Below are 259897 nucleotides of genomic sequence, written 5' to 3'. Positions count from 1 at the left end.
CGAAAACTACGGTCGCATATTATTAAGTGCCATCTTTCAAAAGGAGAGAAATTAGCTCCTACATTAAGAACTACTCCTAAATTTACATGTGATGATTGTGAGGAAGTTTTTGCAAAACAAAACCTGCTTCGTGCACATACGCACAGACCATGGTAAAGATGACACACCTGAAAAAATTAGTTTTATATTAGAAAATAACGGAACTATTAATATCATTACAACTCTTCAAGAATTTACAACCTTTTTGATTGATGTCTTTCGTATACTAATCTATTAGAAAACAGTTTTGGTGAGGTGGAATCTTTTATTTGAATAGACAACAGTAAATTAAAATGGTTTGAAATTGAAGCTCCAAATGAAAAAATAATTAAACTGTCACAAATTATACAATAAATATGAATCAAGTTTTTGATGAATTTATGATTTCAAAAGATTTGCTCAGCTAATTATGAAATTTAGAAAAATAAAAATTGTGAAAAAATTGATAAAAAATTTCAGTCATTTAAAAGAAAAACACATGAAAGTTCACACTAGTGATAAATACTAAGGAATAATATACTGAGTTATTAAAAATGTATTTTAACTCAATGTTGCTTTTTGTTAATAACTTCTTTATTTAGCCTTTTCAATTCTTCTTTATTTTCCTTTTTTCTTATAGTTGCTTTTTCAGGTTTTATTCTGTGCGAGTATTTTCTCAAAATTCGGTTTCAGCAAAAAAAAGATGGTAAGCCAAAAAAAGATGGTAGTCATTAGAGGATCGATTACGAATAACCTATATGTCTTTTGGATTACTAATAGGTAAGATAATGTAATCAACAACTAGAAAATATAGACAAATAATATAGAACCTGTACATATTATGTATTTATAAGATATAAGAAAATATAGATAGATATAAAAACTGCATTAGAAAAAAATTGTAAAATGTGTTTAAATTAATTGATTATGTCAAAGCAATCAACAATCATTTGAATGAGAGATGCCTTTGTGGAGAATATGAATTCAAAGAAATTTTAAAAGAAATTTTATAACAATAAATATAGGATGGAACATTAAACAAAATACATTAGGAAATAAATATGAAATAAGGTAAAGTAAATTGATTATTAAGAGTTACAGAAACCTATAGTATTAATTCATCAGTATTAACACCTACACGTCAAGAAAGAACAACGTCTATTTCCGTATAAGCTTTTAAGTCCCGAGTAAATAAATTCTGCATTTGAGTTTATCTAAATAACAAAGCAGTAATTCTTAATCCAAATAGTACTGAAGATTTATCTTTTGGACCTTGAATACTAGTAAACATTTATTTTTTGTATATGGAAAAAAGAACTCACATACAATTGACAATGCGTGCCTGAAGTGAATGGTGACATTTGTCGCCAATCGACGAAGATCGCAGTGCTGAAAATCTGTGTACTGCTAACATCTTCGTAAAGGTGTTAGAAAGATTTAAGAAAGTGTTGGTACTGCACGTACATGAAGCGTAAGCCCTGCGGAACAGAGACGCCACTGTGAAGTAGAGTGAATATGTACGCGGCCCCCAGGTCAAAGAATATATATTTTTAAGAAGGAAAACTTCGCACCAGCAGGAAAGGCTCCCTTCGAAAGAAAAGGGAAACAGCTGCGCATGCGTGAAATACCTGTCGCCAAAAAGCATCAAAGCTCGAAGCATGAACCTTATAAGAGATAGACTAACCCATGGCGGGGAGCGCGTCACCGACATGTCCGCAAGAAAGAGTAGGGACGATCTGGTTTACTTTAACACTGAAACCTATGGCGTTTGTACCACATAACTGTTTTTAATTATTAAATGTGACACGTTGTATAATTTTGAGATTATGAAAGTCACATTTTTTTTCAAATAGGATTTAATATATCTCATTAAAGCCCTTTTTACTGCATTTCGCGCATTTTTCTCACGCGTAATTCTTGTACGAACATCTATACTTTGGTAAAACAGTAACAACTCTAAGGACAAAATTTATTAACTTAATTTTGCATACAAATAAAGTAAAATTAAATAAGATTGATAGTACGGGATGCTTTGAAATAAATAAGGTAAAAGTAAACAAAATCTGATAATTTTTTTTAATTTAATGAACATTTTCAGGCAGTCATTTTCCAAACTATAATAACATTACAAACCGATCATTTATTTGATTATATGATCATTAAATTATTAACATTAAAGTGGATTGTTTATTTTAATAATTCATAAAATTCGGAGCATAAAATTTTCTGAGTGTAATGAAGGGAAAAAAAAAGATAAAATAAAATCTAGAAGCACTCAGATTTTATATTACGCCCAAAAGGGACCCTTTTAACGTTTTGTGTGTTACCTATATTTATTAAATATCATGTTCTTAGCCTGTAAACCACATAAAATTCAATTCAACAGCAATATCACAAAATATTTGAAAACAGCATATCTTTAGAATTTCCGCGCTGGAGATAAAAATGTTATTTTCCGTACAGCGTTACCATTGTTCGCTCTGAACTCGTTGAGTTCGTTAATTAAAAATTCGTTAAAGTTTTACAAAATATGAAATAGATTTTAAAAAATTCGAAATTCGGCCGTCCAGATGCCCATGTTCGGGTGGAGGATTACGTTATTCAAAATTTGAAAGCTCTAGATACCGTCATTTTTGTCACAGTGCGAGAAACATGCATGTATTCATGCAGATTCTTCATTATTTAATTTCTTTAAATATAATACAGGGCGATAATGTTTGGTAACAACAATTTGCAAGGAGAAACATTTAAAGTGAAACAGCGCAAAATACCGCTGCGCAACAAACAGCCTTTCCAGGCTACCGCCCCTTTCGGCTAATAAATTAAATTAACAGTAAATAAAAAACAATCTTACTCAGAACTAAAAATAAATTTAAAAAATAATCACTATAAAATATAACCAAATTAATTATTACGGTTAAATACAATTTTAATATTAGAATTAAATGTATAAAAATTATTAAGGAGTCAAAAGTGTTTATCACTATGATGTATTATGAAATATAATTGAAATAAAATTCCTTTATAGAAATTGTGCTACAACACTCATCTATAATTTTAAAAAAGCAGCACAATTTAGAATTTTAAACAAAACTTTTAAAAATTCGTTTTAAAATATTCTAGTATTTTTTACTTATTTATACCAATAAAAAGCATAAAAAATGCTTATTTGAAATTTTCTATTAGTTCAGATTTAAAATATTATTTTCTAAAAGAAGTAGTTACAAATTTCCTTATAGCATAGAAAAAGCTAAAAAAATATCCAGCCCTGAAAGTATGCAACAGCTTTATAATTATTTGGAACGTTAATTATGCTTGATAAATACGCTAAATTTTTTTTAAATCGATCTGAGTTTCAAAAATAAAAATATGTAGAAATTCTAATTTGTAAAATGAGGCGCTACAACCAACTTTTTCTTGACAATTATACATGCTGCAATAACCAACCATTGTAAGTTTCTGCAAGTCGTCCCTACTCCTCCAGATGCGATCAAGATGACAACCGGGAATGCGTCAGATGAGGCAGAAAAGCCATTTTTGTTGGTCTATTTCTTATAAGGTCCACAGCAGATTTTATGCTAAAATAGTCTTGCCATTGTTCAAGAAATTTAACATGGATTTTACATTTCCATTTCATCCGGTGCACTATTCTGATATATGATGGATATACAGTTTAGAGTAAAGAATAATACGGATACATTATCTTTCATTAAAACTTAATTGAAGTGTGAGCCGAACAGTTATTACACATTCAGGGCAATTTTTGCTTCATTAGGTAAACCAACCGAACTCAAATATTGCCGACCTCGGGTACGAGATGATTTTCAAACCAATCATTCATTAACGCTTGTGTCACCCATGTTGTTTTATTTGCACGATATATAACGAGGAAAATCTTTACTCCTTTAAATGCTCGAGGTCGTGTATTTTTTCCGATTATTAAAATTTTACGCTTGTGCGTTCTTGCAGCATTTGCGTAAGCTAAAATTGTTGGTCCCGCTTTGGAATCTTTGACACCAGTTAGAGCCTTTTCTGTAGAGGTTGCCAAGGTGTTTCGCGGTACCAGTTCGGGACCGGAAAAGATCAGTTTCATCAGGTTTTAAATATTAATGAGTTAAATGAATTCATCTGCAAATAGTTCAACAGCTTCAGTATCAGCTGGAGCTTTTTCATCTGAAATTTTTAATTGCCTTTTACCATGGTGATTTTACAATTTAGTTAACCAAGCTGTAAAATATGTGCATTCATTTTTTAAGTTCATTTCTTCATGAAATATTTTGACTTCAGCCATTGGCACTGGATCCGTCAATGGCACGCCCTCGCTTTAAAGCTCTCTGACCATCACTTTTGGCATAACGAATAAATTTTCAAATTAATTTATTAAATTTTTCCTGTTTTCATTGCGAGTGGGGTGTCGGAATCCCCCCTAAATTGAAAAAGTTCTGTTTTCTGCTTTCTTATGTCATATACAGTTGATTTTCCTATGCCATACCCCTCGAGATTTTGAAACGAGTATATCTTTATCCATTTTTTGTAGCAATTCCACTTTTTGTTTAATGAACGTCGAAACATGCTTGTAGTATCTGGCGACTGTTTGGCGATCAACAGAGCGTGCTTGGCGCGTGTAGCCTCTTCTCCAAGAAGGGTTAATGTATTTTAGGTGAGTTGCATGTTAGCCTCAGAAGAGGAACGTGGTAGATTTCGCTATGTAGGAGAGACGTACTGCTCTGAGTTTACTAGTATTACGCTTTGAACCATATTTTTAATAAATGTTTGTTTCGTCTTGTTAAATGGTGCCTTATCAAACCATGAAGCCATTACAATGCTGTCGCTTTGTAGATCTTGTTGCAGCTCCAGCATTATTTCCGCATAATCGAAATTTCAAACTTTAATTTTAATAAAAATGCTGTAATAATAACAACCTGCGAAGAATAGTGAGCTGGATGAATTCAGAAAGTTAAGGAACAGCGCAATCTGCTATTGTAACGAAAATATTATCAAAAATACCAAAAAAATCAGAACTACCCGTCAACGGGCCGAGACTACCCGTCAACGGTTCTTCTGCACAGGTTCTTAATATACGTATATAAACCTTAATAATAATTAGACACAGTGAGTCTACTATTAGAATATCTGTTTACAATTTCAATATTTATAGAAAAAGAAATAAATCTTATCTACTTGGATTCTGCACATGCTTCTTGTCGAATAAGCACTTTTATTAATACTCGACATCAGCATTTTCACAGTTTCTTTGAAGTAAAGCAGGAACTAGGATATTATTCAATAAACAAAACACAAAATACAATATAATAATTCAATTTAATTCATAGCAACATTAAATTCATAGAACACTTCTATCACTAAGCAAACACGGATCAGAACGTGCATAGCAACGCCGAAAACTGATGCCATCCACAAAAAAAAAAAAAAAAAAAAGGATACATAAAACTCGCTTCATTAAAACATTAATACATTAAAAGTCTCGTGTTCATTCAATAAAGTTATTCATAAAACAGTCTCGTGGATATCTTCCGAAGTTTATTGACGGCATTACGTAACAGCTATATTAACTGAAATTCCTTGGAATCAGTAAAGTATAAATTTAACCTAGCTTAATAGCGCCCGCTATACATTATTTGGCTATGTATCATGAGAGTAGCTACGCCAGACAAGTTGTTCCAATAAATTTTGTCTTGCTTCTATCACGCGCTGAGACGAATTAACCTTCAATTGTATTAGTTTACATATTTATTATACTTACGTCTATTTCTTGCACATGCTTAAGGCTTATCTGAGTCCTGAATAACTAAATTTCCACATATACTTAAGGCTTATCGAGGGCCGGCGATAGATATTTTACCGCCTCATGCGGGTATCTCTGTGAGTCCTAAATTCTAATACCAAGCGCCACCCGAAGTTCTAAATTTTTGCCGCCTCTAAATTTAGGGTTCCAGTGCTTTCCCTAAATTCTAAAAATTTTGTTATCCCTTAATTTTGTTGCTCGGTGCTTCTCCAAATTCCAAATTTTGACTTTAATAAATTCGGCAGACCGAGCTCTGTCGCCGGTTCTAATTTTATGTGAAAACAAATCAGTTTTTTTAATTCAAATAGCAATAAAAGTAATCTTTTGGTTTATGAGTATCATTAACAAAATCTATTTTTAGCATATGGAAAGAAATTTTTGTTAAATTTTTCCTCGTTATCATTTCTTTGAGCATTTAACTTTAAGCATCGTCAAGAGTAATGTCAACATAAAACGATCGCTTAACACTGGTAGTTCGGTCCGAGGTTCGAATCCCGCGAACGGGCTGGCTGCATGGGCGTTTTCGTGGTTTTCCCCATGTGTAACGTGTATACGAGCCAGTTTCCCTTAGAAAGCCCTCCACGAAGGCATCCCTCCTCTTAGGCAGATAGCCCTCGAGGCTTTGCCATAATCACACACACAACATAAAAGGTTACCATACTCTTTGTTATTCAATTACCAATATAAAAAATTGTTTAGGCATCGCTGCATGCGTCATTATTCAAGTTGTCATTCGGTGATGGAAGATGGAAGCAAAATATGATAAAAAAATGACCCTCCAGGTTGGCGTCAGGGATATAAAATATTAGTAGGTGTAAAATCAATGATATTTTTATGTAGAATGTTTCGGTTTGAGATGTATGCCAAGCAAGCCAAATTATTGATCACACAAATTTATGCTAAAATGATTATTTCTTCAATAACGAGGTATTTTATTTAGTGCCTAAGTGAAATTAAGAATCAGGACTCTCCACACATATTATTATGGAGGCAGAAAAATAAAATGCCCATGTATAAAGAGTTCAAAACCCTTAAAAAAAGCTCTTTGTGGCTTTGAGGTCCGGATTTTAGATCATTCCGGATACTGGATGTCCGGATCTTGGACTTTGTACTGCATAGCATTTGATTTCGTAGGTTCAAGAGGAATGCGATTAGCTTTTTATTCCTTTGTTAAGTACTTTGTTGTAGTTCGTGAATATAAAAACATATTCAAGTTTTAGTTTTTGATGTAAACTATTCATATTCTAAAAACTATTCAAGTTTAGTATTTTATTTTATTCAAGTTGTGGTATTAATCAACATTTTCTACACTTTCTGTTCTTTAATTTATAAAACATATTGAAAAATCGTCTAAATCTAGATGTATGCATGCATATATATATTTCGAAAGGAGGGGGAATGATCTTCTAGCAACGGTGAAAGGGATGCATAGGGTAAAAAAGTTGGAAATTTCTGAGATATGCTAATAACCTTGTCTCTAAAAAACTGTAGCATTCTTATTCACTATCTTGTTCACAGGGTTCATACGGTCCTTAAAAATCCTTAGGTTTTTTGGAATCGAATTTTGGTCTATAAAAGTCCTTAATTTTGACCCAAATTGACAGAAAGTCCTTAATTTTAATTATCTGAAATTTCTATCTGTTTTTATTACTGTCATTTGGAGTGTGAATTAGCATGCTGGAGGAATATTTTTGGCAATTGACTGACAGATATGTGGTTATCTTTTGAATGGTTCATCGGTTAAAATTTCTTCCTATTTCTAATATAAACCTTACGATACTGGAGTTTCTGAGAAACAAGTGAAACGTAAGAATTTTGAAATTATTTAATTTTTCCTAATGGAGAACTCTAAAAACACTTTTCTCTTTGGTGGATATGAATTCTTTTATTAAACGGTTTTAAATTTGACAATTTTAAGATAAATTTCTATAGAAAATTTTTACTTCGAAGACCTGGGAATTTTTCGACAACTTTTTTAAACATTATAACATTGATATATTTTATAAAAATAATGGTAATATATTGACATTATATTTAAGAAATAACATTAAAATAAAACATTTTTATTTTTCCCTGTCATATTATAAAGTGACATTACTTTCCATTTTGGCAACTTATTATAGAATATTTTGAATCCAAAAAGTAAACAATGTAATAAATGCTAAAAGCACAATTTACGAAGCAATTCTTAGCAAAATCAAAATAGTTATGTAATTAATTAAAAATTTCTTCGTTTGGTTTTTCATAGTAAGAGGTTTTTCCCATGTCATTGTCTTAAAATATGCATCAGTTTTCTCTTTAAAATTAATTTTATACTAACTCCCCCCGCGGGATTTAGTTTTTTCCAAAATATTTTGTTGTTGTTACATAATTAGTAGGGGTAATTTTTCTTTCAAATTTTGCAACATGGAAAGTTTAGAAGGATTTGAAGGCAAGATTTATAGACCTAAGATTCTAGAAGATTCCAGAAAAGTGTGACAAAATGAAAAAGTCTTCATGGCATTAACACGTAATGGATGTATGTAACAGAAAGTTTGTGATGATGCTTTGTAGTGTGTAATATATATATATCTGTGTGTGTGTGTGTGTATGTGTGTGTGTAAAATATAAAAAATACGATGGCTTTGCTCTACGCGAACAGGCAACCTCTATATAACTTTCTCCTAGACCAGTACTTTACTTTCGAGAACATTCTGGCATGTTACGTATTCGCTGCTATAAATGAAGAATTCGCGCCATTTTTCGTCAGATTGCTTTTCTCCGCCTTACGATATTCCATCCCTTTGCTACCGCTCTTCTCGTCTGTCTTTCTTTATTAGAATAGTTATGGAGTCGAAAAATTAAATTTAACCTTATCTTAATTTAAATCATTATTGGATATGTAGCTTTTGGAGAATTTGAAAGAATAATGACCTGCCATTTTAAGTGAATAAAGATATGGAGTTTTAAAAGTTAAACTCTTCTATGTCTTCAGTTGGCTACCTTCCCACCCCGCAACGACCACACCCGGGCTCAGAGATTCCACCTCCAGGGGGTAAATTTATGCCTTAAATGTGATACTGCTGGTGACTGCATTCATTTTATTGAAAGTTGTACACTCACCGGGGGGGGGGATAAGAGCCTTACATGGAATCAGAAGTGTAAGAGAAATTATTCAAAATTATAAAAAAGGAGTAAAATTTGCACAAGACATTATGAAAATCATGAATTCTCATACACATGTCATCGGTATCTCTAATTGATCGAGCTAACATACTGAAAGCGTTCAATTTATGGAAACTACCCTTAAAGGGAGAGAAAGACTTTATATGCAAAGGTGCAGGGACAGCTTAAATGTTTTTGTTTTTTTATGTGCCGTGTTATTCTTTTTAGTATACTAACCTAATTTTCTTTTCTTTCTGTTAAGCTGCTAAATTGATTTTGTTTTTATTTGGACACGGCCGGCTCGTGTCGTTTGTTGTTGGAAGGGTTGCGCCCGCTTTTCTTCATAAGGTTCAACAAACCAGGCGGGAAGGGCTGCGCCCGTATAAAACAAAACAAAACAAAACACCCGGGCTCAGATGTGACCAGATTGCTAAGCTTCATCGTTTCCAATGCCGATCTACTGTCAATTTAAGATCATACAACATATATATATATATATATATATATATATAGATTAAAAGAAAAATTCTAGTTCGCACGCTAAATATATATATATATATATATATATCAGAAATAAAAAAGATAAAAAAAGAAATAAAAAAGAACTGTTATTAACAAAATTTCTGCTTTTTACAAAAAACGGAGAATTTCTCTCTTCGTTACAAATAACAGAATTGCCAATCTTTATACGAGTATTACCAAAATTTCGTAAAAATCCTGACAAATTTAGATTTATAGCCAATGTACCAGAAACTTAAAGAAGAATTTTGATAATATTTTTACCAATCTATGTAAAACTATTTGTAATTTAGTTTCTGAACTAGTTAAAACCGACAAAAACTACTGCTGGATTATTTACGACAACTTAAAAATCATTGAAGAAGTTAGAAATATTAAAATTTAGCAATATTAACTGCTATGACCTCTACACGTCTCTGCCACTCAAAGAAATCTACGAAAGTCTTTTAGAAATGACTGATTTTTTTCCTGAAATATTTAATACTCCGAATTTACAAAAATGGAAAGAATTTCTACATTTTTTGCTATACAACAACTATATTAAACATTCAAACTTTCCTCCCCTGCAAGCACAAGGAATTCCAATGGAATAATCCTTGAGCACTCACTACAGCAGTACACGACACTAGGACGAGAAACGAGCACGGTGTAATCCACATCGACAAACCGCAAAATGGTGCAAAAAATCAAACAGGCGGAGCGCGCAGCTTAGTAGTTAGCATTGAACTTGATTGTGTTTTGATTTGATTTACATGCCTAAATATGAGTATGTTGCATGCATTTAAAGGTTAAATGGCATGCTTATAAAAGGTGCACAATTTCTTAAATTTATGTATTTAATTACATTATTAAATATTTCACATAATAGATTATAAGATATTTCTCCCGCCTTTTTAGCATGCCTTTGTGGTGCAATAGTCAGCATACTCGGCGCGTATTCGAGAGGTCAGACTTTTGAGTCCCGGCGAGGGCATTGCATATTTTTCATGTCTCCTGTTTCGAAATAGCCTAATGTCTCTAAGTGGCGCCTGAACTAGAAAAGGTAGTGGATGAGAATTCTCCGCCACCAGGATTTGTCGATTGGGTCCTTTAATCCCCAGTCGCCTTTTAAAAGGGGGTATATAAGATATTTCTCCCGCCTTTTTAGCATGCCTTCATGGTATGATGGTCAGCATACTCGCCGCGTATTCGAGAGATCTGAGATTCGAGTCCCGGCCTAGAGCATTGCGAATTTTTCATGTCTCCTGCTTCAAAATAGCCTAATGTCTCTACAAGATAAATTGAAAAATGTCGGAAAATTAACTGAGTGTTGATAATGTTGAAAATATGAAATATTCTGTTTGTGTTTAAAGTGCATATGTTTCTTTATTGCTAATGCTCGCTAAAGCTCATATATTTCCTTTCATTAATGTTAGTTAAAAGGCAATTAATAGTCATAATTTTTATAGGTATATATTATTTTCTGAACACGTATTTTCTGAATGATATTAATTAAAAAATAGAAGTCTTCTCTGCACTTACATCCATCAACAAGAGACAGGGAAGCTAAAATTAGAAAAGGCAGGGGGGCCCAAGAGCGATGCGCAGTGCAGGGAGAAAGTTATGCCACATACGCATGACGTCATGTGCGTGACAGCGTTAGTTTGTTTACTTTCGTTGCATCAACAGTTTGATTTGATTTGTGTTGTTAATTTGCTATTATACCTAGGCGGAAGTGGCAAATTGTGCTGTAGCGTTGTGTCAGAATTATACACGTTAATACGTTTTTTGGCGGAAAACTCTCTTTACAACCAGATAAAATAACTATTTTTTTAATGAATTTATGTAGTTTTCATACATAACTGTGATGTAATTTTACATTTATTTTTCATTTTACTGCTATTTTACATTTAAATTGAAAAATTTCTCATTTTAAATCATCTTTTATCATAATCTTCATTTTGTGTATGAGACTTACATCGTAGTGAGATATTTAAACTCAGTGTCATGTTTACCAATACTGAGTACCTGAATGATTAGTTAATAAATTCGCGTATCCAACTTCATTCACATGTTTTAGTTACTTTCTTTACATCCCAAACGTAATTCTATGTATTGAAGCAGCGTCTGGGTTAAGCTTTGCGAACTAAGTAAACTGATACATGCCTCACCGGGAGGAAAGAACAATTTCTCGACCACACTATGATGCAAACATCGAATGAGTGAGTGACATATTTCCTTCAGTGTTGTTTAACTGATGCATACAGGAACGTGTGATGCAATTTAATTGATATAACTTACACATGCTTGAACCTGAAGGAAAACAAATCTGTGTATAATGCTAGAATACAAATAGCGAAAGAGTAAGTAAGATATTCTGTTCAGTGTTATTTAACTGCTGCATATGTTTTAATTTTGATTCCATATAACTTGTTTTTAATTATAAGAGAAAGAAAAATAATTCAATATTGAACACATATTTCGAGTATAACAAAAGTATTTTAAGAAACAACCTGATAAAAATACATTAGCAATTAAAAATATTTAATTTGTGTACAGGCTGAATTGAAATTAAGATGTGGTGGTGTATTTAATTATGGCAAAGCACACTAGGGCTATCTGCGTAATAGGTGTGATGCCTTTGTGGAGGACTTTCTCAGGGAAACTGGCTCGTATACACATTACACATGAGGAAAACCACGAAAACGCTCATGCAGCCAGCCCGTTCGCGGGATTCGAACCGAACTATCAGTGTTCAGCGACTTTACCGCTCGGCCGCTGGTGGGCCAAAACTAAGATGTAGGGCAAGTTTATTATTATTATTATTATTGTGCATATATGTGTAAGAAAATGTATTTTAATTGTTCCATTTTTAATGTATGGAAGAAAGAATAGGATGCCAATATCGAAGATTATTTACTATAGCAAATAATCACGTCAGGATAAATGTTATATAGAAATTTTGGGAGTGTAAGGGATTATTAGAGTACTTTTAGATTATACTGAAAATATATGCACTTCTGCTAAAATCTGAAGTGAATCAGTATGAAGTGACTTTTCACTTTAAAAAGAATGTGATAAGTATACTATTTAAAAGTATAATGACGGATATTAAGAAATTTGTAGAATTTTATGGTATTTAAATATGAATTTGTTAAGTCAAATCTTTTTATATATATTTTTGCTTGAGATATGTAATTTAAGCTGAAAATCACGATCATATATTTCTCATGGAATGTCAAAGTTCATTTGTATTAAAAAAAGTGCATGAGCAATGAAAATAAATAGAATAATACTTTTAATTATGTTTTTACCATGGACTTAGCAGTTATGCCACCATGTGTTCTGTTCAACAAGATTTATTTAGTGCAAAAAATACTACGAAAAAATATTGAAAAATACCTTGTTTTACAATATTTATTTCCCTTAATTAACTTAAATATCGTTTTTCATTTTCTAATGCTTTCCTTTACGAAACGAATTTAATGTTTACAATTATTTTCAGTATTCGCACGAATTCTGTGCATAAAATAAACATATTCTTTAACAAAATACTTAATCGGAAAGTATATACCCGGTATTTCCGGTGTATCTACCACATATAAAATGATCATTTTGCTTTAGTTTACATTTTTTCCATTACCAAAATCATGTAGCAGACGCGTCGGCCGATGCGTCTTGTCTCCCGGGTGACGTCACTACCAGCAACCAATAGCACACTTTTTCCGTTCTTGGCCTAACCTTAGTATATTAAAGAACCTTGTAGAAAAGGAACCGCTTTTTTCACAAATTCGTAAAGTGTTCCTCTAAATGCAGGTGCTACGAGCACATCAAGTGCTGGTCATCCTAAAGTAATAGCCATGGTATTTCCACGCTCAGCATCATCAAGATATTTTTCTGCTAGCATGCCCATTTCTGCAATGATATACGTATACATAATTAACAAATATTCTCTTTCATATAAAGCTAATTTAAATTTAAGTATTAAATTATGAAAACTCAATTGTATGAAAATAAAAGATTAATTATTACTGCGAACTAATTTGCAATATCATTCAAATTCAGAAAGCATATGTAAATTAAGTATCTAAAAACATGAAAAAAATACTTAATAAACCAAAAAATTAATCCTGAAAATTTTAAAGAATTTTTTAAAACTAAATTGATTTGCATAAAGTGAATAATCGTTGAGCAGGTAGGAGACATATCTTTTCAAGGGGAAGTTGCCTACAAACTTAACTCTCATCAATTACTCACATCAATTACTCAGTTTCATCATCCATATAGGCATGGGTAAAGAATTATTCAAAACCAAAAGTAAAACGGAAAGTAGTGAATTGCTTAGATAAGAAAATTAACTATAAAAGAATTTCGAGACATTTAGTAAGCAAGTCGACTAGGAAACAAAATTATTAATTAAAAGTACATTGCTAATGTAATTCAGAGTATAAATCCAAAGAAATTTAGAAATCCTTGCCTATACTGGAACTTCAACGGCACGAATTATGCATGTAAACCAAAATAAACTAAATAAATACGATCTATAATAATAATACAAAAAAGGCAAGTAAATAGCAAGTTTTAATTTAACTTACCTTGTAACTACATATTTTTGTACGCGGGTAAGTTAATTTTAATTAAAACTTACTATTTACTTGCTTTTTTTTTTGTATTATTTATTTATTATTTTTACATTTAATTTTTGTATTATTTTTACATTTTATTTTTGTATTATTTTGTATTATGCGTCTTTTGCATATATTTAATATACATATTGTTTACCAGAGCTTTTATTTCTCAGTGGATTGTTATTGGACTTCTGGAAACAACTACTTAATGGAAACCCGAAGTATATGAAGACGAATCCTACGGGATCTTAATGAAAAAATTTTATAGCAATAGTTGGTGATTTCTGTGACCTTGAAAATATTTTGGAATTTTTTAGAAAATATATTTCGAGATCGTTGCAGATTTTTTCTTAAAGGTTCTGATAACGTAGCTTTCAAGACCTGATTAAGAGGCTAAATTTAGAGCCCTGAGTAGTTATTGCTTCTGGCTACTATACCATTCGTAAGTCTCAGGTTCGAATCCTGGAAAAAGCATGGATGTTTTCAAATATATACTATTCGACATTAGACTGCTGAAAATACACGGAGAGCCGAAGGTCCTGTCCAGTGATTTGGTGGCACAAGAACAGGGATGTGAGGCCCTCAAGTCCATCTCCCGGGGATTCTCCTTCAAACTGGAACGAAACAGGGGCAAAGTCATATTGCGTCCTATATGCTGCTAAAGGCTAAGGTTAACGACAGACGCAGTCTTGCTCTCCTTGCCACGATAAAATTCGTAGACTTGTTATGATTACGTCAGACAAGTAAGATAAGCCCCAACACCAGCAGACCTGATTAAGAGAGTCTCGAGCCCTTTTTGCGCTTTTAAAAACCATCGAAACTAGTCCTGTGAAAATTTTAAAATATAACGCTGATTTTTGTTGTTTATATATCCTGAGGATGTTGCTAGCGGGACGTTCTGGATATTCCCAGGACACATCCTCGGGACATTCTGGAATATGCCCCGAACCTCCTGCTTAGGAGGTTCGGGGCATAATCTAGAGTGCTTAATATAAGTGCACTCTAGTGACATAATCTAGAGTGCTTAATGTCACATCCCAGTATATCCTTAGGACATCCCATAAAGGTCCCATCGACAACATATGGGATGTCATCGGGATTTGAAATACTAGTTACTATATCCTGAAATATTTCTTTAACCTCCTAAATACATATTCCCTACTGTTTAATAACACACTCCAGTAAACTAACTTACATTCCAGTGAAAGTGTGAAGATGGGATGACCTAAAAATCTACATATTTTCCGCACATAGTCTCAGGTCCTCCTCCTATGGTTACGATGAAAAAAATAAAAAATGTTGAGAAGATTAATATTATGAGGAATTTCTGCCCGCCTTCTTGGCATGCCTTCGTGGTGTGGTGGTCTGCACGCTGGGCGCTTATTCCAGAGGTCCGCGGTTCGATTCCCGGCGAAGGCATTGCAAATTTTTCATCTTTCCTGCTTCCAGTTAACCTAATGTCTCTACAATATAACTTATTTTTTTAACCTGAATTTCATTTTATTTAATAATTTGGAAATATATCCAAAAGTGAGCAAGGTAGTTAGAATGAGTTATCAGAACAAAATATTACCAGAGGAAACTTTGCTTTTATTTTTAAAGTAATAAAAAATCTTTCAATTACTTTTTAACATTCAATAGCTCAAAATTGAATTCTTCAATATATTCATAATCAAATTCTTCTGCAAAATCGATTTCTAATTTTAGTTAATTTTTATTCAAAATTAAAAAATAAAATTAACCATTTAATAAATCTTTACAGATATAATGAATCATCTTTCTTAAAACATGTAAAGAATTTAGTCTTTTGGTGAGATTGTTGGGAAATAATTGAAAGGAAATTTTATTTTGAAAACTAAATCAAATCCTAGCACAGAATAGATAAATATGAATAAATACTTTTGTTACATGAAAATGCTGCAGGCTTATTTATATGTTTAATATTTAGTTGTATAAAGCATGTTGTTGACATTGTTAATAATTCTCTGCATCATTAGAAAGTCGAGAAGCTGTTTGAAAATTCCATCTTCCTGCTGACACATTAAAAAAAAATATGAAAGGGCTTTGATTTTGTCATCCAAAAGGGATCAAAATTTAATATGGTTATCGGTGGAGGCTATGAATACAGATGGCCCGGGGATATAGACAAACATTTTATAGGATACTAACATTTGAAAGTTGTACTATGTCTTCTGTATATTTGAAAAGTGAAGAAATATATCATATAAAAATAAATGTTTTCAATTATATATATGATGAATTAAATGCATTTTAAATCAATCAGATTAAAAAGTAAAAAGAAAATAATATTCATAAGAACTGCGTGCATTACTTTTAAATAGCTTTTAGCTTGATAATCAATACGGAATTAGATTTGAAAGATGAATATCTTACATTTTGTAAAATGGTGAGAGACTTGAATGAAAAGTGAAACAATTTTACAGTGCATGATATGAAGTCACATTTCAAGACTAATAGCCCTTTTGGATTAAAAAAAAATTTGAAAATAATTTGCACTGTTTCACTGGCATTAGTTTATACAAAATTCAATAAATTGAAATTTTCCAATTGAAATCAGCACCAAATTAAACTTTGTAAATTTGTAAAGACTTGCACCTGTTAAAGGTTATCTCATTCAGTATACTATATGGTGCTCAAGGCTGTTAGTAACGGCAGGTATAACCTTGCACTCCTTGCCATCAGGAATTTCGTGGGCTTGGGCTGACTATAGGTCAGACAAGTGAGCATTAGTCAGAGTATTTTATTACTAACCATTCATTTCAAAACAAAATGAAACAATAATTGCTGTTGATAATCTTCAATATCAATGTTATAAAATTTAAATAAGCATTTTATGTAATATAGAAAGATTGTAAATGAAGTTCTACTGTATGTTTACCATGATGTCATTAAGGGATTTTATTCAAAAATCATCTTTACCAATTATTAATAGTCCTAAGTATTAATTTAGAAGTCAAGACAACAAAAATCAGCTTTATGTTGGCAAATATAATGCTGATTTTTGTTGCTTGACTTTTAAATTAATATTTGTTCGGCGTGTTATTTTACCTTATTCAATTTATTCTTTCTGCTTAATATATGTTGTGTAAAATTTCCCATAAATTTATTAATTCATTTTGTTTTGAGCTGAGCTGTATTCAACTCTCAATGCCTATGACAGTGTTTAGTTAATTTTTTTATTTGGTCTTAAAGGAGAAAGCAAAGTAACGCGTATTTTTATCATAGTGAGAGAAGCAGTGCTACTTTAATCTGTGACTATACATAAAAAATCGCAGTGGCTAATCGCACCGACGGTGCGAATACCTAAGATGCTATTCACACCACCTACGTTCGCGCATGCGCGCAATCAGCCCAGGTACCAGCATTTTACCCCGATTTCCGTAAGGCAGGCGGTAGCGAGAGCGAAGGTTGTTAACCCTAACTCAGCAATAGAAAAGGTTGCTAATAGTTCAGCAAGAGAATAATTTGCAAGTAATAATTATCAGTTACAAAGACGAGGTCAATCTGTATACATGATGATGTTCAGGAAATGATTAGATAAAATAGGGATTTAATGATGGTTCTAATTGCAGGCGAGGACGTGTAATTAGTTTAAAAATCTTTAATGTATTGACAAAAAGGTTACAGAAATTACTTCAGTTCTTTTATTTAACAGGAAGTTTTATGCAAACTTAGACCCTAGACTTATAGCATAGGACTGTCAGAATTTATTATTCAATAAGAAAACTTACTGAAAATTATAATATTCTTATATATTCATCGCTTTTTTCAGTATCCACTCATGTTTACAGGTTCAAATGCCATATTTCAAGATCAAAGTTATTTATGAAATAAAACTTTATAAAATCTGATAAATCATTTGTGTGTGCAAATTTTTAAATCTAAATCTCTTACATTAAATTATTTCTGTCTTCTAAATTACATTACATTATTTATTTCAATTTAATTTATTAATGCGTTTGTACTAATATTTCAAAGTTCATTGAAGTACTTTTTTTGTCCGGAAAATGCCAAGTATTTCCATAAAAATAATAAACAGGCATACAGAATTAATAATAACCAGTATTATATGATTAATTATTAATTTAATAGTTGATTTAATCTCTTTTAACTTATTTCATGTCTAAATTTTCTACACAGAAATCCTCTGTCTAATTTTTATTATCTTTTCTCGGACGAAAATTTTCACAGAGGAATGAATTAAAGTCTTGATTGCGCAAAACACATCTTTGAAGCTAAATGTATTCTAAGAAGAACAAAAAATGTAAACAAGTTTTGTCCCCCCCAAATCAGTCATTTAAAGTATTCCAAACGTTCAGGGAAACGATAAACATTTCGAACAAAAAAATCTGCGCTTTTTTATATATACTTTAATAAAAGGAAATGTGTTAATTCTTTTTATAAGAAAAGGGACCCATTTCCCTCTCTAAACTTTTGAAAGTCACTACAACACTTAGGCAGTTCGCTTATGTAGAATCCGTTCTTTTCGATTCGGTTCAAATGACGGATCTGACAACTCAGTGCGCATGCATGGTTAATGTTGGTGCGAATAGCTTAAGTGGCTAATCGCACCGCTGGTGCGAATAGCATCGGCCGTAAAAATGCAGTGAATTATAATCAACGGATCGTGAAAATATTTACACATCTTTTATGAAATGTTTCATATATAACATTTTTCAGTTTTGCATATTGTTCAATTTGAGAATTTTCTAATTATATCAATTTTTTTAAATGTGAAAGTTTAAGTATTCTTTTACCTTCATGAATACTGTTAATTTACTAGATAAAATTACTTAGTGGAATACAGAAAATACTATTTAATCACTTACCTTTGTGATTTCAACTACAGAGAGACCTTATAAAAATCAGTTGAGCTAAATTTGTTATAACAAATTTTTGTAAACCTATTTATTTGCATGCAAAACACATTGACAAATTTGACACTTACAAGATTCTTACGATTCAAAGCAGAGTAAACACAATTTTCAAAATTCAAAATAGTTTTTATTAATTCAATTTATCACACTTTTTATTAATTCCTCCAAAATAATTCATTTTTAAGAATGCAAAATATGACACATGTAAGAGCTCTTCTATGATAAGCTGCATCTTTGTCATTGCCTTTCACAGCACCTAAAATAAAAAACACTTAATTCATAATTAAGCAAATGCTTATAAACACATGAAATTAAATACCAGAAGAATGCAAATTAAAGGAAGCATTCAAGAGTATTTTAACATTTATTATCTATAAACAGAATAGCAATTATTTGATTATTCAATTAAAGTAAAAGAAACAACGTGTTTGTTTATGTCGGTAACTCAACTCAAATCCCAAGCTGAAAATGTCAGTAATTTTCTCAATCAGCCACTAGTAGGCAACCTGGATAGCAAATCAACATATAATGTGGCTAGAATAAAAAGAGGCACAAAATTATAAATAAACACATCTTACCTAATCACAAAACTATTTTAATTTTAATGTGCAGGCAAGTCTAAAAAGAATGATAAGTTTATTTTGCAACACCAAGTTGTTTTGCAAGAACAAAAAAAAAAAAAAAAAAATCTATCTCGTAAGATTGTCAAATTAAAAATAATGTCTGGCAACATTAGTGGCAACACATACGTAATTTGTAGTCAAAAAATAAAATCAGCTCATGATAAGCAACATACAATTTTAAACTTTTGAGTTCATCTGCAGAAATCTGCCACAGAAGATTCTTATATAGGGTGGCCCAGAAGTCACTTTACATTTTGAAAATTAAATAACTTTTTTTCTATTAATATATTTCTTTTTCTCTTATCAGAATTAAAAAATGTAATCCCTGGAAATTTTTGGCATGGATAAGTTTACAACAGAACAACGAGTGAAGATAATTGAATTTTACTTTTAATAATTGAATTTTACTGCTGAGAAATATCGAGACATGCTAGCGAATTTTGTTCAACCTCAGTTAGTAAACATGGCAGGGTATTGGTGGCAACAAGATGGAGCAACTGCACATACTGCTAGAGCCACAATGCAGTTGTTAACTGCAATGTTTCAGGATTGGATAATCTCTCTTAAATCCGATTTTGAATGGCCTCCACGTTCTCCTGATTTGACAGCTCCGGACTTTTGGCTTTGGGGATATCTTAAAGACAAAGTGTATGCAAATAAGCCCCGAACTATTCAAGAACTTAAGGCAAACATTTTCCCTACAACCTCAGATGTTAAGAAGTGTCATGGAGAATAGCTTAGAAAGAGCTCGACTTTGTGAAGACGAGAATGGAGGCTATTTAAGAGACATTATCTTTCGTCACTAAGTCAGAACTAACTTACACACTCTAAGCTTTGTAATAAAAAAGAATTAATTAAATACAGTCATTTAAGAAAAAGTTATTTAATTTTCAAAATGTAAAGTGACTTCTGGGCCACCCGATATATTGTTGTACCAGGAGTAGATGAAGATGTTCTACTATAAGCAACATTTCAGCCCTTTAAACACTGGTGGAGTAGTGTGCAAAGATGAAGATTTGAGTTTTGTTTACAAAGCAGGATGGTTTCGCCACTTAACCATTACTGTGAACAAGATTATAATAAACATAGCGACAGAGTCATAGCTACGGTTCTCAGCCCCCCCCCCGGAAGCAGAAGGTTTTGTTAGAATGGACAATATTTGATTTGTTCCGAATGGAAAATATTTAATTTGCTTAGAATGAGAAATATTTAATTCTAAAATATTGCAACATCAGTTTGGCGATGCATAACACTGCATAAACTAGTGGAGATTACTTATAGTAGTATATACAGGATTCGTACACATTTCTGCACACGGAAATTAAGTACTTTTAAGGACCATTAATGAAAAATTTAAGGACCTATGAGCAAATGGAAACTGAATAAATTCAATTAAAAATATTATCCATGCCTGAATTTCACTTTTGTAATACCATCCTAAAAATAAAATAGATCCGTAAGGAGGATGTATCATGATTAAACATGAACTCATTAACAAAATTATTAATAAGTTTGAGAATAAAATTATCTTAATAAAATGTATGAAGTAATATTTTACACTTATAATAGTTGGACATATTTGAAAGAAAATAAGTGACATTTTATTTATGTTTTACTAACAGTTAGCTTTTATGTTGATTTTTTTTATTTTTTTTTATGTTTCATTTTGTCACATACTTGCTCAGTCTATAGGTTTAGTAAATAGCAGGTAGATGTTATGTCAAGCAGCATAGATTAAAATAATGAGAAGTAAGATCATAATCAGCATGATTCATAATAAAAGACTGGATGTTGTCACTTCTGCTGCTTGCCTAACGAGAAACCTGCTGATTAGAATAAACCTGAAACGCCTGATATAGGCACGGTTGGGGCAAGTTTTTAAAGTTAGTTGGGCTCTGTCTGATGCAGTTTGTGTCGTAGCTTTGTGTAGAGTTCCAGGAATTGTAACCCAGTTAATATACTTTAAGCTTCCAATAAGCCACTAAAGCACCACAGGTGATAAGTTGTATCGTATTATTTTAAGTCTCACTAGATGCAAAGAACAGGTTTTACATGAATTTTTATGTTTTTTCTTCTGACCACGGTAAGGATTAATGAAAGGCAATAACTCGTTTTAATATGCAGAGATAATTTTTAAGGGTAAGCTGTTAGTTGTAAATAATTAAATTAGGTAATTAAATAACCTTAGTTATTATGGATTTACATGGCCACTATTAAATTTTATTTATTTTTTAAGAATATTTATTAAAAAAGGCCTATTAAAATCACAATCTAATAAAATTTCACAGTTTAAAATACATGTAATTTATGACATTAATTCTTAAACAATATTAGGATAATTCTACATTAAAAGCTAGAAAACATTTATGTTATTTAGCAACAACACTCAATAAAATATTTATGCGTCTTTTTACTTTGAAGTCTGCCCAGACATTTTGGATAATTTGAGTTCCTTCTCTTTAAGCATCTTCTCTAACAAGCAGAAATTTGTCTCAATACGCAAACCAGTGTTCTCACTGGTTTCTACATGCTTTATCTCCTAACTTGTCAATATCTCGACAATGTAGCTATGAGGATTTACTTTATCTTTTAAAAGTTAAATAGTCCAAAATCTCCCGACAGACGTGAAGAAAATTATCGTTAAGTCTGAAAGTAACTACCATATCAGACAAAGGTTTAAATAAGCCTTTTATTTAAAAAGAGCTTAGAACATAAAGGCATGTTCTGATGCTAGCAAAATACACTACAACTTGTGGTGATCTGATTAAACAGGAACAGTCAATTTCAAACTAAAAATGTAGACTAGTGGTCAAAGACTATACAATTTAATTTTAATTTAAGCTGGCTCAGTAACTCTATCATATGAAGAAACAGAAATGGGAAATTATAATAAAGGCTGAAATCATAAACAATTGGATAATTTACATAATAATAATGCGAACGACAAAGTATCTAGCTGAGAGATAGGACGAAAGTGTTGTAATTATGTATTCTGGGAAGCCCAATTTGATTAATTTGTATATAAGGCCATCGAGCCAAACGCGGTTAAATGCCTTAGCTATATCAAGGAATATTACTGTTGTGCTGGCTTTTTGCTGCAGTCCAGATGATTACAACTCCGTGAATCTATATAGTTGATGAACAGTAGAATGATATTTTTTAAAGCCATATTGCTCATGAATTAAGATTCATCTTTCTTCAGCATAGTTCAGAGTAATTTTTAGGATGATGGATTCGGCGATTTTGCTGCAGGTTGGAAGTAGACTTATAGGTCTGTACGATTCTGGTTTACTTAAGGTTTTTCGAGGTTTTGGAATCAGTACAATAATGGCAGTTTTCCATTTGATTGGAAAGTAACGAAAATCGATGATGTACTGAATGATTCTTACCAGTCTACATGTCATCAGTAGTTCCATATTTTTTATCATTTTGTTTGTAACTTGGTCGATGCCAGGACTTTTTTTCTCTTTCATATTTTCGGTATAGCCAATTAACATCTGCCAGATTAACTACGATGCTGTTGTTAGTGCGTGGTGTTGTGAGAAAAATTGTGTAATACTATCCATAACTGTTTGTTCTGTGTGTGGGTCAGGAATGTTGTTAATGATAAACTGATCATAGTGATCTGATAAAAACTGAGCTTTCTCAGTTTCCTTATAGGTGATAGAAGTGGGGTCTTTAAGGGGCGGAATATTTGTGTAGCATCTTTTGTACCCTGAGGCGGCTTTCCAGAGGGAATTATCATCAGTATTAAGATCTTCAAGGTAATTAGCCCAGCGTTTGCGTGAGTGTTCTTTTGTAATAATCCTGACTTGATGATGTTAGGCGTTGAGCCGAAATTTATGTTTAGGACGGCGAGTGGGTTGCCAGACTTTTCTGGCGTGATTTCTCCTTTTTTATCAGATCCTTGTTTATTTTGCTTGAGTTTATCTTCTGGGATGAACTGAGTATTGACATGGTAAGCTGAGCAGAGGTCGTTAGTGAAATTTTCTATTAAATAATCTTACTCATCATTCGTGTGTATTGTGGTGTTCGTGAAGTGAGTGTGGTTTAGAGCTTTGGTAAAATTAGACCAATTTGTGACAACGACTCTCTTGTTTGGTATGCTATGACGACTGATCACCAATTCGATGAATACCGGATTATGATCCGAAGATAATTCATCTAGGGAGGTTATACCGGATGGATGTTGAATATTTTTAAAATGAAAAAATCCAGCGTAGAGGTGGCGTTAGTGCCATAGCGTGTTGGGGTGAGTGGAGCTGCAATGAAGAGATTGGCTGAGGTTGCAAAGTTAAATAAGTGTCTTCCTTTAGTATTGGTCGGTGCGTTCGTTTAACGCAGTTCCACGCGTTAAAGTCTCCACCTAGAATGACTCAATTGTTGAATTGAAATATCATTTTTAAGTCAGAGACGACATTATTTGCAAGTGCTGTGTTATGAACATAGATTGAGACTAAAGTGATGGGGGGTACAGTGGGTGGAATGATGTTTATAGCTACTGCCTCTGTGGCTAAAAGCTGTGGTAGTGTGAGAGAGTAGTGAGTGATGAAGCGTTTAATTAGAATAATTACACCTCGGCGGGTCTGCCAATTGTTGTAGTCCTATCATACCTACACAGATCGTAGTTAGCAATATAAAAATTTGAAGTTAGGACAAAGGATATGTTCTTGGAGGAATAAAACATCAGGACTATACTCATTTATAAACTTCCTGAGTTCGTTTAGTTTTGGGGAGAGGCCACCTACATTCCAGATTATGATATTCATCGTGTGGGTGTAATTAATCATGTTGGGTGTTGTTAAGTTCTTCAAATATAAGGAATATAATATACATCTTTTCCATTAATGTTTCTGCATTTTTTAATTGTGTTAAATTTTTGTTAATAAGTGAGGTTAATTTTGACAGATTTTTTAGGCCGAATATATTTTCAAGTTCTTTAATGGTTTTAAGGAGCTTTAAATCCAGTGGAATTATTGTTATTTAAGTTTTTAGTGCTATTAAATAATGGAGTAGCTTGTGTGGTCTGAGTTTGAGTATGTGAGATTTGGTTAGTTGGGCGAGATTGTGTGTTTTGTTCTGATTGGCCACCCTGTAAGAGGGTACCCCGCCTTTCTTGATCTGGCTGCTTTTTATAATGTTTATTTTCGGCATGAAATTAAAGGGATTCAAGAGTTAGATTCTGATCACTACCCTGTTTTGATTACCCTAGATATTCAAAATCGATACTCAAAATTAGAGGAGCAAGTCTCAACAAACTGGGACGATTTTCGGTTTATTTTGGAACGTACAGCTATCCCCTATCAAAATTTCCAGCAATGCGGTGTATCAAAAACATGGAGTCTTTACTGAAGAATCGAGAGCCGCAGCTTCGAAACCTATCACACATCCGGGCGCCAGGCTCCCGCCGGATACTAAATCCAAAATTAAGTTGCGCAACTACCTGCGAAAACTTTGGCAGAGAACACGTGATCCGTGCTCAGTTTCGCAGACTACAGAACGAGATTAGGTCTAAAACCAGCTTGCAAAAACAAGCGGAGTGGAAACACTACATTAAGTCCCTAACGACTGACGACGGGTCGCTTTGGCGCGCTGCCGCCCGACTACGCAAACAATATAAACACATCCCGCCCCTTGAAACGGCCAATGCTAACCAGATGACTTTTACAGACACTGAGAAGGCTGAAGTTATTGCTGACAGCCTTGCTACCAATCCAGTCCAAATAACGACGCCTACTGTAACCGTCCTGTTAGTTTTGGTACATTTATCTTTACCCTGTTGGCAACACTAAGTTTCTTCTCTGCGTGCGAGCTATGGATGTCGTTGTAATGTTGTGCACGTGTTGTTAAGTTTCAATAAAAAAATGTGAAAAGATACGTTTCTTATTTTTCGACTTGCTATATCTGCTACCATGTTAAATAAACCGAAATATGATATCGGTTTATTTAACATGGTAGCAGAGCGTGGTTTGTGAATATGAATGAAGAATTTAGTAGTTATAATTTGTTTTAAAAGTTACAGGTACTAGCATAAAAATGGCATGTACTAGAAGCAGTGATATCGGTATACCGCTATTTGATGGCTCGGACTATTTTAATTGGAAAGTGCGTATAATGATATTTCTTCAATTTAAAAAATGTAAAGATGTGGTTCAGCGAAAAGTCAGTGAAAATGATGACGTGAAAACATTGGGAAGAAAAGGATATCCAAGCTACAAATTACATTTTCGGCGCCATAACAAACAAGCAATTGGAATATATTCACGAGTGTGAGACTGCATTTGATATAATTACGAAATTTGATGCGATGTATTTAAAAACTTCAACATCTCTACAAATTGTTTGTCGAAATAACTTAGAATGTGTGAAACTGAAAAATTATCCTGATGTAAATATATTTCGATGATTTTGAGAAGTATGTGAACGAGATGAAACATGCCGGCGCCATCGTGATGGAACAAGAAAAATTGAACTATATGCTAAGAGCATTACCTTCAAATTACAGTCACATTGGTGACTTAATAGATGTATTACCAGAGAAGAATAGAACAGTCGATTACCTAAAGAGAAAATCAAATCAAAACTACTTGAAGAGAAAAATGATTATGAAGATTGTGCACCAGCAGAAAAATCAAATGCGTTCAAAATTGAAACAAGCAAGTCGGGTCCACAAGGGAATGTCTGATTGTGGAAAACCTGGTCACATTAAAAAGAATTCTTGGAATGTCCATCAAAGGAACTATCGTGGTAATGGCTGCACTAATTATCGTGGTCGAATTGCTTCAAACAATCGAGAACGTAGTCGTGCTTTTAGTGGACATCGTAGACGCGAAGCATACTCTAACCACAAAATAAACAGTTATCACGGAAATAGTTTTCACACCACTGTTACCGAAAGTAACATGTCAAGCTCCAGTGCAAATACTGTGATGAATAAAAATGAAATCAATTGGTTACTGGATAGCGGATGCACAGACCACATTATAAACAGTGATGAATATTTCAAAAAGCAAGTCACTTTGAAGGATCCTATTTAAGTGAAAGTCGGTGACGGAGGATTTTGAAAGCTACAAAGGTTGGCAATATAATAGTTTCTTTTCCTATATATAACTCTGAATCTATCGTAACATTGAAGAATGCATTTTATGAAAAAGAAATGAAAGCAAATTTATTAACTTATTCGAAGATTACTGATAATCATAAAATAATTTCAAAAGAAAAGTTCTCTAAAATATATTATGTCAATGGTTCATTAGTAGCAATAGCAAAGAAAGATTATATAAAGTAAAGAGTTATGTTAAAAATAGTAAAATATTTGCAAATTTGACCAACAGTAAGTTAACGTTAAAAGAAAAATTGCACCGTTCATTTGGACATGTAAATTTTAAATATCTGGATATTATATGCAAACATCAGCTATTAGAAGGAATCCCTAAAGAAATAGAAACCGAGTATATGAAGTGTGCCATATGTATTGAAAATAAAATGCACAATTCACCATTCAAGAATAATAGAAGAAAAGCAGAAGATATTCTGGAGATTATACATACAGACGTAAATGGACCTCACAAGTGGATGTAATGGTGAGAAATACTTTGTAAGTTTTATTGATGATTATAGCAAGTTGGCAAAAATTTATTGTGTCAAATCTAAGGATCAAGTCTCTGATTGCTTAATTGAATATGTAAATGAAATTCAAAATTTAACAGGGAAGACGATCAAAGATCTAAGATGTGATAATGGTAGTGAATATATGAATAGCAAGATATACAAGTTTGCAAGAGAAAAAGGTATCGAGATAAAGTCATGCCCACAATATGTACATGAATTAAATGGTACTGCTGAGCTTTACAACAGAACTATAATGGATATGGCAAGATGTCTTTTAGCTGAAGCAAAAGTTGACAGACGTTACTGGCCTGAAGTGATTAAAGCTGCTGCTTATTTGAAAAACAGGACATTAACAAATACTGTTCTAAAGAAGACACCATATGAAATATTTTTCAATAGGAAACCATCTGCTAATGAATTGAAATTATACGGAAGTAGAGTGTATGTAAGAATACCAGAAGAAAAGAGAAAGTCTAATTGGGATAAAAAGGCTGAATTTGGAATTTTACTTGGATATACAGAAGTTGGATATAGAGTTTTGATGTATAACAGAATAATAGTTGCCAGGTATGTTGACATCATTGAAGAAGACATAATGTGTGTAGGTTGTGATGATGAAGATGAGAATGATGATACAAATAAGAAGAATGAACCTCAAGTAGTGTCATATGAATCGAGTAATGATAACTTCAAGGACAGTGTGATAAATGAAGATGAAACCAAAACTGGAATGAAACCAAGTAGGCAAATCAAACCAACAGTTAGATTTCATGAAGAATTCGGGTAGTACTGTGTTAGTGCAAATTTTTGTGATGCTACAGTTCCAGGTAACTTTGAGAAGGCAACAGCATGCAGTGAGGCTGGACGTTGGAAAGAGGCAATGGACAGTGAAATGAACAGTCTTGTTAAAAACGACACTTGAACACTAGTGACTAAACCACAGGATAAAGCAATTCTAGATGTGAAGTGGGTATTCAAAAGAAAACCAGATAATGTTTTTAAAGCTAGATTAATGAATCGAGGTTTCCAGTAAAAAGATAGTATTGAGGATACTTACTCCCCCGTCATTAAGATGCAAACGTTAAAATTGTTACTTTCATATTCTTATCAATATAATTTAAATATTCATCAAATGGATGTTGAGACTTCTTTTTTAAATGGTTATGTTGTGTCTGAGGTTTATGTTAAACAACCACAAGGCTATAATGATAATTAGAATAGAGTGTATAAATTAAAGAAAGCACTATATGGGGTGAAAGAAAACCCTCGTGTTTGGTGTGAATGTTTTAACGAGTATAATGATAGTCTAGGATTTCGTAGAAGTAAATATGATTATTGACTTTATGTAAAATCTGAAAATGATGTATTTGTATATATTCTTTTATTTGTTGATGATTTGTTCATATGTTGCAAAGATACTCGGGTAATTAATGATATTAAGGAACAACTACATAATAAATTTAAAATGAAGGATTTAAATAAAGTAAAAAGCTACATTGGAATTGATATTGAATATGATAAAAGTGATATCTTAACATTGAGTCAGGAAAATTACATTGAATTAGCTAAACTGTATGGTATTGAAAATTCAAAGCTTTATGATACACCAATGGAGATTAATCTTAAACTAAGCCAAACAAATTTAAATCAAAATGTCAAATATAGAAATCTAATAGGAGCACTCTTGTATATTAGTCATGGTACTAGACCAGACATATCTTTCAGCGTAAATTATCTAAGTAGATTTCAAAATTGTTATGATGAGACACATTTCAAATATGCTTTGAGAGTTTTAAAGTATTTGTACTGAACAAAACATCTAAAATTAACCTATAGTAAAAATCTTAAAACTGATATTATGAATTGTTATGTTGATGCTGATTGGGCAGGTGATATTGCTGACAGAAAGTCAACTACTGGGTTTGTTATTGAATTATTTGATAATCCAATTTACTGGAAATCCAAAAAGCAAAATTGTGTGACAAAATCTTCCACTTTTGCTGAATATATTGCTCTATCTGAGGCTGTGACAGAAATTAATTTCTTAAAAAATGTTGTGAATGATGTTTTTGCTGATATAACTCACCCCATTAAAACTTATGAAAATAATTCAGGAGCTTTGGCCATTGCTAATTATAGGAACTTCACTAAAAATTCAAAACACATAAAAGTTCAATATCATTATGTTCACGAAAATGTTCAAAATGGAGTAATTAAAATTGTAAAGATTGATTCAGAATCAAATATTGCAGATATCTTTACTAAGTCTTTAGGAAAGATTAAATTTATGAAATTCAGAGAAGGTTTGAAAGTGAAATAAATTTTGTATACTGTTTATTTAAGTGATGTTTATTTAAATATTTTTGCTTGAGATGAAATAGATTTTGGTAATGTAAACTAAATTGTATTTAACTTTGATTTGAACATTTAAGTTAATAAAAGAAACCTTTTCTAAAATAATTTGTGTTAGGTGTTGAATTTTATTGTTTATATCTATGCTTAATTGTAAATGGTAAAGATGAAAAGGTTGCTTATATCTTATATTATATATGATGTTATATATTATGTATGTTTATTTGTAATTAGTAAATATAAATGCAAGGAGGCGTGTTAGTTTTGGTACATTTATCTTTACCATGTTGGTAACACTAAGTTTCTTCTCTGCGTGCGAGCTATGGATGTCGTTGTAATATTGTGCACGTGTTGTTAAGTTTCAATAAAAAAATGTGAAAAAATACGTTTCTTATTTTTCGACTTGCTTCTTGATATGATATCGGTTTATTTAAGACGTCCGGTTATACAGGGACGCATACACTCACGTGTTGAACATTTCTTAACACAACCCATCACGACTGATCCAACTGAGGTGCTGGAGTTCATCTATAAAATGAAACTGAAGAAGGCCCCTGGCATAGATCAAATTTCGAATCGCATGATCAAAAACTTTCCCGTTATGTATATTGTATGGATTACGGTCTTGATTAACCTTTTGCTTAAAAGGTGTTACTTCCCTGACTGTTGGAAAATTGCCGCAGTCATTCCTATTCCAAAACCGGGTCAAAATTTAAATCTCCCCGTCAACTACAAGCTTATTAGCCTCTTATCATTTCTCTCAAAAATATATGAATTTGTTTTACTTAAACGCCTGAATGAATTCTGCCGTGATCGAAATTTAATAATCCCGGAACAATTTGGCTTCCGGCCTGAACACTCCACGGTACATCAGTTACTCCATGTAGTGGAATTCATTAACGAGGGCTTTTGTAAACGAGAGGAAACTGGAATTGTCTATCTTGACATTGCCAAGGCCTTTGACAGGACTTGGCATGACGGGCTTATTTACAAGTTTATGCGGCTTGGTTTTTCAGCACAATGATAAGGCCAATTCTGACATATGCTATCCCGGTATGGGGGGCCAGCAGCAATTACTGACAGGAAACATATCCAGATTTTTCAGAACATTATACTACGGAAAATTTATAAAGCTCTTTGGTTTGTTACGAACGAGGGCATTCATAATGCAGCCAAAATTCTCCCCATAAATCGCTTTATACAGCGACTTTCCGCTAGATTCCTTCGAACGGAAACCCCGTACACCACAGCCTCCCTGTTTATCATCCGGAAATAACTATAAATTATATAAAACTATCAACTCGTACCTGACGAGTAGATCCTTTCGGGTGCGAGTTCGCCATGAATATTCAAATCTTCGCCAGATCTGTGCTGGGGTCCCACAGGGAAGTTTGCTCGGACCTCAATTGTTCAACATCTACGTGAATGACATACATAAGTCACCTAATGTCAATCTAGCTTTATAATACGGACGACACAGCCATCACGAACCAACATTCCAACACCTCCACGGTAATTTCTGCACTGCAGAATTATCTTTCAAGCCTAGAGCTCTGTCTCGGACTGTGGAAAATCAAAATTAACGTCGCTAAATGTGCTGCCACTTTATTTATCCGAAGTACTTTCCCAAATTTACTTAACTTGCAGTCCTTCGGAGAACCAATTCCCTGGGTTCCTACCTATAAGTATCTAGGAGTGATACTTGATTCAAAATTAACTTGGCAACCTCACATTCGAAAAGCAATTTCCAATGCGAAGATTGTCAAAACCCAATTACTGCCTTTTGTCGCTAGAAATAGCGACTTGTCCACGAAAAACAGGATTTTGCTCTATAAATCAATGATAAGGCCAATTCTGATATATGCTAGCCCGGTATGGGGCGCAACAGCAATTACTAACAGGAAACATATCCAGATATTTCAGAACATTATGCTACGGAAAATTTATAAAGCTCTTTGGTTTGTTACGAACGAGGGCATTCATAATGCAGCCAAAATTCTCCCCATAAATCGCTTTATACAGCGACTTTCGGCTAACTTTTTCCAAAAGATTCCTTCGATCAGAAACCCCGTACTCCACAGCCTCCCTGTTTATCATCTGGGGATTGCATCGTCAAAAAAGAGACCCAGAGCTATTCTGGAGAACGCATTTAATTCGCTTCCTTTTCCCAAGAGGCGTTGCTATGGAGACGAGGCGCCTCGAAGGTTTCAATACACTCGTTCGCTTCCCCTCCCCGGCCTGAGTGAATTCGCTGATCTTTCAGCTTCCCTAAGGGTTACTCTCTCTTTGGCCCGTAATCGGGCAGTCTTACTTCTTTCAATCATAAGCGGTTGTTATCAGGCTCTAAGCACATCTTTGTTCCCTTCTTAAAAGGGTTCTAGTGCAAGGATTACTTAATTTAAATTTAATCTCTTTAGGAGACTTTAACGCTATTTTATTAATTATCATAACACTTAAAGTTAATACAATCTTACAATATTTATAAAAGTTTCTCCTCAGAAGCATTGCTGGCCGTGTCTCTTTAATTCAAACTCGCCTGACGAGTTCCCACTTTTCCCCTCCCCCAGACCCGAAGCACTTGCGACATGAAGTTTTTCGCGAGTGTTTCCGCTCTTGTATTGTTAACACCACATGACCATTGATCAAGGAAACATAGGTGCTTTTCAAAATTCATGATGTAACCCCCTCCAAATTGATTCTGGCCCTTACTCGACACCAAAATTACTAAATTAAGTCCTTCAGTGTTTTTACCTTTTTTTCACTGTGGAAGGCAACTACTGTTTTTGTTAAGTTAACATTTTGGCACTAAATTTACCTCTTTGCGAAACCCTCTTTTTAGCGATAAAGATAATTCTTTGAAGATGTGGGAATAAAGGCTACATGTCTAAGAGCCCCGTTATAGAACCCTTCCTTGGTCCTTGGGTGTTTCGATTGGTTGAGGGTGAGGGAAGTAAAGTTCTCTGTTGAATTTGATCCCTATTAGCGAGAATATCTGAGTATGATTTTCTAGGGCCTTGAAAAGTGGTATTTTTTGGTTTAGGGAATTTTCGCTTCCAGATGTCCATTTCGGGTGGAGGATTACTTTATTCAAAATTTGATGGCTCTAGGTACCGTTGTTTTATCACAGTGTGAGAAAGATAAATACGTTTATACATATTCTTCATTAACATTTAATTTCTTTAAATATAATCCAGGGCTCTAACATTGCTTGGCAACAATCTGAAAAAAGAGATTCGACGCAAAATGCCAAAACGAAATTAATAGCCCTTCTGCGCTAACGCCCTTTGGGTTAACAAACCAAATCAAAACATTCAGTCTAATCGAAACAAATCAAAACATTCAAGCAAAAAACATAATTTTTTGTTCCAATATGTGCTATTTCTATATTAATGCTTTTCGCATACCACGCCTATAAAAAATAGCAAGGTCGATAAAGCAAAAGTCGCCAAGTGCAGGTTTCTGTAACCCTACGTTTCCTGTTTAATCAATCGGTGGTGTGGTGCATTTAATTATGGCAAAGCACACTAGGGCTATCTGCCTAAGGGAAGGGATGCCTTCGTGGAGTACTTTTTAAGGAAAACTGGCTCGTATATACGTTACACATGGGGAAAACCACGAAAACAACCATGCAGCTAGCCCGTTCCCGGGATTCGAACCTCGGACCGAACTACCAGTGTTCAGCGACTTTACCGTTCGGCCGCTGGTGGGCCCGTTTAATCAATTGGGGTAAACCGTAGAAAGAAAGGCGCTGGGTTTTGTCAAGGTCCGTTCTCCTACTCCCTTACAAATTCTTTGCTCCTACAGACATTGGGGCTTAGTGAATATGCACGCGGCACCCACCTGGGCAAAAAACGCCTATCTAAAGAAGGAAAGGCTCCATAGTCGTAACGTGACTTTGAAAAAGACAATTTTCCGGTCAAGAGTTTTAGCTTGTGATTTTCGCTTCTTCGTGCATCTTTTACCACGTACTACGACGGATTACGGAATTATCTTATTATGTGAAATGAATGTGATTCTGTGATTTTCAAGTGTGAGATCTTTATTTTTTGGTATTTTCAAGCATGGCAGGGAAGGATACTTCCCCATGTGTTTCTACTCCTCTGGCTACGGCGATCCAGAATATGGCTTATGAATTAGATGATGAAATTATTGCATATGGAAATACAACTCTAGGTGACGACTGGACAGATTTAATTATTAAATGTGATTTCGGACTTAATGATTATGTTCGTGCTAAGCATCTGTGTGAAAGTATCATCTATGATATTAACTCGCGAGGACAGGAATGTGTTACAACTCTGACATTGGTTGACCACGAGGATACTAGGATTAAAATTGAAACTAAGTTTCAAACTACCAGGAAGATTGCCGAAGGACTGTTGGATATTTTGAAAGGTAAGTGCGAATATTACGGCAAATTGAATCCAAATGCCACTAATATTTCACTGAATGATGTTGTGTTAAATAGTATTGAAAATGAGTATGCTAGTGGTAATTCTAAAAATAATTCTCAAAAGGATATTGATTCTGATGTATATGTTAAATCTCAACCTAGGACAAAACGAAATTCTAAAAAAGTTTGCAAACGTTATATAAATGATTCAAGGGATGAGGATGGATTTATCCTACCCAAAAAAACCTCACGCCCAGCAAAAATTGTAAAATGTAATGTTGATGTACCACTTGCTAACAAATTTCAAAACTTGTCATGTAATAATGCTGAGAATGATGGTGTTCAAATTATTGATATGAACTTGGATAATGATAATATGGATACCCAAACTGGTCCTACAAATGGTAATAATGTTACTGTTCAACCCCCTAAAGTGAGGCCTATCATGGTCAAACCTGATGAAAAATATAGTGACTTCCTAAAAATTCTTAAAGCGAGATTTCGCTGGTAAGGTTAACGGCGAATTTTTAAAAATTTTTCCTAGTACTGAAGATGATCACAGGGAAATTACTAGATACCTAGATATAAAGAAAATTTATCACTATGTTATCCTTACCAAGCACGATAGGCCTATTAAAGTCGTAATAAAAGGTTTGCCAATTGACTATCTCACCGATGAAATTAAAGATGAATTATCTAATCTTGGTTATACAGTAAGACGTGTAACCCAAATGCACCGTGTTAAAACAAAAGCACCCGTGCCATTATTTCAGGTACAGCTTGCTAATAATCCTGGGGTTGAAAAAGTTTATGATGTAGTTAAGTTCATGGGTTTCTTTATGAAAATTGTGACATATAAATCTAATGCAAGTGTTGTGCAGTGTCACAACTTCCATCATTCGTCAGAAATCTGTAAATTTAAACCGAGGTGTGTAAAGTGCGCTGGTCCGCACAGAACAAATGAGTGTTCAGCCAAGAGGCTAGATACAGTTAGGTGCTGCAACTGCATGCAAGTCGGTCACACTGCCAATTATAGGAGGTGTCCGAAATTTCCGGCAAACAACGCAGTTAAAAAAACCTATGTCTTGTAAAAACGAACTGTCTTCTGTTACTAAGGCTGCAAGCCAAAATGTAAACATGCAAAGCAAATCTAATGTTGTTAATGGTATTTCTTATGCTAATGTTACTGAAAATGGGGAATATGAAATGCTTGATGTAAATACTAATGTATGTGATAATGTTAATAAGCAAATGCTAATAGTAAACAAACTCAAAATGATTTTAGTCTAGGTAGTTTTGTTGATATAATGAGATTTTTCAAAGAAATCAGGAATATGTTTAAAGGGCAATCCCTTGGAAGTATTTTTCATAAAGTCACTGACAAATTGCCTGAATTACAGGCAGCTACTAATGCCATAGATACACTGTTTGTAATATTTAATGTATGTGAAGAAATGTTTGGTTCATTGAATAATGCAAATGAGTAATTCTGTATATAGTTGCTTTCAAAGTTATACGTGGAATGCTAATGGACTGTCCCGAAAAATTAATGAGCTCCGGGACTTTGTAAATGAGTACGATCCCGACATTTTCTTCCTACAGGAACACCGACTTGGCCCTGCCACATCAATATATGTATTACGAAGCAATTAACGATACGAATGCGAAGTTCGAAAGGCAAGTAATAACACTTGACGATTCCTGTTCCAACGCTATTTTTGTTCCGACGAGTTTGCATTAGTCTAATTTTGATCTTGATTTGGTATACAAAAATACATGACGATATCTTTCATTTATATTTAATGAAAACACCAAAAACTATCACAGTAATATAGACACATCGCAACAGCGAACCACAGTTACATAATGTAAAAACACAGAAAAATTCTTTCAGCGCAACAGCGTCTTCTATACTATGAAAAGTTCGAACACACCCCACCTGTGCTCTGTTAAGAGCACACTAAATTTACACATGAATAATATATGTAGATATAATCACAAATCAATATGCACGAATCAATACTGAAAACTACATTGCAAATTAATACAATACATGACACAAACATATATTATATAACTTTAAACTTCAAAAGGATAGATCAATTGGACGGGTCTTCGATAAAGTCCTTGAGAAGTACGAATCAAACATGAACGCACATACCCATCCCTACCTTTATAAACTTCTTCTATAATTACAATAGGCCATAAAAATTTTGATTTCGTCAACCCCTCCAGCAATACAACCTCACCCTTTTTAAGATTCCTTTCAAGAGATGGATTTAGAAAAGTATGCGCAGACCTTAATTCGAGGAGATAATTCTCCTTCGACTTTTTCCAAATTTGTTTCAAAAGATTAGTTTGATACATTTTTCTTTTAGTCAAAGTCTGTCCGTTCAATGGTTCATTCCTGAAAAGGTGGGCGAAATGTACAGGATAAGGACTATTTTCTTGCTCTGGAAACAAGAAATGGGAAGGTGTAAGAGCTTCTGGCTCTTTTATTTCATTGTGGACATAAGTAAGAGGTCTATGATTTAGCACTAACTCAATTTCTGATAGAATAGACATCATTTCCTCAAAGTTAAGAAAAGCCCTTCCGAGAATCTTTCCCAAAGGATCTTTGATACTTTTCATAAGCCTTTCATAAAAACCACCTCACCAAAGCGCGTGAGGCGCAATATATTGCCAAGTTATGCCGTTTATTGATATGAAATCTTTCAATTTTGAATCTATTATAATTTTTGAAAATTCGTTAAGAATTTCATTAGTGGCTCTAAAGCTCTTAGCATTGTCGGAAATGATAACTTTACAATTTCCTCTCCTAGCTAAAAATCTCCTTAATGACAAAATAAAATTTTTTGTTGACATATTTGTGATTAATTCTATGTGCATAGCTCTAGTCACACTGCATGTAAATAATGTTATATAAGCCTTTTGAGGCGTATTCTTTCCTGATTTTATTAAAACTGGGCTAGTGAAATCTATGCCAGTTACAGTAAAAGGAGGGTTTTCAGTAATTCTACTTTTAGGTAGTTGACTAGCTTTTTGTTTAGCTGGTTCCAACTTATACTTTCGACAAATTAGGCAGTTACCTAATACTCTTTTTATAATTTGTCTACCTCGAGGAATCCAAGTCTTCTTCACCTCCAATCAAATCGTCGACATAAAACCATTCTGATAGTAATTTGCAAGTATCAGGAAATTCTTGTTTACATTTATCAAAATGATATTTCAGAGTTGCAGCTAATAAATATGGACTTGGTTTTAGTCCAAATAAAACTCTACTAAAGCTCATTTGTTGTTGTCTTGTCCATATTACATGGAATGATGTTTGCCAGAGCCTACTCCGAAGAGAGGTTGGACTTCTTCTTAAAGGAGGGATGCCTTCGTGGAGGATTTTCTAAGGGAAACTGGCTCGTATACACGTTACACATGGGGAAAACCACGAAAACGCCCATGCAGCCAGCCCGTTCGCGGGATTTGGACCTCGGACCGAACTACCAGTGTTCAGCGACGTTACCGCTCGGCCGCTGGTGGGCACACTAAAGTTCATTTCTTGATATGAATTAGAACCGATATCATGAGTCCAGAAGAATCTAGTAAATTTTCTATCACTAGGATCGATGAAAATTTGTAGATACGCTTGCTTTATATCCGCTGTGAAGGCGATTGTATTTTGTCGAAACTTTAAAATCATTTCAAATAGATTTGGATACAAATTTAGTCCTTTAAATAAACAGTCATTAATCGAAAGTTGTCCTCCTTCATGAGAAGAACCATCAAACACGATTCGAAGTCGACTAGTAGATTTGTCCTCGCGAATGACCGCATGGTGGAGTAAGTAGAATGACTGCTCAGAATATGACACTTCAATATCTGACGACGAATTCTCAATGATACCTTCCTTACGATAATCATCTATTACCCTTTTATAATCCTCATAAAAAGCTGTATCATTTCTAAATCTCCTAATCAGACCATCGAAACGTTTCCGAACCACTTCTCTATTATTTGCTAATTTCTCCTGCATACCTGGTTTCCACAGCAACTTCACACAATACCTTCCATCTACGAACCCAACAGAATTAATAAATTCATCAAGTATCTCCTGTTCCACTAAAGTCAAACACTCCGCTTCCTTGTTTTCAATACCTATACTTTCCAGTTCCCAGAAACGCCCGAGTTCAGCTGACACAGTGCTTTGATCACCCAAAACTAAGTTTACAACAGCAGTTTTATTCAAATCACCACAATTTCCCTGCAAGGACCATCCAAGTTCCGTATTTACAGCTACCAAAGACGTATTTAATCTTTCAAAACCTTTTGTCAAATTCCAATAAAAATCTATACCTATTAACAAGGAAATTTCATTATCATCATTATATCCCCAAGTTAAAGTTAATCCCTTGGCTTCCATTTCAGCTCTTGTACTCTCATTCGGCAAATTAATCGCAGCCCTCGAAATTTCACCTGTTTCCAACGCCTGTATTACGACTTCTTTTCCATCTAAAATATTTCGCAATCTCACTTCAACTCTGCGACATGTTTGCAACCAAGGGTCCTTTGCTCCAAATGAATAAATCTTTAATGTTTCTGACCCTAGACATTTTAATCCCAACTTCATAGATACATTTCTTTTAATAAAACTTTTCTCACTGCCGTTATCAAACATTGCAATAACTATACCTGAAGATTTACGACCAACAATTTCTGTCCTAACACACTGCCATAAAATCACATTCCTATCATTTACAACTGAATTCGAAATAGTAGGCTGAAATTCCATTTCCTTTGGTTTTTCTTCTTCCGGTTTTGAAATTTAAAACAAATAGCTTTGGCATGTCTACCAAAGCAGAATGAACACTGTTTAGCATTACATTTTTTTACAAAACAGTTTATGTTACAACACAACAGACATCTCCTTTCCTTAATTTATTTATCCCTTTTTGGTTGCACAGTCATGTTTTCACATTCAGTCTTCCAGTGACCTTGACCGCAGAATAAACAAACTTGGGAAGTTTTCGCCATAAATTCTGTTACTGACGCGTGTTGATTATTACGACTCGGAGGGTATGATGATACATGATTAGAATTAATACGGAATGCTTTTTCTCTTGCACTAATAGCATTATGTAAAAACTTCAACAATTCCTGTAAATCATGACAATTATTTATATTTTGCTTAGTAAATTCAAGAGTCAATTTGCCTGGCAGATTTTTTAGTATTATGTTAGTCAGTATTGTTGTGTATGTTTCTGATTTGACATTTGGGCCCACCAGCGGCTGAACACTAGTAGTTCGGTTCGAGGTTCGAATCCCGCGAACGGGCTGGATGCATGGGTGTTTTCGTGGTTTTCCCCATGTGTAACGTGTATACGAGCCAGTTTCCCTTAGAAAGTCCTCCACGAAGGCATTCCCCCCTTAGGCAGATAGACCTAGTGTGCTTTGCCATAATTAAATACACCATACACCACACCACCGATTTGACATTTAAAAAGTCCTCTAAACATCTGAGTTTGGGCTTCAAAATAAAGGTTCCGAAGAGCCTGAATGTTAGAAGCATTTTTTACAGGTGTCAGATTTAATAAATTTGACAAGTGAGCATTTATTAAAATGTCTCTGGCCAAATGTTTCAGAAATTAATTTAACAGCCTGTTTATAAATCTCTGGAGTAATTGAGAATCCTTTAACGCTAGCTAGGGCTTTCCCACCTAATAACGACTTTAAATAGCAAAATTTGTCAACCTCAGTTAAATTAGAATTATTATGCACATAATTCTCAAACTGATTCCAAAAATCTAAATATTCTGAAGGCTCACCATAGAATCGAGGAAGCGAAAGTTTAGAAAGTTTAGTTCTGTTTTCTAAATGCAAATTTTTATTTTCTACGTGAACATTTTCTGGATTTACTGTTTGTTCACCTGACTGATATGGAACTTTTCCAATTGATTTAATTTTGTTTTGCAACTTTACTTGAACTGGTATTATTTTTTCGTTATATTCATCTACTGTGTTAATTTCATCCTTAATTTCTTGTTCTTCTTTCAACAATTCATCAATGTCACTATTTAGTATGTTAATAATTTCAATTTTACTATTCAACTATTCTAAATATGAATCACATACATCTATGTCGATATGCGATTCATTCAAATATTTGTTTATTTCTTCTACTAACTTTAAAGTTTGTTCACGATGTGTGTCACGCTTAGTTCGAAGCTTTAACAATTTAGCCATTTCCACAATTTCTAGCAACAAATTTTACCACTCAAATACTTTAACAATAAATTCTAATTCTAGAATTGTAAGAAAACAAACTGTAATTTTCAACAACAAATCACACTTCAAGCATTAACAATAAATTCTAATTCTAAGAAAACACAAGATTTTCTTACTTGCAAATACATTCGAACTTCCAAATATCAATGCAATTATTCAGTAAATGCGAAACCGAAAGTTGTAAATTTTTACCAAACAAGATCAACGACATCAAACAACTTTACTACTTCAACAATTACAAAATATTCTATTCAAACAAATTTTCAACAAAACTATTTACTCATCCCACCCTTACGATATTTCCCGGCCGATGCACCACATATTACGAAACAATTAACGATGCGAATGCGAAGTTCGAAAGGCAAGTAATAACACTTGACGATTTTTGTTCCAACGCTATTTTTGTTCCGACGAGTTTGCATCAGTCTAATTTTGATCTTGATTTGGTATACAAAAATACATGACGATATCTTTCATTTATATTTAATGAAAACACCAAAAAATATCACAGTAATATAGACACATCGCAACAGCGAACCACAGTTATATAATGTAAAAACACAGAAAAATTCTTTCAGCGCAACAGCGCCCTCTATACTATGAAAAGTTCGAACAATATGTGCAAAATTATGCTGCTCACAACAAACCTGCTACTGTTATTAATCCTGGAGGAGGAGGTACCGCCCTTCTGATTAAGGGCTCCATCCCTCACTATCCTGTTCCAATTCCACGGCTTTCAGCCATTGAAGCTTCAGCTATCTCACTCACAACAAACACTGCCACTACTTACATTTTCGTCTCCACATACATTCCACCTGCTCGAAGGCCTCACTTAGTCCTCACGGACTTACAGGTTCTACTCTTACTTGAGACTCACGTTATTATTAATGGAGACTTAAACGCTAGACACCGTGCTTGGAACTGCTAAAATTCAAATGACATAGGACGCGTAATTTTCAACTTAGCCAACTCGGCGAATTTACGAATAGCAGCTCCAAAAACCCCAACACGGTATACTTGCCCGTTCATCAGGAATCATTGACTTCTTCTGCTCAGAAACACCAGCGTTCCGCTGGATGCTTTTGTGCTGGATGAACTCTCATCTGACCATAACCCGGTCAGAATGATTCTGGACATTCGCAGCTATACCTCACCAGACAACAGAGCCTTTACTGGCGAAAGTATGCCAAAGCTCTAAACAACATTCAGTACACCATACCTACAATACGTACGAGGGATGATATTGATAGCTTTATTCAGACATTCACAACATCTATTATTAGAGCCCATGCCAATGCTCAGAAAGAGGTTCCCGAAAGACATATCTTCCGAAGCAAGGAGCTAAAGCAACTGATCACCCAGCGGAACGCAGCAAGGAGACAATTTCAACGTACCCGGAACCGAAAAGATAAACAATCATTCAATCGTCTCTCAAATGCTGTCAAGTCTCTATTAGACACCCAAGCACAACAAAGCTGGACCAGATACCTCAATGCACTCTCCACAGATGATAACTCACTATGGAAAACCATTAAAAAGTACACGAAATGCTGCAATAAAATTCAGACCCTTAAAGACCCTCAAAGGACCCATTACACAGAAATTGAGAAAGCAGAACTCTTAGCTCAGCATCTGCAAACTCAATTTCGCACAAACAACATTCATGACACTACAACAGAAAACTTTGTTGACCAGTTTCACTCCACCCTCTCAACAAAACCATGCACAGACAACATCATTCCAGCCTTACCGTCAGAGGTCTATACCACCGTCGAAAGAATCAAGAAAAGGAAAAGCCTCGGAATTGATACCATCACAAATAGCATGATCAAGAAATTCCCTGTCAAGACCATCTTCATGCTAACTAAAATCTGCAATATTATCCTCACCTGGCAATACTTTCCTCGGCAGTGGAAAATAGCTGAGATTATACCTATCCTCAAGTAATCCTGGTAAACCTGCGTCAGAATCTGTATCTTATAGACCAATAAGCCTATTATCTTCAGTAAGCAAAATATGTGAAGCTATTATCTCAAAAGAATCAAGGAATTTCCAGACTCCAACAATGTTATTATTCCGCATCAATTCGGGTTCAGACGACATCTCTCCACGACCAACCAACTCTACCGAGTGGTAGAAACTGTTGCAGAGGGAATGGCTAACCAGAAAGTGACTGGTGGTTTATTCCTCGACATTGCCAAGGCTTTGTCGAGGAATTTTGATCGAGTTTGGCTGGATGGCCTCACTTACAAATTAAACATCCTGGGCTTCCTTCCCGGGCTACATCATAAACATTATTAATTCCTACTTAACAGGTAGACACTTTGTTGTTCACGTTTCTGGCACAAATTCCACAAGCCATGTCATCATGGCTGGCATACCGCAAGGATCTTTGCTCGGACCTACATTTTTTAATATTTACCGTGAACTACATACCTTCCACACACGACACAGCATTAGCTATGTATGCAGACGACACAGCGGTCCTCGCATAAAGTGCATTTCCAGGTCCATTATTACAACGACTACAAATTTACATACACACGCTAGAGACTTGGCTCTCCAGGTGGAAGACCCTCGTGAACGTGGGAAAAGTAACAGCTATTATGTTTGCGAAGAAGACTAACTTCAAGATAAACCTGAAGTTCTATGGCACTGATATTCCCTGGGCAAAACAAGTCCCTTATCTTGGGGTGATCCTCAATAAGTCACTTACATGGTCCCCGCACATTACATCTATTATCCAGAAGTTTCGAGTTCGTAAAGCCAAACTATACCCCTTAATTGCTCGAAACAGTATATTATCTATTGACAACAAGTTACTCATTTACAAGTCCATTCTACGTCCACTTTTGTGTTATGCAATTCCAGTTTAGGCATATACCAAGAAAACTCATAGGAAAAACGTGCAAGTCTGCTAGAATACTGTTCTACGACAAATTGTAAATGCTGAATGGTATGTAAGGAATAATAGAATACATGAAGAGGTAGGCATTGAGTTACTGCGCACTCATTGTTATAACGTAGCCAAAAAAATTTCATGAAAGGCAGCAAAATATTGATAATCCCAGTATTAAAATCTGTGATTACGACTATAACAGTTTGGAAAATATGGATGGGCCTATGGCCCAACTAAATGTATGGATCATGTAATATGGAACTCTAATAATAATTTGACATATGTGTTTATTTATGTATTTATTTTCATTCCTCTTATCTGCTACACTTCAAATTTTCTGTCTGCATTCTCACTTTTGTGTATGTTATAGATATATGAATATAATTATTTCAAGTTCATGTCTTAATATTTGATGTTGTGTACTTGATAATTCTTAATGGATTCAATTTGCCTATGTTTGCACTTCCTCATTCTTGTCACAGTACCAGTTTCTTGACTTTTCTGCTCTCACTAATTTAGACAACTCCATCGATATTATTACGTTAACAATATTCTTATCTGACCTTAACAAAATTATAAAAAAAAACCTATTCAATTTATTTTTCGGTTATTGTATACTACCTTTCGAAATGATCAAACTGTTCTACAAGGGGTATAGCCTTGGCTCAGGCACCCTGGTGTCTCAAACAACATTCTACAGAGAGAGAGTCGGATGTTCCTAAAACGTACTCGCTGTACCCCTGCTGTGAAAATGCTGAATCGCTATTGGCTGATCGACTTGCTACGTAAACACGTCACTTGTTTGGTCACGTGACAAGCCGATTGCATGTATTCTGAGGAAGTGTTGTGGAACCGCCATAAAATGCAATTTTTAGTTTGCTGGATAAAACGTAATAAATTTTGTATGCATATACAATTCTGAATTAATAATAAACCACTAAAAGGTACTGCTGGTAAAGAATATAGAACTCAAAGCTCTTCAGGCATAACTGAACATTTTGAAGTATTTTATTTGGACGGCATAAGATATGTTTACTAGAAAGACAAATTTCGGCAAACAAAATATATAATTATGCAAAAGAATTTTCGTTACCGAAGCATAAAAGTATCTATTATTGTACTCTAGATTTTCAGATATCAGAAGTTGTGAAATAACGTAAGAGATTTTTGATTTAACATAAGAGATTCAATTTTGAGGAAGTTGGAACTTGACATGAAGAGATTTTTTTATTTATTTTACGATAAAACAAGACTGGTTTTGTATTTTTGAAAATTTTTGGCAGAAAAACGGTTTAATCTTTTAATATTTCATTGATATGTTAATATTTTCTGGAACCAAAATTATAAAATGGAGGACTGTTAATATTTACAGTAATAACCGGTATTCTAAAAACGAATATTGTTTTCGATTATTTAAAAATATAGAGCAACTTCTGATGATTCTCGTCTTTTAAAAACGTATGAAAAGACAAGCTAGAACATTACTTTGTCATTGTCACCAATAATGTATCAAAAAACATTGTTTAGTTTTGGATGTGGATTATCAGTTGCATACTAAGTTATGTGAATAACAGGAAAAAAATAAGCATTCAAAAACTTGGAAACAGTCATTATGATATTTCTGGGCAGAGTTTGGCGTTATGAATTGATAATTTCAAAAAGTTGTGTAGTGGATTTATCATTCGGAAAGCGCTTTGTAAGGTTGGAATTTGTTCAGAGTTTCATATATAATAAGAAATAATAATTAGAAATGCTTGAATAATAATATGAAATGCTTACCAGCAAGCGTCGGAATTTGATAGAGCCAGTATTGTTTGCCTATAGAGAGTATGTACCGGGTGGCCATAATTAAACTGACAGTGCTCACAGTGTTCTGTAGCGCGATATATCTGCGAGAATGACGCCACATTTTGTAGCAAGATTAAACAAGACGGGGGACGAAGGATTCCGCGAAAAAACAAATTAGTTCCAAAAGTCACCGCTAGGGGAATATTTGGCGCTGTGTAATAGAAAATAGAGTGTTAACAAATGCAAATCAGTACGGAAATTACCTTTTATTTTGCATTTAAATGAAGTTCAATGTGGCTGCCGTTGTTGTGGACCACATATTGCATTCTGTGCACAGTATGCACAACAGCAGAAAGTAACATGTCTGCAGGAATCTCCCGTACAGTCCGTGATATGTTATCCTTCAACGTAGCCAGGTCCTGGACCACTCTTTCATAGACCTTGGACTTAAGGTAACCCCATAGCCAAAAGTCGCATGGGGTAAGATCAGGCTACCGAGGTGGTCATGCAGTTGGAAAGTAGCGGCTAATGACTCTTTCTGTTGTGAATTTCTGTCGTAGCATCTGTTGCAACCGCACAGCAACGTGTGGAGGAGCTCCATCTTGCATGAAAATGATTTCCCCCAAGCATTGTCTTTGCTGAAGTGCCGGAATGACAAAGCTGTTCAATATGTGGCGATATTTCTCTCCGGTAACAGAACAGGTTTCCGGTCCTGTCGGGGTAATGTTCTCATAGAAGAATGGACCTGCGATAAATTCCGCTGTGAACTCACACCAAACAGTTACCTTTGGTGAATGTAAGGGAATTGCTGTGATTGCATGTGGTGATTTGTCATCCCAAATTCGGCAGTTCTAGGTATTCACAGTTCCATTCAGGTAAAAGTGGGCCTCGTCTCCCCATAAGATTTTCCAAGGCCAAGAATCATCCACCTCCATTCTGGCAAGAAAGATGAGAGGAAAAGTCAATCGCTTATCATGGTCGGGGTACAGTAACTCCTGTACGCGACTGATCTTGTACGGATAAAAGTTGATAATCTTTCGTAAGATTTTCCATACCGTACTGTAAGGCATATCCATATTCCGAGCTACTCCACGAGCGCTAGAGGTGGCAGCAATATTGTCTGGTCCTCTGTCGACAATTGCTGTGGCAACTGCTTCGATTGTATCCTGTGGTACAGGTTTTCGTCCTCTGCCTGACTGAACCCTCAGAGAACCTGTTTTCTCAAACGTCGCAACCATTGCTTTTAGCCCCTTAACTGACACAGGACCGTTACCTTTACGCATTTTTTTGTGGGTTCTAAAAGCACGAAGAGCGGCTGACGCGTTGCACTGCTTGAGGTAAAAGAATTTGACCATTAACGCACGCTCGACTAAAAAAGGAGACATTGCACATAAACTTTCAATCCGATTGATTCGAAACGTAACACATTGCCTTTTAAAACCCAAGCAGCTGGCACTGTGCAAATGGATGTAATGTGAAATTTGAATAAAGAACTTCTTCTGCTCAGCGTACGTGATATTGCAGATCACGAGACTTTATCGGTGTTTATGTAGATTTTACGCTTTTTTAAAAGTGTTGCCATATTGCACTTGAACTAAATCAGAAAATATGCATAATGAAAGGTAATTTTATTCCGTATTAATTTGCATTTGTTAACCCGGCGAAATCTGTAGTATGGTTCTAGATCATGAAAATACCGCTACGGATAGTGAAGAAAGTGACAGAGAGGTTATTTAAAACGAAAACATTTTGACTGACAACTTAGTCGGAATGCTTGATACAGAAATTACAGGACTTGAACAATGGAACTTTGTAACTGAACAAGAAATTATGTCTGTCTATAGAATTAAAAAGAAAATATTAGTACAAAAAACGAAGCAACTTAAACAACTTGCCTTGAAATAAATGTTAAAAAAAACATTTCTCGCGGCCCACAACAAATATTTTTGCGGCCCGGTCAATATATCGGCAAATAATAATATATAATAATAAAATAACATATCGACGACGAAAAAAATGAAATGTTTACTGCTAAGTAATTAACGATAATTTATTCAGTCTTGTTAGATTACTCACGGCGAGCTGACACACACACTACTTAAATTACAAATGCGTGTGAGTAGCTTGCAAGCTACCTTCGGCTTTTGCGGGACACGTGCACTCAGAACTTGTACGCATCCCCCGATAGCCGAATGTGGCCGAACTCATGGTCTCAGTTTTCCAATCATAGTTTTGTACGATATATTGGTGCATGCATGTGCATGCACTTTGCTTTATTATTAATTATTACTTAATTCATATTTGAGGAATTTTTGAGGAATTACTGGAACTAATACCGATGCCTGGCACAGAAGATATATTTACTTGTGTTTTTGGACTTCTGCAGAAATACAATCTACCTTTGGCAAAATTAAATTCTGTAGCTACAGATGGCGCTCCATCAATGACCGGGAAAAACAAGGGCTTCGTAGCATTACTAAGAAAAACATTTAGTGAAATTCACGGTTCAAACATTCATATGCATTGTATTATACATCAAGAAGTTCTATGCACGAAAGTAATAAATATGGAGAATGTTTTGTCATATATAAAAAAAGTTATAAATTTTATAAGATTTCGAGGTTTAAATCAGCGTCAATTCACTTGTTTCTTAAGTGAGTTAGATAGTGAATATTCGGGGTTGTCCTACTATACCGAGGTACGCTGGTTATCTTGCTCCAAGATTCTCAAACAATTCTGGGATTTGAAAGAAGAAATATATCAGTTTTTAAAAACGAAAAATCAAGACGTAAGTTTGTTTTACGATCCAATATGGATACAAGATATATCTTTCTTGGTTGATATAACCAAACACTTAACCGATTTAAATTTATCGTTACAAGGAAAAGATCATATCATTACGAACATGTTTGACATAATTAAAGCATTCAAATGTCAACTAGTTCTTTGGGAAAAACAACTTAAAAATGAAAATTTGACGCAGTTCCCGACGTGCAGCATGAATAAATCAAGTTTAGATGATACTTGTTCGTATCAAAAATACGCAGAAAAAATTGCAAATTTAACAACTGAATTTGAAACGAGGTTTAATGATTTTAGTTCCCTCGAAGACAATTTTTTTTTCTTCGATTTTCTCAATAAGTATTGACTCAGTACCCAGCCATATGCAAATGGAGGTGATCGAGATTCCATGCAACTCAAATTTGAAAGCAAAACTCGTTGAAGTGGGCGTGCCTGAATTTTACAAATATTTACCAGCCAGGTTTGAAAATACTCGAAAATTCGCATATGAAATTATTTCCATGTTTGGTAGCACTTATCGGTGCGAGCAGTTATTTTCAGTCACGAAAGGTAATAAATCTCCTATTAGAAACCGTATTAATGATGCTCACCTTGGGTCAGCGTTGAAAGTTATCATTGCAAACAAAATTTCTCCCGAAATAGGAAAGAAAATAGCAGAGAAGAGATGTCAAGTATCTGGACGTAAACATTAAATTTTTCTTGTTCTTTTCGATATAAATATATATATATGTTTATTATTGTATTATTCGAAATAAATCTACGTTGCTATGAATATTGATTTTTTTTTTTTTTTTTTTCGGCCCGCCTAAGGTTAAACCTTGTTTGTTTGGCCCAAGTGTACCTATGAGTTTGACATCCCTGTTCTACGTACTCAAACCATAACATTCAGTTCAATAGCAATATCTTGATATAATTTTCAAATGAGCATATCTTTAGAATTTCCGATACAGTCTCGCGCGTTGGACATAATTTTTTTCGTACAGTGTTGCCACTGCTCGCTTTGAAATCGTGTAGTTTTTTATCAAAAATTCGTTGAAGTGTTACAAAATATGAAATCGGTAATAAAACAAATTTCAAATTCGAATTAGGGCTTATACATGCCCATATTCTATGGAAGATTACGTTATTCACATTTGGATGGCTATAGGTACCGTTGTTTTATCACAGTGAGAAAAACATACATATATGTCCATGCAGATTCTTCATTACTTAATTTTTTGAAATATAATACAGAGCGATAATATTTGGTGGCAACAATTTGAAATGTTATTCTCCGTTTATAGTTTTCAATGCAAAATGCCAAAACGAAATCAATAGTCCTTCAGGGCAAATTGCCTGTCTGGACTAATAAAGTAAACAAATAAAGATTAAGTTTTTTTTTTTTTTTTCTAAATTTTGATACCCTTTACCCTTTAGATCATTAGGCTTCATTATTTCATAAATCACGATTTCATATTTTTAAGTTTATAATTTCTACATCACAAGATTTAAACTGATAATCTATTATCCGGAAATCCCGAAGTCCCGACGAGTCCGGATCTCGGACATTGTACTGTATAAAATGAAGGAAATATTACATATCAACTGCAAATTAAGCCAAAGGAAGGATTTTCTGTTTATATAAATGAACTTTGGCATGCTTCTATGTCATTAGGTGCAATTATAAATACGTGGGTATCATCTACAGCGCCGATGACACCATAAAACTTTCGGATTGAATCCTAATTTATTTTTGTTTCCTTGAAAATTATTTTTGTTTCCTTGTACATTTTATCCATTTGGTGAAAATACCAGAACAAATAGCAGCTGTAACTTCTCAAACGCATCGACTGACATATTTCTGGCTCAGCCCAATATATCTATCATTACCAACATAAGTATAAAAGTTTAAGGCACACAAAACCTTTTTTAAATAAATAACTATATATAAATATATATTGTATTATAAATATATTAACATATGCAGTGAAAGAAATTGCAGGACATATTCCTATTTATACCTTTTTTAAATCGATCCCACCAACGCCAAGCGGTAAAATCACTGAATACTGGTAGTTTGGTTTAAGTTTAGAATCCCGCGAACGGGCTGGCTGCATGGGCGTTTTAGTGGTTTTCTCCATGTGTAGCATGTATACGAGCTAGTTTCCCTTAGAAAGTCCTCCACGAAGGCAACCCTCTCCTTAGGCGAATAGCCCTCGAGCCTTTGCCGTAATCATATAAAACCAAACCCTTTTTAAATCTGAATAAAACATACACAAAACTGATGTAATATCTAAAAGCAGACCACATAAAAAAATGATAACTAATTATAAATCATACATGACAGTAAGCCATACCTACAACGACATCACATTGTGACATTGATGTGAAGTCACACTGGGACACTGATGCGAAGTCACATTATAACATTGCTGTGATGTCACACTATGACGTTGTTGCGTAGACATGCTGAGACGTTGTTGTGAAGCTACACTGTGATATTGTTGTGAAGTTACACTGCGACATTCATGTAACGACACATTACAGCTTTAATATAACGCCATAGAGTGACATGTATGTAACCTAATGAGAGTGCCATGATTGCAATGTCACTAAAGATGCAAAAGCATGTCATGCAATACAGGATTACATTCTAAATGATTAGCATGATGTACTCCTATTTTAGTGAACAAGTTGTAGATTAATTAGGCTATTTCGAAGCAGGAGACATGAAAATTTAGCAATGCCGTCACTGGGACTTGAACCTCGGACCTCTTGAATACGCGAGTGTGCTAACCACTACACCACGAAGGCATGCTAAGAAGAAATACCTTATATGCTCTCCCTTTTAAAGGGCGACTGGGTATTAGGGGATCCAATCGTCAAATCCTGGTGGTGGAGAATCATCATCCACCACCTTTTTAGTTCGGGTGCCACTGTAGAGTTATGTAAAATTTCTTTTAATCTGGAAATTGAAGAAATATGCAATGCACCTTCCATGAATTTTCTCCCAGAAGAACAATTCGGTTTTCGCAATCATCATAGCATTTGCCACCAACTTCTTAGAATTATCAACATTATCATTGAAGGCTACAACTGCAAGCTTCCGACTGGTGCCATATTCCTCGATATCACGAAAGCTTTTGACAGGGTATGGCATCGCGGCCTTATTTACAAATTAATCACTCTCAATTTTCCAGATCATTTTATTCGCTTAATAGCCTCTTTTCTCAGCAACAGAACATTCAGAATCAAAATCGGTATTGCTTACTCAACCACCACAGTAATCAAAGCTAGTGTCCCACAGAGGTCGGTACTTTCGCCGTATCTTTTTAATATTTATACACAAAGACATCCATAAAGACTCTTCTGTTCATCTTGCACTCTTTGCCGATGACACCGCCATACTTACTAAAGCCTGCACAGCAATCGCCGTAAGAAATCAACTCCAAAACTATCTCATAAAACTGGAAAAATGGCTCACCCTTTAGAGGATTAAAATTAACACTGATGAAAACAAGGCAATAATTTTCCGTAAGGGAAACATGAAATACTATCCTCCACCCCCTGAAATATTTGACGAAGAAATAGACTGGATTAATGAAACCAAATACCTTGGAGTCATCCTTGATCAAAAACTTACCTTCAGAATCCACTTCCGCTCCGTAGCACAAAAATTTAAAATCATCACAGTTACTATGCGACCTCTTCTTGGTAGAAAAAGCAACATATCTACTACAAACTAATTAATTTTATACCGCTCCATACTTCGTCCAGCCTTTCTTTATGCAGCTCCGATCTGGGGACATGCAGCTAAAACCAATATTAAACAATTACAAATTCTGCAAAATAAAATTTTACTAGAAATTGTCAACGCTCCTTGGTATATTCCAAATACCTACATTCACAGAGACCTTCAAATCGAACTTATTCAAGAGTATATTAAACGATTAGCGGTCAACTTCTTTCATTCAGTACAAACCCACAGTAATAGCCTTATTAGCACTCTCAGACACTCCCCGCATTCCGGTGAAAAGCATCGGTACCTAAGTAACATCCTACCCACATAAGAATTACAACCTTAATTGACTCTAAACTAATGCTAAACTGACTCTGCGGTCTGCCACCCGTTGTGAGGCTCCTATATACCAGGCTGAATCATCAGGCATTCGCTCTCCCAAGTGGGAGATTTAATGGCGGCTGTGTAGTTACGGTGCAACAATTTTTTGTGTTTTTTTGTGTAAAATGGGCGGATGTGCAGCTATTAATTGTTCAAATCATTCACGGAAAGGTCATACATTGGTAAAATTTCCTAAAAATGAAGAAAGAAGAAAAATATGGGTAAATAATTGCCGAAGAGACAATTGGAAACCTGGTCCAGGCGCTGAACTTTGCTTAGTAAGTATAATGTTAATTACGCCTTCATTTAGAGTTTATATCTTCTCTGATGTTTATAATGTGCAAGTAAAGTGAAATTCTTGTGTACAATAACCTGAGTATCTGCTAATTTCTGTAATAATAGCTATAATTAAATTAGTCTAGGCTTAATGTACCCGTCGCCAAACATCGCCAATGTGGATGTTTTGAATGTGGAAAAGAAATTTCTCTTCTAATATAAAGCGCAGATTTTGTTTTCCTGTGCTAATTGTGGAATTTATACTAATGTAACATGAAAATCATTAGCATATTGAAATTTATTAAAAAATAAATAATAATTTGGAAAGTCAAGATAAAATCTGAATGTTTGCTAAAGATATATGTAACATTATACTATAGTTGCAATATCGTTGGAATGATATATAATTTTTTTCTTTATTTTATAATCACTGTTGTTAAAAAGTTAGATGAGTTGCTTATGCACGGTGCCCACTACTGTTTCTTGGTTAAAATAACTTCCAGAATTTTGACATTGACATCTGAAGTCAATAGAATAAATTGAATAGTATGAGACAAAATATATATAATCTGACTTCAATAATTGCAAGTACCATATATTTATAATCACAGTATTATACAATTTGGCAATTTTAAAAAGATAATAAGAGTAAAGATTTAGAAATGAATGCAGAACATTCAAATAAGCACAGAAAACTTGTGAAACTGCATGTGTACTTTTCAAAAATAATTGTAGTGTTTTTAATGCATGTGTAGTGTTTTTAATGCATGTGTAGTGTTTAATGCATGCATAACAATCAAATAAATCTGCCTGTAATGATGAATTTCAAAGGCCAAGCCAAAATTCTTTCATGAATTTGATACTTCTAAAGAATGTGATCTCCTCAAATTAAATCCTCATGACATTGATAAACAGTTATTACTGATCTGTGTTACAAAACAGATTTTTATACATGATAAATAATATTTTCTGAAGCGTTATTTTGTGTTGTCATCTCTAAATAAAAAATTGCCTACAAATTCAGAAAGCTACTGAACTACGTTCTAGAGTTTTTAATAACTTTAATTGGATATGTCTGTGCCAATGTAATTTAAAAAATAGTCGTTTAAACTGGCCTTGATGCTTTTTAAAATGCATGTTGGCACTGTGCTCCGAAATTAGGGCTATGTTTTGAATGATTAGAGAATTAAAAATTAAATATTTCAGTTAGAGCAATAAACATTACTACAATTATAACAAGAATCATAGTCTGCTCTAATTATAAATGTATTTATCGGCCTAGTATCTTAAAAGTTGGGTGTAGTGAACTCTTATTTTCTTATCTATTGTAAGAGCACTATAGCAAGAAATATAAAGTTTTATTTTAGTTGTTTTTAATGTTATAGCAAAACACTACTTCATTTAATTTTTGGATAATGTTCTAAAGAACACCTTAAATTATAGGCAAAAAATAAATATTGGATAATTAAATTCTGTCCAAGCTTACAAGATGCTGCTGCTGATATGTTAGACATGGTTTGTTTATTGTTTCACTTTTTTATAATACTGGGCCTAATTTAATTACCTGCATATTTATTTATTGCCTATACTTACTTACAGTTCATGCTTGCTGCCTTTGGCACAACCTCACTGTGTGGTTTGTTTTTTTGTACTTTTATTTATTTTGTGTACTTTTTTTTTTATTACTTTATGTATTTACAGGATCATTTTGAGGAATCTCAATTTGAGTCACTATGCAAAGATAGAAAAAAACTAAGAAAAACTGCAGTACCAACACTCTTTAGCATTCCAAATCCACCACCATCTGTAACTGACAAGAGGATAAGAGAAGTACGATGTCCTAAGCCAAATACTGAAGTGGTAAATTATTAATTATTTAATATTCTCCAAAAAAATTGTTGAAAAAATCATTGTTATTACAAATATATTAATTCATCCAACCATTGTTTAAAAAAATAATCACAGCATAACATGTTTACTATTTCTTTTTGAATTTAGGAAACTCTACCTGCTTCAAATGAAGAGTTGTTAAAAAAAATAGAATTCCTTGAGCAACAGCTTCAAGAAAAAGATGCAAAATTGACATCATTTTTGTCCGATGAGCAAGTAGGAGCCCTTGCTGTGCAGTCAAAAAGGAACTGGTCAGAAAAGTCCATTATAAAAGGACTGAAGATGCGATTTGCTTTGGGCAAACATGGATATAATTACCTCAGAAGTACTGGATATCCAGCACCATCGTACAGTACCTTGAACAGGAGGATTAGGGAAATAAAAATAAATTTCGGCATTTTAGAAAATTTGTTTTTTTTCCTCAAGACAAAAGTTCATTCATTGGATGCTCTTGATAGGAACTGCTGCCTTTTAGTTGACGAAATGGAAATAGCTTCATATCAAGATTTTGATACATCGTCTAAGTCATTCATTGGAAATGTTGCGTTAGGAAAACCTGCAGTTGCTAAGCATTACACTATTGTAATGCTTAGAGGCCTTAAAACATCATGGAAACAGATTGTTGCCAATGAATTAACAGGGCCTTCAACATCAGGTTCTGACATGAAAGATCTAATTCATAGAACTGTAGTAGCAGCTACAGAAATAGGTTTAACTGTAAGAGCCTCTGTTTCAGATATGGGAAGCAATAACAGAGCAATGTGGTCGTCATTGGATGTATCTGTCTCTAGGATAGATAGGAAGACAAATTACAATATTGGAGGACCTGATGTTTTCATTCACAGTATTGCAGATGTACCACATCTCATTAAAAACATGAGAAATGCATTTCTTTCAAGTATTATGATATTACCAGAGGAATTTCGCCAGCAGCATGCCTTGCCATCGAGGATAGTATCTTCAGTGTATGTGAAACGACTCTGGTCAAGTGAGATAGAATCAGATGCTGCCCTGAGATCTCTACATCACTTGAACAGAGTTCATCTCTTCCCAACACACTTTTCCTCGATGAATGGGGCATCTGCTGTGCAATTGTTTTCTGTAAAAACAGCTGCTGCTATTGAAAAAGCAGTTATTTTACACCAAAATAACTGCAAAAGAAGCATTAACTTCTGCATGGTGGCTGAGACTTGTAGCAGAATGGTTTACAATTATGACTGCAAGGCATCCAAAAAAAGGCATCACTATCAAAAATCAAGATGAGAAATTTAATATTTTATTGAAATTCATTCATGTGACTGAAACTGTTCAGTTTGGAAAAGCATGGAAGCCATTTCAAACTGGCATTATTATGAGCACATTGAGTGTTGTGAAACTCTCAAAAGAATTATTTTCCGAGGGGTTTACATTTTTCTTACCAGGCAGGTTGACACAAGATGCGCTGGAAAATGCCTTTTCACAGATTAGACGAAAGTCGGGTGCAAAGCCTACTGCTTTGCAAGCCAAGAGAGCACTGAAATTAGTGTGCCTATCACAGTTCATTTCGGATATCAATAATCCAAATTATTGTTCTGAAAGTGACCACAGCCTCTTTGATGCTTCTGAATTAGAGGTTGCTATCAGAAAGGAGGTCTTGCATCCTATCTCCAATTCTGTAGTGCCATCTACCTCTTCTGCAGTGGCAGTGAAACGTCGCTTGCCCCCAGCTGTGGAAGAAAATGATATACATTACATCGCAGGAGCCATATATAATAAGTTGTTGAAAAAAAAAAGCATATGTGAAAATTGTAAAACAGCTATGACCATTTCAGAGGACATGCTGGAACCTGACATACCCGAGCATCGCACAATTCTTACAAAACACAGCAATAAAGGTGGACTGAAGGTCATCTCTTCAGGAATGTATCGAATATGTAGGGAAGCTGAACGAGAATTTCAAAAATGTAAAGATGTACTCCTTCGTTTACAATCAGCCATCACAAAAGAATTAGTTGAAAGAATAATTGATAAATGTACGCATGTGGCCATGCCAGAATGCTGTAATCTTAAGAAAGTAATTATTGATAATTTTTTTATTACTAGATGCAAAGGCCTTACACAGCATCTTATCAACAAAAGAGCCCATAACGTTTTATATTCATCAGCATCGGCCAATAAGAAACAAAAAGTAAAATAATTTTAGAAGGTATGTATGTTTTATATTAAATAATTTATGTGTTTTATGTAATATGTATTACTTTTTCCTAGGCTACGAGTATATAAATTTCTGTGTTTGATGTTATATATGTTACTTTCTGCTAGGCTATGAGTATATTATTATGGTATTATTTTCTTGTTTCTAATATATAGAAATATAGCATATTTTCCAGTATAAAATTTCAGTTAAGTTTTACAAGTATGGGAAAGCAGATTTGTTTCATGCATGATCTTTATAATACTGGTATGAAATAAATGAATTTTAATCTGTAAACAATTTTTTGTTAATATTGAAATGTGTTTCTTTGGATACATTTTTAGGCACTTGTGGATCATGTCAGACAACATGCAATAGAGAAAAGTTGTCCATGTGCATAAATTTTCCCATTGTGTTACTTCATTTTATCTAAATTTCAAGGATAATTCTTTTCATTTTTATATGGCATGTTATCAGTATAAAGGCTAGTGAAAATAAATTGGTATGTGTATCTGTTTTTGAAGTGTAATGCTTAAATAAAAAGATGGTGTGTGTTTCTTCATTTAAACAAAATTTCAAGGATAGTATTTTTCAGCATTGTACTGTTTGTTATTTCTCAATGTAAAGGGTAACAAGGGGAAAAAAACTGGTATGGTACATCTGTTTTTTAAGCATGATAATTTTATTTATTTCTTTAGTGATGCATATATAGAGAGAGAAGGTATTTGGTCCAACTGAAGTTATAATAAATCTAATTTTACTAGATCTCTTTCTCCCGTCAGGTGTAGAAAATTTTCAAATGCAGAAAGTTTGTTTGCAGAATTAATTCATTTCTGATAAACTTATTATCATTAATTTTTTATATAACATGTTATTAAGTTACACATTTGACTACTGTGTAATAAACTTGTATTTAGGGCAAAAAATTAACTATTTTGCAGCTGGTGACTAATATCATATGCTTCTAAGAATATTACTTTTAACTTTTTTCATAATTTTTGTATTTCAGGAACATGAAACTGTTATTTTGATATACTTAAATAATAAAAGTGTGTATCTGAATCAATTAATGGATACAAATATTTTACAGTTATTTTTAGAAGATATTTGCCATATCGCTTCTAATAATTCATAAAGTATGTTAAAATATAGGTAAATAATTTGGTGCAGAATTCAAATTTAGGGTTTGAAATATAGTGAATCATGAGACTAAATGATTTTTATTGTCATGATTTGCCTGGGCTTAAGAATGTACTTTTCGCCCGGTGGAAATTGTCATCAAACTGTCCTGAACAGGCTTTTTGTTGATAATAACTTCCAGGCTTATCAGTACCTCCATTTGAGTGGAGGGTATACAAATATAGTACCCAATTTAAATTACATTGTGATTATAATAATATTGTGGTATTAAATAAGTGATTATAATTACAATTTAGATAATTGCATTGTAATTATATTACATTGTATCTGTGAACTCTTAATTTCATTACTTTATGCAATTATGTTGTAAGTGCATAATCTAATTGCAATAATATAATCTATTCACAATTACAAAATAATTATAAATGCAGTTACATCTTAAATAGAGGCCATTTTAATACTTTTAAATTTTTGCAAGATAACTTCCCATTAAGGTTCATTTGGAGGAAACTATGCAAATACTAAAAAAGAAATTATGCTAAATTTACATATTTTGTACAGTAGTTTCTTGTTATAATGCTGTTCAATATATCTTCAATACTTTTGTAAATTTAACGACATTCATTGCAATCACTGTGGTGCTTTAAAAAGAAGTTTCTTAGTTATGCTTTCTAATAAGAATGTGTTAAAAATTAAGTATTATGTATAATAACTAGCAATTAAAAAACCTTGACTGCATGAAAATGCTGTTGCTGTGTAAAATAGAAAATAAGCTTATGAAAGATAGAAATAAGCTATTTTATGACTATTAGAAATTTTGAATATTAGAAAATAAGCTATTTTATGCTTTGAAATGAATTACGTGGGGTTAAGTCGTCCTTTTACAATTTAAGAATGTGGTTAACACACATTCTTAAATTGGACAGGTTTTATCTAAATTATTAGTATAAAATATATAAACTAGGAATTATTTTGTAACATAACTCAAATTACAAAATTCATTCTATATACGTTCAAATTTATTATCTTTTATGGAATAACTGTTTTTTAATTTAGGTAAAAATTGGATTTTTAGAAGTATTACAAATACAATGCAACACAAAGGTGATCTGATTGGAGAGGAAGGACTTTTTATTACGGTTTCTAGTTCGTATTTATATTACATTTGGTGAAAATCATCCAAAACACAGAATGCTGTACTTTCTTCTTCCATATATGTTATGAAATATTTCACACATTTAAAAGAAAGTGTTTCTTCAGAGTCTTGCACAATTATTTCCATATACCTCAGACTAAAATGACAACATATTCTTAAGTTATTTTTTTAGTATGAATTTAGTGTTTTTATGGAAATTTTTGTTAAAATGCCATTAAGATAAATTTATTTGCACACTCTACGCTTTAACTATTTCCCCATTTGACACTATTGAAAGTTTTTATTCATATCTTATTTATTTTAGTCTGCTAACAAAACTGAAACATCTAAAGAATAAGTTATTTTGAGTATGTTTACAAAATATACGCGAAATTTTTATTTAAGTGAAAACGTCTATATACTATTCGAGAATTAATAAATTATCCGAAAAGTTTATGTGCGCTGAATGCCGCGCGTCTATAAAATAAATCTTTAAAAAAACAGCAGACATTCAGCCAGCGTGTGCGATAAACGCGCCAAAATTGGTAGCGCGGTCCCTCCCTCGCCAAGAGAGAAAAGTTAGTGATTCAGCCTGGTTTAGAGGAGCCTTAGATTGGCTGAGTGAATTCCTGTACTAACGAGAAAATCTTTCCGTGTGGACAGGCGAGCTATCTCAGATATTGTCGGCCTGATAAGTCGGCCGAGAAAATCGCTACGTGTAGACGGGCCTTTTAATTGCCTTATACCATGGCGATTTTAATATTGGTTAACCAACCTATGAAATATGTGCACTCAGTTTTTAAATCAATTTCTTCATGAAATATTTTTACTCGAGCCATTAGCACTGTAGCCAACAATGGCATGCCCTCTCTGCGACGCTGCTTGGCACATTCAATCATCACTTTGTCATAATCGTCTCTTCTAGCATAACGATTAATTTTTCTGTTGTTCATTGCGAGTGGGGTGTTGATATCACAAAAAATTCCTTTTCTGTTTTCACAATTGTCACATACAATTGACTTTCGTATGCCATATTCCTCGCATAATTTTGAGACGCAAGTACCTTTTCCCATTTTTTGTAGCAATCAAGCTTTTGTTTAATGGACATCGAAACTTGCTTTGTAAATCATTTTGCAGATCCACCCTGGGATAAAAAGAGTCTCTTGGATAATTGAAGTCATATTTAATTAAATTCCTCTTCTTTTACACTGATTTTTTTTATTAAGTTACTATAACAATTAAGAAGTAAGGTACATTAAGGATGTTGTGAAATGAACTGAAGTAATAACCGGCGCGAGGCGCTGCTGCTTGTGACGTCAGCCTGCGTGCTGAGTTTTTTCGAATGTTTTACGTGTGGACGAACGAAAGCTGAGCTCGGAAGAGTGATACTGTTTTGATGGAAATAAAGAATGATTTATTAAGAATTTTTTTGTCTTTATTCATAATGCACCCAGCCTCGGGTAGAGGCAGGCCCGCAACTGAACGAACTGTTTTAAATATATTTGATTTATATATTTTCTGTGTTCTTCGTAACATAGTGGTACCCTCGGTGGGACCGGGTGCTTTGAATTAGAATTTTCCGATTGAACTTTTGATATTGAATTTCGATTTTGAATATACTTTGAAGATGGATTTGATCGCTTTAAAGGCCCAAAGAAAAGGACTTAGAATTGCGTTTACGCAAACCTCAAGAAAAACCGAAAGTGAATTAACTAAAGAAGTAAGAGATTTAAAAATACTTTCGATTTTGAAGTGTCAACTTTGTGATAAATTCCAGAGACTTGACGTATGCCAGAGTGCTTTATCGCAGCAAATTCTACTGACTGAAGATGGAGAAAAATTATTTAGTGATGATTTTCAAGAAGCGGAGAATTATCGAGATAAGTTTCTAGAACAGTGTGCTCAAATAGATGCGGAAATACAAGCCTCTTCTCCTTCAAATAATTCCGAATCTAGGAAATTTAAATTGCCTAAAATTGAGCTTAAAAAATTCAGTGGTGAAGCTAAAGATTACCTGACTTTTTGGAGTCAGTTCCAGAAAATCCACGATGACAAAAGTATCGCCGATGAAGATAAAATGCAGTATTTATTGCAGGCCATGGAACCCAAATCGAAAGCAGAACGCCTAGTCCTTAGCTTCCCGGCAACGGCAGCTAATTATCCTAAAGCCATCGAACAACTAAAAGAGCGCTTTGGACGCGAAGATTTACTTGTGCAAATCTATGTGAGAGACTTGTTAAGCCTAGTGATGAAGAACGCTGTAACCGGAAGAGCAAAAACGGATCTACCCTCCCTGTATGATGAACTAGAAGGAAAATTGCGAGCGTTGGAAAGTTTGGGAAGAACCCAAGAAAAATATGGGGATTTTTTGACCCCCTTAGTGGAAAGTTGCTTACCAGAAGAAGTACTGATGGCATGGGAAAGAAGCAGAAATCACGACTCCATTGAAACTAAAGGGAATCGATCTTTGAAATATTTAATGAATTTCTTAAAACAGGAAGTTAAGGGGGAAGAGATGGTTCTCCTCGCAAGAACTGGTTTCGCTTCCCAACAGAACCATCGAAAGAAAGATTATAACCACGAACAGGTAAAGCAAAATGATCCCGTAACAGCATCAGCTCTAGTAAGTCTTGAGAATTCAGGTAAGAGTGTTCCGAACTGTAATTTTTGTGAAAAGAAACATTTTAGTGAAAAATGTTACTCTGCAAAAAAAATGACTTTAGCTGAAAAACAACAATTGTTGTTGAAAAAAGGTGCTTGTTTTTCTTGTCTGAAAAGAGCGAGTCATATTAGTAAATTTTGTCCTTTCAAAGGTAAGTTAAGTTGTTCTATTTGCAAAAGTTGTAATCATTTTGATGTAATGTGTAATCAAAAGCTAAAAAATAATGATCAGATAAATGTTTCAAAAGAGAGTTCTCTTTCTAACTGTAGCAGAAGCGAAACTGTATTTTTGCAAACGCTTTGCGTTCGAATTCGGTGTCAAGGTCGCGAGAAAATTATTCGCTGCATAATTGATAGTGGAAGCCAAAGTAGCTACGTTAGTGAAAATATGATGAGTCAGCTTAAAGCATCTCCACTTCGGGAGGAGACAGTTATACATGCACTGTTTGGGGGGGACGAAACGAAACCTAAACAACATGAAGTGTTTTCGGTCGAGGTCAGCAATTTAAAAGGAACATTCGCATGTAGTTTTGAGGCATTATCGGAAAAAAAGATTTGCGGTTTTATTCCTAAGGTTAAGGATAAAGAGATTTTGAATGAATTAAAAGAAAAAGAAATCGAATTTTCGGATCCATTGCGAAAGGAAATTGAAATTAACCTTTTAATCGGAGCAGATGTTATAGGAAAGTTATTGACGGGAAATTCTATTGAATTACAGTCCGGGGTAACGGCTGTCGAAACGAAACTTGGATGGACGGTATTTGGCAAACGAAATTCGGGTGAAAAGGATAATATTTTGAAAACATTTTCAATGCATGTCAGGAGAATTCCTCTGAATGAGTTATGGGAACTTGAAAAAATAGGAATATGCGCTCCAAACGAAACTGTTAAAATGAATGAAAGTTTTAATTTATCTGAATTTGAGAACAAAATGAAAATTCTTCCAAATGGAAGATATGAAGTAGAACTTCCGTGGAAATGTGATACGACACATTTAACCGATAATAAAGAATTATCCTGGAAAAGGTATCAAAAGATGATCTATAAACTCAGATGTAGTAAATTTTTCGATGATTATCAAAATGTGTTCAAAGAATGGGAAAGGTTGAATATTATTGAACGCGTACCAGAAAACGAATTGAATAATGAATGTCATTATTTGCCGCATAGGCCTGTAATCAAATTAGGAAGTGAAACCACGAAAATTCGTCCTGTTTTTGACGCTTCTGCATCTGAGAAAGGGAGACTGTCTTTGAACGAATGTTTGTGTAAAGGAATAAATCTTATTGAATTAATACCTGATATTATAGATCGTTTTAGAATGTATCCGATTGGTATTAGTGCCGATATTGAAAAGGCTTTTTTAATGTTATCCGTCGCATCTAAAGATAGAGATTTTCTCAGATTTTTTTTCCCATGCAATGAAGAGAAATTAATTTATAGGCATTGCAGAGTTGTGTTTGGAGTTTCTTCGAGCCCCTACTTGTTGAACGCATCTATAATGCATCTATTAGAAAACTGTCCACGTCAATATAGTGAAGTTGCTCAAAAATTGAAATCGTCATTTTATGTGGATAATTGTTTATCTAGTGTTTTTAGTATTGATGAACAGTTTATGTTTATTGAACATTCCAAATTAATCATGTCAAATGGATGTTTTAACTTGCGCGGTTTTGAAAGCAATGTGGCTGGTACAAATGTTGACAAACATTCAGGGGATACTTCCGTTTTGGGGGTAATTTGGAATTTGGATAATGATACGCTGAGGTGCTGCACAGACACAGATACATTGACCTGTGATACAAAAATCACAAAGAGGACAATTTTGGCAATTGTGCAGACAATTTTTGATCCTATTGGTTTAATAACGCCAACTACATTGCTTCCAAAACTGTTGTTGCAAAAATTGTGGAAAGTGAAAATTGCATGGGATGATGAATTGTCTCCGAATGATGTAAATATATTTTTGAACTGGTTTAAAGAACTTAATGTTTTGAAAGATGTTACTTTGCCTCGATACTTGTTTATCAATGACACGTCTGAACTACATGTATTTGTGGATGCTTGCAAGGGGGCGTATGCAGCGTGCGTCTTTGTTCGATCAATATTTAATTCTGAAGTAAAAATAAATCTCGTACGGGCGAAGTCTAGAGTATCGCCTTTGAAATCTTTAAGCATTCCTCGCTTAGAATTAATGGCCTGTTGTATAGGTTCTAGACTTGCAAATTCTATTATCAAAGCTCTCAGTTTGCCCGATTTAAAAGTTACCTTCTGGTCTGATTCAACCACTGCCCTTTGGTGGATAACAGAGCAAGGAAATTGGTCCGTTTTCGTCGAAAATAGGGTTAAAGAGATTCGAGAGTTGACGCGAGGTCATTCATGGAGACATATCCCAGGGAAACTAAATATTGCCGACTTGTTGTCGCGCGGATGTTTTGCGAAGCAAATGCTTCGGTCTAGATGGTGGGAAGGCCCCTTGTGGTTACGAGAAAGCCCTGAAAACTGGCCCACTGGTGAGATTATTTATTTGCATGAAGAAGTAGAATTGGAGAGGAAAAAGATAAAAAGAGTGAATATTGATCTATCAAAAGACGCACCCCCTTGGCATCGAATCAGTGTATCCAATTATGATAAAATGATTAGAGTATTTGCATGGATATTTAGATTTGTAAATAATTGTAAAGGTGGTTCTGAAAAGAATGGAAAGATTGAACTTTCACAGTATGAAATTGAAAATTCTGAGAAAAATTTAATTCGTTTGGTTCAAAATTATTATCTGACTGATAAGAAATCTTATAATTTTATTGAAACGCTCATTGATGATGATGGTATTCTAAGAGTTAAAACGAGAATACTAAATAGAGATGACTATGAATCTTTTCTGTATCCAATACTGTTACCAGAAAAATGTGATTTTACTAAGTTATTAATCAGAAATGTGCATAATAAGAACTGTCATGCTGGTCTTCAGATGATGCAATGCATATTACGAGAAAGATTTTGGATAGTCAGAGCTAGAAAGGCCATTAAAAATGTCCTCTTTAACTGTATCGTTTGTAAAAGATTTAAAACTAAGGCCATGTCAAGCGAACCGACACCTCTGCCGCCAGACCGAGTTACGGATTGTGCGCCATTTGAAATCATAGGGATTGATTTGGCCGGACCGCTGTTTTTAAAAAATGGAGGAAAGGTGTGGATCGCGCTGTTCACCTGCGCTGTGTACCGTGCCATTCACCTTGAACTCGTAAATTCTCTTTCTACTGATGCGTTTCTCCTGGCGCTTCGACGATTTGTTGCTAGGCGCGGACGCCCTAGAATAATCTATAGTGATAACGGGACAAATTTTCGGGGTGCGTCTAATGATTTATCAAAACTAAATTGGACTAAAGTAGTAAAGGAAACGGGAACTGAAAGTATAATCTGGAAATTTATTCCACCTACTGCAGCTTGGTGGGGTGGCTGGTGGGAGAGGTTGGTTCGTACAGTAAAAGAATTGTTAAAACGTACTTTAGGTAAAACAGTGTTATCATCTGAAGAACTTTGTACTATTATTTGTGATTGTGAAACTATAATTAATTCTAGACCCTTAACTTATGTTTCTGAAGATCCGCAAGAATTAGTACCTCTGACACCCGCCATGTTTCTTATCGAGAACAGAAATTCCAATGTTGAAGATCTTGATGAATTAAATTCGTCAAGTCTTAATAAGAGATTAAAGTATAGAACTAAATTGTTAAATGATCTGAGACAACGATTTAGAAAAGAATACCTTAGTCAACTGGTTCAAAAGCATAATGAAAAGCGATCTCGGGAACCTGTTGTAGGAGAAATAGTACTGATGGGGGATGATAACAGAAAACGTTTATTTTGGCCTTTAGCCCGAATTACAGAATTGATCCCTGGACGTGATGGAAAGATTCGTACGGTTAAACTTAAGACCCGGCATGGAATAGTTATACGACCAATACAACGCATCTTTCCTCTGGAGATACAGTCCAATGATAGAAACATAATTCCTGATAAGAAACTGGGTGCAGAGGAATCTAATTCTAGTGCTGGGTGTACGTTAAAAAAGAGTATTGCACCTGATAAAATGGTGATGCAACAATATTCCTCCTCTGGACGACTTGTAAAAGTTCCAAAAAGACTTGATCTTTTAAATAATGTTTGTTATGAGTTTGAGACTCAACCTGAGTCTCAAGGGGGGGGAGGATGTTGTGAAATGAACTGAAGTAATAACCGGCGCGAGGCGCTGCTGCTTGTGACGTCAGCCTGCGTGCTGAGTTTTTTCGAATGTTTTACGTGTGGACGAACGAAAGCTGAGCTCGGAAGAGTGATACTGTTTTGATGGAAATAAAGAATGATTTATTAAGAATTTTTTTGTCTTTATTCATAATGCACCCAGCCTCGGGTAGAGGCAGGCCCGCAACTGAACGAACTGTTTTAAATATATTTGATTTATATATTTTCTGTGTTCTTCGTAACAAAGGATATTCAGGCTTTTTTTAGGGCAAAAAATTGAAAAATCGATAATTTGATCCATTAAGGATTATGTACTTAGCACATGAAAGGGTGCAATCGCTCGGCAGTTTTATGAATAACAAAAGACGGAGTGAATGGAGCCATAGCTACGTGAAATTAAGAAGGCACTGGAATTTTGAGTGGCCGGTGAGAAGAGCTTGACTCTTTCATGAAGTGAAAAAAATATCGGTATTATTTTGTCACACATGTTTCTCTTGTCAGAAGTAAGGTAGATTACCCTAGCACGTTTGGCCATAATCAAGTAAAGGAACATTGCCAAAAGAAAATTTTCTAGAATAACTCAAGCAAATAGAATCAGATAATATTTATTCTCTCTGAAACCGGAAACTGTGCTTTCAGAGATGGTGGTGTATTTAATTATGGCAAAGCACACTAGGGCTATCTGCCTAAGGGGAGGGATGCCTTTCGTGGAGGACTTTCTAAGGGAAACTGGCTCGTATACACGTTACACATGGGGAAAACCACGAAAACGCCCATGCAGCCAGCCCGTTCGCGGGATTCGAACCTCGGACCGAACTACCAGTGTTCAGCGACTTTACCGCTCGGCCGCTGGTGGGCCGTGCTTTCAGAGAAGCGAGTGCCTTCTGTGTGCTGGAATTATTTTGCTCACATGGAAAGAACTAAAATTACTATCTTCAGTATGGCAATCAGTTTTATTATGTTTCCCGTCGTTCATCCCTGACAAGCAGGTCGGAAAGTTAATGGCGAACATGCAATGATGGAAGACGTTTCAGCAACGCAAAATCATACTGTTCAGCTTGGTCCTCCTTCCGGAGGAATTAGCATTAATAGCAAACAAAATCAAGAAGATCATAATCAGAGACCACACTATTCTATACCTGGAATTCTTCATTTTATTCAGCATGAGTGGGCGAGGTTTGAAATGGAAAGGGCTCAGTGGGAAGTTGAAAGGGCTGAACTACAAGTAAGTGAACTTTCAAAACAATTAATCACTTGGTACATATAACCATTCGATAATATTTAAGAACGGACCTGTTTAGTGAAGCTGTGTTTCTGAAAAGACTGAAGATTTATACTGGAATTTTAAGATACATCGCTTAATTTTCATCTTCGTGTTCCGTGCAAGATGGCGTTACGAAACCAGAACCTGTGTTTAGGGAATTAAGTAATGTTGAAATATTTATTACAAACTTGTGTATGTTTAACTATATTGAGTAGATAGTGCAAGTTCTCCTCTTCTAGTCAATACAATTATTCAAATAAATAAGTAGTATACTAGCGTTTCTTGATTTGTTTCCGTTTACTGTTACGTCATGTGAATGTTTACTTGTGTTGTAAAATCAGAGTATTGTTCTTAAAAGCCAAGTGTATAATTAGTTTAAATTTTATTTCGATTAATTTGTATTATATGAATGGAATAAGAAGTGTTTGAACTTCCGTTTTCATTAAATATGATCATTATTTTGAACTTGAAGAATTGAGGTTCTCAAAATTTGGATGTCATCAAAATAAGCCTCATGCCACTTTTTTTATTCATCGTCTCTATTGGTATTTTTAAACGTTCGTTTTTTTCTCCCCCCCCCTCCGTTTTTAAAAAGAAGCCAGAGTCGATGATACTCAATGCTTCTCTGATTAAAAGTTTATTCTGGAAATCAGAAGAAAAGAAATTGTAGATGCTTGCACATAAACGATGTAAAAATGAAGTGACTAGTGTACAAAGTAGATAAACCACAGAAAACACATTTAAGGAAATTATTAGAAGAAAAGGGAGTGTAGATGTTTGCCCATAAACAATGTCAAAATGAAGTACACCAGTGTACAAAGTAGATGAACCAGAGAAAACACTTCTAAGGAAATTATTTAATATTTCTCCTTTCCCCTTTGAACATTTTTCCATTGGATTATTGTTTCTTGAAACCTGATATGAATTTGTTGTTTTCTGTTTGATAAATGCTTTATTGCAGTTTTATGTGAAATGTGTGAAAAATGCATTGAAAGATACGAGTGATATTTAAGATCTGCATATTAAACAGACAGATCTGTTGTATCTACTGTATATTTGAAGATCCCTCCCCTCCCAAATTTGTAGAGCTGGAAATTTTCCCCCGCCTTAATGTGAACTTTTAAATTTCTCCTATAAAGGAAGGAATTAAAATTTCATGTTAAAAAAAAAAAAAAAATTTGTACTATGGTAAAAGGGAAGAATTTTTTTTTTCTTTTAACAGTCCAGTATAATATTTAAAAAGAAAAATTAAAGAAAATTTATTTATATCTGTAGTTCTGATAGTAACAGTATAGAGTTATGGTCATTTCATGAGTTTTCATCAAATTAAATGTTTTTATTGTTGGGAAGTAAAACTTCAGTACCTCTGAGATAGGTGATGAAGTCTCAGTATTTGCCATTGTCTGTAAAATTATTTATAAAATTCAGTTTGTGTAGTGATTTAACTCTGCATGGATTTAATTTTTTTTCTGTGTACTGTGTGTAATATGTTTTTCTGTGGAAATATTTTGTAAGGCACCCATGTTATGAAAGGAAAAAGTTAAAAAAAAGGTGTCACATTTTTATCACTTCTCTTAGTGTATTTATTTTGCATGTTTTCTATACAGGGTGATTCAGAATTCATCATAAATATTTGGTGGGGAGGTAATTGGAAAAGAAGGAGATTTCACATGGGAATGCATGGGCGCATATGCCATGTAGTAGGGCAAAAGGACACCAGTTCAATGATGGAAAGAATACATAAAAAGGAAGTAGTAAGGAAAGAAACATTTATTATCATACATGTAGCATTTCTTTGCATCGGTTTTACACACTTACAAGAGGTGCTCAAACTGCTGATCATGTGCTAGAATGCATGACTCGCAACAGCATTGCATGGACAACCGGACCTTCTGCAATATACCTGACATTTACATGCATATCTGAAAGTTCTTTCCATGTATACTGGTTCATGTTACTTCTGCAAAATCACCTAGTCAAATGACGACTGGCTGCACACATCAAACAGCTGTGCTTATGTATGGAAGTTGTGGACACACAGCGTCCTCTACACCACCATGCGTTCGTCTTCGCTCTTACTTTCCTATGTGAAATCTCCTTCTTTTCCTATTCCCTACCTCCCCACCAAATATTGATGAATTCTGAATCCCCCTGTATATATGTATGCATTGTGCCAACAACTTCTTAAACAGGCAACTTCTTACTAATTCAGAAACCAACTTCTTGTTTAAGAGGGTTTTGACTGTGCACACATACACCAAATGTTTTAATGTAGGGCATAATTTTAATTTACTGATGTACGCACTGTGCACACATACAGCAAATGTTTTAATCTAGGGCATAATTGAAATTTACTTTACCAAAAGTATTTTACTGAATTCTTGTAAATATTAATCTACATTAGTATAAAAAATGTTAGAACAATATCAAATTTGGAGCTCTAAATTGCTGATTTAAAAAAAGAAACTAAATTGCAGAATATTTCAAAGTATCAAGAATATATGGAACACAAGTCTACAGATATTTAAAATAAAATTATTTTTGACATTTTCTTCTGTGTATATTAACTTCTGGAGATCCTCAATAATCAAATGATAATTAGAAAAAAAAAATCAGGTAAAGAAATTAATAATCCTATTACTAAAATTAATAATAATTCAGAAGTCAAACAACAAAAATCAGCGTTATATTTACCAAATTTTCACAGGACTAGTTTTGATGGTTTTACCGAACCACCATCTTCAGCTGCAAAACCGCAAATGATTCAAGCTTCAGCTGCAAAAACCATTTGCGGTTTTGCAGCTGAAGATGGTGGTTCGGTAAAACCATCAAAACTAGTCCTGTGAAAATTTGGTAAATATAACGCTGATTTTTGTTGTTTGACTTCTGAATTAGTATTTATTCGGCGTGTTATTGTGTCTTAAAATTAATAATGCTTTAAATATTCATTTTTATGGCATATTTTATGCATAATTTAACTTCTTGAAATTTTTATTTATGTAATTATGTGTATAGGAGTATATTTTTTTAAAGAGCAAAATGATTTTAGCAGCTGTTCTGCTTTGGAAATCTAATAAATTAGATTTGTTTGACCTTGTCTAATCCAGACTCGGAAGTTACATTAATCACATTGGATTGTGTAATGATATAATGCATTGAATTGCCCAACATATTATTTTTAAAAATGGGTATTTCACAATTTAATTTTCTGCTTTGAACATAATCATTTATAATCAACATCATTTACTATTTAATAAAGGCCGTTAGTTGATTTGTATTTTTAAAGCTTTTCACAATATATAAAAGCTTAAAAAATTATAAATGAATCTTCTTTTTTTTTTTTTTTATATTTCCATGTGTAATTTGACTGTGATTTATTCTTTGATATATGATGTTGCATCAATAAGTTAATTTGAATTGTCATAAAAGAAAAATAAATAATGCTTTTGTTTCAAAGCAGAAAATCACCTTTTTCCATAACAGCTGGTTTAAATAATACAGTCGAAAGTCGTTAATCGGGACTCGTCGGGACTTCGGAGATTCCTGATTATCGATTTTTCCGGATTATAGATCATCAGTTTAAATCTGGTAAGATGGCATGCAGAAATTATAAAATTAAAAATATGAAACTGTAATTTATGAAATAAAGAGCAATTATGATTTAAAGGGTATCAAAATTTACAGAAAAAAAAAGCTTAATATTTATTTGTTTACTTTATTAAACATTTCTTTAAACGTGCGCATGCGTAAAGCATACATTACACATAGTCGAAATTAGAAAATTGCAACCAGAAAACTATTTGATATATATTCGTGATATTTATAATGACGAGGAATTTGATTTAAATCATATCAAAGACAGAGTACATCGAGATGAAATACTACATTTAGTAAGGAATTATAAGCCAAATAAAATAAAAACATCTGCCCTGAAGATGAGGATAGTGCTGACGGTTGATCTTTACATTATGGTAACTTGGCGTTTTTTTGGCGAAAATTTGGCGACCAACTCGCCTACAGCAGCCCTCTATTTTTTTTTCCCGCCGCCATTTTGTCTTCACGAAGTAAAGACATGTTTCTTTTCTTTTTATCTACTGAACACTTCTTCCAACAATCTACTAGCCGAATTACACTTATCCTAGAAATTTTATCTAACAAAACTGCTTAATCATGACAAATATTCACTGCAAAATTGGGAAAAAGTGCACAATACCATACTCCTTACACGTTTTTCAAAATAACACATACACATAAACCACATACATGCCGACTTATTTTTACTTAAAAAAACATCCCAGAATTGCACAAAAATGGCATTGCGCACACTCTTCACTATATCCATGTACACTTCTTTTTTCTCATAAATTAGAAAAATTTCACGAAAATACATGACAATTTTCTCAATCTTTAAACCCGGTAAAAAGAACACATATGAAATTACCTGATCGCGAAAAAGTATTTACCCTTTCCAAATATGAACATTTCCACATATAAAATAAATAAAATATCCAAAAACTTTTACCTCTAAATCATCTATTACATTATACACGTTACCAACGAATTCATACCGCAAGCATTACAAATACTTAGTATCAAATATTTAAATTATTTCCATGCACGTTTACTTCAACTTAAACGTATACCAAATTCCTACAAACATAAAATTCACGAAATAACTATCATTTAATTAAAATATCACTAAACCATGTACACGCCGACTTATTTTTACTTAAAAAAACATCCCAGAATTGCACAAAAATGGCATTGCACACACTCTTCACTATATCCATGTACACTGCTTTTTTCTCATAAATTAGAAAAATTTCATGAAAATACATGACAATTTTCTCAATCTTTAAACCCGGTAAAAAGAACATATATGAAATTACCTGATCGCGAAAAAGTATTTACCCTTTCCAAATATGAACATTTCCACATATAAAATAAATAAAATATCCAAAAACTTTTACCTCTAAATCATCTATTACATTATACACGTCACCAACGAATTCATAGCGCAAGCATTACAAATACTTAGTGTCAGATATTTAAATTATTTCCATGCACGTTTACTTCAACTAAAACGTATACCAAATTCCTACAACCATAAAATTCACAAAATAACTATCATTTAATTAAAATATAATTAAATTCAAAAACACTACTTAAAATATAAATGAGCACATACATTAAATTAATACATACATAAATACCCATTTCGAATTCACTTTAGTTACGGCCATGGGATCCAAAAATTCACGAACACTGTTTCACACAACACAGAATAAAGCCAAATACGAAATTTCCAGATTTTTTCCTGATTTCCCCCCTTTTCCGATTAAAGAACCGTAATTCGTCCATTAATATCACATGACATATCCCATGATCTCTCATTTCCCTCACACAAAATAATGCGTAATCGGAATTGAGTACTGCTCACATTATTACCAAAGTCCCAGGTAGTAACCTTTATCGCCTCCAAAATGTCGCCAAATTACCAGTTACCATATTGTAAAGATCAACCGTGCTGACAAATAAACTTCCAGTTCATTGCACACCGTGACATCCCCCATCCCCACAGAGCAGCGTGAAATTGAAAAACAGATTTCGGAATGATTAGAGAAACAAAGGATATGCCTTTTTTCATTTTTTGCAGCAATTCAACTTTTTGTTTCATGGACATTGAAACATACTTTCGCTTTGTGTAGATCCTTTGGGAGCTCCAGCATCAGAAATTCTATTTGACATAATCGAAAGTTCAAGCTTACTTTTATAAAATTGCTCTAACAGTCTGCAAAAAATAATAAGCCAGATCCAATTCGAAGATTAAGGAACAACGCAATCTGCAACATTAACTGAAATAGATAATTAGATAATTTTAGGGTACTTTTCTGTTTCGCCGGTGCAAATTTCGCCAAGCAGACTTTGTTGGCGACAACATACAGTATACACATAAAAAATGTTAATTCTAAGAATTTTTTTTTTTTTTTTTTTTTATTTTGAAGGCATTAACATTTTAATATGGTTTAAAATTTTGTAAAAAGCCAATAAATAAAGATAATAAATTTTTAAAAAGACATTAATTTAAGAATTTACTATGATTTCATGGTTGAAAATCCTGATTCGCCGGTTCGTATCACGTGACCCCAAGTGATCTCATAATTGCGTTCTAATTGACTTAATTACCGTGAATTGTCTTAGGGGATAAAATTTAAATATCGTGTAAAAATTCTATATTATTGTATGCCAGTATTGAAAGAAACAATCTGATAAGAAATGGCTTCAACTTGTTTTGAAACTGAGGCGTAAAAGGTTACCAGCGAAGATATTCCGTCTGGCATCAGTTAAACCATTATTGGCGACTTTATCGTTTGCGCCGGCAAAACGGAAAAGTACCAATTTTAGTTTATATCGTCTGTTATACATTAAACACACATGCATAAACGTATTATGCGCATGCGCACACGCATATGCACAGCTGTAAAGGTCTTACGCGCATGCGCAGAAAGTTTGTAGCTTTGAGGTCCGGATTATGGGTGTCCGAATTAACGACTTTTGACTGTTTGACTTTGATTTCATTCTGTTAATGTATTGCAGAATAAGCACTCTCTGACTGTTTAGTATAGGTTCAGTTTGAGGTAGTATCTAATCAGTTAATAAATTTTTTATGCTTTAATTACAAATATTCTTTAACTAGTCCTTTTTTGAAGTCATTTGAATGTTTATATTACAAGATTGTTTTGCCACAATATTTTAAATATATTAAAAGTCCTGGGGTAGAGTAGACTTGAAGGGATACCCCTTGTATTATGGCGAAATTGTTGTTTATCGCCAAGTTGTTGTTTCATTTATGGTAGCCTGAGTAGTTGAATGTTATGGAAACCCTATTGTGGCGTAATCGGGTGCATGATTCTGGGAAATTTTGAATCGTGGGATGTTTTGTAAGCGTTTTGGTGGTGTGTGTTGGTTTGATTCTTTAGACGGTAGAATGGCCGAATGTAATAAGATTAATTTGAAGTTTCTGTACGATTTGGAGCGAAAAGGGAAAAGAGCTTTAATTGACTGGTGTGTAAATGAAGATTTACTTAGTAGCCATTATAAGTGTCCTGTATGTAGGAAGGATATGCGTCTAGTCGAACGTAAAAACCGTTTAGATGGATTTAAATGGGTTTGTAGGAAGAAAGGTTCAGATGGTCACTATGTGATGTGTTCGATGAGAAAGAGTACCTGGTTTGAAAAAAGTCATTTGAGTATGATTGATATTTTGATTTTTACGTGGCTCTGGGTGTACGAAGCGAACTCGAAAATCATGGTAAATGAAGATTTGCTTTTGGTAGTGCTTAAATGTATTACATGTTTTTCCTTTTTTATGTTATTTTATTGTTTGGTTTAAAATGGATCTCCTTTGACTTTTTAAGTGAAAATATATCAATGTGTACATTGTTTGTCTCGCTTCGCAAGCCAAAATAACGAGTCAAAGAATTGCACAAAATCGGTATCCATGTACCGCCAAGTTTCGCTTAGGGGTACCCTAAACTATACTTTTACCAAAGTCCTGTTTTGAAGGCTATGTGTGACCATAAGTAGATTTACCTCTGTTTGTGTGCACTAAAAGTAAATTAAAATTTACATGGAAACTATTAAAACAAAATTCTGTATTCACATAAAATTGAGTTCCCATTCATTGATGTACCGTCATAAAATCACTTTTTCTTCTTGATCATTTTAAATTTAAAACTGCTTGATAATCTTTCCTTCCTTTCTGTAAAAACTAAATATTTTTAAATTCTAATGATCTTTTATAAATTTTCAAATAGTTATATAAATTAACCATTTATTTAAATTTCTGTTTTTTTTTCTTGTATTTATTTTCAAAAGTATTTAAAATGTTTCTGAGAAGAAAAAACAGTATATTGTTTTCAAATGAGTTAATTTCCCTCCCTCCTTCATATTGCTTCCTTCAAATGTAGTAGAACTTGTCTATATTTTATCTATTGAAATAACATTTAGAGTTTTTGTGAAAGTTGCATCCTGACTAACTGTTAGGTCAGTCTGTCAGTTTTTCTTCACGATTCCAAGGTTTGTTATTTCTTAATTTTATTTTTCTTTCTGTCCATTTACTTGCATGTATTCAATTTCTTCAATCTGGTTTTTTAGACTTGTTTGCTTCTGGAGTTTGTCTTGATATGATTTTCTTGTCTAAGAGTTTTGCTTTTCTTATCTGTTTTTCTTGTAGTTCTTAACTGGCATTCCTCACGTATTTGTATAATTTCTTGCTGTAAATACTTGAGTTTGTTATGTTCTTTCTAATTTGCTTTTTGGCCTTTTTTAAAAAATTTATTTAAAATTTTTATTATTATTTCTCTTTTTAGAGTAAGTTTCATTTTCCAGTATTTCTTCTTTATCTTTCTGTTTTGTGAGTTTTTAAAAAATAAATAATAATAAAAAAACTTCATTTTGCATGCGGTATTTGTTTACATTTCTTAGGATGTTGCAATATAGTCGAATAAGTTCCTCAGCATTAGAATTCCTTTCCCATTGATTACACACTACTTGATCTGTTTACATTTGCTCCTTTTTTGTATCAGTCACCTACTGTTATGTATTTTAGAAAAACTCTTCTTAAAAAAACACTTTGTAATGCTCATTTCTGAACATAACTATCATTGAATCTTGGGTTACCTCTGAACACATTCACATTTTCCCAATGAGAAACGTTTCAGGTGATGAATTGTGCGTCAAGCAATGAACATACAAACCAGTAACAATTGATACCCCAGAAAAGAGGGAGATCATATCATGAGTGAACTATGTGTAACATGATGTCATCATGAAGTGTTCTCTAAACTGTGTACATCTATGTAAAAAATGTATGGTTACAAGGCAGTAGCTACTGTTTAATGAACCAGTGCCAATTGTCAATAAAGCGAAATATCTTGGCATAACTGTCAATAATCGGCTTACCTGGACTGCACATATTGTGAATGTTCGTAACCATGCACTATGAGTCATGAAATGTCTCATAAAATTATATGAAAATTTTCAAAATTGGATCTGTATAAGAAAAGACTAATTTATCTTAGTACTATCAGACCAATTATGACATATACAGCGCCAGCCTGGGCTACCGCCACTGAAAAAGATATAGAGAAACTCCAGAATGTGCAGAACAAGTCCCTTAGAATTAGCACAAATGCCCACTATTATGTCAGAAACGAAGTATTGCATAGAGACATGAAAATTGAACCACTAAATCAATTTTTTTGCAAGATTAATGCAAATTTCTTCAATGGTGCGGTAAATTGTGACCATCTTATGAACTTTAACTTGTTTCACTACGAGATACTTGTTGAAGATATGTTTCTCAGTCCTTATGCTGCTTACCTGATTAAAGGAAATCAAAACTTTCCCACTTAATTAGTGTCTTTTAAATAATGATCACGATAGTATCTACTTTCAGTGACACCAAACTCAAGCAGCAAGCGTCTGAGCCTCAGCTTGGGTGGGTGCCTTGTGTTTATCTCCTGATGAACTTGGACTAATATGCATATGTAAATAATTTTGAAGACTGATTTATGTAATTAATTTTACTATTTCTACTTTCATATATGTTTTGTACTGTATTTAATTGCAATTTTAGCGAGGTATTCCTCAGAAGATTCGCAACCAATGATAAGTCAGCTTGCAGCCCACGTGACAACTGGTCACGCACCTTCGCCATTAGCTCCTGCCTTTCTGGACTCACACTTTGAACTTATTCTCTTTTCAGCGCCCAAAGAGCAAACATCTGAAGACAGCCAGAACACATCAAGCAGAATGCTTGATAATCTCGGCATAAGTGTAACTTGGAACTTGGAAGGCAGTAGCTGCTATGTAGCTTTCACTTAATGTACACTGCTAAAAAAAAAAAAATGGGACAGACCTATATCTCCCGATCTACTGGGCCGATTGACAAAATTCAAATTGCGTTCTTTATGTCTCGAAAGCGCGACTTAGGATATATATTAGATTTATATATAGCAAATTTGTAACATAGGTATTTTGACACAAAATCGGACTTTTTCTGAAATAACATACCAATTTTTTTACATATTTCGATTCTACGACTGAAATTACACCTTAAATATGAAATTTTGTAAAATTTGGAGCGAAATTTACGGAGAAATTCACAAATTTATGTTGGCACTTTTTTGTCAGTTTGCGCCAAGAATACTTCACTTGGCGAATTTCTTAATATATGGCAACCTAGTTTCCTTTCCCATGAGAGGGAATAAAGTCACCATCGTTCCTTTTTTCCAAATAATATTCTTTATATTATATTTTTAATTATAACTTATTATTTTAAGTAATTTTTTCTTTTTCGAATTTCATTTTAATTGTTTAAGTTGCACGTTTTTTTTTTTTTTTCCAAATAACTGTTTTAAAAATTTCTATTTACTTATTCGAACTGCGTAAATAAAGGTGCAGCGTTTATTTTTTTTCAAATAGTTTTCTTTATATATATTTTTCGTCATAGTTATTATTTTAGGTAATTTTTAAATTTTTATACTTTTATTTTAATTGTTTGTGTTGCATTGTGTCTTCAGATAATTGTTTTAAAAGTTTCTATTTATTCCTTCGAACTGAGCATTTTAAATATATTTATTAATATCAATTTTACAGAATTTGATTTTATTTATTTGAACTGCGTTTCTTTCGGAAGAATACTTTGTAACCCAGACTACGATGTGTTTGGAAACTACATACTATATTAAAAGAGAAAATACAGTAAAGCACAGTTTTACACGCCTTTCAATGTTCCGTTCAGAAAAGATATATATAAATAAGAGAGATGTATAACCGACATTTTAACTTAGGATGACTTGCATACACTGCTTTAAACAGTTTTATCATTGTGCCCATTGCTTTACACAATTTTATCCTACATTTGGTTTCTTAAAATGTTATTCATATTTTAGTCAAATATTTTATTTTTGAAATCGCAAGAATCAAATATAATAAGATTGAAAAGTTTTAAATTAAAAAAAAATACAAATACTAAATTTTACGAAAAAATTTATTTTTCTTCTCTTTTTCTTTAAGCATTCTGAAAGTATACTAAAAAGTATCCAACTTTTCGAAAAAATTTTGGTATTTCTGACAATCATTTTAAATAAAGTTATCGCCTTCCGTTACATAAAGGCCCACAAACGGCCGAGCGGTAAAGATGCTGATCACTGGTAGTTCGGTCCGAGGTTCTAATCCCGCGAACGGCCTGGTTGCATGGGTGTTTTCGTGGTTTTCCCAATGTGTAACGTGTATACGAGCCAGTTTCCCTTAGAAAGTCTTCCACGAAGGCATCCCTCCCTTTAGGCAGATAGCCCTCGTGTGCTTTGCCATAATTAAATAATCCAATCCAATCCTTAATTAAATATAATTGATTTGTAACTTCTACTAGAACTGACGTTAAGAATTGAAGTGCAAATAAATAATATCGTGTGCAATCTTGATTAATGTAAAATTAAAAATATTTGCATTCAGACAGAAAGTTTTTTGAAATATTTGCAATTACTTTATAAGGATTTATTAATAAGCGTAATAATTACTTAATATATTACTGATGATTAGGATTCAGTTCTTGACAATTACATTCTAAATTAGAATTTTAAGAATTATTAGAATTTTAAATTAGAATAATGAAAATACGCTACGCACAAAAATACATTTTAGGATTAAAAATGAGTTGATTTTTTATGTTTTAAAACTTCTTGAATTCATTTAATAAACATCGTATCCATCGTTGTTATTTGAATTCAGAATGTTGGGTGTCGTTTATATAATTATTCTTACTTGTCCACAGAATCTGCTGACTTATCCAGCGATTAAGTAGCTGCAGATCATTTCTACATAACCATTGAACTTCCATTAATTCAGTCTCTAGAGGGTTGTAGGTTTATATCATAATTTGACTTTTATAAAAATGATTATTCTAAATCTTATGTTTCTATAAAAATATACTGTGCTTTAAAAATATGGATGATAGTACCAGCCTCTCTTTCAGCCACTTCAAAAGCATCAGTTTATTTAGAAATAAATAGTCAAGTTACTGTCATAAAATTCAAATAAACATCAAACGAAAATTCTCAGTTTTAGACAATTCGATTTAAACGAAGTAAAATAGCAGACGATAAAACGCCGAAGGTAAAAATTTACTCTTACAAAAACTTACTCTTAATTTTTTTAAAAAGAGAAAAGATACGAGAGAAATTAAAAAAAAAAAAAAAAATAGTAAAAAATGTGAATAATATCATCTATAATTTAAAAAATAGCCTTTCATATAGTATTAATAAATATTTATTACGCATTATTGTGGGAAAAAATGTCATATAATTAATTCTCCGTAAAATTTTACTTGAAATTTAAGGTTAAAAATAGCTGTGGCAATACAGTGTAACAAAAATCCATAGACCACATTTGGCGTTATTTATCGCTCAAAAAAAAGATGCCAAATTTCAAACCGCGAAAATATGTAAATTTGTGTATATCTTAGAAAATTTTGAGTAAAAAAGTCTAATTTTTTGCAGATATGCTTAAAAACATACCTACTTTAAGATGATGGTAAAAATTTTATAGGTTATAATTCAAAATTTTTTCGAAAAATTTATAAAAATTATTTAAAAATAGAAATTTAAAAAATAAAACACAAAAAATGGGTAAATTTTATTTGGAATGAACCTAAATTTCGAAATGTGAGAGAAAAAATCAAAAACATTTAATAAAAAAAGAGATATAAATAAATATTTGCCAAATTCAATTAACATTGAGGAGCTAAAATTTTGAGAGCTAATATTTTAAAAACTATTCGTACGATTTTTACAAAACTTGGTATTCTGGCATAATTTGAGTCGTAGAATCGAAATATGTAAAAAAATTGGTATGTTATTTCAGAAAAAGTCCGATTTTGTGTCAAAATACCTATGTTAGAATAGTGCTATATATAAATCTAATATATATCCTAAGTCGCACTTTCGAGACATGAAGAACGCAATTTGAATTTCGTGAATCGCCCCAGTAGAACGGGAGATATAGCACTGTCCCATTTTTCTTTTTTTGAGCAGTGTACGTCTTTGCTCAGATTTGTCCTGCTGTTTTATGTATTTTACTACATCTGTTCTAAAAAATAAAGAGTTCGTCAAAGGACCTCATGTTAAAAGAGAAGTGACAGTTCTTACTAAACAAAGATCACAGGTGACTAAAGTGAGGAAATTTCTGCTGATTTGGTTATAAAGGAAAAATTTGTTAAATGGCAACAGTGTTTCTAAGGTTATCATTTATTAAAAAGTAAGGCATTGTCATGGCAATCTGGTTAAATAAAGTATTCTGCTAGAAGCGTTTATACAAGTGGGTTTGGTGTATTTTCAGAGTTAGTAGGGGTTGTTTGAGGAATAAGGAAATAAGTAGCATATGTAGTGTAGTTAAATAAGGGGAAGGTGCGAATTTGAAACCCCCCAAAAAAAACACTGTTGGGAAATTTCAGTAAAAGTTTATTGATTATGTAAAGGCTGACAGATTTCTTTCCAGTGTGTTTTAACAGTGATGAAACTAATATAATTTACTACAAACAGTCAAGAATGATTCTAAGAAGAGGAAGCATTTCTAAGATATAAGCCAATGAAGAATAGGTTGTTTCTACTACTGTATGGGAATGTTTGTGGGAAGTTTAGGATCAAGCTATTACTTATGTATCGCATGGTGAATCCCAAAGTGTTTCAGGAAGCAACATGACAAAAAGCAAATTCATTATATTGAATGTTAATTGTAAAGTTTTGGTGACTAGGTGATCATGGTAATTTTCAGTTAACAGGGCACCACTTCACACCTGAAAAACCGGACTAGAGGTAGGAATGGAAACAGCTTAATATGTGCAACTTCAAGAAAAATTGCTATTTTATTAAATCCAGAGCTAGCAGGAGAAATGTAAGTACAGAAATTCACGAATAAGAATGAATCTAATTATCCCAGCTCACAGTTATACACTGATTCATTTCTAGTTCCAATTGACAGAACTCTACCAACATGAGCTTTCGATAGTGTTGTAAACAGACCGAATAACAATGAAAAGGAATGTGTGAATTATTGAACCAACATCTGCTATGTTCACCTTTTTGTACATGACGTAATGTTTCCCTGCAGGATTGTTTTGTTCCTTTGGTAGTAGGAAAATAAAATTTCATTTTGCTGTTTTCTGAGCAATGTTTTTCAGTATGAATTATGTCTTCAGTGTGGGTGATGTCAGTGTAAAAGAATTTGTGACTCATCGTCATTTAGGAGTTTTGAAATTGTGTAATTTGTATTAATTCTTTCTTATATAAGAAAAGGGGGGGTTGGAGTTAACAGAAAAGCAACTGAAGATATTAAAATGGGGTTGCCATGCTAACTGGAAAACCAGGAAAAGTCAGGGAATTCAAAAATTGACCAAAAAGTCCGGGAAAAGTCAAGAAGTTTAAATATTTTCATCAGAATCTGGAGAAATCACAAAATTTCATATTGCGATTCCCCAAACAAGTGATTTTTGTGCCAATGTTGGAAGTGATTACTTTCTGGGCGAGTAATGTATCGCGTGAGCACCATTCGGGTAGCTGGAGTATAGCTAATTTTTGCAGCTCTAGTCAGATTATCTTTTGGAAAGCCAAAGCAAGTTTCTAGCAACTTTGGATTCCAATAACCTCGAGAATAGAGAGACTCGCATGTGCAAATCATGCTGAACAAAAGAAAATGCTTTCCCATTCTTGTGTATAAAACAAAATCGCTTTAACCTTAGTATACAGTACACACAGGATTTGGCGACATTATGATGAGCCGTAAACCGGTCATTTTGGTATTGGCAACAATTTTCAAAATTATGCCAAGGCAGTACAATATACAAGGATTTTACCACAAAATCTTTTAAACATTTTTTTCTTTTTAATAAATGCCTTGTTTGTCATTTTGCAGTTAAAAAAAACAGTAATCGGTCATCTAGGCTAACCATTTAATATAACTATATTTGCGAAAGTATCGTCGATTATTGCAATTCAATTTTTAATATTTAAGTTATTAACTTTATTTTAATGTTACTCATATCATTTAATGTGGCTTCTTCCTTCTAAATTTATTTATTATTAGTTAATACTTTTAGATTTCAGGGAATTTTCTCTGGCATACTCCTGAAATTAATTCTAATAATGCTTTGGGGTTTACACATATATAAAAACTACATCTAAATTTATTATTAAACTAGAATAAAAGCAAGGCAGTTCCTTTATAATGTAATAATTACAGCTGTGTGTAAGAAGAATTGGAGTTTCAATGAAAGGAGATTAATTTTTATTTGTATAATTTTGTAAATTTTCCCTTTCGCATTATTTTTTGAGTTTGTTCTACTATGAATTCCTTCTTTAATTCAGTTTGTTTTGATACTGTGTTAACCTTCTTATACACAGTTGCAATTATTTTATTATAGAGGAATTGCCTTGTTTTTATTCCAATTTAATAATAAATTTAGATGCTTTAAGTTTATTCTACTTCAATCTTGCAGCTATAGTGCTGGATGGGTTTAAAATTTTTTTAATTCTAATTTTTGGCCTATTTTTATATTTCTTTATATTTATGTATATGTAAGTGGCAAACTTTTGGGTTTTCGAGTGGTACTATGATTAATTTACATCTCAGCACAGCCAACGCGCACTACATGGATAGACTGGAATTTTCTTAAAACACATCTGAAAAACCGGGAAATGTCAGGGAATTTCATTCTCCTGTTTATAGGAAAATTACTGGATCAGTGTTCATTTTTTTTCTGTTTATTTGTAGTGATATCATTGAATAGCTTGTAAGCTAAATTAAATTGGTTACATTTGATGCATAATTATGACTGGTATTATGTTAACTATAAAGCTAGGTTCACACAGTGGATTTCAAGTCATAAGAAGTCTAAGTAGAGCTTCATTGTTAAGCAACCAGACCTTGCTGTGTCACAAAAATTGATTTAAAGATTTTGCCTAAAAGTTTTAACTTTATACCAGGTTTTTATAAGAATCACCAGTTACAGTGAAGCAATCATTTGTCAGCTGTTTTGCCGAGTTAGCAAAACATGAATGCATGTGCTACTTTCTCTTCTCTGATTGGCTATGGGTTAAACCCTGTTAAACTAGCATGAATGGACATAATGACATTTATGCCTTAAACTACAAAGCTTTATGATGACAAACTGTCGTCTGAGTGAAGCTTCTCCATAAAGACTTATGCCCAAATGTGAAGGAATAAATACTTGCAAGAAAACAATTTTCCTGTACCTTCGTTTGATGGATAATGTATCTACTCACTTTTCAGGCTGGGCAAATGTGATGGTGGAAGAATTAGATTTAAATACTGTGAAATTCTTGCTTCTTAGGTTAGAAATAATCTGTGATATAGAATTGATGCTTGGAAACTTCTGGAAGCATCATTTTAATATTCTGCATTGTTTAAATCTTGTAGGCAATGCTTGGTTACAAGTGGCTAAGCATCATGAATTTTAGTCTGGAAAAAATTTCAACTAGATTCTGTTCCAATTTAGAGGGCTTTTTGATGATATTGCATCTCTAGGCAAAAACATGAGCTTGGGAATTAAGAGTGAAGGTGTATAAGAGTTTCAAGGGAAATCACAAAAGTGAGCTGTACGTGGAAGACAACTTCACTTGAAAACTTCAGAAACAGCAGCAAAAGGCAGTTGTGGAGGAAATGTCTTTAGAGGGAGAATAAGAATTAGAGGATGTTTGTATTTCGTTTAAGTGCAAAATTTGTGCAAAATAGGGTGAGGTTAAATGTTTCATGGAGTGATATGCTATATATAAAGCAGAACTGAGCCACAGTGTAAAGAGCCTTATCTCATTTTATGAACATTTTAAAAATATAGAAGAAAGCAAATGTCATCATAAAAATTTCAGTAGAACATAAGCACAGTTAGTTTTAAGCAGAGTCAAGTGGTTTTAAGAGACAGGGAAGAGAAAGGAGAAGGGGAAACACGAGAATAAAGTCACATGAAGTTTTTATTGGAGGAATATTCCCTTCTAAATATTATATTTTATCTTTCCCTTTTTAAAACCGCCTAATTAATCATGCTACAAATTCCAAGATTATTTCAGATATAACATAACATAACATTAGTGGCGCTTCCTTCTTATGAAAAGAAGGAAAAGAGTTTAGGCAATATTGCCCATTACTCTGATCCCAAACTGACACCAAATCTATAGTTTCAGCAAAAGATCCCATCTCTAAATTCAGGGTGTCGGTTGAATTGTGAAAACTTCCCTATTGGAAGAAGAGCCGATTCAATCCCTCCCAAACCACCAAACGCAAATTCTTGACCAAACAAGAGTGCGATGGCGAGTTAAAAAAAAAAAAAAATAAGGAGGCCAGAAGTGCTTTCTCAAGCCAAATGGCCAGGTAGTGTATAAAGATTTGATATCTATTTCCAAATTATATTCCAAAACACAGCTATGAGAGGGAAATCCCTGCATAGTTTCTTTTCCAAAAAAAAAAAAAAAAAAAAAAAAAAAAGGAACTTGCAGGGCGTCTCAATGCTTGTTTCTTGTGGTTTCAAATTCACCTTGCCTTATTTCAGATATAAGATAAACCTTGAACTTTCTTACATACAACAAAATGATACATAAAACGATAAATACAACAAAACTATCGTTTTTCAATGGATCCCTTCACGTGTAGGTATCAACGGTAATAAAAAAAGTAGATTCACTAGCCAAGATAGGAACACTTGAGCCACAAGACAGCAAACCGCTTCCTCCTCCAGACTCACTTAAAAAGCATATTTTTGAGAAATTAATGGTTGTTCTTAAATCTAACTTGGCAGCAGAATCAACTGGCAAATCCTGGGCTAACATTCAAGACACTTGGAAAAAGTTTTGTTGAAAACCCCATAAAGAGGCTGTGGCAAACTTCAGACTGCAAACAGGCCATGATTGCATGGCACATCTTAACAAAATAGGCAAGGAAGGAAGTATATGCCAAATTTGTAATTTGGGCATCATGAATGCAGAGCATCTTCTTATATGCCCAGAACTAGAAAAGGAGTCTCAGAAGTGAGATAAGCAAACTATGCTGGAATGCCAGAACTTTCATGAACTCCCTGTAAAGACTACACCTGTTATGTTCCTTTCCTTGTTTTTTTAAAAAAATTTTTACTCTTTAATTTTATTCCCATGTTCGTTTGTTCCGACTCTTACTTTAAATGTTTTCTTTTTATTTTGTATCATCGTTCTTTTGTGATACTTGAGCTGTTTTATATGCATGGATTGATTATTCCAATAAAGCCATTATGTAGCAACAACATCTTTCCCCCCCTTTTTTTATGAGCCTCATGCTGCCAACTCTTCTCCATGTGGATAGTATAAAATTTAATTTTGTAGTTTATGAATAGTCATCCCCCCCTCCCTTCCAAAAGGTTGCAAAATCATTGCTGTCTAATTTTTTTGCTAAGCCAATGTTCGAAAAGCTACAGGTATTTTCAAAATAGTACTACACTGAAAATTCCATAAAAAATTTAGTTAAATCAATGCAGATTTAAAGGCAAATTCATAATAAAGTGCACCTTTTTCAAGAAATTCTTTTTGTACTGCTGTTTTTACTTTATATAAAGAGCAAATCGTCTTTGTATAAAAAAAAAAAAAAAAAAAAAAACCCACATTGTACGCAGCCAAAACAGCCATCCTACTTGTATACCTTGGTTGTCACATAAATACTTTTTGGTGACCTGTGTTGCCATATAATTGTTTTAGCAACACAGCTGTGCTGTGCCTCATGAATATTCTTATGTGACCTTGGTGGGAGTGCACATAAAGTTTTTTGAATTTTTATCTTTTTTGATGTGTAGTATTGAGTTTCTATTGTGTGTATTTCTTAAATTTAACGATTTGCATTAGTTTTGTGTTGTGAGCTTGTCTGCAAAGTACAGTTATTTTTAGTAATTATTTTAAGGTTTTGAAATGAACTAATATATTTAGTACTTACAGTTTTACCACAGCCAGGGATTAATTGTCAGGTTTGGCAGTGTTTATCGCCTGATGATATAACAAACTAAAAACCATAACCAAAGCCAAATAAAAAAGTTTTGAAATATCCTTTTTTTTTTGGGAGAATGGTTTATAAGCATTTTTTTTTTATTCTAACTGATAATGCTTTTTAATTTACCAAGCCAAAATTATGCTATTGTATTTTTCTAAGAACTATTGATTTGATCTGCAAAAATGGGCATGGGATGAAGTTACATATACCGCCTTGGAAGCCATATGGAGATGCAGTATGGAAAATTGCCAGAAAAGAAAGGCCTTTGCATCAGCAACTGGTTTGCTGCTTCAAAAATCGCATTTCTATCAGCAGCAAGATTTATATACTGTTGGTTGGAAAACTTTTAGTATGGTGCCTAAAAATGGCAATTTTTTTTTCTTCTTAGGTCACCTGTAAAACTGCCAAGTGCTATATTGTTTTGCATCAATTCCTACAAGGAAATTAGTTTTGATGTGAATGTTTTGGGTGACAAACTGTTTTCAGAAATGAATTACGTTTTTGAAACAAGGTTTAACTGTACATCTGTGCAGTAAAATACCTTTGCTTTAGATGAAAAAAAGTTAAATGTAATATCAAAATTTTTAAAGTAAATATAATTTTGCTATGCTCTAATTTTATGCACTCCCCCCCCCTGATAGCAAAGTCTGAAATTTATTGCCGATTTTGGAGAGCATTCTCTCAAACTTATTGGTAACTAATTTTTTGCCAAGCTAATTTGTAAAAGGCAGCAGTCATTTTCAAAATGGCACTGTCCATCAGTCAGTAAAATTGAAAAAGTGAAAATATCAGTAAAACACCTAGCTCTTTCAAGTCTTCATATTTTGCACTGAAAAAACAGAAAATAGCCTAATATCAGCTCAGTACAATTTCCATCTTGTCCATGGTTAAAATAGATGTGCTATATGCATTCTAGAGTTGCCACATAAATACTTTTTAGCGGTATTGTATATTGCCACATACTCCTTCGACTCATGAATAACATGAATTTTCAATGGAGGTGCGGTTAATCAAAAAGTACCATAAAACCTTTTATTTTAAAAAGCAGTTGTGTAGGTTAAAAATGCTATTGAAAATATCATTAGTGATCTGCTTAGCTATCTAAAAAATCATAATATTTTTTGTTTAATTTTGACATTAAAAATAAAATGAAGATTTCTGCATGTAAGGTCAGAAGTTTTCCCCCCAACTCACTCCATTTTTAAGTGCCTTTGGGTCATTAGGTGCTGGGACCATTGGATAAAGAGAGCAGTAGTGTGAATATTTCATTTGTATGTGATTATGAGCTGTCATCAGGTTTGTCAGTGCCCTTTGATGACTAAAAATTTTCTGCAAAAATAAATTTTCTTTATATTTAATTTTTGCTGTGAAATTACTTAAACTTTTAAGTATATGAAGTAACAGTTCATACGTCTGAGACAAAATCTCTGTCACTGGCTTCTATCACAGTTATACTGATTTATATTTATTTGCTTTACTCAGATTCATTTTCTGTCATTCATTAAATGTTCTAGTCCATTAGAAGCAGTGACCGAAAAAATAATCATTTTCGGCATTGCACAGCATCTCTTTCATCATATTATGTGATTGCAGCTTAATTATATTACACTATGTTCACTTGGTTTGTGTACTAAGAGTTAATTACTAGATACAGATTATAATTTCACCAATCATTTTAGCAATGTAACTTAATAAAGATGTTCATAATTATCTAGTAATAGAGCTCAGAAACTAAACACAGATGTACATAAGGTTGACAGAAAATTTTTCATTCTCCAGGGACATGAAAATTTTGCTGTCGGCAATTCTCTGTCGAACTAAATGCTCTAGGATAACTGTTTTCTATTCTTCAGATTTGCAAGGGAGATGATTGATTATTTTACTGCTTTTCTTAGAGGGAGTATGGCTGGGTTACTGCCGATTAACAGTTTCATTAAATACTCCAAAAATGGAATCTCTTCCTTTTGGTCTTCAAATGATTGATATGAGTCATTTTCAGATGCAGATTTAGGGATGAAATACTCCTTTCCCGAACTTCCTTTTCTGGTCTGTCTCAACTGTATTCATGTTTCATTGGTTAATTTCTAAATTACAACTGCTAGAAAGGATAGTCCTCTATTCTTTGCCCGATGTACATGCTTTCTAACATATCTGAGTAACAGAATACAGTCAAAAGTCGTTAATCCGGACTCCTCGGGACTTCGGTGTTTCCGGATTATCGATTTTTTTCGGATTATATATCATCAGTTTAAATCTGGTAAGATGGCATGCAGAAATTATAAAATTAAAAATATGAAACCGTAATTTATGAAATAAAGAAAAATTATGATCTAAAGGGTTCGTAGCTTGGATTGATCTCTGGGTACTTCAGTAATATCATAACCATGTTAGTAGAAATTGCCAAACTTTCAGAATGTGTCAAACTCTGGTATCTTTAAGCATAACCATTCTTCAGGCAGTCATGCTGATAACAATACTTCTGTCAAACAATGTTGCAATTTTCATAAATTATATTACTTTTGTTATATACATAATTCCAGTGGTTTTTATAAACAAATCGGGTTATTTTTAGCCTTAAGTTTAATTTTAAGATATGTGCTTATAGAATTTGCCAGTAGTGGAAGGAAATATAGTAAAATGGCTGCAGGAATACAGACTATTGCCACAAAATCTCTTAAGGGGATCAGGCCCACTAGTGGCCGAGCGGTAAAGTTGCTGAACACTGGTAGTTTGGACCGAGGTTCGAATCCCATGAACGAGTTGGCTGCAAGGGCATTTTTATGGTTTTCCCAGTTGCAACATGTATACGAGCCAGTTCCCTTCAAAAGTCCTCCACGAAGGCCTCTCTTCCCTTAGATAGCCCTCAAGGCTTTGCCATAATTAAAAGATCTGATGTGTACACCACATGATTTCCTTGTGCGGAATATTAAATTATACACAATTTTCCTGCATTTCATTTAAACATATTGAATTAACAGGTAACAAAATTTTGAATTAAATCTATTTCCTGCATAACGCATAAACCACTATAGAATAAATGCACTCCTTAAAGTTCACTATATTTATTTACAATAGTGACACTTCGGCGACAGGTTTACTTAACATTGTTACATCTCATTCATTTTTTAATTCAGAGTGCACAAAAATCATATCATGTGAAGAATTACCACATGTTCTATTCAAATACTGTAATAAATCTAAAACGATGTATTCAACAAATAAGAAAGAAACAGTTTTTCACAGATGATTCAGTGCCGCTTACCTGATGTGCATGCGCTACTAATTAATTCAATTCTCACTTGGTGGCAAGACAAAAATACATAAAAATTCAAAATATTTTCATTAAAAATTGAAAGCTATAGAAAAACATAAAACACCAAGTACAGTTAAAATAATTTAAAAAAATAATTTTTCAGTTTCTATGCAAAAACAAGCTAATAACTTAAATGATAATTCCATTATGAATGAAGCATAATTTAATTCGCAATAATAAAAGAAGATGTTATTTTGTTGTTGCAAAGCTTAGTTTCTCTAGATTGGCAACAAATACACTATTCTGCTAAGTTTCGAATGTAAACAAACATGGCTGCCACGGTAATCAAAATTAGGCTTAGCCACACTTAAAAAACTGTTCTGTGGTTGATGATTCCACATTATTGCATGCAGGTGAACTAAAGGCATAAAAATCTTAACCAGAACAACATAATTCAATCATTTTTAAAGTAAAAAATGCACAATTTACAAACATATAATAATAAAGAAACTGAGATCACTGAGCCGAGTAACAGAATACAGTCAAAAGTCGTTAATCCGGACTCCTCGGGACTTCGGTGTTTCCGGATTATCGATTTTTTTCGGATTATATATCATCAGTTTAAATCTGGTAAGATGGCATGCAGAAATTATAAAATTAAAAATATGAAACCGTAATTTATGAAATAAAGAAAAATTATGATCTAAAGGGTATCAAAATTTACAAAAAAAAAAAAAAAAAAAAAACTTTATATTTATTTGTTTACTTTATTAAACATTTCTTTCAATGTAAGTTGTTTAAGTTGCTTCGTTTTTTATGTCATAATACATTCTCTTTAATTCTATAAACAGACATAATTTCTTGTTCAGTTACAAAGTTCCGCTGTTCAAGTCCTATAACTGCTGTGTCGAGAATACCGACTAATTTGTCAATCGAAATTTTTTTTCGTTTTCAATAACCTCTGTTACTTTCTTCGCTATCGGAAGCGAATTATAATGACGAGGAATTCGGCTTAAATCATATCAAAGACGGAGTATATCGAGATGAAATACTACATTTAGTAAAGAATTATAAGCCAAATAAAATAAAAACATCTGCCCTGAAGATAAGGATAGTGCTGACAGATCAACTTCCAATTCACTGCGTGCCGCGGCGTTAAAGATAAACAAAGTTTAGGTAAACAAACGTTAAAGTTTAGATAAACAAAGGATATGCCTTTATCCATTTTTTGCAGAATTGCCACTTTTTGTTTAATGGACTTCGAAACATACTTTCGCTTTGTAGATCCTTTAACATATTAGTAAATATATATCAGAAATTCTATTTGACATAATCGGAAGTTCAAGCTTACTTTTATAAAATTGCTCTAACAGTCTGCAAAAAATAATAAGCCGAATCCAGTTCGAAGATTAAGGAACAATGCTATCTGCAACATTAACTGAATTAAATAATTTTAGCTTAGATTATACCGTCCATTATACATTAAATGCACATTCGTAAACATATTTTGCACACGCGCACGCGCATATTCGCAGCCGTAAAGGTCTTACGCGCATGCGTCAACGCAACGCATGCACAGAATGTTTGTAGTTTGAGTTCTGGCTTATAGATCATTCCGGATTATGGGTGTCCGAATTAACGACTTTTGACTGTATATCTTTATATATTTTGGTGCAGCTGATTGCTACTAAAATGGGAGGTGCACATCTAAATGTTATAACAGTCCTATAGAAAATTTCAACGTTCTTAGGCTACTACTTTTTGAGTTATGCGAGATAAGTACGTATGTACTGATGCCATGAAAAAATCTCTTTAGAATTCGTTTAAAATAAATTTTCTATTTTTTTGGGGAAAAAAGAGTGTTTTATTCTGTCCTTATGTACAGATGTCATAAAAAAACATTGTTAAATTGCAGCGTTAAATAGCAGTCAAAATGGATATCTTCGTTGAAATCTGATAACCGAAATTTTTCACGATTACAATACTTCCTTCATACAAGGAAGTAATAAAACCAGATCTAAATGAAGCAACAAGGAGATGCATTTTGTAGACTGCTGGCGTTACTGATGTTCGTGCAGTGCCAGTTCAGCAATTGTGTGATTTTTTTAATGCAAAAACTGATAGATCACTGTGTACTTAAGGATAAGAATAGTGCAGAAGAGTTGCAGAAAGATTTGGCAAAGCATGTGTTTTTCTTTTGGAATATATCATGTAATTTTATATTTTAAATTACTAAAGTATTGTTACGAATTTTGTATATATAGGTACTTTTCTGTTATCAGGATTGTATTTAGAAATGTAATTATGTATGTACACATGAATGAATGTGTTCACGTGTGCATGCAATATATGCATGCAAACACGTACGTATGTACACCCGAACATACATGCACATACATACACACATGCATACATGCATACATTTCTGAATCCGGTCCTGATAGCAGAAGAGTACCTATATACGAGGGCTATCCAGAAAGTAGATTACGTTTTGGAATAAAAAAATAAACAAAGTATAGGAAACAAATTTTATTATATACAGATGAAAGCCACACTCAAATACTACTTTTCTACATAGTCACCATACAAATTAAGGCATTTATCGTAGCGATGTACGAGCTTGGAAATTCCTTCGTCGAAAAATTCGGCCGCCTGCGCCTTCAACCACTTCGTTACCTCTTCTTGCCTTCCATCTTGCACAAAACTTGTGGTAACCAAGCTTTTCGCTGATGATTTCGTGCAACAAACTTCGCGAAATTTGTGGAAAACTCAAAGAAAGTTCTGTTATTGTGAAATTTCGATTTTCACGGACTTTAGCATCGACTTTTTCGAGAAGTTCGGCGGTCACTATGCTGGGTCTCCCACTTCGATCTTCGTCGTGAACATTGGTTCGGCCATTTTGAAATCTTATGACCCACTGACGCACTCCACCTTCAGTGATAATGTTGTCCCCATACACTTCACGAAGCTGCCGATAGATTTCTATCGGTTTACAGTTTTTTGCAGTCAGAAACCTTATTACTGAGCGCACCTCGCAGCTCGCGGGATTTTCAATTAACGCAGACATTTCAAACCGTCACAGTATCTGAACGGAGCACAGCACGAACCTCTCACTAGCACGGCTAGATGCAGACTGAGCTGCGCAACGCTCTGACCCCAAGATGGCCACGATAGCCCCGCCCCTAGCGGACACAGACGGAAACGTAATCTACTTCCTGGATGGCCCTCGTATGTAAGTAATTTCAGTGACTTTATATGTAAATCTTATCAGTTGTATAATGTAACACGAAATGCTCGAAAATATGAAGTTTTTTCAGAAGAATAAGTTTGCAGGTGCAAGTCCATTTAATGTTAGGGTAAATGGTTATGCTAAGCTGACAGTGGTTTTGGCGACTAATTTTTGTCCCCAGATTTGGTGTGAAATTGCCAAATGTCATCGAAGTAGGTGTCCATTTGGCACATTTTGGTCTGATTCATATGTAATTGTTATTGATCTGATCCCTGCATTTCACTGTATGCCTTCCAGCAATTTTGAGAAATCGAAGATGCTGGAAATTTCTTGATGGACATGAAAAAACTAAATAAGACTGGAGAAAGCATCAGTTTTTAGTTGAACGTTGAGTTCAGGGTATTGAGAGTTCTCCATGTGAGCTTCACTCTTTAGATGCTCGTGTTTTAACATTCTTAGTAATTTGAAAGGGTAACTACTGATTGTGCTCTGTTATACTGAGAAGATCTGTGTGAGTACTTCTGTAAAAAGTTCCAGAACTGTAAAGTGTTTCTTTTGGATAAATACATTTTATCAAGATCTCATCAGTTCTGTGTGCATTCAATCCATTATTAACCTGTATACATGCAACAATTTTTGGTGTCAGAAGTGGGATTGAATGCCAGTGATGAAAGAACAGCTGAGACAACTGGTGCAGTCTGCCTGATGCAGTCTCTGAGGATCCTAAATTCCTCATGTCTCCTTAAATTCTAAATTTAAATTAAATTTAGGATCCTAAATTCCAAGTGCCTCCTTAAGTTCTAAATTTTAGGTCCCAGTGCTTTCTTTTAAATTCCAAAAATATTTTCATCCCTTAATTTTGTTGCTCAGTGCTTCTCTAAATTCTAAAAATCTTGTCTTCCCTATATTCTTACGCCTGGTGTGGCCATACGAGCTCTGAAGCCAGTTTTGGGTTTATGCAATAAACAAATAGCACTAAATGTAATCTTTTGGATTATGAGTATCGTTCACAAAATCTATTTTTAGCGTATGGAAAGAAATTTTTGTTAAATTTTTCCTCGTCAATATTTCTAAGCTCATTTAACTTAAATCTGTAATCATTGCCAAATGTAATGGCAACATAAAAGGTTACCATACTCTTTGCTTATTAAATAACTAATATAAAAATATTGTTTGGGCATCGCTGCATGAGTAATTACTCAAATTGTCATGTGTTTGATAAACATGCGGTGATAAAAGCAAAATATAATAGATAATTATTCGCCAGGTTGGCTTCAGGGATATAAAATATTAGTATGTGTAAAATTTAAGATATATCTATGTCGAATGTTTTGGTTTGTGATGTATGCCAAGCAGATACACAGCTATGGAGCCAAATTATTGTAAATTATTGTTTCTTTAATAACAAGGTATTTGTTTAGAGAGAAGAGAAATTAAGAATCGGGACTCTCCACACATTTTATTTATTGGGTATCAAATGCGCATGCTTAAAGCATTAAAAAAAAAACTTGTTGGCGGTTTTGAGGTCCGGATTTTAGATCATTCCGGATATTGGAGGTCCGAATCTCTGACTTTGTACTGTATTCAGTGAGCCAAATAATTCACTTCTCTCAATGGCATCTCAGGGCACTCTAAAAAAACTCAAAAGAAATGGCTGCGAGGTGGTGCCATAAAACAAGCAACGGTGTCATCTCTTCGCGCATTTAGAACACAAAATGTTACTCATTTTTTACACATAGTGCCTGTGTCATCAACATACCACCAGGCCTTGAATGTTGCAAACATTCAATAATACACAAGCTATATTAAATACAATGCTATAGTACTAAATTATATCATTTACAAACATAACACTTAAAGATACTAATAATGATTATACAATAATATGGCAAGACTCAAAACTTTATAAATAACTACGAATAAAACAATTAAGTAGATGGAAGTTTTTCATTAACAAAAGGCAAAAGTACAACCTTCGTCATTGGCCATTTATAGGTTTCCGCTTCTATATCAAAGTATTGTATATTATTAGCTTGATCTGGATGGATTTTAATAATCCCTGCTAAATGCCGCTTTAATGGGGAATATTTGAATTTACCAAATATTCTCTATTCGTGTAAAGCTAATATAAAACATAATTTTAATTAAGAAATTTTAATTGCAAAAAAATAATTATTATTCCTGCCAACTAATTTATAAAATAATTTAAATTCAAAGACAATGTAAATTAAGTGCATGTATCTAAAAACATGAAAAAATTATTAAATTTATTATTCCAAAAAAAAATAATTGCATAAGTGAATAATTATTGAGCAGGCAGGAGACAGACTTATCAAGGGGAAGTTGCCTCCAAACCTAACTCTTCAATTACTCAATTCATGTTTCATCATTCATATAGGCAAGGGTAAATGTAAAATTTAAAACCAAACATTGTGAATTATTAAAAAAGAAATTTAAAGTAGAATTTTGGGGAAAAAGCAAGTAAAAGACTAGAATTAAAATTAATTAAATGTCAATTGAGTGTGGAAAATCAAATATTTAGGAAAACCAAAGTAATTTAGAAACTATTATCTATTTGAAACTTTCCCAACACGAATTATACATGTAAACCTAAAATAAACTATATACAACTATCAAAATATAATAATAATACAGTACAAAGTCCGGAATCCAGACTAGTCGGGACTTCGGCGACTCTGGATTTGGGATTTTTCTGGATAATAGATCATGAGTTTAAATCTAGTAAGATGGCATGTAGAAATTATAAAATTAAAAATATAAAATCGCAATTTTTGAAATAATAAAATATTTATGATCTAAAAAGTATCAAAATTTACAGGGGAAAAAAAAAAAAAAAAAAAAAAAAAGCTTAATATTTATTTGTTTACCTTATTAAACATTTCTTTCAATGTAAGTTGTTTTAAGTTACTTAGTTTTTTGGGCTAATACTTTCTCTTTAATTCTGTACACAGACATAATCTCTTGTTTAGTTACATTGTTGAAGTCCAGTAACTGCTGTTTTGAGAATTCCGACTAACTTGTTGATCGAAATTTTCACGTTTTCAGTAACTTCTCTTACTTTCTTTACTATCGGTACTGGTATTTTCTGGATTTAGAACCATAATACAGATTTCGCCATTCATTTATTGATTGATGATTTAGAAGCCTTGTCATGACAATGAAAAAGTTCTTTTATATAATCTTTATTTATTACCGCTTCTCACCATTTCTTTCCAAAATCCGTTAATTCGAAAATTTTACCTTTGTTTTGTGATATCCGAAAACCTTTAAAATTAGTGGCTATTATCAAATTCAGCTATCCTTCACTATACATATTTGGCTATGCATCATGAGCTTGGCAACTAACGACAAGTTGTTCCGTTAAATTTTATCTTGCTTCTATCGCACACTAAGACATTTAAGCCTGAATTGTATTAGTTTAGTTATTTATTACTGTATGTATGTCTATTTCTTGCAAATGCTTAAGGCTTATCAGAGTTCAGAATAAAAAATTCCCACATATACTTAAGCCTTATTGAGGGCCAGCTAGATATCTTACTGCTTGATGCAGTCTCTGTGTGTCCTAACTTCTGCGACCCAGTGCGGCCATACGAGCTCTGGCGCTGATTCTGAGTTTATGTGAATAACAGATCATATATTCTTAAATCAAATAGCCCTAAATGTAATCTTTGGGTCTATGAGTATCATCAACAAAATCTATTTTTAGCATATGGAGAGAAATGTTTCGTAAATTTTTTCTTGTCAACATTTTTAATGCATTTAACTTAAATCTTTAATCATCGCCAAGCATAATGTTAACATAAAATGTTACCATACTCCTTTATTATTCAATTACTAGCATAAAAAAAATTGTTTCTGCATTGCTACATGAGTCATTACTCAAGTTGTCATGTTTCGATAAACATGCGGCGATGAAGGAAAGTATAATAAATAATGATTCACCAGGTTGGTGTCAGATCAACGATGTATCTAGGAGGAATTTTAGTTTTTATTTGAGATTTGTGCCAAGCAGATAAGCAGCAACGGAGCCAAATTACTGATCATACAAATTTATGCTAAAATGATTGTTTCTACAGTAACATAGTATTTTACTAATTCAGAAGTCAAACAACAAAAATCAGCGTTATATTTACAAAATTTTCACAGGACTAGTTTCGATGGTTTTACCGAACCACCATCCTCAGCTGCAAAACCGCAAATGAACAAGATAGGAAATAATGATTAGATAAGATAAGAAAGCCTGGACAAGAATAAGCAAGTGGCGCCATCTGTTGGTGAAACCAGAACTAAAACATAATTTCTTTAAAGGCCGAAGGCAAATTTGGATTGGGATTAGGATTGTTAACTAGAACAGAAAAATTTTTATGAATGGCAGCAGAAAAATTGAAAGTGTGATTTTCGGACCAACAATGTTGAGCAACAGAAGACTTCTGTGTTGAAAAAAGGAAACGTGCTCTTGCAGTCTTCCATACAGCAGATCTGTTTTTAGCATATGGAAAGAAATCTTTATTAAATGTTTCCTCGTCAACATTTCTGAGTGCATTTAACTTATATCTGTAATTGCCAGGCGTAATGTCAACATAAAAGGTTACCATACTCTTTGTTATTCAATTACTAATATAAAAAAATTTAGGCATCACTGCATGAGACATTAGTCAAGTTCTCATGTGTTGATAAACATGAAGTTTTGGTTTAAGATGTATGCCAAGAGGATATGCAGCTATGGAGCCAAATTATTGGTCACACAAATACAGTTGAATCCGGTTAATTGGACCACCGTATAATCGGACCAGCCACTTTTTTGGACCAAATCCTAAAGAACCGAAACAAATTATATGTACATAAGTCTAATATTATTCACTTCTGGACTAAAATTCTGTTTAATCGGACCAAAAAAACGCGAGAGCAAATAAGAAACAGAAGCCACAAGTCGGCCGTGTACAGCAGATGTACAGTTGGTCTGCGACACATGGGAGGATCTGTAGTTGCGGCTCCCCATGAAAATGCTTTATCAAAGGTCAGGAATTCCTTAAAGTGCATGACAAAAGCAAAACTGGTAGAAGGTGAACACTTGCACCATTTCTTTGACCTGCGCCTCCGAGTTTCGAGGAAATGATTCGAGTGTTCGGCTCCACCTAAAAGGAATTCCCACCTGTCAATCATGATTATAGTTTACACGAGAAAGCTATCATTTCATCATCTTTTTTAGATGATTTTAGTGCTAAAGCTTTGAATGGCAAGCATTTTATCTCCCTCTTCACCTCAACATCTTGAATTCGAAACACCAAGGTTTCTTCAGACTACTTTAGTCAGTGAACTGTGCACGTGTCTTGTCTGCCCTGCCAAAATGCCACGACGGGACTTGACGTTAACTGAAAAAATTGGTTTCCTGTATAAGATCAAGCAACAACCACAAAACACTAGTCAACGTCGGTTGGTGGAAATAACCGGATTTCCAAAGACTACAATTTCGTGCTTGATGAAACGAGAGAATGAGCTACGAGAAGAATGGGACTGCGATCGCTTCCCGATGTGGTCCGATTGACTGGAATCGACTGTATATGCTAAAATGATTGTTTCTTTAAAATATAGAGGGATTTTATTTAGTGCTGAAGTGAAATTAAGAATTAAGACTCTGCACATATTTTATTATGGGGGGAATTCAGTGTACATGGGTAAAGCATAGAAAAAAATCCCCAAAAGAAAAAGGTTGGTGATGGCTTTGGCGTCCAGATTTTAGATCATTCTGGATCTTGAACTTTGTACTATACTCTTTCAGAAAAGTTTTATACAGTCCTCAAAATTTAGGCTGTTCATCGCTGCCCAACTGGTATATTAGTTAGCGTGGCTGACTGACATGGGCCTAGGTTCGAATCTCGGATAATGCATAGATGTTTGTAAATGTTATAGTGTTTGGAGGGGGATACTCTAAATATGCCATGAGCCAAAAGTCCTCTCGAGGGGTGGTTGTAAGGGAAGAGGGGTGGGAGATCTTTGAACCCGTCCGGGGGGGGCAGCTGAATAGCTGTGTCACCAGTAAGGTGCTTAAGGCTGTTGCCAAAAACAGGCATAGCTTGCCCTTCTTGTCTCCTATAACAAAAGAATATATTAAGTACTAAATTACAATTTAAATTACATTGCAGAGATCAACGCAGAGCTCGGAACACAGTTCATGCTACCGTTGCGTACAGTTGTCTGACGAGAAGTCTGAGTGAGTAATGACGTCGCTTTGCTGCTCCGATTAAGAACTGGATTTTACACGTGGCGCCATCTCATGAATAGAAGTTGAAGTATCTGTCGGAACGCCACAGTACTCCCCCCCCAAGTACCATCGGTACGTTATAAGTGCTTTGGGTTAAATTTAACCTTTCTTCCAGATCTGGTAGTTTTAGGTTGCTCTTTAACGGGATGTAAGCTTTCTTCCGGGAGTGATGTTGATGAGGAAGTTGTTGGATCTTGCATTAGAAATGCTGGTTTGAGACGATCGATTCCAATCACTGATTGTTTGCCATTGCAGATGATGGTGAAATGTTTCGGTGTTCGTTTGACAACTTTGAATGGACCATCATATGAAGGTTTTAAAGTTGGCTTAATTGCATCGTTGTGCACGAATACGTGCGAAGATGTCTCAAGTGCAGGATGTACAAAATAGCTTGGCTGGTTTTGCAAAGATGCTGCGGTTGGCGAGATATTGCTCATGGTCTCACGTAAACGTTGAAGGAATGTTGGAGGGTCGATAACTGGAGTAGATTCTGGGTGAAAGAATTCACCTGGCAGATGGAGGGTTGCACCATATAACATTTCAGCACAAGTGCTACCAATGTCTTCTTTGAATGCTGTGCGAAGATCAAGCAAGACTAGGGGTAAGGCTTCTGTCCAGTGTGTGCTACTGTGGCACTTGAGACCTTGTTTGAGAGATCGGTGAAAGCGTTCCACCATCCCATTTCCAGATGGATGGTATGGTGTTGTGCGAATATGGCGAATGCCAAGAAGAGAGGTGAGGGATGCGAACAAGTGACATTGAAATTATCGGCCTTGGTCAGTAGTGATGGTGGTAGGCATGCCAAATCTCGAAAGCCACTGGGAGATGAATGCTTGAGCTACAGTTTCAGCGGATATATTTTCAATAGGAATGGCTTCAGGCAATCTTGTGTACTGATCAATACAAGTGAGGAGGTAAGTGTAACCATTTGAAGGAGGCAATGGGCCAACCAAGTCTTAAGTGCACATGATCAAAGCGTCTTGCTGGAAGGTTAAATTGTTGAATTGGGCTGTGAGTGTGACGGGATACTTTACACCGTTGACATCTAATACATGAACGAGTTCATTCTGTGATGTCTTGATTCGTTGCTGGCCAGACAAATCTGTCTGCGATCAGCTTTTTGGTGGCACGGATTCCAGGATGTGCCAAATTGTGCAAGGCATTAAACACTTCACGTCTAAAATTGACAGGAATATAGGGACGTATTCTATTGTTCTCTGTGTCACAGTAAATTTTAAGCGTTGGATCAATGTGCAGCGGTTGTAACTGAAGAAAGGTTTGTGGATTTGAGATTAGGTTCTTGAGTTCCTCATCATGCAATTGAGCTTTTGCAATTTCAGAGAAATCTGGGGTAGTGAGGTTGATATTGTTTACCCGAGACAAGGCATCAGCGACACAATTATCAGTACCAGAGACATATCTGATATCTGTACTAAACTGGGCGATGAAATCCAGATGTCGAAGCTGACGACGAGAACATGAGTCAGAGTTTTTTCTAAAAGCGAAGGTTAATGGTCGATGATCGGTGAAAATGATGAAGTCGTGTCCTTCCGAGTTGTGCCGGAAGTATTTAACAGCACAGTACACAGCAAGTAGCTCCCTGTCATATGTGCTGTATTTCCTTTCTGCAGTAGTAAGTTTTCTGGAGAAGAATGCCATTGGGGAAAGTCCTTTAGTGGTATGGGCTTGAAGCACTGCTCCTATGGCCGCGTCAGATGCATCTACCATTATAGAGAGCTGATCACTAGGTGAGTGATAAGAAAGTGTGGCTGCATTTGCCAGATCGTGTTGCACGAATGCTGCAGATGCAGATTCAGTCCAAGGGACAGCTCGTTGATCATTTTTTTTTTTTTGATATTCTTCAGAAACTCATGTAGGCAGGCTTGTGTTTTTGCGGCATTTGGCAGAAAGCGTCGGTAGAAATTTAACATTGCTAGAAAACGCTTCAGTTCAGAGATGGTTTTGGGCTGAGGTAGGTCATTAATTGCTTTGACTCTTTCCGGTAAAGGTTTGACTCCATTCTGGGTGATAAGACATCCAAGAAAGGAAACTGAGGGTTGACCAAGTACACATTTGGATGGATTTAGTTTTAATCCATGATCTTTAAGGCGAGTGAAAATCTGACGCAGATGTTGAAAATGTTCTTCCGCATCTGTAGATGCAACCAGGATATCATCAAAATATGGGATGCAGAAATCGAGGCCAGACAGTACTTGGTGTATGAAACGCTGAAATGTTTGGCCAGCATTGCGAAGGCCAAATGGCATATATAAGTACTCAAAGAGACCAAATGGTGTAGTCACTGCGGTCTTGGGCACATCTTCAGCATGCACTGGGATCTGATGATATGCTCTGGCAAGATCGAGGATAGAAAATATGTTTGTTCCATGAAAAAGATGGGTACAGTCTTGGATATGTGGGACTGGATATCTGTCAGGGACTGTGACGGCATTAAGTCGATGATAATCTCCACAAGGCCGCCAGTCACCATTAGACTTTTTAACCATGGGAAGTGGACTGGCCCATGGACTTTTAGATGGGCGAATGGTTCCCTGTGCTAGCATGAATTCAAATTCTTTGCGAGCAGCTTTTAGCATCTCTGGAGAAAGACGACGAGGCTTGGAAAATACAGGTGGGCCATGTGTTTCAATGTGATGATACACTTCTGGCTGATGAGTATGCTGCCCTGATTTGGATGGGTTTAAAATGTCAGGGAATTCTGCTAATAACCGATGAAACCGTGTGCTGCCCGATACAACACTTATGTTGGTAGGTACGTTCGATATGTGAGAAGCTTGGCCCTGTGATGTCAGCTGAGTTGTAGCATCAATTAAGCAATTATTCTTGACATCCACTAGAAGGTGGAAATGTGTCAAGAAGTCGACACCAATAATTGCTTGAGTTACATCCGCAATAATAAAAGGCCAGTTGAAAGTCCGGCGCAAGTTTAAATCAAGTGTCAACAGTTTGGTGCCGTAGGTTCCAACTTGGGTACCATTGGCTGCATACAGTACAAGATTATTAAGTTGGTGAGCATTTGTTTTAGTTCTCGGGAGCACTGATATGTCAGCTCCAGTATCTACTAGAAAACATAACTGAGTTGAACGATCAGCCAGTACTATTCTGTCGATGTGGCGGACATTCTGTTGGCCAGCAGAAGACCACCCATTTAGTTTCCCGCTTGTTCAAAAGTGCATGGAGGGGCACACTTGCGAGGTTGAGCGCCAAAATTCATATGATAAAAACATATGCCACTTGTGGGTTCTTTGTACTGCGTTCGAGTATTGTGACGAGATCGACTCCTGCTTCGGGCACGAAATTTATTACGTGGGCCCTGATTTCATCAATTGTATCTCCGTGAAGCATGAAGACTTGTAGAGAGTTCAGATACTTTTTTGGTCAATTCAGCCACTTGTTGTTTGAGGGATGAACTGGAAGGTGCAGCATTAGCAGCACTGACATAAGCTGGAGTAACAAGTTCATTAATTTTGTCAGCCATTGCTGCTAAACGGGTTAGATCTTCATTGGAAGCAGCAAGAATTATATGTATGTTATTAGGGAGACGCGAAAGCCATAGAGACTTCAACAAGTCGTCACTAAAATGGCTTCCTGCTAGATCACGCATTCGTGACAGCAAGTATGAAGGTCGCTGATCTCCAAGTTCAAGTCCTTGTAGTAAAGTATGTATTTTTGAAGATTCACTTTCTGAATAGATTTCAATGAGCCGCTGTTTCAGTTTGGAGTATTTTTCACAATCAGGTGGTTTGAGAATTAAGTCATGCACTGAATTCAGAATATCAGACTCAATTGCTGCAACTACATGGTTGAATTTTGTAGAATCCTCACTAATGCGAGCGATAGAAAATTGTGCTTCGATCTGAGCGAACCACAATGAAGGATTATTTTTCCAGAAAGGCAGTGGCTTTGATGCTAAAGCAAGGTTTAAAGTTTAAAGAAATTAAACATTTAGCAGTAGTAGCAATAAAAGCTCCCTGAGATATGTTGTGCAGACATTGAAGACAATAAAAGATTTTGAACTTAACCAATTTATTAACAATATAATAAAGAATAAAAACACACAAAATAAATGTCAACAATATTAGAGTCTTAGAAAAAATATAATATAACCATCATTCATCAAATATTTTTACCTGGTCTCCAAAACACTGGCATTCTATACAAACAAAAATGTCCTAAACAGTAATTATGCGGCCTAAAGCTGGCTACCCATTCAATAAGTCCATAATCAATGGTCAAGAAAAACACCTGAAAATTTAAATGAAGTTCTTGAAAGCACTTAAAACAGGCCTAACCCCGTTTGCACAAGGAGTCGCCGTTCACGTATTTTTAATTGCCGCCTTTATTGAAGAACATGGATGCCGCCCACGGCAGTCACTCACGTGGTAGCCTCTGGAACCGAAGAACTTTAATCTGGAACCATCATCTCGCAAACCGGAATCAAGGCATTTTATTCACCGGACTGCATGCATCCTTTTGAAGGGGCTGGAAACCGCTCACTCACGTGCCGGGAAAGCAGGAACTAGAAGGGTTGAGCCAGAGCGACGCGAGATACTTATAGCAGAAGTAGGAATGACGTCATCTCACGGCAACCAATCAGCTATCGGCACGAATCGGCTTTTCAGATGACGTAACATCATGTTTCGTTTTTGCATCTCAATTAGGTTGAAACAGTCCGTTCTCAATGCAAACAGTGGCAGCAAGAAAAAGAAGTAGAAGTAACTACTATATTACATTAAAATAAGGACTAAACTAAATAAACATTTCAAGGAGGAGAGATGATGCAGTAAAAGGTTTAAAAATAAGCTATATTTTCCAACAGGCTTCACCGCAACGCGTGTGATTTGTGGCTCTGGTGGAATATCATCGGGCATACTGATAGATAATTTTCACTTTAATTAATAAACACTTAACAGCACAAATATTGTAGCATGAGGATACACTATTGATATTTTACCATGATAACAATAAATATTTTAACCATGCAGAAAAAATTTACGCAACGATACACACACAAATAAGACAGGGTCAGCAATTACACACACAAATAATATTTTACCGAAATGCATTTGAAAAGAAACCCCTATTTGAGAAAAAAAATGATGCGTTCATTTTGTATTGCGCACACACAAAATCACCACTTCACACTGCTAAGGCACTTTCGAAGGAAAAAAGGAAATCACTCCTGTAGCACATGGGAAAAAAATTCACTGCTTTCGAACACTGAGGGAAGAATTTTGCCGTAGCACGTTGCAGAAAAATTACTGATGTAGCACATTTAGCGAAAATCACTATTGTATCACATTTGTCACAAAAGTTGAATGATCAAAGAATTATTGCACGACTGGCGAAGTCAGCGGAACGGAACAGATCACATTGACGATTTGCTGAAGCTCCTTGCGATGATATGCACGACTTTGAAAAAAACACAAGCAATATATATCAATACTTCTAGAAATAATTGAAGGGGTACGTTGTAGCATACGTTTAATGTCCATATTCGTTGTTATTTTTAGTCAGTTCTTCAGAATGCCTTGGATGCACGTGGCTTAGGGTCGTTGAAAATCCATTGTCAGTAGCGTGCTCAGTCAAAAGGTAACCACTTTTGGTGGTCGCGTGTTTAATGCATGATATAATTAAAGAAAATAAGAGTAGACAATCTCCTATAACAAAAGAATATATTAAGTACTAAGTTACAATTTAAATTACATTGCAGAGATCAACACAGAGCTCGGAACACGGTTCATGCTACCGTCGCGTACAGTTGTCTGACGAGAAGTCTGAGTGAGTAATGACGTCGCTTTGCTGCTCCAATTAAGAACTGGATTTTACACGTGGCACCATCTCACGAATAGAAGTTGAAGTATCTGTCGGAACGCCACAGATAATACCATGGTAGTTCCACCAGATACAATGCATGATCCTTTTGTTACTCAAATTGCACTTGGCAACGCTGCTCATGGGCTCACTGTGCACAGACCAACCCTCTTTTCGGCCTGTGTTGTTGAAGTAAATCCACTTTTCATCGCAAGTGTTGATCTAGTCCAGAATTAAAGGGCTTGCAGCAAGAAAGGCCCAGAAATTTTTGGAAAATTAAGTAAAAATTTCAAGAATTAATTTTTTTTTATGCATGTTCTAAACGTTAAGCAGGCTCCACCTTTTGAGATTTTTGGAAACTACTCAAAACTGAGTCCTAATACAAAGAATGATTTTTTTTTTAACAAAAAAGACCCATGAACCCAAAATCTACCAAAAGTACAGTTTTGCCCTTCTTGCTGCAAGCACTTCAATTTTGCCCTTGCACATTGATGTTCGAGCAGATAAATGCAGGTCTGAACACATCTATCCGTATCTCCTTGAGTCAGCTGATACGGCATCCAGCAATTGAACTTGTACGTCGAGTTTATATGATGCATAGTGTGACTAATGAACATTGCTGTAACATCTAACTCCTTAGCTGCCTCTTGAGTGGTTGCATACCGATCTTCTTCCACACGTTCTTGCAGGTGGGCCTTAGCAATATCCGTAGGCTGGCCAGAGCACTCTGCTTCTTGAATGTCATAATCCTTGTTTTTGAACTTATGGTACTAAAAGGTACCAAAACTTCACAGTGTCATATGAAACATCATTAGTACCTAAAGCTGTATACACGATTTGGTGACATTCTGTAGCTGACCTTTTGCAACAGAAGTGGAAGTAAATGATGGTTCTAATCTGGTAGTGTGATAGTTATATTTCAGACATCTTGTGCTTAATGTCAATAATATTTTTACATATTTCAAAACACAGTGTTCTAAAGCAAGTCTGTTTGTTTCAAATGCCAAAAATCGTTTGAGAAAATATGATTAAACATGCCAACACGAATTGTTTGTGCGAACGATGTATGCAGTGGCAGCAAACTTTTCATTAAAGCCCAATAATGAGATTTGTGGCTTTTACTCCTAACAAATTTAGAAGAATTTTCAATTTAAACTACCGGAACACCCTTTCTAAAGATGAAAAGAAATAACCCCCAACCTTCAGGTCTATTTGGAATTTTAGTTTTTAACGTCGCTATACTTTTAATAAGAGAGTCTAGCAATTCTACGCCTTCCTTTTTTCTCATATTGCATGAGACTTTGACTCTTTGAGTCTGCTTGCAACTTTGTGAGCTATAGTTCCAGTTTTGCTTGTTCCATTTTCTCAAGTTTGAGCAATAGGGTCGCGTCACTTTTTCTTTTGTTGATAATATTATGTGCTATATCTCCAAATAATGCAGATTCATTTTTATATCTTTCACTGTTTTTAATTTTATCAATTAAATCTGATATAGTTTTTGCTTCAGAAATATCTAAATCCAATTCTACAGCAAGATGCTGATAATCATCATTTTTTGCACTTATGGACTGTATCACTAATTTATTGTTTATTGAGAGCCGAATAATTTGCATCTCTCGGCGTTGTCTCAGAACACATTAAAAATCTTAAAAGAAGTGGCCACGAGGTGGTACTATAAAACAAGCATCGGGGGGCAGCAACTTATATGTGGCTACTACACAAGCTTCCTGAAAATTTATTTATTTAAATTATCTTAACAGAGGCTACAATCTCTGACTAAGACTGCAACAGAGAATTGAATTTCTAACTTACCAAACTAAATCTACCTTTGTGCTATTCTATTAATTTTAAGACCAGTGTTGAAGTGGCCTTGAGAGAAATTTTACACAGCAAGGCAATGTTGGCGGGATTCCCAAAACTCGTACATAGTTATGTGCAACTAACTCTTCTAACGTCATAGTAAAACTTTTGGCACTCGGATCTGTATAAAATCTGAAATGAGCGAACCTCATGGTGAAATGATGTAAATAGGAAATATGTAAATTAAAAACCATTTAATTCGTGAAACTTTCCAAAAAAAAAAAAAAAAAAAAAAAGGCCACATACTTACTTAAATTTTTATTTATTTAGAGTAGCTTTTAAATCCAGCAACATACAACAAACAGTGTATTTATTTGATATTAAGTTGTTTAACAAAATTAAAGAACTTAAACAGAAAGAGGAAGTATATATAAAAATTTAATAAGTCTTGGCATCACATATTATTATTACTTTCTTGTATGAACTAAAAAGGAAGTATTGTAATCACAAAAAATTTCAGGCATCATATTTCAATGAAAATATCCATTTTGTCCGCTATCGAATGCAATTTAGCAATGTTTTTGCGTGACATCCATACATCCACCAAAAAAATTATAAAACTGATTTAAAATGGATTCTGAAAAGAATATTTCATGGCGTCTGTGTACGTACGTATCTCGCATAACTCAAAAATGACTAGCCTCAGAATGTTGAAATTTTTTATATAAAACTGCTATAACATGTAGATGTGCACCTCATATTTTGGTTGCAATCAGCAACACCAAAAGTATATAAACATATCTGTATAAATTTAAATTTTAACAAATATGTATAAAAGTAAAAAAGCAAATTAAAAGCCAAAATTAAAAAAAGCAAATTTGTAAACATATAAAAAATTTAAAAGATTTAATTCTCGAACTAATCTACAATATCATTTAAATTCAGAAGCATAAGCAAATCAAGTGCAAAAACAGTCCATGAAAATAAATTCTTTAGCATATTTTCATGGATTGTTTTTGCACTTGATTTGCTTATGCTTCTGAATTTAAATGATATTGTAGATTAGTTCGAGAATTAAATCTTTTATATGTTTACAAATTTGCTTTTTTTAATTTTGGCTTTTAATTTGCGTTTTTACTTTTATACGTGTTTGTTAAAATTAAAATTTAATTTGTTTAAATTTAAATTTCATTCCTTGCAGCAATGGTGCAAAGAATTATTTAATTATATTTGTATTTAAATTTAATTAATTTATTTAAATTAAATTTATTTAATTAAATTCAATTTTTTCTTATTAAACATATTTATATATACAGTGTCTCAAAAAAGTGATGGGACACTTGTGCTTTACAAAAGGAAACTACAATAAAATAAATTTAAAAAACATGTAAAATTTTTTGTGGGTGTGTTTCATACTTAAATTTAGTAACAATTATTACATAACATACATTTTCTCAAAATATTAAAATATTAATTTAATAAAAATACAATTGTTTAGAATGGAGCAGAAAATGGCTCACTTAAGTGATGGGACACTACGTATTATGCAACAAAAATCGTCTGAAGTAAGCAATAAAAATATCTTTTGGGGTATTTATTTTTACTCAAAAGCAATTGCCAATAATTTATAAAATCATCTGCAGTATTTCTCTCCAGTGGTTTTTGGAATTTTTGTGTTTTTTAGCTCTGTGCAGCCATGAATGCTAAACGAAAAGAAACTTTGCCTGGAATTCGAAAATTAGTTATTAATTTGCATATTGAACGTGGAAAATCTATTAGAGAAACTACTGAAACAGTTAACTTCAATCATTCAACAGTTTTCAATATCATTAAATATGATATTGAAAATATATAAATATATTTTATCCTGAATCATATGATATAAAAAGAATCATATGATTCAGGATAAAAGAAGACCTGGCCGACCATCAAAGCTATCCAATGGAATAAAGCGAATTATCGTTCGAAATATTTAAAAAAAAATCCAAGAATGAGTGCTCCTAAAGTTGCTGCTGATTTACAAGCATTATATGGAGTAATTGTTAATTCTGAAACTATTAGAAGAGTAATTCGATCTACTGGATATCACGGTAGAGCAGCCAGGAAAAAATTCTTCGTAAGTGAAAAGAATAGAAAACTCAGACTGGCTTTCGCAAAATCCAACATAAATAAGAATTCTGATTACTGCAATGAAGTTATATTTGCTGATGAGAGTAAATTTAATATATTTGGTTCTGACGGTAGAATCTTGGTGTGGAGAAAACCCAGGGAAGAATTTCGCAAACAGAACTTGGTGCCAACAGTAAAACATGGTGGAGGAGGAGTTATGGTATGGGGGTGTATGTCGTCCGCTGGAGTTGGTAATCTTGCTTTTATTGACAGTATAATGGATCAGTACAAGTATACTGACATTTTAAATCAAAATTTGAAATCTTCAGCACGAAAATTGAACCTTCATAACGATTTTAAATTCTACCAGGACATTGATCCCAAGCACAGTGCTTTGAACGTTAGACTCTGGCTGCTGTATAACTGTCCTGAAATAATAAAAACACCCCCACAATCTCCACAATTAAATCCCATAGAGAATATTTGGCAAGAATTGGAATCAAGAATTCACAAACACACCATTTCTTCAAAACAACAAATAAAATCGGTGCTTCAAGAAGGATGGGGTAAAATCACTCCAGAAATCACAAAAAAATTAGTCAAATCCATCCCAAGAAGATTAAATCATGTTTTAAAAGTAAAAGGAAATCCAACAAAATATTAAAACCTTTTAAAAAGTAAAATTTTTGGATAAATATTTGATGGAAAAGTAAGTGTCCCATCACTTAAGTGAGCCATTTTCTGCTCCGTTCTAAACAATTGTATTTTTATTAAATTAATATTTTAAGAAAATGTATGTTATGTAATAATTGTTACTAAATTTAAGTATGAAACACACCCACAAAAAATTTTACATGTTTTTAAAATTTATTTTATTGCAGTTTCCTTTTGTAAAGCACAAGTGTCCCATCACTTTTGTGAGACACTGTATATATCGACTTTGTTACTCAGCTCAGTGATTTCAGTTTCTTTATTCTTATATGTTTGTAAAATCTGCACTTTTTGGTTTAAAAATGATTGAATTATGTTGTTCTGGTTAAGATTTTTATGCCTTTAGTTAACTTGTATGCAATAATTGTGGAATTATAAACAATTTAAAAGTTTTTTAAGTCCAGCCATGTTTGTTTACATTTGAAACTTAGCAGAATATTTGATTTGTTGCCAATCTAGAGAAACTAAGCTTCGCAACAACAAAGTAACACCTTCTTTTATTATTGCGGATTAAATTATGCTTAATTCATCCTGGAATTATCATTTAAGTTATTAGCTTGTTTTTGCTTTGAAACTACAATTTTAATTGTAAAAAATATGTTTTTAATTCTTTAAAATGTACTTGGTGTTTTATGTTTTTCTATATCTTTCAAATTTTAATGAAAATATTTTGAATTTTTATGTATTTTTGCTATGCCGCTAAGTGGGAACTGAATTAATTAGTTGCACATTAGGTAAGTGGCGCTGAATCGTCTGCAAAAAACTGTTTCTTTTTTTATTTGTTTAATTTCTTTTATGTATATGGTTTTAGATTTATTATAGTATTTGAATAGAACTTGTGGTAATTCTTCAGGTGATATAATTTTTGTGCACTCTGAGTTATAAAATGAATCAGATGTAATGCTGTTAAGTGAACCTAGTGCCGAAGTGTCACTATGGTAAGTAAATATAGTGAACTTTAAGGAGTGCATTTATTCTGTTGTTTATGCACTATCCATGAAGTACATTTAATTCAAAATTCGTTAACTGCTAATTCAATTTTTTAAATGAAGTGCAGGAAAATTGCATATAATTTAATGTTTAGTACAAGGAAGTCATGTGGTGTGCATATCAGATTTTTTATAAACTTGGACTTGCATAAAATTATAAACTTTATAAGTTAAAACTGTTATACTTAGATGATTTTCTATGAAGGCATCATGTTAAGGCATCACGGCGACTTCTAATATTTGGAGCATGTGCAGCTATGTTACTAGTACCAGAACTTTGAAAGTACTTTATTGGTTATTATTCTGTAAAAGATGTGTGCTAAATTTAAGAAAAGCAGAGAAATGGCAGTTAACGTGAAGTTGTGAAAATGAACTGACTTAATACGGACTGGGTTGTCCATAAAACCAAAAGGAAGATCTTACAAGTGTGTTGTGATGTTATGCTCATTCAATATAGGCATTACATTACCATGATTGACAGCAGTTTTTGTTTGTTAAATTTGGTGATTAAAAAAATACACAAGAACTGAATTATTCAATTCATAGTTTTTGAGCATAGCATTTTTAATTAAGTTTTGTCTGTGCAAGTTTCCAACTCATCACTTCACTTGCTAACTTTTGGCAAGCCCATCAAAATCCTTCGAAGCATATGAGGCTAATTCATGATCCCAGGATTTAATTCTGATATCTGCATGAATCTATACCATTTTCAACATGAGTATGTTATTCTTTTCCTAATTCTTTAATCATATTCACAGTATCTTTATTAATCTTCAGTCAAGGTCTGTACAGTGAAAAGGTTAGCGCATAAGAGGGAAAACGCGTTGAATGGTCAACAACATCATGAAGTCAACTTCCTCCAACTTATATGACAATGACTTGCAGATAAGCTGCCCAGGTGCAGACATGCGGTGTATCAAGAGACAACTACAGATTGCCATTAACAGCATAGTTATGTGGTCAAATAAAAATGGATTCAAGTTCTCTAATCAAAAGACAGTTTGTGCCCACTTCTGCCATAGAAGAAATCTTCATCGGGATTTAGAAATTTTCTTAGAAGGCTCACCATTTCCAGTAATGGCAGAAGTTAAATTCCTAGGAGTAATATTTGATAAGAAACTCGTCTTTCTTTCCCATGTCTTGTACCTAAAGAAAAAAGTATTCAAAAGTATTAAACATTTTGAAAGTATTATCAAATACCTCCTGGGGGCAGATAAAACTACCATGCTCTGAATTTACAGCACTCTTGTTCGCTCCAAACTTCATTTCAGATCAGTGGCCTATGCATTGGCACAGCCTAGAAGCTTGATCCTGTTCACCACCAAGCCCTGAGGATGTGTTCTGGAGCTTTCACATCTCCTGTGGAGAGTTTGTCTGTAGAATGTTTCAAGACACCTCAAGTATATAAAATGCTTCAAGCCACCAGCTGAGATGCGCAATTCTCTTCAGTATTACTTGAAAACTTTTGCATCCTGATCATCCAGTTCCACTTAGTGCTTGATAGCCAGTTTTATTTGCTCTACCAAGTGCATCTATTTTTGTATTCTGGCTTTTGGATTACGTGTTTGACAGTGGATGCAAGAACATGACTTGGAAGAGGTGAAAGTTTAAGTAGTAAAGTAATTGGAAATACCTTATTGGAAAGATGCTCACATTGAGCTTCTCAACATATTTTCCATCTTAGTAAAGATAACACCAATGATGTCATGTACCAGCAGATTTTCTATGAATCTAGGCAGCTTTCAATGACTATGTTGCAGTATATACAGATGGATCTAAGTCCTGGCATCATGTTGACTGCGCCTTCGTGTGTGAGAATACTATTGAGGGAAGAAAACATCTTGTACCATCTTTACTGCAGAGATCGTTGCTTTGCTATTAGCATCTATCTTTGATAGGCAAACAACATAGGAAAAATTTCATTATCTACACAGACTCACTTAGTGTGTTAAAAGCTCTCGAATCGTATGTGAATAACGCAAATCCATTAATCGTAGTGCTGAAGCTCAGTATTAGCTTCAAGGCCAAAGGTTACTGGGTCCTTTATTTCTGGGTACCAAGTCATGTTAGTATAAAAGGAAACGAACTGGCGGATATTTCTGCAAAAAACGTCTGTGGGACATCTGGCTGACCCCATCCCTATTCAGATATTAACACAGATTAGGAGAAAAATTCTGATGAAATGGCAGAAGGTTTAGGATGCGCAGTTAACCAATAAATTATGAAATATAAAACCTGAAATAGAACATTGGAAATGTGCCCTAAACCGAAAGGAGCAGGTCTTTAAGACCCAACTAAGAATCGGTCACACAAGGCTATTGATAGGCGAAACTGAACCGTACTATTTTAACCATTAAGCACATTTTAATTGAATGTCCAAATTTTAATCCCTTTTGAAATTTTTATTTTAATTCTTGTGAGATTTCAGCAAAGACTAACACTTTTAACATTTTAAAAGCTACAAAGTTTTGCCACGTTATTTGAATACTCTGAATCCAATTTGAGTTTCAGAAGATCTAACTGGGATCAAGTTATAGTCATATCATCAAAATTTATTTTTTGACTGTACAGTTTTCTATCTATATTTTATGGGTTTTATCTTCATATCCTACTTCTTCATAAAAGAATTTTATGTGTTTGGTTTTATCACAGGTTTTATTATACACTTGTTATTTTATACCTATATGTAACACTGTCTTAAATATTTTTTTGTGAGTATGCACTGAATGGTGCATGTGTTCTTGTCTTTATTTTTAAGTTTTGGAAATACATAAACTTTTGTTTGGTGCAACGTAACCCCCCCCCCATGAATTTTGTGCTAAAAAACCTCAACCAACCAACCTACACAGCAAAAAAGCATTCTGTTGCATTAATATCCTTCTCTTTCAAAGCAATTTTATTTTAGAATGGAGGGGGGATATGTAAAATAAAATTTTAATTAATGTACTTTTTTGGAAGCATTTAGTAGTAAAATGTGTTATTTAATTTTTTGTTTGAAATTAGTATCAGTAAAGACATTAAGAAATGTATCATGATGTATAAATAATTTAGTACATTGCCTTGCAACATTCTTTTTAATTTAATAAATAGGTATAGATATTCAATTAAAATACAAGCAGTTATGAATATAGTGTTTAAGATTTTAATTTATCCATTAAATTTGCATTTGAATACATTAAAAGTAGTACAACACAAAGCAATAAATTCAGTGTCTAATACATATATAAAAGTGAAGTTTAAGAGAATTTTCTTTAAAATAATTTCTTAATATTATGCTGTTAAAAAATGGCTATTATGAAGTCTCATATTATGAACCCCATCCATTACACAAAGGCAGCAATCACATAAAATTTGGGAATGTGGTATTCTTGATGTTGATTAAAGGAACCATCTACTCAACCATCATAACATGATTGGAGTGTGTAGGATTAAAGCTTTTTTTTTCTCCCAGTTTTAGTCAGATTTATTATGTTATATTATAAATACTTAATTACTATGGTAATGAGTTTGTCTACTGCCATCAACTAAAGATCCCCAAATATAAAAGATGTTTTGACATGTAAATAGTAATATATCCTCCTGTGTTATAAGTACTCAGATCTTAAGCTGTTTAATAGATATAAAATTCACTTGATAAGATTGATTCACTTGAAATTTACTTGATAAGATTGATTCACTTGAAATTTACTTGATAAGATCAGTTCACTTGAAATTTACTTGATAAGATTGATTCACTTGAAATTTACTTGATAAGATCAGTTCACTTGAAATTTACTTGATAAGATTGATTCACTTGAAATTCACTTGATTGATTCACTTTCTGCTCTAGCTGTAAAACTTTTTGAGGAAATTTCCTTATGTTTCCTCTCCAAGAAAAAGTAAAATTTTTGTTTTTTTGAGGCAAAAATAAGTTTAGGGATTTTAGGCATTTTCCTCTCAACTACATAGTTTTCACATATTGTGTTTTGGCATCACACTTCCAAAGTTATACTTTCAGTATTCATTTTCTAAGGCTTTAACAAATTTACAAAGTTTTACTTTTAACAAAATTACAGAGTTTTTGCCTTTAACAAAATTTTGTATAATCTTATCTTTTGATTTCATGCGAGACTTCCATGTACCAACATCACCGCTTGCATATTTTGTATTTGTTAAAAAAAAGTCATAGGAAAAGTCTTTTGTCTTAAATATATATATAATGTTATATGAAATAAATGTGAGCAAAATGTATGTAATACTGGAAAAGATGGCATTAAAGAATGAATGAATAACTAAATATGTTTTCTGGCTAGATTAATAGGTTAGTATGATGTGCTGTGTGTACTAATGCTAATCCTTAGCATTATTAATTTCTTTCCTATGACATGAAATGGATATTAGTTGTGTTTAGCTGAGAGTGTTTTTATGAGTACTGTTTACTTTTATGTGTGATGTATTTCCTTGTTAGGTGGATACATTTGTAAAGGAAATTTGGTTTAATTTACTGAAAATTTATTCTTTATATAGCATTGATTTCAGATTAAATGGTTTCTTGCATTTGCTTTTGAAGACAGTTTAACATGGATATCTCTTCACTGGCATTAAATGTTTATGATTTGGAGAATACTTGGCTTTAGTGAACAGATTTTTGCCATTTTTGTCCAAAAGAGCATGGAGCCTTTTCCACATGAAATAAAGCCCACAAGTGGCTATAGCCATGAAATGGTGTTCCTGATTATTTTGTGACTGGCTGCATTGTGAAAAGGGAGTTCTAGGTTTTCCTATATATTATGCAAATACTTGTCAATTACTCTTATAAAGGCCTTCATAAAAGAATTCATTTTTGTAAATTAACCTTTGAATTCTTAACCATGATGAAACATAATTTCAGATTTGTTCCATGAGACTGGATTTGCCGAATATTCAAGTTCTCTTATGCCTGGTATTAATAATGGAATGTCTGGTATAAACAATTAGAATCAGTTTTTAAATCCATTTGTTTCATATTTTATACCCTGCCACAAATAATTATTGCTTTGGAGTTTTTTACCAAGTAAAAACATTCTTTCGTGAAATTTAATTCTGTATGATATATATGCATCTTATTACGTATGTGTAACACATTCTGTAATCTTTGTAGCACTTTAGAGTCATTAGGTTATTTTTAAAGCAGGAGAGATGAAAAATAATTATTTTTTTCGCGTTCCCTTCAACAGTAAGGGAATTACTCAGCGAGCGTGGATTGTTGCATTCTGTTTTTTTTTTTTTTTTTTTTTTTTTTTGCACGTGCTACGAATTTTCTTAATACGTCATTGTTACGAAATGAGTTTAAAAAAACCGTATTGTCAATATTTTCGGCCTGCCTACAAAGCCGAATTTCCAACAATTAAAGAATCCTTCAAAGGAAATAACTATGCACTTTGCAACGTGTGCGTGTATGACTTCATAATAAGTCACGGTGGAAGAAGCGATGTTAAGTGTAAAATGCATAAGTTAATGCTTCGGCTTCGACAACGTTAAAGAAAGTGGATGATTTTTTTCAAATTCGGCTACGAATTCGGATGCCGATGTCATTTTGGCAGAGTGTTTGTTTACTGCATTCCTCATTGAACATAACATGCCGCTAAGCGCTGCCGATCACGCCAGTCAACTTTTCAGATGGATGTTTCCCCACTCCAAGATTCCTCAGAAATATGCTTGTGCTCGCACGAAAACATCTTCTATTGTGAACGAAATTGCTTGCAATGCACAAAGTAAAACGATAGCTGCACTCCAGAATTCAGCATTTTCGGTGTCAATCGATGGCAGCAACGACAGCGATTGGAAGCTTTACCCCATCGTTGTCACATATTTCTGTGATGTATGAAAACTCATCTTTTGCATCTTCCATTGTTAAATGGAGACGCTACAGGGGAAAATATTGCCTCCTTGGTAATTAATGAGCTGAAACAACTTAACATTCCAATATCAAACTGCATTTCATTTGGTGCAAATAATGCTCATGTCATGGTGGGTGACAAAAAGGGTGTAGCCTCTTTCCTCAAAAAAGAACAAAATGAATTAATTGTTATTAGATGCCCATGCCACTTAATTAATTTGGCAGCAGAAAAAGCTGCAGCTGCTTTACCATTAAATATTGACCAGCTTCTGATTGATGTGTTTTTCTATCTGGAAAAAAGTGTAAAAAGGAAAGAAAACCTAAAGAATCTCCAAGAACTGTGCTCTGGTCAACTTTGTTAAAGAAGTTGAAGGGAAGAAGAAACAGTCTTCTAATAGCTGGGAGGAAAGGATTTTCTGTCTTCTTTCTTCGGATTTGAACAAAGCATATTGTAGTTTTGTGTTAAGTACCATTAAGATGTTTGAAAGTGTAAATAACCTTCTACAATCAGCTTCGCCAAAATCTCCCCTGCTTATCCAAATTCTTAATGATCTTTTAAAAGAACTTTATACTAAGTTTGTAAAACCATCCGTTGTGAAAAAGTGTGTTGATTCGTATTGCCTATAATAGTTTGGCAAATCAAAAGGATGACAATGATCTTATAATTGGAAATCAAATCAGGGAACTTGTAAATTCTTTGAAAGATCATGAGAAAAAAGAATTTTTTCAATGTGTTAGAAAGTACTTTTCCTCAGCCCGTGATTACGTTGTAAGGAAGTTTCCTTTGCAAAATGAAGTTCTTTTAAATGCTGAAGTGGCAAATTTGAAACAAATTGAAAATTCAGCTTTTGAAAAGATTATTGATAAATTTCTTATTGATAAATTCAATAAGTTTCTTATTGATAAATTTCCATTTTTGTTAACAATTAAAGAATTATTCTTATTGATTTTTTTATTGATAATTTTCTTATTGATAAATTTCCATTTTTGTTAACAATTAAAGAAAATGAATGCCATAATGATGCTTTAGATGAACTACAGAACCAATTTTCTGCTGCACAGTTTGAAGACTTTGCCAGTTCTGGAGAAGATAGACTTGATGTCCTCATTGGTACTTTAAAAAGAATAAAAAGAGCTGATGGAACACCAAAATATGATAGACTAGCAAGAGTTTTATGTGCTATTCTCGTAATTCCACACAGTAATGCTGAGTGCGAGAGAGTCTTCAGTGTTGTGAAGAAAAACAAAACTATGTTTCGTTCTTCAATTTCACCAAAAACTCTAGAAAACATTTTAATTGCTAAATGCTATGAGGAAACTAATTGTTATGACAGGAAATTTTCCAAAGAATTTTTGGCTAAAGCCAAAAAATGCACTCTAAATTCATTGCAATAATTTTTTTGTGTAACATTAAGTTCTTGTTTTATGTTTCCTAATAAAGTTTTTAGTCACTACTTAATTGAGATTTACTAATGTAAGTACAATTTTCTTTTTTCTATTTGTATAAATTGTTATTTTTTTAATATCAAAGCATGATATTAATTCTTCGTGTTCTTCTGAATTTGGAGAAATCTTCTGAATTTGGTGGGAGAAATCTTCTGAATTTTTTATCTTTAGAGGTTGGCAGGTATGCCACTACAATATGAAGGCATGCTAAGAAGGCGGAGAAATACCTTATAGCACTTTTTAAAATTATATTAATAAAACATAAATTTTATAGATGTTTAATATATTTTTAATTTCTTTTATTGGATACTTGAGTGTTTTTATACTTATTTTAGGCAAGGATTGCATTTTTACAAGGGGAGAGGAAAGGTCAGGAAAATTTAAAGAATGATTTAATAAGGAGGATAAAAATGTTGGAATATGCACTAAAACAAGAAAGGTAAGTGTACATATTGCATGTATTCATTTAAATTTTTCAAGAGCTGAATTGCAGCTTACAAAAAAATTAATAAGGCTCTTGCATTTTAAATATATTGCTTTCATTTAAAAACTGTCTTTTTGTTTGGTTAATGTGTTTTTGATCATCTGTTATGTGCTTTATATTTTGCTGTATGCCAATTAAAACAAATGAATTCACTTGTCTTTTATATGTATAATCAATTGTAACAGCTGTATGTGCTTTTAATTAATTTTATGTTTGCTTTTTCTCATATTACTTTGGTATTACGTACATTCTGTTAGTTTGATTCCATTATTCTCTTGCAAAATATCAGTAATGTGTGTAACAGCAAACGTTAATGATTTTAGTAGTATATCTAAGATGAACATAGGTATTAATTTAGAAGTCAAACAACAAAAATCAGCATTATATTTTCAAATTTGACTTCTAAATTAATACTTGTTTGCCGTGTTATTGCATCTTAATGAGCATATGTAATTAGCATAAATTAGAAAAGCAAAATGCTCTTCTTTGCTTGAGGCAAGCATCAGAAATAGCTTTTATACTTATAACCCTTGCCTTGAGTGCTTTCGTAAAAGAATTGGGAAAAAAAAAAAAAAAAAAAAAAAAAAGCTCACTGGAAAAGGAAAGGAAACAGTAAAATCAGGTGAAAAGCCCACCCCCCCATAAAAAAAAGCTCACTCTAAAAGGAAAGGAAACAGTAAAATCAGGTGAAATTTGTTAGTATGATTTAGCTGCCAACTCCCTCAGTTTTGAACACATTCCTGGTCTCTGGCATATCATCGTATCTCCTGGTTTATAATTTTTAGTCTTTATTCCCAACTATAAAGGAAAATATTTTGAGTAAATGAAATTTAAAGTGTGCAAATTTCACTCCCCTCTTTTAGTGATTTTCATCATAAGTTTTTTCTAATTAAAATATATCTAATGAGAAAAATTGAATTTCCCTAATCTGTGGCACACATTTATGGATTTATGGAGCCTTTTATGAAGATTCAAGCAATGTTTAATTATTACTTGTGTATAGTACATTACAAAATTTATCCACCCTGATTGTGATATGTACAGTAGTTGTTAATTTTATTAATATGTCAAAGTACTTTGATAAATAAAAGCTTTTTGGCCCTACTCAGGATTTTTTTCAGTGAAAAGTGTAGGAATATGAAATGAAAATAGTCTAGAAGCATAAAATTTAGAATATCTAATTAAATATTTTACATTAGAATCATATTAAGTAGTTCAATAATTTGAACCATGCACTATGCAATGAATTTAAGGGTAGTATGCAAATTTGGACTAGGTCAGTAACTTGAATTATGCACTGTAAAGCAAATTTATTTGGCCTTTTTTGAAGTTATATCTCGTTCAGCATGAAAACCTTCTAGGTTCTGCCTTTTGCCCCCAAATCTCCTGTTTTTTCCTAATTTTAAACCCTTTTGACCCGACTTTTGCATGATCAAAATTTAACTATGAAAAGTAGTTTAATGTTGACATACTAAAAGAAGTGTAATATGAGTTTAAAGTATTTAACATTTTTCGTTTCCTGGAAATCTCTTGGGACGGGGACTATTTGTCCCATTCACCTAGGATATTGTGATAATAACGTTACACTGCATGTGAATAAGTAATAAAGTTAAATGTACTGAATATTTTATTCTTGCAGTAGAAGTTAAGTATGATATGGCGTAAAGAAGTGATATGGCAAAAGCTGACAAATTTGGCAAATAGGTCAGGTTTCTTTAGTCATGTATTTGATTTGTAATTCCTTAAAAACACTGCAAACATAAAAAACCATTTAAAAATGGGTTTTATTTACCCAGTAGGGAATGAAATCTAATCTCTGGGATGTATGTGCCCATTAGGACCCAAAAGGTTAAGTTTGGCAGTTACGATGTGATCAAAATTTAAAAATTTATTTTATTATTTTATGTATATGCTATGCAGATGCACATATATGCACATGCACACACTGTCGAGAAAATATAAAAACCTTGAAAAAGTACTCGGCCATGATAAAACTCAACATGAGTAATGAGGAAACAAAGGTATTTTGAATTAGTCTGTTAATTGAGCAAACATAGATCAAGAACTGTTACATATAATTATGTGTTTGTTTCAACAATGGACTTGCACGGGGGCAAATGCAATCCTGAAAATTTTGTTGTTGGATAGTGTGACTGCTCTGCAAGTTCGCACATGTTACAAGGTGGCTATAACTAACATCTGAATATTTCTTGTTAGGGAAAGGCTTAGAGAGCTGACAGGCCAAGAGATAGTTCATACAGTATGCAAACATTTCCTGGAGATATTTACTGTGTGTGTAGTTGTGTTTTGTTGAAATAGCCTGTAATAGATACAATATATCATTTAGCAGTGCAAGATTGTAGATTATGTTAGCAGTTAATGCTTTCAGTCCCACTCTGTAAAATGACATATAGTAGGTAGAAATAAATAATTAGTATTATGTTTCTTAAGAAAGTTTAAGTCCAGGAGAAACTATTTCTTTTTTCATAGTATTTTCTTACTAGCTGTAGATGCAGAATGTCTCTTCTGTAATTACTTGCATAAATGTTATGTTTTTCATTTTATGAGCTTTTTCATATATACATATATAAAGAAAAAATTTTAAATTAATGAATTTTAAAGTTTATTTATAAAGACTTAAAAAGTAAAATCCTGTACTGTTGCTGCAAAGATAAAATTTAATTTGAGAGAGAATATATGAATGAAAATTATCTACTATGAAATGTGAAGTGAAATTTTGAAAGAGTACAAGTGTAAAAATTCCAGTAATTAATTTACACACTAATATAAATTTTCTTTTAAAATTTCTTGTAATGAATACTTCTAATTCTTAGTTCTACACAAAATCTGAAGTGAAATTTTGAAAGTAAATTTGTAAAAATTCCAGTTATTAAATATATACACAAGTATAAATTTTCTTTTAAAATTTCACTTCTTACAAATTTACTTTCAAAATTTCATTTCACAAGAGATAATATTCATTTGTATATTATGTTTCATACAGGTTGTCTCAATACCACATTTCAGAACTTCTAGCTGGGGTAGGATGCACCCCAGTGACTCAGAATCATACAACAATGCAGGGTCTGAAACATTTTTCTGATGCGATGGTGTTCGTCATTTTATGCAAGGATGCAGAGCTAGTAGGATAAATAATTATATGAAAGTGGAGTAAAACGATATGCATTTTGCATGTGGGGCTATAAATTGTAGTAAGCCAGCCACACAGTGCTTATACATGGATCGATATCCTATGAGACATAACCCAGCCACAATTTCTTTGCAATGCTGCACCAGAGGTTAGCCAAAACAGGTTCCTTTCAGAGAGCTGCCATGAATTGGGCATGGTCAGCATGGACTCCGGACATGGAAGGGAATGTGTTACATAAGGTACAGAAGACTCCAAGTTTGACTATGCGAAATGTCCCCGTTTTATCACCTGAAGTATTCTCAGAGAAAACAAAATGCATCCATATCATGTGCAGCATATCTAGACACTTCACCCGGGCGATTATACACATCGTATGGTATCTTGAAAAGTGTATTACAAAAAAAATTACTGCAGTACTACTTGAAAAGTGTACGGTTTTCCTGTTAATGTGCTCTTCACCAATGTGGCATTGTTCGCAAGATAAGGAATATTCACAATGCGAATTTCTCTGCAGCAGATAATCCTCATGCAATATGACGATGTCGTATAACACAGAGTCGTTTTTAGGTTAATTATAGGGCCAACATTGTGGAGGTATTATCTCATCAGATCTTACCTGTTGCCTTTTTGTCTAACCGGTTGTAACTACTTGATCTTTTCGCAGCAAGTTTTGCGACAACTTTTAGATGACAGACAGATTTCTGCATCGATACAACACACATTGGAATTCCAACACATGGGGCCCCTTCCCATTTCAGCCATAATGTCTGTACCCACCTAGACGACAGATTTGGCCAACAGTGAGATCGGATGTGGTGGTCCTGTGCGTTGGACTGCTTGACGAATCATTTCTTGATTTCTTTTTATGGGGCATATGAAGATACTGGTTTATAACACATGCGCTGTAAATGGTCGGCATGCATTGAAGTCGGTAGATGAATTTTCGAATACTCTCTTTGGCTCATGTTACTTTTGTCCTTGTAAATGTGTATTGACTTATCTGGATGTCTTTTAATTTCTGATGCTTCTATCATCAGAGCGTCAGGAAAGCATTTCCGACCCTGCATTACTATATGATTCTGAATTATCGGAGTGCACCCTACCCATGCTAGAAGTCTTGAAACGTGGTACTAAGATACACTATATATATAGAAAGTATCTCAGTATATATATCTATGTATGTTTTTTCTTCCTTTATGATGAATATTTATTGTATATGATGGTAGTTAACCTAGATTTTGTCGAATAAATATTTTGAGTTTCCCCCCCCCTTTTTTTTAAAGAGTGAAGTTGCATAAGCTGAAATATGGAACTGATCCTAATTTCTCTGATTTAAAAGCTCCTATTTTTGATGATATTGGTAAGTATCTTTTTAAAAATTTAATACTTACATGTGTGTATGTATGCAGTTATTATTTTTGAATTGAGGTTTTTCTCACTGTATTGATTTGTATTGATCAAGAACTGAAATTCTTCTAATAGGATAATAAAGTTGTATGATTTTACAGTTATGTCAAATATTCAGGACATATTGAATTGTACTCACGCAATAGGAAAATAAATTAATGGTACATGTTTTCTTTTTTTTTTTAATTTTTAATAATTTAATTTTTAATAAACACTTTTCTGAGTGCTTCAAAAAAAGTATCTTTGTGTTTGTTATGAAGGTGCAGTACACACTTATAAGTCAAAATCGGGGCAACAGAAAATAAATTTTCCACATTTTGTGGTTTCTGTTTTGAATGGTCTCAAGTTATTTGGCTGAAGATTAATTTTGTACAAATATTTAGCAAAATTACCATACCTAGGAATAAAGCGTAATTTTAAAAATCAGACTTGCTGTTGAAAGGATAAAAATTGGCGTGACTAGTTTTGCCGGATGATGATTTTTCGTTTAATTTATAGTCACTTTTTTATTACAATATGCCATACAGAAGCTCTTGGATAAGATCTTCATAAGATTTATATGCACTGCCATATTCAGATCATCTTTTGCTAAAATGTTGAACTTGACAAAGTTGAGTTAGCTAGAAAGCTGAGGTTTACTCCAGTGAATTCACTAATGTCTAGATGAATCAAAAGCAACTTATTGACAAACTTCTATACTTGAAGTTTTCTTCAGTAATGTTTGGCTAGGTTTATTTGATTATGGTAAAGCATGTGAGGGTTATCTGCCTGAGAAGAGGGATGTCATTGTTGACTTTTTTCTAAGGAAAACACTCATATGCACAAGTAAGTTATTTAGTGAAAAATAATCATGGATGACATTTTCAGCCAGAATTTCCATATGCTTGCTTAAATAAGAGCTAAACAGAAAGAAGTTATTCTCGAAAAATAGTGCACTCATCTATAGACATGCTGTTTTTTTATACACTCATGTCCATAAATTAAGGATAATGCAAAATCAGGCAAAGGAAGAGTTAGAAGCAAAACAAATTTGACTTATTTGTAAAGCTTATTTATTAAACAAAAGGTAAAGAGCAAAAAAAGATGCTATATGTGTGATATTTAAGAATTAGCGATTTTTTTCTCCCTGGAGCAAATTACAAAAAAAAAAAAAAAAAAAAAAAAAAAAAAAAAGAAAAGAAAAAAAACCTATTTACAAAAAACCAATATTACATGGTTGGTATGATTGTTAATACATTGTATATCTCCCAGACGATGCAATACAGTCCCTACAACGCCTAGGCATGCTGAGTATCAAATTATCGATCTGATCTTGGGGGGGGGATATTATACCACTCAGAAAGCAATGCTCTCTGAAGTTCCGGTAGACATGTAGGAGGAGGTTGATGGGCTGCAATTCGTCGGCAAAGCATGCCCCACACGTGCTCTACTGGATTCAAGTCCGATGAGAATGCTGGCCAGTCCATACGGGTGATATCCTCCGATTGAAGGCATTCGCTTACGATGTTTGCACGGTTGAGGACGGGCGTTGTCATCCATAAACAAAAATTGTGCGCCCATGGCATCAGAATCAGATTGCAAGCTAAACCTGGACTCGTCGGAAAACATCACACAAGCCCACTGTTGCGGTGTCCACAACGCATGCTCTCTACTCCAGGCCAACCAACCGCAGGCGACAGTGAGTTGCAGTAAGTGGAACACATCTGACAGGTCTACGAGCATATAGACCAATCTGTCCTAAGCGTCTGTACATAGTCTGCCTTGAAATTGTCGTACCTGTGGCTGAAGAGAGCTGACGAGACAGGTCTGAGGCTGTGCTCCGCCTGTTTCTTTTGGCAGTAACTGCCAAATACCGGTCCTCATTCGGCGTTGTAACTCTGAAGCGACCTGCGCTGTAACGTCTACTCACATTACCATCATCTTGGAATCGTTGCCAAAGCCTGGAGATGACACTCTGGGCAATTTCAAGTTCGTCTGATACTTCCAGTTGGGTACGCCCACATTCCAGACAGCCGATAATTCTACTACGTAAAAAATCATCCAAATGCGTCCTTTGTGTCATAACTATTCGGTTATTGCACTGAAATGCTTATAAAGCACCTGCAAACAATTTTACTTCTTTGCCTGTATTTCTTACATATCACTCACTCTCTTACACTCTCGTCATTGTGACGTACCATCGGTGTCATCTGCTTACTTTCTGAAATTTGCATATGAGTCTTGAAGATGTGTGTAGTGATTTTACAGGTGATATATTTATTTTAGAGTTCGATTTCCGCGTGACTCCGAATTATCCTTAATTTATGGACTTGAGTGTAAAAGCACTCTGAGTTATCTTAATTGCTGAAGGACAACAGTGCGAGTCATTTCACTATCTTCATAAAACAAATGTTTTGGAAGTATAATTTGATGTTATCTTCTTAATTACTGTATTGCCGGAGAATAGGACACTTTTTTCTTTGAAAATAGGTCAGAAAAATGGGGTGCGTCTTATATGTCGTTTCTTATTGTGTCGGTACGTCATTTGTGAATGGGTCAAAGTTTCATGACATGCTGTGAAAATAGAGTCAGTGGTTAAATTATTTAAGAAGTGTGGCCATTAGCAATGCACTGGATGGTACAGAGGACAATTTGTTGCATGTTGGCTCATGCTGAGGTTTCAAGTGACTCTTCATTTAGCTCTGTTGATCAGTGTCTGGGTTTTGATGAAGGAGATTAAAAGGTGCTCTTTCCCAGATAGACGGGCATTTCCAGAAAGTATTACTTTCAATTTAAAATACTGTAAATTCATTATAATGATCAGTAATAAAGTTTTATCCTTCAAAAATGTGTAGAAAATAGGGGGTGCGTCTTATATGCCAGGAAATATGATAATTATTTGTATTGGTTCCAAAGCAGCTGTATGTGGAAATTACACAGAGGTACTTTTCCATCAATACATTATCAGAGTCATTAAATATGAAGCATGCATTTCATACATCTGCTACAATTAAGTTACCAACTGTTACTATTTTACTTCATAATGTGTGGAGAATTCTTTATTGAATCTCCGCACTCTATGCTGATTAACTTTAATTTTCAAAGCGTGTCCTTAGTATTATATTTGTAACTGTATTTATTATTATTAATCATAACTGTGATATGGAATATTGCAGTAGCAATTTAGAAAGAACAATGTTTTTGTAGATCTTATAATCATCATTTAGCTCTTATCCAACATATAAAAATGATTTATGGGGCAGCTGGTCGAAAGTTAAAAAAAGAAAATCTTTTTTTAAAGAACCATGCAGCGTCACTTGTGAATAAATAGCCTTAAAGGTATTCTAAACTTTGATGGGAAGTTGTTTACAGTGAAATCGAAACTTTCATCCCTGGTAAGTGCATTGTTTATTTTTATTTGAAGTGGCTAAATATATATATATATATATATATATAAACTAATTAAAGTCTAATTAAATATGGGTGGATTGAAGCCACCAAATATCCTAAATGTCGAAGGTAATTTAGTGAAAGTTGGAAGAAGTGGAAACAAAAATTACAGATTTACATGTTAGCGTCTGGTGGCATTACCAAATCTCCTGAAATTAAAGTAGCTATTTTATTGCATATTATTGGTGAAATACTTGAAAAGTTTAATAATTTTAATTAAAATGAAGAAGATAAGAAGGATATTGACAAAGTAATTGAAGCTTTTGGAAATTATTGCATACTGAAAGCAAACGAAATGTTGATAGATATAATTTTTTTATCGAACACAACATGTAGATTAATTGTTTGATGATTTTTCAACAGAGTTAAAGAAATTAAGTAGTAACTGTGGATTTGTTGGATTTAAAGGTAGTTTAATTAGAGATAGAATAGTAAGTGGGATTTTAAATGAAAATCTTAAAAAAAGATAGATTATTAAGGGAAGATCAGTTAACATTGGAGAAATATATTATAATGTGTAAAGCTCCTGAATTAGCGGAACTCCGGCTGAAAACTTTAACTGAAGAAAATAAAATAAATTGATCAAGCAGTATAAAATTCCACCTTTAGAGGAAAAGAATCAGCATTGTAAGAAAAAATTCTATGTAAAACAAAAGCAACAAAGTATTAAATCATCTTCAAAATATCTGGGAAATAAGTATAATAATACAAAACCATGTGGAACTTTTCATAAGTTATACACTTGTCCTGCTTATAATAAGATTCACTTATACTGTAAAAACAAAAATCATTTTTCTAAAATGTGCATATAAAAATGTTAATGTTTTGCAGAATAATTTAGGAGATGAGCTGCATTATAATGTCAATGAATGTATTTTAGGATAAGTAGAAGATAAAAATCCCTTTTCTAAGAATAAAACAGAATGGTTTGAAAGACTAAAAGTAAACATATCTAAATATTTATTTGCTATGTTCTATAGTGTAGCCATTGCCTAAATTTAAACAGTTAAATTTAAGAGATAAATGTTTTAATCAAATGTCACTTTAAATAATTACAATGGTTCTAAAATTGATGTAATTGGAAAATGTAAGTTCTAATGTGAGACATCTAAAGGTGATAAGGATGAAGTAGAATTATAAGTAGTAGCATGTGATAAAATTGTTCCAGCTATTTTAGGTTTATCTACAATGCAAAAATTAAACCTAGTACAAAGGATTTGTACAGTGAATCTTGAATCTAGTAAAAAGTTACCAGAATCTTTAAATGGATATTAAGATTTATTTAAAGGAACTTGGAATTTAACTGGATATACCTATCACATTAAATTAAAACCAGAAGCCATTGCGTAAAAAAGTGACCTGTAAGAAAATTCCACTTAGTTTATTAAATCCATTTAAAAAGGAACTGGCAAGAATGGGAAAAGATAGTATTATAAAGAAAGTTAACAGAATTTATGAATCCATTTCTTGTAGTTAGAAAAAAGGATGCTAATTTAAGAATGTGCATAGATTCTCAGCACCTTAACCAAAATATACTGAGAGAATATTATCACATACCAACCTTTGAAGAAATTTCATCTCGAAGGACAAATGTGAATGTGTTTAGTATTTTAGATGCAAACAAGGCAGTTTGGTAAATTAACTGTCAGATTTAAGTAATAAATTTGCTACATTTAAAACTCTGTTTGGTAGATATATTGTTTATTAAGGTTGCAATTTGGACTGAGTTCATCACCAAAAGTTTTTCACAGAAGTTTTTCTGAAATTACTAGTGATTAAAAGAAGTTTAGATATATATATATAGATGACTTATTATTTTGGGGAAAGGATAAAAAAGAACATGATTTAAGATTAAAAAAAAGTGCTGGATAGAGCCAGAGAAAAGAATTTTAATAAATTTAAATTTGGGCTGAATGAAGGCAAATATATAGGACATATATTATCTAAAGATGGTTTAAAACCAGATGAAGACAAAATTAAGGCTATTCTAGATATAAAACCACCAAAAAGTGTCAAAGAATTAGAAACCTTCCTAGGATAAAAAAAAGGATAAAAAAAGAACATGATTTAAGATTTTAAAAAAAAGTGCTGGATAGAGCCAGAGAAAAGAATTTTAATAAATGTAAATTTGGGCTGAATGAAGTCAAATATATGGGACATATATTATCTAAAGATTGTTGTTTAAATTCAGATGAAGACAAAATTAAGGCTATTCTGAATATAAAACCACCAAAAAATATCAAGGAATTGGAAACTTTCCTAGGTATGATTACATATGTTTCGATATTTATACCATATGTATCGGAATTGACATAATGTTTAAGAGACATGTTGAAAAAACAAGTTAATTAGAACTAGAAAAGAACTGGAACGCATTACGTGAAAAAGCATTTAGAAGACTAAAAGGTGTCTTAGTAAATAAACCCGTTTTACAGTATTATATAAACATGCCATAGTTTTATCTGTAGATAAATCTCAAGGAATAGAAGCTGTCTTACTGCAGAACAATTTACCACTAGTATAATGAATTTAAGACGGGGTTCTCAACCGATGGTAAGCAAGAGAAAAATAGGCGGTATGCAAAGAAGCAAAGTATTTTTAACCATTAAATTCAAAAATTAAAACCCCAACATTCTGGTTTTTTCTGTAACATTTATGCGATCTGAGCTTTGTTCAAGATTGGTGGTGGTAGTAGTACTTTGTAGTGGCAGTATCATAGGTTTTCAATTTTTGTTTAGATCGTACGCGTTAGTCAAAAGGTTGATAACCGCTGATCTGAGGCATTAGCAAATAAACAGAAGAATTAACAGAGAACAGGAAACTTTATCCATTATATTTGCGTGTGAAACATTTCACCAGTATATATTTGGAAAATATATTACAGTGGAAAGTGACCATAAACCATTGGAATCAATTTTCAAAAAGTTATTAAATAAATGCCCAGTAAGATCACAAAGTATCAATTTGAGATAAAATATATACCAGGAAAAAAGTTTTTTTTTATAGCGTATGTGTTATCAAAATCATATACTGATAAAGGATCTGATTTCTTCAAAGGAGACATCAAAGCCCATGTTGGATTAGTCATACCAGTGTGTAAAGACAAAATGTGTACCAATGTGTAAAGACAAAATGGAAAATTTTCAACTGGAAACAGAAAGAGATGAAGAACTACAAGTTTTGGGAAAAGTTAATAAAACTGGATGGTCATATAAAAAATGTATAGTTCCAGAACTGGCAAAACCATATTTTAACTTCAGAGAACTATCAGAAGCAAATGGGTTAATATTTAAAAATTCCCGTGTTGTTGTACCAAGGATTTTATGAAAAATGTATGGCTTCAGAACTGGCAAAACCATATTTTAACTTCAGAGAACTATCAGAAGCAAATGGGTTAATATTTAAAAATTCCTTGTGTTGTTGTACCAAGGAGTTTATAAAAAGATATGTTAAGTAGAACTCATGATGAGGATTTAGGAGTAGTAAAATGCAAGAACAAAGCAAGAGAAATGTTTTTAGGCCAGGAATGTCAAAAGAAATTGAAGATTTGGTGCTGAATTGTCCAACATGTTTAAGTTTACAAAAGGCTATTACTAAAGAACCAATGATATCTAAAGAAATACCTATGGTCCATGGGAAGTATTGGGGACAGATCTCTTTGACTTTCAAGGCAGGGATTATCAAATAGAAAATATGTTGAAATTTGACATTTGAAAGATTGTCGAGTGTAGCAGTGATAAAGCAATTGAAATAGTTTTTTGCTAGGTATGGTATTCTGAAAATAGTGTATTCAGATAATGGTTGACAATGTAGTCACAAGAAATTTAAAGACTGTTGGAATTTAAATTTAAAGAACGATGGATTTAAGGATGGAATTCTGAAACCAGAACTTCAAGTCCAAATTACCCACAATCAAATGGAGTGGTTAAAAGACATATTCAGACTGTCAAGCAAATGTTAGAAAAAGCTGTAGTTGGTAACAAGGATCCACATTTAGTATTACTGGAAAATAAATTAACTCTCTTATTTCAGCTGAAATTCAGTCACCTTGAGAATTTATGTTTGGAAGAAAAGTAAATGCATAGACTCCAACTACTACGGATTCTCCGTAGTTTCTACGGAAATTCATGAAAAACTACGAGCTACGAAAAGTATGGAAAAAACTACGGATTTTACAGAAACAAGAGCAGGAGAACCAGTACGCAAAACGGAACCAACTAATTCATCCAATGATTGGCTGAATACTCGTGCTATCATATATCACGTGTTGAGTGCGTTCCTAGTTTTGAAGAATTAGCCAATCGTAGATCAGTAACTCCAACCATTAACGACTTATCAATAGTTCCACCCAATTGTCTGTCTCCCAGGTTCCTCGCTGATGTGTGTTTAAGCTGAATTCGGCTGCATTGTGTAGTTAACGGCGAGAGCTTAGCGTGTGTCTTGTGAACTGTGAATCAGGTGAAAGATTTTTAATCATAATGCTGCCTCGAACGAAGAAGCCAAAATTATCAAAGCAGAAGTTTAAAGATTCATATTCTTCAGAATTTCCATGCATTAAAGCGTCCGAAATTTCTGTGAATCACGCACACTGCAGTGTATGCAACAAAGACTTCTCAGTTGCTCATGGTGGAAAAGATGATTGTAAACGGCATGTGTTTTCTCAAAAGCATATAGAACTTGGCACCGTAAAATCTAAAGAAATAACAAATTTCTTAATAAAAGATGATGAAACAGATCCTATAAAAGCCAAATGCTATTTTGTTCGTTTTTTAATTGAACATAATCTACCGCTTTTTGTTTCGGATCATTCCAAAGAGCTTTTCAAAGCAATGTTTCCGGATTCTGCCATAGCAAAAAAATTTAGCTGCGGTCATACCAAAACTGCTGCTATTGTGAAAACGCTGGCAGAAAATACTGTTGCTGATATTATAAAATCAGTGTGCAGTACATCATTTTCTCTAAGTACTGATGGAAGTAATGATCTCTGATGGAAGTCTCATTTTCATCTGTTCTTTACTTGATGAATACTTTTCCATCCATTATTGATGAAAAATGTCTTAACCAAGTAGAAATTGAATTTTCCATGTATCAAGTAGATGATTTGAAAGAAATTGTAGATTTGCGTATTGATATAGCATGGGGAGAAATTGCCAAATTAAAAAATATGAATGGGTGTATTAAATACAAAGTATTGCCTTCTGTAATGCTTGCTGTCTTAATAATACCTCATTCAAATGCAGCTTGCGTAAGAATTTTTTCTATTGTTAAAAAAAATCAGACAGAATTTCGACCAAATTTAGGTCTTAAAACTCTTGAAGCAGTTTTGATTGAAAAAATAAATATGCAGGCAAATGAAGAACTGTGTTATAAAAAAACATTCTCAAAATCAGAACTTAAGCTTGCTAAGCATGCTACATAATTATGCGTATTTTGTTTAATACTTATATGTATCATTCTTGGTTATTTAAATTTTATTTCCCTGTAGAAATCATATCCAGAATAAAGATATGATTTATAGCTTCTGATTTTTTCTATGATTAGTAGTGATTTGAAGTACTTTTTATTAGTGAATGCTTGAGGAGTTAAAAGAAAATTTCTAATTAAATGTGCATATAATTTACAAGGTATATTTTTAATTATTCAGTTTTATATGTATATGGATTTTAAATGTAATAAAATTGATTACAATTAATTATTAATTTAAAATTAATGAATGGTTAATTACAACATACGCTACGCGCACATTTTCGAAGTTGTAAAAATGTCGTTCGCGCGTTGACTACTGACAAGGTTTGCTGAAGGTTGGAGTCTATGTAAATGGATTGATGCCTATAAAAGAGAATCTCATCCATACTAAACGATATGAAAGCATAAACAGCATTTACTGAAGAGACAAACCTTACAAAAAAGTTATTATGACAGGAATTCAAGATTATTAAAATAACTGAATCATATGTACATAAAAGAGGAAGGGAAAAAACTGAACGAAAGAGGGAAAGTTATAGAAGAAGGAGAAAGATCACATTCATACATGATTATAAGAACAGAGAAAGGAACAGAAGAGACATTCTTAAAGGAACTAATTGCAAAGCGTTTACAGTGCAAAACAACTATGAAAATGAGAGTCATGAAGATGTGGATGAACCCGAGGTACCTGAGATTAGTAGGAGTACTTCAAATTTAGATGTGCCTCTAAGTTCTTCAGAACCTAGCAGAAATGTGCCACTAAATACTGAAAGAGGTATTGTATCACCAAATTTCACAAATGGACATAGCTATGTTACTTGATCTGGTAGGACTGTTAAAAAATCTCATTATTTAAAAGAATATGTGTAATTTTGTTATTATTTCTGTTAAAAAAGAGAGATGTCATATATGTTACTGTACCTGTATTTATTATTATTATTAACCATAACTGTGATATAGAATATTGCAGTAGCAATGTAGAATAAACAATGTTTTTGTAGATCTCATCATCATTTAGCACATATCCAACATATAAAAATGATACATTTAGCATAAAATTCATAAAAATTATATTATGTGTCTGTGTGCATATGCATTTAGAAGCACAATTCTGTATTTTTGCAAAATTTTTAATAATTTATAACTAACTCTGAAATTGTTTTTGACAATACGACAAAGACCAGTAGAGAGTATTTGTTCAGACATGTAGAGAGTAACAAGTTCGGTATGATTTTTCAATTTTTTTTATCAATGCTAAATTAGTTACAGTAAAAACTAGGCGCCCCACTAGGTTTTTGAAGGGAACAATAGTGTATACCTAAAATGTTTGCTTAATAGTGGCATAAATTTTATAGGGTTGAAATCAAGTTTGTGAATATTTACCCAGCAAGAAATCATCATAAGCTGTTTTATGACAATCATTAGAAGTGAAATAAAAGCTTATTAATAACAATTATAATCCAGAAACAACCTTCAGGAATCACTGTGTATGGAAAATGGCATTACTTTCTACTGCATGTTATTTTTCATTACACATAACTGTCCATTTCTAGCAAAACACTGCTGTTAATTTATTTAAGAAGCTTAAAAAACATATACAAATTTATTACATCAACATCTAATAAAATATTTACCATGTAATCAAATATGTTATAAAGCTCCTCTGAAACCAAAAAAGATGGCAAAAAAAGCAACTCTTCTCTGCCTCCCTTTCTGAAGATTGTGAAGACTACTGAAGCATCTGTAGATTTTTTAGAAGTAAATTGAAACTGTGCATCAGTAGAGAAATCTTCAATTGTTCTTTTAAAGAAGGATCAGGTGTGTAAAGGCTTCATTTGAATCAAGAAAGGATGCTAGTATGCATGACATAACTAAAATCAAGGATCCCTGTATCTGTTGACACAGCAACTAATGCAACAAATGCCCTATTCTGTTGTACGGAATAAGTACATGAAATTAAACAAAGATTAAAAATATTGTGCAAGACAAATTCACTTGATGTAGCTATTGATCTCATTTTGGAAAAAGAACATTGTGCAAATCGACTTATTTTTCTGTGTGCATCAAAATATAACCAGTTATCACCTGCCAAATGCCTTGTAATACTAACTGGTATTGTTTCATTCAAAGAGGAAGTTGCAACCCTATTTAGGAATTTAAATTCCATAAATATAATTTCTACATGAAATTAATTCTATGCCTATGGGTACTTTTCCAGAACATTGTTTGAAAGGTGGTCTTTCTAAGATTTCAGTTTGCCATCCAGGAACTTTATAATTTATTTAACATTATTTGGATTATTAATAATAATAAATAACTTTTGATGGTAAATCCATTTAAGTAAAGCAATATTCATAATTTTAAGATTTAAGATGGTTATTTTTTAGCCTTTTTATATATGGTAAGTTTTTACATTTGTACGTCATTTAAATGTAAATTTTATACTGTGCACTTTAATTGTATGATTTGGAAGCATATGTTATAAATCTAGAGTGCCATAACTATTTTGCATGTGCTTCTTTATTGGTAAATGACAGAAGTGCATTTTATTTTAAAAGCAATATGATTTTTTCCTTTTTTTTTATGCTTGTGCAACTTGATCATCAGCAGAATTAAAGGAAAATCATTTAAAGTTTAGCAGCTCTTATTTTCTTAATCTAAAATGACAAAATGCTACTAAAATAGCTTGTAGAGGGCAGGTTGTTGGTAAAGTATATGATGGCTGTCTGCTTTAGAAGATGCAACTTCATGGATTACTTTACAACAGGAACTGGCATTTATATATGCGACACTTTGAGGAAAATTTGTAGCCTCTTTTCCTGTACAGACACTCCATTTTTTGGCAACGTAATGTGAAATGAACTATCAGAGCTCACTGTTCTTAATAATATCAAGATGTTTCAGAATATGAATAGCTAATTATTGAAAGTTTTTTCTTGGACTTGATTGCAGGAATTGATAACAAAGAAATTCCATGTTACTGTATTAGATGCAGTATTTTACATCAATAAAAATTTGAAAATTTAGTTGTATGGGGGTATTTTACATTGTATTTATCTTGCTGGTTTTTTTAACAGTGATTATCAGTTCTTTAGAGGAAAGATGCATAATTTTTCTTCTTTCTGAATTGGCTGAACAGCTTTGGGTGAGGATGTGATAGTGACTATGAGGATGTGATTTCAAGTGAATGCAAATAAATATATAGGTGTGTACAATGAAGCATTGTTTTAATAGTCAAGTAATTCTGACTGCTGTTTTAGAAATTGTTTCTCGAGTTAATGAATGCTGATGTAATTGACGATATTAAGCTCAATCGAAAGGTAATTAATCTCTAACTGACACATTAGGCACTTTAGACACTGCAACAAAGATTTTTATTGACAACATCCAGTCTACTTATGAGCATTTCAAAACTATTAAAATTTAAAGAAAACCATTCTGTGTATTACTGATATCAAGTTCTGAATAATTTTTGAATTCTTTAAATAACTGGTTTTGTGTTGTGCATAAGTATGTAAAATATGTTACTGTTTATTCAGGTAAATAATAACAATATTTTAAAATACATTTATTAAATTATATGTTCAGTATTTAAAAATCAAATATTAATATTTGTTTTAAAATATGGTTTCATCCATATATTATTGCAGAAAGTTTTATAATTACATTCTTGTTCTTTCCAGTATATCTGATCCCCTCTGCTTATAGGTTCACTTTTGCCAAGTGCAAAAATGTTCTTTATGAGAAGCTTTACTTATTTAATGAATTCTTAGAAAAAACTAAGAGGCTTTATAACTGTAGACTTGGTGGAGGTCATTTGGATCCCTTGAAAAAAGTATTGGGTTGTATGTATATAACAAAAATTGCTGGGTGTAGAATTGTAAACTTATTAAAATGTGAAATGTTAAGACATTAGAATTCTTGGGAAAGTGTTTAAAAGTATGCAAGAATGCTACTTGGAATTAACTTCTTATTGCATCAATAATGCTACATTTGTGTCTTGAACATTAAAAAGAATTCATTAGATTAAAAGGAGATTGCATTAAGGGAGAGTTGGAAATCTTTCGTATGAGAGAAGTGTAAAGATGATTAAAAAAAGTCATATAGAGAATGTTTGTTCTATAATGTTAGCCTTATTTTGTAAAGTGCTTGAGGTATTATTTTGTGCATATTTATTAATCTGACTGGAAAAGTATCTGGAAGCATTAAGTATGGTGGCCTCACATTTGGAAGAAGATGAGGAATAATTATCTGACAATTTATTGCTGAAAATGAGAAACCAGACTGACTTTTATTATGGGATGAAGAAGCTGATGTGGAGATAACCTGTTCATTGCCTCAGTAAATTTCTTAATGGACTTTAACCTGTTCATTTGCTTCAGTAAATTTCTTAATGGACTTCCTGCCTATACCGAATGTGTTGCCAGCAAAGTGCTTCTTTTAGAAGCTGCAAACCTTGGTTGTGCCTCTTTGTGATTGAAGTCTAGAAACTGTATTTAATAAATAAAGTGTGTAGCAGCATTTTTCAGTCATCTCATATAAACACTTAAATGCCCTAATAAGAAGCTTATTAAAATGTGGAATTTTTTATAGTTTTTTACTGATACTTTTTTCAATATTTTATCTTCCATACATATGTAAATAATAAATTTTTTAGAGTAATATTTACCATAATTTTCATATTTACATTCATATATATTTTTCTCCTTTAGATGAACCTGTTGATGGCGATCCTCTAATCACTAGCAATAGTAATGTGTCTTGGCGTCAAGGACGACAGTTACTTAGACAGTAAGACTTATTGTAAAATATGTTTTAGCTACATTCACATTATTAATGTTTATCTTCAGTTGAACTTTTATGTAAGGCACATTTTATTGGTATAGAAGAAGTATTTACCTGCTTTAACATATTTTTACTTGGGTGAAATTTGTATGTATGCTAGAAATCATGCCAATTTTTTATAATTTCAAGATACTGTTATTTTTAATTAGAATGTCTTAAGAAAGCATTGGAAAATTTGAGGCATCAGTCATCCTTGAGGCTGAAATTTTCACACTGAAACTTCTCAAACCACTTTTGAACGGCACTTTCACCGCTCCATATTGCACTTTTTTTATATAGAGCACAACTTTTATGAGCAGTCTGACTAGCATTATTTCCTTTGTAAAAGTAATAATAAGCATAATATGAGAAAAACAAATTTTTAGTTTCTCTGTTTTCAGCACTACAGGGATTTCATTCTATGGAATAAACTTCAAGTGGACATATATTTAATATAAATTGAACAGAAACTATTGACCTGGAAAATGGACATTTACAGTTAAAAAAAGAAATTGCAGAAGACCTCAAATCCTCAGAGATATCAAATCAGCATGTCCTGAATGTCAATAGTGAAATGTGAATGGTGTAGAGACATTAGGATATTTTTGAAGCCAGAGAGATGAAAAATTAGCAACCGCCTTCGCTGGGAATCGAACCACGGACCTCTGGAATACCGGCCTAGCATGCTGAACCATTACACCGTGAAGGCACGCTAGAAAAGTGGGAGAAATACCTTATAATGGCTTTAGCAATTTCTGACAGCATTTGGATATTATTATTATTGGCCATATTCATTATTCAAGTATTGAAGCAAGCTACTATTTTTTATTCATTATTACTTTTATAAGTGTCATTAAGTAAATATTTTACCAAACCTCTCTAAACTTGTACATATAAATGAAGAAAACTCTGTGCTATTTTAATAAAGTTAATTGCAGTAATAAATTTTGACAAACATCCATTAAAGCCACAGCAACCAAAAAGTGTGCAAGTGGGCTACAATAGCAACCTGACACTGCAACTGTGCCAGACACTGTGACTTAACATGTCACAATCCAGAGACGTGTTTTTTGCTTGGCAGTTGCTAAATGATGAAGAATCTTATTAAATTAATTTAGGCAAAGGAATTACCTATAGGAAATTTGTTCATTGCTTTTAGTCCATTTTTCAAATACTCTTACTAGTATTTTCAAGAAGTTGTGTATCGAAAGTATGTTGTTGTAGTGACTTATTTGTTTTGTCTGACAGTAACATTAGAGCCCACAAAATTCATTGTGACAAAGAGTGCAAGATTGTGCCTGTCATTGGCAAGAGCCTTGAGAACCACAGAAAATGGTGTGATTTTCCTTACTTCCAACAGTAACATCAGAACAAGTCCATGAAATTCATCATGGCAAAGTACAGGATTGCACCTGTCATTGGCAAGAGCCTTGAGCATCAGAGATAATGGTCCAGTTCCGTCTCCAATTTTCGTGGAGAGCATCCCGGCAGAAGTACAAGGGTCTTCCCCCTCTTCTTCAACCACCAATCTCTAGAGAGGACTTTTGGCTCATTGCATAGTTAGAGTGCCTCCATGCTGCACAGGCACTATACATTTACAAGTATGCATGCCTTCTCCAGGATTCAAACCTGGGCCTTCGATACAGCAGTCAGCATCGCTAAACACTATCCCAGTTGGGCGGTGTTAAATGTTTTGTTTGGGTCGTCCATTACTATGTACTATTGTCATTACTACTACTGTCAGACTAAATGTTATACAATAAATTAGCATTTCTTCTGTTCAAAATTGCTCATGATGATCATGTACCTTGTATCTCATTCTGTATTAAAGCTTACGAAATCCTGCACTTTTTCTACTGTGATAAGTTTTTAAAGTAATGAAATGTTTTATTTAATTTCATATTTTTTTAATTGATTTATTTCGGGAGTAGAAAATTTGAAACTATTAAAGGTTTCAGTAGGGGACAATTATGAATGAAGGGGAGGAGAGGGTTAGTCTGATGGGGCTTGTTATGCTCTAATTGGTGACAGCATGGATTTGGCCAATTGCATCGTTTTGATGAACAGCCCTGGATCCAGTTCTCTTATTATTAATCATCATCTAATTCATACTCTTGAGATGTCTTTTGGCATGATGGTATTTTAAGTGTCCCCATATCTGGTAGGTACTGTGTATCTTCAAATGTTCGTGCTTTTATGGAATATGATCCTGTGTCCAATATTTTGGCAGCTGGCACTGCTAATTTTCACATGAATAGGGAAGCAAGCTTCTGAAGGTAAATGTGGGAAAGTGTAGTATTAATTTTGCACATATGGAAAATGAATTGCTGTCTTTGAATTTCATTAAAATTATATAACTTAACTTTATATGAAACTTTATATGAAATAATGCCTAAAATTAAATATTTTAATTGAATTATTTTATTTAAACATGGTTTTATTAATATTTTTAGAACTAAAGCGTCCTAGGTTTAGGCAAAAAATAATTGTGCCAGTTTCAATACTAATTCTATGGACATGCATTTTTCTGGTTAATGAATTTATTTAGTGTAATAATAATTTGTTTTGTTTATTTTTATAGTAAGTCTTTAATGTCTTAAAAGTTTTTTAGCTGCTTTTGAGAAACTAATAAAAAATAATGAAAACTCAGAAAAGATTGATATATTTACAAAGAAGAATTTCAAAGAATTTGACATTTCTTTGAGATATTCAGTGTCGTTTTAGCTCAGTTACAATGCTAGATAACTTCTCTAGCATTGTAAATAAGCAGTAGTTAATGGTTATGTCTGCATATTCTGATGTGCTTAATGTAATGTCTACATATTCTGGTATGGCATTTTGTTTTGTCTACATAGTCTGGTATGCTTCTCATTTACTTCCTTGGTGTTGTTTCTATTGTGTGAGTTCTTTTGTGTTGCTTCTTTATTGTGCCTTCTGTGAACTGTATATTGTCTCATTTTTCTGAAAACTGGTGTAATTTGTCTTTGCATAAGAGAAACACATTACTTTAGTCTACTGTGGTTATTCACAGTTATTGAGCATCTTTTGATTCATGATTTATCACATCTATGTTTTCTAAAAGTTTGACTGCAATGAAAATTTGTTTTCTTATTTCTTCCTGTTTGTTATGATCTTTCAGCCCTTTATGTACAGGTGTTAACAAAGTTCTGGACTTTCATCTGCCTCTTAAGAGATTTAGATTTATTGTGAAGTGTGTCTGCAAATGCCTTTAGTCCTACTATAGGCTGGTATAATTTAATCCTATCATCTGATTAGTTATCTGAGGAGTATGTATATGCTTCTTCATTTAGATGTACTAGTTTGTGTCTTCCAATGTTCTCATGTTCTTTCAAGCATTTCTTGGTCGGCAAAACCAAAACTTTTGTGTACTGCATGTTTTAGTTGATCTCTGGAGATGTAGTGATCAATGGTTACAGTGTGCTATATTGCCACATGACGGAGATAAATTTCAATACTTAAAAATATGCAGTGTTGATGTCTCAGACCTTCTGATAAAGAAGCTGAAATTTGTCTTCTTTCTTTAAAAAATGTAATGGATTTACAAATAGGGCATCAGAGGCAATATTCAAAGTTCTGTCTTGCCTTCTAATGTTTGTGAAAGCCTGTCTATTAAACAAATGTGAAACACCAGCTAAAGAACATACAAAAGGTCTGAATAAAATCTTCCTGCTGAACTATAATTTGTAAAATGTAGTGAATCAGTGCAACAGTAATGGAATGGCAGTTTAAGTTTGATAAGTGTTCCAGATCAGTTGAGGAAATGATAGAAACAAGTTTTCTGATGTTCTTTCTCGAAAATTGTGTCTCTTGGTTTTTGACCGAGCGATTTGATTTAAGTATCCAGTGAGTAAGCAACAATTTCTGGGTTTGATTTTTTCTTATTGAAGATGGCATTTTGGACAGCAGATGATCTTTTTTGGGGGTGGCACAGGTTGCTGAATTTAGGTTCCAAAGAGGCATGAATGTTCTCTTCAGTCCATGGAAACAAGTATGTCACAGTACTTTTGACTTCAGTTCATGATAGTTTGCATTAGCTTATTGACATAAAGAGGTTTGCAGTAATCACATATTATACTAAAAGCATTATGTGGCTCGCATACAGTATTTATGAAGAGAAGGTAGAGCTCAGGTTTCTTGAAAGGACTGTGGAATAAAGTAATGTTGCATTCTATGGGTTTGTGGATTTGGAGTAATTGATTATAACACTTGAAGAATTAAAACACAATTTATTTGCCAGTAAGCACTATTACACAGAATAGTTCCAAAGACACATTTACACTTGTCACAAAACTGACAAACACACTGAAAAAATCAGCAACATAGCCTTCAGGCTATTAACAGTGAGGACAGCTTCACAGCAAAGCACTAAAGTACCGCTCCCGTTTCAGTCGATCGCTCTCAGACTAATCTCTGAACTCAAGACAGTACTTTCTCCATGTATAGGCAGGGTAGCTTTTACCAATCTTTTAGAATATTCCTGAGAAAACCACTAAAATGTGTTCTAGAATGTTGTTCTTCCATCTATGACATATCGCCAATTCTGCCACAAAATCTAGCAACCTGCTATTGATTCATGCTCAGCTGCCAGACTCCTTTGTCCACAGACTTCTTTGTCTTTCTTTGCTCTGTTGGAGCAGATTCATTTTCGAAGTGTTTTGCAGGAAAGCTATCTCACTGTATAGACACTGGGCATTTTGCAGCACTGCTCTCTCCCAATGTCTGCACATCTCGGGCAGTACAAGCCATGTCCAGAAGCCAAATTCAGTACAGACAGACAGACAAAACAAAGTATATAAAGATAAATATTTACACTATTTACAAGTAATTATGAACAAGTTATGTATGCAAATTATATAGGAAAATTAAATTTATAAGAAGTACAGGTACCCATATGGTCCATAGTATGGGGCTAATTTGTCATAATGGAGAGCCTTAAGTTTGGAATTGGGGGACTTAGGTATCCAAACCACGATGACTTTCATATGTTGAGGACTACTTTGACATTTCCTATGTGACTGTAAGAGAAATACCCTTACAATGACTCGGATTGCACAGCCACACCTTGCTGTTTTCCTGGAACTGATGCTTAGTGGCTCTTACATTGTTATCTCTTTTTCATCCTGTCCATTGACTCGAGATGTTAATCAGCTGTTGCACAAAGTATACCTTTTTTAACCGGGTCTGGAGGTCTTGTACGTACTCTCTCTTTAGGCAAGCAGCAGTGGTGGCAACAGCCAGTCTTGTGTAACAAACTATTCTGATTATGATTTTACTTCTCACTTTAACTGTTTGACATAAATCTACCTGCGATTTACTCAACCTCTAAATTGAGCAAGTACATGACAAAATAAGACATAAAAGAAAAAAAATCAACATAAAACTTTTAGTATAACATAAATAAAATGTCACTATGTCCAACTATTATAAGGGCAAACTATTTAATGCTACTTGATTTTATAAAGTTGATTTTATTCTTAAACTTATTAATAATTTTGTTAATTCAAGTTTAATAATAATTCATCGTACTTATGGATCTATTTTATTTTTAGGATGATATTACAAAAGTGAAGTTCGGGCATAGATAATATTAATTGCATTTATTTACTTTCCATTTTTCATAGGCCCTTAATTTACTTAATTTCTATGTGATAGCGAGCAATTCTTTACAGGTGACACAATTATTTCTTTCTGGTTTGGACAAGCACTTACTCCAATAGGCTGTTACTCGCTCTTGACCATTAGTCATTTGGGAAAGGACGGCTTCCTCACTTTCATTGCTTGCATTTGTGTTTAATATGAATTGTTTATTGGTCTGGCGAGGTTAATGTCATCTTCAACTGATGAAACAAATTTTTTTTTTACTCCTCAGTCCACACAAATTTTTTTTTACTCAATGTTAATTTATGCAGGGACCTTGTGATGTTAGAGAACATGTTCACCCATCTTCTATAATACGTGCATAGTATCAGGGAACTCTGTAGTTGATGAATTTCATTGGGCAATCCCTGTCCTTTGCCGACACTTTCTCTGGAACTGTGCGGACAACTTTGGTGGAGATGATGTGCTGCATGTGGTAGGTGACTTCACTGTGAAACAACTTGCATCTCGAAGGATTTAGCTAGAGATTAATTTAGAAGTCAAACAACAAAAATCAGTGTTTTGCAAATTTTTCAGGACTAGCTTTGATGGTTTTACGGAACAATCACTATCAGCTGCCAAAGTGCAAACGAATGAGATTAGATATGGTGATAAGAATGGATGGACAGAAGTTAAGCTAATTGCACCATCAATTGATGAAACAAGAAAGCAAACTTAATTTCCTGAAAGACTGAAGTTAAAGATGGATTGAAATTAGGGTTATTAACTACAGCAGAAAGATTTGTTTTGAATGTTGCACCTCTAGAAAATCTAATTCACCAATGGAAGATTTTGTTTGAATAATTTTGGGTGCAGAAAAATGGAAAATGTGTGATAAAAAACCATCAACAGTGCTGTGCAACAGAGGACTTCTGTGTTTTCTTTTTCCTAACATATGCCTCATGTTCTTTAATGCAAAATTTTAAGGCACTTTTACTTTGACTAATGTAAATTAAACCATATTGGCAAGGAATTCAAGACTCCTAAGATGTCTACAGCATCACCTTAGAGTGATGCAGCTAACTGCAAGGCCTTCACGTGGGAGTCCCACTTCTTAGTTTCTGCCATGGTTGAAACGTGGGTCTTATATAACTCCATGATGATTTTCTGTCATATATGCTTGACTTGATTACTGTAGGAGAAGAAACTGAGCTTAAAATCTTTAGGTTCATTCTTGGGCTCAGTCTGGTTTTCTTTTAAAATGTCTCTTTCTAGAACTTTGGCAATTTTTCTTCCACATTTGCAATTTTGGCTCCTGTTTCTTCTAACTTTTCCTTCACTTGCTCTTTCATGTCTTCTAATTTAGTTTGGGTTTCTTCACTAAGCTCCACGATGTTGCTTCTAATCTTGTTTTGCTGCACTTCCATCTGTTGGAGTTGCAGCTTTTCTTGTCTGGCATTTGTTTCTTCTTGACCTGATTTTATTTTGCTCTCTAACTTTTCTTGCCCCACCTTGATCTCAGCCTTCATCTCTTTATGTCCGTCTTTCATTTCTTGTCCATTTTTTGCAACTGCTCATAAGTCCATCAAAGCCTTCATTTCCTCCACCATGTCTTTCTTCTGTAGGCGTGTCACTGCTTTCAATCACAAATGACACTTCTGACACCAGTTGTTGGGTTCTGCGGGTTACTGGATTTGGAGTAATTGATGATAAAACTTGATGAAGAAACTTTATTCTCAAGTATAGGGCAGTTCCAAAGACACATTTACACTCATCGAAAAACTATGACAAGCACACTGAAACAATCAGCAACACAGCCTTCAGCTTATAATGATGTAGACAGCTTCACGGCAAAGCATTAAAGTACAGTTCCTGACTCGGTTGACCACAAGCTAATCTCTGAACTGAAAACACTTCTTTCTGCCCATACAGGCAGGGTATTCTATGTAGCTTTAGTCTACCTTCAGAAATATTCCTGAGAAAGCTGGTAAAAATGCATTCTAAAATGTTCTTGCTCCATCTGTGACATATCGCAAAATCTGGCGATCCTGCTTTTCCCTGCCAATTTCTGGCAACCCATAAGCCCTCTGTTGACTTAACGCTGCTCAGCTGGCTAACTTCTTTCTCTGCTGCACTGGAGGAGCATCGTTTTCAACCGGCTTTATGGGGAAGTTATCTCACCACAGCTGCTTGGGCATTTTGCAACAAAAAGAATATAGAGTAGTAATACAGTCAAAAGTTGTTAATCCGGACTCGTCGGGACTTCGGCGATTCCGGATTATCGATTTTTCCAGATTATAGATCGTCAGTTTAAATCTGGTGAAATGGCATGCAGAAATTATAAAATTAAAAATATGAAACCGTAATTTACGAAATAAAGAACAATTATGATCTAAAGGGTATCAAAATTTACAAAAAAAAAGCTTAATATTTATTTGTTTACTTTATTAAACATTTCTTTCAATGTAAGTTGTTTAAGTTGCTTCGTTTTTTATGTCATAATACATTCTCTTTAATTCCATAAACAGACATAATTTCTTGTTCAGTTACAAAGTTCCGCTGTTCAAGTCCTATAATTGCTGTGTCGAGAATACCGACTAATTTGTCAATCGAAATTTTTTCGTTTTCAATAAACTCTGTTACTTTCTTTGCTATTGGAAGCGAATTATAATGACGAGGCATTTGATTTAAATCATATCAAAGACGAGATGAAATACTACATTGAGTAAGCAATTATAAGCCAAATAAAATAAAAACATCTGCTCTTAAGATAAGGATAGTGCTGACAGATCAACTTCCAATTCAATGCACGCCGCCACGGCGTTAAAGATAAATAAAGTTTAGATAAACAAACGTTAAAGTTTAGATAAACTTTATCCATTTTTTGCAGCAATTCCACTTTCTGTTTAATGGACTCCGAAAGATACTTTCGCTTTGTATATCCTTTACATATTAGTAAATATGTATCGGAAATTCTATTTGACATAATCGAAAGTTCAAGCTTATTTTTATAAAATTGCTCTAACAGTCTGCAAAAAATAATAATCCGGATCCAATTCGAAGATTAAGGAACAACGCAATCTGCAACATTAACTGAAATAGATAGTTAGATAATTTTAGCTTAGTTTATCCCGTCCGTTATACATTAAACGTGCATTCGTAAACGTATTTTGCGCACGCGCACACACAAATTAGCAGCGGTAAAGGTCTTACGTGCATGCGTCAACGCGACGCATGCGTCAACGCGACGCATGCGCAGAAAGTTTGTAGCTTTGAGGTCCGGATTATGGGTGTCCGAATTAACGACTTTTGACTGTAATACATACGAAGATGCTCATCATTGATTTCTGTGAGAATTCTTCAAATTTGTAGGGACAGTTTCTTTATTGATAAGAAAGAAGTTATTTTTTAATTATTAATTATAGTATTTTTAATATTAAGGAGCAGTTTTTACATATTTTTTAATATGTCAGTTTTGGAATTTTGTGTTGTTATTTCTGTTCATATCATGGCTAGCACCTGTTAATAGGCAGTTGGATTCTTTTACCCCTGCATGGTGATCTATTTTTTAGTTATACAGTGTTGCAAAATTTTCTTGTAACCTTCTAAATAATAAATTTTGAATACATACATGAGCTAAATTTAAAGACCATGTATTTTATTTTAAGTTGTATTGTGCATAAGATATTAGTAGTAATGGAATAATATTTAATCATAATTATATTCCATATTTTTTGGTGTATTGGCTGCACCAAGAATAATTTTGAGATCTTTATTTCTGCATTTTCTTTTTTCTTTTAATTAATATCTTGGAACTGTATTTCCTCCTGAGTACGAAATTACTAGCTGTATGTTTTATGTTGCTTTGATAAGTGAAATTGATTTGAGTGTGTTCTTGTTGCTGTAATTATATTATCAGTTACATGTACTTATGATTCAAGTGGTACTGAGAATTAGAGCTATTCCTCTTTAACAGTAAATACTTGTGTAATAAATGAGTATATATGCAACTTTCTAATGGAGATTTGAAATTTCATTTTTCAACTTGAGATGTCTTTTAACTAGGAACGAAAATTTTTATCAGTTTTGTTATATGATGAAATTTAATGCAGTTGAAAATTCTTTTGCTTTAACTTTATTATTTGAAATGTTTATTGTAAGTGCTTGATTTAGTTTTTGTTACTTTTTAAGTTTTGCTATTTCTGTAGATATTTACAAGAAATTGGTTATACAGACACGATTATTGATGTACGTTCAGCCAGAGTGCGTACTCTTCTTGGTCTAGCTCCATCTAGTACAGAAAATGATGATAAGCAAAATTTATCATCTGTTCTTAATGGGGAACAAGTGAAAAGATCCAGTGATACACAACTTAGAAGGTATTATTGTATATTTTGTGGTTAATCCTTTCTTCATTTCAAATGTTTTTGAATTTAAATCAAGTAATATGTTAAATTTTAGAACTCCCGGAAAAAAATCAAATTCTGTCACAGAAAATGCACTTATGGATGCTGAACAGTCAGTACTGGATACTTTTGATTTTCTTTCATCTGAAAATGTGGATATGGATGATGATGATGAGAATTTGAGGTAATCAAGATTTATATATTAATTTCTTGATTCAGTGATCCCCCATCCCCAACAAAAATGAAGGATTTCAATCTTACTTATTTTTTACTACTTACTTTAGTGACGAAATGGATGATACTTGTGCAGTAGATGATGAGGATAATGAAAGACTAGAAAAGAAAGTAAAAATAAAAGCCAAGGTACTAAATTTCATTTGTGCCAAGTTTTTTTTTATTTTTTTTTTTTTATTTTTATTGTCATGTAATTTTATTGAGAATGCAATTGTATTTGACCATGGGCTAATATATAAAAATGTTTGATTGAATTTAATTTTAGGGGCCAAATGACAATTTAGCTAGAAGTGAAGATGGAATAAGTGAGACATCAACTGAAGAAGCTCTAGCAGAGTTTGATTTCCTTGGTGCTGGTGATTCTAATGATCATCGACCCCAGAGTGATAGTGCTGACTGGGGTAAGAAACCTTCCATATCTGCATAAAATATTTTCAGATATGGAATTTTGATTTCTAGTTTATTGAAAGTTTAAATGTCTTCTTGATTTATGTTTTAATTTCTGTAACTCCTAAAGAATAATTTTGTGGTGCTTAGTAAGTTATGTACAAAATGTAAATCTTTACTTTTTTATTCTGTCAATGTGAGATAACTGTAATCAACATGAATCAAAAGATGAATTTCCTTAGTGACAATATATACTGTGTGGACATTTTATTGTGAGTACGCACATCTAGCAATGTTCTTTTGTCGCCTTTTGCCTTCAAAACACTGTAAGTTCTTTACACAGACTTAAATGAGCTACTGAAGTAATTGTGAAGGTATTTTATAAAGGTTTTACAGTTTCATGCAAATCCTGGAGATTTGATGGAGGAATAGACATGCAGTAATCAACTGCTTTCAGCTCACTTGAAGATCTTCATTTAATTTGAGATCTGAGGACTGAAGAGCAGCATAGCGACATAAAAGTCACTGTTGTCCTCCTTAAACTATCTCATAATGATATGAGCTTTGTTCACTGGCACAGTATAGTGTTTGAAGTTGTCATCTGATTTAGAGTAAATATCAGCATGAATGGTCGTCCATTATCAGCAGTGATACTCATTAATTTAATGGCATTCCATAGCTGTATGAGACTTACATTTTTTCATCACATATCCTGGTAGATCAGTACATCTCTGTGTATTTAATTTTTAGACTTTACTAAGGAAAGATTTTTTTCAGTAATAAATGAAATTTATTGACTTAATGAAACTTAAATTATGCAGATTTCATCGCCCTAGAGATTTTCAGCATAATTTTTTTGTGCTCATGTTATATGTGTTGAATTGTCTTAATCCACTGTAGACATTTGTTGAATTTTCCCTGAAGATTCATCCAATGTTTAATCCATTAATATTTTTATTTCATTTGCTTTCCTCATGACGCAGTTTATCGCTGAGTTTATCAACTCAGTAGTATTGCATTAATTATTTGTTTTGTTTTTGTGTTTAAAAATACTTAAATAAATGAAAGCTTTTCTTTCCTACTTTCTTTTCTACTTGTAAAGGTTTTAAGTAAGAAAATTACAAACTGAAATTTGCCAAAGAGCATAAAATTTAGAATATCTAATTAAATATTAAAATTTAACAAATATTCTCTATTCATATTAAGCAAATATAAAATTAACATTTAAAATTTGATCAAGAAATTTTAATTGAAGAAATAAAAATAATTATTATTGCTTCAAACTAATTTACAATATCAATTAAATTCTAAGAGCATATGTAAATTAATTGCACTTATCAGAATCCTGTTATAAATAGTTAGTTGACTAACCTGTATCATGCATCATAAAGCTAATTTGTCAGTTTAGTTTTTTTTTTTTTAAATAGTGTCACAGCATAGCATTAAAACCTCTTGAAAACTCTAGGTTTTGTATTTCTATATGTGTAGCTATAGTATTTAGTCATGGCTGGGTAGGTATTAGCAAATCCAGCATGTCTCGCAGAAATATTCCACCTCTCGTACTAAATGATCATTATCAGACATGAAGGATCCATACACATGATTCATGCTGTTTTTAAATTCTAAGCCTGGCACCAGTTTGATGCAGTAGAAACTCGTACCAATCAGCCTTTTTCCAGTTTGATGCAATAGAAACTTTAAAAGGTACCAAGCAACCTTTTTTCCAGTTTGCAGGGTTCAATGTTTGTGTTTCTGTGATCACAGAAAAAATTCTTTTGGGCTAACTTTGATAGCTAAATTCACCATCGGCTACTTATAGTTCACTACACTGTAAGATCATCTAGCAGTTTGCTGCAGTATATGATTCTTAGCAATTAAATTTATATATCTCTTTCAGAGACTGTAGCTGGTCTTCGTTTTTTTGGGAGGGGGTATGATTCTAGCTGTATTACTTTGACCTGTTGCCTCAAGTGATTTTCTTTCATAAAAGCAACATAAGGAATGTTTAATGTTAATAGCACCATTTTACTACTATGGTACCTAGCCTTGGGAAAACTGTTTCAGATGCTCATTGTTTGGTACACCTTGGACTTTCCACCATGCCATGCTCAGTCTGTTCTTACCCATTTTCAGTGTTGCTAATATATATGACAGTATTAAACCTGCTGCTTTATATTCAGACCTGAAATTTTGGGCATACAGTGTAAAAGATAGAACAAACTATTTAATGCAGTCCTTGAAAAGAACAAACTGTTTGTGTGCAGCATGGCTTCAGTGAGTACTGACTTTCTTTTGTAACAGGGCATTTTCTTAAAATCTTAGTAATTTTAAACCCAAAGAGTGCAGATTTTTATAATGTGTTTTCAGTTGAAAATGCATTAGATTTTATTCTTGTTTAGTTTGTTGTTTGCACACAAATTTAAAACTTCTTAAAAAATTTGTGTTTTTAAGGAATTTTAATCAGATACCTGATGAGTGCTTGGATTTTTCATGTGTTTACAGTTAATCATTTAAAAAAGAAATTAAGTTCTCTCTATTATCTTCATTTTTATGTGCTCAATTAAACACATTTGAAGATGCAGAATTTGTTCAAGCTTATTCTTTTACATTCTGCATATCTTGTACCAGCTTTTCTGTGAAATTAAAGGAAATCAAATAACAATCTCAGAGAAATGACTAGATTTTCTTCTGCATTTCAGTGCAGTCCTGTTCCGCATTTTTTAAATGACTATTTACTGTGTGCTTAATGTATTAAAATAAGTTAGCAATTGAAAAGTTTGCTCTTCAGGTCATGCTGTGTTATTAGGATGTGTACATACTTCATTTATTGCTATGTGCAGATAATTGACTTGTACTTAATGCAGTAAACATATATATATATATATTTTTAAATATAAAGTGCTAGACAAATTCAGATTCTCAATCAGTTTTCGTACAAGTTCACAGAATACATTCATAAAATATAGCAGTTCAATGATAAGATTTAGTATGGACATAATAATTTTTTCCTAAATGTTGCAAGAGTTTTAAATTACTTTCTACTAGTCTTTCATTCACTGGTTGTACTTTTATATCTCACATTATATATCAGGACAGAGTTCAGGTGCTTTGGAGGATTATGTTCTAAATATTTAAATGTTCATTCATTTCTTAAGGCATAAATGCTATCAGCTCATATATATAATGATATTTAAGTTTGGTAGCTGAAGATTATCATATATGATTTGAATTCTTATATTTAAGAATTGTATTATTTTTATGCACTTAATAGTTTTTTTTTAATATATGAGATATAAATTATTTTATTTTAATAATGTGGGATTCTGTGAAAGCATGTATGGAATAACTGCACTTGTAGGTTTATTATGTGAAATTTGAATTATATTCAATATATATTCGATAGGATTAGGAGAAAAAATCTGTCCTTTATCAATGTAAAAGATTTCATGAATTGCAGAAGAGAGAACATTAAGTTAGGTGGTGTAACCATTGTTGCATAAATTTCTGCTGATTGTGAACAATTTGGCAAAGAAACTTTGATGCTGAATGATTGTGTATAGAACACATAAAAATATTTGATCGTGAATTCCTAGTTTGGATTTAAAACAATCTGTACTGAAGAGTCAAGATTTTTTATCTAAATCTGCAGTGCAACTGTAGTAGTGTAAATTTTAAGCTAAATATGCAATGTAATTTAAATGCTAAGTAATTGATTTTACCATCATCTGATCTTGTGATGAATTCGCAGTCGTTTGGAGAACTGACAATGTTTTTATACAGTGATGTAGTAAAAATTTCTTCTTAATGAAGTGGCAATTTTTGCTCTGCTGAATATATTCGTAATAAGGAAAAGATAGAAGCAGTTTGTATTTTATTTTGTAAGGTTTGGTAAAGAAAAAAAAGAACAGCAGAAAATAGTGTGAAGTTTATTTCTTTTCTTGAAGAGCTATTTAAAGTTTTAAAATTTGAAATGGGGTTGAAGTCTTAATGAAATCAATTAGGTTGTCATGGATTTAGGAGGGGAATAACTGGAAGGTGTTGCTTCGGATGAAATTATTAGTGTAATGGGTTTTGTACATTTAAAAATTAAGATATTTAATTAACCTCAGTGTGTAAATATATTTTAAGCTTTAAAAACTAAATTGTTCCACCTTTTTTTCGGGGGGGGGTAGAATTGTGATACTATTTGTTAAATATTTTGCTTTTGTATTTTAGAGGCTTTACTTAGAATTTTGGTGGAATACGTTTTGAGTGCATTTGCTGTTGCAGAAATTTAATTTATATCCGCTGCTTATAAGCTTTTATATTTTTAGGAATGATCATGGTTTACAGCTTATTTTCACTATTGTACCGCTTTATGCTTGTCATTTTTAATTTAAAAATAATCATACTATATACTGTGTGTGGAATGCTGTTTCATTTATTGTGATTTAATTCCTTTTGAAGTCTTTTTCACTCTTCCTTTCTCCTTCCTTTCTTTTTAAGTTGAATTTTTGTAAATGGTTAAAATTAACAAAATCACTATTTTATTTTCTTGGCTGTAAGCTGTATTATGCATGGAATGCTGTGTTTCCCTTGTAAAATTTTTTTTTTTGTTTTTTTGTTTTGTATTGTGAAAGGATTTCTTGGTAATTTCTGTGTTTTGTGTTTATAATTTTGTAATTAATTTTGTATGAATTTACAGTCGTGTAGCTTAAAATGTAAAAATTGCTAAACTTGCTTCTCTGTCATACTTTCTTAATATGTATATGTATATTTAAAAAAAAGTTAGAATGTTTTTTAATACTTGGTAAAACAATTTAGTACTTAAAATGAATTTACTAGTACTGTTTTATACATGAAGATGTGTTCAGTGATTGAAACATTTTTATTATTATGAGCAAGTAATGTGGACAGATTGAAAAAGATGTCAAGACATCATAAATTACATGTAGTTTCTGTCCATATTGCTTTAATCCCTGATCATGCCATTTTATAACAGAGCAGTCAGAGGATTCCTCTGAGGAAGAATGGGGTTCAAATCCTCAGATGATTTCCCAGTTGATGGAAGCATATCGTAGGGAAAGGAAATGCAAGAAAGGCTCTACTCAGAGTAAGTTAGCCCAAATTAGCATCTGGTTGCCTATTTCCCATTAATGCTTTGGGTGACTTGGTGCTTCTGCTTGGGCATATATGTGCAGCAGGTACTGCTACATAATTATCTATATTAGGAATAACTTCTGTGGTGTGATTCTTTTAACCACTTGGTGGTGACTGCTCTGTTTTGTTACTGGACATGGATGTCAGGGAATGATTTCATTTCAGTTAATTACTTAGCTCCAGATTAATTTTTGCATGATACTAATGTTAATGTATGCATATCTTACTTACCAAATAACACTTATCCATGCAACTGCAACACTGAACTGATTATCTTAGTTCCTTTATCTGCTTACTGACTTAAAAGTATGTATTTTTTTAAAGTGCATAGTTAATAATTTAGTAATTTATGAAATGTTAGAATCACATGTTTAAGTCACTATTCTTGGTCATTTAATAGTATTTTGTGTAAAGTGTGTGAAACTTTATCATGTAACTTCTGAGTTAGTAAATTTAATGCAAATTAAATTTCAAGTAAATTTTAACCACTTGAATGAATTATTAGATCTATAATATTTTATAATTAAACAGTTAAATAGTCCATGTTAAAATTTGATTATTTATGTTACTATATGATTAATCTGATTTTAATGTAAAACTGCGTAGTTAAAAAAAATTTTTACAGGCCATCTTCCCCCCCCCCCACACACAAAAAAAAATTAGAAGTTTTCACATCATATCATGTTAACATGCTAGATGCAGAATTACAACAAAAGAAACAATATGAAATACTATTGTACATATGTTGCCTATAACTAATATAATAAATGAAATTAACCCATTATAATAACAAATAGTTTCATTGAAGTAATTGAGTTCCTGAGTTAGAGAATTTAACATAATAACATAATTTGTTAGAGAATTTAACATAAGATTCCCCCTCCCTTAAATTTTACCTCTTATATTTCTTTAGGTACTGTCCTATAAGTTCAATTTGTCATATGGAACTTTTAGGTTTAATTATTTGTTAATAGCAGATAATTTACAATGAAAATAAAAAAAAAATTGTAAATTTAATAATCTGATGTAAATTGTTGTTCATTTTGCGTTGAAATACTAATTATTCCTTGATAATCATTTCATTTTTGTTTTAAGTATCCATTACTATTCTTTGACTTCATAATGCGTTCATTTTTGGTTTAAATATATATTACTATTTTTTGAAATGTAGGTAATATGCTACAGAAAGAACTACCAAATGCTGAAAAAAATTAGTGACAAGAATTAGTGTAATGCAAGTAAAACATTTTGTAATGTAATTTTGGGTCTCAGTCATCTCCTTCTACCATTATGAATATGAAAAGGAGGCAAAAGACAAAAAAAGCTTTCAAAAATTTCTTGGCCAGTTACCACTTCTGCCCAAGTGGTAACTGAATAAGCAAAGTCTCTAGTACTGTCTGTGTGCTGAAAGAAAGGTGAACAAGAGACAACTAAGTCAAGTTCCTTGAAGGCTAATGGTAGATGGGAAGGAGAAATACACAGGGTTGCCACGCTACCTGGAAAACCGGGAGAAGTCAGGGAATTCGAAAATTGACCAAAATATTCAGGGAAAAGTCAGGGAATTTAAGTATTTTTGTCAAAATCTGGAAAAGTCGGGGAAGTTCATACAACAATCCCGCCAAAAAAAGCGATTTTTGCGCTGACGTCGGAAGAGGTAACTTTTTTGGCGAATTATGTATCAGAGTGTCATTCCGGTAGCTGGCATCGAGCCAATTTTCGCAGCTCCAATTTGATTGTCTTTTAGAAAGGCAAAGCAACTTTCCCGCAACTTTTGGTTTCCAATATTCTCGAGAATCGCATGTGCAGTGCATGAACTAAAGAAAGTACCTGTTCTCGTATAAAACAAAATGGGTTTAATCCTAGTATACGGTACCATGGAGGTTAGAATCAAAGAATATGTATTGTAAAGAAGGAAAACCTCTCTGCAACAGACGTGGCTGTGGCTCCGTTCCATCATAGAGGGAAAACAGCTGTGCCTGTCTGTCGCCAAAGCTCGAAACCGGTGTCGAAGTTCGAAGGTCACGTTATCAAAAGTTCGTAAAATGAATATCGTTTAAAATTTCTTTAACCACTTGCGCTAAAAGGACGTGCCACGCGCATCAAAATGCTTTTGTCTCAAACCGCGAGCGACGTGAACACCACTTCGATAAGCATTTATCGCAAAAATGAAAATAACGTGGTGCACACGTCGCCTAACAACGAGATTGTTTATTTCTCGAGTTACAGCTCTGGATTGCACTTGCAGATGCGGAGCGGCGTGAATGAGACACTTTACGGCTTGTTATATTGTAGCGCACGGCACCGCAACCGTGAAGTTTAGTCTCAGCGCAAGTGGTTAAACTCTAAAGGAAAAGAAAATATTTTTTGGCGCAAGTAAATTAATTCATGGATTAGTTATTTTCAGGGGGAAAAAAAAACTACGAAAATCTGTTTTTAAAATTATTGCGAAAAATCCAAGAAGAAAAGTCCTTTGATAAAACGTTTCTTGGATTTTTCGCAATAATTTAAAAACAGGTTTTCGTGGTTTTCTTTTTGTCAAAGAGCGTTTCTTCTTAACACGTGTTTCTCAATTTCCTGTACACATCGCGGAGAGGGAAATTCTGGCCGCCAGGTTCCGTCGCCAAATCCCTTGGCAAATTTTCCCTCCGCATTCTAGCGGCGTAATAGCATTTTACTTGTATGGAACCTTTTCTTCTTTACATAGACGTTCTTTGGTTAGAATAATAATGGAATTTGGCGACATCTTGATGCGCAGTGAACGGGTCATTTTGGTCTTGGCAACAATTTTCAAAATCATGCCACAAAGCCCTACCGTATACTAGAATTTTACCGCAAAAATCTTTTTAAACCTTTTTTTCTTTTTTTTCTTTTTAATAAATACCTTGCCATTTTGCAGTAAAATAAAAAAATAGTAATCAGTCATCTAGGCTAGCCATGTAATATAACTATATTCGCTAAAATATCGTTGATTATTCTAATTCAATTTTTAAGTAATTATTTTTATGTTATTCATGTAATTTAATGTTGCTTCTTCCCTCTAAATTTATTTATTATTAGTAAATAATATTTCCAAATTTCAGGAAATTTTCTCTGGCATAATTCTGAAATTAATTATAGCAGTATGATGACATACCATCACGAAATTTAATGCACATATTTTTTCCTTATGTATGCTGCGAAATAAATATAAAATACCTCAATTTATTAAAATAGATTTCTTTCTTTCGTTTAGCTGCAGAATGTCTACAAAAAAAGCCTTATTTTATTCCAGAATGAGAAGTTTCTAATCTCAATATTCAGTGGAGAAAACAACAACTATTATAATTATATTTGTGTTTTCAAGTGTTAAGGTGCCTTTTAAGAACATACCTCACGCAAATTAAATTTACCTAAAATCTAACCTAACTATTTAGCATTGCGTTGTGATTTATAAGGACCGGATTAGCCTCGTGTTGAACTGGTGATGATCATGAGTAATAATTAAATAAAACATACATTTGTTATCCAATATATATATCTTAAATTTTATTAAGTTTCTTAAGTGGAAAAATAAACAAAATTATTAAACAAAGTATACCAAGAGTAATTAAGAATAAATGTCCTCTGGGATTTATTGAATAATTAAGTGAATTTGCTACACAATACAAGTAATACCATAATTAATTTACCTCTTAGCACAGCCAACGTACATTACGCGGATAGACTGGAATTTTCTTGAAACACACCTGGAAAACCTGGAAAAGTCAGGGAATTTCATTCTCCTGTTTGAGTGGCAACCCTGAATACAAAATCTGAATAACTGAATTAAGCTGAGATGTTTATGGATGTGAAAGCCTTCTTGGAGCTCTCATGCTTCAGTTGAAAATTTCTGTAACTTTGGCTTTAGGCAGATAGCCCTCGAGGCTTTACCATTATCACATAAACCAAACCATCCAACAAAAGGTGCACAGAAATTTAAATTTAAAAAAAAAAAAAAAAAAAAAAAAAAACTGATTACTTTATTTCACATGTCAGTCTTGATGAATGAAGCTTTAACTCAGCTTTGAATGAACTGAATACTTTTTGTTTTTGGAGTATTGATTACTGCCAAATTAAAAAACCATGGGGAGCCCTGTCATTTGGCTGATTGGCTGATATTATGAGGCGCTGTTAACCCAAATAAGTTAAAATATTAAAAATACTTTTTTCCTCTGTTATGTTGGTACAACTGCTTTATTTGATGGCAGTAACAATTAAAAAGCTCTCTTTCATGAATTTCATAGATTGTACTAATCAGTTTACTTTTGAACTGAAGACACCTGATTCCTTTTTGTATACCTTTTAGTTACATAAGAAGAATTTTATTACATGATTACTGTGTATCATAAATCTTCCTTATGTTACCTTCTCCTTATTCCAGACCTTGTCATTCTGCTAAATAAAGTCGACTCCTTTTTTCTTCTTAAGTTTTCTGAGTATTCATATATTTGCTGTTCAAAGTAAGCTTATAAGGTATTTCTCCCTTATAAGCTTACTTATTACTTACCCGTCATCTTAGCATCTCTTCGTAGTGTAGTGGTCTGCACGCTGGGCACGTATTCCAGAGGTCCGTGGTTTGATTCCCAGCAAAGGCTTTGCTCCTCTTTTGTGACTCCTGCTTCCAAATAGCCTAATGTCTCTACAGTGGCACCTGAACTAAAAGGGTGGTGGATGATGATTCTCCACACCCAGGATTTGGCCATTGGGTCCCCTAAAACCCCAGCTGCCCTTTAAAAGGGGGAGTATATAAGGTATTTCTCCCACCTTCTCAGCATGTCTTCATAATGTGGTGGTCTGCACTTTGGGCACGTATTCCAGAGGTCCGTGGTTCGATTTCCGGTGAAGGCGTTGCTTCTTTTTCATGACTCCTACTTCCAAATAACCTAATGCTTTTGATCAAGAATGAGAAGCTTTTGATCAGGAACTGTACTATTTAACAGCACTTGCAACTGATGGATGTTTCTCATCCCCTATCCATTTTGAGACAAGCACTTCAGTCACTCAAACACTTTCTTGAGATGGGGCACTGACAGATGCACCGGCTTATTGGGATGGGCAGTTTGCACTACTAAGCCTAACTTCTGGGGAAAAGTGACATAAATTTAATTTGTGGCCCAGTTGTTTCAATTTTTGGCACATTATGAGAGGACACCTACGTAGTTATCAGAATTAATTTGAAAACTTTATATTTTCCTTGCCGTTTTAAGCATAAAGAACATTCTGCTAAACAATGCACAAAATATTCACCTCAGCACTAGCCAAACTCTAAGGGGAATGGATAAAACCTCTAAAGTGATATGACTTATAAATCTCCATATTGCCAAATGTAAAAGTGTTCTTAACCCCTTCGAGCCGGGTAGTGAAAACACGCGCTTATCGCGGAGGCCGGCAGTGTCTTCCGCGAGCATCTCTCCAGGGCCGGGGGCTTTTTTGCTACTAAGCCTAAATCCATGAAATTTCCGAAGTATCAACGCATTGTTTAATAATGCTCTATAGAGTATTTAAACGGCTTATGCTTTATTTATATATATATACTTTAATTACCTTATTTCTTGTTTAAATGCATATTTTACACATTTTATTTTAATTACTCACCATTTTATGACTTTTAACATTATACATCTGAAAACTAAATATATTACTTAAAATTCTCTTTTCGTATGAAAAATTTGAAAACAGGGATCTACACACATGCCTACGTTACATTCCTTGAAGTCGTAATAACTCATTTGCCGTTTTGGAGGATTTTTCCGGGAAGTGAACAAACGAAGCATCGTCGTCTCATTTTCTTATTAGTCTCTTCTGAACAAAGTTTTGGAAAATGTCTTTCAGTTAATCTTTCAGAATTAATATCAGAATTTCAGAATCAATATCTGAAATATTTTGCATCATTTCTGCTATTTCATGCTCTGTTAAACATTTTCGACGCTTCGACATTTCAACGGTAAAAACAGAAAGAATTCACGTCTAACAAGATATAATTATTTTCTAAAAACTGAACTGTAAACCGAAATACTCAACGCTTTAGCGCATATAAAACTTCTACTTACAATAAACAACTACCACGTGCGAATAAAGTGCGATTTAAAGAGACATCATAAATCACGCCATTCGGAAACATTTAGTTCCTCGTTTGTTTATATAATCAAAAACACGTGTATGTGAGTCATGCTTCTCTCATTTTGAGTAGAAGATCTAATGTACATGTATCTGAAACCATATGGACATACAGTGCCATCTTGTGGCAGAAATTATAGTTTGAAAAATGTTCCAGGATGCTGGCACAAATACGTGACAGTAGGTAGTAAACGGGAAAATGCTCTGTCACGCCTGCATGTCAGCCGGTAGGTGAGTGTGTTCATTGCTGGCACGTAGACGTGACAGTCGGCGTGAAGGGGTTAAGCATAAGAACTTCCCCATGTGTTTATATCAGCTAACACAGTTAATAGCCAGCTCTTTTTATTTCAGTACTCTACACAATTTCCGTTTTGATTCAAAGCAAAATATCAAAAACTAGCAGCTTCGCTGCCAGCCTTCATCTGGCTTTTAAATGTACCGGAAAAAGGGCTTACAATTACAATGACAAAATTACAATGAAATAAGCAATATCCCTTAATACAAATATTAATTATCCTAATAAATAAATTAATCAACTTCCCTTTGAAAAATCCTAAGAACTCAAATGGTATAAAGAAGGTTAAGAACTTTGTTTATATATAAAAATGACAATGAAATATGCCAATCTCTTAAAAACAGCGACGTAAGAAATACGATGAAAAATTGTTGCCAAACCCATATTTCTAAAAGAATGAAACTATTCAAAATGATGCGATTTCATCAAAAATCCATCAACAACAAGAAGACAGGAAAATTGTTGCCAAAATCACATTTTTAGAGATGTGAGAAGTGTACTCGGAAGCTTCATTTAAAAAATTTTTTAAAAATACAAAATATTATCATTTTTCGAAAATTCTTTTTGTAAAAGCAGTTGTAAGTATAAAAGTTTAACATGTCCAAATTCAAAGAAAAATAAACTGTACATTTTTAAAAATAAACTTTTTTAGAAAAAATCCTGTTGAAAAGGTGTTAAGCTCACTTTGTTAAATAAATTTGTATTTAATCAATTTATTGAAACACAAAATTTATTTTAAGTTCGTAAAAAAGCTAAGTGCCTACGTTTCATGACGATGTGAAAATGGAGTCTGTAGAGTAAAATCTCGCTTTCCTGTAGCCCATTATGTCTCAAAATGATGTGATTTCGTCACAAAACATAAAATAAAAAAAAATTCAAATTTCGAAAAAAAAACGCTTCGAGGTGCACTGGCTCTTGTCTAGATGCACCTATGTACCAAAGTTCGTAGTCGTGAGTCTATTAGCTTACGCGCAGCACAAACGAAAGAGACACACACACAGACAGGCTCTTTTGTTTATTATATGTAGAGATAAATAACTAATGGAATGACCATGAACATTCTCCACGCTCTATAAATTCCACCATAATTGACATAGAGCTACATCTAGTGGGAAAAAGAAGATACTAATTAAGCATTCTATCTAAAAATACATATGTTAGGCACCAATCTTCGTAGTGCGTTTAAACAGCAGTTCATACACTTGGTGGTCGAAGCACATGTGACACACCTGTCCTGAAATGGCTTTTTATTACTGCTTTGCAGGGTGGCCTGCAGCTGTATTTATAGTCCTTACTGAAAGTGGTTGTTGACAGTGATCTGTGCTGCTGTTTTACTTCTGTTCTGTGCTAGTGCTTCAACCACAGTTCATTCACATTAGGATCTCAAAAGTTAAAAAGTTAAAATGGCCCATTTGTACCTACATGGAGTAGAATGGAGTAAGCAGCATAGAAATTTGTGCAAATTCAGATTTTCTGGGAGCAGTGATACTTCATTTAGTGCTTTTAATTAGTTGAGGTAGAAAAAAGTTGGTAAATTGGCCCCATATGATTGACCTAATTGTTGAAAAGGGGGCAAGACTAACCCTGAAAAATGAGTAGCAGTTCCATTATTTCCTATTACTTGCAATGTTGAACGTATACTAGAACTCCAGGAGTGCCTATAGCAATCTGTGTCACTGGGAAAATTTCAAGCTTTGCATCTATGTTAGAAAAATACCAAATTCATAGATGATCCATTACATACAATTGCTGGTCAGGAAACCTGATCTGTCAGTTCTTCCCAAAATAATTCAAAGGAAAAGTCACCAGTTTCTGAATTCGACTTTTTTGGAGGCTATCCACATCAATGATCTTTCTATTGTAGTTAATTAGGTAAATTCAGATATTCATTTTAAAGTGTGTTAATCTTAATTACTTATGCATTTTCCTCTTGTCAGTTCTTGACATTTGACTAGAAATTTTTTGAAGCTTTTTGTGGGTTCTTACATGTGCATATGTTTCATTCTTATTTTTCATTTTCACTTGAAGAAGAATATTATGTTTGGCCTTAAAAACTCTAGCTTAGCACATAGTACCTATTTTATGCTAGTTCTTATTGCCAGTGTTTTATTTTCTTAAGCATAATTGAAGTCTGTATTGAGATATAAAATGATGTCTTGTTGAAATGTCAAACTGAGCTTTATGAAATAAGTGTACCGGAAATTATAATATTTACGAAATATTTATTATATGCATGTTATTGAATGTTTTCAGCAGAAAATTGTGGATTTACTTTTGTTTCTTTTTGTCTTCAGAGCATGTCTTTCATTAAGAAAAGTCTTTGACCTGATTTTTTGAATTTTTCTTTATGAAATTTAATCTTGCTCCACAATTTAAGTTTAGAAATTTGTATTACAAATTCTGTAAATTAAAAACTATTACTTTAAGTAGTAAATTAAAAACTATTACTTTACTATCTGACTTTTAAGTAGTAAGAAACTGTTTTGTTTCTTAAAATTTAGTTAAGAGGCTGTTAGTGTCACACTTGGTAAAATTAGTATTATCTTATTTTTTTATTTGTTGAACATTTCGTTTTTAAAAGAATTTTACACTTTTTAGGTTATGCTAATTTATCTGCATCCACTTTCTCCAAATTAAGTTTATTTGGGGGGGCACACAGGCAATTACTCATTTGATGGGAATAAAATCAAATCACTAGTGATGTACATGCCAGAATGGGCATACACCAGTTTAGATCATATTAGTGATTACTGTTTTTAAAGATCACAAAAGAATCCTACTCAGAAAGTGGAATCTTTTCTCACTGCATGCAAACCGACTTCATCCTTGAAAATTTTTTCATGCTGTAGATCAATATGTATAAGTAATTCAATTTAAAGTTGTTCTAGTTCTCCTAAAAATACAAAGTGCTCCTTTAAGAAGAGTTGATATCTAACATTTTGTGTTATTGTTGAAAATGATTGCCAGCTAAGAAAGGAGGAAAAACTAATGGCATTTTTGCATAACACTTGAGGTGAGATAATGCATATGATAGAAAGTGTTGACTTGGGTAGCCTTTAAAATGTTAAGTTTCAACTTAAACTGGCATGTCAGCTTCATAACAGATACACAAGGGGAGGCTGGTTTAGTACCATGCTGGAATAACACTGCTTTTGAATTATTGTTATGGTGATAAAAAATTCTTTGCAGTTTGTTACAGTGGTTTCATCTTTTTCTAACCTTATGCAAGGATATGAACATGTACTGTCAAATTTTGGTTGAAATACTTATACATTGTGGGAAAAAAAATTATTTTAAGCTATAACTTTTTCAATTTGATGAGAAGCATTAATTTTATTGCTTTTTGGATCTGCTCACAAAGAGTTATATTTGCACAGCATTTATTATAATCCCTTAAGGACCAGCGTGCAGAAAACGAAGCACAGTCACAGGACTGGGTGCATTGAAATGGATTGTCGCCACTGGCCTGCACATTTTCAGCAGTTAAGCCTAATTTTATAAAAAGAATCATATAAAATCAGCATTTTGATAGTATAACTTCAATTTTTGAAGTTGCGTATTTAATGTACTTGTTTTTAATGTGTATTAATATAAAGAATATCATATTAAAAGATATAAATTAAACAGGCAAAATACTAAAATCATAACTTAACACACAGAAATAAATACTATAAACATGAAAAAAATTACAAATATGAAATTTAAAAAAATAAATAAGATTAACCTGCAGGTAAATAAATATGAATTTAAAAATTCTGCTGTGTGTGAAATAATTCAAAACAAGGATCGACACACAGTCCTACATTGCATATTTTGCACTCAAAATATGTTGTTTGCTTTCGCTTTTCCTTGGTTTTAGCACACACAATGCATCTTCTCGTACCTTTATTACCTTTTCTGTCGAACATAAATTTTCGGAAAATGTCTTCCAGTTAGACGGAAAGGTGGAGTGTTCAGTGATTTTGGACAAATTTTTAAGTTTTTAAGTAAGGTCTCTTAGCCATGGCTAACGGAATGAAACTGAATATATAACCCCAACACATGTCTAAAAACTTCTTCAAAAGACACCTAGAAATATTTCATCCTCAAACCATGTGTAACACCAGGTTTATATTAGAAAACTTCGTGTTTTACTAAATCGAAAAACGGTGTCCGTGACGATGACTGAAAAGTGATCAAGGAAAGACCCCACATCGGCGGGATATCCGTTACTGATCACATCAATATATACATTATATGTAAATACATAATGCCTGTGTTATTATGTATAATGATCATTCAAGGCATTATATATAATCACCTATTAAATCGAGTAAGTAAAACACAAACGCTGGCTCTTTCCTGAGAAATGCGAACGACTAAGACGCATTACGCGTTGAGAAAAACTGATGGTCTTTCCCCTTCTGTAATAATGCTGTAATGTTACTTTTTAATTAACCAACAAAGCTTATGTTAAATTTTTAAAGTAAATGGAAAAATAACAACTGGTCTTGAGTTTTTCCATCATGGATGTTCGGTGATGTTACACCTGCTATATTCAGATAAATGCACTTTCCTAACACACACACACACACACACACACAAAAAAAAAAAAAAAAAAAAAGCAAGTAACATAAACGAAAACAAGGATCTGGATGCACTTACCCACATTGTAATAACGAAAAGAAAAAACAAAGAACAAAAAGCGGGGGAAAAAGTTCTAACGAAATAAAAAAACACCTGTGACCCTTTAATTCACAGGCGCACTTGCAAATAGCCGTGATTCCCTTGTTTATACCAATAAATCTATCAAAACCAGAAGCACAAAACAGAAACTAATGCCAGTGCATGAAGGTCAAATGCCGTATGAATCAGCCCATGTGAAAACAGTTACCATTTAGCTCCATCTACTGGCTTTTAAAAATTCAAATAAATTGTTCCGTTTTAAATTTAGATATATGTGATGCTGGGTTGGTAGGAGTAGAATCGTTGCGTCGCTGGACTGGTAGGGGTGGAATCGTTTCGTCGCATATACGGGAAGCAGGTCCCGAACGGGTTAACTAAATTTTTATATATACTTACTTTGCTTTTTGTTTTTATAACTAATGATATCTAACTTAAACTTGTGAACTTAATAATTGATGCACAATGGGAGCCTGGTTTTGTGCAATGCCGGAAGGGTGTTGCTGTTGAACTATTAATGGTAATAAAATATTATTTACAGTTATTATAGTGATTTGATTTGTTCTTCATATATACAATATTATGAACATTCACTGTGAAATTCTGGTTGAAACATATATATTGTGGGAAAAGTAATTATTTTAAGCTGTAATTGTTTTCAGTTTGATGGGAAGTATTAATTTTATTGCCATTTGGATCTGCTCATGAAGAGCTATATTTGCCAACCATCTACTAACTAATTTTTATATTAGTCTTATTTTGCTGTTCGTTCTTATAATTGATGGATATCTAGATCATTTTTAAAAAATATGATCCGTAAGAAATAGCAGAAATTTTGATGACTGGATAAGCGAGCTAGCTGCTGAGAGTTCATGTAGTATCATATTAGATTTTTGCAAATTTTTATCATTTTCTTAGGGATATTTATTCCTTTTTTGTCATTATGAAAATGTAGAAGTTCATGTTTTGTTGTTTTTCACGTACAAGAAATCAATATTCTTAACATGAGTAACTATTTCTTGTGTAGAGAAGTTCTCTGGGAAAAATCGTATATTTTTCAACAATAAAATCTGCATGTTATTTCAAAAGTGTAATTTATTAAATAAACAATTTTTGGGTTGGGCTGTGATGTGACATAGTCTAAATGAATTATAGTGGCTTACATGTGTTCTGAAAGTATTTCATCAGCTTTTACATTAACATTAAAATTTTTCTTAAAATTTCATTATGCACTTTAAATTTTGTTACATACCTGCTTAAGAAATATTTGCTTCTTAAGTTCAAATGTTTCTTTTGTATCTGATCTTGTCTCATCTGCAAAGCTTTTGCATCTTTAACTGTGGATTTTAATAAATAAATAAATATTGTTTTTACAAAATAGAAGTTTGTACATGGGCTTGAATAAAGCAGTGTGTAAAAAAATCAACAGGACTGTTTTGTAGGGTTCTGATTGCATTGCCTTTATTTTAAGGCTTTTCATTTTTAATCCTTCTCTTTTTCTTTCCTCCCACCCACCAGTTGCAGTTAACATTTTATGTGTTTCTTATTTCTACTGAAAATAAATGCTGAATTCTTATAGTTACATATGTTTGTGTTACTGTTTGTTATGCATGCAGTGTATTGTGTGCAGTCTTATCTTGTTTTTCATTTGCTCGCCATGCATGTTGGTAAAAAATTTGCATTTCATTTTTGTATATGCGATGTATTCTGCGTTTCTACACTATATTTTCAACTTTTACATTTGTCTTCTACATGCATGTATATGCCAGGACCAAAACGGTCCACACTCCAGGCAATGCTTGTTCGTTTAGCCAATGGAAGTACTGATGGAGATCGCATTAACTTGGATGATCTGTCAGGAGCATCTGTTGCAACTGGGGTCATAGATGCCAAGTCAGATGTCATCTGTGATGCAAATGTTAGTGGCAGTAATTCATTTGGGGAAGATCTCAGTTCCTTAGCTGGTTTAGGACCAAGCTTGAGTTCATTTTTGAATATTGGAGCACCGTGCAGCAATGTCCAAGGTCATGCTGATGAAAATGGTATGTTCTTATAATGGCCTTGTTAAAAAAAAGACCATGAAAACCACTTAATTTGAATTCACTGATTGCAAAAATGCATCATGATAGGAGAAAATATTCATATTATTGGGGTGTTAATGTGAATTAATGCTTTCTTCTATAAATTAGTTTTAACTGCAATAACCCTGCTATTTATTACTATTTATGGACATGCTTTGGGTAACTGATTTCCTTCTCAGACCTAACTTTCAATTTGAAATAAAATATTTATTTTACTAACATGTATTAGATTCTAGTTCTAAATTTTAATTTTCACCTTTCTCAATAATCATTCATCTGTGCTCGTGAAAGAGAAGTTGCACTACCTCATTTACCTTCTTATCTGCTGTTATATAGATATGCACACAGATGTGCTCTATGTGAAATATTTTAAGTGAATTTTTATGTATTTTAATGCTATTAATTTTATGTTAATGCATTATGAGTGCAAAATTTCATACTTCAATATCAGCTTGTTGTGGATATAAAACATTTATTCCTTGAATTTTGTTTACTCTAAATTATTTGCATATTGAATAAATTGCTTTAGTTCTTCATATCGTAATTCCCATAATATTTCTGATATAATAATAAATTTTGCAAGTTTTTGCTTTATACTAAAGAACAATGCTTCTGTAGGTGTACAAGGTGGTACTTCTCTTCCATTTCCTCCTGGATCTCGTAGACCGCTGCTAGGTAATGAAGATGATCCTTTAGAAGCTGCTTTGGGTCTCGGGGAGTTAGCAAGTTTGACGGTTAATAATGAAGCAGATACTAGTTACGATGTTAGTAACATTTTGTATCATTGTTTTAATATTTATCATATTCATGCATATTCTGACACAAATGCAAATTGAACTCTTAGTCATTGAGCATAATCCTTTTTTGTAGAATCTCTGAATTTATTCTAAATGATTATTATGTGATAAAATATGATTAAGATTTAAAAATAAATATTAACTTCATATTTATAAGAAATTATCAATAATTTATCCTGTTAATTGTCAATGCATTTGTTAGATATGTTGCTTCAATTCATTATGCAAAGAGAATTCTGTAAACTTTTATTAAACATCATAGAATGTTTAAAATAAATGAAACACGATTGACATTTATCAGACTAACTATATTTATTCAGACTAAAGCATTTATTATTGTTAATCTGAAAATATTGGCTTTTTTGGGGGTATTACATAACAGTGTAACCCCTTAATGCTGTTGCGCGATTTTTACCGTAGAAAAAGAATGACTTGCATGTGAAAAAAAAAAAAATTACTAATTAAATGTATACTATTACAGTACAATGTCCAACACCAAAGTAAGGCCACTGTTTTGCCTAATTTTGAAATCGACTTTTATAAAGCCTGAAATGCACGAATGCTATAGTAAGAAAAAAGTTCCAAATATACTTTTGTGTTTCAATATAATAGAAAAATTTAAATTATAATATTATCAAGATAGCTGTAATAATGATAACCTGCAAATAATAATAAACTAGGGCAAATTAGAAAGTTAGGAAAGAGCCCAATTTTGAAACCTACGTTCTTTTGAATCTAATTCTTTCTCTCTTCCCATCTAATATGCCAACAAAAGAAATCCATTATCAGCAATATCACACTTCAGACAGGTATGTCTTGGGGCTTTTACTTACCATTTAGGTAAGTTAAGGAAATGTTAACCTCCCCTCCACAACCATTCAAAGTCCAAAAACCATGGTTTGCGGCTAACGACAATCAATGTATTGTCATTTGCCACAGTGTGATTCTCTAGTCAGTAGGGTTTGAAATTGAAATTCAGGAATTTCTTAGTCGAAAGAGAAATTGCTTTAACTGCAGGTCTGTTTTTTTTTTAGTATTGTGTTCTTCATTCTTAGACTGTTAAAAAACTCTCAGTTTTTTGGGGGGATTTCGAGTTTTGGATATTGGAACATTCCAGTTATTAGGTATTCAGATTTCGAATATTGAAATGTATTATACACATATTTTGAATTTTAATATGATTAGTCTTAATAATCACTCAGTGCAATTGTTTCCTTTAGCAATTTTGGGACAACATAAAGTGTTTCTGCAGAAATTTTATTAGAATTGTTTAAGATGAAAAATACCTTGCTTTATGTATAAAAACTTGGAATAAAATGAAAAGAAAATGCATAGAAAAATGGTAGTGTTGCTTTTAAAATTGATGAATTATGCACATGGTTTCTGGAGTAGGTATATTTTGAAAATTTTAGCAATTTCTGTGAATTTGGTTGCATTAACACATAAATACCTCTTTATTTCCTATTGCACACCATCCATATTTACTATATGTCGGGTAAAAGAAGCTAATTTTGTCTTTCCATTTATTTTATGTTATTCCAACGAAAATTATGCTGTTAAAAATGTATCATTCTGTACCATCTAGAAAAATATGAAATTTGAATCCTTGAGTATAAAAAATCTTGTACCTAAACATAGTTTTTATCTGAAAGCCCAAAAATGACAGTTTTGCTGCAGATTGTAAGATAGAATGCCTTGCATAAAGAAAGTTATTATAATGTCTGCATAATTATTTAGTCTGTTTTTATAAAGGATGCACTTGTTTAGGGTAAGCAGTGATTAACAAAATAAGCAAAGAGTATTATTTAATTGCTTTTCTATTAATGTTAGTAAGCTGCATATTTTCTAAAGTCATGACTTGTTATTGAAATATTTGCCAAATAGTAAGTGGTGACATGTTTCCATGCATAACTGAATATGTGATAACATAATAATGCTTGCCAGTAAACATATTGTTTTAACCTAAATTAAATAGCATTCAAAATCCTATAGTTTGGTTTTAGTGTTACTTACTGAAAATGAGCGACGAAATAAATTAACTGCGAACTTTATTTAAAATGGCTTTGAAAGAAGAATGAGCTGACTAGATATTTGGATTTTATCTGGATATGTAAGTGTTAGAAACGGTGCTGGATATGAAGTATGGAAAAATAATGCCAGGCATAATTAAATTTTTTCTTGTGAAGTAGGCATTTTCAACATTTTTGGTCATTTTGACACTGAAGCACATTTATCATTTTGCATTTCAAAATTTTTATGCGCATTTTTATAATTTTACATGAAGAATGCATAACAAAGTCTGTGTGTTTTAATTCAAAAAATTTTATCACGTGTCATTTTGATGCTTAGCAGAATTCAGATGCATTTCTGTTCATCAGATTTCAGGTCCATCAATTCTTACTTTCCTAACTTCAGTCTATCATGTCCCTTTGTTGTAAATTTCTTTAAGTGTAAAATTTTGCCCATTAGTGAATTTAAGGACGTATTGTATATCATACTGCCTAAATTATGAAATAAATCTGCTTTTAAAGCTCATTAAGTGTCATATTAATAACATAAACTAACATTTATTCAGCATGTTAATTCTTCTGTTGACCCTTTAACTGCCACGGAAAACGCATAAGATCCATTTCCCAGTGCCACAGTTTTTCACACAGGCGCGCGTAGTTATGCGATTTATTAGGGGGGAAATAAGTGCAAGTTTTACTTTCCAAAAACTGTTTATTTTCACAAAATAAAGAATAAAAGAAAAAATGAATACACAAAACTTAATGTTTTCAGTAAAAGTATAATAAAAATGATGTTTTTATAATAAAAAAGATCCCTAAAATGGAGTTTCGATCAATTCATTTTTAGACAGTAAAGTGTAATATCAGGTTTCAGCGTTATACCTTGTGAAATCAGTAAACCTAGAAAAAACATATATTTCTTCTGAATTGGTTGAATGCCACGATTTTGTTCTTGATTTTTCATTTGCAAGGTGTTGGTTCATATACTTGTCAGCAATACAGTTAATTTCAATAACAATATGAAGCACGAGCAGTTCATCAAAAAATAATTCAAATAAGATAAATGGGTTTGAAACATCCGTTATACCTTTCTTTATTCCTGGAACCTACTACAAAAAGTAAATGAAACGAAGGACACAGAATAAAAAAATACGTTTCACTCAAATAAAATGAGCCAATACCGCGCAGTCATTACTTTCACCGCTTTAGATAATTCCCTCTCTTCAATTTCTCCCTACACTTCTCTGAAATAGTATCCTCCTTTGCATATTTTGTCAAGGTCATTGTGATATTGCATTCCAAAGCTCTGCGAATAATTTTATGGGTAGCACGGCAAAGCAAATGATAGCATTTTGGAAGGGCGTATATATACGCCCAGAGCAGTTAACGCACCGGCTGAGCAAGGCATATATATACGCCCGCGGCAGTTAAGGGGTTAATAAATAGAACTACAATAATAAACTGAACAGGTTTTCAAATCAAACATCACCTAGTAAGAACTATAGGCAGCCTATATGTAAAATAAATAAATAATTTACTATCAAACCATTCAACACTAGCTTTAAATGCATTATGTGGATCAAGGATGCCAGCTTCTTGTTGTAAATTTTTGTGTATTGCAAAAACTTAACCTTGAAAATCAGGAAACTTATTGGTATCCTGTATCAGATCTTCAGTTCATTGAGACAACAATTTCTTCATCTCAGAAATTTGCCCCAGCTTCTTGTATAGTGTTAATGCATCTATCATGGTTTCAACAATACACACCTTCCTTTCACTATTGTATTATTGTAAATACAGATTGTTGCCCAGCTGATAAAATGTTTAGTGATGCTGACTGCTGTGCCAATGAGCTCAGGTTTGAATACTGGAGAAAAATGTTCATAAGTATATAGTATCTATGTGGCAAAGGCACACACAAGGGAGCTCTTATTGAGCCAGGTCAAGGACTATACCTGTAGAGTCAACCCAGTGGTGAAACTCTGGTGTTCTGCCCACTTCTGCCTGCATCTATCAGAATAGACTGATATCCTTGACAAGTGTTGATAGTTTTCCTGCTTTCAGATGTATTAATTATTTTCAATTCCCTCCCTTGCAGACCTTTATTTTTTGGATTTATTATATGTGCATAGATAGTTAAAATAGATTTAGAACATAAATTAACAAACACTAATATGGTAAATAAGTGATTAAACTAACTGCATGAACATTGTTTGAATGCAAGATAGGCATTATTAGGCTAGAGTTAAGAGGAATTGTTGTATGAAGTCCTTATTTTTGATTTAGTCTAAATGTAACAGCTTTTCCACACTTATGTAATTGCAAATTAATGTAAGTTATGTATTGCATAAATTTTAGGTTCTGCTTTTGAAAATGCCAGATACTTTGCAAATGACATTTCTGATTTATTACAGGCCCGCATTAGAAACCGGTACTTTTAAGCAAAATTGAAAACACCAGTTACTAAAACTATTGCATTCAAATTATGTAATTGGTTATAATGATAATATAAAAATTGAAGTATATCAGTACAAGAAGATTTTTTAATATATGGAAAATATAAAATTTTATATCTGCAAAAATGCAACAAATAAAAAGTGCCTTTTCTGCAGAAGAATGATATTTGTTAATGCAATATTTGTATATTATAATTTAGGTTTATTAAAGTTAGCATTGCAAAGTGAGAATTTTCATTTTTGTTTTGGAATTTCTGTTATCTGTTCTGAATGTTAAATTTTCTTTAACTTCAGATAATAGAAATTTGGCTTAGCATATTTTTCCATAACATAAAATAGCAGTTTTTGATCAAAGTATTTTAAAATAAAGTTTAATTCGACTAAAATTATCTAACTTTATAATTTTCCCTTCTGTTTTTATTTATCTCAACCATGACAGGGTTCGTAGCGGTCCTTACAAGTGCTTATAAGTCCTTATAAGCACTTGTAAGTTTGCAGCTAACGTTTGCAGTATTTTGCAGAGATAATTAATTTTAATGTTCAGTTTGAGATTAGTTTAGGAACACTTAAAAGAGTTTTACTGTGCTTTCTAAGCAGAATATTTCTCAGTTCCATTGGTCTATTTTTATATGATGCACATATCGAAATGTCAAAATCATTTATTTAGCCGAGAAATCTAAAGAACGGCTACAATCTCCCCCACTCCTCTTTTTTCAGTTACTATCCGGAATATTCGGCAATTTCCGAGTATGCAAATTAGTTAAGCTTTTACTGTTAAAGGATGACTGCATGAAGCAATTTCCCGTCTTATGATTTCAGAAATGTGCCTCTTTTTTACTTAAATTACTTGGAATATATGTTAAGGGAAAACTGTTATGCAATGAAAATTTAGAAAATGTTCAGAATTTTGATTTAAGTTAAATTATTTAAATATTAATATGAGTGGAAAAATAAATTGTATTTATTATTAGGTGCCAAACAAATACAATTAATATAGCTTATTATTATTTATTTTCTATATTTTGAACTGAAATTTCATCATTAAATCTTGTAATATAGTTTAGTTCTTCATATTTTTTTTCTCTCATTGTAAACTAATTCTGTAAATTGAACTGTCATTTAAAATTTTAAAAAAAAAAAAAGTTAATTGTTTTCCATGGTTGAGGAAATGCTCATTCTCTTAATAAATATTGCATTGCTCATATTTTAAATTACAAGTCTAATTTTTCTTTTAAGGTTATGCAGTTGTGTATAATGTAATTAGACAGGTGCTTATTTTTTTAACTAAAATGTTGCTACGAACCCTGCATGAATTTTTGTGCTTAATTCACGTTTTACTAGAAATCCAGATTTTTGATCAAACAGCAGTGTCTTACTTCCACTTTTGGATTGAATGAAGATTTTTTAATCACTGCAGTTTACATTGTCATGTTATAAAGTTAACATTGTAATTTGATGTCAGGTCCAATATCTGAAATATTCAGTCATTTGTTTTTACTACATAATAGTTTAAATTCATTACATTCTAAAGTGATCAAAATGATTTTTACGACAATTTGTTTATTAAATGTATATACTTTTATTTATTAGATATCTTCAGCTAAAGAGGCATTTAGGAAGACATGGAATGCAAAATATACTCTTCGAAGGTTTGTATATATTGATATGTTTATGATAATTTTTATACAGTATGCAGTGCGTTGTATATGTTTTACAGTTGCTGTAATGTAATGTCTTTAGCCCCCTTCAGCATATGAATCATTTATTCAAGTTCTATTTTTGTCATGTCTTAAAACATTTAAATTTAAACAATTTCCGCTATTTTCCAATTACACTTAGCACATTGCGTTGTAAAGTTCGTGCACTTCGGCATAAAGCCCAATCTACTACTGATCTTGATCTTAGATGTACCCGTCTCTTAGCTTTCAAACGTGCACACGCAACTGCTGTGCATGTATATAAATGTATGGTTTTACCAAATGTATTTTCCTGTAATTTGCTGCTAGCTGTATAACGATGCAAACATTTGAAATACAGCAAACTGACCTTAAACACGAGTGCCCAGGATGTACACATTTCATAGAAGAGGGAGAAATGTTAATGAGAGGGTAAAAGTTCAAAACAGTATAGTAATAATAAATTTGATGAAAATTCACATACAGTTGCAGAACTTGAAAAAATACTGCCAGTTTTTTCCTAACTTGATGACAAAATTGTCAAGTGTTTATAAACCGAAAAATAATCTCAGCATTGACAAGAGTTTGATGTTATTCAAAGGCAGACTGTCATAGGTAAATTATGTACCTTTGAAAAGAGCTTGCTTTGGAGTAAAACTGTTTACTTGCTGAAGCAGAGTTATGGTATCTTTACAGTATGAGTATGTCTACACGAGAGTACAGCATTTGATAAAAATTTGAGAATTGTGAACCTGCTACAAAATTAGTGATGACACTCATGGACCATTTTTTGATAAAAGGTTAATGTGTGATTGCTGTGGTTTATCGTATAATTGCTAGAATTTTTATCTGTCCCTGGAATCATCAGAATTTGGAAGTCAAAAGAAAGCTGGTGTATTTGAAACACTGTCCTAATTGGCATGAGAGAGTTTCAACCAGAGAGCTTCAACAAACTTACTTTGAAAAGGCATAATTGCCATTTTCCAGCATGGCAAAATAACTGTGTTGAGATGGTGTGATGAAAAATATGTCACTTAGCTCAATTGATACTGCAAACTGGTGTGAAACTAATAAAGTTATAAAACCAGCTGTAATTATCAGTTATAACATAAAAATAGGTGGAGATGATTAGGCTCTAGTTTGTTATCTAGCAACCCAGAAAAAGAAATATTATACAGCAATTTTCCAAAATCTTCTAAACATGGCTGTTTAGAATGCTTTCATTTTGCAAAAGAAGCAACTCCCAAACGTCAACAGGCGCACCAGCGGCAGAGTGGTAAAAGTTGCTGAACACTGGTAGTTCAGTCTTCAGTCTGAGGTTTGAATCCCACAAATAGGCTGGCTGCATGGGTGTTTTTGTGTTTTCCTTATGTGTAATGTATGTACAAGAATTCCCTTAGAAAGTCTACCATGAAAGCATCCCTCCCTTAAGCAGGTAGCCCTCGAGGCTTTGCAATAATCTCGTAAATAAAAATGTTTAGAATCATTCATGATATTTTAACCCCTTATGCGCCCATCTTTTGTATGGGCAGCCGATTTCAGTACATTTTGTCACACCTGAATCTCGCACTCCATATTTGCATTAAAAAAGGTCATGGGGATTCCAATTTTTATCATGCCTGTATATTGATTTTGTTTACAAAGTACATTCACAGATGGTAGCACAGTACTTCTAATTTGATTGTACAGCAGTAGTATGCAGATTTAGGGAAAAAACTTTGTTAGAACATGTTCACGTTAAAAAAATTTCTGTTAGAACATGTTTTGAAAGGATTCAGTTTCAGTACTCATCTTTTCATGTTTAATATTTGTAAAATAAGTAGCTCAAGTGAACGAGAGGATTTAATTCTTGAAAAATTGGGAACTGATTCAGAAGACAGCTTTTTTTTTTTTTTCAGATACTTTTGATTCTTAAGTATCAGAATTTAAAGACAGTGATAACAGTGACAATCCTGCGGAACTTTTACCAGGCCATCAATGGAGTGAAATTTTGCCAGATGTCCCAGATATTTGTCCTCTTTTTCAGTTCAAATCATTGCCTAAAGTTAATATTTCATTTCTAGGCAGTTCAGGCATTTTACAGTATTTTGAACATTTTATAAATTATGAAATAGGGTTTTTAAAAGATCTAAAAGAGACTAATTTTGTTATGCTGAGCAATCAGGTAATGTTACTAAAAGGAAACTGAAAGGCAGAAAAGAATGGAACCACCACATAAAATGTGTCCTTGTGCAGTCAATTTTACAAGGTATAATAAAAAAGCTGAAAAAAGCATATATTGGACTAAGAAGACATCAGTGGAAATATTTTTTTTCATAAGATTGTCATATGATCGGTACTCTGAAATCAATAGTACTTGCATTTTGTGAACAATGATTTTCATGATCCAGAAGATCATCCTAATCCAAAAAATTCGGGCTGTATGTGAGTGAGATATTGTTATAGATCCCAAGTAGGACAGCAATGTCATAACGACGTTGCAATCTCGTTGCAGATGTCGTTGCAAAAACCTTGCAATATGTTGTCTGTAAGGCGTCCAGATGTCTGCGAACATCCACTGTTTTGCAACTGTTGCAAAGACGTCTTTGCAGATGCGGTTTTTGTCGTATAGACATCATTATTGCATCTTTCACAGGTGATATTTTGGTTGTGAAAGCATCATATCATGACATCATAAAGACGCCTAAATGTTTGACAAATTGCACCTTTTTGCAACAGTTGTGAAAATGTCGTTATGTCCTTCTGTTACATATTGATTTATGCAGAAAAATAGGCTTAATAATTAATATATTTTTCTTCTTTTTTAAAATTTTGTATTCCTTGTATTTATCTAGTAAAGTTTAAATATTTTATTGTTTCCGGAAAATCAGGACATAATACAATGTTTTCTCTTTAGACTAAATATGCATAATTAATAACAGCTTTAATTATTTTCAGTACTTTAAACTGTATTTTTTAAATAACTTAAATTTTAAGTTACAATTATTTAAGATTTCATCAATTTTGTTTCTTTAAGTGAGAGTAATTATAAAAGTGGTTATTATATATATATAACATTAATAGTAGGTTTTAAGTAAATAAAACTCAATTAGACATAAATAAAAGTAAAGATACATATGTGGGTAAAAAAAGAGCGTTTCTGATAACAGCATAATCACATTTATTTCTGTTAAATCTCAAATGTATACCTGAAGTCAAGTATGACTTTTCGCATTTTACAGTAAAAAATATAACCATTAACTTCTATATCTCCAAGATATGCAAATGGAAGACAGTATAAAGTAGTTAATAAATGTGATAAAAAATATACCTAAATGTAATAACTTCCCATATTCATACCTAAAATGAAATAATAACCTAACAAACAACATACATGACAGCACTATTTAAGGAAAAACATTAAATAGTAGCATTTCAAATAGCAGAAGGAAAATAACAGAAGTAAAGTTTCCAATTAATAAAAAAAATTTGTATTTTTTAACCCTCTCAGTGTTACGGCCGGAAAATCCCGTATAGAAGACTGCCTCCTATATTACAAATGAAAATTTCTGCTAGCTTTTAATGTATTTGATTTCGGTTTGGATGTATATTGAAAGAAAAGGAATCAAGGTACAAAATGAGAGATTCATCTTTTAATTAAAATCAAGAAAATACCACTTATTTATGACATTTTGAGGAACTTTGAAATTTCAGGGCTAAACTCGTAACGCTCGGAGGGTTAAATAGTAAGCAATTAAAAGTGCAATAATTATGGATTGCAGTATTTACTAGTAATGCTGCTGTTTCTTAACACCATTTCTCTGATCATATGTAAATGTATTTACTTGCTATTAGTTTCTACGTGTTAGAATAGTGGTATATTACAATAATCATTTCATGCACTTTTTATAATCAATAACTTTTCTTTTGATACTGTACAGAAATAATTCAAATAATATAGTATACGATAGTAAGCTAACTACGTTAAATATCTCACGGTGAAACTTTTTGTTTCTCTTTGTTATGAATTTCTTTGTTATCACAAGCACTTAAAAAGTAAGCGAAGAAAATGAAATATACTTAAATTTAATAAAAAAATAAAACCTAATTTCCAGCATTCATCTATTGAGATAATCTAATAAACATACATAAAGGCAATATTTAAAAAAAACGTGAATTACACAGTGTTTGGAAGAAAGCTACCAAATGACAAGTAATAAAACTACAATTTGCAATCAATAAAAAATATTTAGTGTTTTTAATATTACACTCTTAAATATTGCATAATTATAGATTACAATATTTCATAGTAATCCTAATGTTTCCTTAACACTATTTTTTTTATAAGCAGAAAGTCTGAAAACCAAGCTGTTTGTTTAATATGTGTGATATACGATATCACACTTAGGACATGATAACTGAATTTGTGTATCTAAATATTGCACCGCTAGATCACTGAAGATTGGGGAACACCACCATGTAAGTTTAATCACCAGAAAAACATAAAACACCAAAACAGAACACTATTTCACTGTAGGACGTACCACACTGCATTGTAGAGCAGATATTCACAAACAAAATAAGCAGAAATTTGTCATTTCCACCATGATTTCTGCTCCATTCAAAATAAACTACCATCATTATATTCTTTTCCATTGTTCTCTTGCTGTAGTGAAGCTCTCCAGTATTTAATTCCGACAGTAAATTAAAAAACCATGAAGAAAATATTTCTGAAAATAAAATGGAGCTTGAAATTATTCCGCCATTAACTGACTTGTTCGAATTTGGCAGCTAGCCAAAGCATGCAAGCCTCGACCTCAGATTGTTCATTTATATAATCATACAGTGAATATGTACCTGCAATGTCAATCTCTCGAACAGCAGTTCAGTCTAAACTTTTCAGTGGCTTGTACAATGGCATTAAACTTTTCGAAGGGTCTTCTGATAATTTAATAGAATCTTTTTTAAATGGGATAGAAGAATTATTTCAACCGAGTAGAATTACGAACAATGTTCACAAGACTATATTTACAAAAAAAATATTTATCTGGCTCGCTAAAACATTTGTAATGTCGATATCGCGAAATCCCGAGTGTACCATATACTAGGAATAAACCAAGCATTTTTAAATGCATGGAGATAGACAAAAACGTAACAAACAGTTCATCAGAACTTTTATAGATAATGAATTTCGTATTTTTGTTCACAGTTTCTCTAATTTTGATGTCATTGTTTATTAGTAATTTATCAAAGCCATTAATTTTGTCGTTTTCCATTAAAAGTGTTAATATTTCTTTCTCCTTTTCCATTAATTTTTTCGTTCTGCTGCTCCTGAGATACTTTGGACAGCAATTAAATATGCATGGATATCCAACATCTTATATCATTAGACGTTTTCTTGGAATTCTTAAAATTTCCCCATTTATAATCGTGAGTACATCTTCGCGCACAATCATAGCTTCGCGAAAATTGTACATTTTGCTTTGTGTGCCGTAAAAATGTTTCATATTATGTCAGCATATTAATTCAAATAAATTCATCCTTACTTCAAGAATAATAGTCATGAATTCAGAGTATCCGTATAATGCATATGTACAAGTATAGGCAATACTATATTTAATCATACTTCAGCAGCGTGTTGTCTAATATTAACCCCTGTTGGAGATACAAAACGGATTTATAAGTTCAACCAAAAATTGTGAAAGTCCCCCTAGATTTGTCAAAATTACACAACTTAAAAAATATTTCTAAAATTATGCAACTGTAAAAAATACAGCAAACAAACCTGATTTACTCTATCATCATATAATTACACTAAGCTATTGTAGACTGTCAGTATATTGAAACTAATTTTCGTAGGGAAACCGAGATAGGTTCTGAAAGTGAAAAAAACAATGAATTGTAACAGTGTATTAATGAGGTCCAATTATCGCTGTAAATCTTTTATAAGAGATTTCAGAACTGAAAAATCTGTTTTATAGGACAGTCCATAATCAACTGGCATTGTAAAGAAATGTGATCTAAAATGTGTCACTGTGTTGCCATGCACACGGATGTTGGGTTGTGAGTGCAGTAAAAAAAGTGAACCAAAACAAAGGGCAGCTAAATCAAGGTCTGAATGTCAGTAAGTATAGTGTTATTGGGTTTAGAAGCAGGTATGGGAGAATGAGAGTATAATGTAGATTAAACTTCATATCAGGAATGGGCATTAAATGTTTACAGTTAACAAAAGATGTTTTAGGTTTTTCAATATAATCATTTTTTGAAGCATGAGTGTTGTTGGCATTAAGAACATGTACATTATTGGAGAAACCTGAATTGTATTTGTATATTCAGTCTTCAAAATAATTATTTTTCAGAAAAATAACCTCAGATATACAGCATTTAATACATCCAACAGTGTGCAGTTAGGAGCTTGCATGTTATTGGAGAAATAATAGACTGAGGAATATGCATAACATATGAAACGAAATTGTACATTCTTGTGTTTGTGAAATCAGTGTTCAGAATAACAACCTCAAACATGTAGTGCTTAATACTAATCATTGGTTTAAGTATGTTCTGCAACACACCAAAAATGCATTTTAGTGTTCCCATTTTATGATATAATTCCTATGGGACTATGAGCAATTCTGAACTCCCGGGTTGAGAAAGTGCATGTAATTGAAAACTGCATTTTAAACATGATGAGCATGTATTTTAGTGTAAGGTACTAACAACACAAAGGAATCATTGCATAAAAACTGTCATTTAAGTATGAGGAAACCTCTTCAAAATTATTAAAATAAAAGTTTAATGTTAAAAGCTTTTTTCCCCATATTCAGCTGTTATTTCTCTTTAAAACTTTCGTTGAGAAAAATAGCAAGGCAGTTTAATGTTCTTATTATTTACCATAGTTACTAGTCAGCTGCTGTGTATCAATACTGCAAATACTGTAACAATTTCGCTTCTCAGAATTATTATGAGATGTGGCAGAGGACAGTTTGATATACTTTGATGACATCTTTGATGTTATCACATGATGAGAGGACTCCTAAAAATATTCAGCAGTTGTCATCACATGGTGAGAAAACTCCTAAAAATATCCAGCGATGAATATCTTTCCACCATAAAGAGACCAGATATATTGTTCTTTTTGTCATATGTGTATCAGGTTAGATTTGATGTAACTTTTTTTGAAATGGAGAGGTTATGTATTCTTTGCTTCCAAATGTGACACAGAATTTTTGCCAGGAAAGGATGTGATGGTTATTAGAGACAATCATCCACATTTAGAGAACATGGGGTTTACAGGAAAAGGAAAGAGTTTTTGGTTTTTTTCTGTCTCATAATAGAAAAATGTCATTCCTATAAAACTGTTCAGAAGCAAAAAAAGGGGGGAGGGAGAGAGAGCATTTTTGCTATAAAACATAAATTTCTGCAACTAATAAATTCATGTATAGCCTTAAATGCCCCTCTACTTTCCTTTTTGTCATGGCATTCCAGTTGCATTAAAAATGTTGGTAGTTGGTTGTGGAGTGGAGTTTTAAAGGCCCACTAGTTTTAAGTGTAGGAAAATTATTATATTGAAAGAACCATATGATCAAGTAATAAGTTGTGAAGCAATCATATGTCAAAAGTATTTTTATTTGAAGAATCACAGTGATTCTGAACTTAAATAGAAGTCGGCCAAGGTTTTCCCATTTAAAAGATTGTAATTCTAAAGGAAAAAATGTGATAGAAATCATCCTGATTTCTGAGATCTGTATGAAATTCTGAATTTTTTCTTTATTTTTTACAATCACTCTGGTTGTGAAATGTTAAGGATACAAGAATCTTGATTCTAAAAATTTTTAGCCTCTTGTTTTAAATTTTTTTTTATATACAGGCAAGAATATAAATGACAAACAGAAGTGTAATATAAAGAGAGGCAAAATCATACAAGCTGTCTATCCAGTGGCAGAAAAATATTAGAAACCTGCTATAATGCAAAAGTCTGTAAATTATAAGTGCATCTTCAGCCCACAGTTTTGCCACTCACTTCCCCTTTTTCTAATATTATAGTACATATATTTAAAGTGTTTGTTGTATATAGCTTTGTAACGTAGTGTCCAGTCAACCTTATTTGTATAAATTATGCATTTTACACTGAAACAGTTGATTATGAAATGAGTGTGTCTATTATATCTCCTAATATAAAATTTAATTTACTACTGCGATTTTCTGTTGATAAGTTTTGAATTAAGGAATGATTTATTATATGTTGAGTTGAGATGGGAAAAATTTATATATTTTATTATGTGTTGAGATGGAAAAAATTTAATGAAACGTTTAATGTGGGAAATTTCAATCTGTCATCATAATACGTCATTTTTCAAATAATTGCTATTTTGCTGTAGTAGTCCAATACTCAAATTTTGATTATTGTGTACTTCACAAAGGTTTTTGTCAATGAATGGTTTTACTAAATGGTTATATTTACTGAAACATTTTGGGTGTAGTATATAATTGTGTTGTATGCACCTTTTCTTCAATTTAATAACTTTGCTTTTTATATACATTTACAGCCATTTTGATGGAGTAAGAGCATTAGCTTTCCACCCTGTTGAGCCAGTTTTAATTACAGCATCTGAGGATCATACACTTAAATTGTGGAATTTACAGAAGACGGTACCTGCTAAAAAGTAAACATTTGTCAACCTGATTTTTTTAATACTTAGGAAAAGATAGTTTTTATACAAACTGTTCTTTATTGCTTTCCATATCCTGCACAAATAGAGCAATGGAGATTTAATTTTTAAAAAACTGAAGTTGTATGTGTCAAATGCTGTTGTTTTGTTTTATGTAATGGGGATTATTTATCTGTACTGAGAACATGCACTAGCTCTCTTCTTAAATGTCTTTGATGGAAAGTAACTGAAATTAATTTAGAAGTCAAACAACAAAAATCAGCTTTATATTTTCAAATTTGAAAATATAATGCTGAATTTTGTTGTTTGACTTTTAAATTAATATTTGTTAGGCGTGTAGTATTATCAGATCTTTGCATGGGTCATTTAGAAAATTACCTTTAAACAGTAATCTTACTTAGAATTAGCATTTGAGAAAGAAGTTGTTCTGAAAAAGCATTCTATTCTATTGTGTGAAAATACTATTGCTAAAGATATGCCTGTTCTGCTTCCAATCTGTTGTGCAAAAATAATCTTGCAATGAATGTTTGTTCATTGAGGCATTATTACTTCATACATAAAATATTAATAATTCTATTAATATTTTGCAATATTCTATCATTTGTGCACCAGCATGAAATTCATATTGAAGTTTCTTGTGTGTGATGTGTATTTAGTGAAATAAACATAATTTTGTGTGTTTTGTAAAACATTTATGGTTGAAAATTATTTTATGGCGTATCTTGACTGAACAAATATTTATTTTATGGCGTATCTTGACTGAACAAATATTTTTCAAGCAAATTTCGTTTAACCCTTTGGGGTGCACTACACTTTAAAGTCGGTATTTCAACAAGAAAAGTTGTATGCAGTCTATATAGGCCTAAAGGAGTATACAGATAAAATTTTGTAAAAATTGCACTTACCGTTTTAATTCTGTGGGTGTTCCATGAGGTGAAACACTGCGCCACCAGAGCTCTTAAAAGTGCGACTAAGAGAGCATTGCAGTAAAGCACGGAAATTAGTAGAAGCTTATGTATAGTAATGAAAAAACAATGTATTATGGCTGTATACATGGTTTTCTGGATATACACAATATTCTTGAGTATATATAGATAAATGAGATAAATATATGTATATACACAAGTCCTATATACAAAATATTTACAAATTTTTCGACTTCATAGCTTCGTGAAATTTTCAAAGCATGTCACATCTTTTTGATAGAGGCACAAACCAACTTTGCAGGTTTTGAACAAAAAACTTGTTTTGTGCGGCTTCTGTTCTGTGCAACAATATGTTTAGAATTCAAAGTAAAAAGAGAAAAAGAAACTTTTTCCTATTCAGAAAGAGTTTTCCTGCCATTTATGGAAAATTAATAATAAAAAATTAACTGCAATTAATATTAACAATAATGAAAATAAGCTATAAGATATACATACATAAAAAATATCTACACAATTATTGTAAATAAACAGGAATGAGACTAAAAAGCGATAGCAAAATAATTTGCGCAGCTCCCCTAAGTAAGGATGACTCAAGCTACTGATAAAATTCCCGCCTGAAAACTGCTCACAAAAATTTCAAGGTGCCCATATTAAGGCTTTCATAGCGCAAACCACACCTCACCCCTCAAGACCGCTTTGTTTGAATTCATTCCCCCAAAACAATGTAAATAGAAAACATATACAACAGATGTTTTCTTCTGCGTAATAGCATGAGATCGCTGAAGGCACAGTGTTCCCACTAAAAGACGCAGTGTTTTATTTAATGATTCTGCACATGCTTTTTGTATGAAAAATGTAAAAAAATATATAACAAATAATATAGAGTACAGCCATTAAAATAATACATAATTTTTTTTAAACAAATTTTTTTTTGCGTCACAAAAAAATATAGAAAATTACTTGAAAATAAGTGGATTTTAATAACAGATCATAAATGAAAATTCTGGGTCTCCTTGTGATATGCTGCCATCTACTATTTAAAAAGAGAAGTTTGACGTATATTGTAAAGGCATTTTTATCCATTTACGGTGGAATGTAACGGTTTCAGAAGTGATTCAATTTGGGTGTTCCATGTAGTGGAACACTGAGCAACAAAGGGTTAAGCCCACATGTTGTTTCAAGAGTTTAATATTATTTTTGTTAATATTTTAATTTAGAAAGAACTGCTCAGCATTTACAGTTTATTATAGGAATGAAACTTAAACGAAATATTGTATATATGTAGATATTATTTAATATTTTAGGAACAAAACATAGGTAAAAATATTGTATATATATTATTTAACCCCTTAACTGCTGCAGGTGTATATATATGCCTTGTGCAGCCGATGCGTTAACTGCCACGGGCGTATATATACACCACATGCAAACTACTATCATTTGCTTTGCACTGCTACCCATAAAATTATTCGCAAAGCTTTGGAATTCAACATCACAATGACCTTGACGAAGTATGCGAAGGAGGATACTATTCAGAGAAGTGTGTGGAGAAATTGGAGAGAGGTGTGTGTCTAAAGCGATGAAAGTAATGACCCCGGTATTGGCTGGTGTTGTTTGAGTAAAAAATATTTTTTTTTATTCTGTGTCCTCCGTTTTCATTTACTTTTTGTAGTAGGTTCCAGGAATAAAGAAAGATGTAACAGATGTTTCAAACCCATTTATCTTTTTTGAATTATTTTTTGATGAACTGCTCGTGCTTCATTTTGTTACTGAAACTAACGGTTTTGAAGACGAGTATATGAACCAACACCTTGTAAACTAAAAATCAAGAACAAAATCGCGGCATTCAACCAGTTTTTTAGGCATACTGATTTCACAAGGTATAACACTGAAACCTGATATTACACTTTACTGGTCTAAAAATGAATTGATTGAAACTCCATTTTAGGGATCTTTTTTATTATAAAAACATCATTTTTTTATTATACTTACATCTTTTTATTATACTTTTACTCAAAACATTAAATTTTGTGCATTCATTTTTTTTTCTTTTATTCTTTATTTTGTGAAAGTAAAACTTGCACTTATTTTCCCCCTAATGCATCATATAACTACATGTGCCTGTGTGAAAAAACGTGGCACTGGGAAATGAATCCTGTACATTTTGTGCGGCAGTTAAGGGGTTAAAAGATGGATGCCTCAGATTATCTGCACCCCCTCACTGAACAGTTGTGAACTAATTGGTGACTTTGGAGAGCATTTGTAAACTCGGCAGAGACTAATTTTAATGTGCAAAATGCAACAACTGTTTTAAAAATAAGGCAGACTATGAATTTCATAGAAGAGCTGTCACTGATTAAAATTTAAAAAGCAAGAAGCATTGGTAATGAAACACTTTGGTTTTCATGTTAATAAAAATCAGATAAGTTTATTAGCTTTCAAGCTTGGTATTGTGCAACAATGACATTGTGCATAGGTTTAAATAGATGTGCTCTGCGCATACTTTGGTATGTAGCATAGCTATATAAATGCTTTTTGGGGCCATCATGATTTGCCACATGGTCATTTTATTGACATACTGCTTTGGCTCATCAATAATTTCTCAAAACTTTCTGGTAGGGGTGTGGAAAATCAGAATGTATCAAAGGATGAATTTGGATTGTCTATAAAGCTCTTATACTATTAACCCTCCAAGCATTACGGGTTTTGCCCTAAAATTTCAAAGTTCCTCAAAATGTCATGAATAAGTGGTATTTTCTCGATTTTAATTGAAAGATGGCTCTCTCATTTTGTACCTTGATTCCTTCCAATATACATCCAAACCGAAATTAGATACATTAAAAACTAGCAGAAATTTCCATATATAATTAATATAGAAGGCAGCCTTCTGTGCAGAATTTCTGGCCGTAACGCTGAGAGGGTTAAAAATGTTAAAATAATATTTATTATCAGAAAACTTTGTTTTGTACGGAAATTGTTTTACAAATGTCAAAGAATTTTAAGTTCCAAATATTGGTGAAGATTATTTCTGCAGATACTTATGTAGCATATGAAAATTAACAAATAACCTAATGATAAGAGCTATATTTGTAATTACTGTATAATGATTAAAAAAATGAGTAAGTTGGAAAACCATTCTCCAATTTTTTAACGTTTTTATTATCAATAAAATAGGGAATTTTAGAACTTATGAGAGTCTAAATTTATTGATGATAAAATTTATTTTATCCGAAAGTTGAGAGACCACTGAAACAGAAACATTGGATCTTTTAATGTTTTAACGTTATCAATGTGCAAACTAAGTGCTTTATTACTGAGTACATCATACTGTTTGTGCCAAACTGAGATTCCAGGGAATCAGTTATTATGTTTTTTCCCCTCAGATTGAATATGTGCAATCCATTGTGGGCTTTGAAAGATTGAATTTTATTTTGTAGTTCTTCCTCCACTTTGAAAGAGATTGGATTTTATGACTCTTCCTTCAATCACTCTGTATAACAAGTTATGATTTGTAGAACTGGGATTGTAGCAAAAAGTGTAATTTTGTCATGTATTTCATCGGCTCTAACAGTGAATAAACTATCTTCATTGGTGTTTAGTGTAAAGTTGTTCTTAAGAAAAATCAAGACAGTTTCTTCATTTCTGGTGTCAGTATATCTGGTAGCCATCTGCACAAACCTTTGATGTGCACAGCCTTTTGTGACAGATATTTTCATTGACTGAATATTGATACTCTTTTCTGTTGCAGGTTGAGGAACTAAATAATATTGATTGTCTATCAGATGGTTACATTCACACTCTGGCCTTGTCAAGGATTGAGGTTTGCCTAAACATTAACGAACCAAGTTTTTGATGCTAGCCTAAAAACATGACTGTAACTGCAGTTTACATTATAAATTCTGATAGTTTCTTTCTTCAAGAACTCATCACTGAAGGTTTAGTGGTCAGACATTATTGACTACAGCCCTTCACCGCGTCACAAAAATCAACTCATACCTAGCACTTATCACTATCCATTTATATATGCTGGAAGATATAATTGTTTAATTGAATTTTCCACTAGTATTATGTCATAGGCTGAAAACTGTTAACTGCCTTTCATATTTGGTAGGTATTTATCCTTTGTTCAATGTGTTTAAAATAACATCACTTGGTGTTTTATGCCATATATTTTCTGAGTAGCATTTCTACTTCTGAAAAGGTCTTGTAGCTGAAGATGTTCAAACTCTGTGTGAGTAATGGTTTACATGTATTCTAAACTTTATCTGTGTACTCTAGCTTTTTGAAAAGTATTGATTTCTAGCTCATGTTGATTAACGTTTCTTAGAGCATAATCATAGCACTCATTTTATAACAAAATCCATATTCATAATATGTCAATAGTAGTACGCCTGTTCATAATATGAAGGAAGGGGGGAAAAACTATTTCCATATGGAACATGAAATGTTAGTAATTTCACAGTACTGAGGGAAAAAGTCAGTACTATAAAGTAAGAAACTATTTAATATAGAAGTATGTGATGTTATATATTTAACACGCCTTTTCGAAACTCACATCTACTTGTTTTTCTTCATCCTCGTGATTTAAAAAATTAAACATGAAAGTACTAGTAAAAATTTCCATCTGTGGTGTTAATATCCGTAGAAAATGAGATGAAAATTTTAGTGTTTTAAAATTTAATCATTGCTTCTAATTAACTACAAATACCAATATATAAACTTGGTTAATGTTATGTAGTGAAAAACTTGATCTTCTCCATTATAAAGCAACATGCAGTTGACAGTTTTCTCTAAAAAGTTATATATGTCAACATGATACTTTAAGTGAGAAAACATGCTTTTTATCATCAAATTATTTCGAGTGTGGTATATGTTCTTTTTGTGTAAGAAGAATATTTTTTATATTAGGTAATTCAATGAATAAAGAATAAAAGAATGACATGCTTTTGAAACTACACATTAACAACAGTGATTCAGAAAACAAGAATGGTATTTTAAATTATTAGAAGACTGTTTATTTTAATAGTTGCATATATCTGTTACTGTAAAAAATAGTTCAGCACACGTTGTCCTGTAACAGAAAGATCTGAAGACAATGTATTGCTGATATTCATTATAGGACACTTTATGTTGCTGATTACTGACCTTCATGAATTAAGATTATTTCCTTCATGTCCCACAAAAAGTACAACTTCTTACTCAGAAATATTTACGTGTTCGGTTGTCTGAATTCACAGCCAGTTAATTTTCTAAATATTATAAGAAAATGTTTGGTTTATTTTTGGTTAATATAATTAAAGTTAACAGTGTCAGAACTTTTACCATGTTAAGTAATTAAATGATATTATTGAACTAGGAGATCAATATTTTAGAAATTCACCACAAACTGAGATCATTACACACCGATAATATAAGCCTGGTTCAAATAAAATTTTAAAACACTAAAATGGTGAATGGGTTGAGTGCATTGGCATTTCCCTTGTTTCCATTTCTGATTCTTTTCTGACTTTTAGTGTGCTTTGTGTTAATCTAATAATTCCAAACCTAGTCTATTGACACTAGAAAATGGAATTTCCCCTTACTATAAAGTCATCATGTTGACATATCTAATTGAAATCAAGAATATATTAACATAATGTTTTTGCAAATATAGATTTAATGTTTCATTAACAAACATTAACTTATTCTGAAATAATGTTGTTATGTGAACTTATGTATGAAGATCCAAACAAATGTTTTAAATAAGGATAAATGATAATAGCAGTGTTACTTTAATCTAAGCACATGAGAATATATTCTTGAAGTTATGAATATTTAATGTAGTCAAAATAAAATTTATCAATAACATTAATTTGAAAGAAAGTACATGCAAATCACAAGGTACTGCCACTAACAAATCTGAACTTTACATTTTCACGGATCAAGTATTATTTTCCCTTGCATCTATTAGTGCAAAATTATCTTTTGTTACTGGTTTTCTATATTTTTTGCTAATTGCCCTCTTGCATCTGTAGTATCTATATATAATATCAGTTATTAGTTCTCTTTTTATTGCAATTTTCAGCTTGGCATTATACAGGAAAATTTCATTTTTATTCCTGACCAGAACCTTGTAGAACAGTGTAAAATGCAGCTGATAGTCATGTTTTAGTCAAAATTCATATAAAACTGGTTTAAAAATGTGTTCTTTGTATTTTTGTCCCAATCTAGTCATTAATTGCATTAAAATTAAAAACATGCATTCTATGACCATGTGTGATTTTTGAGCATTTTTGAACAGTTTCATTTTGTCAAGAATGTCAACGTTATATTTTGTAGAGTTATAAAATGATATAGCTCTATGCGATTCGTTGGCTTTATCTATCATACCACCAGTTTGATGAATGTTATTAGAATGTACGAAAGAGCTAAAAAGCATCGAACTCATCTATTGTCATTTCAGCTGTTCTTGTATTTGCTGGCTGCTGTTCAGTACATTCTTTTGTTAACCAGTATTTGCTTTTCCTTACTTCATCTATAACTGTAATAAGTGCTTATCTATAAATAGCATATGCCTTTTCTATTTTCTACATTTCTCATAGCATATGACACTATTCCACCACAATTTGCATAATTTTGCACATCAAACCTCCCTCCCACCTTTTTGCATTTGAATAAAGTTTGTAGAGATATGTATGTGTATCATGGTAAGGTCATTTGTGTATAGCGAAACACTGAAAGGCTTTCTGTGCAAGGGAATGGATGCCTTTGTGGAGGACTTTCTAAGGGAAATGGCTCATGATCACATTACACAGAAGTAAAACTGTAAAAGTGAAGCATGCAGCCAGCCCATTTGTCTGCGATTAAATTCCTAGTATTTAGTGGTCCTAACCACTCAACTGCTGTTAAAGTGCATATGTATCATGTAAAGTTGAGAAAAATTATAAAAACTTCAGTAACCTGAGCACACAAATAAACACATAGTGCCCAGAAATAAGTATGAAACCATCACATAGACGTTAGTCATTATTCTAGTACTAAAAATTATCATTATTACATGTGTACTTTTTCTTTTCAGAACTGCGTCTTTGGATGTTGAACCAGTTTACACATTTAGGGCACATGTGTAAGTAGCAACATATATATGTGATTAAATAGTGAATTAAATTTCCATTGCTTTGCCAATTATGTTTTTGTTTCCTAATTTTTTTCAAATTAATACTATATTTTAGTGGTCCTGTATTATGCTTGGCCTTAAGCACGTCTGGCGATCATTGCTTTAGTGGTGGAATGGATGGTACTATTAGATGTTGGAATGTTCCTAGTTCTCTAAGTGACCCATATGATTCCTTTGGTAAATAAATTATGTATAAATTTTCCATGCAAGTGTATTTGCAGCTAAATTATCAAAAGTGATGAAATTAAGTGAAAAAAAAATGTTTTTCCTTGTTTTAACAGTGCAGTTTGGTTTTAATGAAATTGTATACTGACAGTGATGAAAACTATTTGAGTATACGCCAAAGAGCATAACTCAACTGTGAGTGTATATTTGTTCTTGTGTAACATCTTAGAGAATTTTAACAAATGTAAAATTAGCTAAAAGTGCTGTTAGAACTACTATTTAAATATGATTTATTTGAGTAATAGTTCGATAATGTAGCAAAAAATGAATGCAGGACAAATGTTTGGATTTATAGACAAGAAAGATTGATTGGGAAATAAAAGTTTCTTTCACTGAAAAAAAAAACGTATTGCAAAAAATTCAAAGCATACTGTTTTGTGGATATTAGACCACTTTTATATTTTAAACTTTGGATGTCCATGCACTTTACTTCTCGTGATTAACCTTTTTGCGACGGCACACCTTTGTTTAAGACGCTCGTGCGGGAAGGAAGAGAATCGAAGGCAGTCGCCGTACAGGACGGAGGTTTTGCATCACTAAGCCTAATTATATATATATATATATATATAAAAAACAGAAAAACAAAAGTTTTGCTTCTAGCATCGTAATTTTTGGTATCATTTTAGATTATTACATGAGCTGTTTGTTATATATGTTAAAATTAGCACTTAAAACATTTTTTTCTTTATTTTACATGAAAATATACTTAAAAAATTGCTTATATTGTAAAATAATTTTCGGAAGCGCTATTCAAATTATTCCAAAGTTTTAATTGATAAAATCTATCAATAAAGTTTAAAATTAATAAAAAGAACACAATAAAGACTATTTGCAGTAAGAAGTAACAAAATTTAAAATGAAAACGAGTGTGGTAAATCTCGAAGAACAGAGAAGTATCACTTTCTAACTCTTAGAAAAAGTATCACATTTTTACTCTTTAGAAAATGAATCAGTACTCTCATTTGCATTAGTTAAATGGTTCACTAACCATACGAGGGTATTCTTCTTCTGATAAATAGCGCCTTCCCGCCATAATAGACTGGAGGTGAGGCTTTCCTAAATAAAAAAAGAAGGAACGGAAATATATCTGAAGGCAATGCAAAACGTAAAAAAATTCTGCACAGTAACTCTAAAAGACCGTACGTAGTAGAGGAAAAAAATAGAATAAAAAAAGGAATTGGATATAAATCAGATACGAGAATGTTTTCATTAGCACGCAGCGATTTAAAGAGCCTGCCTCTGTTTACGCTTTCCCTCCGCCCCCCACCCTCGAACAGCTGATGAGTAAAATATCACAGTCAAGCAGAATATATCAAATTCAAGGCCATGAACCTAAAACTGTGTTCTTTTCGAAAATAATGGACATAGGATGCCATCTAGTGGCCTTCAGAAAAACGTTCGACCTTAAAATGCGTATACGCATCACCCGTCCTCTGAATGCAATCTGTACTGATGCGTGGATGGGATGCCCGGCTGTAAGAGACGTTCTTAGGGAATGCGTATATGGGACACCCATTCTGAAAGGGTTAAAATATATCTTTTTCAGATGTGTTTGTTAAGGTTTCTCCTTTAAAGTATATTCATGAAAGCCTATGTTATAACAAAAATAAGTAAAGAAAAGTTCTTTACAAAGTAGCTATGCTTTTACATTATGCATATGCTCGTGTAAACGTACAGGAAGTGAAAATTTTTGCGAGTTTGTGTAATTAATTGTTTTTAATTAATCTTTAAAATTACCTAAATTACTAAATCAGGAAATTAATAATTTAGGCCCCCTGTTCAGCCTCCGTTGTTGAAGCGGATCACTTTTCATTGCAAGTGACGATCTGGTCCAGAATTTTGTCCTTGCATTTAAGCAGATGAGTGGAAGCCTGAAAAGAACATGTCTGTCGTTATCTGCTGGAGTCAGCTCATGCGGCACCCAATTATTCAACTTGTATATTAAGTTTATGCCATGCATAGCAGAACTAATAGACATGGCACTAACATCTTACTCCTTAGCAAGCTCTCAAGTGGAAGCACACTGATCTTCTTCCACAAGTTTTCACAGGAAGGCTTTATCAACATCAGTGCACTGGCCAGAGCGTTGTTGTGCTCTTTTAATGTTATATTCCTTGTGTTTGAACTTTTGGTACTAAACGTTCATAGTGTCATATGATAGAACATTAGTACTTAAAGCTGTACATATGTGACATTCTGTAGCTCACTTTCTGCCACAGAACTGGAAGTAAATGGTTGTTCTAATCTGTTAGCATGATAGTTCCATTTCAGATACCTTATACATGATAATGATATTTTTTTACAAATTTCATAACACATGTTCTAAAGCAAGTCTCTTTCAAATGCCAAAAATCATTTGACAAAATCTGATTGAACAATGATCCATGTTATGCTATGATATTATGTTATGCATGTTCCAATGATGCCAATGTGAACAGTTTGCGCAGACGATATTTGCAATTGTGTGAAACTTTCATTAAAACTCAGTAAATGAAAAATGTGTACTGGAGTTGATGTGACCCTGCTGGCCACCTAGTATTTAAGTAGTGTTATGTCGAACAGTATGTTTAATATTACTAATTAAAAATAAACTGTTTACTTCCTACAATATTCCCCCACGAAATAAGTGCAGTATGTTGGATGAATAGGAATAAACCTTTTTTTCTCATTAAAAAATATATGTATAATGTTTAGTTGTTATTAAGATTTTTGTTTCAAATGAATGACTTAAACTATGTACTTGTTTCAGATCCTAATGTTCTAACTGCTACTTTGAAAGGCCATACTGATGCAGTATGGGGTCTTTCTATTCATAGCTCAAAATTACAATTACTTTCTTGTTCAGCTGATGGGACAGTTCGTTTGTGGTCACCTCAGTGTAAAGTTCCATTATTACATACTTATGGTTCTGATATTGGTAAGTTTGTATTCTTTCTTTCCCCTCTCCCTAAGATGTGCAAATATTACTCATGTTTGTATATTTCAAAACTGTAACAACTTTTTAAATTGCGTTTAAGGCATATCTTCAGGGTTTGTGCGGTCCTTAAGAGTCTTTAAAAGTCCTCAAGTTTTTTGGAATCGATTTTTGGTCCTTAAAAGTCCTTAATTTCGGCCAAAATCAGCAATTCATTCCTATTTCTAATATAAATCGTGGGATTTTTGAGTTTTATAGTGAAAGAACTGCAGCATAAGTATTTTGAAATAATTTAATTTTTTCTAATGAAGAGCTCTTAAACAACTTTCCGAAATCAGCAGAATGTTCTTAATTTTAATCATCTGAAATATTTGTCTATTTTTACAATTGCCATTTTGAGTGTGAATTAGCATTTTGGAGGAATATTTTTGGTGATTGAACTGACAGATATGGTTATCTTTTGAATGAGTGAATGGGTTATAAAATTTATTCCTATTTCTAATATAAATCGTGGGATTTTTGAGTTTTATAGTGAAATAAATGCAGCATAAGTATTTTTAAATGATTTAATTTTTTCTAATGAAGAGCTCTTAAACAACTTTTGGCTTTTGGGGATGTGAATTCTTTTATTAAATGGCTCTGAATTTGGCGACTTATCAACATTTTGGCGATTTTAAGATCAGTTTCTGTAGAAAATTTTTAATTTCAAGATCTGGGAATTTTTTGACAATTTTTTTAAAACATTGTAACGTGGATAAATTTCATTAAAATAGATGTAAAATATTGAAATTATGTTTAAAAAATAACATTAAAATAAAACGTTTTTAATTTTTACTGTCATATTATAAAGTTCCATTTTGGCCACTTATTATGCAATATTTTTAATCTGCAAAATAAACAAGGTATAATGCTCTAAAGCACAATTAACGAAACAGTTTTAGCAAAATCAAAATAGCTATGTAAATAATTGAAAATGTCTTTAAATTTTTTCATGGTAAGAGTTTTTCCCATGTAATTGTCTCAGAGTATTCAGTTTTCTCTATAAAATTAATTTTACATCTTTTCCCTCTGATACTTTTTCTCAAAATATTTCTGGCTTTTTACTGTTACAGAATTTTTCTTTAGAATTTTAGGCATTGCAGCTTGGAAAGTTTAGAAGAATTTGAAGGCAAAATTTATAGACCCATAATTCTAGAAGATTACAAAAAAATGCCTCCATGCTATTAACACGTAATTTAATGTATTTTGCAGAAAGTTTGCAATGTATTTCTTACTTTTTGGAAAAGGTCTGGAAGAACAAAGAAAACATAATACAGTCAAAAGTCGTTAATTCGGACACCCATAATCTGGAATGATCTATAATCCGGACCTCAAATCTACAAACTTTCTGGCATGCGTCGTTTTGACGCATGCACGTAAGACCTTTACGGCTGCTAATGTGCGTGTGCGCATGCGCATAATACGTTTACGCAAGCGTGTTTAATGTATAACGGACGGTATAAGCTAAGCTGAAATTATCTAATTCAGGTAATGTTGCAGATTGCGTTGTTCCTTAATCTTCGAATTGAATCCGGCTTATTATTTTTTGCAGACTGTTACAGCAATTTTATAAAAGTAAGCTTGAACTTTCGATTATGTCAAATAGAATTTCCGATATATATTTATTAATATGTAAAGGATCTACAAAGCGAAAGTATGTTTCGAAGTCCATTAAACCAAAAGTGGAATTGCTGCAAAAAAATGGATAAAGGCATATCCTTTGATTATCTAATCATTCCGAAATATGTTTATCAATTTCACGCTGCTCTGCGGGGGAAGGGAAATGACACGGCGCACAATGAATTGGAAGTTGATCTGTCAGCACTATCCTTATCTTCAGGGCAGATGTTTTTATTTTATTTGTCTTATAATTCCTTACTAAATTTAGTATTTTATCTCGATGTACTCCGTCTTTGATATGATTTAAATCAAATTCCTCCTCATTATAATTCGCTTCCGACAGTGAAGAAAGTGACACAGAGGTTATTGAAAACGAAAAAATTTCGATTGACAAATTAGTCGGTATTCTCGAGACAGCAATTATAGGACTTGACCAGCAGAACTTTGTAACTGAAGAAGAAATTATGTCTGTTTATAGAATTAAAGAGAAAGTATTATCACATAAAACGAAGCAACTTAAACAACTTACATTGAAAGAAATGTTTAATAAAAAAAAACAAATATTAAGCTTTTTTTTTTTTTTTTTTTTTGTAAATTTTGATATCCTTTAGATCATAATTGTTCTTTATTTCATAAATTACGGTTTCATATTTTTAATTTTATAACTTCTGCATGCCATCTTACCAGATTTAAACTGATGATCTATAATCTGGAAAAATCGATAATCCGGAATCGCCGAAGTCCCGACGAGTCCGGATTAAAGACTTTTGACTGTATTTGAATATTTTACTTCTGATACTAGAATCTTTTTCTTAACACATCTATCTTCCCTTTATTTTCTCTACTTTTCAGTAGACACAGGCATGGAAAATATCAAAAATGCTTTTATTCTTATCAGAAGAACAGGCATTATAGAAAGAATTTTTTTCCTTAGTAAAGAAATTGAAAACTGACAATTTAAATTATTCATATAATATGCTGGCGCTAGGCATTTTCCCACATGATACAATCAATCTCTGTGGATCTTAAATTCTGCTGCCTAGTGCCTTTCTAAATTCTGCTGCCTAGTGCCTTTCTAAATTCTGCTTCCAATGCGTGCTGCTCTAAATTCTAAAAGTTTTGCCATTTCTAGATTTTGTTGCTTGGTGTGCCACTAAATTCTAAAAATTGTGCCACCACCGTCTCTGTAATGACCATGCCATATAATTACTCTTACCATATATATTTCATATTTCTTCTGAATGTTCATATTACTAAAGAAATAAAATTAGCAGCTTTTTCTATGCTTTCTAAATTTAGTGTTTTTTTTTTTGAATAACATAAATCTTTATTTTAAATTCTAAAATGAAAAGGAAACATGCTGAAGAATTAAACTTATTCTTCAAAGATATGTACTGCTATTATTATGTAAATTACCCAGTGTTTTATAATTTCAGCCTTTACTATAATTTCCCATTTCTGTTTTCTCACCAGTATACAAATCACTTAGATAATTTTTAAACTGAGGTGTATGGAGTGTAAGACAGAGTTTGTTTCTGATCACCACTTACTTGCTGCATTAGTTCCTGTCAGCTCTGATGATTTGTAATTATTCGTGTTTGCATTTAGTTTGAAATTGATGCTTCTTTTTTAATTGTAATTGATTTGGTTAGCATAAGAACATATCTTTATGTTGTAAGTCCTTTTTAAATAAGATGCTAATTTAAACCTTTGTCTAACTTTGTAGTTACTTTAACACAGAGTGGCTTCACATCTGTCTGGGGTTTTGGACTATTTAACTTTTATCAGTTCAAGTAAACCCTCATAGGTACATTGTGGATAGGCTAATAAATTAAGAGATAAAGCACGCAAAAACTAGTGACAATACTGGTTTGCATATTGGAAACAAATTTCTAATTGTTAGAAAAGATGCTTAATGAAATTGTTATAAATTAGCCAGAATGTCTGCAAAGGCTTCAAATTAAAAAGACGCATAAATATTTTGTTGAGTACTGTTGCTACACGTGTTTTGTAGATTTTAATGTGTAATTATTCTAGTATCGTTTAAGAATCAATGTCATAAATTACATATATTTTAAACTGTGACCATATTAATAGACTGTGGTTTTAATAGTGCTTTTTTAACAAATATTTTTAAAAGATAAATTTAATAGTGCCCAAGTAAATCTATAATGAGTTCAGGTATCTAACTACTTAATTTAATTATTTATAACTAACTACTTACCCTTAAAAATTATCTGTGTATTAAAGTGAGTTATTGCCTGTCATTAATCTTTACTGTGGTCAAAAGATAAAATAAAAAAATGTAAAAATTAATGTAAAACTTATTCTTCACATCTAGTGAAACTTGAAATACACTCATGTCCATAAATTAAGGATAATTCGGAGTCACGTGGAAATCGAACTCTAAAATAAATATATCACCTGTAAAATCACTACACACATCTTCAAGAATCATATGCAAATTTCAGGAAGTAACCAGATGACACCGATGGTATGTCACAATGACGATAGTGTAAGAGAGTGATATGTAAGGAATAGAGGCAAAGGATATGTAAGGAAATTCGCAGGTGCTTTATAAGCATTTCAGTGCAATAACCGAATAGTTATGACACAAAGGATGCATTTGGATGATTTTTTACATGGTAGAATTATCGGCTGTCTGGAATGTGGGCGTACTCAACTGGAAGTATCAGACGAACTTGAAATTGCCCAGAGTGTCATCTCCAGGCTTTGGCAACGATTCCAAGATGATGGTAATGTGAGTAGACGTTACAGCACAGGTCGCCTCAGAGTTACAATGCCGAATGAGGACCGGTATTTGGTAGTTACTGCCAAAAGAAACAGGCGGAGCACAGCCTCAGACCTGTCTCGTCAGCTCTCTTCAGCCACAGGTACGACAATTTCAAGGTAGACCGTGTACAGACGAGATTGGTCTATATGCTCGTAGACCTGTCAGATGCGTTCCACTTACTGCAACTCACTGTAGCCTGCGGTTAGCCTGGAGTAGAGAGCATGCGTTGTGGACACCGCAACAGTGGGCTTGTGTGGTGTTTTCCGACGAGTCCAAGTTTAGCTTGCAATCTGATTCTTGCAGAACTTTCATATGGAGTGCTCCAGGTACCCGTTACCACCAAGAAAACATCATTGAACGGCACTGTTATGGTGGTGCAGGAGTGCTCGTTTGGGGTGGAATTATTCTGGATTCGAGAACTGACCTGCATGTTCAAATTGGAACCATGACAAGTCAAATCTATCGGGACGTCATTCTGGAACAACACGTACATTTGTTTCATGGCGCCATGGGCGTACAATTTGTGTTTATGGATGACAATGCCCGTCCTCACCGTGCAAACATTGTAAGCAAATGCCTTCAATCAGAGGATATCACTCGTGTGGACTGGCCAGCATTCTCACCGGACTTGAATCCAGTAGAGCACGTGTGAGACATGCTTGGCCGATGAGTTGCAGCCCGTCAACCTCCTCCTACATGTGTACCGGAACTTCGGAGAGCATTGCTTTTTGAGTGGTGTAATATCCCCCAAGATCAGATCGATAATTTGATACTCAGCATGCCTAGACATTGTACGGACTGTATTGCATCGTCTGGGAGACATACAATGTATTAACAATCGTTTATTGTAAATAGGTTTTTTTTTTAACTTGCTCAAGGTTGAAAAAATTGCTAATTTTTTTAATAATATCAAACATATAGCATCTTTTTTTGCTCTTTACCTTTTGTTTAATAAATAAGCTTTACAAATAAGTCAAATTTGTTTTGCTTCTAACTCTTCCTTTGCTTGATTTTGCATTCTCCTTAATTTGTGGACATGAGTGTAATATAAAGCAACTGATCACCTCTGGTGCTTTATTGGCTTATTGAAACCTTAATATATGTTAACTGGGTTACAACCTCTGAAACTCTACACGAAGCTACGACACTAGCTGCATCAGGCAGAGCCCAACTATTTTTCAAAGCTTGCCAGCCGCACCTACATCAGGCCTTTCAGTTTTGTTCTGATGAGCATGTTTCATCTAGACAAGCAGTAGAGGTCACAACAGCCAGTCTTTTGTTAGGAATCATGCTGATTGTGATTTTACTTCTCATTTTAACCTATGCTGCTTGGCATAAAATCTACCTACTATTTACTAAACCTCTAGACTGAGCAAGTATGTGGCAAAATGAGACATAAAAGAAAAATCAACATAAGCTAACTGTTAGGTAAAATGTAAATAAAATGTCATTTGTCTTCTTTCTAATATGTCTAACTATTATAAGTGTAAAATATTTAATTCTACTTGATAAATTTCATAAAGTTTTATTTTATTCTATAATTTATTAAGAATTATATTAATTAGAAATTAATGTTTAATAGTAATGCATCCTACTTTTATTTTTGGGACGGTGTTACAAAAGTGAAGTTCAGGCACAGATAGTATTTCTAATTGAATTTGTTCAGTTCCCATTTGCTCATAGGTCCTTAATTTTTTCATTAATGGTCCTTAAAAGTCCTTAAAAATACTTAGTTTCCGTGTGCAGAAAAGTGTACGAACCCTGTATCTTTTATATTAAGGCTGATTTCTGATTATTTCATTAAGTTTGTAAAGGAAAAAGGTATTACTGGAAGTTTTGCCTTTTGTGTTTAGGGAAAAAATGTTAGGCAGTTATTGTTAGCTTTTCCCTTAGACCAGAGTTTCTTAAACAGTGGGTGGCAACCCTTCAGGGGTGTCGCCAAAAATTTTAGCAGTTTTGATATTTCTTTAACTCATAATAATAATTTTACAATTACCAAATATTTTTAGACAATGTATCTGAAAATAGAAAAATAAAGACAATACAGACAAAGGAAAAAACTAAAACGTTTTGACGCATTCTTTTTATAATATAAACGTTCATTTTACTAGCTTTTTGCACATGACGCTGTCATTTCGTGTGTTACTTATTTAAAATTTTCACATTGTTCTATGTCTTAAAATTAGAAATTAAAGTTAATGACCTAAAACTGCAATAGTATATTACAGTACAAGTGAAAAAATTGGCAGTTTCACTCTAGTGTGTGTCGGATTTGCGCAATGCTGTCCCACAAAATTTTTATAAATATTATGGGGTCCTGGGGGTTGCAAAAAAAAAAAAAAATCTCAGTGATAAAAAGGGGGTTGCGACTGAAAAAAGTTTTAAGAAGCCCTCCCTTAGACATTATTACTTTTGATACATAAATAGATGCAGTTAGAGCTGAAAATTTTTAATTATTGTGTTTAGGAATTATGTAATTCTGTAGTAGTATGAGAATGCATTCATTGTTGGAAAAATTTCTTTTTTCTGAAGTTAGTAATTGTATTTATTTTTTTACTAAAGCTGATGGTAGTCCTACATCTGTTGATTTCCTACGTTGTGATATGACACAAATGGTGGCAGCTTACACATCATCTAATTCTGTAATATTTGATTTGGAAACTGGGAAACCAGTCATTCGACTTGACAGTAATCAAACTCCTGGTAATGTATTTTAAATTACATATTTTCTCATAAATATTTAAAAATGGCATTTAATATAGTGAATTTATTTCTTTTCTGTCTCTTCCAAATTTTATTTTAAAATTTCATTAGAAGTACTGTTTGCAGTAAATTGCCTTCTTAAATTGACAATTTTCAGTTTTTTATTATGTTAAAATAAAATTTTGCTTATATGGTGTTAACTTTTTTGTGAGCAAAAATGTTGTGTCATACATGTAAAATTTGATTAAAAAAAAGCTGATAGGAGTAGATATTACATAAAATTAAATTTCGAGGATGACTGATACTTTTTTTTTTTTTTTTTTTTTTTTCAGAGGTGAAAATTTTGCAATTTTATTTTAGAATTACTCTTTTTTTTTCCCTAGTAGTATTGCCAGCTACCCTTTAAGTCACTTAAGTTTTATATAAAACCTAAGCTTATCTGTGGGGGATCCCCCTCTTTTTTATCTATCTTTACATTATATATTGCTGTGTCTCTTCAATATATACAGATTTGTCTCATTCTATCTAGCAAATTTATGACATGAAATATACAGGTCTTTTGCTCGTGCATTAATAAATTGGTGCATTAATAAATGTATCCTAATTTGTGTTATTTGTCTTTGCAAAAAAAAAAAAAAAGAAAAAAAAAAAAAACAGCAATGTAAAATTTTGATTGCTTGTTTTACAAAGTATTTTGGTACATTGGGCACAAGAACGAACCAGAATGTTATAGCTATGCAGGGTTGTAAATGGCATCATCATGTGCTATTAGGTAGTGAGTAGGAGAAATGAGAGTAGCTATTAAATGAACAAAATCCAAGTCGTCCGTAACAAGTGGTATATTTGCAACGTTTGGAGGTTGTTCATAGTGTTCAAAGTTGCACCTGTGAAGTGTAACTCGTCTGATATTCTGTCGGATTCCATGTTTTTATTTTGGAAGGCCATGGCAGCTGTGGAGGTTGACACATCAAGATTCTCAACACAGTGCACAGGAGTGTTGTGCAGACCTTTTAGGTGGTCTTAAAGAAGTAATCCAGTCAGAGTAAGTGCAACTAACACCACATCCATTTTATCCCAAATGTGATATTTAACTGTTGATGAATGTTGCATTGCACTAACTGGAGTGTATTTTACATGATCTGACAATCTTCTCAGTTTTGTTCCCTTTGCCCATTGTTCCCATTGCATTAGATCTCTGGAAGGAACCAGTTTCTTTTAACTGCTTATGCAGCCCTGTCTTAGAGAATATGCCTCATCAGTTGCCATTCCATTCACGTTTATGGCACTCATTGAGTTACTGTTCCTTGTACACAATCCACAGCTCAGTATGGAATGTGAAAATTGGCTGATTTGCTCCTTCATGTAGTTGGTATCTGTTTCCTCTATGTCAGCGATTCTTAACCGGTGGTACGCAAGAGAAAAATAAGTGGCATGCTAAGAAATAAAGTATTTTTAACTATTAAATTCAAAAATCTTGTGAAGATAAAGAAAAACTGATAGAAATTTTCTGCGACCGAACTCTTGAACTAGAAATTTCAAAAATAGCACAATTGTTAACTTTAGGCTGAACTGGGAGGGGGGGTGGAATTAAAAGCATTTCAAATAAAGGGTATTGAATTTTTATTGCTTTTTTGCAAAACCTATTTGTGTGAACAAGGATTTTTTTTCCATGCTGTATTTGAAAAATAAATACAGAACAAAATTAAAAATGGATCCTAATTTATGGTTAAAGCTAAGTGAAATAAAGGTATTGATCTCTCTTGAACAGGCCCAAATTTCACAATAAATTTTAGAATTAAAATATTATAACTTAAATTTTGATAATTAAAGTGGTAACCAATTTTTAATCTAATATTTTTTTATGTGTGCATATTTAATACAAATAGCCAACAGGTTGTGCAGATGGCAAAATTTAAAATGTAGTGGTGGTACTAAAGTTTTTTTCAGTTTTTGCTTAGATGGTTAGCGTTGGTCAAAAGGTTGAGAACCACTGCTCTAAGTGGTTCATTAATGAAGGTTTTCTGCAATGACATTTAACATTACCATGCCTGTACAATGCCATCAATTACATAAACATGCCATTTCTGACCCTGCAATGATTTTGATTTGACTTCGAGAAACCTATTTCTCTAGGAAGTTTATGCATGCTAAACTGAAACGCTGTGTATAACATGGAAACATCAGTTTTATGACAAGTTGCATTCATAAATGATGCTGTTTTAATGACTCCATAGGAATTTCAGACCTAATGAAGAAGAGGCGAATAAAATGCAAAGTTCTGCATTATGTTGCAAATCATGTAGATTTTCATATGAATACTGCATAAACTTTGCTTATGGGTTGTACTTGCTCTGAGTGGATAAAATGTGTTTAACTTGAAACGTGTTTAACAAGAAAAACTTGAAAATTATTTTTATTTATTATTGAGTTGATCATGGTGTAGGAAAAAAGGGGGAGGATATACGCCTATGGGAAGAATATCTTCGGGGAAGGTTTTCTAAGTGAAACTAGTATGCATGGCGTAGCTGATAACCCAGTTTTTTTATGTTCCCCGCCTGTATTGCATAATCTACCATTTTTTTAAAAATTTTTAGCCTTTAATAAGGAAAGTTTTATCTTGCAATAAAAGAAATTTAAATTGTGCAAATTACATTCTCCTGCTCTTACAGAGTTTCAGCTTGATTTTTATATTAAATAGTATTTTATTTGAATTTTAATCCTCTGTAGACATTTGAGGAACTTTCCATGAAGATTCAACTAACCTTAAATCAATAAATATTTCTATTTTTTTACATTATTAAATACACCCATATCATAGTATATAAATGAATTATTAATTTTACTGCATTTAATAAAAATACTTTGATGACCAAAAGTTTTTCTTTCAAGATTTTTCTCATTATAAAAAGTTAAAAAAATAATTAAATTAGATGAAGGAAAAAAATTAAAAACGTGATTAACCCTTCCGAGACGGTGCTCCTTTGTTCAAGACGTTCTATTAGGACAGATGGAAGTTGAAAGGAATCGTCCCACAGGACAGTTGTTTCGCATTACTTAAGCTATCAGATACATTAAAATGAGCAATTAAAAAGCTCTTACGTTATATGAAAATATTTTTAAATATTGCCTACTTTGAGAAATAAATTTTGAAAGCTTAGCGCTTTCAAATTATTTCGAAGTTTTAATTGACAAAATGCATTATAAGCTTTAAAATTAACTTTTAAAGATACGAGAAAGACTGATTATTAAAAGTAGCAAAATCTTTCACAGAGTGAAAGGTATACATTCAGTGAGCTTAGTCTCTGACAGAATGTCTATATCAGAATCATTAGAAATAGTGCTCTCTAGCTATATAGAAAGTGAATCATCACTCTCATTCATGTCACTGTTGGCTTATTTGTTAAATAAATCGATGTCATATGAAGAAGCAAGTCGAAAAATAAGAAACGTATCTTTTCACATTTTTTATTGAAACTTAACAACACGTGCACAACATTACATCGGCATCCATAGCTCACACACAGAGAAGAGAGAACTTGGTGTTGCCAATGCGGTAAATATAAATGTACCAAACTAACACGCCTCCTTACATTTATATTTACTAATTACAAACAAACATAGATATAAGCAATCTTTTCATCTTTACCATTTACAATTAAGCATAGATATAAACAATAACATTCAACACTTAACACAAATTATTTTTAAAAGAGTTTCTTTCATTAACTTAAATGTTAAAATCAAAGTTAAACACAATTTAGTTTACATAAGGACATTACCAAAATCTATTTCATTTCAAGCAAATATATTTAAATAAACAGTACACAAAATTTATTTCAATTTCAAACCTTCCCTAAATTTCATAAATTTAATCTTTCCTAAAGACTTAGTAAAGATATCTGCAATATTTGATTCTGAATCAATCTTTACAATTTCAATTACTCCATTTTGAACATTTTCGTGAACATAGTGATATTGAACTTCTATGTGTTTTGAATTTTTAGTGAAGTTCCCATAATTAGCAAAAACATCATTCACAACATTTTTCAAGAAATTAATTTCTGTCACAGCCTCAGATAGAGCAATATATTCGGCAAAAGTCGAAGATTTTGTCACACAATTTTACTTTTTGGATTTCCAGTAAATTGGATTACCAAATAATTCAATAACAAACCCAGTAGTTGACTTTCTGTCAACAATATCACCTGCCCAATCAGCATCAACATAACAATTCATAATATCAGTTTTAAGATTTTTACTATAGGTTAATTTTAGATGTTTTGTTAAGTACAAATACTTTAAAACTCTCAAAGCATATTTGAAATGTGTCTCATCATAACAATTTTGAAATCTACTTAAATAATTTACGCTGAAAGATATGTCTGGTCTAGTACCATGACTAATATACAAGAGTGCTCCTATTAGATTTCTATATTTGTCATTTTGATTTAAATTAGATTGGCTTAGTTTAAGATTAGTTTCCATTGGTGTATCATAAAGCTTTGAATTTTTAATACCATACACTTTAGCTAAAGATTCAATATAATTTTCCTGACTCAGTGTTAAGATATTACTTTTCTCATTATCATATTCAATATCAATTCCAATGTAGCTTTTTACTTTATTTAAATCCTTCATTTTAAATTTTTTATGAAGTTGTTCCTTAATATCATTAATTACCCGAGTATCTCTGCAACATATCAACAAATCATCAACAAATAAAAGAATATATACAAATACATCATTTTCAGATTTTACATAAAGACAATAATCATATTTACTTCTACGAAATCCTAGACTCCTAATATACTCGTTAAAGCACTCATACCAAGCACGAGGGCTTTCTTTCAACCCATATAGTGCTTTCTTTAATTTATACACTCGATTCGAATTATCATTATAGCCTTGTGGCTGTTTAACATAAACCTCAGACACAACATAACCATTTAAAAAGGCAGTCTCAACATCCATTTGATGAATATTTAAATTATACTGACAGGAATATGAAAGTAACAATTTTAAGGTTTGCATCTTGATGACAGAGGAGTAAGTGTCCTCAATACTATCTTTTTGCTGGAAACCTCGAACCACTAATCTAGCTTTAAAAACATTACCTGGTTTTCTTTTGAATACCTACTTCACATCTAGAATTGCTTTATCCTCTGGTTTAGTCACTAGTGTCCAAGTGTTATTTTTAACAAGACTGTTCATTTCACTGTCCATTGCCTCTTTCTAATGTCCAGCCTCACTGCATGTTGTTGCCTCCTCAAAGTTACCTGGAACTGTAGCATCACAAAAATTTGCACTAACACAGTAGTACCCGAATTCTTCATGAAATCGAACTGGTGGTTCGATTTGCCTTCTTGGTCTCATTCCACTTTTTGTTTCATCTTCATTTATCACACTGTCCTTGGAGTTATCATTACTCGATTCACACGACACTTCTTGAGGTTCATTCTTCTTATTTGTGTCATCATTCTTATCTTCATCATCACAACCTACACACATTATGTCTTCTTCAATAATATCAACATGTCTGGCAACTATTATTCTGTTATTCATCAAAACTCTATATCCAACTTCTGTATACCCAAGTAAAATTCCAAATTCAGCCTTTTTATCCCACTTCTACTTTCTCTTTTCTTCTGGTATTCTTACGTACACTCTACTTCCGTATAATTTCAATTCATTAGCAGATGGTTTCCTATTGAAAAATATTTCATATGGTGTCTTCTTTACAATAGTATTTGTTAATGTCCTGTTTTTCAAATAAGCAGCAGCTTTAATTACTTCAGGCCAGTAACGTCTGTCAACTTTTGCTTCGGCTAAAAGACATCTTGCCATATCCATTATAGTTCTGTTGTAACGCTCAGCAGTACCATTTAATTCGTGTACATATGGTGGGCATGACTTTATCTTGAAACCTTTTTCTCTTGCAAATTTGTATATCTTGCTATTCATATATTCATTACCATTATCACGTCTTAGTTCTTTGATAGTCTTCCCTGTTAAATTTTGAATTTCATTTACATATTCAATTAAGCAATCAGAGACTTGATCCTTAGATTTGATACAATAAATTTTTGCCAACTTGCTATAATCATCAATAAAACTCACAAAGTATTTCTCACCATTACATCCAATTGTTCTGTGAGGTCCATTTACATCTGTATGTATAATCTCCAGAATATCTTCTGCTTTTCTTCTATTATTCTTGAATGGTAAATTGTGCATTTTATTTTCAATACATATGGCACACTTCATATATTCGGTTTCTATTTCTTTAGGGATTCCTTCTAATAGCTGATCTTTGCACATAATATCCAGATATTTAAAATTTACATGTCCAAATGAACGGTGCAATTTTTCTTTTAACTTTAACTTATTGTTGGTCAAATTTGCAAATATTTTACTATTTTTAACATAACTCTTTACTTTATATAATCTTTCTTCTTTCTTTGCTACTGCTACTAATGAACCATTGACATCATATATTTTAGAAAACTTTTCTTTTGAAACTATTTTATGATTATCAGTAATCTTTGATTAACTTAATAAATTTGCTTTCATTTCTTTTACATAAAATACATTCTTCAATGTTACAATAGATTCAGAGTTATATACAGGAAAAGAAACTATTGTATTGCCAACCTTTGTAGCTTTCAAAATCCTTCCGTCACCGACTTTCACTTGAATAGGATCCTTCAAAGTGACTTGCTCTTTGAAATATTCATCACTGTTTATAATGTGGTCTGTGCATCCGCTATCCAGTAACCAATTGATTTCATTTTTATTTGTCACAATATTTGCACTGGAACTTGTCATGTTACTTTCGATAATAGTGGTGTGAAAACTATTGCCTTGATGACTGTTTATTCTCTGGTTAGAATATGTTCCACGTTCACGATGTCCACTAAAAGCACGACTACGTCCTCGATTGTTTGAAGAACTTCGACCGCGATAATTAGTGGAGCCATTACAACGATAGTTCCTTTGATGGACATGCCAACAATTCTTTTTAATGTGACCAGGTTTTCTACAGTTATAACAGACATTCCCTTGTGGGCCCGATTTGCTTGTTTCAATTTTGAACGCATTTGATTTTTCTGCTGGTGCACAATCTTCATAATCATTTTTCTCTTCAAGTAATTTTGATTTGATTTTGCTCTTTAGGCAATCGACTGTTCTGTCCTTCTCTGGTAACACATCTACTAAGTCACCAATGTGACTGTAATTTGAAGGTAATGCTCTTAGCATATAGTTCAATTTTTCTTGTTCCGTCACGGTGGCGCCGGCATGTTTCAGTTCGTTCACATACTTCTCAAAATCATCGAAAAATATATTTACATCAGGATAATTTTTCAGTTTAACACATTCTAAGTTATTTCGACAAACAATTTGTAGAGATGTTGAAGTTTTTAAATACATTGCATCAAATTTCGTAATTATATCAAGTGCAGTCTCACACTCGTGAATATATTCCAATTGCTTGTTTGTTATGGCGCCGTAAATGTAATTTTTAGCTTGGATATCCTTTTCTTCCCATTTTTCCACATCATCATTTTCACTGACTTTTTGCTGAACCACATCTTTACACTTTTTAAATTGAAGAAATTTCATCATACGCACTTTCCAATTAAAATAGTCCGAACCATCAAATAGCGGAATGCCTATATCGATGCTTCTTGTACATGCCATTTTTACGCTAGTACCGGTAACTTTTAAAACAAATTATAACTACTAAATTCTTCATTCATATTCACAAACCACGAGAACTGCTACCATGTTAAATAAATCCATGTCATATGAAGAAGCAAGTCGAAAAATAACAAATGTATCTTTTCACATTTTTTATTGAAACTTAACAACACGTGCACAACATTACATCGGCATCCATAGCTCACACACAGAGAAGAGAGAACTTGGTGTTGCCAATACGGTAAATATAAATGTACCAAACTAACGTTTTGATATATAACACTTTTTTGCTGAGCATATCCTTCCTGTGATAAATAATGCTTTTTCCTCATAATAGACTAAGTTTAGGATTTCAGAAATAAAGAGGATTCGCGGAATATATCTGAAAGCACTGCAAAGCCTTACATAGTATTGAATAAACAATAAAAAAAGAATTCGAATATGATATCACAAGCATTAATATTTATATCCTTTGGCAAGTTAAAGAGCCAAGCTCTGCTTGTTTACATTCAGATTTCCCTCCTGCCCGGCAACATCTGACACCAGAGTCAGCAGATTAGGATCAAACTGAAGGTCAGGATCCTAAAACTATGTTCAGTTCAAAAGTTAAGGACACAGGATGCCATATAGTGGTCTTTAAAAAATGATTTAGCTTGAAATGCACATATGCATCACCCATCGCCTGAGCTTATTCACCAGTGATGCATGGGTGGGACGCTGCCTGCAAGAGACGTTTAGAGGGAATATGTGTATGGGATGCCTGTTCATAAGTGTTAAATGTTAATGTATTTTACATTGGAATCATAAATATTTCTATAATGTGAACTTTGCATTAAAAAGTGAATTTAAGTCAATCTGAATTTCTAAAATTACATCACCATGCAATGCAAAAAACTTTCCAGAAACTCCATGCTTTTGAATGAAAAGCTTCTTTTTTTCATTTTTCAAGGTTAGCAGCTATGACATGGAGAAAATCAGTTAAACTGCAGAGCATTTTAAACCTGAAAAATTGTGACATTACATCGAGCACGAGGAAAATAAATTTAAACCGTATAAACAGGAATCAGAAGAGATGGCTGGGGCACAGGCAAAAACAGTTTGGAATTCAGAATGTTGTTGATGGGTTGCCCTTGTGCAGTGAGCATTAGTAGAGTCTGTTGCAAAAAAAAATATATGCACCCAAAAGGAATTAATCTGCAACTGTGAAACTCTGCAGTAGCATAGTGTTCGAGTCGATAAACTAATATTCAAAAACTGGAGCAAAAAAAAAGTGTTTTATTTAAAGGTAGCATTACAAAGAATATGAAAATCGGTGGTACAGCCAGCCCTGTTAGCTGTACAAGCCAATACTCGGTTGATCATTTAGTCTATAAGTTGCCAATTTACCTTTGTGGTAGATTGTGCCACAAATTGAGCAACTGCTGAGTGAGTTGGGATGTATTTATACATATCTGAATTAGCCTGCACAACATGTCTAATGTTTGATAGGCAACAGGTCTGGAGACCTAGCAGGACAGATGAGGACATTAAAACATTGAAAAGTCATGTTGTATGTGGATGAGTGTTGTCCTGCTTGAAAACAGAACCTGGACAACCTGCTAGCATAGGCATTACAATTGGCTGCAAAATGTAGTCAATGTACTCTACAATCAGTTATAGTACCTCGAAGCATTACTAATGGCTGTACCAGCTGATCGCTTTTCATACTGTTGTACCGTGTTCTGGCTATGTGCCATTTGGTAACAAATGGTTCATTGGATGACTCGCCTCTTCATCTCTAGACACATGTGTAGTAATCATCAGCATTTGAGAGAAACATGATTCGTCACTGAAGATCACATTTCTACTATCAGATACTGTCCAGCTTGAGCGGTATCTTGTTAAAACAACACTGCTTATTGTGGAATGGCAATGGCAAGCATCTTAATGGGGTCAAGATGTGAGCCCAGCATCATCTAGTCTTCTGTGAATCATCTCTCTGGATATCCCGGGATCCCAGCATGTTGGCAAATTGATTATAGTATAATTGTTGGTACGGATATAACAGCGTTTCTAATTTGCATGATCATTTTGTGTATTGGTGACCGGAGGATGTCCCGACCTATTTATGTTGCCTTTGCTGAGCCACTGGTTCCAACAGTGGACAAAGATCATATCACTTCCACCAATATGCCGGCTCATCTGTCTGTTCAACCAGCTAGCATCTTTAAGGCTCATGATGTGATCTCTATCAGTCTGACCACTGTTCATAACATTGTTGAGTACATCTTAAAGGCCTATTTCGTTACAGTGTCGTGTATCCTAGCCATTAGCTCGGTTGCAAATGCTTGTCACTTGCTGCGCCTGCCTTTTACAACTACCAGTTACACACCTCAGACACATTATATAGCTCCACAATGCTGATTGGTGCTGCAAGTTTAATCATTTACACAGCTAGCCAAAACACATTTGCATTAATTGTGGCTCAATTTTTCGCTCAGTGCATGTTTTTTTTCGGGGGGGGGGAACAGGATGTATTTTAAATAAATGTTATATTTTTATGTAGTGGATAGTCTCAAGTCTTCGTTAGCGATTTTAAATGATTCTAACATCCATAGTTTAGTCTAGTGGTGCATTAGATCTTGCATTTCTTCTGAAATCTTTCAAATTTGATATTGTTGCAAAAGCTCTAACTATGTAAAAATGTTGTTAAATTTTGAAAATGGGATGTGACTAAATCCATAATTCTTTTAAGGAAACTCCAGCATCAGAATACAGTTTAAATCTCCACATATATTCGCTGTTCAATTCATAGACCATTCTGATTGATTACCAATCTTTGCCATAATGTAATTTCCTCATTGAGGGAAATTTTGTTTACTTTAATAAAGTTGTTTGAACTGTTCTCAAGGATAATATTTTTTTTTAAAAAAATTTAAGTAATGTGCTGAAATTTGTTTCTCTATGATTTATTTTTTAAATATAAAAATCTTAAAATTCTGAGGGACCACAGCTAACTGTTTTCAAGAAAATTTGAAAATATCCAGGTTTATATGAAAGGAATTTAAACCCAAGTGTAGCAGTCTCATTGCTACGTAGTTCCCAGATTATTATCTCTTACGGATTATGCATAAGTAACCTAAATACTACATGATGCATATCTAATTAATGTTCTGGCTTCACCAATGGCCAAGTTGTTTATATTGCAGAATGCTTTTAGATCAGCTTATTTGGGGTTTGAGCCTAAGCAAATGGGCTATTTGCAGGGTTGGTTTTCCATGGCTTTTCCCATGTGTGACATGAAACAAAGCTAGATTCCCTCAGAAAATCCTCCACGAAGGCATCTCTTTTAGGCACATAGTGCTGGTGGCTTTGCCATATTCAAATAACCAACCAGTCAAAATCTGTATCTCTTTGAATTTAAAGTTGAGTGAAAAAGATATGAAGTTAAAAGTTTTTAAGCCACATGTGTTTTTATTTGAATGCTGTAAAAGGTTTTAATTTTTTTCCCTCAGTTATCAGTATTAATAGACAAATAATCAGCAAGTGCTCTTTATAAGCTCATCAGACTGATGAGTCAACTACTTTTTTAATGTAAAGCTGTAATATTACACTTTTTGGGTGGATAATCTTATATAAGCATTAGAAATTTTATGTTGGTAATGGTACGTTTCAGTTGCAGTTATTTCAACCAAATCCTTTCCAGTAAACAGTCTCATAATATTGTGTACTCATATCCTACACTTACTTTCTTACTGCAGCAATTAAAACTTGTTCTGAATTAGCTTGAACTAATTAATTATTTTGGAGTGTGTAGTCAGCATTCTAGCCAGATTTTTTACTTCTTCTGTATTGCTATAATATACATGCATAATGCATGGTAAATGTCTTGCACAACATGAATGATCAAAAGATACAGCGATACTAATGTCTCTGTAATGCAATCATCAGGCATATCTGATGAAATGTTGGTGGAATTTTCATTTAGAAGTATATTTTTATTTTGGTATCTATTTCATGATGGTATTTAAATTTGGAATGTATAAGCTTTTGCAAGAATGAATGCTTTTTTGTTTCTGTATCATAATGTCGATATCTTACATAAAACAGTTTGTATTCATAGTAAATGACAAGTTTATGAGGACACCATTTTACATGTCCCATTTTTAAAATGTTCATTTGAGCTACATTATTCATTGAAGGCAATTACTTCTAGATCTAAGCTCTTCCTATAATTTTTTATTACTTAATTTGCAACTGTATATTTTGCATGACTTATAGTGCTCTGTGTATAGATTGAGAACAAATTATGTCCAGTATTAGCATAGAAATACATCTTAAGTCCTTTGCACAAATTAAATCAAATACTATATATGATTTGCCATTGTGTAGACCTTTTTTATAGCATCCATTCCATTGTTTGAAAACCTTTTATTTTTCAGTTGTTTCAAGTGTGTGTATCTGGCTAATAAAATAACTTCGCTGATTTTTTTTTATGACAGAACCTAATGTATCTTAGGAATTGTTAAGTGTATATGTTCTAATTTTATATTTTATTTCTTAGATTTAAGAATTCTCAGATCTTGGGTAAATTTTCATATTTCGTATCTTCTATTGTAGAGCAGAAATAAGTAAATAAAGTATATGATTAATTTATGAAATTTCGGTGTCTAACAAATTTCTTTGGGTAACATTTTCATGTTAATTTTCTATTAATGAAACTACTATTGTTAAAAATACTGATATGTGTTGAAAAACTCACTGGACATAATTCAGTCAAAAGATTTCATTTGGTAATTTTATATATGATCTTGGTCTCTCTCTCTCTCTCTTTTTTTTTTTTTTTTTTTTTTTCTAATCTGTTAGACTTTTGGTTATGTTTTCAAAAAAGGTAAAGGTTTCTTTTTCATCCACTTCCAGATGCAAGTCCTTTAGGTAAACAAATAAACTGTATTGTATGCCATCCTACTCTCCCCCTTACTGTGACTGCTCATGAAGATAGGCATATTAGATTTTTTGACAATAATACAGGTAATGTTTTGATTTATATGCAGCTGTAAAAGTAATAAAAAAGTGAAAATATTTCTTATTTGTACTAATTCTGTCCAACCGTGCAATTAAGTAATGTTAAAATATAAAAGGGCTCCTCCCTTTTTTGGTGGGTGTCTGTGAGTAGCATACTCTTTTTATAGTTATTACTTTCATGCTAAATTGCTAAATGATTTCTGATAAAAGACAACACTAATCTCGGCTTTCTGAGAATTAAAACTATTGTACATTAAGCTTTTGTACTGTTCTGTCTTGTAAGTATATGCTGAACTTTGATATAAAATTTGTTATAATGTGAATATAATGGCTTTCATCATTAGTGAATGATCCATTATTTGATAGAATGAAGTTTGTAAAGCTTTGTGAGGGTCGAAAACAACAGGAGAGAATAGCAATAAGCTTTACAGTTGTGTTACATTATTCTTTTTTATTATAATGGCCTTTTGTACGCTACAGGTAGCTAAACTTCTTGAAAGTGATAGATGTAATGATCCCACATCTCTGAAATATGCAAACAGTATCATTATTAGGATGAAAGTTTTAAACAAGCATGTGCATAACATTGTCTTTTGCGTGCACCCTGCTCCCCTTGTTTTTCATTTGAAGGAGTTTTTGTGTGTGAAGTAAGAATGTTTTAACTCAAACTGCATTCTGGTTGGAACTAAAAGGTGACTTCAAGTGTAATAGATTCACTTCAGTACTTCACTTTTGTGATTGTTAATGTTAAATATTATCAGGAAGGATTAATTTTGGACAATAAAAACACTGTCTCAGTAGAAGGTTCTTTCCTAGCTCCTTGTGACTTTTTACAAGAAATCAAATGTGGTTTCTAAGTGTGCCATAAAATTTCCAAGTTCAGGTAACATATATTCCCCTCCCCCCCAAAAAAATTTTTTTTTAGTTCTTTCAAATTCATTTAGCTGTGAAATTATTAACTTTGTATCTCCAGTTGATTTTGTGACTGGTAAGAAATAGAAAAATTCTTCATTCTTAGCTTTAGAAATTTTGAATTGACATAAATGGAAAATATACGAATTTAGTGAAAGGTACTTTTTATTTTTCTATAGCACATATTTATATGAGAATGATTCTTTGTGTAACACATTGTAACAAAAAGTAAATATAGATTTTAGTAATACTGTTCTTGATAGAATTGTGTACTAAGAAGCGATTTATGACTGCCTCTTTCTGTTTCCCAGTAGATGATGTGGCAACTTTTACTAGGTTTTCTAAAATTTGTATTTCAAGGTACATGGAATCGGACAGTCATATCTTTCATTTTTTATTTAGAAGATAAATAGCCTTTTATATTTTTTCTTGATGGATGAGAAAGCCATCTGTTTGAAAATATAGTAGAACTATATGATTGAATTCTATGTTAAACCTGGAATGAGGCTGCTAAAACACTTGAAATGAGGTATGGGTTCACTTGGCTGTAAGGAAATATTTCAGTGCTGGAGGTACTTCAAAGACAACTTGAATAATTGAGAAAGTTAATTCTGACAAGGCGTCCAGAGTAATTATGGATGTCAACATTGTCAAATCTACAGAACTATTGCAGTATACTAGAAGTGTGGTATATCGATAACTATCTATGGGGTATATCATAATCGGACTTAAAACTGGCACAGCACCAAGTATCGAACGAAGTGTGCACAGTAATAAGAAAATGACTGGAATGCGAGTAGCTGTAGTTATGTAACTGTAGTTTAACTTAAATCTTTACATTGTTAAAGAAAACCTTGATATAATATTTGGTCGAGAATGGCCTTTGAGAGATAAATTTAGATTGGTCCTCTATAAAATTAATTTTTGTCTCTCAAAAGAGTAATTTAAATAAATTATTGGAACAATATAATGAGATTTTTGACGGAAAATTAGGAGAGATAAAAAATTATGAGGTTGAACTTGAACTGAAATCAAATGTTTCACCAAAATTTTGTAGTGCTAGGCAAGTACCATTTGTGTTAAAGGGCCGGATAGATGAAGAAATTGATCGCTTGGAAAAAGAGGATATAGCCAAAAAGGTTAAAACTTCGCAATGGGCAACTCCGGTAGTACCAGTAATTAAACTGGAAGGCTCTATACAACTGTGTCCCGACTACTCAGTGACAGTAAACCCAAATATTGTAACGCATCGTACCCTTTGCCGACCATAAAAAAATATTTTCATGTTTGAGCGAGGGAAAACATTTTTCAAAAATTGATTTTAAACATGCTTATTTACAAATGAAAATACACACTGAGACTCAAAAATTGCTAACAATAAACACACAGGGATTATATAAGTGTAAGAGATTAATGTTCAGGCTAAATGCAGCGCCAGCAATTTGGCAACGTTACGTAGACGGACTATTCCACAGAATGGAAGGGTGTAAGGTCTTTATGGATGATGCACGGATAATGGGGGCAGATGATGAGGTACATTTTAAAAATTTCTTTGAGAAATATCAAACTCACAGACTGAAATTAAGCTTAGAGAACAGTAAATTTTTCAGGATGAGATAAAATTTTTAGGTCATAAAATTGATGCTAATGGTTTACATAAAACTAATGGGAAAATATCAGCAATTGCAAAAGCCCCAAGACCCAGAAATGTCCAAGAAATTTAAAGTTTTTTGGGATTGGTTAATTTTTATGGAAATTTTTGCTCTAAATTAGCGACAGTCGCAAATCCCTTATATCAATTAACCCTCTTGCTGCGTAATTTTTTATCAAAATAGGTTTGATACAAAATGTTTTTGTAAAAGAGTCCCCCCCCCCCAGTATAGAATTAGCTCATAAAAATAGGTTGTCAGAAAGTTTAAACTGGAGAATAATCATCTAAAAAAAAAATTTTGAAAATTAATTTTGGTTAAATTATGATTTATTGTATAAAATATAATGATAAAACATATATACTAATGCAAATACGCAAAATATTTATAAAACATTTATTAGAAATGAAGTGTAATATGATAAAATTCTTAACAAGCCTCGAAGCATCTTATCTCTCCATCTTTGCACCAAATACGCGTTTCTTTGAGAATTTTTTTTGCCAGTTTCAGTTCTTTTATTAGAAACAAACAGCACAATCTCTATGAGTTTCTTTCTTGATGGAACTGGGAGATATATAGCTAGCAAAATGTCGAGCAGTTAGTCTCATGTGATTGAGAGTTGAACTACAGACATCTTTGAGCTTTGAAAAGAGCACGCAGAATGTGTTTCTATATTTCGCAAAAATATGGGCAACTAATGCCATCTGTTAACACAGATCTAAATAAATAAAAACATCACAGAAAAGCCGAAATGAAACCATGAATGGGAAAAGAGCGGGTTGCACAGTTAAATAAACAAAAAATATGCATCCCCACGAAAACCACAGGTTGCTCAAATTTTGCTACTTCTATGTTGCCCTTGGAAATCGCGGGATACGCAGCGAGAGGGTTCACTAAGAAAAACTCAAAATGGGTTTGGATGAAGGATTGTCAAGAGGCTTTGTATTCACAAAAAGTTTTGATGCATTGTGATCCAAAATTGCCCTTAATATTGGCAACTGACGCATCAGTTGGGTTAGGTGGAGTACTTTTTCACAAACTTCCTGATGGAACAGAAAAACCAATTGTGTATGCTTCTAGAACAGACTGAAACAGAAAGAAGTATTCTCAAACCGATAAAGAAGCTTTGTCAATAATTTGGGAAGCAAAATTTTTTCTGTACTTAGGAGGCAGAAAATTTACATTAATTACAGATCATAAACCTCTTGTTGCAATTTTTGGCTCAAAGAAAGGCATGCCAGTTTTGGCAGCAACAAGACTCCTACATTGCGCTTTGGCTTTACAGTCATTCCAATTCAATATTATTTATCGTAAAACAAGCGACCAATGGTAATGCTGACTTTCTGTCATAATTGCCGATGAACTCAGAGCAACTGTCTGTTCAGGATGATGTAACTATTTTTCAATTACAGCAGATTGAAACTCTTCCAATCACTGCCCGATATTTGGCTAAAGAAACTGAAATTGAAACTGAACTCAGTCCTCTGCTACAAATACTTCAAAACGGCAGTGAATTGAAAGGAAGGGAGATGGATTACAGTATGGTCAACTTACGTATTTTGGAATGGTATAGATAAAGATATCAAAAATACCTCTCAAAACTGTTCTGAATATGCAAAACATAAAATAGATCCTCCTAAGGTAAAAGTTCATCATTGGGAGTACCAGTGTGCTCCAATGGAATGTATTCACATTGATTATGCAGGACCTATTTTTTGATAATCGTAGATGCTCGCTCAAAATGGCTAGGAGTCTATCCAGTGAAATCAAGCTCTACTTTCAAAACAATAGAATGTTTACGGGACTTTTTTTGCACGATTCAGATTACCAATATTGTTGGTGAGTGATAACGGGTCACAGTTCACTTCACATGAGTTTAAGATATTTGTAACGGAATCAAACACAAAAATGCAGCACCATTTAAATCATCTAGTAATGAACAGGCTGAATGGTATGTGTCTACAGTAAAACAATCTTTAAGAACAATGCAAAATTATCCAGGAACTTTGAGACAAAAACTCAGTACATTTTTGATGCAATATAGGAAAACTCTGAATTTAACTACTCTGCAGAGCCCTGCAATGCTAATGCCAAAGAGGGAAATTCGAACAAGAATAGATTTATTGAGGCCAGATCTCAAGAGAAGGGTGGAAGACAGAATTCGAAAAGGAACCTACGAGCATTTAGAGTAGGAGATAGAGTGGCAGTAAGAAATTATTGCCAAGGTGATGGACGATGGAGATTTGGAACCATACAATCCAAGGATGGGCAGCTTCATTACACCATAAATGTAGATGATCAGCTATGGCGACGACATATGGATCAGATGCGTGATGGAGGAAGCGTAACAGATGAGGGGTTCATGCGTCCACCTCCAGCTCTCATGATTTCCGAAGAGCCTAATAAGAGTGAAGTTCGAGAACCATCCAAAGATAATAGCTACCAGGCAGATGAGTTTGTGTCGTCCTCCGAGCCCATGGTTGTATGAGCTGTTCCATCCACCTGACCTGCTGCTGATACAACCAGGTTACGAAAGAAACCTGCTGTGCCACAACCTTTGCGTCGGTCCAGTAGAATTCCACATACCCCAGATAGACTGCAGTTATGATAAAGGGGGAGGGATGTGGTATATCGAGAACTATTGACGAGGTATAATCATAATGGGACTTAAAGCATCGAAGCGTGCACAGTAATAAAAAAAAAAGGTCTGGAATGCGAGTAGGTGTAGATATAAGTGTGTATGTGAGTGATGATATATTTGTATATATAATAAAGTAGCATGTAGAGTAAAAGAGTGTGTCTTGTGAAATAATACCTACTAAAGGATACACAGTAAGAACATTCTCCATATGACCTACACATAAAGAATTTTTATGCATCGCAACACTGAAAAAACAGCTTCAGGAAGGATATGCTCTTAGATGAATGACCTGTCAGCAGCCAAGTTGTTGGAAGACTGGTAGTTTAAATCCTGGCCACGGTTTGGCTGCATAGGAGCTTTCATTGTTTTCCCCATTTGTAATATGAATATGAACCAGTTTCCCTTAAATTCATTTATAAAGGTAGTATCTTTTCCTATAAGCAGATAACTTTCAAGTTGGCTTGTCTGAATAAATTAACCTAACCTACCTTTTAAGACTGTGAAGTGAAAAACTCCATGGCTAGAGTGCTAACAATCTAATTTATGTACACGAATCATTCAATAATTGATCTAATAATTATAATTCATGCCAATAGTGTTGTTGAAGGAGGGAAGTGAGGCTTGTAGAGTCTTTTGATGCTGTACAAAATAAGCTGATTTGATAATTTACAACTGTCGTAAGATATTTAAGTCAAGAATCACTTACATGGAAAATGCAAAAATCTGGACTAACTACTGCTGCATCTGATTAATAGGTTGTATTTACTTTGTAGACAAAAAATATGGCAGAATAAACTGGTAAAGTCACTTTTATTTCATCAATATGAAAATTCCTAAATAATATACTCAGTTACTGTCAAAAAATATTTGATATGACAGCCATAAGGGAATTCATGAACGTCAGCTAAAGATTTTAAAATACAAAATTAAGATGTATATAATCATTTATGTCAACATAGATGGTATTGAAAAGTAGTTAAAACTGCTTGTCATGTATATGTAATCTCTTAGTCAAAGCTGCAGCAAATTAATCATAGTTTCTGATGTAAGTATATAGATACACATATAAAGAAAATCCTAGTCTTATTAAAGTATGGAAATTTTTGTAAATTGTTTGTTTGTCTGTGCATCATGTTTTATGCTGATTACTTATTTTAATAATGTTTTTCAGGGAAAATGATACATTCAATGGTAGCACACTTAGATGCTGTTACCAGTCTTGCCATCGATCCTAATGGCTTATATTTGCTATCAGGAAGTATGTTGTCTTTTGAAATTTGTCTCATTTTTTACTCTTTATTCTCCGACTCCCCAGTTTTTCATCTTATCTCCCAGTATATCGCCAAAACTTGCAGTTTTTAATTTTTAGCCTTTACTACTATTAAGGTGTTTTTACCAATAAAATTAAATTTTGCAAATGTTTTAAGTTTCATTATTGAATTAAATTGTGCCAATTTCATTCCCGCATGCCTAGTAATCTTTATAATAATTTTTCTTATTAAATTTTATTAGATTGGAATTTTCTTAATTTACAGTAGACATTTAAAGAAACTTTTATTATATAACTATTTAATTAGCAAATATTTGTATTTTATTTAGTTTTAATCAATATTTGATAAATTACTAACTTTATCCAAGCAGTAATATCCATATGAATTGTTAATTTTATTTTTACCATGTTTAAAAATGCTTGGATGAATTAGTTTTCCTTCACTACTCAGAATTTTTTGAGTGTAAAAAATTACAAAATGAAATTATAGAAAGAATATGACATTTAAAATAAGTAATTAATGTAATGTACATCATAATCATAGTATAAACTGTTGAATAAACTGAATAATGCATTAAAAGCAAATTTGAATCAATTTCAGTTCTTTTAAAATGGTGCTGTTACACAGCACGAAACCTCCCAGGAACTCCTGATTTTTCATATTTCAAGGATAGCAACCATGGCATTATAAGCAGTAATTTTTAATTTAGTGTAATCTTCAAATGTGTATTATTAACCCTTTCTGGATGGGCATTCCCTATGAATGTCTCTCACAACTGGGCATCCCACCCATATATCACTGGAGAACAATTATAAAGGGCAGGTGATGTAGATTTGCATTTTAAGGTGAAACATTTTTAAAAACTTAGATGGTAACCTGTGTCCATTACTTTTGAACTGAATAGTTTTAGGATTCTGCCTTTCAGTTTGATCACATTCTGCATAACGTTCATGTGAACTGTTGTGGGAGAACAGGGAATGCGTAATGTAAACAAACTGAACTTGGCTCCTAACTTGCATGTGATATATATAAACTTTCAAATTTCTGATGTCCCTTCAAATCCTTTATTTATTTATTTTTTTTCCTATGTAGTGTCTTTTAGGGTTACTATATGGAGTTCTGTTACGCTTCGCGTAGCTTTTATCTCTTATATTTCGCATACATACCTTTTTATTTTGGAAAGCCTTGACTTTGGTTTATTATGGCTAGTAAGCGTTATTTATCAAAAGATATACTCACATAGTAAATGAGCCAATTAGTGACATGAATGAGAGTGATGATTGATTTTGTAAAGAGTTAAAGCATGATATTTCTAGTAATTCTGATACAAACATTTTGTCAGAGACTGAGCTCACCGAGTGCCTTGCTTCCAAACCTCATGAAAGATTTTTGTTGCTTCTTTTAAATAGTCGCTCTTGTATTTGTTATTAATTTAAAAAGTTATAATGTATTTTGTCAATTAAAACTTCAGAATAATTTGAATAGCATCTCAAAGTAAGTAAATTTTGTATATATTTTCATGTAAAGGAAAAAGTTATTAACCCCTTCGTGACGGGCATACCATATATGACTCATCTTGATGAAATGTAAAAAACTTACTTAAATCCATATCTAAACATACATAAAAATAATAATATATATGATTAAATAATATAGCATAAATGATTCAGAAAGGAGACACTCTGTGATAATGTAGTCGCTGTCATTTCATTAGTGACGAGACACGTTTTCAGGTTGAACCTCTTAATAATTCTCAGGGTTAATCCTAGGCATCCCCTCATTTTAGGCACATCTACAGGGATATGTTGATTTTGGATGAAGATGGATTTTCACTATCTTTTGTATATTAAAATTATTAGTTTCTTCAACTATCAGTTTGTTAGATTATCAGAGAAAAAATCAATTTTATTCACATAACTTTGAATTAAGTTTACTTCTGCAGTAAATTCATAAGGCTTCAATTACTTAACAAGTGAAGTTCATGATGGAGTAGTTAGTTCTGTTAGACTAACTACTCCATCTGTTTCACTGTTCTGTTAGACTGTAAGATGAAAGCAAAACAAACTTCCAATTTAGTCTCTTGACAAAATTTCGGTATCAAAATCACTAGTCTTACATAAATACAGTTTTCAGTTTCAAAATAGTCACTTATGGGCTTGAATGGACACTCATAGCCTTTCCAAATTCAATATACTCTTCTTCCATTAAATACTTCTTTCTCTTAGACATTGCACTATTAGTTTAACTATCTTAGCTGGTGCAAAAAATCTTACGTCTGCTTTCTAAACATGCAAACTGAATACAAACCTGAGCTCCTAAAACCACAACTCCACTCCCAATTATCTCATGGGGGGGGGATTTTAAGCATCAGAAACTGTTCAGTGTTTATATCATGTGAAGCCTCAACTGCGTATCAGCTGGGTTTTGTTTACTTTATATCATCTGCTCGTATGTTTAAATGAATCGCCAGAATCAGAAAGTACTTCACGGACACAAAGTCAACAATGTATATGTTAAAATAAGCTAACTAGTAATCACGGAGTGCCATCTAGTGATTTTAAGAAAATTCTAAAAGAACGTGCATGTTTGAAAGAACATGTCTGGGCCAGTGCAAGCGGCGATGCACCAGCGCATCACCTGGCTGCTAGTGACATTTGGGACTGATGTATATATAACTGATACATAACCCATCTGCAGAAGGTTTTCAGTTTAGCAACATGGCATCGTGAAGGGGACATGCTCACTTGAAAGGGGACATGCTAGAAGTAGATTCTGGATGATAACACAGAGAATAATTATTAACTAGTAATGGTAAAGATAAGATTTCTTTAGAATTCTGTGTCATCAATAAATCAGCATTAAATGTGGCATTTTCTGCTTATTGTTCGCAGCATCCATTTCACAAATGTTATATATCAGCCATTGTTAATATCTGTATGTGTAGCTTGTGGGAGTGGTATGATTCCTTATGACTGCAGGTAGACCAGACCACTATGAGTTTAGGTGACATAGACATCATTATCTATTTTTTTAGGAACTACAACTCATTCTGCTAGAGGCAGTGCTCAGTTATCATGATGCTGTGCATAATCTGTTCCCCAGCAACTGTAGAAGAATGCATCTGATTCAGGGTCATGCAAAAATACCTCTGAAAAGAGTATAAGCAGGTGGAAAGGACCAAAATAAGTATCTTCCGTAATGGAATGTGTACAAAGAATGGTCTGTTAAGGTGCTACAGAGTGCAGTTGAATGGTAGATAAAAGCTGTCTGCTGCCATAAGTCCCCATGCGAATTTTAAGTGGCATGTGTTGTTGCATAAATGTGGTGCTTAGTAAAATGCATTATATATGTGGAACTGGATACTAGGGAGTAATTTTTTATTCATTGTAACTGCTCTGTTTTATCCACGACTCCATAAATCAAAAGCATGTTTGCACGGTCCACATTCATGGTGATGCATGCTGCTCAAAATTTCCATGGATTAGCCAGTAGTATTACTTACCACTGAATCCTGTGCAACCTCAACATGTCATTTCCACACACAAATTATCCCGTTTTACCTTCGATATCAGAAGAATTATGATGGAAAATGAGTATACAATCAATTATCCAATGAAAGACATCTCGTCACATAACACAAACAGTTTAATATTACAATTCTATTTACAAGTCTAATTAAGTGTTAGTTTTAGCTTTGACACCTCAAAGCAATACTCAGAACATAAATGGCATAAAATATTACTCATGAAAAACATCTCAAAAAGTCATTATTCTCATTACTTAAAACGAAAGTAAACAATAGAACAAACTCGAAAACGTAGATGTAAAAACTCAACTGTTGCCAATCGCGATTTACTAAATTTTATCAAAATAAAGATAATAATCAGGTAGATGTACAACTTCACATCCTCCCACCTAAGTTAATATTTTTACGTAAAAAATTTAACTTGCAAAAGAAAATTGTGAATATTTTATAAGTTACAAAAAGAAAATTATAAGTAGTTCATAAGTCCAGTCTCTTAGGTACTTTGATTGTACGACCTGCTCTAGTCTTTTGAATCTGAGGTTCAAGTCCACACACGTTATCAAAGGAAGAATTGGCACAGGTTTCACCTCCCACCTTCGCGGTTGAAAATTTCTCAATAATGTCATCATCGTTGGAAACTTCAAGTGGATACAATCTTTGAATTGGTCTTAGCAAGTGTCCATTAGCTGTTTTAAGCTTGACAAGTCTTGTAATTCCATCTTTTCCTGGAAGAATCTGAATTATTTTACCTAATGGCCAATTGATTCGCTTGGTGTTATCACTTCCTATCAATACAATATCACCAATATTCACTTTCACGGATTTTTTGTTTCCTGCTTTTTGAATAAGTTCTCCTAAATTATTCAGACCTAAACCTGTTTGTCAAATCCTTTTGCAAGTTTTCTCTATATTTGAGTCGCTTATTAAGACTTTTATGCCCAATGTCATCAAGATCTGGAACACCACTTATTTGATTATCTTGCAAAAATAGAGATGGACTTAAAGGCATTAAAGTAGCATCGCTTTCAGTTACATATGTCAATGCACGGGAATTAATTACTGCTTCACAGTCACAGAGAGTCGTGTTCATTTCTTCAGAAGTTAGCGAAGCTCTTCCTAATACTCGTCTCAGCTGTTTCTTAAGAATTCCTATCAATCTCTCCCACCAGCCTCCCCACCAGGAGGCAGTTGGTGGGTTGAACTTCCACTGAATTGGTGGTATAGATGTGTCTTCAGTGATTTGCTTCCAGTTTAAGTCTTGAAGTACATTTGAAGCACCAACAAAATTGCTTCCGTTGTCACAGTATATGATTCTGCTCTGTCCTCTACGAGCTATAAATCTTATAAGAGCTAGTAGAAAACTCTCAGTAGACATCGATTCAACCAACTCTAAATGGACTGCCCTATAAATGGCGCAGGTGAATAAACAAATCCAAAATTTCTTGTTGCCTTTCAGGATTACTGGTCCCGCAAGATCAACTCCACAGATTTCAAATACAGCTGCTTCTCGTAATCTATCTTCTGGAGGAGCCCCAGTACAAGTTTCTAGGTTCTTTGCAGAAAATCTTCTACACACGGTGCATTGATTGATGATAGATCTCACAGTTTTACGAGCATTCAGAATCCAAAATCTCTCTCGTAGAATATTTATTAAAATTTGAGTACCAGCATGTGCATTTTTCTCATGATTGGATGGAAGAATAGCTGGCATTTTAAAGTCTTCTGTATCCTCACAAAAGGTAAGTTTAGTTTTCAGTCTGAGGATTCCACTTTGATCCTTGAATACTCCTAAAGTTCTTAATTTCTCATCCTTTTCATTCACAAAACAATCTTCTTGAACCATTTTGATCAGTAACTTCTCAGCCTCAAAAATTTCATCTGAATCAAGGTTTCCATGCTTTCTCGCTGTTTTTTCAGTTCGATAATTGGAGGTGAAGGATCCAGGCAATTAGATTAACTATCCTTTTGTATTGGAAAAATATCTGTAATACCAGTCTCTCTTGGTAACCAAGCATGCAGAAACTAAACATTTAGTTACAGAAGAAACTATGCTCTTTTTCTTTTCTCTAACAATCTCAGTCTCATCTAAATTTAAGTCACCTTTACGCCAATCTTCTTCAGGCAAGTAAAGCCAACTTGGACCTAACCACCACCACTGAGATTTCAATAAGGAGAGAGCTAAACAACCTCTACTTGGAAGATCAGCTGGATTCATGCAACCAGGAATATGTCTTCAAGAATCTTTATTTGTTAGTCTTCTTATTTCCTTCACCCTATTCTGGACAAATACACTCCAGGCTTCTTCTCTCATTATCCATGCTAAAACAGTAGAAGAATCAGTCCAGAAGTAAACTTCTTCACTCTGTATCTCAGGCAAAATTGAGGACGAAAGGCGAGACGCTATAGTAGCTGCAAGTAATTCCAATCTCGCGATAGTAGTTTCTTCTTTTCCAGTTGGTGTAACTCTACTCCTGGCTTGTATCAGTTGTACTTTAGTGGAATCAAAAGTTTTTATACGAATGAAAACAGCCACGGCATAAGCATGCTTACTGGCATCACAGAAAATATGTACTGAAGTATTTTCACTCGTACTCCTTGAACCAAAATATCTTGGAAAATGGATCTTTTCCAGATAGTCAATATCTTTCAACCATTTTTAAAATGTAGTTCTCGTACAGGTATCAACTTCGTCATCCCATGTTATCTTCTGCTTCCAAGTTTCTTGAAGTAATAACTTAGGGATAAGGATAACAGGACAACATATAACAAGAGGGTCAAACAATCTATGAGCTGTAGATAAGATTAAGCGCTTAGTCACTTTTTCAAAACATAACTCTTTTATACTACCAGTATTTATTCTTAGAGTGTCAGATTTTTTATTCCATATTAAACCGAGCACATTTGTATCAGCAGAAGCATCAGCATTAATATCATTGAACTCCCTCATTAATATCATTGAATGAACTATGAACATCAGCATTAATATCATTGAACTCTCTAAGCTCAAATTTTCTCTCAGCCATTACCTCAGTTGATACACTAATAAAATGATTGAGTTCTTCTTCATTTTTTACACAACTGACACAATTGTCAACATAAAAACTATGCATAAGTTTTTGAATGACACCTTTCGTATATAAGGATTCGCCGGTTTCTATTTTCTCTAAAACAGTTTGTAAGTGAAGCTAAATAGTAGAGTTTAGAAGAAAAGGGCTACTTGCTACACCAAAAACTACACGGCAGTGCCTGTACACTTTCAGTTGACCATCACTATCAAGCCACAAGAACCGCAAAAAGTCTATCGGTAGGTGAAACACTTATTTGAAGAAAGGCTCTTCGTATATCAGCAATAACACCAATCTTTTCTTTTCGAAAGCGTGTTAAAATACTCGGAAGCTGTTCTATTAGATTTGGGCCTTTTTCTAAGCAGTCATTAAGACTAGGAAATCCTTTTACTTTGGCCGAAGCATCAAATACCGGTCGGAGTTTTGTAGTGCTATTCTTTTTGATAACTTCTCGGTGAGGAAGGTAAAGAACTTGCCCTTGATAATTTTTATCAGCCTCTTCAATTACTCCCTCTTCTAGCCATTCCTTGAAAACATCTCCATAAGCTTCATAATTGGACTCGATTTTAAGACGTTTAACAGTTTTGTTCAGTCTTCTCTCGGCTAAGTTAAAATAGTCTGTTAGTGGTGGATGATGTTCCAACCAGGCCAAATCAACCTCGAAACAATCATCGACTATACGAACTGTATTTAGAAAATGTAACCGAGCAGCTTCTTGTAGTTCAGTCTGGTTTTTCTTGACTGATGGGTCAGTGATCCCAAGCGTGTCCAAAGTCCATAGATCTGTTATGGTCTCCACAGTAGATAACAAGGATGTAAGTAAGAACGATGATGAAAACTCACTTTTCGAAGTATTCGACATTCGTCCCATAACTGACCATCCAGATTTGGTCTCAATAGCTACGAGACCACAAGGCAACTCACGACGACCGCCTGTCATGAGTTTTCCAGCTACATCAGCCCCAATAAAAATCTCAATATGATTTTGACAATCATCCACAATATTTATATTACAGGCTGCTAACTCTTTCAGACAAAGCTTGTTGACAGTAGGTGGCACTGACTTACAAATAATTTGTTGACTAAGAACTTTAAAGTTGCAATTATAATTCCCATGTACACTCGATAAATATAAAGCATGCTTATATAATATAAAGATATCATGCTTGCATATGCCTGAGTCCTTCCCTCCAAATAAAGAGTGTTGTAAATATTCACAACTCTGAGGTTCATAGTTCATTTCTTTAGCTGTACTTCTTAATAAATATGATCGCTGTGAAGCAGTATCGATAATAGCTCTTGCGACGCATTTCTTCCCATTACTTCTAATTATAACTTTGAATGTTTGAAGCATTACGTCCGGAGTAGAAGATAAATTGGAAAGAGCTTGATCCACTTCAGCACTAATCCCAGTTTTCTTTTCAACTTCAGGTGATTCTTCGTTTTTTGACATAGTTATTTGGTGCATCTTCCTAGACAGAAGAATATGGTGTTTTTTACCACAACACAAGCAACCAGCTTTCAAGTTACAATCCTTGACTGAATGTCCAGATTTCAAACATAAAAAACACTTGTGAGATTGTTGAACCAGTGACTCCCTCTGCCTTAAAGGTATTTTTCTTACTTTTAGACAGTCTCCAGAAAAATGTGAATTAGAACAGAATATGCACTGTTTTGATACTTGAGATGAAGTTAGAAGGTCTGTTGCACTAGGTATATTTGAAAACTTTCTACTCTTACATTTGTTCTCTATTACCTTTTTCTCATAGGAAAGATTATGTTTTACTTCTGCTTTTGGTTTCGATGTGTTGAAACTTTGAGAGGCTAAAAAAATGCGTTCTTCAGCTTCGACTTCGGCTTGTAGGAATTCTAAAATGCATTCTAAATCACTCAGATCTATAGCGCTGCCAAGCAACAATCTCAAGTTGATCGAACAATTTTCTTAATGAATTTTTAGAAGTGTTCTGTTTTTGAAGAACTAATAGTAATAAGTCTCTGACATATACCTGAATCAATAGTTCCTCTCTGCCGAAACACATTTTCAGCTGTTTTAAAGCTTTTTCGTAACTATTACCCCCTGGGGGATAGCTTTTAATTAATTCTTCAGCAGGACTGCCTTTTTCCATTGCTTGAGATAAATACGAAAATTTATCGTGGAAATCGATATTAACGTCTTCATCAATTTTTTGAAACTGACCCCAAAAGTATAGCCAATTTCATACACTACCGTCAAAAGTAGGTAATTTTATTTTTGGGTAATGTAATAAAGTGTTCGGCTGCGAAACAATGTTCAAATTTTCATTTTTAGAAGATAATTGTTCACACCCTAGTGTTTCTAGCTTCTGTTTTAAAGATCTCCATCGATCAATATACATTTCTGACTCATCTACCGCTTTCTCTATTTCGGTATCGGAAGTATTTTCAGAATGCAACAAATGTTTATATTTCTCTTCACATGCTATCATTAATAAAGCTTTCTCTTCAATTAGCTTTAATTTATTAATATTATCAGCATGATTTAATTTGATTTCTTCCTCATCAAAAGTATTACATGCTCGAGTAAACAACCTTCTAAGTTGCTTTCTATCTTTCAAAACAATATCCATAATGCACAAAGAATAAAGAAAATATAAAATATTTTTTCACTCACTCTTAAAAATGCAGCCGTAATCCTGTCGATGCCAGATATCCCGTTTTACCTTCGATATCAGAAGAATTATGATGGAAAATGAGTATACAATCAATTATCCAATGAAAGACATCTCGTCACGTAACACAAACAGTTTAATATTACAATTCTATTTACAAGTCTAATTAAGTGTTAGTTTTAGCTTTGACACCTCAAAGCAATACTCAGAACATAAATGGCATAAAATATTACTCATGAAAAACATCTCAAAAAGTCATTATTCTCATTACTTAAAACAAAAGTAAACAATAGAACAAACTTGAAAACGTAGATGTAAAAACTCAACTGTTGCCAATCGCGATTTACTAAATTACATCAAAATAAAGATAATAATCAGGTAGAGGTTCAACTTCACACAAATCCAATCACAAGTGCCCACCAGTGGCCTAGTAGTAAAGTCAGTGTGTTCCAGGCAGATGGGCTGGCTGCATGGGCATTTTTGTGGATTTCTTTTATGTGTAATGTGGATATGAAACAGTTACCTTAGAAAGTCCTCCACAAAGACACCTCCTCTTATGCAGCTAGCCCTAGCATGCTTTGCCATAATCATTCAATTACAAAATCTAATATTGGTTCCCTCTCCCTACACTTTTGGTTGTAGCTAGTTTTCAGTGTCCAGGTACAGCTGAAGATTTTCTTCCTTCTATTTGCCAAGAAGGGAAAACATTTAATTCTGAAATTTTGTAACATCAATTTGGCTCCCCCTAGATGCTGCACACAAGGACAGATGTACTGTCGTGTTCCCCTTTAGCTTCACCACTGTTTTAGGCAGATATTTTTAAACATCCTGTAGAGTCATTGGTGAATGTCTTAGGGCCTTTTTTTTTGTACATCTTTAGTTAGGCTATATTTTTGGGTGTAGATACTGTGCTTCTTTTGAAGTGCCATTAACTCATTTGTAAATGAAATGAATATTATAATACTGTATATTTGAATACTAAGACATTCCTGAGCTATTTGTTTGATGTCCCTACTGTGGCCTTCATTGTCTGCTATCCTGTGGGGCACTACCAAGAAAAAAATTTTTCAGTTGTAATTTTATCAATTGCAGCACTGCAGCTAGTAAGTAATCCTGGAACTCAGAGTGCTGGCATTATTCTTACTACCTGGAATACCTTATTCTTACCTGGCATTTTCTGTGCAGTTCAGACAGCAAGCTTTCATATATGCTCAACTACTTGTTAGCTTGTAAACATTTCCTGTTATATATATATATATATATATATATATATATATTAGCTTAGTCCATTAACTCCAAGAAAGGGTTCCAGGGTGCCATGTATAACCAAATGTTGTTTTTCCTTATAGCATTTAATTTTATATTCTGTGTTTTTATATTCTATGTCTTTTATATTCCTTTTTATCTCTTTAGGTCATGACTGCTCAATTCGTTTATGGAATATGGACAACAAAACTTGTGTGCAAGAAATTACATCTCACCGAAAGAAATTCGATGAAGCTATTTTTGATGTTGCTTTTCACCCTTCCAAACCATACATTGCTAGTGCTGGGGCTGATGCATTAGCAAAAGTGTTCGTTTGAAAGTTGTTTTTATCTGTGTATAGACTATGGAAGCTGAAGTGGTAAAAAGCCACTGAAATTTTTCCAGCCAGCATTTCAGCCCACAGACCAATGAACCTTAACTTACACTACTATTTATTTATTTATGTAGAGCTGAACATGGTCTTGCATTGTTTGCTGGCAAATCATTAGCTCCCATTAGATGTTTCTTTTGAGTTCTGAGCTGTATTTAATCATCATTCGTTTGTTTTTGAGTAGAATCTGTTTGTCCTAAACAGGTAGCTCATACATATAAAAGCTGAAATATCATGCAATATTTTCTTTTATATCAACAAATTTATGTGTTGTGATTTTTCTGAAAAAGAAATCATGATGTATCAAGTCATAGGTATAATTTTAAGTGTGTTGTGTGCAGGAAGACTTATGCATTTTAGTTTTCTAACTTGCCACTACTTTCTTCTTTCTGTGTGTGTACAATGGATGCCTCTTGTACATAAGTGAGTAAATGTGAAGAATAACTGTAACTAGAATGTAGGGGACTCAATAGCTTGCCTTTCATCAAATGATAGTGTAGGTAGAATTTGGTGATTCAGCATCTGGGACTTATCAAATATACATCAGCAGCACATTCAAGATGATTAAATGCACTACTGCTTCATGCAGCACCCAAGATGAATTCTTGATGTTGTAAGAGTGATAGTGTTGTACAGTGTACAAAGTCTCTGTCAGGATCTTTTCAAAGCAGATTTTTTTTATTTCATTTTTATTATATTTTTTTTTAAATCATCCTTGAACTAAATGCTGCATTTATCAAAGGCTGAAATGACAAAGCGTATTAATTAAAGTATTTATTTCTAATCATTTTGTATAGCTGCTACAGTTGTGGCTCCATATTCTAATGATTGTGAAATTGCCTTAGAGCAGCTCTTAGGTGTACAGTGAAAAAAAAAAAAAAAAAAAAAAAAAAGTATTTAGAACTAAATGTCATCACTTGAAATCCAAGAAGAATATCAAGATCTATGAAGAAAAGTATATATTGCTGTAACATGAATTTTTGCAGCTGTGGTCAGTGATAGATCCTGTTTAGAGTTGAAGGAGTGCCCTTCTGTCATGCAAATTTTATGCTATAAACTGGGCTTTGTGCTTCCTTTTATAATAAATCCAGGAACAATAAATAGTGTTGTCTGAAAATTTCAGCATGTTTGTAAAGTCTATATTTGTGAAGAAAACTTTTTCTACTACTATTGAAAATGTGCATCACTATGATATAAAACATACCAAGAGAAACTTAAATTCATTTCATTGTCATGTTTTATTCTTGGGTATAACTTTCCCCTTACATTTTATTTATTTTACACACGTAATAGATAAAATTTGTTTAAAAAGCTACTGTACATTTTTAACTCCACTTGTATGACAAAAATAAAGTGATAGCATAATTTAGTTTTGTTCTTTTAATCTTTTGCTATAAATAAGAGGTTAACTATGTTGTCTGCCCTTTTATTCCTCGAAGTGCTAAATGACAAATTTTGGTGCTGTAAATTATAAGCATCTAATGAGCTTAAATTAATTTCATGGAAAGGAATTATTTATTTGAATAAATGATCTAATCGGTATCATGTTAATGTCAACTTGTGACGTTTGTTTTTAAGTATTTTAATGTGATGTCACATTGTGCATATAAATGAAGACTTGCATTAAAATTTATTAGGATTAAGTGTATTTCTTTCCTGTATTTGTTTTAGTGAAGATGAAATTCTAATATGCATATAATGATCCTAATTTGAATGAATTATATATATATATTTGGAAACATTTATTTGGTGCTGTTGAGATGTTTTGTCAGATCCTACCTCAAAATGAAATTTAATATTCAGATATTAAACAGTTATAATGAAAATTATTTTAATATTTGTAATGAAAAATCTACAGATATTGATTACCTCATTATGTTGGAATTATTGTGACATGCTAAAATAACTTAATCATATAAGATGAAATTATTTTGTGTAATAAATTCAAATAGAGTTAATTTTAACTCTGATCTGCATAGCCATAACCTCTAGTAACTGATCATGTAAAATGCAACCAGAATGTATGAATGTTTATTTATGTTTTTTATATAAAGTCATTGAATTCTTAAATATAAGGAAGATTAATTAAACATTTGAACTCCACAATTCACATTATTATTATTGTGTTTATTTATTTAATAAGGCTGAAGTAATTGGGGTTTATCTGCAATTAGAGAAATACCTTTTCAGAGGCTTTATATTAAGAGAAACTGACTTATGTTCTCATTATATATGGGAAAAACCCACTACAGTCAGCCTGCTCAGCAGCTAGAGTCAAACTCAGGAGAAACTACCAGTGTTTGTGATTGTATCTGTATGGCTGTTGTGGGATATTATGCTTACATGTATAAATATTCGTAAATAAAGTGATTTTATTTACTCCTATTTAATTTCTCGGTTGGTTTACAGTTTCATCTATGCATATGAGGAAGTTTCTGCCGTGTTGTCATTTTTTAGTTATACTGTAACAAAATATTTGGAATATTGTTAACTAAATGAATTAGGTTCAAGTTCTCTTTTATTGTTTAGTATCAAATGCACTTACAAAAAGTGTTTTGATATTTGTCTTAAGAAACATATACATTCACTTATGTCCTTTTTGCTCACATCATAAATAATTTGCACACCATTTCCGTGCTCATGCTTGGAACTGTTTCTGGAAATGCTTTTGGAATTTTCTTCTATGTTTATTTAACATCTTTTGATTCTTTTTAATTTCTTTGATTTCTGCATGTCAGTGCTAACTTGCCAAACTAAAAGAAAATAAAAATTCTCCCTTTCTTAAAGAGGAGTAATAGTTTAATCATGTTTTGGAAGGCAATATAGAAATTACAGTTCATAAAATTAATTTACATACAAAGCAAATATCCATATGGATGTGTTTTAACTTCTGCATGCACAAGTTGTTTCTGCCAAAAAGTTAAGGTGCATGTTCATAACTCATTCCTAGATCATGAAGTGGCCAGGGTATGATTTCTGCCTCTGTAAGCACCTGACTAATATATGAGTACTGGTAGCCTCAGATGAAGGTTGTTAAGTAGAATAATGTCAGTTTTTTCATAATTTACTTGGGTTGATTGTTTAAGTTTCCTCATAAATGTAACAAAATGATAGAGCCGGGTTTTTTTTTTTTTCCTTTCTTTGCTTCATGTCTAAACATGCCATCTAAAAATGAAGGAAAAAGATGTGTGAGTTTGACTGTTAAACGCTGCTATCTGTAAGATGAAGTTCATTAATACATCAAATGATTTTCTGGGTTCCTTTTCCTTCCTTAATATATTGTAATGAAAAAATTGAATTATTTCAGAAAAAAAAAACAGTGGTGTTTTAGAAAATGAATAAAATACACAGAAAATCTTTAAAAAATAAAATATTTGAAATTAATTCAAAATTATTATTTTGAACAATATTTGAAGTATTTTCTAACTTAAAGCTGTTTGGAATTTGATTGAGTTGACTATGCATTCATCATATCACTTCTTAATAATTTTTAGCCATTAATGGTTTAGATTCATTTTCTGGTAAGAATTAATGTGAGTGATTAATCGTAGTTCAGAAGAGATAATATAGGAAATACAGTTGTAGAGAAAAGGAAATTCTTTGCATTCTTAGCAATTCTTCACATATGACAAGAAATTATATTCCTTATACCAGTCAAGGACATAATGGCAACTTTTTTATTTGTAAGATGTTTCCCTGTGAGGTGAATATTGATAACTGCTGTCCTATTACATTTAGAAATTATTGACTATGAACTTACAAATAATTTCTGCATCTTGAAGCTATCGCATTGCATAGAACCAAGTCTTAATCTTTTTAATCATGTTTAACAAACAAATATATTTTGTTTCATTTCCTGCATTAAATATTATTTTATTTCACTGCTGTAAAGTATTGAAATTTGTTGCAAATTTTGTCATATTTAACATCAAAATATGCTTTATTTTATTACCTGTTTGCGAAGTATATTCATTATTCTTTTGTCCTGTTTAAATGGTATAACATGAATAAAACAACATTTTAATCTTAATTTTACATATAGTGTGATAAGCAAATTACTACTCTTGCTGCAACTTGATTTGCTGCTTGTTTTAAATAGTACATTTAAGTTCTATACAATTAAGCTTTTGCTTGCAATTTATATCATTGTTTAACTATGTATTTGTTTCATTAAATTTGCGCTTTATGATGATTCAATAATATGAAATGAAATGAAAAAAAACTGGAATTTTGTCTGTTGTTAGGAAGTATGCACGTAAATTCCACATTCTTTGAATTGAACTAAACTACACCAGATTTAATGTCCTTTTAGTAAAATATTTCATCATAGCTGTAATATTTTATTCTGTGTGGTAAATTTTAATTAGCTGATACAGACAGTGTATTTTCTTTTGGGTAGGCAATGCAGTATAAAGTACAAATGAGAATTTTGTGAATGTCAAAATTATGTTCATTACTAGTAGTATAAAAGTGTATATCATGAATTATTGTAATGCAGTCAGATTAACTTCTGTGTCATTTGTAATGAACCTTCTGTAGGTTCCTCTGCTCTGATCTCCAAGTCTGGCTTGGCCAACATTCTGGTATACTAGCAGTACCGTAAAGCCATTTCAAGTGTTAGTCCAGAGATTTTGTTAAATTCTTCTGTCTGTAATAACATAATAATTTGTGCTGACAAATGGCAGAAACTTACTCCGCATTCACTTACAACTCTTACTCATTTCTTTTGTGAAAACAGAATGAAATATCAGCCTATCATTTTGACTGGAATATAGCCTTTTGTGGAAATCCAAGTACTTGGATTTAAGCAAAGATTCATCTCACCTCTTCCTAATGCATGAGCATAAAAACCCCTTCATGAAAATGTATTTTCCCTTATACATGTAACCCTTGTATGCCTTATACTAAATAGGTAATTTATTATTTATGTGTGGGTGAAATTTAGTCTCATTTGGGGGGGAAATGTACTTTATGTGTAGCGTACTAAAAAATCTTGTTTCATGTGTTATTTCCATCTCTGGCAACAAATTGAAGCAGATGATGAATGATGAAACTTTTATTTACATAGTTTCCCCTCCTTTAGTGCCTTGGGATGACTATTATGATATCCAAAAACCCCAAATAAAGGTATTTTCTCTTTCAACTATTGATGTTTTTATTAATTCTTACTGTTTGACATCAGATGGGACAGAAGGCTGTATTACATCTATTATGTTTACATAACCAGTCTGATAATAGTGTTATAGTTCTAGATTTTGAAATTTTCAGTATTTTATGTAGTTATACACTAAAAAGAAGTCGTTTTAAGATACTATGCAGCAGTATTTAGATAGCTCTTTGGTGTGCTTCTTATGCTGAAATTAAAATAGGATTATATTTGCCACACGGGACTTTTTATCGACAATCTTTTAACAGACGCAGACATTCTTATCATGAGTTGAATTGCATCAAAAATTATCTATAATAGATAATGTCACTAAATTTGTTTATCCATTGCTAACCAAATGTTTTACATCATTTTCAAATGAATAATATGCTATTCATCCTCTCCATTGATCATGCAGTGATTCAGCATAATCTTGTAATTGTTTCTGTCACAGGTCTGCTATTTTTTGCAAAAATTATGATAGGAAAGCTGAGGAACTTAGAATAATATATTATCAGTTTTCTAAATATATATTTTAAAAAATAAAGAAAAAGTTTTGTGTAAACTTGATTATTCTTTCAGTAGAATAAATTATATTTTATGTTTGACAAATTGTGAAATGAATTTTCATAGTAAATTATTTGGTACCATGTTAACTATCAGTTATTTTAAATGAAATTTTATCTTCATAGTAGATTACTATAAATTATAAAAGCATGATTGGGATGTTTTTACCTAAAAAGAACAGTCATTGTTGTAGTCTGTCACAAGAACTTCTCTGGCCAGTATGTCAATATGTAAGGGTGAGTCAATGGAGGTTTTATTTTGTTTCTCATGAATGCTGGCAATGGGAAAGTTAAGGAAGTTAACTTTCATATCTATTTTATCACAGCTGCATCTTCTGAACAACTTTTATTACATTTGTTTCTGCTTCTGCTATATCTTTCTTGTTGTTGTCTTAAATTGCATAATTTTTTAAAATTGGCCTTCCAAATTAGAAAAAGTTAAACATCAAGATCTTAAGCATATCAAATCATGTACAGTATTGCAAATTTTTTCTCATCTGCTGAAGTCTTGAGTAATTCTTTCTAAAGCTTTGAAAAGAACTTGAGCAACTAGACTATCTGAATACAGAGTTTACAGAATTAGGCTAAATTTCGATATCGGCTGAAGAGAAAGTTCTGAACACACCTGGAAAAAAAATAAAATCGACAGTCATCAGAACTGAAATAGTTAATTTTGACAAATGTTTCATATAGTAGTTAATTAACAACATCAAAGGAAAAAGTGCAATCCATATGAAAATTCCTGCATGTTTTGAAAAAGAAAATTGCAAAAAAGGTGCTGTAAACTGTGTAAAGTTTTACATTTTAAGAATTTTCACTGGAAGAAATGCATTGATAAAAGAAAATTGCTTAACCAAAAACCCAATATTGTGTTTTCAAGAAATTGGGAACTTAAAAATTGGAAAACTGGCTGCTACCTCATTTACATTAATAAGCATGAATCAGTAGCAACCTACCATTCAAGAAATATTGGCAGGATGCATTTTAGGCACACAAACGAGTGTTTACTCAAGGAAGGTAATTGTTGTACATGATGGCTTGTTCTACATGATTTGTTCCAAGTACTCAATTACAGTGTAAAGCATCAGCTTATGTCGAGGACTACCATAGAAAAATGAACTATGAAAATTTTGAAAAATGAGTATTGGAAAAACTTATTTTTGATGTACGATCCAAAAGTGTAGTGATAATGAACAATGTGTGATATCGCATTAAATTTGAAGATTTGCTACAAGCACTGATAAATTGGTGGATAAAGAATGGGATATGCTTCAATCTAAAAAAATGGGGAAACGAAACTCTTAACATTGTTAGAATGGAGATGACCAGTAAGTGTAAGTCATAAAATTGGTCTATGTTCTAAAAGAAAGGGGTGCGATATTTTTCACCTTTTTCCCGGTGGATTTAAATACAATTGAATATGTTTGGTCATCAGTTACAAGAATAATTAAAAAAAGTAAGGAAATATAACTAATGATTTAAGCTTAGACCATTTGAATTGCACCAAACTATGAAGAGTGACTTTCCGAGAATGTAAAGCCCATTATAGCTATATATGGAAATACTTGAAAACTTATTAAGATAAGAATTTTTGAAACAGTTTATGAATGGCTAATGATTCAGACTGGCGCTTTTGAACATAAACAGAATATTGTGACCAATAACTTCATTCAAAACAACAACAACAACATGATCACTTAAACTGTTAGCCCACTAGTGGCAGAGTGGACGAAACTACCAAATTAAGTAAGCCATTGAAAATAACCTGATTGCAAAGTATCAAGTATTAATTTTTCCAGCATACTCATAATTTCTGAAACATATTTTAAATATTTTTCTTTGTAAATGTAGATGCTCAATAACTTTCAAAACCCTAATTTGTTTTTTTAATATTTTATGGTGGTTGTTTTTTTTTTTTTTTTTTTTAATATTATCTTTAATGCATGCATATTTTTAACTAAACTGGAAATTAAGCTTGGTAATTAGGATAAAAGTAGTTTTTTCCATACTCCCGTTTAAAAGTGGCCAACTCTTAATTTTGTTTGAACTTAAGGTATGAGAAAAGAAATACTGTTTGCAAAATATATTTATTGAAAGTATGGTGTGTTGAATAAGCATTTTTACTTTCGAAAAGATGAAGTTTTTCGTTTTTATATTGCAAGCAGTGAAATAAAAATATTATGAAACAGAAGAGTAAACTAGTTGTTCGAAGTCTGAAAAAATCGTATTGAGTATTTTATTTGCAAATTCAATGTAATAAGTGTTATAAGGAGTATGTTATTTAAGGCAGAAAAGGAAAAATAAATGTCGTCGTTAAGGGCGCCATGATGGCAAACTAATGCTTTTTTCCTTCCAAGACACTTCTATAAGAAATGGGTTACAGTTCATTTGTATGGCAACAAATACCCATAGATTTTCTATTGAGAGGTGTTTTTAGGGTAGATAGACTTAAGCAGTCATTTTTACAGATCCTCATAAGACATTTATGAACTATTTTTTGTTTATGCCTTCACAAAGTTTTCTACGTGGAGTCCATCATAGCAATACACAATGGGGTATTTTATTTGTCTCCATAAGGCAAGAAATCGCAAACATGCAAAATGGGTAGAGAGTTTCAATAATTAAGGGAAACAAAAAGTACCTAAACCACCTAAAGTGAATTTAATTCAAATAAACGTTCCATGATACAATATATCATCTATAAACAAATATGTCGCACTAGCCGGGTGCGTGCAAAAGCGGCAGGCAGTGAGGAAAATAACCCTGCAGCTCTGAGCTTGCATTTGCCTAATTTTAATTGTAGGATAATGATAAGAATTCAAAAATCACAAAGAAAAAGGGTCTTCGTAACTGCTAAAATAAATGCTGTATTTCCTGGCAAAGAAAATCTTTCGCATAACAAAAAGTAAGACTAAAAAAAGAAAAAGAGGTATACAAAAAATAGCTGTAGCTAGGGTTTTTAGCACGCAGTCACAACTCAAGATCTTGTGTCCCTCCTGCTTGCCAAATATGGGAAACCATTTCATCCTATAAATTTGTAACATAGTTCGGCGCCACCTGAATGCCAGGCCAGGGAACAGATGTTTCTCTCTAGCTATGCCCCTGATGTTAAACAACTGCTTGCTGATAAACCTTTTCAAAAGCAGAAAAAATTCTTAAAAATAGCATGTAGTTTGCAAAAGGCAGGGTATACAGTTACAAGGCATTTTTAACACATTTTGCAACCAAATAAGACTAAAGAAATCACAGGTCTAGAATGTTTAAAGCTCTCCTCTAGGAAGTCATGCTTTCTTTGAAGTTAGAACAAACACTGAATGGAGATTACATTTTCAGTTGCATTCTGAAGTGTGTCTCAGGAAGCCTAAACAGTAGAGTTCTGTTAAGAAGTTTTTCAAAAGCCAGAGCGTTTGAATGAGGGAATTCTTGATGGAAAGATTTAAGGAAAGTTGAATAAAATAATTATTGTGATTGAGTTGATTAGCTAATTAACTTTTGTAGCTAGCAAAGGCTTTGTTAACTATATGAACTGAAAACCATGTGAAGTATTTCAAATCTTTCGGTTATGGGAAGGTTTCTTATGGTTATCCGAAGAGAAATGTCACATCGTACTGTGCATCGATGCTTGGTAATCAGATAGTTAGGGGTCGATCAATTGATCAGTCAGATGGTTATCTTCTGAAAAGGGAACATTTTAAATGAACTTTTTGTACGTGTAATAAACAGGACGATTCGGAACTCATGAGAAACTTCAAGGGGTGGTGCAGCATACTGTAAAAAAAATTCTGTTATAGGAATGTATGGGTGAAAATGAGGCGTTGAGGCACAGACACGATAATGAAATACGAATGAAAACATATATTGTTTAATTACAGCATCAGCTACAAGTGCCTCAGAACAACCTTTACAATAATTGCTAAAACTTGCATCTACCAACAGGCATCAATGGAATGTCTGTTATGTACTATTGCCTCGCAGGTAGCTTGTTGCCTATCAACATTATGCAACTGCGACAGCATACTATTTATGACTGTGATGTTACCAGCGATAGGAGACTTATATCTAATGTTCGAGCTGCAAATAGTGACAGAGCAGTGCTGTGGATGTATCAGAAACTCTTTCCCAGTAGACAAATGCCGAAACACAAGATGTCCGAGTGGTTACACCTTCCACTTAGTGAAATTAGTTTCTTCCATGCAGGGCGGGATTAAGACTATTAGAGACCCTAAGCACTTAAACGATTTTAGTGCCCCACATGTGTTTTCCCCAGTTTTTCCTTCATTCCATCTCTCTGTCGGTTTTGGTGTAGCAGTACCATGCATTCCATGGTAAAACCGACAATGGGAAACTTTTTGGTGTCCCTTTTTCTCATTTGTGCTCTAAGCACGTACTTATATTGTTTAACCCAGCTCTGCTTCCAAACCAGCAAAGGAAAGAACAATTCCAGCCAGGAAATACAGCCAGTTTCCAGTCATGGATGAATTCATCTTGAACCTAGTAGAAGACAGACCTGACCCAAGTAAATAGCTATTGCATGTCACAGGGCGATGAATCAATCAATCGTTTTGAGAAGAGTTAAACGAAGAACGTCTAAACCCAATCCATTTGCAAGATATTCACGCTTTGAAGAGTCCGTACGCATTTCCAAGAACGAGTACCTAAATGTGAGTGGGTATTGTGAATCCCCTCTGCATCTGTTAACGGCTGATGTTATCGTATTTTTGTGAAAGAGTTTTACGAGAATTGCGTCACAATAGCCGTTCGTAATCGACTATAATTTCAGCATGCTTGGGGGCCCACTAGCGGCCGAGCGGTAACGTCGCTGAACACTGGTAGTTCGGTCCGAGGTTCGAATTCCGCGAACGGGCTGGCTGCATGTGTGTTTTCGTGGTTTTCCCCATGTGTAACGTGTATACGAGCCAGTTCCCTTTAAAAAGTCCTCCACGAAGGCATCCCGACCTTAACCTTTTCCCGTGGGCTCGAAATACAGTTGTGTACCTTCACTGGGGGCTCTTGGCTCAGCAGTTATGGAAAGGGGGAAAAATTATCGAATCGAGTCCTTAACGAGTGGATGATTAGTTCTCTTTTGTCGGCAGGCAGGCAAACGCTCAGGATTTCCTTTCAATGTAGTTCACCCGCTCAAGGCGTTAGAATGCGGGATGTACTCTAATCGCTTTCACACTGCAGGTAGATAGATGAATACAGTTTTCCCAAGGAAAAAAAAAAAGTATTATTTTACCTTCAAATGGAATGTATGCTATAACTGGAAATTTTGTTCTAAAAAGTGTTCCATTTTACCTTTAAAATAGTTTTTTAAACTTGCACCTATATTATGTACTAAAAAGCTAGCGAAGTAGTCAGTGTTAAATATATTCACTTGTCATCGTATCGAAAATTCAGTGATTTAGTATAGTCAAATATTTCCTTCAAACAATATATGCATTTTTATTTTTAATAGTATTATTATTCTGATGTTGAAGAGCAAAGAGTTTATTTATTACAAGTGCCATTTAAGAAGCATTTTCGGATTCCAAAATGAGTGTTAATACTTTTACACCTCTGGTAATATTCATTCCTGGAGAAATAGAATTTGCTCATTGCGTTTGTACTGCACTAAATTATTATTGAACAACGCCGGCACTAAGAAAAATATACAATGCATGAGCCAAGAATTTTTTTATTTATTTATTTTTTTTCCATGCGGCATTGAAAATAGCGGTCCCAGAGTTGAAATGCCTTTACATCAGGGATATAAGATGTTTAGTTTATTTAATCGCGTCATAATTTTTGGTTCAAGAAAGAAATGCAAATGCAAACCATGGAGCTTTAGAAAATAAAATCTTTGTTGAGTTTTAATGTATTCAAAAATTTAGTTTTATCGCTTAGAGATATAAGATACTACTTTTACCTTAGAATAGAAAGGGAACAGTTGTTCGATGATTTATATTGCTACTTCATTTTTTCTTTGAATGCAAAATTGCATATAAACTTTGAAATTTCAAAATGTAAACATCTTTGTCGAATGGCGAAATATTTCTTCAGTTTTTTATGATCTACATTTTCAGAATGCTAAAATCGTCTTTGAGGTATCAAACTGTAATGCGAAATTTTCAGATCTCAAGCTATTTACTGTTGCTTTCTATGGAAGTAATGAAGCTGGGAATGAAGATTCGTACTGAGTTAATGAATATTAATGAAGATTCTCACTGAGGATTAAATTCAGGGAACTAAAAAGTAGTACACATCTGAATTCCTGTATACATGCTTAGTATTCCAATATCTTGTTTCATTCCCTCCAAAACACGATTCTCACGTAAAATTAATTACTTTCTGAACACTACAAGTTACTGAGAGGTTGAATTCGATCGCCTGACGTCGAACCTATGTCTAACTACCATCATTGAGGCCGTTGAATGCTGGTAGTTAGACATAGGTTCGACGTCAGGCGATCGAGCTGGCCGCATGGTTGGTTTTCAATGTGTTCCCCATGTGAAACGTGAATACGAGCCAATTTCTCCTAAAAATTATCCACGAAGGCATGCTTTCCTTTAGGTAGGCAGTCTTCGTGTGCTTTCCGATATTCAATTAACCTAAACTAACGTATCTAATTTCTGAACAAATTGATACAGATATAATAAAAATTCGTATTTCATTTGTTGCACAATTAAAATTCATTTTGTCATTAAAATGATTCATAAAAGGAAGGGTTTCTAAATATAGTTATAAAACGCTCATAAGTTTAGCTTTCTTATTTCGAATATAATTTTATTTTTATTTGTCGAATTAGATAAAGTGTTATCTACCTAAGCAAAAGGGGCTTTCGTGGAGGGCGTTCGAGGGAAATTGGCTTATATACCCTTTACATATGTGAGAGAACAAGAAACGTTCATGCAGTCAATTCGTTCTTCGGAATTTGAATCGAGGTCAAATTATCAGAGTTAAAGAAATATTATTCGCTCAGCCGCTAGTTATCATTTAGAACACATAACAAACCAAAATTTCACTCAAGTAAGCGGTAGTCGTGGAATGCATGTCATTTAGAAATAACATTAAAATTAATTTTTATTACCTGAAACATTTATATTACTACAATGCCTTATACTAAAAATTGGAATAAAGTGATAAAAACACTTATGAAAAGAATGAAACGAAGATAGTTTCAAATTCGAATTGAAACCAAATTAAAAAGAATTTAATTAGGAATAACTGAAAAAATTATACAATTTTAAATACATTCAAGGTTTTAAAATAATTTCCGAAGAATTTTAGCAGCCGAGTTTCCGAAAATAAAATTTCTTTGATATTTGACCTCCAAGCCGTATTTGTACTTGAAAAAACCTGAAAACGAAAACGCGTGAGAATCGAAGTAACAAACTGTTCTTTTTATTTTCTCCTCTCAACAAAATATTTCCTGGAAGATACCGAATTTGCAAACAAGCCATGTGGGTTTAAAACACGTACAATTTTCCCCAATCCATTAGCGGAATCCCACAAAAGAACGCACTCTCCCGTGGGTCATAAAATAGTCATCAAGCCTCAAGCGCTAGAATTCCTACCCCTGCCACGAACGGCAAACTGTCCCGCGCCCAGTTGTTGTATCCTTAGTACGGGACACATATGTCCCAACCCCCGGGAAAAGGTTAAGGCAGATAGCCCTCGAGTGCTTTGCCGTAATCTAATAAACCAAAATCAGCATGCTTGGGTCATAGTCAGTGGTGGTTTGGAGTCTTCACAGTTGTTGGGGCCTCTCATCCATAAGTATTAATAAAAGTAGCTAAATTTTCCATTTAAACTGTATTTCTATGCTTCAGCTTTTTGAGCTCTTGCTTACGCTGAAAATTTCGATTCAGAAATCGGTCGATTGCTAAGTGATAAAATTCTGAATCAGAATTCGACATTTCTATATTTCGATTCAATTTGCTAATAATGTTACAAAAAAGTAATGCAGAAATCGCAACTGCAAAACTCACAGCTTTTCTTTGAAAGAACTTTTAGGTGTATATAGTCATATCCCAGCTGCACAACACAATGGCGAGACATCAGTATTTCCACATACGGGAACTTCCATTACCACTATCGAACTGGGAGATTTCCAAATTTTTCTGAATCACTGCAGGAACACCAATGTTAAGAATCGAAAAGGTCTTTAAATTCTGGTACACTGATGACACTTATAAGGGCCAAACGGCAAAATCACGGTTTCTACTTGCTTATTCATGCTATGAATGTCCACCATCACTCATAAGTATCTGAATTCTACTTACTCATTTAGAGATCATCTGCCTAATTTAGCATGCTAATAAAAGCAGTTCCATCCTGCTTGGCATATGCTGAAGCTATGATTGATATTCATTTATTTGCATGCGACAAAGCACAACTGCACCCAGTATACAGGGTGTTCTGTAAATGTTGCGACAAACTTCTGGGGGAGGTAGGGCACATCATAAGGATTAAGAATTGCATAGGAACCCATGCCCGGGAACGTCAGGGGTAAGTACTAGCAGAGGTAGAAGATGGGAAAGGAAACAAGAGAGAGATTAATTTGAAACATATATTGGACATGAATACAAATGATGTACGACAGTTTGAATGTTACAACAGATGTTCTAAGTTTGCACCGTCAGACGCCAAGCATGCCTGACACCGACGGACCATTGATTGCCGGAGTACAAACACACCTGGCGTTTCTTTGATTGTAGCAGCTGCGTAGGCGAATCTTGTTACGAGATCCATTTCAGACACAACATGATCGTGATACACGACACTTTTGATAGCTCCGCACAGAAAGAAATCAAGGCTGGATAAATTCGCTGAGAGTGGGGGCCCAGGGAACCAGTCCAGCACTCCCAATCCATCGATGCAGGAATGATCTGTTCAAATGGCTACGAACTTCCAGTTCAAAATGAACAGGCGTCCCATCATGTTGGAACCACATGCTGCGCCTCACATTTGGTGGAATATCATCAAGCAAGTCGGAAAGAACCTGCTCCAGAAAGATCAAATAATTCGTGGCTTGCAACCTGGATTGTAAAAGGTACGGCCCGACTAAGCAGTCGCCGACCAAACCCACCCATTCGTTAAACTTTGAAGCATTGTTGTGCCGCACACTGCGGGGTTTTTTCAGCCTACAAATGTTGATTGTGGTCATTGAATATGCCATCCCTATTGAATGGGGCCTCATCCGTAAACAACACATAAGCTGGAAAATTAACATCATGGGCACTTGCAGAAACCACTGTTATAATCGCATACGTTCAGGATGGTCATCGGGGAGTAGTAACTGAACCATTTGGAAGCGAAAGGCGTGGAAGGAGCAGTTATGCTTGTCCTTGGATTACTCTCCACCGTATCCAGAAAACTTTCTTCCCTAACGACCGAGCGAGTCGATCGTGGCCTGCCCTCACTTGTCCTGCCACTTCTTAATGACCCGTAGTCGCACAAATTTTGATGCAGACGTGCAAACAAACTGTGGTGGAGTTGATGTCTATCGGGGAAGCGTTCTCGATAAATGCGTGCAGCGGCTCATCCATTACTCTCAGCTATTCCATACACTAAGTGCATGTCTGCAGCGTTCCATGCTCTTCGTATGCTGCCTACCGCTCGAATGAGACAATCCTCGCTTTCCACTAACAATCTCTTATACAGCAGCCCCGGCGGCGCACAATGACGTTTCTGGGGATGGGTTCCTATGTAATTTTTAATCTTTACGATGTGCTCGATTTCCCCCAGAGGTTTGTCGCAATATTTACGGGATACCTTGTATATAAAATTATTATATACATATATAATAATATATAGGGTATAGTTGATAATGATCCTCTATAATGAAATTACTATTTATATCTAATACTTAAGCATGTCTTAGGATTTTGGCCGTAATTCTGGAAAAAGTGAACCGGAAGACATGAAATTCATACTACAAAAGAAAACTCTAATTAAAGTAAGGAATTTATTGCAGCAAAAAATGAATAAGACACATACAGTACGGAACGGATAGAAAAAGGCTTTATTGACAGAATGGCGTTGGTACAAACCTTAGTGATACGACTTTCCCTAATGCAATAGTTGCATTGCACCATCTGCTGCTACTCAACACCAGATTATCTAACATGTTTCAGTTGTCATGGTGTTCTTCGGAGGGTAAGATAGTTCTTCCAGGAATCTCCCTAAGGTATCAAACCCATATTCAATAAGATTTAAATCACTGAAGCAGGATGGCCAATCCATTGGCTGGATATCTTCCCTTTCCAGAAATTCGTCAACAGCATGAGTCCTGTGTGGTAGTGTATTGTCATCCACAAACGCAAAGACCGATGACACCCTGGAAAGGACACAGTTGGGAGACGATAACTTCATCACAGTAACGAACTCCCTTAAGTGAACCTCTGTCGAAAATGTGCAGTTCCATCGATCCATTCATCATACTACCTCCCCATGCAAATATGCTAATACCACCCAAACTCTCTCTATACCTGATGTTAGTGAGACGAAAGCATGTACCTCAACATGATCTCTGTCCATATAAAATGGCGCGGAGAATCGTTCGTCAGACTAAAATGATTCTCATCGGTAAAGGGGACGTGACTCTATTGATTAAGTGTCCAGTCTTTGTTTTCTCTACACCACTGTAAATGTTGCCACCGATGGGCTGCTAACATTTGTATCAGGACTGCGAGCAAACAGGCAACTTTTATGAAGTCGTCTGACTACAATAAACTGATCCACCTGTCGTCGGGTTGCCGTGTACATCTGCAGCGGAATGTTGTCCGCTATCTAGTTTCCATCTGTTTTCGCCTGCAGGGCGATATATCGTTGTTTTGTTGTTCACCGTTGTTTTCCTTGGCCGATCATGACCAGCTTTCCCTACAGCTGTGCCTGTCTTCTGACAAGCTTTCCAAGATTGTGAAATAACCCTTTTATCAACTTCAAACTCTAGTCACAGACATCAAACTACGCCCCTTCTCAAGCTTGTCATTCATTAAAAGTGTCCTGATGTGTCTTCTAGTAATAATGCACGTATAGCCTCACTTTCACTTGCAGAAGAATACCTGAAAATGCGCCTTTATTTTCTTAGTTGCACTGTAATGCGCTCACCGACTCCTCGCATTTTCGTGCCCTGACATACTGCCTGACGTCGTGGTGATGATATTTGCATATACCTAACCTTTCTACTTGACTGGCTTTCTATTGTTCTAATCGCAGAAAGCTCTTCTCAACAATTTCATGGCTGTATGTTATGTTGAAAAAGGAATTTGTTGCTCAAGTTTTTGCACGCTATTCAATTATTATACTATTGTTATATAATATAATAGATTGTAATATATTATAATATAATATAATATAATATAATATAATATAATATAATATAATGTCTTGATGGTGATTTAAAGCCCTTGCAGTTGTGATGAACTCCACATACGTTAGTGAAATCAGACATAGTGAGACACCCTCGTGCTGCCGTGATACACGATCATACTCACGCAAGTGATCGTGAGTCTGCTTCTCTGGCGTACTCCACTTTGGAGACTACTGTTCTAGATATGGGAGAAAACACTCATGCAACCAGGTTGTTAGCCAATACTAGAAGTCATATCGTCTTAATCATTTGGTGACTGGTGAACAGAAGTTACTGTAGAAGCTGGTACTTAATTTTGAAGATAAAAGCCTGAGTTATCTCAGCACTCTCTAGAAGGAACATGAAGCCCACGGCGATTTTTCCGAAAGGAGGTGTGACCTCAGTGTTAATAGGGATTACATTTCTTGTAACTTTTCCCGCTGAGGAATGTGGTGGGTGGATTTTCGGAGTTTTGACGGTCACTCGGTCACTAGGCGTTCATAAGAACAGTCGACATTCTCTTTCATTTTTTAGATATTTTAAGAATATTCCATTTTCATATTATTTTTTATATGGTTTACGCGTGCTGTGAACGCAACTGCAAAGGACCCAAATGGTCCCAAAGTACATGTTTTTCTCTTTTTCAAAAAAGAAAGAAATGTTAAAAAATGGATAAATGCTATTCATAGTAACTATTTCAAGCCAACATAATGTTCGAAAACAAGTTGCTTTTTCTTTTTTTTTTAATGAATGAGTTTATACTTATCTGTGGAAAGTGCTTCTGTGTTAAATAAATTACAATTATCATTAACTAAAGCGAGTACATATAGTTATAGAAAGTAAACGTATTTAATCTTATAGTAAGTATAATAAGTAATTATATAAATGAATGATGATTTAATCATACTATTAATTTAATTTATAGCAGATAGTATTGTTTATCATCATGCTAATTTTTCAATCTATAGCTGATGACATTATTTATCATCATGCTAGTCAATTAATTTATAGGAAATGGCATTATTTACCAAAAGTAAAGTTAAACAAATGTGCGACTTTAAATTAGAATTACATTAAATGTAGGACTAAGAGTAAGGCTAAGACTTCAGAGAATGCATGCATATCTATATATCTGCACGCATCAAAAGTTATGAAATTCTGCGTTTCATATCTTTTTTACCAAAGGTATTCATTATGTATTCCCCTTCATTTACATGTATAGTGCACTTTTTTTTATCAATAGTTAATGCAAATTTTTATATGTGTGTGTGTTACAATTCATAAATATTTTTATTATGTTTTAATTTTAATTTAATTAATTCATATATATATATACACAAAGTGTGAAACACACACAAAAAAAGAGACTGGTCCAATAAATCATTGTACTTAACAAATCAGTTCTCCGTGACATCACCTTCAAAGTTGTTCCCTTCAGCATTCACATACTTCTGCATTCGGTGCTGCCATTATCGAAGGAGGAAATAATTTGGGAAAGAAAAAGGAAAATTATTTATTTTATGTAGAAACATTATGACATATGAAGCATATTATACGATATAATGAACACCACGAAATATTTGAAATATGTTACACCATATGAAAAAATCGAAATTATAAGATCTGATCACGGAAAAAAAAAAAAAAAAAAATACAAGGCAAAAGTTGAGAAAGGGGGAGCATAGAAATGTTGAAGAAGACTTTCTGAAATGGTTCTCCATTCAAAGAAGCCGTAATCTACCAGTATGTTATAGAGTTCCGTTTTCTTCGGTAGCATAAACTAACGAAACCTAGAAGACTGTGTGAGGAATTATCCTCAGGTCTTAACTATGACAAGTACAAGGAAGGGTGTAAAAAACCTTTTATCAGCTCAATAGAATTTCACAGATGGCCCTACTTTGGCGTATATGAAAACAACACTTACGGCTTAATTCAAAGCAGGTAACGGTGAACTTAAATTTAAATACAGTTAACAGCTCACAGGATAATTTAACGCGCAGGAAGGCTCTGACTCGTAGAAGTCAGCCTAAACAAGCTGAATGGCTAGACGCACTCAACACCACAGAAATCTAATTGCTAATAATTCAAGACAGCAACGTGACCTTCAAGCAGGCATAACACGTTCTAAAATCCCTTTTCAAAACCTTCTCTGAAATACCACTTCTTTCTACCTCATTTGAATAAACGCGGGCTACATTATTAATATTCTGCGAAGAAAGCATGGGTGAAAGTGAGAATCAAAGGAAAGTTGTTTAAAAATAAAAACTGACTATTGGATAAATTAACCCTGCCAAAATTTAAGTATGCGCAAAAGAACCCCTTAACGACCTCGTTAAAGAGCTTAAATTCTAACTATAAAAAAATTTCAGATACAACCTCTTGCAGTAACACAAGCTTTATAAGTGTAAAAAAAAATTGTGTTTACAAAAGAGCTAAATCCTTTTTCCCAAAAGTACAATTTTTCAGCAGCTCACATCCTTCCAGAAAATCTGGAAGGAAAAAAACTTCATCAAAATATTCTACAAACATGATATAGTTTTACAAAACATTTCATTTAAATTTATCTTCACTTTCATTGCACACATTTATTCCACAATTAAATCTCTTCCGCCCATTGCTCTTCAGAAGAACTGGAGTGTAATATCATAGCAGTGTCTTTTGTGTACACGTGTTGAAAACGCTACCAGCTAACCGACAACCTACGCATTAGGGGCAATACTGACTCACTACACCTGAAAGACACCCTATTTTTAAAACTGCACCTAATGTGCTAACAAGAGCGTGATTTAAACTTGAGTGTTGGCTGGAGAGCCTAACTAAAATCATAAAAACAGCTAGTTTTTCTTTTAGCTTTATTTTTCTCAATTTTGTTAGCTTGCATGTACAATTCATACAACATTTGAATACTCATTCATTCAATACAGTTGAATTCTAATAATTATACAAGTCTTACTTTAGCTAAACATACATATCTGAGAATACTTTTCACAACACAACCATATTATATACTACATTAAATAAAATATTTACGATAGAATTCATCTTCCACTGTGAATCGAGATACACGAGTTGCTTTGAAATTCTTAGCATTTTCATTCGCGTTTCCTGGCAACAATCCCTCAGACTAAAATCGCATTCTTGATTCTCAAGTAAATTTAAAATAGACATAGAATAATTACAATTTTAACTTCCGAGCCTTTTTGCTCTTTAAATGAACTAAAATAACCTCTTTTGCAGTAAAACCCAAAAGAATTTAGCAAATGTTCCTTCTGATATAAATTAAAACTGAACTTCTTAAGTAAAAAATTGTAATTATCTTTTTGAACTTTCGAATTCTCCCATTCTTTTCGTCACGAAGTCATTCCACGTTGGGTAAGCCTTTATTTGTCTAACTCGAAACCTTTGACAGCGTTGGTTCTCCCCCTTTCGTCTCTAGGGGCATTTCCGGAATCTCGGAACTTTTTCCTGTAGTTGAGGGCTTCCAGTCGGCTCAGTTGGATGTTTGACTATCGTAAGAATTCCCCGATAGTCTTCTCTTCAGTAGATCAGGCACTCGGGAACGTTGGAATTTCTTTAGAGTCTGAGAGGCTTACTCAGCTGGCCCTTATTCATTAGCTTTTCTCGAAGTCGGTTTTCCCTGTATCTTGGGTCTATTGCTGGAATTTTTCTTCGGAGTTTTTGTGTAACTTGGCTTTCCTTTGGTAATTCGCTCCTCGATTCACTGCGTCTTGGACTTTCGGGTATGTACTCGCCGTCGCTGATCCTTGAGGCGTTCGCTTTATCCACGCGAGTTTCCTGTAAAATATTTTTAAAAATCTGCATATTAGTTCGGCCTCAATATGGTTTAATTTTGTCGATATTTGCTACTGACTGTTCCCCAACTTTATCTTTCAAATACACCTCGGCTTCTCCAAGTCTTTCTTCTCTAAGTCAATTACGTAAGGTACTTGAAAGAGAGTACAAAATTTGGCTATCCATTCTTCGCCTGCCGATAATAAAGAATGCTTGATGTTAAGAACATGATCTGCCACTTTGTATAATAGACTTCCCTCCGATTCCTGTAGTAGTACATTTTTTTGTTCCTCCCTTTACATGTCTGAATTTTTAACTGCTTTATCTGTTATCTTTTCGATATCTTTCATGTGGAATTCCGGGCTCTCTTCTGTACAAAGAATAATTTGTCCAGCGGTGTAATTAACTTTCGGTCTAAAAAGAGCTCTGATGGAGTTTTCTCCGTTGTATCATATTTCGCTGTTCTTAATGCATACGCTAACTCATTGATCCCGTTATCCCAGAGCTTATGATAATTTTCACTCAGCAAAGTATGATTATGTTCTTATTCACTCGCTCCGCTATGTCTGATTGCGGCCTATAAAGTACCATTTTTAGGTGGTGTATGAAAAGTCTTGAGCATAGCCCTTCAAATATTTGGCTAACAAATTGCTTATTACTATCAAAAATTAATTCTAAAGGAGCTTTAAATGAGATTTTAAAATAAATAAATATTTATTTTAAAAAGAATCTGCAACTATTTTAGCTTTTCTCAGGGGGACTATTTCAACCCATTTAGATAAATGGTCTGCTATAACAAGTAAATATCGATTTTTATTTATCTTGCTGGGGGATATGGACAAACAAGTCGATACCGACCAATTCGTTAGGGAATGTTGCTTTTATATTTTTATGTACCTGGCTGGGCTACATTCATCGTCGTTATTTAACTGACAAGTATGGCACGACATGACATTCTCACGTACGAGCTTTTGTAACTGCGGAAAATATACCTTCTCATGAAATCGTTTTATTGCTTTTCTAATTCCAAGATCGACAGAAATGAAAGAATCATGTCATTCTTTCATTTCATGTCATTCTTTCATGTCTTGCGCGAGTCAAGTACAAGGTGACCCAAATGTCTTTCAATATTTGAAAATTCAATAATTCACGGAATAATGAAGGTAGAGAGTTAAAAATTTACAAACATGCTTGAAATGACATGTGGCTTTATTTAAAGAAAAAAAGGCAAAAAAGAAAAAAAAAAAAAAAAAAAAAAAAGCTAGCATATGGCGCTGGGCAGCAAAATATTAGTGACGCCGCATGAGAATTGTGTATGAAAGGAGCTTTAGTGAGAGAGGGAATCGGTCACTTTTCTTTCCTGGCCTCTGGGTGTTGTTCACGGTGTGATGCGGATTTTTCACGTCAATCGTGATCGGACTCTTATTTCGATGAAATGTGTAGTTCTGCTATTCAAATTGTCAGTGAGACGGGTGCGAGGTGCGCTGATATGTTGCAGTTTTACAACATTCCTACTCTGGCTGATAAACACCTGTTGGAAGGTTTGACTTTTATGCAGGATGTCGCTTCTCTCCATATTGCTTCACGTGTGAATGATCTCTGGCACACGTCGTTTGATGAGGATCGCGTGATGAGGCGCCACTTCCGTCATGCCTGGAATCTCTGGTCACCAAATCTCAATTCGTGTGATTATTGGTTGTGGGGTTACTCGAAATCGCATGTCTACCGTGATCGTCCGACCTTATTAGGCATGCTAAAAGACAACATATACCATACCTACAGATATGCTATACAGTGTCGTTCACAGCATTGCCACTTGACTACAAGTATCGTTGATGAAGGATGGCCGAGATGTTGAACATTTGTTATAAAGAACGTAGTCTTTGCTAAAAATCAATTTTTATGCTATTATTGTTTTCGTTATCATATGAAACGCCATGTGTTAGGTGTTCTAAGTATTTTTTGCTTTCAGTAAAACTCGATGACATTGGAAGCATGTGTGTCAGGTTTTACCTCTATACCTATATTATTCAGTGAATTATTGAATTTTCAAATGTTAACTGACTTTTGGGTCACGCTGTATTTTCGACGTCAGCATAGGGCATTTTACTGCGCTGCCTTCGTCATCTAAATTTATTCTTCATAGCGTATCAACCATTTTGTTTTCCTTGCCCGGAAAGTGTTTTATAATTAAGTTAAACTCTTAAAGTTTAGGGGTCCAACGAATCGACCTTGGAGACAAAGCTTTTCTTGAAAATAGACTTCCTACGGCCGCATGGTCTCAATAAACTGTAATGGTTGACTTTTCAGAATAAACTCAGAGATTTTTTATGACTAATAAAACTGCGAGCGTTTCTCACTCGGTAGCACTGTAGTTTCTCTGCTTGGGATTAAGCGTTTTACTAAGATACGCGACTGGTTGCTCTCTCTGCATGAGGACAGCTCCCACTGCATTATCTGAGGCGTCTGCCGAAATTTCTAAGTGTTCGACGTCTTCCGGAAATTTTAACACAGGGGCTTTTATTAGGGCCTGTTTTAATTTTTCAAAAGCCGTATCGGCCTCGGCTCTCCTAGAAAACCAGTTTTCTTCCTCTTTAGTTGTAACAATGGTTCGGCTATATCAGCTAAGTTTTTAATGAAAGATCTGTAATATAAATACATACTTAAGAATGGAGATAGTTTCTTTTTAGTATTTGGCGGAGTGTGGTTTTTAATCGCAATTTTTTTTAGTCTTCTGTTTCTATGCCTTTACCGGATATTTTGTATCGTAAGTAACGAAGTTCTGGATCAGCGAACTTACATTTGGCGGCATTTAATTTTAGTCCCGCATCATTTAGGAGCGAAAATATTTCACGTAAATCCTTAATATGCTAGTCGATTGTCTCACTCATTACTATTATGTCATCTAAATAAATGAAAGTGTTTTTTCCGAAGACAGGTCAAAAATTATATCCATTGCTCGCTGGAAAATGGCAGGTGCCCTACATAATCCAAACGACATTCTTAAGGAGGTGTAGTAGACACCGGACTTTGTAATGGAAGCTGTTTTGGGGAAATCCTCGGCTTTCACGCCAGTTTGAAAATATCCAGATATGAGATCCAACCTTGTCATGAGTTTCGTAGATTTAACTTTTTGAATTATTCATTCGATTATAGGCAAGGGATAGATAGGATACTTGATTATACTATTTGGTTTTATACAATCAATGAGAAATCGCCATGTTTCGTGACTGGGAGGTGGAAGACCCTTTGGCTCTCCAACATAAAAACCACCGGGCTCGCATAAGGACTGCTGATAGGGGTTATAATTTTATTTTTTAGCATTTAGTCAAATTTCTTAGCATTTAGTCATTAGTCATTGGGCCGCAATTCCTAGATCAATCTTGTGGTTAATAATGCTAGTGTAACCGGGACTATCCTCAAAAAAAGTTTGCAAATTCACTTACCAAGGTTTCGATTTTCTGTCTTTCTTCTGGCCCCAAATATTGGACATGCAGTTCTGGTGGCTGGACTCTTCTTTCTTATACTTTACTCATCTGCAGTTGTAAAATAGGATCACAGAAATTAAGATGGGCCCCTGCCGCTTTCAAAAGGCCTACACCTAAAATTACGGCGGCTGGCAGATTTAGCAGAACAAAGAAACCCACCTTGAGAGTTTCGTATTTTACTTGTGCATGCAACAGAATTTTACCAATAGATGTACACTGTTTATCTTGTGCGGCAATGACTTTCTCTTCGCGTAATTTAAAAAATATATTTTAATAATATTTTCTAAAGAAAGCTTCTAGAATGAAACTGCATTGGGCTCTGATGTCAAAAAGTGCTTCTGCAGGGATACTTTTTATTAAAACTTGCACTATCGGGCAGTTCCAGATTTCTTCCTACTACAGTGTTTAACTTAATTTCCGAGGAATTTTCTTTCTCCGGGGTGTCTGCCCCCTCTCATCAGCACCCCACTTTATCCTCCTATGTTTGTTTTGCTTCTTTTCCCCCCGCTACTCCCGGCTGAATTTTCCCTTTCTTTTCAAACTGTTCCTTCGGCCCAAACTTCGGTTCTTGCTGTAGCATTGGCCTAAACCTCGCTCTTTTGGCCTCTCACGGAACCCTGCTCTTCGATTTTTCTCTGCCACTCGTTGATTTTGGAACTTAGTGGCTAATTCGAATAAGCTTTCCAACGTTGTTGGATTTCGGAGCTCAAAGTAATCCTGCTCTTGAGGTAGTAGTCGCGGCAATATTACTTGAAACATTTTTTTCATCCGGCCTCTTGCCGTACAGCAAATTAAAAATTTGGACTTTCTGTAGGATGAAGTCCATCAAGTCCTCGACTTACTGAACAGTTCCGACTCGAGCTTGGCCCTATGCTTGACAACAGAGAACGCTTTAATTATCGCATTTTTAAAATTATCGAATTTATAGCTTTCGCTGCCAAGGTTACCCAATACGAAATTACCAATTTCTAATATGAGAAGCCTGACCTCTAAGTGCGAAGGTGCCACTAGTAACTTTCTGTACCTCTGGATGCAGAAGAAAATGCGAATCAAATTGCTCAATAATATTTAAGATTGAAATCTTCCCATCAAAGGTTGCTGCTGGTTTCATAGCACCTCTAAGTATGTAAACAATAAATCCAAATTATTCCGTGGGATTAACTGGGGACGACGAGCCATGTGATGTTGAGGGAATCACGTTAATTGGTGTAGTTTCCTGCGACACAGTTCTTATTGTTCAGCCTCCCCTATAGAGTTACGTTTTCTTCGGTAACATAAACTAACGGAACTTAGAAGATTGTGTGATCTTCAGGCCTTAAGTATGACAAGTCCAAAGAAGTGTGCAAAGATTTCTTCATTAATTCAATATAACTTCACAGATGGCCCCACTTAGGAGTGCACAAAACCAACACTTCTGGCTTAATTCAAAGCAGGTAACGATGAACTTAAAATTAAATGTAATAAGTTTATCCTGACGGCTCACAGGATAATTTAACGCGCAGGAAAGCTCTGATATATAAAAGTCGGCGTAAACAAGCACTCAATGCCATAGAAAACTAGTTGTTAATAATTCAAGATAGCAACGTGACCTTCAAGCAGACTTAACACGCTCTAGAATCGCCTTCCAAAATAATTCCATAAATACCATTTCTTTTTATCTTATTTGAATACACTCGCGCTAGATTACTAACATTCTGGAAAGAAAGCGTGGATGAAAACAAGAATTAAAGGAAAGCTGCTTTAAAATAAAAAAAAATTTCCACGTGGTTTTCGTCGTGTTGCGTTTGTATGTGTTTCGGAGCCAAAAACGGTTTATTTTTTGCACGTTGTGTGGCCGCCATTTTGTGATTGCATGGGTTTCGGTAAGTACTTTTTTTGCAATTTTGAAGTTCTATTCATGTTTCGCATATATGGATATTGTGCTTTGCTTGTCTGATTTCATCCATTTTGGTTACAAACGTTTTGTTTTCTATTCGTTTCAGTGAAATATTTTTCTGCTGTTTTGTGTGTGCTTTATTATTGCTTAGGTAATTTAGTTTGATTTTCTGCATTGTTTATCATGCCTCCATCCGTTAATCGTTTCATTAAATTACGCCTGAAACGGCAAAAATTCCTGAATCATCTTGACTTTTTACTTAAACGTAAATGTAAAAAAAATGATCCCCAATTTTATTCAAATCAAATCTAATCAAAAACCTTCCAGTCGCGTTTCAAGAATTCTGTTAAATTGCAAGCTTGCCTTACTTCGGTCCATCACAAGAGATACACGTCAACAATTGTCCAAAATTGGACAGGATCTCTATAAGCTTCATCTGGAACTCGCTAATTCATATCCAAAATTCACTGCCCTTCAACAAAAGTCTTGGTCTAGAACGGAGAATGCAGTTAACGGTCATAAAAACACCCTTGCAGTTAAATTAAAAAATCTTATTTTACAGTCTTCCAGTTCAAGTAGTTCAAAAAATCCTCCCATTGTAAACATCAAGCCAATAGTTAATATTTCTAATGTTAGTCTTTCAGAAGAACAAGCGAGAATTCTGAAATATAATTTTAACTTCTCACAAACCTGTAAACCTTCGATTCCAAAGATTTTGGCTCCTATCGGAAAAGCTTTCAAGTTCAGTAAAGTTTCAGATTCACAGAAAGAAATGATTAGGCATCTTATCGCTCATAATGTGAAATTCAATAATAAACCTTTGAAACCAAATCTAACTGCGAGAGAAAGAGCTACAATGCGCGAAATTCATTCTAACCCCGATATTATTATTTCAAAGGCCGACAAAGGTGGCCAGATAGTCGTCATGGAGAAGAACACTTACATCGATGGTGTCACTAAACTCTTAAACGAAGGACCAAATAATCCGATCCCTAAAAATCCTTCACCTTCGAACCTGTCCAAAATAAAAACTGCGATCAAATCTTCACAAATCATTCCAAGCAACTTAAAACATTCGCTTATCCCATCTGTTGCGAATTGTGCCAGATTATATGCTCTTCCCCAAATTCATAAAAGTGGTATTCCTTTCCGGCCTACTGTATCAAATTTAGGTACTGCCTCGTATCCATTAGCTAAATATTTAGTTTCTAGAGTTTCAACTCTATTAGACAGTAACATTTACACCATAAAAAATTCAATAGAGTTTGTAAAAAAGGTGAAAACATTTCTCCTAGAAATTTACTCATGGTTTCTTTTGATGTAAAATCATTATTCACCAATGTTCCAGTGGAGGGTGCATTAAGATGTCTAGAAACCAGACTTCGCGAATTTCACTTCTCTTGCATCGAAATTGATGAGCTAATTTCTCTCACTCAACTCTGTTTGAAGAAAAGACATTTTATTTTCCAAAATAAATATTACAAGCAAACTGAGGGATCAGACATGGGAAGCCCCCTCAGTCCCGTCCTGGCTGAGATCTACATGCATTATTATGAATCAAAATTGTTTGAAACTTTAAACTTCGCGCCATGGTTCCGTTACGTATACGATACTTTTACCCTCTTTGAAGGTAATAAAGATGATTTAAATAAAGTTCTTTCAACAATGAATTCTATTCATCCTGCTATTCAGTTCACTTTTGAATTTGACACTTGCAATTCTTTTTCATTTCTCGACATTCTGGTCACACGTAACTCATCAAAATTCAGTACTACGGTTTACCGGAAACCTTCATCGGTTTGCCTTCCACCACACTTTAAATCATGTCATCCGACTAAACAAAAGTTAGCTTCATTTTATTCCTATGTTTTCCGTGCTCTTCAAGTTTGCTCCTCCAAACTAGCCCTTGATGAAGAACTAAATTATTTAAAAGCAATAGCTATTGACAGGGGCTTTTCACCCAATATTATTGATCTAACACTAAAAGGCACACTCTTGTTTTAGGAGATTATAAAAATTCTGTTGTCATTCCCTTCTTTCCATCAATTAGCTACAAAGTTGCACATATTTTGCAGAAATCTAACTTTCGGGTTGTTTATTCTCCCATCAATAAAATTCCGAGTTCCATACTCAAGGACCCCATTCCGGATATGAATTCCTGGGGTATTTACAGGATTCCTTGCCAGTGTGGTTTAATTTACATTGGCCAAACTAAGACAGCCTTAAAATTTCGTGTCAAGGAACATGAGGCATATGTTAGAAAAAAGGAAACACAGAAGTCTTCTGTTGCTCAACAGTGTTGGTCCGAAAATCACACTTTCAATTTTTCTGCTGCCAAAATTATTCAAAAAACATTTTCCATTGGAGAACTGGATTTTCTAGAGGCATTTCACATTCAAAACAATCTTTCTGTTCTAGTTAACGATCCTAATTACAATCCATCTTTGCCTTCGGCCTTTAAAGAAATTATGTTTTAGTTCTGGTTTCATCAAGAGATGGCGCCATTTACTTATTCTTGTCCAGGCTTTCTTATCTAATCATTATTTCCTATCTTGTTCATTTGCGGTTTTGCAGCTGAGGATGGTGGTTCGGTAAAACCATCGAAACTAGTCCTGTGAAAATTTTGAAAATATAACGCTGATTTTTTTTGTTTGACTCCTGAATTAGTATCATATATGCAAGATGGTCCATACACACTTAACACATTTAAGAAGCTATTTTTTAAGTCCAAAATATAAAGACAAAGCTTATCAAGACTACTATAATATTTGTTCTCTTTTTCTTTTTTTTATATTTTATTTATGTCATTGTACATTTCTTTTTCACTGAATATATTATTGTGAAAGAATTTTTTTTTTTTTTTAAATATGATAAAGTTGTTTAATTTTTGTAGGCTTTCACTTTCTCCTTTGCATACAAATGGCATTTGGCAGCAAGACTAAGTATCCCATAAGTAGACTTAGATGAGTTGGTCTCAGACTGAAATTCTCCGTTAGACGGATTTTCATCTAAGAGCTATCACATTCTTTAGATGGTGCATCTCTTGATCTCTTGATAGGGTACGTAAAAGACAAAGTGCAGATTCCAGTTTCGCGAAAGTCATCGCAGAACTCAAAATACGAATATTTCAGACAACAAAGAATGTTACGAAATGAATTTTAAAGTGTGTTGTTATTGAAATTCATCATTGATTAGATGTGCTTCAAGCAACCAAAGTTCGGTGTTAAAAATAATAATAATAATAATAAAGCGTTTGTATAATAATATTTGTAAAGTTTGTGTTTCTATTGTTCTATTTTATTTATAATTTTTTGAAGGGCTTTTGGCCCATCCTATACAAAAGGATTGTAGCATTTTCTAACCTAGAGACAAATTCCCATACGATATAGTGCAAAGTCAAAGGACGTTTTAAAGCTGCTAGATAGCAATCATTCTGAAGTTATAAGCTTTCTGTTAAAATCAAAGTCCATTATAAGCGATCCATTATAAGCGATTAGTGAACACTTTAACCTACCTAAATTCTTCATAAAAACTAAGATTATATTGTGAACTGAATACTAATCATTTAAGAAAATTATGGGAAGTCTTGCATAATGCAGATAAGTGTAGGGCAAAAGAAATTTCATACAGCCTCAATTCTCACTGGCTTCAGCTACAGAATTTCAGCATTTTTAACAAGTTAAAACGTTTCTTGAATTTTTGCTTCACAAACTATATTTTTCATTTTTAATAAATCTGTTTGCTCAATTTACAATTCTAAACATGTGCGCAATAATGAAAATGAGTTTAAGCAAATCATTGCTTTGGATATGGATGCAGTTTTGTAAAGAGGGTGTCGTTTAGACTGCTTTTTTTGGGGGGGGGGATTAAATATCTCTTGAACAGCTGGTAATAAGTCCATGTTTCCCATTTAAAAATCAATCAAATAAGACAATATTATGTCAAATTAGGTCATGTAGCACCTTTTAATGAAAATGTACGAAATGTAAACTTTATTTTTATATTTACATTTATTTACCTTTATAAAGCAAGTTCAACGTTAATATTCTACTTTCCCGGGTGTGGCTGGAAGAAAGTTCTGTAACATGTATTACTGGACTATAGAAACTGTCAAAATTACGTGGTTTCACCTTGTATACCAATGGAATGGAAAATTAGAATTAATTTCGTAGGCACATAAAAACGCAATTCCATTAAAAACATTTCTGTGTCTCAACATCCCTGGAATATGAAATCTAAGCGTCTAGTTCGAAATTTATTCTTTAATAAAAGTTTTTTCTCTAGTAGTTTGCAATCAAAAACTCACCTTAGGTAATAGTTTCTAGAACTATTTATATATACGCGCTTCAAGTTTTTAATTAATGATCGGGTAACTTCGATCTTATAAAATTTTGTGCGTGTATGCGTGACTATTTCGGCTATGAAAAATGTTTTAGCGCTGACCTCTTTTCCCCCTCCCCTGCCGGTGATTACTGTATAAAAATTAAAGTTTTGGGTATTTTTAACTAAAAGGTGTCACGTGACCCAAATCATAGCAGTTCTGTCTTATTTGTTTCATTTCTTAAACTTAAAACATTGGTTCACGTCTTGTCGTTGCAGACAGATTTAATTAGGCAATCTTTTTGAAACACCCTACAAGGTATTCCTCTCGCCTTCTTAGCATGCCATGCCTTCGTAGTGTAGTGGTCAGCACACTTGGCGCATTCAAGAGGTCCATGGTTCGCGTCATTCTGGTCAGCACACTCGGCGCGTATTCGAGAGGTCCGTGGTTCGAGTCC

The 259897-nt window shown here is 33.3% G+C and overlaps 2 protein-coding genes across 6 annotated transcripts; one reads left to right on the top strand and one right to left on the bottom strand.

The window, feature by feature from the left end:
- The first annotated feature begins 66313 nt into the window (after positions 1-66313).
- Cka (Connector of kinase to AP-1) lies at positions 66314-231304 on the top strand. Of its 5 annotated transcripts, none has more exons than XM_085807428.1 (20): positions 66314-66577; positions 117544-117647; positions 122127-122203; positions 135858-135936; positions 145776-145946; positions 146029-146157; positions 146258-146336; positions 146473-146608; positions 151576-151686; positions 164595-164867; positions 165525-165670; positions 171759-171817; positions 180370-180486; positions 188476-188523; positions 188630-188751; positions 191549-191716; positions 198729-198869; positions 211467-211577; positions 217945-218031; positions 228697-231304. In XM_085807428.1, the coding sequence occupies exons 1-20, from the start codon at positions 66368-66370 to the stop codon at positions 228864-228866; spliced, it is 2538 nt and encodes an 845-aa protein (XP_085663554.1). In that variant the 5' UTR covers positions 66314-66367; the 3' UTR covers positions 228867-231304. The 5 variants fall into 5 exon arrangements, with proteins under 5 accessions (XP_085663554.1, XP_085663555.1, XP_085663556.1 ...); XM_085807429.1 differs by having other exon boundaries at positions 66315-66577; positions 164637-164867; XM_085807430.1 differs by lacking the exon at positions 151576-151686 and having other exon boundaries at positions 66315-66577.
- LOC146993468 (uncharacterized) lies at positions 224844-226110 on the bottom strand. The gene has a single exon (XM_085807647.1). The coding sequence runs from the start codon at positions 226101-226103 to the stop codon at positions 224844-224846; it is 1260 nt and encodes a 419-aa protein (XP_085663773.1). The 5' UTR covers positions 226104-226110.
- Positions 231305-259897: the final 28593 nt, after the last annotated feature.

Source organism: Stegodyphus dumicola, chromosome X1 (genome assembly GCF_044657685.1).
Source record: "Stegodyphus dumicola isolate Sdum_Otavi_A_Nest chromosome X1, ASM4465768v1".
Classification (NCBI taxonomy): domain Eukaryota; kingdom Metazoa; phylum Arthropoda; class Arachnida; order Araneae; family Eresidae; genus Stegodyphus; species Stegodyphus dumicola.
This window is presented reverse-complemented; position numbering and strand designations above follow the sequence as displayed.

Excerpts from the sequence above, each read along its gene's own strand:
- LOC146993468 (XM_085807647.1), bottom strand. The coding sequence starts at position 226,103 with ATGCACCAAATAACTATGTCAAAAAACGAAGAATCACCTGAAGTTGAA.
- Cka (XM_085807428.1), top strand. The coding sequence starts at position 66,368 with ATGATGGAAGACGTTTCAGCAACGCAAAATCATACTGTTCAGCTTGGT. Across the intron at positions 146,158-146,257 it reads GATGATGATGAGAATTTGAG|TGACGAAATGGATGATACTT; the intron begins GTAATCAAGATT and ends TACTTACTTTAG. Across the intron at positions 191,717-198,728 it reads TACTTATGGTTCTGATATTG|CTGATGGTAGTCCTACATCT; the intron begins GTAAGTTTGTAT and ends TTTTTACTAAAG.